This window comes from Aotus nancymaae, unplaced genomic scaffold, assembly GCF_030222135.1.
Source record: "Aotus nancymaae isolate 86718 unplaced genomic scaffold, 86718_ANA_hifiasm-v0.15.2.pri h1tg000057l, whole genome shotgun sequence".
NCBI classification, from domain to species: Eukaryota; Metazoa; Chordata; class Mammalia; order Primates; family Aotidae; genus Aotus; species Aotus nancymaae.
This window is the reverse complement of record NW_026988471.1, coordinates 45,715,989-46,003,221: the sequence shown is the minus strand read 5'-3', so window position 1 is coordinate 46,003,221 and position 287,233 is coordinate 45,715,989. Positions and strand designations below refer to the sequence as shown.

The window sequence follows — 287,233 nt, the reverse complement described above, 5'->3', positions numbered from 1 at the left end:
ATTTATTACCTAATTTGATGCCTTAGGATATTTAGGGTTTATTTCTTTTATCATTGAGAAACACATAGGCACTAAAATCAAGAATGCTACGGTGGGCCAGACACAGTGAGTGGTTCATGCCTCTAATCCCAGCAGTTTGGGAGGCTGAGGAGGGAGGATTACTTGAAGCCAAGAGTTTAAGACCATCCTGGGACACAAAGCAAGACTCTGTCTCTACAAAAAAATTTAACAATTAACTGGGCACAGTGGTGTGTGCCTTTAGTTCCAGCTACTTAGCAAGCTGAGTGGGGAAGATAACTTAAAGCCCAAGAGTGAGGCTGCAGTGAGCTATGATTACGTCACTGTATTCCAGCCTGGGCGACAGTAAGACCCTGTCTCTAAAAGAAAAAAAATGCTACTGTTATTGTCCCTCTGCCCTTGACCTTGGTAATTAGCACAGATGGCTGGAGGAGGGAAGCTATGGGAAGGAAGTGTCAGAGGATAGGGCTTTTGTTATCTCTGACCTGCAAATTGAGGAAGAGGTCTGGAGAGGAAGTACATTCTCACTTTCCCAACATGGGCAAAGGTAGAGAGCTGTAAGGTCTTACCAGTCAGGACAGGAAAATTCAAAGACAACCACCTCCTAGGCCTTGATGTGTTGGTCATCACCAACTTTCTCAGGTGGCAATTGCCAAAGTCAGGCAGCACTGTATGTCATGTTGTGGAAGACAAATGCTCTGTAAATAAATTGACTTGAAACAGTCTAAAATACACATAAACCACAATGGCTTTAAATGTAACTCTTGACTTTTTTCTCATTTTCTTTCTCTTCTAAGAGAGGTCAGCAAGGAAAGTTCTGTGAGAGATGCTTTACGGAAATTCAACCTGAGAAACCCAGGAGGACTTCTATGTATCTGCTGTAACAAACATATTTCACTCCTAAAGATTTGTTTAAAAGCTCCTGGAGTCTTTAAACTCCAGAGATGGATACATATATCTCTAAGTATGCACCTGTATTTCAGACTTAACGATTCACTTGTTATATGCTATACATCAATCCTTTTAAAAAATCATTTTCTAGCGGAGGTGATTATTCATTTTGTCATTCAATTTCCCATCATTAAAAATTTCATGCAGTAAAATCACTGCATACTGATGGAGTACTGTGTGAAGAGAATATTTTTAGTGACTAAACTGAAAGAAAAGATCATTGATGGCTCTTCCATCTAAGGATTTGAGGAGGAATCAGAGACAAATTTCTGAGGAATACCTTCGAAAGACTTGGAAGCTACCAGAACGCATAGTAATGAAATGGAGGCCTTAGGGCTCCCTTTTCAGCTCAGATTCGGAAGTAGAGGTGCCTGCTTTTAAGTAACACTCTATCTCAACGGTATTTCATTCGCAGGATAAAGTTAATTAAATCTCCTTTCCCCCCACCATCATTACATCACCACTTCAGCAAGGACAATAGAAGCACAGGGTCCTGAGTCTGCACTGACTGGTCATTCATCTGAAAGGACGGTCACAGGGTGGCCAATGCTAATTGGAAGAGCATTTAATGCCTGGTTTGCATGACTGAAAGAAAGAGGACCCATCTCTGGCCTTGCAAATAAAAGACTTTTGATGGTGTGAGAAAATGGCTAACTTGGCTAAAGGAGGTTAAATTCCACTGAAGCCTTTCAAGTGGGTGCAGACAGGGCAATGTTCTATAGGCAGCTGTCTTCAGTAGGCAAGATTTCACCTTGGCTTGTAAAAAAATGCTATTCACTAGGTTTAAGGGTCCGTGTGCTTGTGTTTTTACTGGAAATTTCTCAGACCTTGACATGGCCTGTGGTGATTTTTTTTCTGAGCTGTATTCTACCAACAATCTTCTTGAGGAACTGCGTTTTGAGCATTAAACCTTATTCCTCTTTAATTTCCCAGCGTCCTCTCTGCCTAACAGGACTGGCTGTCTACTTTGGGCTTTAGTAATGTCTATCTTCTTGTAGCTTCTTCATCATACCATGCAATTGCACACCTCTGGACCTTTGCTGTTACTTACTGTATCCAGAACTTGCTTCCTTCTTTCCTCCCTGCTTTTTCCTAGCCGATTTTATAACATCAGACAATTTAGCAGTTATCTTCTCTAGGAACCCTTCTGAACCTCTACAGTGACCTAAGGTCCTCACCTCTGCATCTCCTAAGCCCCTCTATAGTTACAATTATATTCAAATTGAGTTCACACAGTAGGTGCTCACTATCCACCTGTTAAATATTTCAGGTTATGCACAACTTTGTTTATTTGGATGGGACCAAGGAGCTAGTTTTTATGTGGTTTTAAAAATATTCATTTAAATCTGTGGAGTTAGAAACCCAAAAGGGCAAATTTGCTATGAAGGGGAAGAAGGCATATTATAGTGACCAGTTGTTGGAGTCCTACCCTGTGCCAGTTACTTACATTTTACATTAATTCTAATCTTTGCATAATTCTAATTCCTACAATATTCTTTCGAGATAGGTCTTATTGCCTGTATTTTACTAGTGAGGCTAATGATTAAATGACTCATCTAAGGTCATACATCTGAGAGAGGGACCCAATTAACTCATGTCTAGCTCTGTCCAATTCAGAACCTTATTACCCTACGATAACAAGGGGCCATTTGGAGAGGCTAATCCCACTGATGCTCTGATACTGTGACTTTTGAATGACTTTTCTGGTAAATTACCCCTGGCAAAGAACGCGAAGAGGAAGTATAAACGGAGGACCCTTTGCGATTAGCCTGTCAGCTGAACAGCTGCATTTGCCCGTATCCAGATTTACATGGGTTTTGTGAGGGAGTGAAATGAGAAACGTGCGGCTTCCAGGAGGCCGAAACACTAAGCAAAAAAGCTGAGTTCGGGGTACGCGTTTATGGGAAGCTTTCAGCTTCATTATCAGCTTAAGGTGTTTTCCTCTACCCCTCAATAAGGGGCGGGAAAGCGTGTGAGTGTGGCAGGGTAGAATGGGTGGAGGAGGAAGGTTCTCCAGCCAAGCGCAAAGCAGCGACTCTGCCGCCTGGCGCAGTTGCCAGGACAGCGCGGCCGGAGCAGCAACGGCAGAAGCCGCACTCGGGTGACGCATTGCAGGTACGAACCAGCCAATCACCGGCTGGCTCAACGACCATCGGGTTACGCGTCACCGCCACGATGCTCCTCCGCGCCGCAAAGTAGCGCCCCTCAGGAGCCGTTCCACCAGCCTTTTAACGGCTCGCTAGGGAATGAAACCCACTTACGTCATCCGTTCGCCCACTTTACTTGATCTCTTGCATTATCGACTAAATAACTGTGAAGAAAGAGGTCCCGAGAAGAGTTTGAGGGGAGGGGGGGGTTGACCGGGACTCGTTTGTGATGTTCCGTTATCTGGAAGCGGCGGAGGGATCTGGCGGAGGGAGGTGTTTATGAGGCGCTGGGGGCGGAGGAGAAGAATTAGTCCGAGTGAAGCGAGCGAGTCGAGTGGTTGTGTGGTCGAGTCTCGGAAACCGGTAGCGCTTGCAGCATGGTGAGTGCTTCGCTGAGCTGCCGGCGCTGGGCCTGTGGGGGGAAGAGGCTGGACTGAATTGACTAAAGAAAGGAAACTCGCCTCCCTTACACTTTCAAGGAGTGGTATCTGCCAGAGGGATGGCGCGAAAGAGGCCGGGGACGCCCGCGACGGTTGTGTCGCAGGTGCTCCCCACCCCCATTCTCCTCAGGGGGGCTTCCTCTAGTGAGTTGAGGGCCGGACGCACAGCTCCCGAGGTCGTGAAGCTCCTTGGGGGCTTGGCTGGAGGATGATGGGTCTGGCATGAGAGACAGCCCAGTGCACGGGGAGGAAAGTGGAAGCAATGAGGAGAGGGAGCGCAGAGAGCCTTCGGTCGGGCGTCTCGAAAGGTCAAGCTGGGGCCGGATTCAAATCCCCAACGGACGGTTAGTGCGGGCGCCAGGAAGCGCCTTTGTCCGTTTGCAGCCGCCATGCGCCCAGGCGGCGGGAGGAGCCCGCGGGGCCCTGGGGCGAGCGCCGGCGCCGTCGTTTGCCCGCGTCCTCCGCGTGCTGGGGTCCGGTGGGCTGGCGGGCGGCGCGCTGTGTGGGCCGAGCCTGCGCCGCGCAGGGAGCGGCCGGTGGGGGCGGGGCGGGAGAGCGCCGCGCGAGACCCGGAGCCGCCGCCCCGCTCAGCTCCGCTTGAGCTCCAGCTGCTGTGCTGGCACCTGCAGGACTGCGGAGATCTCCGCGACGCTGCGGGGCCGTTGGCGGGGATGAGCGGGGGGAGGGGGCCCTCGACGGTTTCCCATCCCCCTCTGGCAGCCTTAATCTTCCTGCTCCATCTGGGCCTTGGGGCGTCTTCCACCACCCCAGGCCGGATGCTTTAAAAAAATTTTTTTTCTAAAGTGTCTGTTGTTGAAAGAAATTAGCTTTACCCCTGAAGTCAGGGGCGCATCCTCGCAATATACATCTTGTTAGGGAAAGTGTTCGGCTCCAGCTTAGGGATTTACAGGCGTTTCCTGTTCACCGCCGGAGAAAAGCAAGCTCCGGAGTGACTGCCTTCTGAAAGTCGGTCGGGTCTCGTACAGTTGAAAGGATGTCTTTGAAGAGCCCCTGTCTGTTCTATTCTTGAAAATTCAACGTGCAGTCCTAATGTTCAAGAACCACGACCACGTAAAACACTTTTCCCCTTCTGCTGCTTTGAAAACGACCCTAATTTCCTTGTAGAAATTGCCAGGTCGTCTTAACGTACACTTCATTTGTGTGGTGCCTGTCTAATACTGTGATGGAGGAGTATATATGGGGCGAGGAGCAGGAAATTTTTTAAAGCATTTTCCGGTCACCTCAGACTGGAGATCATGTTCTTTCCTGGAAAAAAAAAAAAAAAATTGTAACGAGGTTAGTAATCTGCGATACTTATTTTGTGGTTCCTCTGCCAAGTGGTTACAGCGATGGGTGTGTCCAGGAGGCAAGGTGACATCTTAAACAGGAGTTGGGGATCCTTGCCAGCTGAAACCTCCAGCCTGTATGGGTGTGGGGAGAGGAGTTCATTTTAAATAAAACTAGCGTTCATTGAAATTGGATAGATTCGCTTCATCTTGTTTTAAGTATTCTGAATTTGAATGTGCTGGTTACATTTGCTCTCTGTAAGATGTATTTATAGGCATATGTAGTCAACATTAAGGGCTGTGTAGTAGTAAGCTTTTTTTTAAATAAACGAAGGGTAAGGTTTTCTCAGTCAGTTTTGATAATTGAATCAGTAATTCGAATAGATTTTTCTTGGTAGAGTTGGTATCTACGCTTTTGTGGTCGCTTGCCCAGTGTTAAGCTTTTGTAGTTACTGTTTCCATCACTGGTGCTTTGGGGTTTTCTGTTAGATTTGACATCTCTTACTAGAAGAGACAAAGTCGGGAAAAAAAAAATCTTAATAAAAATTGACAGATACCATTAGTAAACTTGAAAGTTGCCTTGAGAAAACTATATAATTAGAAAACTGAGCTTTTAAATTAGGACTCCAATAAAAAAAAAAAATTAGCTGGGCATAGTGGCCTGTGCATGTAGTCCTGGATACTCAGTGGGCTGAGGCAGGAGGATCATCTTGGGCCCAGGAGTTGGAGACTGTAGTGAGCTGTGATCACACCATTGCACTCCCTGGGCAAGAGACTCTGTCTCTCAAAAAACAAGAAAATTAGGACTCCAAGTTAAAGTATAAAAAAATTTGATATGGAAGTAAAGTAAGATTGCTCATATAACTTCTCTTGGGTTTACATGTAGTCAGTATATGCTCACTGAAAACGGGATTGCTTCAAGAGGTCTTTGAGGCCAGGGTGATTAGGTAAGTAAAAAGATAAAGGTAGAAAATTTTTGTCACTTGGGTCTAAGTAATTATTCTGGTAAGGCCTGTTTCTGTTAGGCTCAGAAGATTAAAAGATCAGGCTCTTTTAAAATATAGGAAGTTCTAGCTTCAGCTAGAATTTAGGCCTTTAGTAATAGCCCTAATTTTTATGAAGCCATTTTGTTCCAGTGATCTTGTGGTGAGAGATGCTATGTAAGTGCTGTTCTTCAGAATTAGGTGTCTTTTTAACCTAATGAAATAATTTACATTGTTTTTGGCATAGGTAAAACAATCTGTAATTGTAGAAAAACCATATGAATCCTTTGTTGTAGAACCTGATGAGGGGAATGAGCAGACAGGAATGGATGAAAGATAGCAGTTTGTGTTTAATTTCAAACCTGTGGGCTCACATATTTATTCAGATAAGAACTTCAGATTGTTTTTTTAACTACCTTTCACTGAATAAACTGGCATGTAGGAATACATAATGTATTCACTTTAGGTCACTAATGTAATACAGGTTCGTGTTTCTTAGTGTTGACAGATCACCTATGGTTCTCCAAAATGCACATTCTAGTCCAAGAGGTCTAGGGAGGAACCTGAGAGTAGCACACTAATAATGCCTAGGAATCTGTGGAGTGGCAAGAGCAGTGGGAAGAATTAAATCAATAGCTACAGAAATAACAGTAAGAACAAGTCATCTCTCTAGTGAATTATATTTCACTTTAGTGAGATAAACATACATGTTAATGAGCTTGAGTTTTCCTAAAAGTATAATTCTTCTGGTTCTTCTAAGAAAATGACACTCCTTGGAAACAGAAGGAAGAACCAAATTTGTTTGCCTTTGTAGCAGTTGGGAAAGTTAGTGCTAGCAAGTCTTCTTGCTTTAGAGTAGGCTTTAATCTGGATATTGCTGGTAAAGTTTATTCTAAAACCTTGAACTCTGGATAAGTAGTAAATACAAAAAGCTTCTCAACCTTCCAAGCAAAATTGAGAGCTTTCAGGTTATGTGAGTAATTTAGTCTCTTGGGTGGTTAGTTGATTCCTTGAAGCTCATTTTTGTGATTTCTTCCAAGATTGCATTTGCTTTGAGGTGTAGGGAGTTCGACAAGATGGTATGAGGTCCCTAAATTTTTACTTACCAAGCAAAATTGGACAGTGGTTCCTTAATTGCTAACATCTTCGCTTCTTCCTAAAGCCTCTCACGTTTGATATATGGGAGCCTTCCCAAAATCCCATCCCCCACCACCCTCCATCATGTAGAGAGAACAAACCTGTCTCTCTTCCTGTACAGAGTATAGGATCCCTCAACTTTCACACAGGCTGCAGTATCTGCCACACGTTTAGCTCAACGTTTTTTAACTCTTAAACTGATGTCACCTGCTGCATCTGTCCCTGGGTTGGACCTTGTAGATTTAGTTTGCATAAATTTTCTTGGCTTAAAGTTACATTAAATGGAGTAGGCTTACCATAAAGGGCTTAATAAACGCCATGCACGTCTACATTCTGTGTGGAAATTGAGCTAGTCAGGTTGATACTTAACATTGTAGGTTCTTTAATTTGTATAAAATAATAGTTACCATTAACTCTAGGCTATGTTTGTACATAGCATCTCACTTTGCACACAACCCTACAAGGTAAGTATTGTTATTCTTGTGTTACAAATGAAGTTGACTATCAGAGGTTGAGTACCATGTCCAAGGTCACACAGCTGTTAAATGGCAGAGCTGGGATACTGTGGGATAGCCTAACTGTGACTCAGAACTTTATGCTTCACCCCCACACCATGCCAGGTGGTCCTTCCTTTCAGAAATGATGGAAGTTCTGCAAAATGCAATAAACTGAAGTAATGTAGCTTCTATTGTAACAAAGTAAATAACTCAGTAGATTTACTGGATTTTAAACTTTATTCTTTGGGAAAACAATCTGTGACGGACTTCACACCAAATATTTGTTGGTGGAGGATTTGGACTTTGGGGATAAAAGTGGATACATTTTTATTTTACAGACTCTATTTGAACTTAATTATTGCCTCTTCAATTTTAAATTACCAGCTTTTTTTTTTTAATGAATTTTATTTACATCGTGGTCAAATAAAAATTGTTGAGCAGGGAAAATAAACTACTTTCTGAATTCATTCTCGAATTGTCTCATGCTGTGCCCTAGAGAAAATGTGAGGCTATTCCACATTAAGGTGTTACTTTTCCCAGGGATGTGTTCATTTAAAAAGAATTAAACCAGGCAATGTTTATTTTTCTTTTACTACAAATAAATGAATGGATTAATCATTGTATATTTGACTCCCATGTTGATAGGGATTTTAGATAGGCTGTTTCTTGGCTGTGTTTCTCAATACTCCATAAGCAGTTGCTTCATGGATGTATATACTAATAAGCATTGAAAAAAGTACATGTTCAAAGAATACAACAAGGAGTCTGGATATTTTGCAATCATCTTTATATATTACGGTGGTCTGAATTAAAAGCTAAAAGTTACTGGATGTGTCTGACACCTTAGTGCTTTATCTTGGTTCTACTAATTTTGTCTTTCCCACCCCCATTTAACCCTAGCTTCATTCCTAATCTATAAGATAGGGGATATTGCCATTATAAGGTTATTGTTAAGATTGAGTAAGGATAAAATTTATAATAGGTTTTAGCAAATGCCAGAAAATATTTTCTGAAGAAAACCAAGTGCTATTAAAAAATATCACAAGCCTTAGCCTTAGTTTGGGATTTTAAAAACCAAGAGAAAATGGATGGCCGAACTTTTAAACATTTGGTAAGTATTGTAGTTCAGATGTTCAGAACTCTGAATTCTTTGCATTTACCTGCTGGGTGAGAAGGAATAAGAGCTTATTGCCCTCCCCCCCCTTTTTTTTTTTAAGTTTTGGAAGATCACTTTGATTTCAAAATGATGTGTTTAACCATTTGTGGGAGTAATTTTCATTTTGTGATCCTGAAGCATTTTGATTCAGTGGGAATTTCTGGTGATTTATTTCTGGCATAGAAGTAAGCTTAAGTTTAACTATTCTAATGTTGAAAAAGGAAGCAATGTTTCTTTTGGATTCTAAAGTATAGTTTGAAACATATTTTTAAGTATTTGTGTATCTTAAACTTAAAGCTTAGCTTTGAAGATAAGATAAACCAGATGTGTGCATTTTCTACCCAGATGTGTTTGTTGCTGGAACTAAATGAAACAGTACTGGGTAACCCTTGAAAGGTTTTAAACTTGTTTACATAACTGCTAATCTACATGCTCTCAAGTCACTAACCTATCTCTTTGATCTCGTAGGCTGACCAACTGACTGAAGAGCAGATTGCAGGTGAGAAATACTCAGCTAGATTGTACCCATTAGATTGTTATAAATTGAATAGCCTACTTCAGAATAAGAGACTTGTATGAAAGAATTGACTGTGGTATATGTCATGGATACTAACATAGGTGTAATGTCTTATAGTAATTCAGCCTGCTTTGGCAAGTGGGATTGTCAAGTTGCCTGTGAAAGATGGGCGGGGCTAATTGTAATTAAAGATATGTATTTTAGTCTGTGTGGATATACTTTGGAGCCTTGTGGTGTAGTAGTGGTGGTCTTTGTTTTGTTATTTTTGAAGACTACCTTAGTATAGAACAGGAATTCTGGGTTAGTTAACAGTTTAACTTCAAATCAGTCTCCACAAGAGAAAGGGAGCCAAGAAGTAACTGAGGCAACTTGAAATGGAGAATCAGAAAGGAACACTGAATTTACCCTAGTTAAAATTAGCTAATATTTTAACCTAAGAATTGCATATTTAAGAAGTTGGCATTCTATTTTATAAATGTCACCGTAGCAGTATGGATTTTTCTTTTAAAAAGCAGTGACAGCTATTGAAGCTGCTTAAATCTTGTCCCCTTTAGTTTGCTATGGAAAGTATGTGAAATTATTACATAATTGTATGTGATGTTCTCTTTATGCCATCCCATAGAACATTAATACTTTTTATTTATCCTTATACTTTGAGATGACTGGTTAATGTCAGTGTTAGGGAAATGTTTTTTCTTTCCTTACTGAAGTTTGTTGTTGTTTTTTAATTGTAGTGTTGAAATGCTTTGCAAACTATTCCTTTGTTTTCATTAGAGACTTTATTAGTATGAGCAGCAAGCAGTTTATCTGCCACAGTTTTCACTGTAAGCAGGAAGGGTTTGATAAGAGCTTAAAAACATTTGAGCACTTTTTCTAATGTTAGAGAAAATGAGAAGCCCAGTTGGAACTCAGCTATATAACCTGTTTAAAGCATGTTCTCCACTTCCATAAGAATGTAGAAATTTGGGGGATACCAAAATTATACTAGTCACCTCAAATATTCATCACAAATACTATTTAATAGGCCTGTAGGTAGAAAGCTATTAGTATTAAAGATAAACTTAAGCAGGTTTTATTTTTACTTATTGTGTAATTTGACTTAAACTTAGTTTTTACTTTCTGAGGTTGGTAAATTTACATGTATTGAGTGTTTTGAAGCAAACAGTTTTGGGAATAATTTTTTTTGTTGAGTTGCACTGTTTTAAATGTATCACCGATTTGATCGCATGTCTCCTCAAAAGAAAAAGACTGGGGCCTGGTGGCTGGTCATCTTGGCACTTTGGGAGGCTGAGGCAGCAGGATCACTTGAGCGCAGAGACCAGCCTGGGCAATATAGTGAGGCACTCATCGCTACAAAATAAAGAAAAATAAATGTATCATCAAAATGTTTTTCTGAAGTATTTTTTTTTTTTTTTTGACATAATGTCTCCTTCACAAACTATCTCAGGCTAATACTTTCAGTCTTAAACTCTGACCTTCTTTAATACACCTGTCTTTCATTTCTCAATATTCCCAGTCAGGTAGTTGTAGAAAATTGTAGGGTAGAAAATTGTTACTTAATGTCACTATTGCATGGTTAATGGTCATTACTGCTCTCCTAACACTTTCTCTAAAAAGAAAAGTTTTGTTGGCCGGACGCAGTGGCTCATGCCTACAATCCCAGCATTTTGGGAGGCCAAGGTAAGATCGCGCCCCTGCACTCCAGCCTGGGCGACAGAGTGAGACTCTGTCTCAAAAAAAAGTTTGTATCTATTAATACAAGAGGATCCATCTTTAGTGACTGATAGCATTTTTATTTATTTACTTATTTTTGAGACCAGGTTTTGCTCTTGTTGCCCAGGCTGGAGTGCAGTGGCACGATCTCAGCTCACCACCACCTCCACCTCCCAGGTTCAAGTGATTCTCCTGCCTCAGCCTCCTGACTTGCTGGGATTACAGGCACATGCTACCACGCCTGGCTAATTTTGTATTTTTAGTAGAGACGGGTTTCTCCACGTTGGTCAGGCTGGTCTTGAACTCCTGACCTCAGGTGATTTGCCTGCCTTGGCCTCCCAAAGTGCTGGGATTACAGGCGTGAGCCACTGCACCTGGCCTGATAGCATTTTTAAAGAATACTTGTAGTTCATCAAAACTGTGACATTTGGGACCTGTTCTCTTTATTGTATTTAAGATAAATTCTGTCTTTTTGTTGGGTTTCATCATAAAATTAGGTTTCCAATGAGAGTAGGGGGGAAAATCTGTTCTTAGGTTCTCTTTTTACTCTGCCTTTTCCTAGACCACAGATTTCTAAGCCATTCCTTGGGACCTCCCGCCCCTCCCCGCTAGGTTTTAGTTAAGATTTAGGGCAGAGGAACCAAAACTTTTATGCTACTAAAATAAAAATTATATGAAGTCTGGGACCTTTTTGTTCTGTTTTGTAGGCCCAGTACCTGCCACATAGTAATCATTGAATAAATTTTATTCTCAAAGAGTAACATAAAAAAGTTCTAGAACACAACTGTCCTAAGAATTCTTCTGCCTGCTCTCTTAGTCTCTTCCTCCTAAATTTGGTATATTTTAATATTTACCTTTGAGATGAAGGCAGTTTTTTTATATGGTAAGTTGTAATTGCTGGTGGCTGGTGGTGGTTCATGTCTAATTCCAGCACTTTGGGAGGCTGAAGCAGGGGGACTGCTTGAGCCCAGGAGTTCAAGATCAGCCTGGGCAACACAGTAAGACCGTGTCGCAAAAAAAATGGCCAGGCATGGTGGCTCACGCCTGTAATCCCAGCAGTTTAGGAGACAGAGGCAGGCAGATAACGAGGAGTTTTGAGACCAGCCTGACCAACATGGGGAAACCCCATCTCTACTAAAAATACAAAAATTAGCCAGGTGTTGTGGCCCACACTTGTAATCCCAGCTACTAGGGAGGCTGAGGCAGGAGAATCACTTGAACCCGGGAGGCAAAGGTTGAATTGAGCCTAGATTGCACCATTGCACTCCAGCCTGGGTGACGGAGCAAGACTCTGTCTCAAAAAAAGCAAAAGAAAAAAAAAATTTTTTTTTTTTTTTTTTAATTAAAAGTGCTGGTGACCACTAACATCTTAGAGGATCTGTTTGTCCCCACCACCAAAACTAAAAAGCTTCAAACATGTAATGCAATATTGAATATACTCTGGTACTTTTAAAGTTATTTTTATCATGTGATAATACAGGTTTTTTTTAAAAAAAACTTACTCTAGAGAAAAACATACTTGTTCAGTTGAAGTTACTAAAAAAAAAATTAATTTTTTTTTTGAGATGGAGCTTTGCTGTTGCCCAGGCTGGCATGCAGTAGCACGATCTCTGCTCACTGTAACCTCCACCACCTGAGTTCAAGCAATTCTGCCTCAGTCTCCCAAGTAGCTGGGATTATAGGCGTGTGCCACCCCGCCTGGCTAGTTTTTGTATTTTTAGTAGGGATGGGGTTTCACCATGTTGGCCAGGCTGGTCTTGAACTCCTGATCTCAGGTGATCCACCCACCTTGGCCTCCCAAAATGTTGGTATTATAGGCATGAGCCACTGTGCCGGGCCTAAAATTTTTTATATTACCTGGTCATATAGCACATTCTAGTCTAGTATGACATCACTAATAAGTTCATTTTATTGATAACTCTGCCATGATGTCATTAGTTGTTGCTCTTTGACCTTTGGAAGACTGATAGGAAAAATATATAGTATTTTTTCCTTAAGAAATTCACCCCTAAACCTTAATTTCAAGGTCCAAATTTGTTTGATAAAAATATTAATGTTAACGTATAGCAAAAATTGCAGTAAGTGCCAAGAGTTCCAATACATGATCTTTAAGGGATTATCAAGTTCAGAATTTTGTGAAGAAATAAAAGTTAATAAACAGTCATTTGATTAGTTTTATAATTATCTTGTGATAACATATTTTAATAAAGTTTTTAAAATGTTATTTTAATAAAATTGTACATTTAGGTAATAAACTAGGGAAGGGCCCTGAGGTTGCTAATGAACAAATAAAACTTGAGTAATAAATTTTTCTGAAAGTTTCAATTTGGTCATAGCTAAAATGGATCTTGGTAGGTTCTTTATACCTGTCAATTATGTAGAAGATAGCTGTTCTGTGACATTCAGGGCCCGTTGTCTTTATTGTGTGTTTAGGTTTTGACTCCTGGATTTATATTTCAAGTCATTCCTGGGAGTTAACTGTTTAGAATTATATGCTAGTTTTGAAGTACAGGTAAACTATAAAGGCAGGTGAATTGAAATTGTACTTCGGGGTTTTTATTTTGAGTTCTTGTAGGTATTTTTTACTTTTTAGTGTAAAAATACAAGAAATTTGGAATAAAATTTTAATTTTAAAAGAAATGTTATTCCTTTCTTGAATGAGTAATATAAATAGCAGTGTTAGCATAGACAGTTTTATTTTCTGCATTTTACTTATTCGAGCAAACATTTTAAGTGTTAATAGATTTTAAAACGTATTGAAAGTTATACATAGATAATTTTACACTATGCATCTTCCAGTATTTTAGCTTTTTGTTAAATCATAATAGAAAGGTGATTACTGCTAAACATTGGGAATTTATGCACCTAATGGTAGTGTTAAAAGATGCTTATAGCAGAGAATGTAATATAAACAAATACATATCTCAAAGTCCTTTAATTTTTTTGTAACCTATATTAGGTGCAATGTGTCTGAACGCTAATATATGTATTTCTAGATATTTCTACATTCTGTTTAAAAACTTAGTAAAATTGAAATGTCTTTTTATCAATCATGCTATTTGTAGGTGGAGACTCCCTGATCTATTTTTGTCATTAGGTTGATCTAGGTTAGCACTGTATACTATTTTTATAGAATCAATTATTAGTGTGGTACTAAACTTCTGCTTGGTATTAGATGAATTTCTCTAGAAACAAGTAATACTGAAATAAGAAAGAAGGCAGTTAGGAGGCAATTGTAATAGCTAGGCAAAAGATGATGGAGACTTTGAACTAAAATACTGGTTGTAGAGATGGAGGAAAAATCAGGCAGTATTTAATTGGTAGAATTCAAGACTTGTTGACAGATTTCAGGTGGAAAGAGTTGGCTGTTTGGCTTTTGCTAGTATCCCTAGGGTTGCTTGGGAGTATAGAATTCATTTTCATATGTCTTGCTTGTGATCAGCCAGGGGAGATATATCCTGTAGACAGCCAGAAATAAAGGTATTGAGTGAAATGAGTCGACTAAAGAAATCTTCATTGTAAGTGAAAAAAAAAAAGGAAAAAGTTGGTCACATCTAGATATAAGAGACAGGAGTAAGAGCCTTTGTCAGTGTATGGTAGGAGGAAAATCAAAGTACTGTTATGAAGGCCAGTAGAAGTTTTGAGAGTTTTTCCATGCAGTTTTGGATGCTGCAACAAAATGAGATCATCTTTATCTTGACATTTATTAAGTATTTATTTGTTGGACACAGTTCTAAGTGTTTTACACATACTAATTTTTTTTTTTTTTTAATTTGGTTGGGATGGCCAGGTGAACACCCTTGTGGGCATGGTATACTGTGTTACCCCACATATTGGGCACATTTATGCTATTTCACAGACATAAGGAAGCTGAGGCAGAAAAGGTTTATAACTTGCCCAGATTACATTGCCAGGAGAAGGAACAGAGCTAGGAAATTCTAACCCAGTAGTCAAGTTACAAAGTCTCATTTTAGTTTTTAATGCCATATGGCTTCACACTGAAACATACTTGGTGGATTGGGTGGGTGACTAGTGGTCATTGGTAAACTCAGCATTTTCAGGGATGAGTTGAAGCTGTGTATCATTTTAATAGTGGATTGTTAGGAGAGAGGAAATTGGTATGAGCCAGTGGTGCCTTCCAAAATTTGGGGAAAGATTAGGGCAAGCACTTAAAATATAACTAAGGTTTCAATTTAGTTTTAAGGTAAGAGATATGAAGTTATTTATGTGGTAATGGGCAAATTAGCAGAATAGTTGAGTACAGAGAAGGAGTAATATGATGGAATGAAACTGGAAGGTATGCAAATTGGAGTAGCGATAAACAGGCAGGGAATAAATTGGCCTTGGACTGAAAAGAAGGTATATCATTTCCTAAACGTGTGTCTCATACATTTTCAAATGTATGGCTATGTTGGGGAAGCTTAATGGTCTCATGAACTTGGAAACTTTTTGTATTTGTTTGCTGATAGGGTCCAATATCTTCTGGAAAAAGACTTAAGTGGAAAATACTAGTTTTATTATTTACTCACTGGTATAATTTTGCAGTATCAAAGTTAGGCTGTTTTGGTTTCTTTCCTCCCCACCACCCACCCCCGCCCGGGGCGGGTTGGAATCTTGCTCTGTTGCCCAGGCTGGAGTGCAGTGATGGGATCTTGGCTCACTACAACCTCTGCCTCCCAGGTTCAAGCAATTCTCCTGCCTTAGCTTCCCAAGTAGCTGGGATTACAGGTGCTCGCCACCATGTTAAAGTTTTATTTTAGTAGAGACAGGGTTTCTTGTGTTGCCCAGAGTAGTCTCGAACTCCTGAGCTTAGGCAATCTGCCCACCGTGGCTTCCCAAAGTGCTAGGATTACAGGTGTGAGCCTACCGCACCCAGCCTGTTTTAGTTTCTTTATCCGTACATGGTGAATGAAGCCAGGTAGTCTGGAGTGTTGTACCAGCAGCTTTCCTCTAGAAAGAACATACTATCACAAGAAGATCTTAAGGAATAATTTGTTTCCCTGTATTACAAGGTTGGGGTTTTAATATTCCGAAGAAAACTCAAAATGATCTTTGTTCTAGTGACATGCATTTAGCTAAAACTGGACATTCAAATCTTGATCAGTCCATTGTTATTATAGACTGTTAATAGTCCCTTCTCCTGCCTTACTAGAAAGGGAAAGTAGCCTCTTTTAATTTAGTAGGTGATTGATTTAGACATACTGGCTAACTAAACACAGTACATATAAATAGTATACTTACTCTGTGGATTGTATTTGGGTACCAGTAGTCTTAGGTTAGATCTGTAATTTTGATTTATGGTCCACAGAGCAGCTTCAGTGAAAAATAGAGAAGCCAGTCGTTTGGGGATTTGGTTATTTTCCTCTGCAAACCTAGGATAATTTTATTTTTATCTGGTCTAGATATTAAGAGTTCCCTGTGAGATTTTTAATGAAAAATTCCTTGGTAGATCAACATGAAAATACAGTGGTATGATTGGCCAAAAATGTTTGAAATATTATCATAAGGTTTTGTCACCTAATTGTTTAGTAATCAGTCATATTTCAGATGATGTCTCCATATGTATTTTTGCTTTAAAAGTTTTTTGGGTTTTTTTGAGACATGTGGTCTTAAATGTTGCCCAGGCTGAAGTGCAGTGGCTATTCACTGGCACGATCCCACCACCGAGTAGGCTTTAAGAGTTAATACATTTCATTTAGGTTACGTTTTATTGCTAACCTGTGTATTTGAATTGTGGTCTTTCAAACAGAATTCAAAGAAGCTTTTTCACTATTTGACAAAGATGGTGATGGAACTATAACAACAAAGGAATTGGGAACTGTAATGAGGTCTCTTGGGCAGAATCCCACAGAAGCAGAGTTACAGGACATGATTAATGAAGTAGATGCTGATGGTAAGTCTTTAATTTTGGAGGGTGGGAGGAGATGAAGAAATGATAATGATACTCTATTTTGATGTTTCAACTAAACCATTTCAGGTAATGGCACAATTGACTTTCCTGAATTTCTGACAATGATGGCAAGAAAAATGAAAGACACAGACAGTGAAGAAGAAATTAGAGAAGCATTCCGTGTGTTTGATAAGGTAGGTCAAAGACTGGATATGTCAGATTTTGAGAATGAAATGAAGATACCAGGACGCATTATGAAGGCTTTTCTGATGATTTACCAGCATACCTTAATCATCAAGCAAAAGGTTTTTAAGAATTCAGTATAGATTTTCTAATATATGTATTGCATTAATCTTGTCAAAGGAGGTGTCACTTGACTTCAGGACTCGGAAATAGTGATTTCAGTATAGGACATTTTGCTTGGCTCTTAATGACATTTATAGGTCAACTGTGTAGATTTGTATGCATTTTTAAAGTATGTTTTTCCCCCTAATGTGAAATTTGGTAGTAAACTTACTGAATTTCCATTCCAACTCTTTAAGTCTGTAATTTTACTCAGAAACTATACTAAATTTTTTTCTAGGATGGCAATGGCTATATTAGTGCTGCAGAACTTCGCCATGTGATGACAAACCTTGGAGAGAAATTAACAGATGAAGAAGTTGATGAAATGATCAGGGAAGCAGATATTGATGGTGATGGTCAAGTAAACTATGAAGGTAAATCTTTCAGTCTCACCACATTCTTCACTTTTTTAAGTTAGAGGTGCTTGTTAGGTATCTGATCAGAATTAGTGACACTTCTCCCCCAAATTAGGATGCTAAAACAGTTACTTATATTTAACATTTTGTTAATTCAGTGTGTTGTCTGCAGGCTAGGCAACATTGCTCTCACCTGAGAACTTAATTTAGAAATATTTACCATCAGGTTCTACCCCTACACCTGGAATTGGCATTTTAAGATTCTTGGGTGATTCATATGTAAAGTGAGAAGCACTGTACAATTTTGATTTCGGATTGTGGAACAATGTGGAAAGCACACTTAATCTGAGTTTCCCAAAATGAAATTAATGTGACTTTCTTTTCCCCCACTGTATTATCTTTTTTCTCTAATTGGCTTTAGTCTGAAACTAAAGTTTACATGTGCTTCAAAAGTATCATATCTGACTGTTAACTTTGAGATGGCCATATCATGAAGCAAGGCATTTAGAAACGGAAGGATTTTCAGTAAAACTTTTTATTTTTTCGTGATGTCACTACTTAGAAAACAGCATAAAATTCAATATTATAAAAATTAAACCTAATCCATAGCACTGAATTTACAATATTGACTTGTAACCCAACCCAGCAGTATTCAAGTCTAAACTAAGAGCCAAGAATGCCCTTTTTATATTAGCTTATCTAAAGCATTAATTTGGCTCTTCTTAATAATCTTGAATAGTTACGGTTAATGAAGTTCCAGCCTGGGCAATAAACCAGCTTTCCTCTGTACTTAATTCCAAGGAAGGAGAAAGAGGAATGGAAAGAATATTCAGTGATTGAGTAAATGTGATTTTTTTTTTTAATCAGTCTTTTGCTATTGACTCAAATTTTTTATGTACTTCTTCTTTTTCAGAGTTTGTACAAATGATGACAGCAAAGTGAAGACCTTGTACAGAATGTGTTAAATTTCTTGTACAAAATTGTTTATTTGCCTTTTCTTTGTTTGTAACTTATCTGTAAAAGGTTTCTCCCTACTGTCAAAAAAAAATATGCATGTATAGTAATTAGGACTTCATTCCTCCATGTTTTCTTCCCTTATCTTACTGTCATCGTCCTGAAACCTTATTTTAGAAAATTGATCAAGTAACATGTTGCATGTGGCTTACTCTGGATATATCTAAGCCCTTCTGCACATCTAAAGTTAGATGGAGTTGGTCAAATGAGGGAACATCTGGGTTATGCCTTTTTTTAAAGTAGTTTTCTTTAGGAACTGTCAGCATGTTGTTGTTGAAGTGTGGAGTTGTAACTCTGCGTGGACTATGGACAGTCAACAATATGTACTTAAAAGTTGCACTATTGCAAAACGGGTGTATTATCCAGGTACTCGTACACTATTTTTTTGTACTGCTGGTCCTGTACCAGAAACATTTTCTTTTATTGTTACTTGCTTTTTAAACTTTGTTTTAGCCACTTAAAGAAAATCTGCTTATGGCACAATTTGCCTCAAATCCATTCCAAGTTGTATATTTGTTTTCCAATAAAAAAATTACAACTTACTCAATGGTTGCTCTGCATCTGAGTCATTTAACTGTTGAAGTCTAATGATTTTGAAAATAAAATATGGTGTTGGTTTCTGCTTGGTATAATACAGATAATTTTTCTCGTGTGGGGAAGAGCAATAGAGATGGGTGGCAAAATAGTGAAGGTGGGAAAGGAAGAAGGATTGGAAAAGAGAGAGAAGCACAGAAAAGAGGAACAAAATAAGGGGTGTAACAGAGACTGAGGAGGAAAACCAAAAAGATGGGGATCTGTGGGGCTGTCTCAATGTGGTCGCCTTTTGGGGGCTGCCATCATGCGTGCCCACAAGATCCACCACCACCGTGTCTCATATTGTGCTACTGTGTTAAGCCCAGAATGCCTGTGGGTTCCCTCTGTGCCCACAGAACAAGATGGTGGCAGTTATGGAAAAATCAGGGCAAGTTTTCTGTTTTGTTTTTTATCCAGATTGTATTTAAATGATGACCACTTCCTTCAAAAGGTTTAAATGAAAAACTCAAAAACTTAAGTGTACCTAGCATGGGAATTGGCATAAAGTTAGGTACTTACTGTTTCCTACCTTTATATTTTTCAACTTTGGCATTTGTCCATGTCGACTTAGGCTGTGCAATGATGTTTTAAATGTTTGCATGTTAAAAAAAAAACACTAGTTGGGGTGAGCATCCTATAGTTCTATTAGCCTAATATTCATTGTGCTTTTTAATTTTATAAGACGAGAATTTTAGCTTGCCCATCTGCAACATTTTACAAAAAAGATGTCCTTAGGAGTATATTGGCAGTGACTACACCTTGTTTTAGCTTTTGCTGGCTTCTATCATTGCTTTCTCTATAATTTGAACTACTCCAAAGGTGGTTATCAGGGTTTTTGTTTTTTTAAACTACGTTTTAAATGCTTAATGAAAGATTCCATAGCAAAGCAGAGCCAAGATTAAAGCATTGATTATAATTGTTATCTGGTTATTATAGCCACAAGGTCTTTAATTTCCCAGAAGTAGTTCATTATTTGGCAGGTTACTGCCCCCCATCTTTGACTATTTTAATACTATTATTAGTTCTATTAGAAAACTGGATGGTTAGTGAAGAAAGAGTGGTTAGTATGTTTTAGAGCAAGGGAAATTACAGGCGTTGATAATCCTAATGGTATCACATACTCAGGGTAATCAGTTAAATAGGAAAATTTTAGATGTACATTCTACTTCCCTTAATTGGATGTAGTAAGTTTTGTCAAAAGGAAATCAAGGTTTGTTTTTTGTAGAGACAGGGACTCACTATGTTGCCCAGGTTGGTCTTGAACTCCTGGGCTCAAGTGATCCTCTCACCTCAGCTTCCCAAAGTGCTGGGATTAGGAGCAGGGCTTTTTAAAAAGTTAAGTGAAGTAATGAAGTAAGGCATTCAGCATTGTCTTTTGTATTTGCATTAAGTGCTCAGTTAACTATGCTATGAAACCAGTTATGACCCCGAAAAATGGAATTGGGCAGTTGATTGGTGTTTTTCCAGTATCAACAATGAGGTTTATATAAATTGATACCAAGGACAACAAAGGTAGAAGGAGAAATATTTTTGGGGCTCTTGGTATGTCATAATTGGTCATAATTTCTACTGAAATCTACAAAAGTCACAAAGTCTTGGCATCTTGATTTTACAGGAAACAGGTGTATAACAATTATATAATTTAACTGGTCTTAATGAGCTGTGTTCAAATTTCAGTTCCGATGCTTCCTACAACATAATCATATTTGAGCCCAGGACTGTGATATCACCTTCAACGTCTTTTTTTTCTTTTTCTTTTTGAGATGGAGTCAGCACTGTTGCCTGGGCTGGAGTGCAGTGGCGTGATCTTGAATCACTGCAACCTCCATCTCCTGGGTTCAAGCAATTCTGCCTCAGCCTCCCAAGTAGCTAGGATTAAAGGTAGTGGGATTACACCACGCCTGGTTAATTTTTTTGTATTTTTAGTAGAGACGAGGTTTCATGATGTTGGCCAGGCTTGTCTCGAACTCCTGACCTTGTGATCTGCCCACCTCGGCCTCCCAAAATGCTGGTATTACAGGTGTGAGCCACCGTGCCTGGCCCCACCTTCAAGTCTTAACCAAACTATTAGTGTTATATTAGTAGGATTGTGGTAATTGTACCAACCATAATACCATCTGTGGCTTGTTTGCTCTCAGATGACTCTCCCAATAAACCATCACTATTGCAGTTAAATATCACCCTTGGTGTAAGGTATTTACCTAAAATTTTTAGAAGACAGTAACAATTTTAAAGATCTGATATATAACAGAGGCACTGTTGAGCTCCATTACAGATTTGTATTCTCACAAGAAATGCTTCTCCCCCTCTTTGAACCTTATGATAATCTGGAAATCTTAGTGATACTATATAAGACAATATTTTCTTAAAAGGACATTTTGTTTATCGTACATGCTTAATCTGCTTTATGGATAGTCCTTGAAGTCATTGACCCATGTTTCTATTTTTGAGATACTTAAACTATTTTCTCATCTAGATGTTCCCATCTCTAATATCACACCTTGTATGGGTTTCTGGACTTCTCTGTACTTTTCATATTCTTTTAGTCTCTAGGGTACCAGTCCCTAGACTGCTGAGCCAGTTTTACAGGCTCAGCCAAAATAAGAAAATGAAATGAGGCACAGGGAATGGACTTGATTAATCTCTTAACATTTGTAAGAACTTTGGTATTTACTTGCCTCCTCGCTTTCTAATTTCAGTTGTTCATTTTAAACCTAGTGCCTAGGTTTTGTTTGTTTGTTTAAGGCTATGTTAAATGAATTTAGAATTCCAGTATTTTAAGAAACTAGATGAAGTCCTTTAGTCTCTTGCTCCTCAAAAAGTAACTCACAGAATCACCTAGGAACTTGTTGGAAATGCAGAATCTTAGGCCCTGCCTCAGAATTGGAATCAATCTGCTTTTTAACAAGATCATCAGATGTTCTGTATGCATTTTAATTTTTGTAAAGCATTGTTGTAATCCTCTGGTTTACTTAGAGGGGAAAACCAGTCAGTGGTTTATTCAACAAATATTTTAGTCCTCGTGTTCAAAGGGCTCAATTAAAAAACAACCCCGTGTTTTGGGTATGTTTAAAATTAGAGGAGAAACAATTTGTCATAACATGAATCTTCCAGCAATGATAGGCACAGGGTCCTTTGGTACTCGGTGGATTAGGCTTAAAGGTCTACTCAGAGGAGTTGATCCTTGAGATTTTCCAGGTGGTCAAAGAAAGGAATAGCATTTCATGCAGAAGAGCTAACATATGTGGAGACAGACAGAAATGTGAAGATGGCATGTTTGGGGTTTTTTCAAGTATGATACAACAGAGCATGCCATTTTTTTTTTTTGAGACAGAGTTTCGCTCTTGTTACCCAGGCTGGAGTGCAATGGCGCGATCTCGGCTCACCGCAACCTCCGCCTCCTGGGTTCAAGCAATTCTCCTGCCTCAGCCTCCTGAGTAGCTGGGACTACAGGCGCGCGCCACCGTGCCCAGCTAATTTTTGTATTTTTAGTAGAGACGGGGTTTCACCTTGTTGACCAGGATGGTCTCGATCTCTTGACCTCGTGATCCACCCGCCTGGGCCGTCCAAAGTGCTGGGATTATAGACGTGAGCCACCGCGCCCGACCCAGCATGCCATTTTAATAAGGGAGAGAAGTGGCCAGGCGTGGTGGCTCACACCTGTAATCCCAATACCTTGGGAGGCCAAGGCAGGCCGATCATGAGGTCAGGAGTTCGAGACCAGCCTGGCCAATATGGTGAAACCCCCCTCTCTACTAAAAATACAAAATTAGCTAGGCGTGGTGGTGCACACCTGTAGTCGCAGCTACTGCGGAAGCTGAGGCAGAAGAATCGCTTGAACCCGGAAGGCGGAGGTTGCAGTGAGCCAAGATTGTGCCACTGCACTCCAGAAGTGAGAGATTGGATTGTAAATGTTGCTTTTGTCCTAAAGGTAGTGACAGCTCACACTTACTGACTGCATTGTGCCAGACATGGTTCTGAATTTCAAGTTAATCTTTATAACCTATGTGGGTGGGTACCAATTTTATTATCCCCTTCTCTATAGATGAGGAAACAAGCACAGAGTAAGTCAGCATATGCAACCAGCATCCAAGTCCTGGTAGTCAAGGGAGGAGAGTGATTCAAGAATGGGGGAATAATCAATGCAGCAATGAAAATTGAAGGCCAAGTTTGATGAGAGCTGAAAATCTCCATTGGATTTGGCAGTTGGATCACTGGTGAGTTTAAGGGCAATTTTAATTGAAAGCTGTGCACAGGCCAGATTAAGATGGTTTTAGGAAAGTATATGGGAAGTGAGAAAAGAAGTGAGTCCATATGACTCTTGAAAGTTTGTAAAGGGAAGCAGAAGCTTCATGGTATAGGGCAGTGGAGGTCTAGAATCAGGTTTGGATTTTAATTCTGACAATGCCACTTGTGTGTGACGCTGAGCGAACTGTGCTAAACATCCAAGGAAACCTTTGTTTCGTCATCCAGAAAATGGGACTAATACCTACTTTGTAGGGTTGGTGTGAAGATTAAATGAGACTAATGTGTGTGAAGTCCCTGGAATACAGTAGTTACTGTATAAAATGAAATTAAGCTTGTGGAGGGTTTGTTTTTAATGGTTTATTTAAAGGTTGAGAAGAAGCTACAGCCTAAAGAGGCTGACAGTAAAAAGGGTCTACACTGAGAAGAATGGGGTGCTCTGTGATTTCACAGCTAGTGAAACCTGCTGAGACTGGTGCTCACTCCACTCCGCAAGTCAGAGACAAGAGAAGTCAGCCCCAGAACTTCTATTTGGAGGAGCTTAGAAACAATCTTAGAAAGTGGGTGCTAAGGCAGATTTCTGTAAGTATGTCTACCAAGCACACTGCCTCTCTTCCTGGGGTGTGGGATGTGGGGTGGATTAGAAGGGGACTGATGGAGATTGTGGGTACGCGCAAGCCCTTAACCAGCCTCCCCTTTCACAGATCCTTACCGAGGACTCTCTGGCAACTCCAGAGCCCTCTAGATTTTCTTCTCACATGCATTCGTAATTGTCTCTTTTTGAGGGTTTTCCTCTGGGCTGGTCTTCGCGCGGGGCCTCGAAGTGCGTGCCTGCTTCCCTTCCCCCAGCAATGGTGACAAACCTGGCGGGTCTCGGCGCCGCGCTCCAGAGCCCGCGGGCCACATGCGCCTCCTAGCAACCGGAAGCCAGGCTTAGCCTAGGGAGAGAGGAGGCCACCATGGATCAGTTAGCCATCGCCATCGCCTCCACCACAATAAGAGAAGACCTGGTGTGTGGTACAGCCTTGGTAAGATCGTCTTTCCCTTCCTGGCCTGGTTCCTGCTCCCTCACCAGGCCCGCTGCCCTTTTCCCACCGCTCGCTAATCCCAGGCCTTCTTGCCCCTCTGGTTCCCTCTTCCTACCTTTCTCTCTGCCCTCACGTACGTCTCCACCTGTGGACCCTCCTTCCTGGTCTTTATTGGATATTTCGCTTATTTCTTTTCCCCTTGCTGCTTCCCTTATCCTTCCCCTTCGCCCTTTGTTTTCGGTATTTTTCCCTTCTTCCCATTACGAAGTAAACTGGGCCACTGCTTTAGTATGGTGATTGGATTTCTTGCTCTTTCCCCTCCATCTGCCGGAAGCCTGGGCTTTTCCTTGTAGTCTTACTAGACACGTTTTGCTCCGCCTCTTACTTTAGTATTTATAAAAATATTTGAAGCTACTTTTGCTACGGTTTTCTTTTAGAATCTCGCTCTGTTACCCAGGCTGGAGTGCAGCGGCGTGACCTCTGCTCACTGCAACCTCCGCCTCCTGGGTTCAAGGGATTCTCTTGCCTCAGCCTCCTGAGTAGCTGGGATTACAGGCATGCGCCGCCATGCCTGGCCTTTGTTACGTTTTAAAATAAATGTGGGCGAAGGCTGTTTAGCCTAATCTTTTATCCTTCCCCTTAGAATGAATTTAAAATAATAGATAGGTGGAGTTTTAGATCACCTGTCTTGGGCCAAACAAAACAGCAGCTGCCAATTGTCTTCCATTAGATTGATCTTGTTTACTTCTTCCTATCTCATTTTCCTTTTTCTGGGGTAGAGGTGGGAGGGCTGTGTTGACCTGCCTGAGAAGGTTTTATTTCTGTGACTATAAATATGCAACAGAGGAGATTCAACATAAATCTCACGATGAAGCATCAAGGAAGAAGCTGAGCCTTAGCAGGGTGCATGAGACAATGTTATTTAGAGAAATGCACATATTTCATAGTAAAATAAAGTCCAGTAGTACTTCTAAGTAAAGTAGATTTAAGTTACTAGACAGGAAGAATGAATTATATCAGTTTTACTGATTAGATTATCACTTTTATTGCGGTCTTGCTTGATGACCTATATTTTATAATAATAAAGGCCTTATAAAGGAGAGTAGAACTCAACATTTTAATGATTTTACCTAGGACAAACAAAAGGAAAATATTAAACACTTGTGTTTTATGGACAGTGTGCTAAAATAAATATGAAATAATAATGGGGCCGGGCTCGGTGGCTCACACCTGTAATCCAAGCACTTTGGGAGGCTGAGGCGGGTGGATTACAAGGTCAGGAGTTCGAGACAAGCCTGGCCAAAATGGTGAAACCCCGTCTTAAAAAAAAAAAAAAAAAGAAAGAATAATGGATAGATGGGTATAGAGTACTAAATATGAAGACAAGAGATTCCTTGGAAACTGAAAAACCAAAATAATTTGCTTCTTAACTTGGCAGATGAGATGTTAAAAATTAAGCTACTGGCGGGGTGCCGTGGCTCATGTCTGTAATCCCAGCACTTTGGGAATTCGAGGCGGGCAGATCACCTGAGGTCAGGAGTTCAAGACCAGCCTGACCAACATGGAGAAACCCTGTCTCTAATAAAAATACAAAATTAGCGGGCGTGGTGATACCTGCCTATAATCCCAGCTACTTGGGAGGCTGAGGCAGGAGAATCGCTTGAACCCAGGAGGCAAAGGTTGCAGTGAGCCAAGATTGCACCATTGCACTCTAGCCTGGGCAACAAGAGCGAAACTCCACCCATCTCGAAAAAATAATTAAAGCTACCATTTATTGAGCACTGATTGTAGATGCAAATCTTTATATGTACAATGTCTTAAATATTTTCTCCTTGAGGTGGCTTCTTACTTTGTCACCCATGCTGGAGTGCAGTGGCGCAATCTCGGTGCACTACAACCTCCACCTGCTGAGTTAAAGCAATTCTCGTGCCTCAGCCTCCTGAGTAGGGATTACAGCTTCCTGTGTAGGGATTACAGGTGTGTGCCACTATGCCTGGCCAATTTTTTTTGTATTTTTAGTACAGACAGGGTTTCATCATGTTGGCCAGGCTGGTCTCAAACTCCTGGGCTCAAGTGATCCACCCAACTTGGCCTCCCAAAGTGCTGGGATTACAGGTGTGAGCCACCATGCCTGACATACAATGCTTTATTCTCATGCCAACTCTGATAGTGCCTTATTTTTATACTCCTGTGAGGAAGCATGAGGGTTGAATAACTCACTCAGTGTACCTAGCTGGTAAGCGGCAGAGCTGGGTTCCACCGTAAGTCTGTCTGGTTTCAAGCCCAACTCTTTTCTTCCTAAGAACACCACATTTTGTCATATCTAAAATACTTACAACATCTCTGTGAGATAGGGATGTTTATTACTCTAATTTTATCTTTTTATCTTTTTATTATTATAATTTTTTTTACCACCACTAGTCAGTAGGAAAATTACTCTCATTTTATCAAAGGGAATTTAGTTATTTGAAAGCACTTAAGATCATAAAATAGCAATTTAAGGAAATATGGGCAAAATGAATCATTATGTAGCTTTTATTTTAATAAAGGCTTATCAGTTGGGTATGGGTATTAATTTCTTCAAGCAAATGTTTTATAAATTATATTTAATTTCAAGGGATCACCTCTCAAATGAATAAGCATACTTTGTGTTTGTTAACAGAAACCAGGTCGAAAGACTTCCTCTTTTGAAAGAGAAGGATGGTGGAGAATAGCATTAACAGTATGTACATTGTTCAGTCTTTCCTATTCACATTATTCCTATTTCATTAATATTTTAATCAGTTATACCTTTTAAGACTAACACTTAATAGTAAGGAAACAGTGATTGTTCAGATCTGCATGGACCTCATTTCATACTTATAAGTTTAGTATCAGCATATGAATGAGAAACTAGCTTTTAATTTTGAATGCAATAGAAGCTTGAGAAAGTTAAACAACTCTAGAAATCTAGGTGCTTTACAGACTATCTAGATAAGGCTAACCTATGATCTTATGATCTGGGAAAGACTGCACAACAAAAAAAAGCATACATTCTGGAAAGGTGTTTTGGTTTCAGTTTTTCTCTTATATGGTACAGACCTTATGCAGATGGTTCTTAATATGGCCAATATATGAAAGCAAAATGGTAATATATGGAAGAAAAATGACCAGAAGTTCCCCTCCAGAGAGTTTCTATAATACAGACATATTTTCTATCAATGCCCTTCAATAACAGAGGGACTTCATGGGTCAAAGCCTCTTGGAATTGAAGTAATTTTAATGACAGAACTGAGCTGAGTGCTTAGCGGAAAGATGGCCACAAAAGTAGCAATGACCAAACCTTCAGTTCTGGCCATTCAGCCACACTGGCTGTAATTTGCAAGCGCTAGACCTCTTACTGGACTAACTAGAGCATATGCTCTGCCAGTTTATCCTGGTCTCATGTTATTATCCCACTTGAGGACTAGAGAGAAACATAGTATTGGCTAAGCAGAAGTAGGATAGCTTCTAAGTTAGTCAAGAAACATTTTTCTTCTATATATTAGAGGCCTGAAATTCATAGTCAAGGTTGAATCCCAAAGTCAAATCACTGAATTTGCCTTTTAAAAAGTTAAAGTTCAACTTAAGCCATTTGCTATAATTCAGCAATTGTTTCAGAAAGAAAATAATCATGATTTTGAAAGACTCTTCTGTCAAGAGTGTTTACTGTATTTGAGATAATTTTATTAAACTTGAAAACAAAGAGAAATGTTACTTGGGATCTTCCCATCCAAGAAAGGTGTTTTAGGAGAAGTTACATGTTTATACAATGATGTTAAAACTGATGTCAATTTTCCACAGAATACTCCTATACCTGGCACTTACCACTTGAAAACTTTTATTGAAGAATCCCTATTAAATCCAGTGATAACAACCTACAATTTTAAAAATGAAGGAAGGAAAAAGCCACCTCTTGTGCAAAGAAACAATCCAGTTCTAAATGATCTTCCGCACTATATGCCTCCTGACTTCCTGGACCTGTTAAAGAAGCAAGTGGCTACTTACTCATTCAAAGACAAACCACGGCCAAGTCCCAGCACACTAGTTGACAAAGATCAGGTAAAGCACTACTAGCAGATTGCTTTGTGTGGGAGAGCTACTAAGAGCCCCTGAAGAAAGTATTCCTTATACAGAGAGTATATCTTCCCTCATGAGAAATGGAAAACCTTTAAGATGTCTTATTTCCTAGAGAAATCAAACAAGGACTGCCTGATTTGCAAATGTGTCCAGTAAGATTTTTCCCTGTAATGTCTTCTTAACCTAAGGGGAGTACGTGGGGAGCACGTACTTGAGCAACTCTTAGCAGGATTCCCCTAGCCTGCGGAGCCCCTGGGATCTTACCTGTCATTGGGCCATGCTCTGGTCTCTTTAAGCAGTATATGTGGTGAACCCTCTTCTTTTAAAGAGAAAACCCTGCCTCTCAGTGAGTTATCAGAGCATAAATATAACTACATACCACAAGGAAGCTTTTAAAAACTTTTCTTATAGAAATGACCCCTCTCTACAAAAATAAATACCTGGGTGTAGTAGCGCATGCCTGTGGTCCCAACTACTCTGGAGGCTGAGGCAGGAGGATCGCTTGAGTCCACAAGTTTGAGACCAGACTGGGCAATATAACAAGACTCCGTCTCTTTAAAAAAAATAATAATAATTAGCTACTTGGGAAGCCAGGGCAGGAGGATCCCTTGAGCCTGGGAGTTTGAGGCTGCTGTGAGCTATGATTATGCTACTGCAATCCAGCCTGGGTGACAGAGTGAGATGCTGTCTCTAAAAATATTTTTTTAATTAAAAAAAAGAAAAGAAGTGAGCACGTGGTCCCAGGAGGGTCAGCTTTTACTCTCAGCTCCACCAGTTCATTCGTAGCATTGACAATAAAGAGCACTACTATGCTCCCAGCCCTGCACTAGGCTCTGTGAAGGAAGATGTTCCTGACCCAGAGGTATTTAAGCCAACAATACAAGACAGAGTTTATCAAGTGCTTAGATAAATAGTGGAACTGAAAATGCCAAAGGAGAGTTCAAGTAGCCTGGATTAAAAGGCTGGAAAGCTCCGTGGCTTAAGTAGGACTTAACTGGACCTTCACTAATACATGTCTTTTATGTGGCTCTTAATGGTTTTCTATGGGCTTCCATGTATTCCATGTATATTCTCTTAGTTGCTTCCTTCTTAAGCATTCCGAAATAGGTAGAACAGATTATTAACTCTATTTTACATGCAAGAAAACTAAGGTAGAGTAGTTAGAGTAGAGACTAAGTAACTTGTCCAAAGGCACATTGCTAATACTTAAGTAGGTGAAGCAGCACTTTTAACTGAGGGCTTCTGCAACAAAATTTAGTACTCTTTCCATGTGCCCCTCACCTTGAATAAGGAGCAGGGTTTGGATTGATGGAATCCAAAGGAGGTATTTCGAGGGAGGAGCACAGCGTTGTTGAAAGCATGGAAATGGCAGGAACATGGTGTGTTCAAGGGATAGCGTTCAAGGGATAGTTGGACTTTGTTACTTGAGACTTTGGGTACTTGTCTCAGTTCTTTGTGCATTAATATTTCCCATTTATGAAGAAGCTAATAATATCATATCTTCCTAACTTCATCATAATATTATTGTGATAACCTGAGAGAAATGTATTGCAGCTGGAGGTTGAATTAAGTACAAGGGGTTGTAATTACTAAAGAGGACACGAAATTTTCAACAGGATGAACACATGTCAAACCCAACATGTAGACCTTTCTACTACTTTGCAAATTATAGCTTTGAAACAGAACAGAATGATAAATGTTCATTGGGTAAATCTTATTCTGTTCGCTTCAGTGGAGGCCTACAAACTCTAAATTATACTAGCACGTTTATGGCTTGCTATCAGGTAACCAGGCTACGTGTGAAATTGTTCTGGTCATCTCAAATGCAAAGTCTTTATTTCTTATTCTCTTCTGCCATTTCCTTTTCTGCTTCCTCTCTTCTCACTTTTACGAGTCCCTGAAAATCAGCCAAAGGCCCAGTGTTGAAAGGAGAAAACATACAAGGTTGTACTTATGCAAAACTAAAAGTTTTAAAAGACCAGAAGAATTTGGCTTACTCAAAGGGATGGATAAAACCTTCTGAAAACATAGTTTTCCTGTTCTTCTTTCCTCTCTACCTCCCACAAAGGATTAAACTCCACAAACTGGAAAAATTCAGTGTTTTTCTAATTTTCTATTTCAAAGATATATATGTTCACAAGGGGAAAGATACTCAGATGTAACATTGTTTACTCACCAGTACAATTCATAATTCCAATATTTTAGTAGCAGAACTCAGAATAATTTGAATTTGGGGTAGATATAGTATATATTATTGTTATTCATTAAGCTAGAACAGCATTCTCAAACTTCTTAATTTTTCACAGAATATCCATTTTGTATCTTTCAGTGGCTGCTTTTTATTTGTAATAGTTTTCACCATTTTTAATACCTTTATTCTGAAGCATGTAACTCAACTTAAGAATCTATATTGAAGAGCCTTTTTTTTTTCAACTTCTATTTTAGATTCAGGGTCTACATGTGCAGATTTGTTACCCGTGTGTATTCCATAATGCTGATTGGGGTACGATTGATCCCGTCACCCAAGTTCTGAGCATAGTACCCAATGGTTAGTTTTTCTACCCTTTCACCCCTAGTGAAGAGTGTTATTAGTCATATTAGTCTTACGGGATTATAGGCATGAGCCGAGTGCAGTGGCTCATGCCTATAATCCCAGCACTTTGGGAGGACGAGGCAGGTGGATCACTTAAGGCCAGGAGTTCGAGATCAGCCTGGCCAACATGGTGGAACACTATCTCTACTATAATAAAAATATAAAAATTATCTGGGCATCTTGGCACAGGTTTGTAATCCCAGCTACTTGGGAGACTGAGGCATGTGAATTGCTTGAACCAGGAGGTGGAGGCTGCAGTGAGTCAAGATTGTGCCACTGCCCTCCAGCCTAGGCGACAGAGCAAGACCCTGTCTCAAAAAAAAAGGAATGTATATATAAATAGGTATTTGAGTGTGTGTATGTGCGTACATATGCTTATCTATACTTGCTCCTTTCCAAAGAATATTTTAGGTGACCCCATAATTTTTCTAATAACCTTTTTCTTAACAGATACATAGTATATCCTCACTGTAGAATATATGTACAGAAATGGGACCACCTCTCTCCATATGTACAGTTTTATGACGTAATTTTTCCCCTAGCGTTGTAGTCCTCCGCTGACCCTTGAGTTACTCCCCTTACTCCTTGATATTAGCCCCCTTCCTTCACTGTCACTCTTTTCACTGCTTATATCATAATTTTAGCACACGCATAGATGATCTTCCAACAACCTGGCTTCTCAGTTTCTTGAACTTTCCTCTACCTCAGCCATGCACTCCTTAGATGTTTTTCAAGACCAAGAATTTCAGTTCTCTGCAATCTCTACATGAATTCCCCTCTCTGACTAATATCCAATTCTAACAATTTTTTCCATTCCCCGCAGGCTATAATCCCAGACTATTGATTCTCCCACCTTTTCACCACCTCTCAGCCCGTCTTCCTTGCAAAGCTCCAATCCCGTAGTTAATCATTATAGTTACTCCCTGCATACACTGTCAATTCCCTTGCCCCTAACTTCTCATCTTTTACTTGTTTGGCAAAGCCACAACCCTGGGTATGTCTCTCTTTGTATTAATATCTGCATCCATGTAGCTGGATGACTGGTCTCATGCTAAATTCTCCACCTCTAACGGGCACTGAATGGACTTCTCTAGTCCATTTACTTTCCCACTCTTTTGGATGGTTTTATCTTGTATACATCCTTTATGTATTTTATTTATTTATTTATTTATTTATTTATTTATTTATTTTAGACACTCTATCACAAAGGCTACAGTACAGTGGCACAATCATAGCTCACTGTAACCTTGATTCCCCAGGCTCAAGCAGTCCTCCCCCTCAGCTTCCTAAGCAGCTGGGGCTACAGGCACACACCAGCCACCATGCCTGGCTAATTTTTAAAATTTTTAGAAGAGGCAGTCTCATTTTGTTGCCCAGGCTGGTCTCAAACTCCTGAGCTCCAGTGATCCTCCTGCCTCATCCTCCCAAAGTGCTGGGATTACAGGCATGAGTCACGCACCCAGCCACTCTCCCCTCTTTTCAAACCTCCTATACGTCCTCCTCCATCCTCATTTTTGGTTTTTCTTCTCAGCCATTTTTTGCCATCTCTTCCCTTCCCTCATCTCCATCTTGGAGTGCCCCAGGCACTCAGACCTCTGCTCCATCTCTGCTCATTCCCTGAATGGTGATCTCATCCAACACCTTGATAGTGTTCTCATTCAACGCTATGAACACCATCTATTAGTTGGTGATTATCAAATTTATATCTGCCACCTAGATTTTTTTTTTTTTTAATTCCAAACTTGTATATCCAATTCCTTTCTTTCTTTCTTTTTTTTTTTGGTAAAGATGGGATCCCATTATGTTGCCTAGGCTGGCCTCGAACTCCTGGCTCAAGCAGTCCTCCTGCCTTGGCCTCCCAAAGTGCTGAGGTTAAAGGTGTGAGTCACTGTGGCCAATTCACTTTGTGGTTTATCCACCTGTATGTCTAATCCTGGGTTTCTCAAGCTCAGTACTGCTAACATTTTGGGCAGGATAAATCTTTGTTGTTGGGAGTGGCCTGTTCTGTGCATTGTAGTACCTGGCCTCTTCTCATTAAATATCATTAGCAATCTACTCGTCCAGTTGTAACAACCAAAAATGTCTCCAGACATTGCCATGCTCCTGGTTCAGAATCACTGGGTTAAAGCAATGTGATAGTCAGTGTGATCTCTGAGTGGTTTTTCTCAAGGTCAACAGGGATACTGTGAACTGGCTTCATTCTTGACTTTGTCTTACTACTCCCTCTCACTCTCTTCCTGACTCACTTGTCCTTCTGGCTGTATCTTGAACTTACCACTCACACTGCTGCCTCAAGGTATCTTCACTGACCATCCTTTTTCTGGAATACTCTTATCCAAGATATCTTCATGGCCTACTCTTTGTCCTTCTTCAAGTCTTTGTTCAAGTGTCATGTTCTCAACGAGCCCCATTTAAATTTACCACTCAACGCTTCAGATCTTCCCTACCCAGCTCTTATATTTTTTTCTTGGCATCCATAGCTATCAAGTGTACTATATAATTTACTTGGGTTTTACATTGATTATTTGTTACCTGTTTTCTCCCATGAATGAAGCTTCATGAGGACATGAATATTTATCTGTTTTGCTCATTATTATATCTCTGTCTAGAACAGTGTCTGATGATTAATATTGGTTGAATCTGTGAATGAATTAATGCTTACTCAAATACCTGAAATCTGACTGGGCCTTACTCATTTTGTTTCCTTATGTGTATGTGATTATCTTTAACCGTGTATCGCTCATTACTCTTGAAAATTTATTTCTGTGAATTCCCCAAGGCCTAAGGTTTGCTTTTGCTTCTGTTAATATTTAGGGGAGCTACCAGTCTGGTACAACATGAAATGCAATGTTTATGTCCTGTTGGATCACCCTAGCAGTGTGAATTTGAACTGGAATTCATGAAAGGGACAGCCCATGGTGATAATCTCTCAGGGGTGGGTTTCTTCTCCCTCCCAATTCTTGCTTAGTACGAAAGCAACTCTCTGCAGTCTGTTTGGCAATGGAGTGGGGTAGGAGAGTTTACTTTCAGGAAGCACCCTTTAGGGTCTCAAATTCCAGTGGGTATCTCCCACTAGACTCCTTCCTCCTCTTATCATTAATAGACCCAAGCTTTGACCCTTGGATTCTTCTAGGGCTCTGAATTTCCTTTAAACTCAGCTGTGTTCTGCTGACTTTAGCCTGGACCAGCAAACATCCTCTAGACAAAACTGGGCCACTTACCTCCTTGGCTTCTTGCTGTCTTTTGGTTTAGGATTATATAATTTCCTACTGTATTGTTGGCATTTTTGTATCTTTTAAAAAACTCTTTTGTTTGTTTTTAATATTATATCTTTCATTTCTAGTTGTCAGCAGTGGGAAGGTTAATTGCCCAAATAAATAACCTAGGATGTCATTTGCAGAAACCAGAATTTCTTCTTTTTAGAAATATATTATGAATCTTTTTCACACCATCATGTATTCTTTACACATAATTTATTTTTATGTATTTATTTGTTTATTTATTTTGTAGAGACAGGGTCTTACCATGTTGCCCAGGTTGGTTTTAAACTCAACTCCTGGACTCAAGCAGTCCTCCTGGCTCAGCCTCCCAAAGTGCTGGAATGATAGGTATGAGCCACCGTGCCCAGCCTACACATCATTTTTAATAGCTGCATAATATTCTTTTATATGGACATATCCTAATATATTCAACCATCCCCTGTGGTTAATCATAGAGTGAAACTGTTGAGGAAAGGATGTGTTGAAGTCTGTGTCTTTCCAGATGCATTGCCCAAAGTCCTACAGAAAGGTTGTCCTATTCTGCAACTCTACCTTGCAGAGTAGAAGTCCATTACCACTGAAATGTATCATTTATATTTTCAACTAGAAACATAAATCTAGTGACTTACATGGAGGAATTTAAAGTATATGCTTGAGGCCGGGTGCGGTGGCTCACGCCTGTAATCCCAGCACTTTGGGAGGCCGAGGCGGGTGGATCACGAGGTCAAGAGATCGAGACCATCCTGGTCAACATGGTGAAACCCCGTCTCTACTAAAAATACAAAAAATTAGCTGGGCATGGTGGCTCGTGCCTGTAATCCCAGCTACTCAGGAGGCTGAGACAGGAGAATTGCCTGAACCCAGGAGGCGGAGGTTGCGGTGAGCCGAGATCGCGCCATCGCACTCCAGCCTGGGAAACAGCAAAACTCCGTCTCAAAAATAAATAAATAAATAAATAAATAAATAAATAAATAAATAAATAAAGTATATGCTTGAAATCAACATGCTAAGGTAACTTCAGGACAACTGAATTCAGCTTAAAGTGTGCCAGTCAGAGCATGGTTCCAGAATCTATCTACAATGAATGGGACAGGGAGAAGATGGTGACACTGTCTCAGCCTATAGCCAGTGAATCATTACTGAACAAAGTCAGTCAATCCAAAAAAAGATAGCATACTACCACTGTGAAGATGCAAGGGAGTTTCCAGAAAATGCTGATTACTAACTGACTTCATCACTTGCATCAAATGGTGAAAATGAGTCATGGTCTTTTACAATCCAATTAAAATAAATTATTTAAGGAAAAAATTATACTAATTCTTTACAATCCCTTTCAGAAGATAGATGGCAGAGAACACACCTCCTAACTCATTCTATTAGGCCAGCATCACCGTAATATCAGAACACACCTCCTAACTCATTCTATTAGGCCAGCATCACCATAATATCAAAACCAGACAAAGACATTACAAGAAACAAAAACTAGAGACCAATATGTCTCATAAACATAGATGTAAAAATACTCAACAAATTGATGGCAAATTGAGTCTAACAATGTATTAAAAAATTATACATCGCAACCAAGTGAACTTTATCCCGGGTATGTGATGCTGGCTCAATATTTAAAAAATCAAATAATCTATTCTATCACATCAAGAGCTAAAGAAGAAAACTCACATAATCATGTCAATAGATGCAGAAAAAGCATTTGAGAAAATTAAACACCCATTTATGAATATAATTCTTAGTAAACTAGAAATACAGAGGAACTTCCTCAATTTGATAAAGAGTATCTATAAAAAAAACCTACAGCTAGCATCATACTTAATGGTGAGAAACTAGAGGCTTTCCCACTAAGATCAGGAAGAAGGCAAGTATATCTTCTCTCACCATTCCTTTTCAACATTGTACTGGAAGTTCTAGCTAATGGAACAAGACAACAAAAGGAAATAAAAGGTATACTGATTGGGAAGGAAGAAATAGAACTGCCGTTGTTCACAGAAAACATAATTGTCTATGTAGAAAATCCAAAAAAACAACAAAAAATTCCTGAAACCAATAATAAATTATAGCAAGTTTGCAGGATAAATGTTAATATGCAAAAGTCAATTACTTTCCTATATACCAGCAATGAAAAAGTGGAATTTGAATTTTAAAACACAGTACCTTTCAAAAAGCATGCCTTTCTCTCTCTTCCATTGACCAAACATTTGGCTAGAAATTGTAAGATTAGATGGAAATGAATTTACTTCTCTTCCTTCTCAAACTACATGTGTCAAAACTCATGATGATAGAAGGATTATTTGCATTATGAAATAAAATGTTACTGGTAGAGTCACACACACACACACACACACACACACACACACACACAGTGCCTTCACATTAGGATGCCGAAAGATGACATACTTAGGTATAAATCTAACAAATATGTACAAGATCTATATGAGGAAAAAAACAAACTGATGAAAGAAATAAAAGAAGAATTCAATAAATGAAGAGATTTCCTATGGATAGGAAGATTAATATTGTCAATATTAATATTGTTTTATTAATTAATATTAATTAATTAATTAATATTTTAATTAATTATTGTTAATTATTAACAATTGTTTATTGTTAATTGTTATTATTGCAAGTTTTAATTAATTAATATTAATATTAATATTGTCAAGATTAATATTGTCAAGATGTCAGTTCTTCCCAATTTGATCTTTAAATTCAATGCCATCCCAATAATAATTAGAGAATGTTATTTTGTGGCTATCAACAAACATTCTAAAGTTTATATGGAAAGGCAAAAACTCAGAATAGCCAATGATGAAGGAGAATAGCAAAGTTAGAGGACTGACACTACCTGACTTCAAGGCCTACTATAAAGCTACAGTAGTCAAGAGAGTGTGATATTGGCAAATAATGCACAAATCGATCAATGGAACAGAATAGAGAACATAGAAATAGACACGCAAAAATACAGTCAACAGAATTTTGACAAAGGAGCAAAGGCAATACAACGAAGAAAAGATAGTTTTTTCAACAAATGGTGCTGGAACACCATTTGTTGGATATTCACATTAAAAAAAAGAAGAGGCTCTGGGCATGGTGGCTCATGCCTATAATCCTAGCACTTTGGGAGGCCAAGGTGGGTGGATCACTTGAAGTCAGGAGTTCCAGACCAGCCTGGCCAACATGGTAAAACCCCATCTCTACTGAAAATACAAAAATTAGCTGGACATGGTGGTGGGTACCTGTAATCGTAGCTACTCGGAAGGCTGAGGTAAGTGCAAGTTGCAGTGAGCCAAGATCATGCCACTGTACTCCAGCCTGGGCAACAGAACGAGATTCCTTCTCCAAAATAAAAATAAGAAAAGAAGAAAAAAAGCATCTAGACACAGACCTCAAACCCTTCACAAAATGAACTCAAAATGGATTACAAAACTTAAACGTAAAAATTAAGACTATAAAACTTCTAGAAGATAACATGAGAAAATCTAGATGACCTTGAGTTTAGATCTTATACCAAAGACATGATCGATGAAAGAAATAATTAAAATAAATTAGACTTCTTTGCAACTAAAATTTTCTGCTCAGCAAAAGACATTGAAGAGGATGAAAAGACAAGCCACTGACAAAAAATATTTGCAAAAGATATATCAAATAAAGGGCTGTTAACCAAAATATACAAAGAACTCTGTAAACCCAGCAATAAGAAAACAACTCAATTAAAAATGGGCCAAACATCTTAATATACACCTCACCAAAGAAGACATACAGATGTCAAAAAAGCATATAAAAAAATGTTTCACATCATATGTCAACAGGGAAATGCAAATGAGATACTACACAAATACTAAATGGCCCCAATCCAAAACACTGACAACATCAAAGCTGGCAAGAATGCGGAGCAACAGGAACTCTCATTTATTGCTGGTGAGAATGCAAAATGGTATAGCCACTCTGGAAGACAGTTTGGCCATTTTTTAAAAAATACTAAATATGCTCTTACATAAGATCCAGCAGTTGTGCTCCTTAGTATTTACCCACAAGACTTGAAAGCTTATGCCCACCCAAAAACCTGCATATGGCTGTTTATAGCAGCTTTATTCATAATTGCTCACATTTGGAAGCAACCAAGATGTTCTTTGGTAAATGAATGGATAAATAAACTGTGGTACATCCATACAATGGAATATGATTCAGCACTAAAAAGAAATGAGCTATGAAGTCATACAAAGACATGGAGGGAACATAAATGCATATCACTAAGTGAAAGAAGCCAATCTGAAAAGGCTGCCTATGGTATGATTATGCCTATGTGACATTCTGGAAAAGGCAAAACTATGGAGATTATAAAAAGATCAGTGGTTGCCAGGGGTTGGGGGGAGGGAGGGATAAATAGGGAGAACACAGGATTTTTAGGGCATGACACCACTCTATGATACTGTAACAGTGGATGCATGTAATTGCACATTTGTCAAAACCTTCGAATGTACAACACCAAGAGTGAGGCCTAATGTAACATGGACTTTGGGTGACAATGATGTGTCAATGTAGGTTCATCAGTTGTAACAACTGTACCTTTTTAGTGTGAGATAATGATAATGGAGGTTATGCATGTGTGGGAGCAAGGGGTATATGGAAATCTCTTTTCTTGCAATTTTGCTATGACCCTAAAACTATTCTAAATAAAGTCATATATGTATATGTATATGTATATGTATATGTATATGTATATGTATATGTAGTCACACCAAGAGCCTAGTAAGTAGGGTTGGCTTTTTTCACATTATTTCAGTTTTCTGACATTAATGGTGTTGGTGCAACATAACTGAATTATATATCCACACTAATATCATCCTGCCATGTTCCAGCTCTTATAAGATTTGGGTTCGCAATCAGAATGGATTGAAATGTTAATTAGTGAGAATCAGATTTTTTTTTTTTGAGATGGAGTTTTCGCTCTTGTTGCCCAGGCTGGAGTACAATGGCACAATCTTGGCTCACCGCAACCTCCTCCTCCCAGGTTCAAGCGATTCTCCTGCATCAGCCTCCCGAGTAGCTGGGATTACAGGCATGTGCCACCACCCCCGGCCAAGAGAATCAGATATTTTTACCAGCATCTTGTCTAGATTCTCTAAGCCTTAAAAATGAAGAACTGGCCAGACATGGTGGCTCACACCTATAATCTCAGCACTTAGGGAAGCTGTGGTGGGAGGATCACTTGAGCCCTAGAGTTTGAGACCAGCCCTGGCAACATAGTGAGATCTCAGCTCTACAAAAATTTTAAAAATTAGCTATGTGTGGCTGCACATGCCTATAGTCCCAGCTAGTCAGGAGGCTGAGGTGGGCAGATCACTTGAGCCTGGGAGGTTGAGGCGCAGTGAGCTATGGTTGTGCCACTGCGTTCCAGCCTGGGTGACAGAGTGAGACCCTGCCTCAAAAAAAAGAAAAAAAGAAGAACTAAAAAGCATATATTAGAATTAGAAATACACACACACACACACACACACACACACACACACCCATTAGACCCAAGGAAAATGGAACCAAGTTTGGCAACATAGAGGAAAACAGTCTCCTACATAAAGCAGCTGACTATTCAAGACTTTATGAAAAAAAGTCAGTGCCCCTTTCAACTATGTTACGTAGCAAAGAATAGTAAATGCCAAGTATAGTAGGACAAATGTAGATGTTACAGGTAACCAATATTTTTTTAAAACTAATGCTAAGAGTTTTTCCATGAGCACTTCATTATGGAACTCTCACATGGATTGCTGAGTATAAATACATAACTGCTTTAAGAGTTTTTTTTCCTCTTTTCAGTTATCTTTTCCTCTTTTCAGTTATCTTTCTTTATTCTCCTCCTGTTTATATCTGTCAGAGAGAGAGAGAGAGAGAAGCATAAAGCAAATATGCACATTTTAAAAATAGAAAACAAACATCCATATAATCATCATCAAAATCAGGAAATAGGACATTGCTGGCCCCCAAGAATGCCCCGTTTAAACTGTCTTTTTCTGTGCTTCTGTAAGACACAACAGTGACACAAGAATACCCTTGTTTCCTTCATGTTGTTAAGTGAGCAATCAACAAGCACAGGTGCATCAGGAAAATGCATATGTTTCACCATAAAATTTGTATTTACTGTTATCGCTTTCCACAAAAAGCTGCCTCTGCAATCAAAGTTGTGTACTAATATGGGAAAGACAGCTGCGGGGCGAAATATAGCAATGAACTTCCATGTGCCAGGTAGTGCTAGGATGTAGATGCCTTTTTAACAAAGGCAGTATTGTTTCTTAAAATCGGATATAAAAATAATAGGGGGTGGAGGGGATTATTCACTTCGGGAAGTATTCTTCCTAGGATTTTATAATATAACTCCTCCCTGCCAGCTCTGGAGGTCTGGGGGATCTTCTCCTCCTGGCTTCTCATTCTCCTTCCTTCTCTTCCCTCCTTTCACATATCCTCCTATTTATTTATTTATTTTTTTTGAGACTGAGTCTTGCTCTGTTGCCCAGGCTGGAGTTCAGTGGCAAGATCTTGGCTCACTGCAATCCCCGCCTCCCAGGTTCAAATGATTCTTGTGCCTCAGCTTCCCAAGTAGCTGGGATTACAGACACCCACCACCATGCCTGGCTAATTGTTGTATTTTTGTAGAGATGGGGTTTCACCATGTTGGTCAGGCTGGTCTTTAACTCCTGACCTCAAGCAATCCACCCGCCTTGGCCTTCCAAAGTGTTGGGATTACAGGCATTAGCCACTGTGTCTGGCCTCTCTGGTCTATTTTAACCAGTTCCTGACATTCTCATATCATACCTTTGGGCTAATGTTCCTAGACCCGGGGGTAATGGAGCCACCCAGATTGTTTGCAACGATTTCCTGATGGAAAGAGTCTTAGATGTGAGGCCCCACTTTCTTGGAACACCCTTGCTTTAGCTCCTTGAGGAAGTCCTGCCTTTCTTAAAAGCCTCCCTCAAATCTCATCATCTTTGTCGTCTTGAGGTCACCCAGTTGGGTTTAATCTCTTCCTATCCCCATATCTTCAGTCTGTCTTTTGGCACTGATGACAGTGGTTTATGTTAGAATTGTTTCTATAGGTGCCTTTCACTTCTGCTGGTCAGGAACTGTATCTCTCTTAACCACTGTATTCCCTATTACTAGTCCTGCGCTTTACCCCGGGTGAATTGATTTGTTGAATCTAGTATATTTAAAATGTGATCACTGCTAGGTGTGGTGGCTCACATCCAATTTGGGAGGCCAAAGTGGGAGGGTTCCTTGAGCTCAGGAGTTTGAGACCAGCCTGGGCAACATAGCAAGACTTCGTCTCTTTTAAAACCAAGAAAATTAGCCAGGTACGGTGGTATACATCTGTTCTCAGCTATCTGGGAGGCTGAGGTGGGAGAATCACTTGAGCCTGGGACTTCGAGGCTTCAGTGAGCCGTAATTATGCCACTGCACTCCACCCTGGGCAACAGAGTAAGACTTTGTCTCTAAATAAATAAAAATAAGATGAGATCAGGCCAGGTACAGTGGCTCACACCTGTAATCCCAGCACTCGGAGGCTGAGGAGGGAGGATTGCTTGAGCCCAGGAGTTCAAGACCAGCCTGGACAACATAGTGAGACCCTGTCTCTATAAAACAAAATCTCTACCAAAAAAATCTCTACAAAAAAAAAAAATCTCTGCTGGGGTTACAGATATGTGCAGTAGCATACACCTGTAGTCTCAGCTACTTGGGATGTGGAAGTGGGAAATCACTTGAGCCCAGGAGTTTGAGGCTGCAATGAGTTATGTTCACGCCATTGCACTCCAGCCTGGATGACAGAGAAACTATCTCAAAAAAAGAAAAAATGTGGCTGGGCACAATGGCTCGTACCTGTAATCCCAGCACTTTGGGAGACTGAGGCATTGGATCACTTGAGGCTAGGAGTTTGAGACCAGCATGGCCGATATGGTGAAACCGCTTCTTTACCAAAAATAAAAAAATTAGCCGTGTGTGGTGGTGCACACCTGTAATCCCAGCTACTCCGGAGGCTGAGGCAGAGTATCACTTGAACTGGGGAGGTGGAGGCTGCAGTGAGCCGAGGTGGCGCCACTGCATTCCAGCCTGGGTGACAGAGGAAGACTCCATCTCAAAAAAAGAAAAAGAAAAAAATGTGATCAATTTGACATTTTCCTAGACAGCATCTCAGGCATGTTGTCTACAAAATTCACCATGAAGAGTGAATATATGTTAAAATGTTTTGAAGCTTCACCTTTGGAAATGTACCTTTTCCTTTTCCACTATTAAAGAAGGAATTATCCAATATTGTGTGGTCATAAAATATAAGATTACGGATGAGAGATAATGAATTGAGTTTACAACCTCTGTTAATCTGTTGGTATCCTTGTCCATTCTGTGCAGTCACTTCAGCTTTCTCCGGGGCAATACAATGTGCTTCCTGCACCAGTTCCCAAATATGCTTCCAGGTAACTATATACTTACCAAATACACTGCTTTCCATCATTTTATCATGCCTTTCTGTTTACATACCTACATGCCAATACTCATGGCTCTTAAACTTCATTTATGCACCTCATATGCAGATTAACATTTTAAAATATTTAATGAAAGATAGGGAATAATTTTAAAAAGATCCTTAAAAAATAGATTCAGAAAATCATTTTTCTTTTTTTTTTAATATAGGAGCTGTGCATTTCATTCAGCAGTTCAAAGATTCCCAACAACCTATTTTATTCCCGTAAGTATAATGTAGACAGTTAACTCATGATGAATTTGATGTTTAAAATATGCTGTGCTTTCTGGAATGGAGCAAGATGGCCAAAAAGAACCCTCCAGTGATCGTTCCCCCTAGCAGGAACACCACACTGAACAACTATCCACATATGAAAACACCTCTGTAAGAACCAAAAACCAGGTGTGGGATCACAATACCACAATGGTCAGGTTTTAACATTGCATCAGGGAAAGAGGCACTGAAGAGGGTAGGGTAGAAAAGAGTGTTGAATTGCTGACACCACCCTCCCCCATCCCCTGGCAGCAGCCATGTGGCCTGAAGAGAGAATCTGCTCTTGGAGAAGAGGGAATGCAGTGACTGTGGGACTTTGTATTGGAACACAGTGCTGCCTGTCACAGGGAAAGCAACACAGGGCAGAATTCTGCTGGTGCCCGTGGAGGCAGCATTTAGACCAGCCCTATACAGACAGGAATTGCCCATCCCAGCCATTAGATACTGAGTTCCAGCTCTCCCCACCACTGTGGGCTGAAGTGCTCTGAGGTCCTAAATAAGCTTCAAAGGCAGTCTAGGCCACAGGGACTGCAATTCCCGGGCAAGTTCTGGTGCTGTGCTAGGGCCACAGGCAGTAGACTTAGGGTGCATAAGACCTAGTGAGACACCAGCTGGGGCAGCCAAGGGAGTGCTTGTAGCACTCATCCTCCATCCCCAGGCAGCACAGCTTGCAGCTTCATTGAGAAGGACTCCTTCCTTTCACTTGAGAAGAGGAGAGGAGAGAATAAAGAGGACTTGCCTTGCAATCTGAATACTGGCTCAACCACAGCAGCATAGGGCACCTCAGGCAGAGTCCTGAGGCCCCCATTCCAGGCCCTAGCTACCAGACATTTCTAGACACACCTCAGGCCGGAAGGGAATCCACTGCCTTAAAGAGAAGGACCTAGTTCTGGCAGCATTTATCACCTACTGACTAAAGAACCCCTGGGCTTTGAGTAAACACCAACAGTGGCCAGACAACACTCACTACAGGCCTTAGCCAGACAGTGCTATGCTGCTTCTGGTGTGACCCAGCACATTCCCAGCTACAGTGGCCACAGGGAGAGACTCCTGCTTGAGGAAAGGAGAGGGAAGAGTAAAGGGGATTTTGTTTTGCAGCTTGGGTACCAGTTTGGCCACAGTGAAGTAGAGCACCAAATAGGCTCCTGGGGTTCCCAATTCTAGGCCCTGGCTCCTGGATGGCATTTATGGACTCCAGCTGGGCCAGAGGGGAGCCCACTGCCCTGAAGGGAGAGACCCAGGCCTGGCAGCATTCCCCACAAGCTGGCTGAAGAGCCCTTGGGCCTTGAGTGAACATTAGTGGTATCCGGCAGTACTTGCTACAGGCCTGGGTGGTTATGGCCATAGAGAGACTCCTGCTTGAAGAAAGGGGAGGGAACAGTGGGAAGAACTTTTGGGAAAGGACATTCTCTTCAATAAATGGTGCAGGGAAAACTGGATATCCACATGCAGAAGAATGAAACTAGACCCCTCTCTCTTGCCATTTTACAAAAATCAAATCAAAATGGATTAAAGACTTAAATCTTGCCAGGTATGGTGGCTAATGCCTGTAATCCTAGCACTTTGGGAGGCCAAAGCAGGAGGATCCCTTGAGCCCAGGAGTTTGAGACCAGCTGGGAAACATAGGGAGACCCTGTCTCTAGTTAAAAACAAACAAACAGACAAACAAAAACTTAAATCTAAGACCTCAAACTATGAAACTATCAAAACAAAACATTGAAGAAACTCCAGAACCTTGGTCTGGGTAAAGACTTTTTGAGTAATACCCCAGAAGCACAGGCAACCAAAGCAAAAATGGATAAATGGGATCATATCAAGTTAAAAGTTTTTGCATAACAAAGGAAACAATTAACAAAGTGAAGAGATGACCTACATAATGGGGGACAATATTTGCAAACTATCCGTCTGACAAAGGATTAATAAGCAGAATATATAAAGAGCTCTTACAACTCATTAGGAAAAAGGTCTTTTTTTTTGAGGCAGGGTCTTCTTTTTCACCCAGGCTGAAGTGCAGTGATGCAAACATAGCTCACTGCAGCCTCAACCTCCCTAGTGCAAGCAATCCTTCCCCTTCAGCCCCCCAAGTAGCTGAGATTGCAGGTGCATGCCACCACACCCAGCAAATTTTTGTATTTTTTGCAGAGATGGGGTCTTGCCATGTTGCCCAGGCTGGTCTTATGCTCCTGAGCTCAAGCCGTCTGCCCATCTTGGCCTCCCAAAGTGCTGGAATTACAGGCATGAGCCACCGTGCCCAACCTCAATAGGAAAAAATCTAATAATTTGTTTAAAAAATAGGCAAAATATCCGAAAAGACACTTCTCAAAAGAAGACATACAGATGGCTAACAGATGTATAAAATAGTGCTCAACATCATTAATCATCAGAGAAATACAAATCAAAACTACAATGAGATATCATTGCATCACAGTTTAAATGGCTTATACCCGAAATACAGGCAATAGTGAATGTTGGCGAGAATGTGGAGAAAAGGGAACCCTTGTACATTGTTGGTGGGAATGTAAATTAGTAAAACCACCAGGAAAGACAGTACAAAAGTTCCTCAAGAAAGTAAACATAGAGCTACCGTATGATCCAGCAATCTCACCGCTGGGTATATACCCAAAAGAAAAGAAATCAGTATATTGAAGAGGTATCTGCACTCCCATGTTTGTTGTAGCACACTGTTCACAATAACCAAGATTTGGAACCAACCTTAGTGTCCATTAGCAGATGAATGGATAAAGAAAATGTGGTACATATATACAATGGAGTACTACACAGCCATAAAAAGAATGAGGTCCTGCTATTTGCAATAACATGGACAGAACTGGAGGTCATTATGTTAAGTGAAATAAGCCATGCACAGAAAGGCAAACTTTGCATGTTCTCATGTATTTGTAGGAGCTAAAAATTATTAATAAAACAATTGAAATCATGCAGATAGAGAATAGAAGGATGGATACCAGAAACTAGGAAGGGTAGTGGAGGATGGGGAAGGGGGAAGTGGAGATGGTTAATGGGTACAAAGATAAAGTTAGATAGAATGAATAAGATCTAGTATTTCACAGCACAACAGGATGATTACAGTCAACAGTAATTTATTGTACATTTTTAAATTGGCTGGGCATGGTGGCTCACACCTGTAATCCCAGCACTTGGGGAGGCCGAGGCAGGTGGATCACTTGAGGTCAGGAGTTCAAGACCAGCCTAGCCAACATGGTGAGATCCCATCTTTGCTAAAAATATAAAAATCAGCCAGGTGTGGTGGCGGGTGCCTGTAATCCCAGCTACTCAGGAGCCTGAGGCAGGATAATTGCTTCAACCTGGGAAGCAGAGGTTGCAGTGAGCTGAGATCATGCCACTGCACTCCAGCCTGGGCAACAGAGTGAGATTCCATCTCAAAAATAAATAAATAAAATAAAATAAAAATAAGAGTGTAATTGGCATGTTTGTAACACAAAGAAATGATAAATGCTTGAGGTGATGGATACTCCATTTACCCTGATGTAATTATTACACATTGTATGCCTGTTATCAAAATATCTCACGTACTCCATAAATATATATACCTACTATGTAGCCATAAAAACTTTTCAAAATATCGCTTCTCGGCCTTTTGGCTAAAATCAAGTGTAAGAACTTTTCAAAATAAAATATACTATGAATCCTTTTGCTATAGTAAAATTAACATTTTGCTCGTCGGAGTAGATAAGCTCTGAATGGTTAATCCAATTGATTTAAGATACACATAAAGTATATCTGAAGATATACGAGAAAGTAGTAACCAATTTGTGGCAACTTGTAGAAGAAAATGTTCATCTCCTTTACTTTCTTTAGGTCTTGACTGAAATGCCACTTTCTCAAAAAGGTCTTCCCAAGTCACCTATTCAAATTTGCTGTCCTCTTCTTTGGTTTATTTTTTACTTCATAGCATTCATCACTGTCAGACACAATACCTTTTAAAATGTATCTATCCTGTTTTTATCTTTCTCCCTCACTAGAATGTAAGCTTATGAAGGCAGGGATTTCTTTCCTGTATACCTAGCACCTAGGCAAGTAACTGTCACATAGTATTTGTGAATTAAATAATTACATTGCTAGAGATATTCAATAGATCATGGTATTAACAAAAAGGAAGCATATCTCTATTTCTTTCCTTTTAAAGATATGAAAATGCTTTTCTATTTCTAAATATTTTCAAATGCATGACCATGAGTTATGATAAAAATGAACTCTTTTAGATAAATAGCTAGTCAGTAGGGTGACAAAAAAATAAATAATTATATAAATCATCTGAAAGAACAAGAAAATATAAAATTGGCTGGGCACGGTGGCTCATCCCTGTAATCCCAGCACTTTGGGAGGCTGAGGCAGGCAGATCATTTGAGGTCAGGATTTCAAGACCAGCCTGGCCAACATGGTGAAACCCCGTCTCTACTAAAAATACAAACATTAGCCAGGTGTGGTGGCATGGGCCTGTAATCTCAGCTACTCAGGAGACTGAGGCACCAGAATCACTTGAACCCAGGGGGCAAAGGTTGCAGTGGGGCAAAGGTTGCAGTGAGCCAAGATTGCACCACTGCACTCCAGCCTGGGCAATAGAGTCTCAGTCTCAAAAAAAAAAAAAAAAAAAAAAAGAAAATATAAAATTGTTTTGGGATGGTCTGATGCACTATAGTTATTTATTTGTAATTACAAACTTGGGATAAAAAAAGACCACAGAGCAAACATCTGCAAAAAAAATTGAGATAACAGCTTAGAAAGAGACCCTAGAATATATTAATATATTAATACAAGATTTTTATATTTGATAAAGATGGTATGATGAGTCAGTAGGGAAAGGAAAGGTTATATTATGTTAACTTATTATTAAATAACTTGGAAAAAGTGTTAGATTCTCACTTCATAGCACACATTAAAATAAATTTCATATTGATTAAAGAATTAGATACTTTTAAAGCCATTAAACCAGCAGAAAATATATGAGTATATATCTAATATGAGAATAAGCAAACTTTCTGAGATAATAGCAATGGAAGCAATTTCAAAGGAAAAGAAATATTAGATTTAATTATATAACATTAAAAATTTTTTGTATCTCAAAACAAACTGCAAAGTTAACAGGCAAATGCAGACTAGGAAAAGTATTTTCAACATTCCTAGCAGATAAAGGATTAATAGCATTATCTATAAAATTATCATAACAATCTATAGGAAAAATAACAAAAAAGTAAAACAGATAAAGGACAGAAATAGACAATTCATAAATAAGAAATTCAGATATCCAATAAAGGTGAAAAATCTTTTGATCTCATTAACATTTAAGTGTGAGAGACTAAAAGGCTGATTGAAAGCTCTCTGTATGTGGGTGGTATAGAAGGCTAATTAATAGCCATCAAAGATATGTCTATGTCCTAATGCCTGGAATCTATGGATGTTACCTTATATGACAGAGATTTTGCAGATGTGGTTAAGGATTTGGGGATGGGGAGATTATCCTGTGCTCCAAGGTGGGCTCTAAATGCAATCACAATGTCTTTATCAGAGTGAGGCAGAGGGAGATTACACACACACACACATACACACGAAGAGAGGGAAATTCAAATATAGAAGAAGATATTACAGTGGTGCAGCCACAAGCCAAAAAATGCTGGCAGCCACTAGAAGCTGAAAGAGGCAAGGAACAGCTTCTCCCTTAGAGCCTCTGGAGGGAGCATGGCCCTGCTGACACATTTTAACCTAGTGAAACGGATTCAGACTTTCAGACTTCAGCCCCTAGAGATATGAAAGAATAAATTTCTGTTGAAGACACCAAATTGGTAGTAATTTGTTATAGCAGCCATAGTTAGTGAATACAGGTGGGGAACATCTCCAGGTCGGTTTCATAGTGGATGGGTGGGATAAGGACCTGGCTTTTCCTTTGATAGCCCATAAATGTCTGTATCTGTAGCTCTTTTCTCTAGGATACGTTAGTTGATTCAAAATGACTCATCAGCTTCCTGCTTGGGGTTTAAGCCAGTTGTCAGTGTTCTGAAAGCTGAGTGGAGGGAGGGGCCTGGAGTCTCATCATTCAATGTATAGAAGTTCACTTCATTCCAGTTTTCAGTAAAGGCCCACATCCTCACAGTGCTTGGGCTTGGGGCTCCTGAGTCCAGATTTCTGGTGCAGTCTCCCCAGAACTAAATTTCCTGTCTCCTGTAGGCATGTGGGAAGGGGAGTTGCCTGACAGCTAGGGGTGAAGGAAGACAGGGACCTGAAGTAAAAATATTCAACCAGACCTCCCACTTTCAGATCCACCCCCACCCCCACCCCCACCCCACAGGTGCCTGATGTCTTAAATTCCCCAGCTTTTCTTGCATTCTGTGGAGCAAATCAGCTTGCTTCTCCTAGGCAAGCCTCTGCAAGGATTTAGGCTTCTGCCTTCTCAACCCTGTCAGGTCAGCTACTGTTTCTCCAAACTGCTTCACATCTTCCAAAAATATGTCATCATCTCATGTTGACTGTTGTTTCTTCTCTTGGTTCTTCGTGTATGTGTATGTGTGTTGGGGGGGTAGGGTGAGATAGAACAGGAACCCCCTCTTAGGGACCTGCATGCCCCCCTAAACGTAAATGTTTTTTATATCTTAAATTCCTTGAAAAAATTCCAGATACCTATTAATAGCTAGCCCTGAGAAGTAAATAAACAACTTTATAACAAAAAGATAACAGTAGCCAAAAACAATAGTCAAGAACACTAAATTCATAGGATGTTTGGTACCCCTACAAGAACTAAAGATGACATCTTAACATATGACTGAAACCCGAACCCCCACCGAACAGATGTCCCTGGTCCACAGATGTCAAATAAGAGGGACCTGGGACTAAACTCTAACCACATTCTTACTCTAAAGTTCTTCCAAGTGTGACCTGGAAAAAGTCGCCCCACAAGCCAGAGCTAACATTCTTTTCTGCTGGCCTCCAGTTTTTGTTTGTTTGTTTTTTTGAGATGGAGTCTCACTCTGTCACCCAGGCTGGAGTGCAGTGACACAATCTCGGCTCACTGCAACCTCTACCTCCCAGGTTCAACCTATTCTCCTGCCTCAGCCTCCCTAGTAGCTGGGATTACAGGCATGCGCCACCACGCCTGGCTAATTTTTGTATTTTTAGTAGAGAAGGGGTTTCACCATATTGGCCAGGCTGGTCTTTTTTTTTTTTTTTTTTAAGGCTAGTCAAGTGAAGCAGTGGGAGTGGAGAAGGAACAAAGAAATCTGTAACTGGTTGTGATCAATTAGTTGTAAACACCACTGCACTCGGACCAGCCTGGCCAGGCTGGTCTTGAACTCCTGACTTCAAGGGATCCACCTGCCTTAGCCTTCCAAAGCGTTGGAATTACAGGCTTGAGTCACTGCCCCTGGCCTGGCCCCAAATTTTTAAACCAAGCCTTTCTTTTTTAGCCAACTGCAAATCGGAAAATCTTTAAATGTACCTATGACCTGTAAGCCCTTGCTTCAAGCTATCCCACCCTTTTAGGCTAAAACCAACATATAACCTCCATATACAATTTTGCCTATAATGTCTGCTTTCCTCAAATTTAGCCCTACTCTTAAAAGTTTTTACCTACAAGCCACTGCGGAGGTCAGGACTTAAACTTATTAGCTTAGCTGCCTGGTCCTCCTTGCTTGGTGTCCTGCAAATAAATGCCTTCCTTTCTACCACTACAAACCTCAGTTTAGATATTTGATCTTACTGCACTGGGTAAGCAGCCCCCAGTCTGTCCCATAACAATAATTAAGTATTTTTTGTTTGATAGGAGAAGAATGGAGATAAATGCATGTGTTCGGTTGGTTTTGGCAGCAAGCAGTTAAGATGCCAAGTTTTTTCTCCCTTGCATGATATTGTATATCCTTTGAAGTACATGCTTTAAATGAAGGCAGTGAATTAATAATGATTTGCTTACTATTAGTAGAGAGCAACTGAAAAGAATTCAGGAAGGTGCAGGACAGTCTACTTGGTATGTGAAATAGCAGAAGGTAGTTGATGCAGATGATTTCCGCCAGTGTTGTATTGCTTTTATGGAGGAGATTTTGGGAGATGCTTACTCTGCCACTTTTACTGATATCACCTCATTCATTCCATTTTATAAATAAAAGTGATTCACTGATTTGGAACATCCTGTTCTTCGAAAAAAGTAAAAAGAATACTTTTATGGAGAATGTTCCAAGGCAAAGAAATAGCCCAGGGCTGATTCATGTCCATCCTAAACATGCATTCCCAGAGCCGACTTGTGGATTTGGTTCAAATCCATACACTTATGAACTGCAGAGAGGAAACTGTTTTGATCCCAGCAGTGGGAGATAGTGACATGCAGCATGAGTGTGGTAGAGAAGCAATGTTTGCCAAGAGAACAATGTCTCAAACCTTCTTGTGATAAATGCGTTAATCCTTAGGCCATTATAATGTGCCATTCAGCTTCTATCTGAAAACTCATTTGGTTGATTTTATCATTCAGTGTAATTGTTCTAAAAATTAACATCATAGTTATGGAACTGTGAAGGATTGTTAGAAGTGGAAGAAACTTTACAAATCAACTACAGTAGCTGTTAGGGTGAGCTTTGATAATGATCTTGACTACCATCCATTTAGTGTCTTCTGGCGCCAGATACAGTGTTCAGTGACTGATACAGACTGTCTCATGTAATCCTCATATCTTAGGGAGATAGTATTAATTTATCATCTCTATTTGACAGGTCAGGAAGTGGCCATTAATTGCTCAAGGTCACACAATTATTAAGAGATAGAGTCAGGGCTTAGTTTTTGGTGACCTCAAGACCTGGGCTTTGAGCTGTCTTGTCACTTAGTGCAGCAGTTCCCAACCTTTTTGGCACCAGGGACTGGTTTCATAGAAGACAGTTTTTCCATGGACCAGGGGTGGGGTGGGGAATGGTTTCAGGATGATTCAAGGCATTAAATTATTGTGTACTTTACATCATTATTACATTGTAATATATAATGAAATAATTATACAACTCACCATAATGTAGAATCAGTGGGAGCCCGGAGCTTGTTTTCCTGCAACTAGATGGTCCCATTTGGGGGTGACAGGAGACAGTGACAGGTCATCAGGCATTAGATTCTCATAAGGAGCATGCAACCTAGATTCCTTGCATGTGCAGTTCACAACAGGGTTCCTGCTCCTGAGAATCTAATGCTGCTGCTGATCTGATAGAAGCTAGAGCTCAGGCAGTAATGCGAGTGATCTGGAGTGGATATAAATACAGATGAAACTTCACTCCCTTGCTCACCCACCCCTCACCTCCTGTTATGAAGCCTGGGGGTTGGGGACCCCTGACTTAAGCAACTCACTTAAAATCTAAAGCCAGGTAGTCAATATTGTGCTATCAGACCAGGTGTAGTGGCTCAACCCTGTAATCACAGGAAGCGGGGAGGCCATGACAGGGAGGACCCCTTGACACCAGGAGTTCAAGATCAGCCTGGGCAACATAGCAAGGCCTCATCTGTATTTAAAATACATATATATAATTAAAAAATATATATTTATACATACACATATATATTTTAAATATATACATACACATATATATGTATGTGTATGTTGTGCTGTCTCTAAAGTGACAACTTCCCCCTGATAACTGAGGCTTGATTATGAGGCCAGGTTTCCCCACTTGACTCATTTGCAGTAGGATGAGTTCATATGCAGGTTCTTTCATCTATTCCAGAAATCATTTTGGATGCTTATGTGTGTGACACCCTATGCTAGGTAGGCATTGTTGATACAAAGGCAAGTGAGACATTTCATCAATGCTCTTTTTGTGCTTCAACAGGGTAGGGACAGTCTAAAGTCAATTATCCCACCAATATGTGTACACACAAGCACACACAAACTTAACACATATTAAATGAGAGTCTGTGATTCACAAGGCATTTGTCTGACTAATGTGGGAACGAATGAGTTAGCATACAGAATTTGAAACATGGGACCCCAAATTAGACACTGATGACTCAATTAACATTATCTGTTAATAGAAGCACATGCATCTTTCTTCCAACAGCCACCTCCAAAACTTTCCAATACATTTGCTTGATAAGCTTCCCAGCAAGTGTCCAACCCTAGGTAGAGGAAGGAGAAGAGGGCATGGGTGAAGAGAAAGCTTGGTTAAGGCAAGGGACACCCATACTCATTTCTCGGAGCCTACATCCTAAGCAAAAATCAAATAAACCAAAGTGCTAGGTGTCCTCTCAGCTTTTGGGTAGAAGGGCCTTTCTATAAGGTATTCATTATTTGAGGGGCCCAGGAAGGGAAATTGGTGTTTATGTCTTTCCCACTCACTGCTGCAATGCCTGAAACTCCACTGGTAGAGATTTTGATATGAGAGCCCAAGAGCTGGCATTCATCACTCTTGATTTAACTGTTGAGAAATGTTTTGTGGAGGATTTTGTCTTTTCACATGTCCTCTTCTAAGTGCAAAAACTCCCAAAAGGAGGAAAATATAGATCAAATACATACTGAGGTATTAGTGACCTATCAGATTCTCTCCCCTTCTCCGCCATGCTCCCAGGAACATAAATGAGACAAGAATTAGGGTATCTGAGAGAAAAGGAACTGAAAAGAGGGAGAGACTTGAGAAAGTGTCCCAGTTGTTAGACACTTACGTCATTTTTGACTGTTCTTTCAGTGCATGGAACATGTGTGCTATGCTTTTAGACAGTAGTCTTAAGATAATTCCATAAAACTTTCTACAAATAAGAAAAAATGAAATTTACAGAGTTGCTATGTTGGGAATTTTCACAGATGTTTAACTTGTAAAATACGTAAGTCTGTTGATTCTTATAAGATGAGCGATTTTGATATAAATGTGAAATAGAATAGTTTCAGAGAAACTCTACAACAATGAATGTTAAATAAGTGGAGATCCTGTTTATGTGGCATAAACCGTTATTTTGTGCAATTTGAATATACTTATATTCCATAGAACTGCAGGGAGCCCTAGGAGCCTAATCACCACTTAAAGGCCACACCTCTCAATACTATCATGTTGACAATGCCTGAATTTTGGAGGGGACACATCCAAACCATAGCATAGACCAGCCTCTGGACATGTGCCCCTGGGCAAAAGATTGGTGGAGTGTATCCTCTGGAAAAACTCAGTGAACCCAGAGGAAAGAACACCATATCCCAACACTTAGGGAACCCTAGGATTTGCTATTCACTTGTTTGATCTCAACATATCCTAGCCACATACCCAGAATTTCCACCATGCAAGTAAGAAAAGCCTCTAACATGAACAAGAGATGGAGATAAACAGACAGAAGGATGGAAACCTGGTTGAAAATAGAACTCTGGGAATAGAGGGAGAAGACTTTTAAAAATACAATTAGCATCCTCAGAGAGATGAGAACAGGAACATTATTTTCAACTTAGGATTCTATATTTACCCAAACAAACAATGAATTGTGAAAACAAAGATTTTCAACATGCAAAAACTCATAAAAATTACCTCCCAAATACCAGCTGAAAAGATGCCACTGGTAATAAATACAGCAAAACAAAGGAGCAAATCCAGAAAGAAGGCATGGGACCCAGGAGAAAGCGGATACAATCTGGGAGAGAGTAGTGAAGAAATGTCCCAGGTTGACCACTGTGCAGCAAACTGAGAGAGAAACCAATCAATATAATAGAAAAAGAAAATAGGGAACTCTAGTAGGAATGTTTCTAAAGAAAAAGGGGCAAAAGAACAGCTGATATGATGGGGAAAAAATGAAGAAAATATATATAGCAAAATGTGCAAGTGAAAAAAATGAGGCACTAATTGACTCCAGGTAAAACAAAAGGCTGTACAAGAAAAGAAATAGGCCAGGCACGGTGGCTTATGCTTGTAATCCCAGCACTTTGGGAGGCCAAGGCAGGCAGACTTGAGGTCAGGAGTTCAAGACCAGCCTGGGCAACATGGTGAGACTCTGTCTCTACTAAAAATGCCAAAGTTAACTGGGCATGGTGGAACATGCCTGTAATCCCACCTACTCAGGCGGTTGAGGCAGGAGCATCGTTTGAACCCGGAAGGTGGAGGTTTCAGTGAGCCAAGATCATACCACTGCATCCAGCCTGGGTGACAGAGCAAGACTCTGTCTCCAAAAAAAAAAAAGAAAAGTATTGTATTGTTGGATGATCATTTAAGAATGAACCTGTCTTCAGGGAGGGATATTTGGATAGAATGTAATTTTATAAGTATTCAGTTCATTGTATACTTTGTGTTATCATAACTTTTGATTACATGCAAGAACATTGGTACTCAATACTCAGATAAAAAACAAATGCTGTGATAAGACGATGCAGTCTTTTATTTTTATTATTTTATATTATTTTATTTTTGAGACAGAGTCTTACTCTGTCACCCAGGCTGGAGTGCAGTGGCATGATCTCAGCTCACTGAAACCTCTGCCTCTTGGGTTCAAGCAATTCTCTTGCCTCAGCCTCCCAAGTAGCTGGGATTATAGGCACCCACCACCATGCCTGGCTAATTTTTTGTATTTTCAGTAGAGATGGGGTTTCTCCATGTTGGCCAGGCTGGTCTTGAACTCCAGGCCTCACTCAAGTGATCTGCCCACCTTAGCCTCCCAAAGTGCTGGGATTACAGATATGAGCAACCACACCTGGCTTATTTTTATTTTTTTGAGAACAGGGTCTTGTTATGTTGCCCAGGCAGGTGTTGAACTCCTGGACTTATGCTATCCTCCTGCCTCTGCCTCCCTAAGTGCTAGGATTCCAGGCATGAGCCACCACACTCAGCTCAATGCATAGTCTTTTCTAAATTTGGGCATCACTTTCTATGGATTGTCACAAATGGGATTTACTAGAGATTATATACATGTTTTTAATAAATTTTGCCAGACCTTCAGCAATCAAGAGCATTCTATTTCAGCAAATTTGTACGTCTTGTTTATCATTATTCTTTTTTGGAGGGGAGGGGAATGCAGTCTCACTGTGTCACCAGGCTAGAGTGCGGTGGTGAAATCTCGGTTGGCTGCAACCTCTACCTCCTGGGTTCAAGAGATTCTCCTGCCTCAGCCTTCTGAGTAGCTGGGACTACAGGCACATGCCACCATGCCCAGCTAATTTTTGTATTTTTAGTAGAGATGGGGTTTCACCACGTTGGCCAGAATGGTCTTGATCTCCTGACCTCTTGATCCACCTGCCTCAGCCTCCCAAAGTGCTGGGATTACAGGCATCAGCCACCGGGCCTGGCCCATTATTCTTAAAATATTCATTAATTTGGTAGTTTAAACATGGTGTCTAGTTGTTTTAATTTAATATGTTTTATTGATTTGAGGCTATGCAATCTAATTAGTGTTTATTAACCAATTACTTGTGGTCCTTCCTGTATACTTTCTGGTTAGAGATTTTGAGCCCTGTTGACTTAGGATAGGCTGCCTCATTGTTAATATATGTGAAACCTACAATCACCAGAAATCTGACTTGTAGATCTGGTGCAATATAGTAGAGACCTATAGACATTCACCCAGTCTCTTCAAACACTTTTGAGAATGAGGCTAGTTATAAAAGATACATACAGGCACCCATCTTTCCTTATTTCTATGATTGGTGAAAATGAGCTCACTGAAATATGTTAATCAGTTATACATACAATCTCAAAGGTTAGGCTGGGCACAGTGGCTTATGCCTGTAATCCCAGCACTCTGGGAGGCCGAGGCGGGCCGATCACTTGAGGTCAGGAATTTGAGACCAGCCTGGCCAACATGGTGAAACTGCGTCTCTACTAAAAATACAAAAATTAGCTGGGCATGGCAGTGCACACCTGTAATCCCAGCTACTTGGGAGGCTGAAGCACAAGAATAGCTCGAACCTGAGAGGTGGAGGTTGCAGTGAGCGGAGATCATGCCACTGCACCCCAGCCTGGGTGACAGAGCGAGACTCCATCTCAAAAAGAAACAATAACAACCAAATCTCAAAGGTTAACCTATGAAAAAATGAATAGTGACATATGAAGGCATGACAGATTACTACTTAGTTTTTTAGTTATCCAAAGTTCATGAAGTTTGAATTAAAAAATGCTCTAGGATCTTATGTGCCCGAAGGCCTCTCGGTATAGAGAAGCTATTCTCACTTGTTAAAAACAAAACAAAACATGCAGCCTTCTTTGTGTCAGGGATTCAGGTGAATTACATTTAGTCTCCAAGTGTAGGTGGTATCAGGAGAAACAACTGGTACAGACTTTGGTTGGAAAATGGCTTTTAATCTTCACGTTACCAATGTAAGGTTGTATACTTATTGGCGATTTCAGTTACTTTTAAACTAATCATTGATGATGGATCAGCATCATTTTTTTTTTTGTCCAGAGGAAAGTCTGTGAGGAGAGTATCTACACGTGCCTTTTGGGGTAGATGACAAAGGACATGTTCTACCATAAGTAAAAAGGGCCATTTTTCTTTTACCCACAGAAAAACATTGTGTTGAAAACTTCTACCAGACACCATTCACTTTTAGCTCCTGGATAAGGACCAAGCCTCACAAATCCCAAGATCAAAAGGTGCAGCTCACTCATACCAGCATGGTTTAAAGAGAAACAAATCCTAATCATTTTCAGACAAAACTGGGCAATGGAAAACTTTCATTTGTATTTTCTCTTGCCCTCACTCCTCCCCTTTAATTGATTTCATTGCTTTCATAAGTGACCTAAGTCTCTTGATCTACCAAAAAACTGCATGATTTTATTCCCTCCTGAATGTGTTTCAAAATGTGGGCATTAAGGATATCAGATATTCTGTACTACTTCTTTGAACATATAGAGGCTACTTTTTTATGACTACTTATTACTCCCATTAGAATAAAGAAGAGGAAGATTTTATTTTTCTAAAGACCACCCCTCCCCACCACCACCAATATCTACTTGGCATGGAGGCTCTAGCGACTCAGTCCTTTTCTTGTCTGTTGCTGGTGGGAGTATACACTAATACAACCCTTTGAAAGCAGTTTGGCAGTATGTATAAAGGTATAAAAACTGCCTTTTCACTCACAAATTCTACCTTGAGAAAACCTTCCTAAAGTAATCATCTAAAATACAGAAATATTCATCTATACTAAAATATAATCAAGGGATAATTTGTCCAAATGTGGCTATAAGAGTTTAAATTTTTTAAAAAGGTATAATTTGTAACAGCAAGATAACAGCAGCAACAATTTAATAGCAGAGAGGAAATCATTTTAAGAGAATATTATGTATCCATTCAAAAAATATTTGGCAGCCATTTAAACAATGATTGTGAAAATTATAAAAATACCACCAGAAATGTTTATGATCTAATGTGTAGTGAAAAATGCAGGACCAAATTGAGATGGGTATTACGATTAAAATAATGTAAGAAAAATCATGTGTATGAAGAATAGGAAATGCATTAAAATTCTTTTAATGGCTATGCTGAGACACAGTGACTAAGGGTGATTGCTTATATTTCTTTCTTTCCCATTGGTTTCACAGTATTTCAAAATATAATTTTGTTTGTTTGTGACAGAGTCTCGCAGTGTCACCCAGGCTGGTGTGCATTGGCGTGATCTCTGCTCACTGCAACCTCCACCTCCCGAGTTCAAGCAATTCTTCTGCTTCAGCCTCCCAAATAACTGGGATTATAGGTGCCCACCACCATGCCTGGCTAATTTTTGTATGTTTAGTGGAGACGGGGTTTCGCCATGTTGGCCTGGCTGGTCTCGAGCTCCTGACCCCAAGTGATCCTCCTGCCTTGGTCTCCCAAAGTGCTGGGATTACAGGGGTGAGACACCGCTCTTGGCCTCAAAATACAATTTTTTTGTTTTTTGAGACGGAGTCTCTCTTTGTCACCCAGGTTGAAGTGCAGTGGTGCAATCTTGGCTCACTGCAACCTCTGCCTCCTGGGTTCAAGCCATTCTCCTACTTTAGCCTCCTGAGTAGCTGGGATTACAGGCGGGCGCCACTACACCTGGCTAATTTTTGTATTTTTTTAGTAGAGACTGGTTTCACCATGTTGGTCAGACTGGTCTCGAACTCCTGACCTCAAGTGATCGCCCGCCTCGGCCTCCCAAAGTGCTGGGATTATAGGCTCAAATAGAATTTTTAAAACCAGAAAACAGGCAGTGTTTGAGGAAAAGAGCCATCAATATGGATAAGATGAAAACACTTTGTTATTTAAATAAAAATAGTCCCACTTACTGCTACTTAATTAGGACTCAGTCATTTGTATGATGTTTGAGGTCTCCAGTGATTTACTAAGCAGATTCTTTGCAGTAATTGGTTCTCTTAGTTGTATATACAGGGAAAATATGAGAAACACACCTTTCCCTATAGTGGGAACAAAGAAATGTGTTTCTTTGATGTCAGAAATATTTTGGGGTGTTTCTGTATTTCTTAAAACCTGACAGGCCTAAAAAGAATAAGGAAAGGATTAGACAAACAGGAGTCTATACAGATACAAATGACATTACATTATCGGTTTCAGTCACCTTTAAAAGTTCCAAAGTATCAGACCTGTGGCGTAGACTATGCCCTCAAACCAGCATTGCGAATGCTGCGGAATCATTCCAACTGTTTTAGCATTTAAGAAATTAGTTAAATTAAAAACTAAGCCAATAGTTTGAAATTCCAAGGGGAGCAGAAAAAGAATTAATAAACACAGTCTGGTTGAGTAAACCAGAAAATTGATTTCTGCTTGAATGGAATCTGGAAGTGAAGATGATTAAAGGCAGGTCCCAGTCTCAACCTCCTCAAGGATAAGTTTTACTTGCAGGTAATATTTTGGGAAAAATATAACATTTAAAATATAGCTTATAGATGTGCTAGAATTTTTTTTTTTTAATGGAGTCTCACTCTATTGCTCAGGCTGGAGTCCAGTGGTGGAATCTCCCTTCACTGCAATCTCTGCATCCCAGGTTTAAGTGATTCTCCTACCTCAGCCTCCCCAGTAGCTGGGATTACAGATGACCGCCACCACGCCCTGCTAATTTTTGTATTTTTAGTAGAGACGGGGTTTCACCATGTTGACCAAGCTAGTCTCAAACTCCTGGCCTCAGGTGATCCGCCCACCTCTACCTCCCAAAGTGCTGGGATTACAGGTGTGAGCCACCGCCCCTGGCCTGTGCTAGAATTTTTAAGAAAATGATGTTTATCCTAGCAATTTTCTTCCTAAAAAAATCTGTGCTGCTTTCCAACAGCGTTAACATCAACCGAGTCATGAGCATGAAGAATTTCCTGTATTTTCTTTTAATAATTTCTTGACTGAGAACAGGAAAGTGAGAATGTATTGGTTAGAATTTTTTCAGTTGTAATTGACAGAAACCTTCCAAATTAGCTTAAGCAAAAAATAAAAACATAAAAGTGGGGTGGAATGTACTGGCGCCTATAACCTCCGGCACGTTCAGTACTGTTTTCTCATTTCTCTCCTACCTTAGACACGTTATCTCGAGAGCTAGGCAAGATGGCCGCCCCAGGGCTGCACCCTGCCCTCTTAGCAGCGAGTGTGAAAAGGCAGGCTCCTCTGATTGGCCAGCTAGGGTCATGTGCCTTCCCCTGGGCCAATCACTGTGATGAGGAATGGGGGATCCTCTGGTCAGTCAAGGTCCCCTGCCCATCTCTGTGTGGTGGGAGGTGCTCCATCCTACCCACGCTGAGGGAGTGAGCTTAGCTATCCAGAGACTAGGGAAAAAATGCCAGGAAGCGGGACGACACCTACCTTCTACCTGGACTGCAAAAAGAGGGTGCTCCTGCTATCTTAAGTGACAGGAATCTCCAGGCACCAGAGGCATGAAAATAGAAAGATGGCCTTCCAGATCTCCATTCTTGTCAATGCCCTTCATTCCTTTGGTCCTTCATTTGTCTGAAGTTGCTTCTCCTACTGTTAGCAAAGCATCTGGGAGATTCATGAGAAGAGCCTCCCAGTCCTGCTCCTGCAGGTGCTGAGGCTTTAGCCATTTGCCTCATCAGGGCAGTTCTCACACCTGGGGCAGCAGCCTGGCCAAGTGGGAGGAGAGGGTTCAGGGCAGTTGCCAGCCCTGTCCAAGTTTGAGGCCAGAACTGCCTCAGATATCAAACCATTGTGGGTTGTCTTCTGCTCCTGTGGCCTCCTAAGAAAACAGAGGATGAGGCAGTGAACACCTCCAGCCAGTCTGAATTACCTGGGGGTCCCTGGCATGTGTGTTCCTGTGAAAGCTGCACCTTGAGGTGGGGCAGGTTTGTGTTCACTTGGTGTCGCCCCTCCCATGAGGCAGCCTAACTAGAAACCCAGACCGTCACATGTTCTCTTCTTGTAGAAATAAACAGTATTCTACTCTGAAGGTAGACTTCAGAGGAATAGTCAATTATTAATTTTGCAAATGTGAATAACTTTCGGCCCCTAACAGGTTTGCTTTTACCCCACCCACCAGCATATATGTCCGCCTTCTCTTGGGAACCTGTAGACCAGTGTTTACAGAATTCTAGAATTTCCTGAATTGCATAGGCCCTGCCACACACCTCCCCTTGAGTTCGCAGGTAGGGGGCTGTAGCTTTGCCTTGTACCCACCTCCACACAGGATGCTGTCCTCCTTGCTGAGGCTTTTTTTCCCCTTTTTTGGGCAGTGTATTCCTGCCTATCACACACATCAAATTTGGGGAGATCATTTTTACCACCCCGTGTATTAATTTCAGTTTATGCTGCTTATTACTTGTATTTAATGCATGGATATATAGAGATATTTGTGGTCATAATTTTTTCTGACCCATTCTCTTTTCAGTATGATCCACTGAAAGTTGTTTGTGCCAAGATAAATGGGAATGGACTATGTGCTCTTTCTACATTCCCTTTAGCTTTATGTATAAGGTTAAAGAAAAACAGCTTAGAACTAAATGCTGATATGTTCCAGCATGGAGAAGCAAGGCCAGTAACTAGCTCTGGCTCCCACAGCTGAAATGTGAAATCACTGGTTTCTAAGCCTGCTGAGCCTCATTTTCTCATCTGTTAAATAGAGATATTAGCACCTCCTGCACCAGGCTGGCATTAAGATGAAATGAAAGTACGTGTGTGAATGGCCGCTGTGAAGTAGAGATGGCTGCAAGGAGGGGGCAGCTCTCTGGTCTGTGGGGAGCTGTCAGTGGGCAACAGTGAAGCCTGCCTGCTGAACCTGTTTTGGGTCAGGGTAGAGAGGAGCCCTGGAAGACCAGCACCCAAAGGGCTTTAACCTGCTCCTGTCTGCAAGCGAGGAGTCAGAATGAAGGCTTGCAGAAACTGGAAGTACATGGTGACATTTAGATGTTTACATCTGCCATCAATTTGTAAAAACCATTCTCATGTTCATACACATGTAAAAAGCAAAAAAGTCATAACTTGACAAAGTTGAATTTCAGGTTCCTCAGTGCATGTTTTTTTCTTTTTTAGAGATGGGGTTTTACCGTGTTGGCCAGGCTGGTCTCAAACTCCTGGCCTCAAGAGATCTACCTGCCTGGGCCTCCCAAAGTGCTGGGATTACAGGTGTGAGCCACCATGTCTAGCCCCTCACTGCATTTTTTGACAGGGGCCTGTGCAGAAATCTATTAAAACATAAAAGTGTTTTATGTTTCTTGGTCCACTTAGTCCATTCCTGCTGCTATTAACAAAATACCTTAGACTAGGTAATTTATAAACCACAGAAATTTATTGTTCACAGTTCTGGAGGCCAGGAAGTCCAAGATAAAACTGGTGTCTGGTGAGGGCCCCCATCTTCATAGATGGTGCTTCTAGCTGCATCCGCACACAGCGAAGGGCAGAAGCTTCCGCCATAAGAGGATGAAGCTAGAAAGCACCATCCTTCCTGTCCGAGGAAGGCAGACAAGCTTCCTCAGGCCTCTTTTACAAGCGCACAAATCCCATTCGTGAGGAAGAAGCCCTCATGACCTAATCACCTCCCAAAGGCCCCATATGTTAACACTATCACAGGGGCCATTAGGTTCCAACATAGGAATCCTGGGAGGACATCAACATCCAGACCATAGCAGCATACAAAGATTCTTCACCTGGGAAACAGAATGTGTGCGCTTTCTGGAGAAAGAGGAGTTTTTTAAAAGTAAGTTTAGCAAATTCAAGTTGGTTGCTATGGTGTAAGATTGAGTCATATGTCTCATATTATAGGATTTGCTTCATGTTTCCTTTTTCCTCCTGAGTTTACTTGATATCTTTTGTCTTAACAACTTAAGATCAAATTTTATAACATAGTAATGATTAAAAATCCCTTTTGCACATGAATCTGAGTGCTCTCCACCAGTCTCTATCTGCTTGCCCCATGCCTTTGCCCTCATATTCCTCCCTCCCTGTCCACCTGTGTCCTACCTATCTTCAAGGTGCTACTCCAGACCCCTCTTCCATGAAGCCTCGGCACGCCACTTGCCTCTCCCCGTGGCCTCTCCTCACTGTGAACTCATCACAGGCCCTCTGACCTGGTAGACACACTCATTTCATGTTTAATTCTATTCTGTGAGAGTTTCCTTTTTTGTTGCTGTGGTGGTGGTGGTGGTTCTTTAGCTCGTATATTGTGATTTTTACTCGATTTTTGTCCTTGTCTTCACAACTAGATTGCAGGCACCCTGAAGTCGATGATCTTAGACGAAACGTCTTTAACATCCACCAGAATCTCTGGCCTAAATACCTTGCACACAGCCGGTTTCAGTGAATATTTGTGGATTTGACTTTTTAAGCTTTGTTTTAATGAGGTTTGACACATTCAACCTAGCGGCAGTCCCTAACCCCCAGGACATTCATGGTTCAGAAAGTTGAATGGAAGCTAATTCCTCCTGTTAACTTGCACACAGATTAAGATACCCCGGCCACCAGTAATCATCTGTTCTTTGGTCTTTTCTACTAATTAAATCAGCACAGTCCAGTTAACACTTTTTATTTTGTTTTTGCAATGTAGTGAATTTGTCCCAGCAAGGTTAAAATGAATAACATCCTTTTCTCTAGGCTTGTCCTCAAGGCCCTGCCCATTTTAACCTAGCTTTCCCAGCACAGCTTCCCACAAACGCTTCCACCAGTCTCAAATGTACTTCCTTAGTCCTCTTAGACCCCTTGGACCAGATGGGCTTACTCCCTGACATGCTCTCCATAGCATCCTATGCATCCTTTGTGTGAACTCCCCATGTTTGTGATTTTTTGTTTTTTTGAGTAAGGTATGCCTTCCTTGCTAGAATGTGAGCCTCCTGAGCATAGGAAATGCATGCCTACCTTGTCGATGAGGACTAAGTTCTGCTGCCAGTAAGAGACCCTAAATAATGATGTTACAAGCAAGATAGGAATTGATTTATCTCTTGTATGAAGTCTCTGCAGTAGGCAGTTTAGGGCTGATTGGCAACTCCATAGCATCAGACTCCTCCTATGGGCTGCTCTGCTGAGCATCGCTTCCATCCTCATGGTCCCAGACAGCAGGGAACAGGGGCCCAGCTGGCAGGAAGGAGTGTGGGGAAGAAACACAATATGCCTTCTCCTGAAGGCTTTCCCTTGGAATTTGCATGCACCTTTTTCACCTCCATCCTATTGGCCCAAGATTAATTATGCGGCCACAGCTAGCTGCTGGGGAGGCTGGGAAGTGAATCTTTATTCTGGATAGACATGAGCCCAGTTAAAAATTGTTCTAATACTGGCTGGGTGCAGTGGCTCTTGCCTATAATCCCAACACTTTGGGAGGCTGAGGTGGGTGGATCACGAGATCAGGAGTTCAAGACCAGCCTAGCCAAGATGGTGAAACCCCATCTCTACTAAAACTACAAAAATTAGCTGGGCATGGTGGTGGGCACCTATAATCCCAGCTACTCGGGAGGCTGAGGCAGGGAATTGCTTGAGCCTGGAAGGCAGAGGTTGCAGTGAACCAAGATTGTGCCACTGCACTCCAACCTGAGTAACAGAGCGAGACTCCATCTCAAAAAAAAAAAAAAAAAAATTATGCTAATACTGACAAATGAGGAGAGAACAGCTGTTAGGAGACAGTCATATGCCACTGTATTCCCAGTTTCCAGCCTACTGCCTGGAACCTTGTATATTGGCTGAATAAAGACATGAGCTGATAGGCTGGGTGAGGTGACTCACGCCTATAATCCTAGCACTTTGGGAGGCCGAGGCGGGCGATCACCTGAAGTCAAAGTTTGAGACCAGCCTTACCAACATTGGTGAAACCCCTTCTCTACTTAAAAAAATATATATACAAAAATGAGCTGGGTGTGGTGGTGGGCACCTGTAATCCCAGCTACTTGGTAGGCTGAGGTTGCAGTGAGCCAAGATTGCACCACTGCACTCTAGCCTGGGTGACAGAGTGAGACTCTGCTAAAAAAAAAAAGAAAAAAAAGACATGAGCTGAGCACTGATGTATTCATTTGCTAGGGCTGCCATAACAAAGTACCACAAACTGGGTATTTGTTGTGCCCTGTGCAGTAGAAATTTGTTGTCTCACAGTTGTGGAGACTAGAAGTCCCAGCCCAAGGTGTTGGCAGTGTGTGGGTTCCTTCTGGGTGCTGCGAGGGACAATCTGTTCATGCCTCATTCGCAGCTCATGGTGGCTTGCTGGCACTCCTTGGTCATCCTCAGTTTATAGTTCCATGCCTTTGTTTTCACATGATGTTTTCCCTGCAAGCTTGTCTTTGTATCTAAATTTCCCCTTTTAATAGAGGACACCAGCCATATTGGATGAGGCCCCACCCTAATGACTGCATCGTAAATAATTACACCTGCAGCAACCCTATTTCCAAATCAGGTCACATGCTGAGGTACTGGGAATTCCAAATTCATTAGACCTTAAAAACTGGAGAGAGACACCATTCAGCATGGAAGCCATGTCAACGCAATGGAAATTCATAGGACTTACAATTTTGGGGCGTAGAATTCAATACCTAACAACCTGGGACAGTTTCATCTACTTTCACGTTCTCTAGGAGGCATCTGGCATTTGGCTGCTCTGTGCTACCCCAGAGTGATATATGTCTTTACTCTAGAGGAGAGTATTGATTTTACAGATTAACCAGTCCCAGCCTCTCAGCCCTGGGGGAGGAGTGTGTGCAGCACGGGATCTCAGGCTTACCAAAGGCCTATAATGTTACGCAGCGTTATGACCCATCAGAAGTTGGACCTAAATAAACCAGGCTTCTTCGTGGTATGACAGAGACCCAGGAGCTCTCCAGGAAAGTCTGAGTCATTTGCAGCAAGATGAAAACTCCTGGCCTTGGTGACATCCTGGAGCCCACTGGGATCACACTTAACAGGACAGCCCGGTTACACCAGAGCCTAGTTTGTCATCTGAAAGCCAGGCATCTAGCTTAGCTCTTGCTCACCCCAGCCCCTCCAGCCTCCATTTATTCTTTTGTGGTATTTCTGTTTGGGTTCTGGCTATATCCCTCACTGGACACTAAACTCCCTGGAGGCCAAAGTGAGTGTTTTATTCATCTGTGTAAAAATCCCTACAGCTCCCATTGGTTAAAGTTACCCTCAAGTAGAAGCACAATTAAATAGGGCTTTCTCAGAGGGAAGAGAATGATATTCTCATCAGGAGGGTTGAGATGTAATCATGCGCCAGAGCTGAGGAATAGATACCATAAAAGGTTCCCTGTTGTTTATTTTGACATCAAGTTCTAAGACTCTAGGAAGGTGATTATTCTGCTCTCCCCTGGAGACAGAATGTCAGTGGTCTTTGAAAGGTTTAGCTTTGGGGAAACCACATTTGCCAAAACATGACCCTGACAAAAGCAAGGTTTAGGAAATGGCCAATCTGATTGTGGAAGAGACGCTTAGTGCTGCATGGTAAACCCGGAGGTCTCCTTTTGCACACGCATCATACACCATGTGAGACCCAAGCTCTAGATCACACTTGAGGATCCCAGTAAAGGAGAGAGCAGACTACTCAGCTTTAAGGAAGAGGAAGACATGGTTCAAATGTCCCTGTTGTTTTAAACACCCTCCCATTGAGCTGGGTTCAGAAATGGCACATCCCAAGCCATCTGTCCACTCAAGTCGTCCTCGGATGGGGCAGCAGCGGGGACTTTGCTAGAGCTGTTTCCTGGCCATTGAAGGACCCTCCCATGAGCAGTCTCAGAATAGTCACGGCTTTGCCACAGCATGCCTGTGGCTTTGGAATATGAACTTGGGCTTATATCCACTTCCCTAATGCTCCCTCTTAAAGGTCCCATCTGCCGCATGTGGAATAGCATTCAGTAACTTCTTCTGCAGCACATCTTAGTCCCTTTGATTCAGATGACCAAGGTCATGCAAGGAAGCTGCTGGATGGGATGGCAACACATCTTGCTTCATCAGACTTCACACCTGGACTCCCAGGCAGCTCGAGACTAGGAAGCTTAGAAAGCAAAGCCACATTAGGCCTGGGGAAAAGGGGTAGGTCGCTCCTTTTTTTAGCCATTCTGCAGATGGCTGTCATAGGTGTGGAATGAACGGTAGCACACTCGGCATCATCTCTTGCCCCAGCTACTCATCTGGCTTGAGAGCACTGCATTATTATGGCCAAACTGAGAGGCAGCTGCACAAACTGTTCCTGTGCAGATTTTCTTGGCGTTTTGCTCTTTTGTGTTTATTATGGCTTAGATTTCTTCAATTTGAGTGCAGAATTCACACCAGAGAGCCTCACTCTGACAGCAACCTCTGTCACACGTATGCATCAGTTTGAAAACGACTGTTTTCATCTTTCTTCCATGAGTTGTAAAATGATGAGGCGCATCTATCCCTTGATTATCAGACATGTGCTTGGCTGATAATAACAGACTCCGTTCATGGTGGGGTAATTGAGAATGGCAGCCCTGATTACATGGCTGTGTCACCTGCCAGAGAGAATGGGAAAGCCTTGCTTTAAATCCTGTGGAAGGGCTGGGTGCAGTGGCTCACATCTGTAATCCCAGCACTTTGGGAAGCTGAGGCAGGTGGATCATGAGGTCAGGAGTTCGAGACCAGGATGGCCAATATGGTGAAACCCCATCTTTACTAAAAGTACAAAAATTAGCCAGGTGTGGTGGCATGTGCCTGTAGTCCCAGCTACTCAGGAGGCTGAGGCAGAAGAATTACTTGAACCCAGAAGGCGGAGGCTGCAGTGAGCCGAGATCACACCACTGCACTCCATCCTGGGCTATTGAGTGAGATTCTGTCTCAAATAAATTAAATAAATAATAAATAAATAAAAAAGTAAATCCCTCCCTCCCTCCCATGGAGAGTCTGCAGCTCAGTGCTTGTTCTGCCAAATCTGTGGTGCTCATTTGTGGCCAGCCTTACCTATTATAAGGATCTTACAGGATACATGTCTCTATTATGACCTTACTGTTGGCTTTATCTTTTTTTTTCCCCTCCCCTCCCTTCCCCTCCCCTTCCCTCATCTCTCTTTCAGGGTCTCATTCTGGTTCCCAGGCTGGAGTGCAGTGGTGTGATCACAGCTCACTGCAGCCTGGACATCCCAGGCTCAGATGATCCTCCCACCTCAGCCTCCCAAGTATCTGGGACCACAGGAACACATCATCACAACAGGCTAATTTTTATAATTTTTGTAGAGACAGAGTCTCGCCATGTTGCCCAGGCTTGTCTTGAACTCCTGACCTCAAGTAAACCCCCAGCCTCAGCCTCCCAAAGTGCTGGGATTACAGGCATGAGCAACCATGCCTGGCCTCTATTTTTCTTTACCTAATTTCCATAGTCAATTATCTATACTTTAAGTATCATTTTTTTCTCATTTCAGAAGCCCTCGTGTTCATTGTAGAAAAATTAGAATATGCATATCAGCAAAAAAAATTTTTCTCATTTCCTTTTTATTCAACATGCCACTACCCCAAGAAAACTGTTTGTGAACATTCTGAGATACTTTCATTCCAAGTTTTTTAATGCACATTTGTTCAGCTTCATTTTTGACTTAATGATATTTGGGAGTTGTTTTTATATCTATAAAAAGTCATCTCCGGGCGCAGTGGCTTATGCCTGTAATCCCAGTACTTTGGGAGGCTGAGGCGGGTGGATCACGAGGTCAAGAGATTGAGACCATCCTGGCCAACATAGTGAAACCCGTCTCCACTAAAATACAAAAATTAGCTGGGCATGGTGGTGTGCGCCTGTAGTCCCAGCTACTCGGGACACTGAGGCAGGAGAATTGCTTGAACCCAGGAGGCGGAGGTTGCGGTGAGCCAACATCGCACCACTGCACTCCAGCCTGGCACCTGACGACAGAGTGAGACTCTGTCTCAAAAAAAAAAAAAAAAAAAAATCGTCAACACTTGACTGCTGGATGGAAGCATTGTAATTTATTTAACCAGGCACATATCATGCATTATTTAGTTTATTTCCCATTTTTCACTTTTGGAAACAATGTTGCAGTCATTGTGGCTAAATATTTGCACATATTCTCAATTGTTTTCTTAGGGTGAATGCCTAAAACTGAAATGGCTGGGTCAAAATAATAAACATATGTTGTCCTAAACTCCGTATTGTGAAAACTTGAAAAATATATACAACTTAGACTACTGTATTGAAACCATATGTACCTAGTCAACAGTGTTCAACTTCAGGCCAATTTTTTGGTTAATACTCCCACCCACTTCCCCTAACTCCTAAATTATTTAGAAACAGATCCAAGACATCATGCTAGAAAAACATATATTTTTGTTTTATGCCCTGTACCTCCCCCGAGGCAAGGAGCACCAGCTATTTGAAAATGGGAGGGGGCAAAAGTGAATTACTAGGGGGAAAAAAGATTAACATCATGTTAGCATTATCCAGTATGGTGTTCCAGCTATTCCCATTTTCCCTGCCACATTCTAGGCTCAGGACTCAGCATTTGTCTCCTGGATTCCTGCAACAACCAATAACCATTCTCCTTTCTCCTTTCTCCCAATCTGGATAAGCATATATGTTTTCTTTGTTGGTTTTTTCTTTTGTTTTGTTTGTTTGTTTGTTTGTTTGTTTGTTTTTTGAGGCAGAGTTTCGATTTTGTTGCCCAGTCTGGAGTGCAATGGCATGATCTTGGCTCACTGCAACATCTGCCTCCTAGGTTCAAGCGATTCTCCTGCCTCAGCCTCCCACATAGTTGGGATTACAGCCATGTGCCACCATGCCTGGCTAATTTTTTGTATTTTTAGTAGAGACAGGGTTTCTCCATGTTGGTCAGGCTGGTCTTGAACTCCTGACCTCAGGGGATCCTCCCACCTCGGTCTCCCAAAGTGCTAGGATTACAGGCTTGAGCCACCACGCCCAGCTTTTCTTTCTTTCTTTCTTTTTTTTTTTTTTTGAGACTGAGTTTTGCTCCTGTTGCCCAGGCTGGAGTGCAATGGCGCAATCTTGGCTCACCGCCACCTGCACCTCCCAGGTTCAAGCTATTCTCCTGGCTCAGCCTCCTGAGTAGCTGGGATTACAGGCATATGCCACCATGCCTGGCTAACTTTTTTTGTATTTTTAGTAGAGATAGGGTTTCTCCATGTTGGTGAGGCTGGTCTCGAATTCCTGACCTCAGGTGATCTGCCCGCCTTGGCCTCCCAAAGTGCTGGGATTACAGGTGTGAGCCACCATGTTGGCTGGTATATATGTTTTTATGCTGTTTCATATCTTGCCAGATTGCACTCTGGAAAGGCTGATCAAATTTACGCTTCTGCCAGCATCATAAGGAGTGCCCGTGCTGGTTGTTAAAGCTTTGGCTTCCTTCTTTCCCTCTCTCCTTCCTTCCCTTCCCTCCCTCCCTTCTCTCCCTTCCTCCCTCCCTCCCTTCCCTTCCTTCTTTCCTGCCTTTTCTCCTTCCCTTTCTTTCTTCCTCTCTCTTTTCTTTCTTAACCTTTTTAAAATTTTAGAACCCCTTTCTCCTTACATCATGGGGAAAAAAAGGAATTAATTTTTTAAATTAGAACTTATTTGGTTATAAATGAGGTTAAAGCCCTTCTTCCCTGAAGTTTGCTCATTAAATGTTTGTATATCTTCTTTGTGAATTGCCTGTTGCTAATTTTCCTACCAGAGTGATTGTCTTTTTAAAATTGTGTTCACCCATATATGTTAATCTTATAGCATTGTGCTTATATCAGTGAATTGCTATGAATAGTTTTTTGAACTAAGGTAACATATATAACATTTATATGAAAGAATAAGCATTGTTATAAAGCTAACAGCTTGGAGCAGCAAGTCACCTTTAACAGTCAGAGGGACAAGTTCGGCGTGAGGCCTGCCTGCTTCTGTGAGGGGCCGGGGGACCTGAGTGTGGGCTGGGGGCCCAGGGGCATCAGGGACCCTGGCAGGGACAAGGGAAGCAGGTACCACTCACCTACCCTCCTTCACTCCTCACCATTGTGCACAAGAAGAGTGAGCAGGCGCTACTCCCATTTCACAGTGACTTGTCCCAGCTCACACCTTAATGAGATCTCTCAAGACCAAATGTGGGATTTTTGTACCATATCGCATTGATTTATATGTTTATTAGTAAAAGGCAAATAAAGTATTAAAAGATATCAAATATTAGTATAATAATAATGAAGCAATTTTTTAAATGTTTGATAGCATGAAGGCCCGGGTCCTGGTCATTATAACGTGAAAATACCTCCAACCAGCTCTATTACTTCTTGTTTTCAATCCAGAGTACCTCAATTCTTGCCCAGCTGTTCAGTAAGTATTCTGAATGACAGACTGCCTCCCAACCCCAGGGGTATGGTTATGGTGGTAGGTTTTCTGTTTCTATGTGGGAGGTGCGGGTGGGGGTAAGATGGGGGAATGATCATCTGTATACAGTTCTGGTACATACAGTTGCCTGTCAAGGCAATCAGGAGTGAACCACTCAAATACCTGGAAGTTCTCAACCAACTTCAGGTTCAGAGTGACTCCAGGCCCAAAGACTGTGGCTGAATTATGGGGCCAGTTGGAAGAAGCATAATCAGCCATCAGTGTTACCAACTAGATGCTTTGTTGTGGGTGCCTTTACTGAACTGAAGCAAGCAGTGTGGAGTGGCTGCCTCCTGCCAGCCAGCACATCTATTCTGTGTGTGTGTGTGTAGCTTCTGGGAGCCCAAGGAAGCAAAAAGTTGAAGCAGAAACATTTTTATTGAACTAAACGGGACCATTAAGGCATTGGCAATCACCCCACCCTCAAGACTCAGGACAGACACAGGGAGGAGACTCAAGTCCATGGAGAGATACAAAGAACGTGGATCTTGGGAGTGCACAGGACGCCTCCAAAGCCTAGAGAAGACCAGGAAAGGTTATAAAAGCATAACATGGCCCGGCACGGTGGCTCACACCTGTAATCCCAGCACTTTGAAGGCAGAGGCCGGTGGATCACCTGAGGTCAGGAGTTTGAGACCAGCCTGACCAACATGGAGAAACCCCATCTCTACTAAAAATGCAAAAATTAGCCAGGTATGGTGGCTCATGCCTGTAATCCCAGCTACTCGGGAGGCTGAGGCAGGAGAATCACTGGAACCTGGGAGGCAAAGGTTTCAGTGAGCCGAGATCGAGCCATTGCACTCCAGCCTGGGCAATAAGAGCAAAACTCCATCTCAAAAGAAAAAAAAAAAAAGCATAATATGAAGTTTACCAATGGGGGATTTTTTTTTTCAATGTCAAAAGACAGTTTTAATTCCCATAGCTTTGTTGCTTTCAGCCTGCACCTCAGTCTGAAAGTCCCCATGATTTGCTGGTATGTAGACTCATTTGAGGTGGGGGAGACAGAAATACAAATTCTGCCTGTAAGGAAATGGGCCCACTCTGGGGAGTCAAGGGGCTAGGAGGAGAAGCTGGAGCAGTGGGTGGGAGAGGGCTAGTACTGCCACTGTCTGGGCTGCAGATCACCTCCCCTAGCCCCACCTAGCCCCCGCCCCCGCCCATGGCCTTCAGAATCTCTGCCCCAGAGCTGCTGGGCAGCAGCGTAGCAAAGCCTTTATCTAGAGTGTTAATGGGGAGGCCCTGCCAGTGAAATTGCAGACAGACTGACAGCAGGAGGCTGGGGGATCCACATACCTTAGTGGCATCACTATGATCCAGAAGCATGTTTGTCAGAGGCCATGGGGTTGAGCATTCTCAGGAACACTGAGTCATGCTAACCAAACTACCAGGCAACTGAGCGAGAAGCCAGAAGATGTAGTGTTAACGTCTAAGCATTCACCGTATGGGCCTGGTGACTAGAGCGCTGATCAGTGGAGTGTCTCCCTTATAGAAGATTTTAGGGAAGCTGAAGACAAGCAGAAGGTCATTGGTGGCAGTGAAATCAGGGGAGGGAACCAGCTTGATGTTCTCAAGATGGCCGAGACGCAGGCTGCAGCCTCTTGAGGGGTGGCCTTGTGGGGTGCAGGCCCCCTGAACCTGCTGTTCTCTGCCCTGGCCTCCCAGGCCTCCACATGCACGTTGAACCCTCATTGATAGCACTAAACTAATTGAGGCTTCAGCTTCCTTTGACATTTGGCCAGGACTTGATTAGATTTCCAGGCTGCTCCTCTCCTTCTGGCAAGGGAAACATCCTGTCATTTAAAGCGGTTTCTGTGGGCAGCTGATTTCATGTGCTCTGGACTGACCGCTCTGTCACTGCAGGGCAGAGTGGAAATCACAAGTAGGTGATAATAGTAAATAATAACAGTGGTGGTAGCTAACTGCTTGGCTGGCCAAGTCTCTTTGTCTTAGAGAGATGCCAGCCAGAGCCCCATAGCCCCTAGAGGCAGGTGCTTGGCCCCATATGATGAGCAAGAGTGGGAAGCCCATTCCTGGGGTGGTGGGACTAGGACTGGAACTCAGGCTTGTGTGACTCTGAAACCCTTGATCTTAACCACCACGCTGGTGTCTCAAATGCCTCTGGACTTCAAGCCTATGTGCATGTGCCCCCAGCATGGAAAACACCGACCTAAGAAATTGAAGTAAGTCTCTGAAAATGGCATTTATTTGTATTTTATCACTACAGAAGAGAAGCTTTGTTTAAATAATTGGCAAACTAAGGCCAGGTGTGGTGGCGCATGCCTGTAATCCCAGCTACTCAGGAGGCTGAGGCACGAGAATCCCTTGAGCCCAGGAGGTGGAGGTTGCAGTGAGCTGAGATTGCGCCATTGCACTCCAGCCTGGGTGACAGAGTGAGACCCTATCTCAGGAAAAAAAAAAAAAAAAAAAAAAAACAACACAATAATTTGTTAAAGCATTTTCTAAAAATGAAAACATGACTTTTAAAAATTAGAACTTGTGGATTCCTTGAGAATATTCTGAGCTGGGGTCCATGGACCTGGTTGAGAAACACCTTACTTTAATCACTCCGGGTCAGTGACTGAAACACAGCCCAGTTTGAGAGGCGGTTAGGGCTTTTGAGTTAGACCATCCGGGTTCAGCATTCATTCTCTTCACTCATTCTCACTCAAGCATCATAAGGAGTGTCCGTGCTGGTTGTTAAAGCTTTGGCTTCCTTCTTTGGCTGAGGTCACCAGGGGGAAAGATGATGGCATCTCCATGAGCCAAGTGCCCTTTGGGAGAAGGGATGCCTTGAGGTGCAGGTGGGGTGTGACCCCATCTCCCGCAGCAGGTTCTAGGTGGCCCCTGGCTTGGCCTGGCCTCTCAGCCCCCCTTCAGCCTCAGCTCCAAGGACATGCTCCAATTCAAGGGTCTGCGGGCTTCAGCCCAGGCTGGCAAGGCCCTGGTTTCCATCCTTGGGGAATTTGTCTACCACATCCAATAGTTCGAAGCTCAGACACAGAAGCCTCAGGGTTTTGCTTTCACTGTCTCATCAGTTCCTGTTTTCTGCTCTGTTTTCAGAAAACCCCTGGCCCGGGAGCATACACAGCTTTAAGACAATTCCCTAAGCAGTCTCCTACTGTAGCCAGAATGGGCCGAGAACACAGCCTTTACTTCAACAACACATTTGGCTTTTAAAATAAAGCAGTCTTGGCACCAAGCTCTACTTGGAGGTTTAGCACATTCTTATGTTTAGAAAACTGTATTTTGTCTATTCCTTGGAGGGGTTTGGCCACGGAACATGATTGATTGCTTGGGGTGACCGTCCTGCTTGCTTGTCTGGGATAGTCCCAGCATAATTGCCAGTTCTTTCTCAAAAGTGTCCTGGTCTGAGTAATAAAGTGTATGGTCACTATGCTTCTTACCAAAGAGCAGATTTGGAGATACTGTGCCCTGGGCTGCTGTCGGACAGGCCCCGATGCCTGGGCTCTGCTGTGTGTGGCCTTGTTCCCTCTAGCTAGAATGCAACTGCATCAGGGTTATAAGGCCTCATGGCCCTCTTGAAGACTTCCCTAGGTGGTCAGCATTAAACGGAGGCCAAGCTGAGCTTCACAGTATCCCAAAAGGTGGTTCTTTCTCTCTTCGAACCCCCTGAATTTTACAATATGGATTCAACCTGATGAGTATTTGTGGTTTCAAGTCAACAACATTTTGAGTATCTGCCACATGCAAGAGGCTGAGCTGGGGTTGCAGAGTGGAGACTTGAAACAAAGATGAATGAGGCATGTGACTAAGTTCAGGGAGGGTCATGGGGGGAGATGGGGCCGGAAAGGGAGTGTGGGGTAGTCCCAGCTGGGGGAAGCCATACAAGCTGTGCCAAGACACTCCTGCCAATTGCCCTGTGTTTGAAGCTCAGGGCCTGCCCTCACGCGGATGGCAGTTCCAACAGGAAGATGGGCTGTGGTCTCAGGAAGCTGCCAAATCATTGCACCAGGTGCACAGAGGAGCCATTGTGACAACGAAGGCTGCAGGCATTCGGAGGAGGGAGAGGGCAGCGTGGCCTGAGCTTGGGAGGTGAGGGGTGGCCCGCACATAGGAGGGTAGCTTGGCCAGCACCCCAGGGATCAGGAGGCTGAGATCAGCAGAGGAAAGAGTCAGGGGCGAGGAAGCCTATCTGAGCAAAGGCCCAGAGCAGAAATAAGCATTTGCTGGAGGGGAACAGAGGCAGCCTGGATCAATGACAGTGGAAGGACCAATGACAAGTGAGGGCGTGGGAGGGGAGGAGAAGGGTCCTCGGAAGTCTGGGACCATGTGCTTTCTGCCCTAGGGGCTTTGGGTAGATCCTATGCATGACAGCAGTGTCTCAGCAAAGACCAAAGAGAATCCAGAGTGGTTAATAAATAATTGCGAAGAGTCTATTTCAAAAACTGATAAAATGAAGAGCTAATAAAATGCTTACATTTTGTTATATTTTAGTAAATAGTCCAATCCCTCCCCATTAACTGCTGTGATGCTGGCTTCTCTAGGCCTTTGCTTTGGTTTCCCCAAGAATCCTTCGGTTCCTCCCACACACACATTACCCCCCCCCACAACTGCCCTCTGAATTGGGCTCCAACCAAAGGGAATGTTTCTTCTTGGCTGCAACAAAGCCCTAGACTTATAGGACCTTGTAAAATGGGTGTTGAGGGGAGAAAGGGAAGGCCGTCATCCCCTGGACTTTATTCGCATTTGTAGAATAAACACCCTGCATTTACATTCCTTTGGAGCAGAAAACAGACACTTGGAAGATCAGACTGATGTCTTGGGGTAGTGTCTCTTGTCCCACTTTGATCAGAAGATGGCTGCAGGGAAGATAGTTTCCGATCTTTTTCTCCAAGTGGGTTAAAGTTCCCTGCATGATCAGAAAGTAACGGGTCGTGGTTCTGATGGAGGGTGTTTTCTCTAGAAGCAGCGTCTTGGGACGCACCTGGCACTCAGACGCCGTTCTAGAATGAGATAGAGGCGGAGATGGCCATGTGTGTCTTACCCGAGGGTTATTGATGGAAAGGTTAGGGAAACCCCTCGAACTAGCAAGGGGAAGAAGGGGGTCGGACTGTAAGGATGTAGAGGCATCTCATCGACAAAAGTGTGAACCAGGGCCTGGCAGGAACCACCTGTCTCTCTCTCTCTCTGGCTCTCACTCTCTCACCCTCTCAGCCCTCATGGTCTCCCCTCTGCCTCTTTCTCAGGCCAGCTCTTTTCTCCCTCTGGAGACTGACTTTCATTGCCTCTTTATGTGGAGAGGATCAAATGTGGCGATCTCAGCCTCTCCTCACATCATTTTGAGTCAACACTCTAAAAGAATAGAAATGGCACCTCCTTGTTTAAGTCTCCAGTTCCTAGGAGAGAGAATCCAGTTGGCCAGCTTGGGTCAGGAGTCTGCCCCATCAGCTTGGTCAGGAGGGCCTAGACCTTCGCTGCAGGCATGGCTGTGGGGACCCGTGTGAGGTGCATGTAATTGGGGTGGAGGGCAGCTCCCTGGTGTCCCAGGAGAGAACGAAGACCCTGTCAGAATCAGAAGGGGAGGGTGTTTTCACCAGCTTGCAGGAAGTGGGTGGGGGCCTGCAGAGACTTCCCCTGGAAGTGGAACCAATGGAGAAGGTGCTTCAGGGCCGTCTGGGCTGCCTGTGTCCCCCCAGCAGATGTTGCTTCCTGCTCTGGGCTTTTGCCCAGAGGGTTCCTTGACCCTGACCCTCCTCCTCCTCCTCTGCTGATCTCAACTTCCTGATCCCTGGGATGCGGGCCAAGCTGCCCTCCTACCTGATTTTCTGGGGAAAGCTAGTGCCTGAGCATGACCAGGCGGCAGTGGTTCTGGGTAGAATGACAAGCAAGGACCTGAACCCAAGTGCTTTTGCTAGCCTGATTCTTGGCTGGGGTCCCTACAGACCCTTTGGTTTTGGCCAAGGGCAGGGCTGCAGGCCTGCAGAGCCTGCCAGGCTCAAAGGGAAGGGGTTGGGCTCTGGATTCAGGGCCTCATGGCCTGCCTGTTCCACCCTCTCCTTAGCAGGGCTGGGTGGCCTTCTGCCCAAGCCCCAGACCCTGGCTGGGCTTATTTGCAGCCTTCTCAGAGAAAAGGCAACTCTGGAGAGCAGGAGGAGCCAAGGCTGAAACTGTGGGAGGCTGGGAGGTGGTGCGGGTGTGAGTAAGGAAGGGGATGGAGATGGCTGGTGGGAGCAGGGAGCGTGGAGTGGCAAGAGAAGGGGCTGATGGGGATGGACGTGTAGGGGAAGGCCTCCCAGCATGTGCCCCCCATGGTCTTGTTAACCGCCCATATTCGAGCCCAGAAAAAGTTGCCATCCTTCTTGACAGTTGTAGGGGCCCCAAGGGGTCTAACCAGCATGAGAGCAAGGTAGCACCATGGCTGCTTTGGTGGGAGTGTGCTTTAGTTTCTGAAAACCGTAGGCAGACAGGGTGACTGCAGGAAGGTAGCTCAGGCTATGGCACTGCATCTGTGGTCACCAGAGTGGGCTGGGTGGAGGCAGAGGCAGGCACTGATGAGCATTCTATTCACCTCACCCCCTTGCAGCCTAGCAGCCTGGGAGAAGGCAGTGGGGGACAGCAAGGCAGTGTGCTGGGAGCTGTGCCAGTCATAGGTGGAGTGCAGGGCTTGATGAAAGCTGGTCACGCCCCCTCGTCCCTGCTCTGAAGTTCCAGCACTCCAAGGCCCTGCATGGTCACTGAGGGCCATCAAGGAGGAGGGAAGTTGCTGGAGCTGCCCCGATTCAAGAGCATCAGAGTGGACTCTTGGAAACATGCCAGGCGGATCATGCCTCTTCAGGCTTCTAATCCTCACCTCTTTCTGGGCTGGGCATGGGAGCTAGACTGCAGAATACCCCAAAGCCCAGGTTTGCAAAGGACTCCCTGAGCCTTATGCCCCTCTGTGCCGGGGTAGCTCATTCACTGAAACCTCTGTATGAGTTTCTTGTGGCTGCTGTAACAAATGACCAGACTTTTCTGTTCAAAACAACACAATTGTATTACCTACAGTTCTAGAGGTCAGAAATCCAAAGTCATTCTTCTTTGGCCAAATTGAGGGTTTTGGCGGGGCTGGTTCCTTCTGGAAGCTCTGAGAGTTGGCTTCCTTGTCTTCTTCTGCTTCTAGAGACCACTTGCATTTCTTCCTCACAGCCCTTCCTCAATCACTCCACACTCATTTCCATCATCACATCTCCTGCTGCCGCTGACCCTCCTACCTGCCTTATATGAGGACTGTTGTAATTATATTGGGTCCACTGGATAATCCAGGATAACCTCCTCATCTCAAGATTCTTTTTTTTTTTTTCTTGAGATGGAGTCTCGCTCTTGTCACCCAAGCTCGAATGCAGTGGCACTATCTCGGCTCACTGCAACCTCTGCCTCCCAGGTTCAAGTGATTCTCCTGCCTCAGCCTCCCAAGTAGCTGGGATTACAGGTGGGCACCACCATGCCTGGCTAATCTTTTGTATTTTTAGTAGAGATGGGGTTTCACCACGTTGGCCAGGCTGGTCCCAAAACTCCTGACCACAGGTGGTCCACTCACCTCGGCCTCCCAAAGTGTTGGGATTACAGGCGTGAGTCACCGCACCTGGCCTCATCTCAAGATTCTTAATCACATTAGCAAATCCCTTTTACCCTGTTAGGTAACACATTCACAGGTTCTGGGGGTTAGAACATGGACAGCTTTGTGGGGACATTTCAGCCTATCACCCCACCTTTCTAACCTTTCTCTGGGCTGGGGAGTGAGGCACCATTTTGCCTGAAATACTGACCTGCATCCCTGGCCCTTCATGTGCTCCCTGCAAGCATCCTTCCTGTTTTTCCAGGCTGGTTGCTGCCTTTCTTAAGTGCTCCAGCTCGGAGACTTGCCTGAGGCCAGTGATGGATTGTAGGTTCCCTGATCCCAGAGTTGGGACCTACTGGGGCATTGGTGAGTTTCGTAGCCCCTAACACACCAGCATATAGTAGATGCTCAATGAATACTATATGTGCTCCAAGATAAGTGAGGGCATCCCCCTCACAATGATCTATCAGGAAATAGAAACCTTGTAGAAAGTCACCTTCAAGGGTGGGGAGGCTCCTTGGATTACTTTGAGTCCCAAAGTACTATTTAAGGAGGATTTCTTGGCCTGAATAAGCTCAGTCATTACTGGTGTCAGAGGCTGATGGAAATTGTCTGAAAAAATAATTTTTTTTTAAAAGAAGAAATTTAGAACTGATTTAGAAATCATCCCTGGAGGTTTGATTTTATGGTTGCTAGTGTTAGATGTTATCAACAAGCTCTCTGTAGATCACTTAAAAAGCAATCTAGTTAAAAGTTGCATTATGGAGAATGGGGTCAGGGATGGGAAGAACTCTCCTAATGTTTCACAAATGGCACTTATGGCTCCAGATGAAGTCTCTGGTGGCCGCATTATTCAGGGAACTTCAAAGTGCTCTATCTGAAATACCTTCATAGACATGAATATGAAGGTTCTGAAAATTGTGTTCAATGGCCCGAGTGTCCCAGAGGATCCTAATGTAAAGATGCATATTTCTAAAGTAATTTAATTTATAGAGTAGTATTAAACATACATGTAACTTTGTTAAGAAAATATAATGGCTTTGGGACCGATGATAGGCCCTTGGGCAGCCATAATAGGCTCAGGAGGGCTGTGCCTCTGTGTAGAGGCCCCTCCCAGACACCACCAGGGTACAGAGCTGGGATGGCATGTGGCCTGGGCAAGTCCATCTGTCCAGAGAGAGAAGGCCAAGGTCAGTCTGTGGGTGGGGATGTGGTGGCCTCACTCCGCATTTGTACCCCAAGCCTCCCAGCAGCAGGGGGGGCCTCCCTGGAGCCCAGCTGGTGTTCCACTCATGAGGGCACCCCACAGTTAAGGCTGAGCCCAGGTGTGTGGAATGTGGGGGTCTGACCCAAGAAACAGAACCGACACGACTAAGGGCCAAAGCCTAAGGGCCCCGTATGTGGGAGGCAGGTGGCGGAGGACTTCTAGAAGGTGTGGGAAGGATCTGACACGTCTTGAAGGACAAGGCATAAGCAAGGAGTGAGTCCCCGTGGGTGTTCTGGAAGGGGGTCTTGCAGGGTGTGGAGCAGGCATGGGAGGCATGGCTCTTTGAGGCCACAGGAGGCCTGATGGACTGGAAAAGAAAAGAGGAGAGGCCAGGTGCGGTGGCTCACACTTATAATCCCAGCACTTTGGGAGGCCGAGGTGGGTGGATCAAGAAGTCAGGAGTTCGAGACCAGCCTGGCCAACTTAGTGAAACCCTGTCTCTACTAAAAATACAAACAATTAGCCAGGCGTGGTGGCAAGTGCCTGTAATCCCAGCTACTCAGGAGGCTGAGGCAGGAGAATCGCTTGAACACAGGACGTGGAGGTTGCAGTGAGCTGAGATTGCGCCACTGCACTCCAGCCGGGGCGACAGTGTGAGACTGTCTCCAAAAGAGAAAGGAGAGGAGAAAGGAAAGAAGACAAGCACCTAGGAGGGTGGGGCTCCTAGCTCAGAAAGTTCTCTGCATGGGGGAGAGCACCCAGCCCTTCCCCCGCCTCCTGCAGCACAGGGGCCTCTGTGGGCTCAGCCCAGCTTGCACCAGGCCAGGCTGTATAAGGTCCCTGTACCCCTGGCGTGGGTGTTCTCAGGGTGGAGTGTGTGTGCTGGGCAGGATGTCACCACCACAGCCACTGAGCCCTGGGCCATGCTTGAGGGCTGGGGAGTGAGCCGTGGGCTCTTGAGATGGCTCAGGCCCAGCACGTACAGGAGAGAGGGAGCTTGTAATGGCCTCTTCCTTCTGGGCCTAGGCTGAGATGAGAGATTGCAGTCAGGGTGGCTGGAGACTGCCCGGCCGTGTGGACCCTGGGGGAGTCTGCGCTCCTGACCTTCATGCAGGGATGTGCCCCACCTCAAGGGTCAGAGCTGCTGCTCTTCAGGAAGTCTCCCATGCCTGCCCATTCCCAGCTGGGCACGTGGGCTCTCTGAGTGGGCGTGGGTGCCACAGACGAAAGCACTGGGTGAAGTTCTGGAACATGTCCCACTTCGGCTGGTCTGACAGTGCAGGGAAGCGGAGTGAGCCTCTCTCTGGGGATGTGCAGGGCTGCCAGGAACAGGCATGCTCACACTCAGGGTCCCTCAAATCTTCATGGGGGCCACCATATGCAGGGAGGAGGCAGATGGGACTCTTGCCCGCAGTAAGGCGGCAGGAGTTGGAAAGGTCGTTCGGAAAGAAACGGAGCTCCAGCGCTTCCACCTTCTCTACGGGCCTTGCAGGTAGGCAGTCATTTCTTTTGCTTCCAGAGCTCTGCTTGCACGGAGATGCACCTGCCCTTCAGCTTTGCTTTTATCTTCCAGCTGCTATGAATCAACAGTTCTCCATTCTCTCAGCCCCGTGGCTTCACCTGCTTTTTAGCCTCTGCTTCCCCCATCCCCGCTGCTTCCCTCTGCCTGCCTCACCATCACACTGCAGAGACCCAGCCTCAATGTCAACATCACAAAAGGCAAAAGGAGAGGACGAGCTCTTCAGGACTAAGAGGAGCTGAAGGAGCCAGCTATAAAGTGGAGGGTGTGATCCTGGGCTGGAGGAGAATGCTCTAAGAAACACTAGTGCAGCCGGGCGTGGTGGCTCACGCCTGTAATCCAAGCACTTTGGAGGCCAAGGCGGGCAGATCACCTGAGGTCAGGAGTTCAAAACCAGCCTGACCAACATGGTGAAACCCCGTCTTAAAAAAAAAAAAAGAAAAGAAACACTAGTGCCCAACCTGAAATCAGGGCGGTGGATTAGATAAGAGCACGGCGGCAGTGTTGAATGTGCTATTTGTTAACTCTGCCGTGGTTAGGTACAGGGATGACCTTTGTTCTTGGTAAACACATACTGGAGTATTAAGGGGAACAGGCGCACGGTTTATGCAAACTCTTCTCAAATGGTGCAAGAAACAAAGATACGTGTTTTTAAAGAAGTCCACAAGGACGTCTTGCCAAATTCCAGAGACAGTTAAGAGAATGAGAGACAGAGGGTGAGCGAGAGCAAGAGAACAATGACAGCCCCCGCCCGTGTGGGGGGCCGTTCCCTTGCATGGAGATGTCGGCATCTCCAAGGCTCTGGGCCATGGGGGACACACTTTGATTCTGGAACCCAGCCTTGATGTCGTCAGCGAGTGGTCAGGGTCATGGGGTCCCACGATCCAACACAGTTCCCGTGGGGGAGCTGCTCATGTGTTCTGGCATCTTCTGAACACCCTGTTTGGGACAATGTCCAGCCTCTTGTGTGACCGCTGCTTAAGGGGTCTCTACTCCTGCTGCAGAGGAGCTAGGGGGTCAGGCAGTACAAGCGCTGTCATTCCTCTGCAACCGGTGGGGTGAAGCCGGTGGGGTGGGGCTGGCAAGTGGGGGTTCTGGGCACCTAAGGCCCCTGGACCCACGTGTCTTCCTCCCCTAGACACTCCCATAGAGGATTCCTGGTGATGCAAGTTTCCATGGATCCCAGAGGGGTCCTTCTGCTGCAGCGATTCGGGGAGGCTCCTGTCTCTGCCCAGAATGGGTGAGCCAGCACCATGCAGTGTCTTTTGAGGGCAAGGCCCTGTGCTCCCAGGACCCACCCTGTACCAAGTCACTGTGAGAGGAGGCCCCGTGATCTCTTCACCTTCCTTGGGGACAAAACCCACCTCCCAAGGCTGTTGACTACCAAAGGAGTGATTGGGAGAGAGTTCACTGACATGGGAAGCGTTTCATCAGCAGTACAGTGCAGGAGGTGTGTCAGTATCACCCTCATCTTCATTCCAAGACCAGAACCAGGACAGGAGCTGCTCCATGGATGGACCATAAGGTGATGAAGATGGCGAAGGAGAAAGGAGGGTGTTTAAGGGAGTGTGTTCTGTTGTCTGCCCTCTCTAGAGGGAACTGCATTGTACCTATTGCCCAGAAAGGACATGCCATAGAATGAAGAGCTGACACAGGGGACCAGAAGGGCCCAGGGCATTGCCCACCTAGCACTCCAGTAGTGTAAGCAGCTGTATGTGTCCTGAGGCCCATGCCTTCTGGTCATGGCCAATTAGATCAAGAGAAGCCACCTGCGCTCTTTCCTATCCAAGGGAAATCAGTCTACGAGCTGCCTAGTGACCCATGGAAAAATGAGTGGGACCAATTGTTCAAGATTCAGCCTTTAGGAGGGGAGTGACCACAGTGCTGTATGTGGTAGGTCAGCCAGGGGTGGGGCTGGAGGGCCCGGGCAGTGCTGAATATAGTTCTAGGGGAGCAGCACCTCTCCGTGTACAGTCAGTAGCAGGCAAAGGCGGAGAAGATAATTGCCCATGTGTACTGAGCAATTACTATGGGCCAGGCACTGTTCTAGGATCACTTAATCATAATCCACAAAGCAGGCACTATTCCACTGTTATTCTTTTTTTTTTTTTTTTTGATTTTTTAAAAATTATTTTTTTTATTTATTTTTATTTTTATTTTTTTATTGCATTTTAGGTTTTGGGGTACATGTGAATAACATGCAAGGTTGTTGCACAGGTGCACACGTGGCAGTATGATTTGTTGCCTCCTTCCCCTTCACCTATATCTGGCATTTCTCCCCATGCTATCCCTCCCCAACTCCCCACCCCCCCCACTATCCCCCCTCCCCCCAACAGACCCCCGTGTATAGTGCTCCCCTCCCTGTGTCCATGTGTTCTCCTTGTTCAACACCCGCCTATGAGTGAGAACATGTGGTGTTTGATTTTGTGTTCTTGTGTCAGTTTGCTGAGAATGATGTTTTCCAGGTTCATCCATGTCCCTACGAAGGATGTGAACTCCTCCTTTTTAATGGCTGCATAATATTCCATGGTGTATATGTGCCACATTTTTCCTGTCCAGTCTATCATCGATGGGCATTTGGGCTGGTTCCAGGTCTTTGCTATTGTAAACTGTGCTGCAATGAACATTCGTGTGCATGTGTCCTTATAGTAGAACGATTTATAATCCTTCGGATATATGCCCAGTAATGGGATTGCTGGGTCAAATGGAATTTCTATTTCTAGGTCCTTGAGGAATCGCCACACTGTTTTCCACAGTTCCACTGTTATTCTTATTGTACAGATGAAGAAATGGCTAAAGAGAGATTAAGAAACTTGCTCACCCAGGCAGGGTGGCTCACACCTGTAATCCCAGCACTTTGGGAGGCCAAGGAGGGCGGATCACGAGGTCAGGAGATTGAGACCTGGCCCACATGGTGAAACCCTAGTCCTACTAAAGTAAAAAAAAAAAAAATGATCTGGGCATGTTGTTATGCACCTGTAGTCCCAGCTACTCTGGAGGCTGAGGCAGGAGAATCGCTTGAACCCAGGAGGTGGAGGTTATAGTGAACCAAGATCACACTACTACACTCCAGCCTGGAGACAGAGTAAGACTCCATCTAAAAAAAAAAAAGAAACTTGGTCAAGGCCACACAGCCAGCCTATAGTGGTAGAGCAGCACCTTCCAGCTCAGGCTGGTCACTGCAGTGTCACCCTGCTGCCTCCTTCACGGGATGTGGCTGCTTTGGCCCCAGGCCCAGGCACTGCAGTTCCTGCCCTAGGGCTCCAGGGAGCTCCCTCTTGTCTCTTGAGTTATCTTCAGTGGGTCTCTGTTCTTTGCAACTGAAAGAGCTTGATGAAAATTCTAAGAAGTCTCTGGGAGGGGACGGTAGGATGCTTTCCAGTCAGGACCTCCCTGACCTCGCAGGACCCTCTGGATCAGTACCTCATGGGTCGGTCCCACAGGCCACTTAGGCATGAGGCTCCCTGCTTGTGGGCTGTCATCGAAGGCCAAGCAGATGGGGAGGTTCGTTCAGTCAGAGGCTTCCCAAGCCCAAGAAATATTTGCACAGTGACGGCATGTGAGTGCTGGGTGGGGGATGGGAGTACAACAATGAGCACTTTGGTACCAGAAGTCTGGGTGGTGGCGGCTGAAATGCCATTCATATTCGTGCCTGCAGGGAAACACTATTAATATGGAAGTGCCAAGTGGGAGCTGTGTCCTGGAAAGTGGTGTGTGGGTGGAGGTCAGAGGGGGTGACAGGCAGTCTGAGGTCTGTCCCCAGACTCTCTTTGGTCCCGGCATGACGGGTTTAGACACAGGAGCCGACTCCCGCACTCTCCAGTGAGGGTTCCTGTGTGACAGCAGGGCTTACAGATGGCACCTGGGCTAAGGCAGTGCCTGGGGCCCTCAGCAGGTCTCCACCGCTGAGTGACTCTCCAACATTGACCAATTTAAGATCAGCCTGGGAAACCCTGTTCCCATCAGAAGAGGAAGACAGAGCCTTCCCTCCTTCCATATTCCCTCCATTCTCCTCCCTGCAGGATGAGTTTCTAAGCCTGCCCCAGGCTGGCAGACACCCCCTGCCACCTAAGGTGGCCTGTACTTCTCACCCAAGGAGGTCACAAGCTGGGGGTTAGGATACATGGCAAGTAATTTGATAGCAAATGTTCAATCACTCAAGTTTGTAAACAAGGCTACAGCAAGAGAAGCTGCACACTCAAAGGCTGCAAGCAAAGCCCTTCCTTTTGGGGACAGCAATAGCAGAGGCAGGAAGGGTGGGCATCGGAGGAGGCCAGATCACCCGGAGGCATGGCAAGAGGAGAGTCCAGATGGTCGAGAACAGCCCTGGGTTTGAGGGGAAGCCTCAGGACAGCTGTCTTGAGGTGGCTGCAGCCTTGGGGGTGCCATGGTGATCCCCTGGGGTACATGAGGACAACAGAGCTTCTGTGTAAATGTGCAGCATTCTTTAGAATTGTTTCGATGCAGGGCATAATATCCACAGTACATTGGTATATATTACTAGGGGTCTACTGGTATGGACTTCTCAGCAGAGGTGGCCAATCTGAACAAGGCCCGGGTCCTTCCCATGCCCTCTCCTAGGCTTCTCTGCAGCAGAAGATGGCCCAACAGCAATGTCCGAGGGGGTCTCTGTTCAGATGTGAGTCCTGCCTTGGCCTCTCCCAGCGATGCCCAGAGGCAGCAGAGGCTTCGGGGCCTCCTGAAGGACAGGTCAGAGGCCAGGATCAGCTGTGCCTGGACTGCTCTTGCCTCCTCCTGCTCCCTCCAGGCTTTAGCCTAGCCTCACCTGGCAACGCTCTCACCAGCTCAAATCCACGTTTTCCCAGAGGATCCTTCCTTCCCTTCTTGCTTCTCCACACCCCTCCCCAGCTGGGCCCCGGTCTTGGCTTCGATGAGTTCTCTGGCCTCCCTCCTCCTGCAACACCCTCTCCTCTCTAGGGCCTGGCTCAAGGCAGGTGCTGGAGCTACGTGCCCGATGAATAAACATGCTGCTTCAGACAAGCCTGCTTCCCCCTCGAGGGTCTCTTTATTCAATCTGCAAAGTCACCGGCAGCAACTTGGCCTGGCCTCTGTGGCTTCCAACAAGGAAATACTTAAAAGTCAGGAAAAGCATCTGGTGCCTTTCCTAGTACCAAAAATTGACTACAACCTTTTTGGGCACCCTGAGATAAATCAACAGCATTTTGCTTTTTCTTTACTTTTCTAACAGAATTCCAGAAAAAAATAGATCTCTATTTTATATATATATAAAACTATATTTATACACACACACACACATATTGAGAGAGATCCTTCAACCAGGAAGAGGCAAAGGATCCGGCGTCCTCTGTGGTGCCCCTTGGCCTGGTGCAGGGGTCTTGGGAGTCACCTCGGGACATGCAGTGCTGAGTTGGTGTGCATGGATGGGTGGTCTCCAACAGCCCTCTCCCTCCGAGGAAGGCGGAGCGATGACGAACCAGGGTAGCCCTCACCCAAGCTTTCCACACATCCTGAAATGTGAGCTCTACCTGATGGAGCTTTGAAACTAAAACCCAAAGTGCAGATACAAAAGGATTCCCTGATAGGCCTCTGGGGGACTGGCTCCTTAGGGAAGAGTTCCAAGAGCATTGGGCAGTAGGGAGGACATATGTCCATAGCCCCCAGGCCCCGAAAACAGGTGTCATGGACACCGAGGCCTGCTCAGCCACAGGAGAGGGGTTGGGCTCTGTCCCCTCCTCAGGTCTCTAACCACAGCCCCTGCAGGCCCTCAGGCAGGGGAACTCAAAAGGCCGGTGTGAGGCTTGGATCACCCAGGAAAGCCTGAGGCAAAAAAGGGGCTACGGGTGGTGAGATGTAATGGGGACAGTCCTAGAAACTGCCCACCTCCATGTTATTGGCCCTCAAGGGACCTGCATTGTAGCATAAGGCCTGCAGGAGTAACGTGTTGACTCAGGGTATTAGAAAGAACTGGGTCTAGCAACCATAGGATCTAAAGCATCCGGAGGCTGCTTTAGAGCCCAGGGAGATGGGGTGGGTGGAAATGGAAGCATTAGGGCCAGTGCTCAGTACCCTGGCCAGACACCAGAAGCCCCAAAGAGACTTGGTAGCAGAAGGAAAGAGCACGGTGGGGCCCAGCTGGCCTCAGGGGGCAGAGGGGCAACGTGGGCATAATCAGTAACTCCAAGTCTGGGAAAGGAACCCAGAAATCCCATCGTCTTCCCACTTGCCTGCAGTTCCTTCAAGAGGTGACTGCCCTGGGCAAGACCTGAGAGGGATCCAGGAACCTGTGCTGAGACTGGGGAGTGAGCCCCCACAAACCCCAAGCCAGAGGCATGAGTGAGGGTGAAGGACAGCTGTGAGGTTCCCCCAGCCCCAGCTCTTGGGGAGCAAGTCTGGTCACCAAAAAACTCTGCAAAGGCACTTAGGGTTCAAGTCAGACTGTTTCCCAAGGCACCAAGGAAGAAATCCAGGAAGACCCTCTTAGCTTAGCCAAGAGAAGGAGGGCTGCAGCTGAGGAGGCGTTCACTAAAGATGCATTTCCCTGAGGCCCCACACCTGATGCCACCATCGCCCCACCCTGACCCAGACTCCCAACTGCCGCTCCCTCTGGCCGGCCCCTCCCTCCCTGCAGCTGCAGTGTCGTCAGAGCTCTCTGGGGATGATGGAGAAGGGCAGCACAGGGCTGCTGGCCTCCAGCTCCAGGGCGGTGAGGAAGCAGTCGACGGCGGCCTCGTTCTGGCCCTGGGCCTGCAGCACCTCGCCCAGGCCCTGCCACGCCTCGTGGCACGTGCTCTGCCTCTCCACAGCATCTCGAAGCACCTTCTGGGCCAGGCTCTTGTGGCCCAGCCGACTCAGCATCAGACCCTGCAGACCAAGCACAGGGCAGGGTGAGTAGGGGCATCCCAGGGTACAGGCATCTTGGCAACGGGGCCAAGCACAGGTGCACAGGTGGCAGCAGGCAGCAGCTCGAGAGGCTCCCTGAGTCTCTGGCTTGGGCACTGTTGAGTGGCTGTGCCTTTACCCATGCAAATCCTACCTGGCCCTGCTCAAGCCCTGCTTTAACCCCAGCCTCCTGGGAAACCCACTGCAGGAGCTCTGTTCCTGCTGGTCCCAAGGAACCGGCTTTTAAGTCACCTTGTCTGGAGGACCCTGGGCAAATCCCAGCTCTCTGGCCCTGTTTCCTCATCTTTAAATGGAAGAATCACAGCATGTCTCTCAAGGGCGGGGTGAGGTTGAAAGGAGTCAGGAAGTGTGAGGCTCTGAGAAGCATCTGGCAGGAGTGTGTTCTCTCAGTGGGACCATGCTTCTCAGACCTTCCTGCTGCCCAGAGCTGCCCTTCACCCCAGGGACACAGAGACTGAGGATGACACATTATGGGGCTTTGTCACTGCCACTGAGAGGAAAAGCTTTAGTGTGTGTGCGTGTGCATGTGTGCGCGCATGTGGTGGCTCCCCATGGAGGAGAGTCAGATGGCCGGGGACTGAGTGCTGGCTGAATGGGGCACTGGGTGAATGGGCTGGATTGGCTGAAAGATGAAAGGCCTGGAGGTTCTGGGTCAGTTGCAGGGAAGCTTGGCCCTGCTGTTTGGCTCAAACAACCCTGTTACCAAAGAGATAGAGGAAGTAAAAGGAATTGTCAAAAGAGGCTGGGAAGTGAAAGTGGCACCCTGTCCCCTCTACATCCTCTTCTGCCCACGCCGGGAAGTGGGTAGGGGGACAGGGTAGTGAGTGGAGGGAGGTGGGAAGGGCCCCCTTTCAGCCTCACGTCCCAGGAAGGTTGCTTCACACTGTCCCACTGATCCCTGTTTCAGCCCAGAGAGCAGCCTGAGATGACAGCACAGGGGCCCTTCTCTTGTTCCAAGACAGGAGGTAAAGCTCACCACTGACTCCCTGGACAGGTGGGGGCTGCAGTGGGGGTGGGGAGCTGCCTTCTATGTGCCTGGAGCCCCCTCTCCAATGCCCGCCCACTGACGGCCATGTACATTTTTAGCTGGAACATTTTCCTCCTCACCAAGCTCCCCAGAGTTAGGCCCTCTGTTGCTATGGAGACGTGCTGGGGAAGATGCACACGCCTGGTTTTATGAAGTCCTCGGAGAGCTTGGAACACAGCCAATTAGGCGGGAGTGAAAGATGGCGCTCAGGAAGCCCTAGGAAAACCTCTCCCTCTCCAGAGGCGCTGGCTGGAGATCTGGCAGCCAGGGGGCGGGAGAGAAAGAGGCTGTCCTCACAGTGCCTCTGCCAGCCCTGGGCAAAGCCGTACCAAGGAACCACACATATGGCTGATGCGTGCAGAGGCCAGGGGAGGACAGGGTGGCTGTGGGTGGGGTGGGGCTTCAGGCAGGGTCTTCCGCTCTCGCCAGATGGGAGCGGTGCTGACTCAGGGCTGCCTGGGACCAAGGGTAGTGGCCAGGCTGGCCAGCAGGGCACCAGGCCTAGCTGTTCTGCCCACACGACCCGCAGGCCCAGCAGCTCACAATGGAACAGAGCCCACAGGGAGGAGGGAAGGCAGGCCAGCCAACGGGCCGCCAGACACCAAAATTAAGCACCAAAAATGGAGGGTCTGAGCCCTGTAAGTGCTGCCCAGGAGGGAGCAACACAGGAAGAGGGCAAGGCCTCCCGGAGAGCGTCAGGGCCGAGTGGCTTCCACACGTTCAGTTTTCTATAGCAAGCTTCCACATGGGATTTTGTTTGAAAAAAAGGGCTCAACTGCTGAAAATGAGTTTGAAAACCCCCGATCTCAAGAAGTATGTGGGTGTTTGGGAAAGGCCAGATGTGTCTGCAGGCTGGTGTGTGTGTGTTTCATTCTCAGTTTGGGAGGTCTGCAGTAGCCTCTTCTGTATCTGTAGAGAGGAAAAGCCCAGGGCTTGGTGGCCAGAAGGCCTGGCCAGGTGGAATCCCAGCTCTGCCACTGACAAGTGCTGTGACCATGGACAAGTGGCCAACTTCCTCTGAGCTGTGGTTTCCTCATCTGTAAACCAAGCAATGAAACAGTCCTTCCTCGTGGGGCTCTTGCGAGGATTCTGCAGTGATGAATTTGAAAAACCAAGGAGAGGACAGACAGCAAACAGCAGCACCTCCAAGATGAGTAGAGGACCCTTCTGGGTGGGGAGCAGGTGGCATGGCTGATCTCTCTAGAAGCTGGGAGAGGGCATGGCTCTCTGTAGGGGAGGACCGTGGCTGGGATGGGTTGGCTCATGTCCCCCCACCCTGGGGTGTTGACCTTAGAGCCTGAAAGGAGACACCGGGCTGGGGTCAGGCTGGGGCCCAGAGGCCCAGGGCCTGTAACAGGATCTGCTGCCACCTGCCCCTGACACCAGCCGAGTTCATGTTTGGTAGCAACTCAGCACTGTTTGCTGCCTGACAACTGGGCAGGGAAGATGCGAGGTCTCACCTACTCTGCCCCGAGCCTGGCGCCGCACCAAGGGCCTGCAGACATCTTCCTGGCACCCTGACCCTCCCAGAGAACAAGCCTCCAGGGAGAGGGTGGGAACAAGAACTGGCATCTCAATTCCATCTAAATGTCCCAGGTGAATCCCCCATTCCTCATCCCAGTGAGGGGGTGCCCCATGCTGAGAGGAGAGACCAGACCTGCTGAGAGGCTCCCAGCTTCTGACCCTGCCCTGGGGGATGCCACAGCTGTGCTGGCAGCCCACAGGGATTCGAAAGTGTTGTCCAAGTTGTTTAGGGTGACCAGACACCATACCTCCAAGGGGGCGCTTTGGGCAGTGACAGCCACAGACACGGACTCTGGGGAAGTCCCCAGAAATTCCCACCTCAGGACCTTCCTTATTCTCTCCCTTCCTGGATCTCAGGGAGTGGGGATGTATGGCCACGTCTCATGTGCTCGAGACCCTGCTCTCCCAGGAAGCCTTCCCTGAGGACGGAGTCCCTCCTGGCCACAAAACCACCTCAGGGTCATGCTTAGATACTGTGGGGCTCATGGATGTGATCCCTATCCTGGCCCTCCCCAGGCTGAGAGGGACAGAGCCCCAGTCTCCTGCCTGCTTTGTTATTCCCCATGGGACAGCAGCTCAACAGAGCTCAGGACGAAGCCCAGATGCAGAGCCAGGGAACCCAGAGGCACCCACACGCTTCCAGGTGTGGAGCTCCGGCCAGGGATGCTGCCCACGCAGAGCCCAGAAAGTCCTGCCTCTTTGGGCCGTGAAGGCGCAGGACCTAAGGGGCCTAGGGCCTTGCTGGGGTCTGGGCTCACACTCAGCAGGGAGCCTCCCTGTGGGACCCAGGTCCTCGGCAGAGGCACAGTGTGTGGCCAGGGGCTGTGGCCTGGCAGGAGATGAGGGGAAAAGGGTCTTGCCTTTTCAGAATCCCACTGCACACCATCCCACCTCGTTAGTTCAGTGCCTGATGATGCTCTCCAAGGGTGGGGCGGCACAAAGGTCTAGGGGTGTGCATGCCTCTTCTTCTTTTGAGGGGGGACTGCCCTGGGAAGCAGCTCGGGCGCAAGGCCAGCTGTGGGCCAGGCGGAGCCCTCCATCCCCACCCCTGCCCTCAAGTATTTATAGAAGTTATTTTGGGAATTTTCTTTCTGAGCTCAAGGCACATTCCTGGGATTCTGTAACAGCCTTTCCAGCTGGGAAGCCGGGAATCAGCTGGAAGCTGCAGCAGCCTTATGGTCCCTGGAGCCTGTGTTTGGGGACACCAGGGCTGCTGGGAGGAGTCTGCTCTACAGGAAGGGCCCCTCCCTCTCACCACCCTGGAACACGGACACACCCATCCAGGAAGGCCCGAATTCCGGCCCGGCCCAGCTCCATGCTCTCGGGAACTCCAGATTCTCTCAGGTGTGTCAGCCTCAACCTGTCCAACCAGACCTGGAACGGGAAGGGGGAGGTGCCTCTCCAGGCTGAGAACCTCCCACTCCGTCACCACAGCCCTCCTGGAGCCAGGGCAGCTCCAAAGCCACAGCTGGGTCCCACTTCCCTGTTGGGGGGAGGGGCACAAACCCTTCCAGCCCCACCCAGTGCTGGAGTGGGATGTGTTTACCCCAGATCCCCCTGGCCCTCAAAGGAAGAGGCTCCTGCTGAGAAGGGCCCAGATTCATACGGAGGCCAACCTAGGTGGGGGTCTCCTGGGGCAATGAGTACCTGTCCCTTTCTCTTCTGGGGTCCTTTACAAGTGAGATGTTAAAGAACACCAGTAGGCCTCTTCAGCTGGGGCTAGGGGTTGTCAGTTTTCAGAGGGACAGGGGCCAGTGGCCAGGTGGGTCACATCCTGGGGGACTCCGGAGCCTGACAAGCCACCAGGAAACTGACTTCTTTGCCAGCCATCTCCTCTGGGCAGTGGACTGGGGCTTTTCTCCTCCCCTTCCTAGAACCTCCCCTTCCAGGTTCTAGGTCTGCAGGAGCCTCTGCCCACCCTGGCGCACTTCCTGACCCGCTCTTCCAGGCTCAGTCAGGAGGCTGTGGCTAGGCCTCTGGATCTCGGGTTCTAGAAGTGAGCCCCTGTGTTGGGGAGTGAGAAGGGGGACCAGTCACAGCAGCTCCCCTCTCTGGGCAGGAGGCACAGCCTAAGGCAGGGCTACTGGACAGGGGAAAAAGTCCGCACCTTTTCTCTCCGTGTAGAGTGAGTCTTTCTAACTCCTTTTTTGAAAAAATTGATTCTGGAGCTTAATTAAGCCAGCAGTGCTCAAATATCTTTTTTTTTTTTTTTTTAAAGACGGAGTTTCACCATATTGTTCAGGCTGGTCTTGAACTCGTGACCTCAGGTGATCCGCCCACCTCAGCCTCCCAAAGTGCTAGGATTACAGGCATGAGCCACCACACCCGGCTCAAGTATCATTCTGATCTGAATCTATGGCAGGCTTCCTCATTAGAGCTGGTGATGGACTTCAGGAACCTACATCAGCCTAAGGTTTTCCAAAAGTCCTGAGCCAGGGTTCAGGGTGTATGCAGGGGGCTGTGCCAGCCCAGGGATAAGGTGGGTGTGGAGGGGCCTCTGATCCCCATCAAGCAGGTGCTGGGGGACACACCCTTGCACCCCCAACACCATGGGCCTGCAGAACCCTCTACTTCTTTCTCCACTTTCCCATCAGGGAGTGTGACCTCAGGCAGTACTGGAGAGGGGTGAAGAGAGAGCTCACAATAAAACCACTGTATCAGAGGTCACACAGCCAAGATGTTCCTGTTGAACTTTCCTGCCCAGCAGAAGCAAGATTCCACATCCTCTCATGACCTAGACCCCTCTAAGCCACCTGCCACAGCTCAGGAAATGAACGTGGAGAGAGAAGCCTAGAGCTGGTGGTGCGTACTGGACCCTGAGACATAGGGCATAAGTAGCAGAGGCCACTGGCCCAGGAACCCGGGACCCTGCTGTTCTGTACACGGAGCTCTGCATAGTGTCGGGGCACCTCCAAAATGCCAGGCACTAAGTGTCACTCCTCAGCTGCTCAGAATGTCCTTCCTCCTTGATGTCAGAAAACAGATGCTGAACCAGATGTTGAACCAGCATGACGACAGGCCAGGGCCTCCCCAGAGCCTGCCACCGCAGAGCCTCCACCCCAATGGGCACAGATTACACAACGTATCTCCCTCATCCCTCAACGCATTCTCCCCTGCAAAGCAGGCTCCCCTCCCGCTTAGCTAAGGTCAGCCCAGGCCTGGCACTGTGTGTACTCTTGTCCCATCCACAAGGCAGCCAGGGTCTGTGTTCTGTACATCTGTGCTGGGGCCAGATTTCCCTGTGGACTTGGTGAGGATGGAGTGGCTTTACTGCAATGAGTCTCTGGGGCTTGGCTCCAGGCTTCCACTCCCACCCGAGAACCAAGAGCATCTGAACGTGGCCTGGCAGCTATGCTTCAAAGTGAAAAGCATGAAAATGACCCCAGTGACTGGACCATTAACTTACAGAATTATTTAACGTAATTCTAACAACAGCCTTTGCTGCTTGGTAGAGCAAGCCTTATTTTACCGATGAGAACACTGAGGTTCTGAGAGGTTATGGAACTTGGTCAGTGAGTGAAGGCAAAGTGGGACTCAGCCAACCAATCCAAGGAAAACCTCAAAGGCAGTTTGGAAGTCCCTGTCCCTGCCAGGTACTCCCTGCCTGTCTTCTCAGCACCCTGCTGGCATCACAAGGAAATCCAGGGCAAAGATCCTCTTCCCTCAGTAAGTATGGTCCAAGAGAAACCAGCCTGGTCCGAGGTGGGGCTCAGGCTCAGGCCACATGCCACCAAGTCTTCTTTGTGAAAATAGTAGTAAAAATGCCCAATGGTGACTCATCTTTTCACAGCTTTCAGTTCACCTGAGACCCAAAACGACCCCTTGAAGAGTCTACATTATCACAGAGTCTAAATTATCATCCCAATTTGATAGGAGAAAAAACTGACCCAATGCTATGGTTTGAATGTGTCCCTCAAAATTCATGTGTTAGAAACTTAAGCCTCAATCAGTAGAACTGAAGTGTGAGACCTTTAAGAGGTGAGGTCAGGGGGCCTTTGCCCTCCTGAATGGCTTGTTGCTGTTATCTCAGGAGTGGGTTCCTGATAAGAGGATGAGCTCTGCTTCCCCTTCTGTCACACTCTCTTGCCCTTCCACCTTCCGCCACGGGATGAGGCAGCAAGAATGCCCTCGCCAGATGTGGCCCTCAATCTTCGACTTCTCAGCTTCCAGAACTATGAGCCAAATTAAGTTTCTGCTTATTGTAAATTACTATAAAAAATATATTTTTTAAAAAGGCCACTCATGGTGGCTCATGTCTGTAATCTCAGCACTTTGGGAGTCTGAGGTGGGAGGACTGCTTGAGCCCAAGAGCTCAAGAACAACTTGGGCAACATAGCGAGACCTTGTCTCTACAAAAAAATAAAAACAAAATAAAACAATAATAAATTGCCCAGTCTAAGGTATTCTGTTATAGTAACACAAAATGGACCGAGATGCCCAGTGAGGAAAGTGACCCTCGAGCGCCACCATAACGCAGGGCTGCTTGTCTTAGGTTTGTCACCCCTCGTGTCTGGTCCAGCCCTCCACGATGGAGAAGAGGAGCAGCCAGCAGCAGGAGGGGGTGATCGATGAAGCACTGTGTGGTCAGAGTTCACCCTTTTGGCCTTAGAGACCAAAGCCTTCTTGTTGAAGTCCCAGAGCACCTAAAAAGGCCCAGCCCAGAGCCTCAGGGCTTGGATGGGCAGAGCTCTGGCCCTCAGTGACTCAGGTCCCTCCTTGGGAGGTACCAGGGGTGCTGGCAGGGAGCTTCTGGGGACTTAAGATGTGCCCCCTCAAGCCACAGCCTGGGGTGAGGGATGAGAGGCTCTGAGGCCATACCCATGCTCTTGATCCCCCAAACCCACTTAAAGAATGAGGCAGCCTGCTCCACACTGGCAGCAAGAGGGAACCAATAAAGGGAAATCATGCATCGTCACTCTGTCTTCAAGAGGACAGCAGCTAACAATGCCATCTTCCTGTCTTTCCAGGGGCACTTGGAGAGAGAAGATGCTGGGCATCACATGCCATAATGCTTCAGAAACTGCATCCCCGCAATTACATTACTAAAGCCAAAGCTCATGCAGAGCCATCTCCCTGCTGCTGCAGGGGTGCCTGATGGGGAGAGTTTCTGGAGAGCCTGGAACTCCCTCACCAAGAAGAAAACATGAGGAGGGAAGGGGCTGGGGGAGGGGAGGGACCAGGAAACTCCTCCCCTCCAGAGTCTGCCCCTGGGAGAAGAGGGCAGAGTGCCACCCGCAGACACCTCGCCTGCCCACTCATGCCTGAGAGTGTCGAGTTGTCTCTTGCAGTGCAGACAAGCTGCAGTGAAGCATCCACACTCTCCTTAGCCAAGCTGAGGGCAGGGAGAGTGGGTGGCTCTGTTACCAGGGCTAGGACCTTATTCAGGGGATGCTGAAGGGTAGCAGAACATGCCACCCAAAAATAAGCCACCTAAGGATTGTTTTGAGCTGAAGGCAAATGAGAAGAAACAGAGACAAGAAAAGCTCTCTGCCCTCCCACTATTTGCCTAAAAGCAGGATATAAATTTACAAGGGTGTCCGTCTCCCCCTCTCAACCAGGAAGGACAAAGATTGATCACAGAACACAATCTTAGCCCCCTATCAGCCTGGAGATGGCACAGACGAATCTACATAACAAGCTTTGCTAACTAGCCTTTATCTACCATTAGTTTCCCATGGATTTGTCTTCCCACAATTTGCCATCCTCAGAGACTCCAGGTCCTTTTTCTTTGTCTCATTGCTTCTTTTGAATTGTATGCTCTTGGTTGAAGATGCTATGTAAGCCAGACTTCTAAGCCACCTCTTTAAACTTTTCTCATTTTCCCTGAGTGTCTCCCATGAGTACATTTTACACATGTTAATAAAGTTCTGTTTGTTTTACCTTGTTAATCTGTCTTCTGTTACTAGGGTCCCAGCTAAGAACTCAGAAAGGTAGAGGGAAAATTGTTTTTTCCTTCCCTACACTGAGAAAGCAAGTCAAGCCAATCATTCCATGAGGTGCTCTAATCTCAGCCTCATGACCAACCAATGACCCTCCCATCATGAAGGTCAGGTGACCTCAAAGGAACCCGCCTCCTGGGAGGGTTCTCAATGACCCGACCAGTCCACCAGTCACTAGTGGGGCTCCCTGATGTCCTCAGGTGCCCCCACTGTCCTTGGAAGTTGCTGGTGCAGAGGGGATCCAGGGAGATGGCAGGGCAGAGATAAGCTCCAAGCAGAGTGCAGGCTGCCTGTGGTCCCTTCCTGGCCAAGCCTTGAAGCCCTCTCTGAATGGCAGTGTCAACCGGCCACACCTGGGCATCTTGGGAGGACCTCTGCCTTCCTTCTCACATTTCCCCAGGGGCAGGCAGGCAAAGTTCACCCTTCCCCTTCTTGGCTAGACTTTTCTGCCAGTGAATTCGGTTCTGAATACCCTAGTCGAGTGGGATTTCCAGCTACTTGGAGAGAAGTCTGGGACCGTGCTGGCAGACTGTCAGGACCTGCTCCTGTGATTTGATTTCCACTGCAGAGAGCACATTTCTTTTTCTTTCTACACTTGCCAGTTTCCCAGAGGCCCCTGGCCATCCTTGAGCCTGGTGCAGATGGCAGCCTGCAGGACCAGAGCTTGATGGACAAACTTGGGATAAACTCTGCTGGTGCTCTTGCCCAGCAGAGAATTGCCAAGGTGGCATCTCCTTCCTGCCTAGTCTGGGTAGAAAACCCTAAGCTAAATCCAGAGCAGGGCTAGAACCACAGAAACATCTCTTATCGCATCTAGGGCAGGGACAGCCACACACAGAGAGTAGAGAACCCGCTGTTAGTGAAAGCTTATATTCTTAGAAACATGGGGCCCCTGGCCCCTAAGAGTAAAGTCTTCAACTCCCAGTGGGCTTTCTTCAGCCTCTTGGCACTTGCCAATCCCACCCTAAGGACTGTGGAGCCAAACCCAGCACCCAAACAGCACACTAAAAATATCTCCACCCTCCTCTTTCCAGACCTCAGGGAGTCTTTCCAGACCTGGAGACCCTAAACTCTTCCAGCCCAGCTTTGTGGGTGGCTGTGCCCTCAGGAGAGGGGAGACTCTCCTTTCCCTTGTACTGATCAGAGGCCAATATCCTCATAAAGTCACAGTGGCATGGTAAGGCCAGAGTGTCCTCCCTGGGAGCCTGCCCTGACTCCACAGCAGGTATCACCTCCCTTCCACATTCCTCTCTTAGTAATTCTCCAAGGCTGTACCAACCTCCAGAGATCACAAAAGCTCAGATGACTGATGTGTCTCTTTCCTCTACTATTTTTACAATGAATTCCTTACATAAATGTGAAACTGACTTAGAATGACAGCTAGTAGCTCCTATCATGTTGTATCATGTTGAAAAAGATTCCAAGATCACATCTCTGCTCAGTGGGAAAAAGGTGCTGTGATTGATTAGCAATGTCTGACACTGGTGAGGGACTGAAGGGGGGTGGCATCCTCTGCGCTGTGCTTTGCAGTCCCTGGGATTGCACTGCAGGCGCTTTCACATGCACCTTTCACACTTTCACATGCATCACCTCATTTGATTAGAACAACAATATGGCCCAGAAACGAGGATTATTATCTGTAGAAGGGGACACCAGGAACATGCAAGTTAGTGTCTTTTCCTAACTAAGTCCCAAGTGGATCAGGGCCAGAGCCTGGATTAGACCCCAGATGTCCTGAGTCTCAGGCCAGCACAGGGAAGACACTTAAATCTGGGAACACTTGAGATTGACACACCAAAGCATTCAAATGTCTTTAGAAAAAGAGTGCTTAGTAAATCTTCCCCAGGCTTCACATTTGCTGTTCTTTATGCATATGAGTGGGATGCTAGCAGGAACAGAGCCTGTAGACAGGGGATGGGCTGCCCACGCAGAAGCTGACTGCCCCTCGGTTGCTTGTAACTTTAAAAGAGGGCAGGGCTGGCTCTGACTTGCTCCAATTTCATCAAATCAGCAGGGAACCTCAGGAAGAAAAAAGGTACCATTTCAGAAACATCTGCAGGGAGCCACTCTGGATAGCTATTCAGTTACCATGGAAACCCACCGTTGGAAACTGCTTCAATTTCAGGAAAATAGCTACAAACAATAATAAGCATAAATGAAAAATGGTACACTGTTACTTCAAAATTGTACTTGTTATTGGATTTTGTTGGGTTTTCAGAGCTGAGCCTGCTGGCTAATATCCGTCAACACAGTGGAAGGCAGACATCTCTGCCTGGCTGCAGGCCTAATGATAGAGCCCAGACCCTCTCTCCCACCACCCTAATCAAATTTCTGGATGTGACCTCTGGCGAGGCATTTATCAGAGAGGCTAATGTCTAAATCGAGGGAGGAAGGAGGAAGCCTCTTGCAGAAAAACAAACATTTGCTGAGCCGAATGGAAGGCGACGCGGAGCCATTTGGGAGGAAACATGGACAAGGGTATATGGTGGCTGCATGGACGTTCTTCATCTGAGGCTGAACATTCACACAGATCTACGTTAGAAATCTTTATAGAAATCAGGCAGTGGGAATCATAGCTGAGCTGGGAATTTCTGTTCTATTTCCTTTTCAAGGACTCTTAGGTTGGAAAGGACCTTATGAAGATGACCTGGTCTGGCTCCTCGCCATGTGATTTGCATTCTCTTGGTGACACTCTCAGCAGATGATTACTGAGTATGTGCCTAGACTATGCTAAGAGTTATAATGTTTTCCCTGACACGGCTGAAATCTAACTCCCTGTAGCTTCTACTCATGGACAAATCAGCCCCCTTTTGGCAATGCTAACCCTCCGGCCATCTGGAGCTATTCTCCTGATCCCTCTGTGCTCTCTACGTGGCAGATGTCAGGGATACCCTAATGGCTGTTCTCAACGCACTCTCACAGGGGAACATTCGAGGTGGAACCCAGACCCTAACAGGGAAAGATTGTTGCTAACTATGGGCTCCTAGATATGGGTCCTTCAAAAATCACCTGTGCAGATGCAGGCTTGCATGCTTCCAGATCACTACATTTATCTGGATACCTGTTCTCTGGAAGCAGCAAAGGAAAGCAGGGGAAAAATGATAATCTATAGGGTCTCTATCACAGAGCTGGTGCTCAACAAATGTTTCCTGGACCAGACGATACCCACTGGACAGATAATTAAAACCAAGGTTCCGAGAAGGTGGCTGACCTGCCCATGATCACCAGGTAGAGGTAAGGCCAGGACAAGAGCATCAGCATCCTGCTCCCCAGCCTCTGAGCTTCCCACGGGGAGGCCGCTGTGCCTAGGGCACCCAAGTCCCGAGCCCATGAATGAGGACTAGGGGTTACTAGATCCTTTTAGTACCCCAGGGATCATTCACAATATGTGCTTGAGTCAGGCCTGACATGGCAGCCCACCCCAGAAAACCCCCTGAATCCCACCAAAGAGATGTGGAGCTCCTCGGAAGTGGAGGAGGCGGGGGGGTCTGGGACTCCCAGAAAGAAGAGCACTTTGTTAATTGCCTAGAGTCTGGATTAATCTCCAGGGCAAGGGTCTCATGGGTAATAATGAGAGCCTTTTGGGGCTACATCACTTTGTAGAAACTTACAGCAAAAGGAAGTCACAAAGAGTATCAACCAAACCTTCTAGATTTTGTAATCAACACAGACCTTGATTGAAGGGAAATGGCCTGTGTCTACAGGAGAAGGCTAAGTATCCCAAGCACTGTCTCTTCCAACAGAGCAGGAGGGAAGCCCCCTCTCCCAGAGTCCAGGGAGCAGCAGTAACAAGGCACAGGCAGGCAGTGGAGTATGAGGACAAGGAGGGACAAAGCGGGATAAGGGCCCTGAGGCAGTGGGAGGAGGTGGCGGTAATGGGGGGGGTCTGACTCACCAGGCTGTGCATGATGCACACGCCATCTGGGTTCACCGTGAGTGCCTCCTTGTACAGCTGCTTGGCCTCCTCCAAGCTGCCCTTCACCTCAGCCAGCCGGCCCCGCATGTAGAGTACTGAGTGAGAAGTGGGGAAGAGGCCCGCCGCCTCCTGGATGCAGAAACCTGCTTCCTTGAGGTGCTGCTGCTCCATGAACAGCTCAGCTGCAAAACCAGAAGGGCAGTGGGAGGTGTGAGTGGTGGGGAGTTAGAGGCATCCTGACCCTTCCCCGCATCCTCAGAGCTGGGAAACTGGTCTTAGGTGACGGACACTATCCCACTGAGTCACAGCATGGGACACACTGACTATAGGATGCAGTGGGAACACTAGGTAATGTTTTCTGAGTGCTTCCTCTGTGTCAGGGACCTTGCTAAGTGCCAGTCAGTGGCATCAAGATCATCCCAGTTAATGCTCACAAAAACCCTGTAGAACAAGTACTCTTTTTTTTTTTTTTTTGAGACGGGGTCTCCTTTGCCACCCAGGCTGGAGTGCAGTGGTACAACCATGGCTCACTGCAGCAATTTAAGAAAAATAATAACTTATTTATTTAGAGACAGAGTCTCCCTGTGTCACCCAGGCTGGAGTGCAGTGGTATGATCTCAGTTTACTGCAACCTCTGCCCCCTGGGCTCAAGTGATTTTCCTGTCTCAGCCTCCCGTGTAGCTGGAATTACAGGCATGCACCACCATGCCTGGCTAACTTTTGTATTTTTAGTAGAGGGACTCAGGCTGGTCTCGAACTCCTGGCCTCAAGTGATCTGCCCACCTCAGCTTCCCAAAGTGCTGAGATTACAAGTGTGAGCCACCGTGCCCGGCCTCACTACAGTCTTGACCTCCTACCTTAGTCTGTCTCCCAAGTAGCTGGGACTACAAATGTATGTGAACATGCATGGCTAATTTTTGTATTTTTTGTAGAGATGGGTTTTCACCACATTGCTCGGGCTGGTCTTGAACTCTCGGGCTCAAGAGATCCACCTGCCTTGGCCTCCCAAAGTGCTGAGATTATAGGCATGAGCTACCACACCCTGCACACGTACTTTTATTACCCCACTTTAGAAGGGCAAAAACTGGGCACAGAGAGGTCAAGGCATTGGACTAAGGCCACAGTGGGCAAGTGGTAAAGCCAGGGTTTGCACTGGGCTGTCTGACTTCAGAACCTGGCATGGGGATGTGGCGTCCCCTGAGCTAAGAGCTGGGTCAGGTGACTCTGGTCTCTTTTTCAGTGTTCCTTTACTTCCTTTGTTCATTGCATGACCAGGGAGAAGGGGATGGAAGCAGACCAGGTAGCTCCCCTTGGGCCCCTTGGTCTCCTAGGCAGGGGCTGACTGAAGGTGGGAGTGTGCTCAAAGCCCAGGGAGAACCAAGTGACCCTGCCAAGGATGGGGTGGGAGGGTGAGGGAGAAGAGGCTCAGGGGCAAAGGAGGGCAGAAACCAGGCAGTGTTGCTAACGGCTACAGAAACCACCCCTGCACTGATGGAGAGCTGATGGGCCAAGCCCCAGGTGTGGGAAACATTTTCTAATTAATCCCGACAGCAAGTCTGGAAGGAGGCAGGTGCTATCATGATCCATACTTTAAAAATGCAGGCTTAGGAGGTGAGGACCCTGTCCCATTCCCTCAGTGAGAAAGGGCAAAGCCAGGGCTGGACTCCCCAGCAGTTCCATGGCTTCCCTTCAAAGCGGACACACACCCTTTTGGGCCAGCAGGCAGGAGGGGATCTGTCCCAGAACCAGAGGAGTGGGAAATGGGGCAGTTTCTCTAATCAGGGCCAGCCCACACAAATGCAGATTTCAGTCCCACGCAGCATAGGCACACCCCACGGCAGGCACTTGAGGAGACGCGGTTGTTCGGCCTCACGAGGCACTCAGCCTTCATCTTCAAAGCAGCCCCAGGCTTGGCTGGCCCCTCCTGGGGCTGAGCCTATGCTGAAGGCACAGAAGGATGGAGACACAGATGGGGAGCACAGAAGGGCCGGCAGAGTCTGACTTGTTGTTTTGCCAAGAACTCTGCCTAGCAAAAGCTGACAGCTGAGGTTACCCTAGTTCAGATAATGTCTGGGGTGGGAGAGAGAACAGATATCCCCAAGGGAAGCTCCCAGAAAGAGGTAGAGAAACCAGGCCCAGACGTCCCCTCTTTCTGTCCCAATAAGCAGCAGGAGAGGGCTAACTAAGACCTTGACTGCAAAACAGGTACTGGGGTACTTAGCATGAGCATTGCCTAAGGTTCAGTGTACAATCTGAGTAGTGTGCCACGTCCTCAAATACATCATTTTCTGAGCAAGAGGACTCTTTCTCTAGCGGAGATGAGAACTTGGGAGGATCAGAGAATTCAACACAGAGAAGCCAGGCTTCCTGGATATGGGAGAGAAATGCAGGCTCTAGTCCCTGAGGACAGCCTGAAATGGAGATTCCCAAGGCAGAGAGCACAGGAAATGGGGGCTTTGAACCCAGGGGCAGATGGCTAGTGGAGGGAGGGGTTAGAGATTTGGTTATCTCAGCCTCAGCTCTCCCTCTCTGCTCTGCTGTTGAGCTGCTGTTGGGGTGTCTGAACAGGCTACCTTCATAACTGAGTGCCTAATGTACACCTATTGACTACTGACTGTGTGCCTGATCCCCCGATGAGGAGAAAGAGTGGGGGTAGGGGTGGGAGCAGCTGAGCCACTAAACCATCTGAGGGACCACAGCAGTGGAATGACAAGTGCCACATGGGAGTATTATGGGCACTCAAGAGGGGCCCGGTTGGTGCTGCTGGTGTGGTCAGGGAAATCTTCCTGAGGGAGGTGGCATTGGAGCTAGAGCCTGAAGGCTGCAGAGGCCTTTGAACTAGCTAAGAGGACAAGGAAGGTGGGCTGGGCTCCACTGTGGCAGAATTCCCCAGGGTGACGGGAGAGGAGAAGCAGAAGGAAGCGTGTGGGTGTGAGTTTTGCGGGGTAGCTGCTTCCTCCATTGCCAGAAGCTCAGCTTAGCTGAGGGCCCAGGGATCAGGCTCCCCACTTCCCTGGCCCATTTGGCCCTGGATAGCTCATTAAGTTGTTTACAGCTTGCTGCCCTGTCTCCAGAGGCTGCCCCCGGTCTCTCCCTTGGGGACCCCTCATAGTACATTCACAACAGATATTAATTAGAGGGCACCCCACCCCATCCCAATCCCTCTTATCTCAGGGCCCTGGGTCTTCCAGAGGCCTGGGCCTTGCTGGGCTAGTCACATACCAGAGAATGTGACCTGAAGAACCGTTAGGGCTGCTCCACTGACAGGCTCCATACCCGGTTAGACAGGAAACCAGAAGACAGCCCGGGCAGGGAGGCCTCCTGAGGACTTCTGGCAGCCTGGCAGACAGTGCCCGGCAGGGCCGGCCTCCAGGGTGGGTCTCCAACCTGCAGACAGGCCCACAGGTCTGGGTGACAGTGCAGCGCCCCTTGCTAGTCTCAGCGTCCCTGAGCACATTGCTGGCCACTTTGCCAGCCATGGACAGTTGGCTGCAGGAGGCCTGGGGCACTGCGTCCACCCATGGCCCTGATCCTCCCCAGCCTGGCCCTGGCTGCCAGGACCCGGTGGTGCCCACACCCATCCCAGCCTCCTCTGGCCAGGGCTTGACATTTTCCTTGAATTTTTATTGTTGAGGTCATCACCCCAGCACACAGGGCCTTGCTGTACCCTCAGCGTCCAGGGGCCCCTCAGTTCCTTCACGCTCTCGTAGCCTTTCTGATTCTCCCTCTGCTCTCATCTTCCTCCTGCTTACTCCCTAACCTCTTCTCTTGCTTGTCTGTCTCCAGTTTTCCTCCTCTCCCCTCCATCTCTCTCCACCCCCTCCCCTCTGTGCTTTCTCCCGGCAGGCTACAAATGGAAAACATCTGTTCCCTGGAGCTTTGCAAGAGGCCCTTTTATTATTTTTTTTTTTTGAGGCATCCTGGTCTAACCCTGCACCCAGAGCTGGTTCGAGTCTTTCTGCCAAAGCTGAGGCTCTCCCACCCCTGGTTGGGGGATGGGCCCACTTTCCATGAGCTATTTCCACACCTCCTTTGCAGGGAGGGCCTTGCCCGCAGGCTGGCTCTGTGCTGAAAAGCAGGGTACAGAGAGCCTAGGCCCACCCCTAAGGCCTCTTAGCCTTCCCTAAGTGAGTGTGCTTCCTACCTAGACCCTCCCCCAGACCTGAGAGGCGAGCCACAGGGCAGGAGAGAAATAGGTTAGCCCCCCAAAGGAATTCACCGTGGCTAGCCTTGATCCTCAGTGGGGGCCGTTTTGGTGACCCAAAGGAAATAAGCATCAGCCGCTCAGAGCATATGAATGCCCAGAAAAAGAAGGAAGATGGGGAGAGGGCAAGGGTAGAGGGAGAGTGAAGACCAAGGAGGCTAGAACGGAGAACACCCATACCAACACAGGGAATTCAAAAGTCTGCAGGGAGTTCTCAGGTTGATCTGAGACCCTACATCCCTGCGACCTAGAGGGCACAAGGCAGTCAGGGGCTGCATGGGTCTGTCCTAAGAGTGGCCTTGCTGACTCAGGAAGCTGGGAGCGGGGAAGAAAAAGCTGGAACTAGGGAAGAGGAGGACGTGGGAAGAAGGCACTGAATGGAGACAGGAGCGGGTGGGAAGGATGGGGATTTGGGAAGAGGGTAAGGATGATAAGGAGTAGAGGAGCACGCAGGACCAAGGGCGAGTACCAGCTTTTCCCTGGACTATGGTTTCATCATAAACACCTGCTTCAGCCACAGTGCTGGCTGTCCCACCCCAGCCCCCCAAGTCTGCCCAGGAGACACCTGGGGTGGCCTCCAACTACAGGCCAGGGCACCAGCACCAGACCACAGGAGTCTGGCATCAGGGAGCTGAGACTCAGGCCAGCTTCCCCTAAACCTAGATAAAGCCCAGAACTTTCCATGAGCCCCTGGACCTCCAGGGCAGGGGAACTCTCTCTACATGTGTCTCTCGCTCTGGCCCACTGTCAGCTTCCAGAGCCATGACCTGCAGTGGGGGATGAGGGGGTAGTTCTTGCTTTTAGGGAGAGCACTTCTCTCAACATTCAGATCCTGGAGCATCTATGGGACTCTGTGCCTCCCACTCTCATACAGACCTGCTGCCCAAGAGGCATTGCCCTGCAGCCTGTCTCTCAAGTGGGAACTGTCCATCAGCTTCTCACATTGGACTGGAATTGGAAAGAAGCTTGAAGAAGGGAGGGGAGGAGGGCAAGAATTGGGAGAGAAAGCCTACAGCAGTCCCTTTGAATTCAACCAAAGAGTGAATTCATGATGGAACTTACTGCCAAATAGATTGGGATGCGATTTATCTTGAACCAAACCAGGGGGATTAGCTCCTTCCAAAATGATCAAGGCATCTTTTTCCCTTGCTGCAAATTTGCTGCAGCTGGTGGAGTCATTAGGCAGGGTGGGTGGGGGTGGGGATGTTGATCGTATTCTTAGCCTGGGTCAGGTTGGGGAGGCGGGTTAGGGAGATCATTGCCCTGGTGATCTGGTCCTGGCAGCCCTCCATTCAACAGGTGCTCGGTAGATGCTTGCTAGTGGTGATGGCAGCCAGGGGAGGGGAGAGGGCTCATGGGGTGCAAATTACCCTGGAATCCTCTCATGCTCAGAATGAAAGAGCTGGGACACCTTCTCATGTTCCTTTACTGGCCGTGGCGGCTGTGCACCAGTCACCAGTCTATTCTCCCTTTCTTCTAGTATGACTGATCCCCTCCCCTGACCTCTTTTGATCCTCCCACCTCAGTCTCCAGAGTAGCTGGGACTACAGGCATGTACCACCATGCCCAGCTAATTTTTTTTTTTTTTTTTTTGTATTTTTAGTAGAGATGGGGTTTCACTATGTTTCCTGGGCTGGTCTTGAACTCCTGGGCTCAAGCCATCTGCCTGCCTCAGCCTCCCAAAGTGCTCGGATTACAGGCATGAGCCACTGCGCCTGGCCTGATCCCTTGACTTTTAATGGGGCACACAGAATAATGACATCTGCCAGAGCCCTCTGCAGTTAGGGGCAGTCAAATAACTAAGTTCTGGCTGATGGATCATGAGAAGTGATGTGTGCCAATTCCAGGACATGTCCTTATAGGAAAGGGGGTTCCTTTCTTCCTCTCATCCTCCTTAAAAGTTTGCCTTGGAATGTGAATGTGGCAGAGAGCCATCCTAGACCACATGGACGACAGTGATACCCTAAGGACAGAAGAGTCGCTGTTCCAGTCAAGGCTGTCATCTCTAAACTGTTACGTGAGAAAGAAATAAGCATCCACCTTGTGCAAGACACTGCTATTTTGGATCTGTTACTCGCACCCAAACTGATCTCCTAATACTGCACTGACTGACCCTGACGTGGCGCCACATTCGAAGCATTCAGATGCTGTTTGCGGAGTTCTCATCTGTGGAGTGAATATCTAAGATAACGACCAGAGAAGAAAGGCTCATGTGCAAATGATTGAAGGGGTTGTGTTTCTACTGACATTCCCAAGTCTAATTACTGGCTTCAAGAGGGCCTTTAACCTTACTTGGAGTTACCAGAACATGCTAGCATCCCTAGTGTAAAGCAATATATGATCTGAGAACTGCGAGCAAGCTTGTAACGATGTTAGTAAACAAATGGGACAAATCAGGCGGGGTGCAGTGCCTCACGCCTGTAATCCCAGCACTTTGGGAGGCTGAGGCGGGCAGATCACCTGAGGTCAGGAGTTCGAAACCAGTATGGCCAACACGGTGAAACCCTTTCTCTACTGAAAATACAAAAATATTAGCCGGGCACGGTGGCATGCACCTGTAGTTGCAGCTACTCAGGAGGCTGAGGAGGGAGAATCACTTAAACCTGGGAGGTAGAGGTTGCAGTGAGCTGAGATTGTGCCTCTGCACTCCAGCCCAGACCACAGAGTAAGACTCTGCCTCAAAACAAAAACAAACCACTCCCCCGACCCAAAAACAAGGCAAATCATTCAAACAAAAGGCCTGGGAGCTCCGGCACAGGCAACCCACAACTGCAGAATCTGATCACTGTGTTATGCTGCATTCCTTAAAGCTGGTGAAGCCCCCATCATGGATGCAGCTTCCCATCTTGGGTGGGAACCTGTGGGGGCTGGGGCTCCACGTGGCTCCTTGGAAGTTGGAAGTCATTACGGCTCCACATCTTAGAAGAAAATGGGAATCTTTGCCTAAGGGGACGCCTTGTTTATTATTCCTCTGGATTTTTCAGTAATACTCTTCCTACTTAAGACACAACAAGCTGACTGTGGAGCAAGCGCAGCCTCTGCCCACCCCTAGCATCTGAGGGGACCCTGAGATGCTAACTGGGGCAGTTTCTACATTGTTAAAATGCTCCCATATCTAGCCTTTCTGTGAATCCTGTCCAGTGTTTTTTCTAGATTCAGAACCTACAGTGGGGAGAGCAGGGGTGTACTGCATACTAATGTGTCCGCATATGAGAAGCATGCAGTGGGAAACCTTAGATTCTTAGCTAACAAGCACTTCTGACTCTGACTTACCAAATCCCCACATCCCAGTAAAAGATCATCTACTTTGGGTTTCTTCTCCAACTTCCCCTGGGGACGACAGCGCCCCCCCATGATGGGGAAGGAGCAGAGAGGAGGGTAATCAGAGAAAATGCAAGAGGTACTCCTGAGCCCAGAACTTCACCTTGGCAGTTGGCCTGGGGTACTTTAGGGTTCCATTTAGCCTATCATCCTTCTCTGTCTCCTGCTGCCATTTTATTTCATTCAGGCACTTGCCATCTTTCGTCTTGGTTCTCTCTCTTTCCACTGTGATCCACCTTTCACACCACTGTCAGGGTAAATTTTTAGAACTATTGGCAGTGAGTCACTTCCAGGCGTTCATAAGCCGGTGTTAGGACACTCAGTGTTCAGGGCCACGCTGCCTCTTCCTTCACCATGGCTGCCACGGACGAGACAGAAGCCTAACACCTTTTGCTGAGTGCCTGTGATGGCCACCCTGAGTGTGTCACACATTGGCTCATTTCAGATCTGGGCTAGCCAGTTGTGGGCTGCCTTCAGAACCCAGGTCTGTGGGACTCTGCAGCCAGCTTTCTTGCAGCCTGCCTCCCTAACACTGGCTGGCCTTCAGACTCCTGGTGGCAATGGTGTCACTTAGTCACCAAGAGGGATAGTCACCTGAATGGCAACCTCAAAGTTACCAGTCTTGCCTCTACCTTCAATGAATTCTACCCCCAGATCTCTCTTTTTTAGGGGCCTCTACACCTCCCCTCTCTGACTACTCTGAGCTCTCCAGGGTTTGAAGCCCATTCTCGAGACTGAGACTGGCCTCTCAGGACCTCCAATCCTCTCATGTTTGGGTTTGCTGGGGGGCAGGGAGGCAGACACCATTCCCACTGGGCAGAGAAGGAGACCCACAGTCAGACGCCAGGACTCTGTAACCTGCGTGGGCCTACCAAGGAGTCCCCACCTCACCACACTCCCTTCTCCAGGACAGGGTTCTGAGAGTGTGCGTGGCTTGCAGACAGGCCACAAGTGTCACTGGGACCAGGGCACTCACCAGCCTGCAGCCAGATCTGTTCCAGTGTGGTCCACAGCTGCATGGGGCCCTGCTTCAGGACCGAAGAGGGCATGGTCAGCTCTGACATGGCCTCCTCCAGCCGGGAGGCTGCAATGGATGAAGCCCGCCGGGAGCCTGCAGAGGGGATGGGCAGAGCAGTGGTCAGAGGTCCACACGTCGCAGGCCCCAGGAGCAATCATTGCCCAGCACGATGGGGAGACAAGGTACCCTGAGTCAGGGTAGGGTGGCATGGCTGGGCAGCCAGAAAGTAGCTCACAGACCCACTGGGGAGAGGCCACTATGTCCTCTCACCCACAGCTGGGGAGGGGAGCTCTTTGCAGGGCAATCAGGCAGGGATCCCATTAGGAATCTATTCCTAGGAAAACAATAATGTCAGCAAAGACGCTCTTTAAGTGAACACAACAGAAATGACCTCAGTGCCCAATAATAGCGATTGATTAAAAATAAGTAGGGGCATAATCATCCGACTGCAGTTTTAATAACAATGTACAAATGCAGATGTCAATGTAGAAGGTTGTTCACACTATATAGTTCGGTGAAAACAAGCAAGTTACAGAAGAATAGGACCACATTTTTATAAAAAAGAAATATGGGCATGGAAAAAAGTCTGAAAGGCCATTTATGAAGGTCTAAGTGGTAAAATTATTAATGATTTTTCTTTTCTTCCCTTGGCTACTTTCACTCTGTTTTTACAAGTGCATATTATCATTTGTTTGTATAAAGGTCCCCATTCAAGGCTGTGCTGTGAAAGACCCTTGCACAGCAGCTCAAGTCAGAACACTGCCCTCTGGAAAAACTGTCCCAGTGGCAGTTCTGGGTGATATGGGCACCAGTTCAGGATATATAAACTGTTGACATTTATAATTCCCATGCAGGTGAAATGTGAGTACTTTCTCTCTCTCTCTCTCTCTCACAGAGGCAATAAAGGCTCCAATAAACTCAGGAGACCTCAGGGCAAACCACAGATGACTTCAGTTTATGAGACAAGCGTACGTGGAGTCCTAATAACTGTTCATGATTCTCCCTCTTTAATTGCAAGGGAGCTATCATTCCCTCCCTCCTTTCACCATTCCCTCCTGGGAGGCAGAAGCTCTACATACAGCCATACACCCCTGAGATGTGTCTCTAAAGTTGGGTGCTAGGTTTGGCTTCTGAAATCAACTCTGTCACTTGACAACAAAGGTGCAACTTGGCTCATGTCCACCTAAGTGAAAAAACTGAGCAATTCCACTAAATACAACTCCACTCACACTTTCTTTCCCATGACTAATTCTTGTGTTTTTGATAAAGGTGTTCTGCTTTAAGCAGGTTCGAAGTTAAAAAATATTAAGTGCAGTTCCTGAACTCATTTGAATTTCACAAGTCATGGGTTTCAAGATGAGTTTTTCCAGGGAAGTCCGCTTTTGGCTTAGAATTGTAAAGAGCTCAGCGTCCATTCCTTTCTATTTGACTTGATCTACCGAGGACATTAGGTGGACTGTGGCCTCTGGCTTGAGCCTAGGGGGAAATAGTTTCTGTGCTCTACAACCCCCTTTCCAGCCAGGCTCCTCTTTCTTCACCCCCATGCAGGAGGCAGGGTTCCTCCCCTGCCCACTGCCCACTCTGGGGCCAGCAGCCAGCCCCTACTCACAGCCAAGATGCCTGAGGGTAGCTCCTTAGCACCAAGGCCCCTGGGCAGCAGCTGGCAAAGAGCAGTGGTGGGCTTGGCCTGGCCGGGTGCCACTCTCCGAGTTGGTGCTCTCAAGCTGGGAGCATGAGCTGTGGGTCCATGCATATAGCTGCCCAAGGAGCCAGTTCTTACCAGAGTCTGCATCATGGGCATCAGGCAAAGTCAGGTGCATGCCACTCTGCTTCTTCATGGTGAGGCCCTCACCGAGGCTGCCATCCTTTTCCAGGCCTCTGGAAGGCAAAGGAGGGCCAGGGCCTGGTGAGCTAGAGAGCTAGCGTCACTGGGACTAGCAGGGAGAATGGGACAGCCTCACTTCAGGCAGGCTCTGGGGCTGTGGGTTCAGGCCCAAAGACAGAGCTAAAGTCACCAACACCACTAGAGAGGCAGGACGGATCAGCATGGGTCGTGTGCCACACAGGCTGAGGCCTGCAAACTCTACCACACTCCCTACTCTCTTCTCTGAAGTGGGTAAGGCCGAAGCTTCCCAGGCCAGGGGGAGCAACATCTAGCAGAGTGCCAGGCAAAGAGTGGGGACTGTGGACTGGCTTCCAAGGAAAGCCTGGTCTTGACTGGGCACCAGAAGTGCTGTGACCCCCCAACCTGCTAAGGAAAAGGGCCCAGATGCCACCCCCTGCCTCAGGCTTCCCTTTGTTAAACTGCCAGGGGGGCCCCAGAGGAGCCAGCAGAGGCCCCTAGGGTGGCAAATCAAATAGTCATGGAGATCCCATCTTGTCCTCTCAAACCCTGTCTTCAATTTCCCAGGTCCCTGCTGCTATACTGCTAGGAGCAGGGGTTTCTCTTTTCACAGAGTGCAAGCTGGGGGGAGCCAGGAAATAGCCTCCAGCTCAGAAAGCAGCACAGCCCGCCGCGGCCATCCAGGGCACAAGCAGCCCCAACCAGCCCATTCCCACTGCCGAGGAAGCCCACAACCTTTGACCCTGTCGATTGGGGAAACTTTGAGAATGGAAGCAGAAGGCACAGGAGATAAGAAGGCAGGCCAAGCCTGGGCAAGAAGGCTTCTTTCCTTCAGAGAAGTACCAAGATGATGATCCCACAAAGAGAGCCATGGGTATCCTTCCCTTCTAACTCAGGCTCACACTGGCTTCAACTTGAGCCTGGGAATTTTAGTGGGCATTGGAGGAAACTATCCACAAAACCACAATGGTTCAGGACTGGTTCTTCCTCTCCCACCCCTTCCCAATCCCAGGAAGCACAAAGTGTGGTACAAAAGAGCAAGAGACAGGCCAGGCATGGTGGCTCATGTTTGTAATCCCAGCACTTTTGGAGGCTGAGGCAGGAGGATCACCTGAGTTCAACAACAGCTTGGACAACACAGTATGACCCCATCTCTACAAAAAATGTTTAAATTAACCAGACATCATGGTGAGTCCCTGTAGTCCCTGCTATTTGGGAGGCTGAAGCAGGAGGATCACTTAAGGCCAGAGGATGGAGGCTGCAGTGAGCTGTGATTGTGCCACTGCACTCCAGCCTGGGCAACAGAGCGAGACCCTATCTCTAAAAAAAACAAAAAACAAAACAAAACAAAAAAAACAGCCAGAAATACTAGGTTGAAATCACGGGCCACCCTTCTCAGCTTTGTGACCCCAGGCAGTGCTACTTGACCTTTCTGTCTTGGGTTTCTCATCTTGAAAATGATCATGAGAATGTCCATTCCACAGGGTGGTCGTGGGGAGTAAATGAGGTAACAGGGGCAGGTCCTGGTGCAGGGCTGGCATGAAGCAGGGCTGGATGCAGCTTCCCATCCAACTCTCTCTCCCATCCTGTGAAGGGGCCTTTCCTAAGGCTCCAGAGAGAGCCCATCTCCAGGACTACACTTGGTTCTAGACCAATGTACTGCATGATCCCTACCTTGAAGACCCTTACTGCCCAGACGGGGAGAAGAGACAGTCCAAGTGGAGCAATTAGCAAAGACCCATATGGAGAGGGTTGAATGAAGCATTTTAGAGGCTGGGTGGTTGGTGGCTTCATGAAGGAGGGGCATCTAGACAGGGCTAAAGGGGCAATTACAACATGAGACCAGCAGTGTGGGGTTGGCCCAGACAGAGCAGAGGAAGGGGGTGTGCCAGGGAGTTCAGTGGAAGGTGAGGCTGATAGTCAAGGTCTGCTGAGGCCAGACCTGCAGGCTGTGGTCTTAATCCTTGGCTATCCCAAACTAGATTTTATACCCAGGGTAGGGCAGGGCTATCTGGACCAGAAGCCTGGATCCAGTACTCTCCTGGCTTTCCCAGGAGATAGGGACGAGTCTTTTCTAAACTTGGGGCCACAGATCAGAAACCAGGGCTTATAAAATCTAGTTTGGGGCAGCCAAAGAGAGGTGCTTAGGGGCTTCCTGTTGTGACAAGCCCCAGCCCTGCAATTGTGCTGCTATAAGGGAGGCACAGGCCGGGTCTTCAGTGCTGGGAGACAAAGCTGCAGCTCAGAGGGGTCCCACCACAACTGACCACTTGGAGGAAGAGACAATCAGCCATCCAGATAAGGATGCAGAGATGGAGCAGCCAGCTCCGGGGCAACCCACTGCAGGAGGGGAGCCGGGTTGTGCACCTGCTCGAGTGGCCACAGCCAGTGAGCAGGAGAATGAGGCCATCGGAATGCAGGTCCCCTCACCCAAAGTGTGGCCCACGGCCTCACGCATCCAGTTGCCAGGTGGCTTCCTATTCCTGTTCTGAAAAGTCTCTCATCCCAGAACCTCCTTCTGGCTGTTTCCACCCACTGGTCCTGCTCTGCTATGGTCTCCTAGGCCTGCAAAGTGAGGGCTGACTCTGCCCAAAGTGTTTTACTCCATCTGATTACCCTCCTCTGTAAATTTCACTGTTATAGACATTCCTCTGGGGAGTCTGGAAGCTTTCTGGGCTCCTAGAGTCTCTGTGAAAACACAAATACACACCAGATGGGGTCCCCTGAGGCCTCATGGAGATGACACAGCCAGCTATCCCAAAGATGGGCATGAGGATCAGGAAGAGGTAGGGTCCCTGGTCTGCAGGATGCCCTCTTTCCCTTTGGGCTGCATAGGCTGAGCCCAGGCATCCCACTGGGTTTGAGCAAAGACTTTTTGTAGATTCAGCCTAGAAAAAAGTGCCCTGCTCTGGCCCATGAAAGACCCAGATCCCAGGCCAGGGTCTCCAGTAGGAGACAAGAGGCATGAAGAGCGTGGGTGACTAGGGAAGAAGGGGTGGCCCTTCAGGACTCGTCTACTGGCCTCCAAATGGAACGAAGGAAGAAGTGACAGGCTCCATGGGCTGGGACTCAGGAGATCCAGGTTCAAGTCCCAGCACTACCACTTAACAGGCAAGTGACTCTGGCAAGCTATATATAAAGTCTCTGCATCTGAGTTTCCTCACTGGGCTGGGAATAAAATCTGATAATGCGTAAGTTATAAGCATCTGAGGTATAAACTATAGGCCCAAGCCCAGCACCTGGCTCCAGTGCTCAGGAATGATCTCTCTTCCTTCTTACCACTCTGAACCTCGACATCCTACGTAGGGTCTCTATGCACTTCATAGACAACTGTCAGGAGGTTCAAAGTGGACTATGGATGTGAAAAGCTCTGTGGGCAGGAAGTTCCATGCTCTCATTCAACAGCCTCACTTTCCTCCCCATCCTGGCAGGCGTGGTGGCTACCCAGCTGTGGACTGTTGCCCTGGCAACCACCCTCTGGCAACCCAAGGGACAATGACGGCCACTCACCCCAGCTGGGAGAAGCTGTACAGGGTCTGCCACAGCCGCAGCATTTGTCTGCAGGTCACGAGGGCTTCCTCTGGGCCTTTCAGCACCTGCTCCAGCTTCACCTTGGTGAACATCAGGCTGTGGGGAGGAACAGAGGCCATCAGCACACCCCAGCGAGGGCTCACTTTCACCGGGACACCTGCCCCACCAGGGCAACCCCACATGCCCACCTCCCCAGCTCGTAGAAGGCAGAGTGCCATCAGGGTGGCAGCCTCTGCCATGCCCCTGGACTGCTTGCTTTCACTCTGTGCCTCAGTTTCTCTCCATCTCGGCTGCCAAAGCATGAAGCACTCCATGAAGCATTGTCAGTGCCCACACTGCTAATGCTGCATGTCCCCTGACCATGTGCCATTCTGCCCATCTCTGAAGCACTGTCCTGTGAGTCCTGGTCTTGCTCAGTTTGCTCTTCCTACCCACATCCTCTGCTAAGCAATGCCCTGTGCCTACTGAACGTGGGGCCAGGCTTACACTCATATTCACCACAGGGCCCAGCATGGGGCCTTGGATAAGAGACTCGTCCAGACAGTGGCTTAGAATCTGTAAGTGAAGGTAGAGCAATGAACTGGCAAGGAGGTCCCCTAAGGACAGAGTTCCACTTCCCACCTTGCCAGCCACGGTAGTATAGATGCCCAAGCAACACCTCCTAAGTGGAACTGCAAACTGCACTTCCTGACCCTGGATACACGAAGAAGGCAGTGTTATGCTTTATCAAAGGATTCTTCCTTGGATTTCCCAAAATAGCCAGCTCCCTTATATAATAGATAGGATTAAAGCGACGTGAAATCCTATTCAATCACCTTTTAGGGACAGTTACTGTGCAATGAGAGCAACTTCAGAATTTCTTTTGACCTGAAAAGCTGAAGTCCTGGGGACTGACCTTGGAATGGTTGGGAAGAAGGGCTGGTCCTACCCGGAGGCAGGACTGCAGGAGGGGTAGAGCTGGCTTCCTCCCTCTGCCCTGGACACAGCAGGCACAGCCAGAACGCTTCTCACAGGCCAGTCATGACACTTGCTCACCAAGAGCTGGGGTGGAGCCCTGGAGGCCCTGCTGTGCCCGGTGTTGGCCCTTCAGATGCTAGGGAGGTCTGGGGGTTCTGGAGGCTACATAGTAACCAGTATGAAAGTCCAGCCACATTTTCACCCTGGTACTGCCAGCAGTACTGACACACACCAGCTGCCTGGGCAGCCTGTGGAGAGTTTAAGCCACTGAGGCCCAGACAGCAGCACCTTCTCGACATCGCTGTTGAGCAAGACCACGGGACTCTCCGGCCCTGCATTTGATCACTGCCCAGTGGTTCTGCCAGCCCACCTGAGGGCAGCACACAGCCCTGCCCCATTGGAGGGCCACCACCCAGACTCCTCAGGCTACAGGTGCCACCCAGACAGGCCAGGCCTGCCCTTGGCAGCTGCCCCTTTGGATCTTCTCTCTCTGTTGGGCCTCTACCCTGAGAAGACCTGGGCTCCCAGCTTCATAAAGCCCTCTGATGTCCTAACTCTCTGCCCATCTTTCCACACTTTGTCTCTTAGATTGCAATCTGGTAGAGAATGAAGAGGGTGGAATTTGTCCCAGGATTTTCTGAAGAGGGGGTTTCTGGAGAAGTATTATTTTTCTTCCTCACTGCATCCCCAAAATGCCCCCCAGACACCACTCCTTTTTATTTTCATCCATCCCAAGCTTGGCTTTAAATACCCCCTCTCCCAGTTCTTAGGATGCCCCGCACCCTTCTTGGAACATAACTAATGACCACCTGGCTTGCCTATCAGGTCCCAAGGGCAGAAACCGGGATCCCCCTAGGGTGGACTGCACAGACCTGAGTGCACAGCCGGTACAGGACACAGACCCGAGTATGAATGACCCAGTGGGCAACTGCTGGGGACAACTGGTCCTGCCACTGTACTCCTTCCCCAGGTTTACAAAGGATCCAGCACTCCATAAGGATCAGAGGCCTCTGCTTTCGAAAATATGAAGAAAACAGAATGGCTGCCTTCAAGCCAACAATTAGAGAGCTATAAATGACACATTGCCCAGAGAACCAAGGGCTGTATTTTTGGATCAGACTCAGTGCAGGGGAAGAACAGGGAAGGGGTCTTGGTGGAGCTGGTATTTGGTGATAAGCAGGGTAGAGTGGGATTTGGTTGGGAGTTGGGGAGAGAAGAGGCTGGGGGTGTGGAGGACGGGGTAGCTGGTTGGAGCAGTGTCAGAGAGGTGGGAAAGCCCCTCCCCTTGGGCAGCCAAGTGCCCTGGGCTGGGCTGGTTTCTGGGGACAGCTTCCCGGGTAGGCCAGCCCAGCTGCATTCCCCCGGCCCTCTGTAGGCACCTCTTCTTCAGCAGTTTCTCTCTGCCAGAGCCCCCTTCTCACTTTCTTCATTCTTGAGGGCCAGGATGGGTCAAGGGAAGACCTAACCACACCATGTACCTGGCAAAGAAGTGGCTGAAAGCTGAGCTGGCATTGCAGTAAGTTAGTTCTACCAATAGCAGGCTCTATCTTTGCAGCTGCTGACATTCCATTAGCATGAGTGGCCCAGAGCGGAATTTCTCAACCCGACCACATCCTTTCTGGGCTGGGGCAAGTGCTCCACCAGTCACTCTGGTCTGATCTTCCATTCCAGGATCCTGGGAGGATCCAGACTTGCTCCTGAGAGTTCCTCGGGCTGGCAGGTGAGCGCTGCCAGAGGGATTTTCCTCCACAAAGAGCCCTGCCCTATGGTCCTCACCTGTGCCTCTGTGTGGCCTTCACAACCTTCCCACTCTGGCTCCACCCTCCCTTCCTGCCACCCTCCCATGACCTTGGGCGCTGGTACACTGATCACATGGGTATTAGCAGCTCCCTGAACCTCAGGACAGGCTCCTGGACTCATCCGTGCTGTGCTTGTGCCGTAGCCTCTGCTGAGATCACCCTTCCCCCTTGATGCCCAGCCAGCTCCTAACCAGATGTCACCCTCTGGCTTTCTGTGTCCCCATGGGGACTGTGCACACTCCCCTCCAAGACAGGCTTCCTGATGTCAGGATGTGGTTATCTGTGCCCCTGCTGGCTTGCCTCTAGTTCACTGCAGAACTTTCTTCCACTCCCAACAGGGATCAGCAAACAACTCCACTCCCTCAGAAGGAGCAACTCAGCTGCTCTTCTGACTAAGGAGCCCAGGCCCCCTCTCCACCCTGTTCACTGCAACGGGTAGCTGCTGCCCACCCACCCACCTAGCAATGCTGGTCCATTTCTTTAGAAAGTCTGGCAGAGCCCTGGCAGGTCATCAGGGCTGGTGGGCGACATTCTGGGGCCCTCACAACCAGGGGGAATCAAAGCTGTGGCCACAGCCTCATCAGAATGCTGTGGCTCCTCGGGGAAGCCAAGGGGAGGCTGCTGGCAGTTGGGGATGGGATAGAGTAGTCAAGCCTGGGCTCCCCTTCCCCTTGCTTACCTGTCTTATAAACCAACTGGGCCTAAAACACCACTTGAATAAAGGATTCTGAGATGAAAGAAACTATTTCAATCCCATGGATCCAGCCCTCCTCCAAGATGTCCCTATGTGACCACACTGTCCTTCTCTGAATATGTGGCACTGTGTTCCATTAGCACTTAATTACATTATACACATATATATACTTGGGGATCAGGACATGATACCCCAAAATATGACTGTTTGAGACCAGAATATGCCACCCCAAAATATACTTTGGCATATCTTGAGTTGGTTATTCTGAGAAACTGCAGACACAGAAGTAGCTCTGAAAAGCTGCCCTTTTATAAAAGAAACTTCCAGAGACAGGGTCTGGCTCTGCTGCCAGGCAGAGGGCAGTGATGTGATCATAGCTCATTGTACCCTCAATCTCCTGGGCTCAAGCACTCTTCCTGCCTCAGCCTCCTAAATAGCTAGGCCTAACAGGCATAAGCCACCACATCCAGCTAATTTTTTTGTGAGATAGGTCTCACTATGTCGTCTAGGCTGGTCTTGAACTCCTGGGCTCAAATGATCCTCCTGCCTCAGCCTCCCAAAGCATTGGGATTACAGGCATGAGCCACATGGTGCCTGGCCTAGAAATTTTCATCTCCGAGGGAAATTTACATTAGAAGAAGTATCTATAAAGAAGAGGGCTGCTCCTGGCAACTTCTGTCACTTGAGAGATTTTTATCTGCATAACAAGAGGACCTTTATTCATCATCTCCTCTCTGTTACCCTCCTATAACTTATCTCTACCACCACCAGGAACCCCAATCCCCTATTCCTTTCTGTAGCTCCAGATGCTTAATTATTAAGCTTCAATCATCTGGTCTTTCTTTGAATCTCATATTTGGTGGGACTTCCATGGATATGTACAAAATTAAATGTTTTTTTCTCTTGTTAATCTGTCATGTCAATTTAATTCGCAGTCAAAGTCTTCTTCCCTTCTGGGAAGCCATTTCCATTCCCCTACTATGTATATAATCTTTTTTTTGCCACCTAGGCTTAAGAGTTTAATAATAAACTCATATCAAGCATTTTAAATGTCAGACATTCTAGAATCAGTGTGCAGCCAGCCCGGCCTATAGATGGTGAAACCACCATTTGTCTTGTCCTGTGCCTCATCGTGCGTCCCCACCTGGATGACAAGTACCTACAGGACAGGGCCCCGCTGCCCTCCCCCAGCGCCTGGCACAGTGCTGAGCACACAGTATCTGCCTAGTCCTGGAGCCTGTTACTTGATTCCCCATAGCTGCAGTGTGGGTAGGATTCCCAAAGCTGACAAACAGCACTGGCCAATTCCATTCCAAATTGTCCAGAAGCAAAGTCTTCCACCCCGTGAGAGCAGGACATAGGGAGGAACAGCGGGCTCCTGATGTGCAAGCGTCTGGCTCTTCCTGACTGGGGTGGGCGTGGAGGGCCTCCATCCCAGGGGAAGTCACTGGGCAAGGCCAAAAAGTATCACTGAGGAGAGTCTCTGTGATCGAAATGCCAGAATACCAAAATCCAGCAGCTTTCAACATTTACACACTCTGACTAGCCATTCCAGAAGAGCAATGGTCACATTACCATCCTCAAGCCCCACATTGTGTCGTCAAAGTGAATACACACTGGCCTGGGAATCAGAAACCCAAGGCAAAGTCCCAGCTCTCTGGTCACCCAGCTGGGCATGTCACAGGTCCCACACCTGTAAAACAGGAATGATGTCAGCTGCCCCACGGACTCCCACCAGGCTGAACTGTGATAAACTCTAAGCAGCAGCTGCATTCAGCTCTCCAGCACACAGGGAAGGGACTCCTGCTTTGAAGCCGCAGGCCTGCCAGATCCCAAGACACAAGTTTCCAGGCCAGGTGCCTTTGAAGGCTCCCAGAAAGCCCCAAGCTTTCTGGCCTGTTCAATTAGGCCCTCCACCCCTAGGACCTAAGACAGGCTTATGACAGGAAGAGGATGGAAGGAGATGCATAAAGCTACAGGAACTGGGTCCTGGGCAAAGGCATCCTTGCTGTGACCCCTGTTGCAAGCATTTTCCTGTTTAAGCTGTGGAAGCTCATGTGAAGTAAACACTGAGGTCTTCTAAGACTGAACGACCTTGCCATGCTGTCAGCATCTAAGTGAGTGTTCTCTCTGAGAAAGGGGAAGGAGCGTGGGTCATTGTAAACACCCCACGTGCTTGGTCCCTCTGCTGGGGCTGGGGAAGGAGAGCCGGGTCCTGAGATGCACCCCATTCCTGGTACTTTCTGCAGCCCCATCCAAGCCATATGGCACACATGCCCTGGTCCAGGCGGGGAGCCCCAGTGCAGACAGAAGCCCCCTCTCTACATGCTTATGCCCTCTCCTCGGGATGCTGCCAGAGCCTTCAGCAGACCACACCAGCCACCCCATACCCAGACTCAGCGTCCCCTCAGCCATCATTCTAAGCACTGGAACCTGCCAACTCCCATGTTACCTGAACAGGTAATGTAGCACCCAGGGGCACAGAAAGGCACTCAGGTGACCTGACAGTGCCAGCCCCTGCTGAACTATGGGACATCTCAGTCCACAGTGTCTGTATGTCTGGGGCAGCCCTGATTCTGTGGAGGAAGACAGAGACCAGTGAGGCTGGTGTTTCTGCTCCCCATTAGAAAATGGCTGTGCCACAGGCCACCAGCTTTGCCAATCTCCCCAATCACTCCTGCTCAGGCGGATGATGGAGATTCCCAGAAGAATGCTGGCATCTGCCTCCTCTTCCTCCTTTTCTTCCTGGCCATGCCTTACCTGCACTCCTGGGGCAGGATCACACTGCTAATTATTTGTCAAAAGGATTAAGACTTGGAGCTGTTCCCATGTGAGGCAAAGATAAACAATTTCTTCTCACTGCTATAAAGAGGAGAGATCTTAGGGTGAGACTCTTCAGAACTGGGTATGGCTTTTCCAAAAGCTTAAAAAAATCATTATCTTGTAAATAGGGGACATTTCTGTGATGACTCTGGCTAAGCCAAGCACAGTCCTGGGGTGAGAGGTCATATCCATCCCCTTACCTGGGGGCAGCAATCCTCACCCTTCCTGTGTCCCCTCCATGGCTGCTCACCCCAGCACCCCACTCTTAGTGGTGGGGGAAGCTGGCACACAGAGCTGGCTGCAGAGAAACACACAGGCTGTGTGGGCAGCAAGCATGATAGGTCCACATTTTTACTTTCATGTTCCTGAAAGCAACCCCCTGTAGTTACTCAGCACCCGCAATGAACACTTGAGCACAGTAACTGCCATGTACGTGAGGGAACCACTTCCCTGTTGAGACATGGTCTTTAGCATCAGATGATGCGAGTATACTTCCAGGCTCTGCTGCTTCCTAGAGGTGCCTTAACCTCTGACGGTGCTATTCATTTGCAAGGCAGGACAGTCATGGTACTTCCCAGGAGGGTTGCTGGGAGGACTAAGGGAAAAAGCCTGTGTCTGGTGCACGTCACCCCTCAAGAGAGGTTAGCTGTCATTCTCAGTTGTCTTTGCTGTTGTCAGACCTGTCTTCCTGCCAGATTCTTCCTTCATTTGGGCGGGGACTAGGTCTTTCTCATCATTGTATCCTTGGTGCCTGCTCTCGTATCACTCAACAAATTGCTGAAGAAAGGAAGAGGAAACTTGAGTCGCAAGGACTCACCAAGGCCTGGAACACTGTGGGGGTTCCCAGGATCCAAGCAGCTCCAGGAAGTGAAGCTGTAGGGCATCCTGGAAACTCTCCATTCTTCTGGGTCCTACTGGTCCCATGTGTGTTCACTGGATCCTGGGTGGCTCTTCCTGATCCCTCTGGCTCCTGGCCATTCTGGGAACCCTCTGCAGGCTGGGGGTGGGGATGGGGGAGGTGGGGAGTGGGTGGGAAGTGGCAGCAGGTGTGGTGAATGAACAGAAGGGGGCATTATCTCTTAAAGGGACAGTAATTAGTAATTGCAGCTGATGGCTGTGCTGTGCTGTTTTAATGAAGAGTTCTATTTTTACAGAAACACATAATTGAGTGAAAAAGCAGGCTATTCTTTGAGTCAGGCAGCCATGCCTCTGGAAAATCTAATTCCTTGGCCAGGAGGCTAGAGCCTGCATAGTAAATTGGACCCAGTCTGGGCTGCACCAAGTCAAACTTAGTGGTTTTTTACCACTAAGGTCCAAGTCTGATGACCCAAGTGTCCCTTCTTGTAGCCATGTGACCTTGGGAAAGTCACAGACCCTCAGTTTCTTTTCCTTTTTTTTTTTTTTTTTTTGAGATGGAGTCTCATTCTGTCACCCAAGCTGGGCTGCAGTGGTGCAATCTCGGCTCACTACAACCTCCACCTCTGGGTTCAAGCCATTCTCCTGCCTCAGCCTCCTGAGTAGCTGGGACAACAGGCATGCACTACCATGCCTGACTAAATTTTTTTTTTTTTTTTTTTTTGTATTTTTAGTAGAGACGGGGTTTCACCATGTTGGTCAGGTTGGTCTCAAACTCCTGATCTGGCTGCCTCAGCCTCCCAAAGTGCTGAGATTACAGGCATGAGCCACTGCGCCCAGCCCAGAGCCTCAGTTTCTTATCTGTAAAATGAGAATGACAGCATCTATTTACCCTGAGGATTGCTGTGTGACATCATGCACATAAAAGGCCCAGCAGGGGCTGGCACTTCACAAAGGGTTCAATCCATGTTTGCCCAAACTCTCATTCTCAGTTCCCCAGCCCCTATTATGTGCAGGTGCTTACTTAGGCCTTCTGTGCCTCTGTTTCCTCATCTATAAAGTGGGAATCATGACAGTTCCTATCCCTCCTAGGGTGCTGAGAGGATCGCAGAGCTAATGCGGCAAGGTGCTCACAAGCAGTGCCCGGCCGGGTCAGCTCCGGGTGCATCATTGTTATTGTTATTGAAGCTTTTGGAGTTTAAATATACCAGGGCAGTCCTCCCAATCAGATAGCATGGGTTCTAATCCCTGCTCCACCACTCATCAGCTACGTGATCTTGAGCTAACATCTAACTTTCACATTAGTTTCTTCATCTTCAAAACAGGAGTGCTGTAAAGACCAAAAAACAAAGCAACCAAACCAAAACAGCCAAACTGGGTGAGGGGTGTGAAGGCACTCTGGCTGTGACATTCCCAAATCCCCACACGGTTCTCTTCCTTCCAAAAAACAAAACAGCTCCCATGGTCTAGCAGCTGTGGGGTCCACTGGAGTGTGCTGTGTGCCCAGTGGAGGTTTCCCTACCATGGGGATAGCAGGCAGAGAGGCCAGTCTCTGCCCCAAAGGTACTTCCAAACTCAAACAATACATCCAACGCAATTAGGAAACACAGCAAGAACAGAATCTGGTACTCAGTTGAGTGGTTCAGCTTTGAAGTGGAAGGGCTCCGGGGACAAAGTGGACCTGACAGGGTCCTCTGAAGATGAGCAGGAAGGGCAGAAACAAACGCCTGTAGTGGGAGAGAGGAGCCAGCCTGACAGGCATGGACACCCTACCTGTACAGTAGGATAGGGCACGGAGGGCTCTCTGAGCAGAAGCCAGCCTGCCCCTCGCCCCCATTCAGGTGTGATCACTCAGACCCTGGCCAGGATGTGGGGGGTGCACTGAGTGATTTAGGTCTCCCAGACACATGGTCTCTCACCCATGTTAAATCCAACACATGCTCAGGATTTTTTAAGAGACAGCTCTGTCACCGAGGCTGGAGTGTAGTGGTGTGATCATGGCTCACTGCAGCCTCAATCTCCTAGGCTCAACTGATCCTTTTACCCCAGCCTCCCAAGTAGTTGGGACTATAGGCATGTGCCACACCATGCCTGGCTAATTTTTAAAATTAAAATTAAACGAGGTCTTGCTATGTTGCCAAGGCTGTTCTCAAACTCCTGGCCTCAAGTGATCCTCCTGCCTGGGCCTCCCAAAGCCACTGTGCCCAGCCTAGAGGGTATGATTTTTAAATGGATGCTAACAGGCCTTACCTTCCTGAAAGGGGGAGGGCCACAGTCAGCCCCAGTTTTATTACCTTACTAGAGACTAACCCCTAACACAGAAGGGACATTTTTCAGCAGCTCTTCTTAACCCTAAAACTAATGATTTTTCCTTGGGTCTGGAGAATTAGACTGATCCATGTCCTTTAATCTTATAAGGCTCATGATGATCCTCCACCTCTTAATGAATTCATTTAATGTGATGTGACTTTGAAGCTTTAAAAATCAATAGCCTGAAAGCTTTGATTTCCTGAAGTTAGTGCCTCCTTACTTCAAAGACTGTTGAAGGGCCTTCACTACCTGATGAAGGACCCCAGGGCTGCTCTGAGAGCAGCCTGCCCTCCCCTGCAGCTGGCCGCAGGGTTACATGGCATTCTTTCTTTTTTTCTGAGACAGAGTTTCGCTCTTGTTGCCTAAGGCTGGAGTATAGTGATGCAATCTCAGCTCACCGCAACCTCCGCCTCCTGGGTTCAAGGGATTCTCCTGCCTCAGCCTCCTCAGTAGCTGGGATTACAAGCATGTGCCACCATGCTCAGCTAGAGATGAGGTTTTTAGTAGAGATAGAGTTTCTCCATATTAGTCAGGCTGGTCTCGAACTCTTGACCTCAGGTGATCCACCCACCTCAGCCTCCCAAAGTGCTGGGATTACAGGTGTGAGCCACCACACCCGACCTACACGGCATTCTTATCTGTTTCTGGGCTTATACAAGTGGCCTCTAGGTCTCAGCTTCCCTCTCTGCAGCCACCTCCAGTTACCTCGAGAGGACTTCCCAAACAAAAATTCCTGATCTTGAAAGACTTAAATGTAAACCACACAGAGCCTTTTTATGGCCATTCATGGGTGGAAGAAATTCCCAAAAGAAGACCCTTAGTTGGAACAAAGGCAGGTTCCCAGCCAGGGCTGAGACACAAATAAGCAAATGCCTTGGTCTCTCTGCTATGTGTCAGAACCCCAGGGACCTGAAAACCTCCCACTGCAAAGGGGAGGTGGGCATAGGCCTTCTCCCAAGGGCAAAAAGGCTTTGTCTTGGGTCTGGGCCTCCCCTACTACAGAGAACCACATGCCCTGGGCCATAATGCCTGCCTCTAGCCCCTGCTGCAAGCAGGGAAAGCAATGAGTACCAGAAGGAAAGGGTTACCACCACCTCTGAAAACGAAACCTGCAAATATCTGTGTTCCTTTCTCTTCCCTTTCCTTCCTCTCTTCCCCAGACAAACAAAACAACCTGTGTCATTTACCCTAGAAGTCTGAATGTAGGCAGACCACTAACTGGAGAATGAGGATCATTATCTTTCACCTGTACACGTCACACAGCGCAAGATCAAAGAGGTTCTCACGGGACAACCCATGAAGGGAAATGCTGAATGTTAACCCAGCTTAGCTAATGAGGAACTGACCTTTGGGGAAAGATCTGGTGCTGCCAGTGATTACGACTGACTTAACACTTTCCTCTGCCACATGGCCTGCAAGGTTCCCCAATGGCTGGTGTCCTCCTCAGGGGCTGTGGCAGCCAAATGTATTTAATGAACCCAGCAAAGTGATAAACTATGTTTGTGTTAATACCTTTGATTCCACCCCCTCACTGGAGTGTTGGTATGCTAAGCACCCTTTTGATGTACTACAAGTCCTTAATAAGAACAATCAAATAAACACACTGGGTTTAAGTCAGAAATGTTAACAGAGGTCCCGGGACTCATCCTCCCTGCTCACTGGAATGTACCATGAGAAATACATCACACATGCCACCTGAAAAAAAGGTGAAGCATGCCAGGTGGATCCCAGGGGTGCCCTTGAGCTCCAACGTTAGCCTTAGCTGAAGTCAGCCAAGGTATAGCTCCAGCTAACGCCTGGTTATCAGCTCAAACATTTTCCAAAACAGTCTAGGTTTCCTGGGGCAGAGGGCTGTGCAGTTCCATTTGTTTACAGGCACGTGCCCTGGCTTGTCGAGAAGGCCATATTGTTCCAGTACTGGGGAGGGCCTCTGGGGCTCTGACACCTTCCCCCAGGACTTTCCAAGTCCCCTAGGACCCAGATGACCTACCCTGACCAACAGAGGTTCGGGGGTGGCGGATGGGGGATGGCAGGAGGTGGCCTGGCCCACTGTGGAGAGGGGAAGGGGAAATCATTTGTCTTCCCTTGACCTATGTATGGCCTGGGCTTTCAAAACCAGCCTCGCAGGCTGCCAGGCTTGGGGCGGGAGCCGTGACTGACAGGCTGGTTATTGGAAAGCTCCCATCATGAGCCTAGGAACTTTGTTTGGTTACTATGGTGACCTTCACTACAAGCAGCCTGACTAAAGCCCAAGGAATTTGTTACCTAAAACCATCACCCCATGGAGCCCATGGCTTCAGGAAGGACGCTTATCAGTGGCTTGTTCCCCTTCACCCCATATTCCTGCCCCTCCCTGGTCGGGCCTCCCAGCTGCCTCTCATACCCAAAACGAGAAGAAAGGACTCGAACAGACATCTCCAATCGCACAAGAGACCTTTCACATTCTGCGGCTTGGCCGGGAACCCAGGCTTGAATAGGGAGCTGCTGCCCGCCGAGGGCCTGGCCTCCTGACCAGGGACAGCCCGGTGGGCACATGTGTCCAGGGCTTAGTCAGAAGCCCACAGGATTTCAGGAAGCTGCTCAGGGTGTCTGGTTCCCACCGTGTGAAGTTCATGCTGTCCCCGTGGGGCTGTCTGTCTCTGCCTCATCGTGTTTTTTGCCTTTTTAAACCCAAGCTCCACTAACTAAAGGTCATCCCACAGCACAGAAATCAAGGTTCTCTTTGCTTTGCTTTCTAATCCCTGAATTCAGAAGGCCTTTCAAAAGTTCGACTCCAGAAAAGCTGGGTTTTCTCTAGGAGTCCAGGGGCTGCCTGTATGGGAGTGAAGGAGCTCACGAACCTTTCCCCAGAGCTTCCTTCCCTACTCTGTCAGGGCCCAGCCTTGGCTGCCTGCACCTCCTGGCCTACCTGGCGTTCCCCAGGTGCTGCTGCCCTCGGGACCCAGGATACAGCCTGACATTGCTGGTGGGTGGCCTCCTTTCCCCTCCATACTGCCACCTTTCATACATGGGTGTCCATTGACTGTGTGCCCTCTCCTGTCTGAGTCTCACAATCAACCTCGCAAGCCAAGGGAGACAGAGCAGGTGTTCGTCTTTTGGCAGATGAGAAAACAGAGGCAAGAGGAAGAGGAGTGAGTTGCTGCAGGTGGCACAGGTCAGTGACAGACATGACTCAAGGACTAGGGCCCCACTGTGGCTTTCACACAAGGACCAGCTCACACAGACAGGGGGCCGTTACCCTGCCAGTTTCCTCCCCTGTGGCAGGCGTCCCTGAAAGCGGTGAAACAGGCAAAGCTCATGCCCAGCACCAGCCAGCTTCTGCCATCACGGAGGCGGGCTCTGGGATCCCATGAACCGATGGCCTCTCACACTGAGAAATCCATGTACCACCTCTAATAGGCCTCAGACACTGGGAGATGCCTCCAATAGGCCTCAGGCACTGGGACAGCCCTCTGTGAGGTGCCTTTAAGTGTTCTGTGGATATAGATCTTGCTGGGGACAATGAGGTCAGGACAAAGGGAGTTTGGTCTTTGTTGTTTTGCTGCAGTGATATTTACTGAACCGGTTGTTTAATTAACTGCCTTGGCAACAGCTGGAGCCACACAGGGCTTCTGAAATGCAGAGAGGAGCTGAGGAAGCAGGGTGCAGTGTCAATCGAAGAGCAATGACATTTTTCAGTGATCCCTGACCTGTAATGGACTCAGTGACATTTCCTGCTAATCCATGGGTTTCTATGCTCTGAGGTTTCATCTGTAGGGAACAGTATTGACTTATTTATAAAGAGACAATGGTCATACCCTATGGTCACTCACCATAGCTTGGTGGTAGATGGATTTCTTAGTCCCCATCCATGCCATATATAGTATTATATATCTCTATATATGGTACACAGATATATATATATATATATATATATTATTATTTTTTTTTTTTGCTTAAAACAACAGAGACGTTTTCTCTCACAATTCTGGAGGCCAAAAGTCCCTGTATTTTTTTTTTCCAATTAGTTTTGCAGGCTTTTAGGGCCACGTGGATCAAAATAGAGTTCCTCAGGATCCTAGAGGTGAGGAGCTCATGATGGCTCAAGATGAAGAACCTACTGCTGCTTCCCCCTAGCCCCACAGCCCTGGACAAGCAGAATAAGCAAAGTGAGACACTACTGGGGACAGGACCTGCAGGTCCCCAAATGCAGCACTCTAAAGTGACAGGGAGCAGAGGAACCTTCAGAATCTCTCAGGCTGTGGAATGCTTTCCTTCTGACTTCAGAGCCGACTCCCTGCTGCGGCTCCTAGGCCCCACCCTCCAGAGCTCCTGATGCCCCTGCAGTCACTCTGCAATGTCTGCTTGGGTGAGCTGTTCCCACGGCAGAGGCTGCTCGTTTAAGAGTCCTGCCTGCACAGCTGTGGACACTGCTCTCCAGGCAGCTCGTTGCAAGCCTTTGGGAAGCACTCGAGACAGGGGCACAGTTACCCCTGCACATTGACAAACAGTACAATCTGCATCAGGGCTCCTCAGCCTTTTCTGAGGTTGGGCTCCCTTTGAGAATCTACTGAAAGCCATTTCCATGGACACATGCTCACATGCACAAAAGGTTGTAGTTCAGGTCCAGGGGCCCTTGGAGACCCAGATGTCCACCCCTGGGCCTCCTGGGGGCAGTCACCAACCTCAAGGCAACCCCCAATCAAGGACACTGTCAGTGAGCAGAGCACTTCCTGGAGAAGGAGTCAGCATCTGGGTGAGCGTGGGAGGAAGGGAAGGGCAGAAAGTGTGCGTGTCGGGGCAGGGCAGCAGCGGGGGCACACATATTGCCCACAGGAAGAGGGACAGCTTCCTAGCCCAGCCCAAGAGCATGGGAAGATGAAGGCAGGAGGTACCCCCGGGGTGAGAGTCAAGGAAGCTGATGGGGAGTCAGGGATGGGTCTGCCACACCTCACACAGCTTGGGCTGCAGTCAGATTTCCAAAAAGGGGAGTTAGCCTCCCTACAGCAGACCTGGGGAGCTGCTTTAGCTTGGCAGAAAGCAATCAGCTCAGAAGTCAGGAAGAGATTCTAAGTGGTGAGATGCCAGGTGCTGGGATGGAAGGGCCCCCTCAGCTGGAACCAGGCAGGTGTGAATCACCTTCCTTGGCTCCTTCAGAGCAGCGATCACAGTCTCAGTTTCCATGTAAGATTTCATTTGGAAATTCTGACACCGAGCTGAGCCGGGCCTCTTGCTTCTCCTGTGCTCCACAGACCCAGGGTGGACAAGGAGCCCTTCCCTTTCCCCACCTAGGATTCTAAGCCTTTCTGCTTGGCCATTTCAGTTTCCAATGAAGTCTAACTGAAGTATAAACACACACAGGCACACAGGCCAGCAGTAGTGGGTCAGACCCTGCCAGACAGGCGCCAGGATGGAGCTGGGATCAAAGCAAGGTACTAGCACTAGAAGTAGGGAACCTACATCTTTTGTGCATTTTCATTAAAAATAAAATGTTCTTACCTTGTACTGCTGTATTGTACTTGGGATTAACGAGACAAGGCAACTAATCCTTTGTCCACACACACAGTTTTCTCTGTGTTTTAGGATTTCCTAAGCTACCTGCCTTTGGGAGTAAAGTGCCTGGAATTTTAGCAGTCTCTTTTTTTTTGGAGACTGGAGACCGAGTCTCACTCTGTTGCCAAGGCTGGAGTGCAGTGGTATGATCTTGGCTCACTGCAACCTTCACTTCCTAGGTTCAAGTGATTCTCCTGCCTCAGCCTCCTGAGTAGTTGGGATTATAGGTGCCCTCCACCAAGCCTGGCCAATTTTTCTATTTTTATTACAGACAGGGTTTCACCATCCTGGCCAGGCTGGTCTTGAACTCCTGACCTCAGGTGATCCACCTGCCCAGGTCTCCCAAAGCGTTGGGATTACAGGCGTGAGCCATAGTGCCTGGCCTTTAGTAGTCTCTTGAATGCTGTTGGGACAAGGCTCAGAATCAGGGCCAGCCACGAACACAAAGGACAGGGTGTGTCAAGTTGGCCACAGACTCCACTTACACCTGGCTGTGAGCAGTGGGGACCGGCCTAGGCCAGGATGGAGGGGGAACAGGCGGGGCAGGGTCATTGTGGACTAGGGCAAGCAGGGCGAGGCTCAGGGATATTGGGGCTGCAGACAAGGCTGACTAGCAGGATGAATGCCCATCCTTGGCTTTGGTCACTGGGGCTTCCCTCTTCAGGGAGGCATATTATGGGGTTTATAGTTAGGAAACACTGCCACTCCCAAAACACCTTTCTTTAGCCTTGGGAGGAGGAAGCCACCAACAGCAGCGCTCAGCACTCTGGCAAAGGCCACAAGCAGAACTGTCTGCTGTTGTCTGAAGGAGGCCAAGAGTGCAAGAAAACCTGAGCTCACCCCTGTGGTCAGCCCTGCCTCTGATGGGCTGGGGATGGACAGAGGTGAAAGGCCAGTGATGGGAACCTCCCTAAGCTGGGACCACTGTAGTTTCCCTTCATCACCCATCACTGCTGAGGCACCCCACCATTTTTTCCTAATCCTTTGTGAACCTATTTATACAGCATGAGTCACCTATCAGGGTAGCCAGGACTCGCTTCTTCCTTGCTGTCTACAGGGGGACAGCCTTGGGTTGGTTCTAAATAGCCTTCCTTCAGGCCCCAAGGTGGAACAGTGTGGAAGTGGGTTACTTAGGGGTCCTTCATCTGAGATCACAGGATTCTGAAAAACAAAGCCTGTTATACTCAGTGTCACCTGCCCTTAGGAGCAGAAGGCAGAAACCAAAAGATGATTCCTCCTAGTTCCCCCCACAGAACAACACAACCTCCCGCCTCAGCTGGCCTGGCATGGCCTTGTTCCCAGTGTCCTGGCTGAGTGACAGCAGGTCCTCTGTGTCCCACCACCACTTAGGCCAAGTGCAACTTAAACCTGCTCCAAGAAGCGGGGCATCTGGCTGATGCAGTCAATGAGGGAGGTGGGGAGGCATGAAGGAGCCGGACCACATTGGAGGGAGATAACCCGTCTTCAGCTGCCAGCCTTGCTTATGCTAGAATCCCATCCTTGGCTGGCTGTGTCAGGACTATGATTAACTTACACAAGTTGGTGTCATCCCAAGGCTCATGCAGAGCCCAGGGCAGGGGGAAGCAGCCCAAACACATGCATCTCTCTTGTGGCCCACACAGACCCCACCTCATGGGGGCTGAGGAGCAACACAGGCACCCCATTCCCCACCAGGCACCTCCTGGTGCAGCGCATCACAGCTGTCCACCGACCACACTGGTCCTTGTGCATGCAGTGGGTGCTTACTCCATGTGTGTTGGCTGGCACCATGGCAGGGCAGGTGTGCAGGGGCACCTGCTGCAGTGGCCAGCCAGCTCCCCCATTGCCCAGAGTGTTCCCAGGGCACTCACTTGAAGTTCTCAGGGTGCTCTGTGATGGCCATGTTGACAACATCCAAGGCATGCTGGTAGTGCTTCTGGGCGGAGAAGAGCAGTGCCAGCAGGTGGAGGGCGTGGGCATCATCTCTGCACACCTTCAGGGCCTCCTGCAGCTGCTCCATGGCACTGGAGATCTGTCGAAGGAACCCACCAGCTTAGTGCCCTTCCCCAGGCACATGCTGCCCTGGGACTCAGGGACCAGGTGCCAACCAGCAAGGGTGCCCAGGCTCAACTCAAGGGAGTCCCGGCCACTGGGCGCAGGGATGCTGCTGTGAGAAAACACCTGCCCCAGACAGCCTGGCCTAGGAGGGGTCTGCTGTCACACTCAGGGGTAAAGAGGAGCAGATTTATGGAGCGGCACAAAGGACTGGGCAGCCATGGGAAGCACTTCCTAAATGCGGGGAGTGGGAGCCACAGGGAGAGGCACCCGCAATTCCTACATGTGGAAACGTCACCCTGGAGTTCTGCTGACATGTCAGGAGACCCTGTTCTCCAGGAGGAGATGATGAAAACAGGGTGCTCCAGGTAGGGGGTGCAGCTTGACCATAGACAGGGAAGCGCATGGAGGCAAGTGCCTAGAAGAGGGGGAGACTGGCCTCTAACAAGGGCACAGTGGGAATCTGGAACTAGAATCCATATTCTAGTCTTATGTTTTGTTTTCAATCCAACAAATAATTATTAAGCCTGGTTCTGGACAGGTGGGATGAGGTCAGATTATGCAGGGCCAGGAAAGCCACACTCAAAGGGTCTGGATTTAGATGTGGACTCAGGAAAGCCTTTCCTTCCATTGGCGGGGGAGACCAGAGTTCACCATGGGTCCCAACTTTCACTGGCTTGAGTTTGCTGCCTCCCTTCTCAAGCCACTGCATGAAAGAGGTCAGGCCCCAGCTGCTCCAGTTGTCCAGTCAGTGAGCCCAGGAGGGGCCAGTGCAGCACGGAAGGGCAAAGTCTACTGCTCCCGCCAACCCTGCAGGCAGGACTCCAACGCTCTGCTGGATCTGGCTACAGAGGGCATGGGTGATTTGCAGCTGTGGCCAGGGCCCCACCTGCAAGTGGTAACAGGGTTACGGGGTCAGTCGGTGCCCCAGCACATCCTACAGGGACTATTTCAGGACTGAGACCACATACCTGCTTGGCTGCCTGCCTTCTTGCCAGGATGGGTCTCTGCCCATAGTTGGACTTATGGGAGGATGTGGAAGGTTCAAGGAGCTCTTTCCTGAAGAGACCATTCTCAGCACAACACAACGCCCCTAGGATGGGTCTCAAAAGTCCCCTGGATGCATGAGACACCCGAGGCCCCTTTCCTCGCCTCTGATTCCATCTCTTAGCATCTCCACTCATCTACATTCAGCTGGGGAGGTCACTACTCTCAGAGGAAAAGCTCTCTGCCCCACATGCTCTGGCCTGCACACCCCTGGCAGGGTCTGGGGAACATTTCCACAAGCATTAAGGAGAAAAAAAGAATTCTGGCAGTTGCTAACATAAACTCTCTTCTTCAAAAGAGGCTGGCCAGTCCTAGTGACTATAGCAGCCTCTTATGCAGTCCCGTGTGACCTGCAAGGTGGCCTTCTACCCCCTTACATCATCTCCTTATTCTCTACAAAACACCACAGAGTCTCTGGCCTGGCCCCTGCACCCTGCTGGGCACCTGTGCACCACGCCCTGCCTGGATTTGGATGCCCCCACCTGCTGCCTGCCATCTGAGCTGATTGGTCCTGCTTGTTTTGGCCAGTGGAGGGGTCCTGTATTTGTGAATACACAGGAGCTGGGTTCTAGAGTTGGCGCTGCTGCTCACTCACTTTTGTTCCTGTTGCTCTCTGAATTCAGTTTCCTTATCTGCAAATTAGGCATATGCTTTTCCATGGAAGGGTCCAAAGAGCTAATGTATGTGCAAAAAAAAAAAAAAAAAATGCTATCTTCTACCCCTTCCCTCCTTTTCAAATGGAAGAGCAAGTGAGCAGCAGAGCAGACGCTCCCAGATGGGGGTCCTGACTCCAGGCCAAGTGCTCTTGTGCGAGAGCTGCAGGCTGCTAAGCCTGTGCTAGGGTGAGTGAGGGGCCTGGCCTCAAAGCTGTCTCAGGTCAGGGCCAGCTCTCCTTGTGCTGTGGGTTCAGGGGCACAGCAGGACCCAGCTGGCCATATCCTCCTCACCCGCAATTCCTAGCACCTCTGACCTGGCCTGATTCCCCAGGATGCAGGGTCTCCTCCCTCCCACACACTGCTGCCTCACTGAGCAGCGCCCTTAGCTTGAGGCTCTGCACCCTGTAGAAAGGCTGCGACCAGGTCTGGAGAGGGAGGTTGGGAGAGAAGCTTGTAGCAGACTGGAGGGTGGAGGACCGGGAAGGCCTGGAATAGAGAATCTGCAAGCTACATACCCAGGGCTGACGAGGCCCTCCCCTCTGAACATGTTCATGTGGTGATGGGGAAAGAACCTGATGTGTGGCTGACAGATAAACACCCCCTCCTGCTCAGAGGCTCGGGGTCAGGTTGGGATGTGGCTCCTGGCTTTGCCACTTCCTAGCTAGCATCTTAGGGCAAGAGGACTCACTTCTCTGAGCTGCAGTTTTTCTGCTACAAAATGAGGATAATGGTTAAACCTATTTCAATGTCCATGAAGATGAAACACTGTGAAAAATGTCTTGCAAAGTGCTGGTGGAACAAATAATTTTGAAGTGTGAATTTCCCCCTTCAAGCCCCAAAACCAGAAAGCTAAGGAATAGGAAAGACCCTTCCTTCCAGTCTGAAGGCACGTGTTCCTCTCAGGCCTGGGAGCTGCCTTAGCTCCTGTGACTCTGTCCATATCAGGGCTCCATCCCCACAGGAACCTCATGAGTCTCTTTTTAAAAGTCTTGCTCCTTGCCAAACCTCAAATCTAGCCTTCCACCCTTCTCGTGGGGACCTGGGTCCCCAATTTGTCCAGCTTCTGTGTTGGTCTCCAGCCTGACCTCTATGCAGGCTTATGGGCACTAGTGCCAGGCCCAGAGTTCTCCCCTGGGCACCTTACTTTGTGGATAGGTCAAAGAGCATATCAGGAGGAGGCTAAGCTCAGCGAGGCCACTGGTTCGGCTTGTCAGTGCCCCAAAGGCTGCTCCTGTGCTTGTGACTCCACCAGAGCAGACTCCATTATCCTGAGTAATATACCCAAATCCACAGCCATCACTGTGCGGCCAGCCAGGCATGATCTGGGCAGGATGGGCCGGCTTGGGGCCTCAGAGACCCAGACAGGCTAGGACTGTAGCTTACAGTCCATTCAGAGAGTTCTCAACTCCCTGAGGCTGCCAAAATGAGGTCTCTGAGGAAACTGGGCACTAGGCTCACTGGCCTGGCATGCCACCTCTCTAGAAGGATGGATGCTATTCATCAGAGAGGGGTGAATAATTGAGTAGTTTAAAAAATGCATCACCAAAGGGTTATAATTCACTTGATTAGCAAAAAAAGCACTGGTTCTTTTACAGAAAACTAAAAGTGGTGTCAGGTGTCTTTCTGTTGGTGTTTCTGGGAGTGGAGGGATGCTCCCAGAGGCGCACAGAGGACCTGGGGTCAGGAGTGAGGAGTGGGAACAGGGTGGGGCACAGCCTAGAGGTGGCGGAGGATGTAGGGAGTCACAGAGGGAAGGGGTGGTGCAAGAGGAAGGCAGCGAAGCCGCCAATGACAACAGAAACAATAGCAGGAATGACATCAATGACATCAGGGCAGTTGGGGAGAAAATGGTTGAGAAAGAAGGACCTGAAGAGGGAGATGGAATGACTCAGAAACACAGTGACAAGTCAGGTCAGGTCAGGACAGGACAGACACAGGCACCGCGACAAGGATCTAGGCGTGGGGTGAGAGGGAAGGGGTCCCAGCACTGAGAGTAACTGTGATGAGAGGAGAAGCCAGACTGATGCAGGGCAGAGCCTGGCTGTCCCAGAGGCAGGAGAAATGCAGCTTGCTGAGCTGACCCTAAGATCAAGACCCGGCTGGTAAGCACGCTCCCAGGGCCCTATCTCCAAAAAGGTCAGGGGAGCAGGGTACCTGGACAGTGTGGGCTATGGATCAGAGGCCTGGGTTCTGTGCTGGCTTGGCCTCAGTAGTGTCCTTGGGTATAAAATGGGGCTGCTGTGGCCTGCCTCCTCAAAAGGTAGGGCTTCCCTAGGCTAGTGTGGGGACATAGCAGCACCCCCAGCAGGCAGGGCTGCCCTCCACCCAACAGCAAGTACACGGGCTTCTGTAGGCTTCCCTCCACCAGCCTGGAGCTCAGCCCATTTCCTGGGTGGTACAGGCGAGGAGAGTCACACCATGGGAGCCAAAGGCTTGTGTGCAGTCCCTGGGCAGTCAGGTGGGGGTGTCAGCAGGCATCAGGGCCAAGCCACCTGAGAGGCCCTGTTTTGGAGGCTAGATGTGTGCCCAGAGCACCAGGTTGCAGGCTGAGGCGCTACAGGAAAGCAAAGAAGGCTCTGAAGGACCTGAGGTGGGGAATCCTGGACACACCAGCATTCTCCAGCACCCTTGGGAAAAAGGCAGGTCTGCCTGCAGAGTCGTGATGGGGGTGGTCTCAGTGGGACTAAGGTAGTAAGCAGACAGGAGGCCCCTATGGGACCCCAGAGGCCAAGACCTGATGGTGGCATCCACACAGTCAAGGAGTAGCTTGGGGGTCACAGGGAAAGCCCAACCTGCAACAGCTCTATGAGCCCATCACTCTGTCTCCAAGACCCTTGGGAAAAGGCCAACGGAAGGCAAGGACACAAACAAATGAGTGACAGGCCACTGAAATGTTCTAGAGGGAGGGAGGGCAAATACTCCCTTCCTGTGTGCCTGCCAGGGCTTTACCCACATTACCTGACCTCAACCTCACTGGGCCCCTCTGAAGAGGGCTCAAAGGGCTCACAAGACAGATAAGGAAACAGACTCAGGGAGGCAAAGTCACTTGCAGAGGGTCACACAGCTGGTAAGCCAGGTTTCCAGGAGAAGATCAGCAGCCCCTGGGGATCTGGGGGTTAGGAACAGTGACAACCCACCTGTCGGACGAGGGCCAGCTGCAGCGAGACATAGAGGATGACCTGGGGGTCGCCGGGTGCCAGCTGCTGAGCTCTGTATGGGGAGAGGAAGTGACAAATCAGGCACCAGGGGTTGAGTGACCAACGTGTGACTTAGGCCTCCAGCATGCCAGCCCTGTGCTGGGTGCTATGAGGCAATATGCCGGGGGATTCTACAAGGCCCTGCCTCGGAGGGGCATCTGGCTGGCAGATGAAGACCAAGGCAGAAGGCCCACAGGCAGCCCAAGGCAGGGGTGGTGGCCTTGAGGGGGCTGGCATTTGCTGAAGTAGGGGCCACCTGGGAGGGCACACCTGGGGTGACAGATCCCAAAGGAGGAGGAAGACGGGATGAATACACATCCCATGGCAGAGAGGGAGTGACAAGTCAGGCACGAGGGTAGAGAAGCTGGCCCTGCTGCTCTGAGCATCTGCCAGGAAATCCCTGTAAGGGCTGGGGATGGTGGGAGGGGTAGGTGGGTTTAGTGGGAGGGGTGCCTGGGGAGGAGCTATAAGGAGGCAAATACCATTTTTGAGCCCTGTTACACAGATTGTGCAAGGTGCTTTTTCTGTTTCATCTCCTGTAATCACTGCAACAGCAATGGGTTACTATTCCCATTTTAGATACTTGAGCCCTGGGAGAGCAGGGACTGAGACTGGTGGCTGCTGGAGGTCCCCAGGGCTGAGGGCAGGGCTCAGCTGCCTGCCCAACCCCCAAAGGCCATCCCTGTTTGCTGTGTGCAGTTTCCTCATTCATAAAATGGAGACAGAAATGTTTGTTCTGCCCACATCAGAGGGTCCGATGAGGTAAAGCTTGTGAATGTGCCGCCAAAGGCAAGAGGGGCCTCTGCTGCAGGTGGGAGCCTCCTCACCTCTCCAGTGTCTGTAGCGCCTTCCGGTGCAATTCATCTTGCTTGGACTTCAGGGTGGCTGCAGGGGACAGGACAGAGACTGAGCCATCACGGGTCACTGAAGGGTACCAGGCCAGCCCTGCACCATCCTCAAAGCACACAGCTCTGCAGAGAGAGGCCCCACCAAGGCCCCATCTGGCAAACCTCAAACTACAGCAGCCTGGGCCGATGCCCTGGCCTCTAGCACATTCCTTGGCATGCCAGTCGCTTCTACTCCCTTGCCTTCTCCACCACCTGACCAGCTTAACCCTTTCAAAGGCCGATGCCTGCAAGCATTCCATGACATGGGCATCCACCCAGAAGGCCCACGCCTTGAGAGAAGGGCCACCACCTCTGCCTGGCCCATGCACCATCCTAGGCTTCCTGACCCACTAGGAAGTTTGAACCCAAACCAGGCACCTTTCTGGTAAACTGCATCCCATTTTAAACGCAGCAGGGCAGGTGTTCTTAGCCTTGGCTGCACACTTAACCAGGAAGCTGTAACATGATTGCATCCAGGCCCCATCCAGGCCCCACCCAGACCAGATCAGAATCCCACTGGCGAGGACCAAGCATTGACAGTTGTCAGAGCTCCCCAGATTTGAAAGCTGAGAAAGCAACCGCCACTTGCAGAGCTAAAGGGAAAAGGAGGGTGTTTTGCTCAAAGTAGACTTTGACAAAGGGACTGATGACTCCCTCACTTGACCAGCGTGTGCAGGGCTCATTTACACCTGAAGTCACTGTGATGGCTGCTCCCAGCAACCGGCATTTGGGGGAGGTGGGATGGGATGATTACTATTCCAGGTTTGGTCTGGGTGGCAGCCTGTCACTCCCCATCCCTCAAGCTACAAGGAGATGAAAGTAGGTGGCTGTCTGATTGATGGGGGGAGACACAGGGCTGAGCTGGCAGGGTTGGCGAGAGAAGGCCAGGTGTGGGGCAGGAAAGAGCAGAATCCATTAGCTGAGCACAAGTAGTTGTTAAGCACCTGCTGTGTACCCAGTCCTATGCCACGTATTGAGGAGGATTTAAAAGGCTCCAGAAGATCACAGCAGTGCTGAGAGTAAATGCAGGCCTATGAGAACCAGAATGAATACACTGTGGGGTGGAGGGCTGATGGTGCAATACAGACAGAAAGTAGGAGTGCCACTGAGAAGATTAGCATGGGTTTTGCTGGAGTTGGAGCTGGGCCTTGAGGAGAACTGGGTCCACAAAGAGGGGAGAGGAAGGCATGTTTGAGGGTGGTGACGGTCTGGGTAAAACAGTGGAAATAGGTCTGAGGGGCATGCGCGTGTGTGCGCACACATGGGAATCTGTCCCAGATGAGTACATGGTGTCTGTGGAGGCAAGGCCTGAGGGGAGGGGCACCGGTAGGACAAGATGCCTCGGAGGCAGTTAGGAAGCCTGAGCCATCCCCAAGCAGAGGCCTCCTGGGGCCTGGCACTCACCGTCGGTGGCCTGCAGGCTATAGGTGAGACCCAGTGCCAGGTAGCCCTTGGGGAGGAACTCCCCGGCTTCCTCTCCGAGGCTGATCACCATCATGGCAAAGCGCTCTGCTTCTTCCAGCTGCAAAAAGGAGAGACAGAGGTCATGGGGGTGGGGTTGGAGTTTCCTCTACCAGTGAGTGACTCCATGGATCTGTTCCTGAAACGGAAGCCTTGTGCTCAAGGTCACAGGGCCTTACTTCTCACAGGGAGAAGCTTCCCTTGCCCCAGAGATCCCAGCTCCCCAAAGCTTGTTGGGATGAGAGCATGAACCCAAGACCAGGCCAGTCCATGGCAGCCCCTTTCCCACCACCTCTGTAGGGCCCTGTGTCTGTGCCTGTTCTGCTCAGCAGAGAGAGGGGAGGCAGGGCCCGGGCAAGCAGGGGTCTGTGGCTGGGCCTCGGAAACATGTGCCTTGCTGGATGTCTCTAGCTCCATTGAGCAGGCAGGCTGCCACTCTGGCTCCATCTGTGAGCTCACTCCCTCTCTGAGACAAGGAGCTCAAACTTTCAGGGGAAAAAGGCCTGGGGCTGTTTTTGTCCTGGGAGCAGGAGGGACTGTTCCAGTTGGAAACAGACCAACCAGTATGGGTCACATGTGTACACATCATCACACATGACATGGAACACAAAGGGGCACACACAAGGTGGGCCTGGGGACACTCTGGGCCCTCACAGGCATCAGGCCAGTTTAGGGGGCAGGGGACAGCCAGGGGCCTTGGTCATGCCCACTCATTGCACACATGCCCCCAAGAAAGGCCCCCTCCCTCCCATCCAACCCAGGAAATGTCATCTGTCCATATGCCTGGTGTGGTAGTGTGCCCAAGTTCATGTCACTGAAAATGTCAGTTTCCAGAGAGGGTGGGGATGCTTCCTCTGTCAGCAAGACTGACTGGCTGTGACACACAGCAAGAGACTGAATGCCACATGCAAACCCTTCAGTGCCACCCAGACATCAAAGACCCCAGCCACGGGCGTGTCCCCCAGTCAGAGGCTCAGAGTCAGGCAACCAGGGAATGAGATTCAAACCCAAGTTGGCTTCTGGCCTCAAAGCCAGAGCTGCCCCTGCCTTATCCCTGCTCAGGCCCATCCCCCTAGCAGGAGATGGGCAACTCTGGGCATCTTAGGGCGTGCCACTGGCCATAGCTAGGAAGAGGATCTGTGGATTCTCTCTCCCTGGAGTTAGGAAGTGAGATCATGAGACAGAGGCTATTAGCCAGGGTGAGCTATGTGCAAACTGAAAGAGGAGAGAGGAGAAAACAACACGGAAGCACAGAGAAGCCGAGGAAGCTGCATCATGGCCTGGAGGGATACAGCAGGAGAGACTGTCTGCCCACCATGCCCGACTCAGCTGACCACAGCAGCCCTGCAGCCACCTTGTGGGTGAGCTCAAGCTGCCAACTTGGGCACTGGTCTGCTTCCTGATTGTTGGGCTGGCCAATGGAAGGATGAGGTTATCTGGGGAACTGGGTTTCTGTCTTTGGCACCAATAGGCCAGAGAACCCAGGGTTCATGGGAGGCCATAGTTGGGGAAACCCCACTGCTGTCTACAACTCAGCCTCAGCTGGTCAGGTGGAACCAAGGCTGTAGATGCTCTCTCCTGGGCCATGAGGCAGCAGGACTCAGGAGGGCTCCCGGGGTCTGAAGCCAGAGCCCCATGGTGAGAAGAGCACTGGAAGACAAGCCCCAGTCCCGGCTCTGCACCCAACAGCTGTGGGGCTTGAAGAACACACTCAGTTTCTGTGTCCCAAAAGTCCTCATCTGTAAAATGGCAGGTTGGACCCACACTCTTCCCTCCTCCCCACAGCCTTCCACTAAGGCTTTTGCAGCACCAGGCTCTGTGCTAGGCCTGGCTGAGGAATTGACACGGGAGGCACAGACCCGGCAGGACCGGGTGGCCCCTAGTTAAGGCCCCACTGTGTGGTGCTGACATGGGGCTACTGGAACTCCAAGAGCTTATCATGTGGCTGTAGTTAACCCAGGAGGTGCCAGAGGTGGAACAGGAGGCAACAAGGGAGGGGAAAGTAAGCAAACAGCACCCTCTTTCCTTCCTAATATACCCCTGGCTGATGAGGCTCACCTCACACACTATCTCAGGTAGTATGATGGTCCATAACAAGCTTTCTTATAAACACTAAGCACAAGTTAAAAAACGCATCCAGACACCCTCTGCATTCCATAAATATATACTCTTCCCATGGTCATGTCAGTCTACTCAGCAAATGCCAGCTTCAGCTCCTACAACCCATGCAGAGAGGGTGCCAGCAACACAGCTCAGCAAAGACTGGCAAAGTATCCATTCTGGATTAAAAGAGCTTGTCATCCTTTAGCTTTAAAAAGTGAAGACATACATCCTTCACTTGTCCAGCCTGTGATGCACTCTGACCCCGAGATCAGCAGCATTCCTTGTCTAGTACTTGCTAGCATTGTCCATGTAGTTTAAAACAGTCTCTAAGCATAGTGTCAGTATTTGCCTCAAATCAAAATCCCAAGGCTTAATGTACCATCTCCCTATATGGCCAACATCATTAATTTTTTTTCTTTTTTTAAAAATAGAAATGGCTCTCACTATGTTGTCCAGGCTGGTCTTGAACTCCTGGGCTCAAGCAATCTTCCCACCTTGGCCTCCCAAAGTGCTGGGATTGCAGGAGTTAGGCACTGCACCTGGCCAGGCTCATATACATACATATGTACAGGTATATCAATTACAACTACTTGTACATACAATATATATGTGTATATATATAGATATATACATATTTTATATATGTATTATACAATTAATCTTTCAGTGTTTTAAAAAAATCTCAGCCTGGCTCAGATGGCAAGTGTCATCTGAGTCCCGGCTCCTCATAGCTACATGATCTGACAAATTGGGAAGTGGCATCAAAGACCCTCTGGAATCTAGAGAGTAGACATTACTGCCTGCCTTTTGTCTCTCAGCCAGATCCTTCACCACAGAAAAGGAGGGACTCTACACAAGGATAAGCTGGTACCTCCGCAGCCCCACATAGGCCACCATGCTGAGCTGGTCGAGCGTTCCACTCCCCATCCAGGGTCCACTCACCCCCACTGTGGGTAATACACCAGAGCATTGCCTATCTTATTCTCTGATAATCTATAGTCTATTTCAAGGTTTGTTTGTTTTAGATGGGATCTTGCTCTGTAGTCCAGGTTGGAGTGCAGTGGCATGATCATGGCTCACTGCAGCTTTGACCTCCTGAGTTCAAGCGATCCTCTCACCTCAGCCTTCCAAGTAGCTGGAACCACAGGCACACACCATCATGCCAGGCTGATTTTTACTTTTTTATTGTTATTTTTTGTAGAGACAGGGTGGGGTGGGTCTCACTATGTGGTCCAGGCTGGTCTCGAACTCCTGGGCTCAAGCAATCCTCTCCACTTGGCCTCTCAAAATGTTGAGATTATAGGCATGAGCTACCGTCCCAGCCTCAAATTTTGTTTTTAAGAGTTCTATTTCACAGTCCACTAACGGACTCCACTTGCGTGTGATCCGGAAACATTGCTCTCATCAGATGGCTGTGGAGTGGCCCAGCACCTGCCCTTCTGCTCTACTCTAGACGCCTTCCTCCCTGCGTAGCACCTCATGTGCCCTTTCCAGTCTCCAGACACTTCCTCCTTGTGGCCTCCAAGTCAACAGCTGGTGGCTCTGTAATCCAGGCTGCTGCTTCTGCAGCAAGCTCAGGTTACAGCACTGGGCCCTCCTTGCTCATCAAAATATTTCTAGGGTGAGGAGTTTCCAGGGTTCTCTTCAACCTTCCTTTTCCCAACGATAGGCCACTCTTGAATGCCTTCTTTATATAGGGCAGCCATGGAAGCTCGCCACTAAAACCCAGTTGAAGATCCTTCCTGCCTCCTCCTCTGCAATTCTAGAGTGATTAAGGGCTCCCCTGGCATTTTCACAGCACCACAGCTACCTGATGGCATTGGTGTTTCACAACAGAAGGTGCCAAGGCATGGGGAGCCGGGCTGAAGCAACCTAGCCAAGGACACATGTCTAGAAAGTAGCAGAACTGTGTTTCTAACCCATCTCCTGACGCTAATTCACCCTCTGTAGGTTTTCATTTTCCTCCTCTCTGACCCTTGGGAAAAAGGATGCAATGAAGGACATAATGTTTTGATCCTTTGTTTTCGTGTTACGTAAGTAAGGAAAAACTTCCTGTGACTTTACAAGTTCCTCTGTCTCTCCAGGGTCTCAAATTTGGTCCCTACACAGACTGGCTTCTTGCTCACACACTCTGTGAATGCCCAGGACTCCCTTCCATTCCAAGGGTTACTTCACCTTGCAGTGAGCCAAAGAGGTTTACCCTCAGAATCTTCACTCTCATTCTCTCTTTCTGGGAACTAGAGAAAGTTCATTTCTGAGCCTGCAGAGTTTTGTTTAAAGAGCACCTCCAGTTTCTCCTTAGTTCCTTCCCACAGAGCCCGGAACCTGCTGTTAGCTGCTCTACTGAAAAATCCCCTTTTTTTTCCTCCCTGGGAGGAGTAGGCACTCTTTCTAATTTCTACAAGCTGGTGGCAGGAGGGCTGGCATTCTTTCTTCCCTGCCTCATCAACACTTAATCCATCTTCCTGGCTCTGCCCACCCCTGAATTTGAAAAATGAAGTCAAAAACATAAAGGCACATCCTTTCTGTGTGCCTGCTATTTTCAAGGGTCTATCATAGCTACCATTCAGGTACCCGCAGTGTGCTAAACATGGGCACTCTTTTTTATTTTTATTTTTTGAGACAGAGTGTTGCTCTGTTGCCAGGCTGGAGTACAGTGGTGCAATCTTGGTTCACTATAACCTCCACCTCCCAGGTTCAAGCCATTACCCTGCCTCAGCCTCCCAAGTAGCTGGGACTACAGGCACACGCCACCACACCCAGCTAATTTTTGCATTTTAGTAGAGACGGGGTTTCACCATGTTGGCCAGGATGGTCTCGATCTCCTGACCTCGTGATCCTCCCACCTTGGCCTCCCAAAGTGCTGGGATTACAGGCGTGAGCCACCACACTTGGCCTAAGTTGGGGCACTCTTCATTTCATCGCTGATATTCACAGCTACCCTATAATGGTGGACATGATTGTTTCCAGGCTACAGATGAGGAAACTGAGGCATAGACAGGGTAAATTACTCCCTCAAAGTCACACAGCTAGTAAGTGGGCGTACACGGGTAGGCAGAGATTTGAACTCTAGCCTCTCTGCCTCCAAAGCCTATGTGCTTTTCCACTACCCCCCTGCTGCCCTGCTCAGGAAGGAGATGAGAGATGGCATCAGAGACCTTTCCAAAGATGAGCATGCCCCATTTCCATTTTGCAAACTCCTTTCCTGTCTGTGTGACACCACACATGCATAGCCTATCCTCTTTACCTCCTCTAAAGGTTTCAACTTTTTAAGTTAAATGAATTTTAAATAATTGTTTGGAGGGATACGAAAAAATATTTACATCTCTCTTTCCTTCTGCTGCAAAAATAGGGACCCTGGCAGGAGGCTGGCCGTGCCAAGGCAGGAGGCGGCCATGCAGGCCTCTCTGATTTCAGCGTCGGCGCCACTGAGTCAGAGACTGGGAAGTCCTCCCTTACCCAGGGGAGCCTCAGGCTAAGCCCCAGGGTCAGTGCTCTCCCATTCCAAACCCAACCCTGCTCAGCTACTCCCACCCTCGTGCAAACCCCCAATCAGCTGGCCAGCATGTGACCATGCAAGTCCCTCTGCCTGCCACAGTCTCCAAGAGACAACCTTGCTTTCAGATCCAGACCCGGTCTGGGGTGTCCAACAGTGGCTCTGGGCATGAGGACAGGACGTGGGGACAGCAGGTGCTCCGCCTCTGGGCACGTGGCCACCCAGTCCAGCTTCACCCAGCACAACTCGTTTTTCAAATGTCCTAGTTTCAGCCTCCCTTCCTGCAACCCAGGCCAAATTGTCCACCCCCAGATTTCTGTCCCCTGCTCATGGGGCTTGGCTGGGCCTGCTAGGGGCTGACGTGAGCCAGAATAACTGTGAAGGCAGGAGACGAAGGGGGTGTGAGACGCCTTTTGGGATCCATGCCCTGTCTCATGCACGAACACCCCCTGCCTGCCAGGCAGACCCATTGTTTTCACTGTGGGCCTTGGGAACAGGGCTGCTCCACTCTGGGCCCCCCTATAGAACTTGGGATGGTGAGTGGGGACCCAGCAGAAGGATGGGGCCAGTTTCCGTCCTTGAGAAGAAGGGGCTCAAACGTGAAATTTGTGGGAAGCCTGTTGTCTCCCTTCTCAGAACCCTTGGATACCCTACAGCCTGTTCTCTTTACCCAGGGAGCAAGAATTAGCTGCAGAGTGCAGGGAGAGCCCCTGAACCAAATACAGATCCCTTATCCCGTCCCTTCCTGGCCAGCTGGGGTGTGTGTTGCTTGGTTAGTTACTAGTATAGCACCTACTATATGCAGGCTTCCTGTCAGGGAGAGGGGGTCAGAATGCAAGACATGGCAAGTGAGCAAGTTCTCCATCTAGTCGAGAAGTCATGCACCACATAAGACAAAATTAATTGCCAAGTGAATGTGCCCATTGGCAAGAAGGATCCATCCAGCGAGCATCAGGCACTGAACCCCGGGCTGGAGTTTCAAAGAAGAGACAGACAATTCCTGCACTCAAGAAACACAGATGATCACAATGTGATGTGATGTGTATCCAAGACAGGTAGGAGGTACAGGGGGTGAAGCTTCCAGATCAAGGAAGGTTGCCAGGAGCCCACCCCCGGGCCACCCTCGGGACGTCACTCTAGCCTGTGCCTGATTTAAACCCTGGCTCAAACTAGCCCCTAAACCCAAATATGCTGCTCAGCTGAAGTTAAACAGCTCACCCTTCTCCCTGATTCTGATGACAAGTCTGCATGTTTAAGTTTCCTTTTGGGCTTTTCTATTTATGTTGTCATTGATTACTTTGCTCCTAACTCATCTGATTTCAATTTGGACTGATTTGATCCTAATTTTATTACCATGTAATCTGAATGCACATAATTACTGTAATTATGCTGCTGAGGGAAACAGCTCCTGCATGGTGGGAAGACCTAAATTTAGGGCTTCCTGGCAAGGGCGGCCGTTGGCTGGGTGGACCCACAGCTACCTCAGAGCTGGCAGCCTTGAGGGGCACAGATGCCCTCCCCCGCTACACCCCCTCAGAGATGGGTATTTTAGGCTTCATCTCAGAGATGAGCTTGAGGCCCCTCTCAGAAACCCTGGGAGCAAGCAGGGGCCTGAGCTGGGGTCGGGGAGCCCACCTGCTCTGCACACTCCAGCTCATACCACCACCCTCTGCTGCACGTGCTCAGCACCCATGCGCCAGCCGCATCTGAAGTGCTTGCTCACAAGGCTGCCCTACCTCTGGGAGCAAGATGCCAACTGTCTTCCCCAAAAGACCTGGGAATCAAGGGTTCCCTGATACTCATGAGGCAGGGGAAAGCAAGCTGTGATGGAAGGGCCTGGCTCTGGCCCTCCTATGTCCTCCCTTGCCCTCTGAGTCCAGTCCAAGGCTACCTCCTCCATGAAGCCTCCCTGGCCTGTCCAGCTCTCTCCTTACTTGGTCATTTATGTCCTACCTGAGGAGGAAAGGCTGTTTCCATTTTGCAGATGAGGAAACTGAGGCACAGTGAGGTTAGGTGCCTTACTCTAGGGTACCCAGTGGGTGGGCAGTGAAACTCTTAACCACCTAATTACACTGCTCCTTCCAAAAGCCTAGAGCTCATTACAGGACTGATCTCATGTCATTCTTCCCAACCTAAGCGACAGCATAAAGAACACAAGCCAGAAGCCACACTTTCCCCTCCTCCTGATCAGCCACAGAGGGGATGGGGCACTTCAGACATAGGGATCGGAACCTGTGTGGAAAAAGGGAAAGGTGTTCTTTTCACCCAGCCTCCTTGGGCTGGGGAGGACTGACTCCCTGGAGCAGAGAGAAGGCAAGCCCTGCTGGGATGATGAGGCAGGGACCCAGCAGAGGGATGGGGCCAGTTTCCAGTCCTCAGGAAGGAAGGTTAGAACATGGAATTTGTGGAAAGCTCATTGTCTCCCTCCCCAGAATCCATGATTTGTTTGTGTATAGGAGGGAAAGTGGCAAGAAGAGTTGTAAAGGCTGCTAATTATGAAGCACCTGCTGTATGCACCCAGAGCTTGGCCCTTGCTGCCTTAAAACAAGCTGGGCACACAATGGTGAGGGGGTAGCTGAAGCTGTCAGGCCAATAGGAAGACAGGAAGGCCATCTCCAGGGCAAGTGCCCACTTTAGGAGACCCTGGGCCCAGAGAGCAGATGAAAAAACTGGGGAGATGTGGGTGGGGAAGGCCTGATATGCATCGTTTGGGAGGGAGGATGCACTTGTTCTGTGTTGCTTGAGAAGGTAGAAATAGGAGACTGATGTCAGCAAGGTGATTAGGACTCAAGAAAGTCAAGACTGTCTAGAAGTGAGCCCCCAGTTAGAAGAGATATCTGTGCAGAGACCCCACTGCTGGGGCCCAGTGTTGGGAGCCACAAAGGCCTGGAGCAGCATCCAAGCAGACCCGGGGCAGGAGGACTACAGCAAAGCGGGGGACCTGGGCTCCTGGCCCTGTCCTCCTTCACTACTCTGAGTTGCTGATCTCTTAGGGGTCTTCAGGAGCCTGCAGTAAAGGCCTCCAACTGGGGAGAGGGCACACCTGGAGCTATAGCCTCCTAATGGTTCAGCTGCCTCTGCAGAGAGCAGTATGCAGGCAGTGAAGCACAGGGCAGGGCTCTGGGGGGCTGGAGCCAAGTGGAAGGAGAGGGGCTGACACAAGAGACCACCTTCCCATTCCACCAAGAGTAGCTCTGCCCCCAGCATCATGCATTGCAGGCCCTTGCAGATTGGATGCTAAGATCATCTGAAGCCTCAGAAATGATGGAGCTGGTCCAGGTAACTCAAGGCCTTACCCTACTACCCTGCTGCTCCGCAGGTGGGGGCATGTCTACTTCCCTATGTTCCATTCTCTGCAGGCCACAGTTCAAGGCTGAACCGCAAACCAGACACCATACTGAGTCAGGGGACCCTGCCGTTGGAGATGGAGGCTAGCGGCTTCTCAGAGCCTTTCTCCCTGCCCAGACCCATCTGCCTGGCAGCTCCCATCCTCTCCATCTTCCGCATGAACCCTCATATACACACCAAGAAGTGCACACCCCACTCACAGCCAGCTGCTGCCACCCTTCCCACAGGAGGCCTCTAGGCCCCGCCCTCATAGCTCACTCACCCAGTGAAGGGACCCAATGCAGACCTTGGCAGCCATCAGGGGCACGGTGGGGTCTGAGGGCCGCAACTTCACACACTCCCGCAGCAGTGACACGGCGTAGGCTGACTGCAGAAAAAAAGAGCAGGAAACACTGTCACTTACAGCCCTGAATCTCGAGTGCCCACAGTGGGGTGAGCTCCCCAAACAACCAAGCCTTGCTCTGTATCCCTTTCCTCTGAGGAGCCAGGAAGAGGGCCAAGGCAGAGAAGTCCAGGCAGTGTCGACAGGCAAATCCCTCCCTAGGCCTCAGTTTCCTTATCTGAAGAATGGAGGTGTGACCCTTGCTCTTTAGGTAACATGATGACAGCTAACATGACAACAAATGGAAGCTCTCCAAAAGGAATTCAAATGTGAAACACAGAAATTTTAGAGGTAGAAAAGGGGCTCTCTAAATGAGGGCTGGGCACAGTGGCTCAAGGCTGCAGTCCCAGCACTTCGGGAGATGGAGGCAGGCGAATCACTTGAGCTCAGGAGTTTGAGACCAGCCTGGCCAACGTGGTGAAACCCCGTCTCTACTAAAAATACAAAAAATAGCCGGGTGTGGAGGTGCATGTCTGTAGTCCCAACTACTCAGGAGGCTAAGACACGAGAATTGCTTGAACCCAAGAGGTGGAAGTTGTAGTGAGCCGAGATTGTGCCACTGCACTCCAGCCTGGGTGACACAGTGAGACTCTGTCTCAAAATAATAATAATAATAAATGACTCTGAGGCAGGGCCAATGGTAGGGGTTGGGGGTCATGTAAAGGCTGGCAGAGAGGAAGGGGAGATGTTCTAAACTGGCAGAGTTGGAGAGAACCTCCAAATAGGAGTCTGAGGATCCCCCACGGCTTCGGGGACTCAGACTGGACCTGCAGAGGACAGCCAAGTGTGAAGGAGGGCCGTGGTGGGGTGCAGCCACAGCCAGACAAGGATTTACCAAGAATAGTAATAAGAACAGCAGCAGCAAACACTTATTCAGATCTTGGGATGTGCAGGCATTGTCTTAAGTCTGGGGTTGGCAAAACACAGTTCACAGGCCAAATCTGGCCCTCTGCCTATTTTTGTAAATAAAGTTTTATTGGAACACATAAATGGACTATGCACATTCATATACTGTCTTTGGCTGTTTTCCTGATATGGTAGCAGAGTGGCTAGTTGCAAAAGACTGTTGGGCCTGCAGAGTCAAAAATGTCTGCTATCTGACCCTTTACAGAAAAAGTTTGGAGACCCCTGTTGTAAGTGCATTCTAAACACCAAGTGACTTAATTTTTACAGCAATCCTATGATGCAAATACCCTGACTCTAATTTACAGATGGGAAAACTGAATGCGGAGAAGGTTAGGTAGCTTGTTCAAAGCCACACAGCCTATGAATGGCTGAGCTGAGGTTTGAATGTAGCCTGGCTCTAACCACTACCCTATACTGCCTCTATGATGACCACCTTGGCCAAAAAGGAGGCCTGTTTCCTTGCCCACCCCCAACTCTCTCTCTCTCTCTCCTTCTCTCTCTGTACTGGAACCTTTTCCAGGAAACTGCACGAGTCCTCCCAGTGTGTACACCCCTGCATCTGTGCGACCTCCAGGTCTGCATGTACCTGCATGTAACTATGACAATTCTCATGTATACTGGGCCCTACTCTGGGCCAAGCTTCCCACTGTTAACTAGCTCTCATCTCTCCCCAGCAACTCTGGAGGTACAGAAAGAAACAGAGGAAGGCTCACCTGTCTACAGCAGGGTATGAGCAATTGGCGGGTGCACAGCTAGGACCTGAATGGTCTGTGTCCACCCTGGACACCCACCTCCCTCCACCTGGCCTCCCCTGTTCCCTGCCATCTAAGGAAGAGCTTTTCTCAACCCAGACGTGATAGATTTCCCTGGGCTTTGGCTCAGACTTATCAGGTCAATGACAGTTGTCTTCGCCAAGGGTGTGCTCTGGACCCAGTACTGGGCTAGGGGTTGTGGGGTCACTCAGGAAGGGAGATGAGGCTATGGTCTTTCCTCAAAGGACCCTATAGAAAGGGTGGGACAGACAACAAAGGCCACCACCCCCATGGCTCTCTCCAGAAACAAAAGGGTAGGAGGCCAAGCACGAGAGTATGTTAGCAGGCAACCAGCTCCCGCATGCTGGGAGCCTCCATGGGGTACCCAGTGTGGGGGGGGCGGGTGCCAGGGTGCATGAGGGGCTTGAAGGTACTGTCAGGCTATCTACCTCCTCCTGAGACCCTGCCCTGGGAATACCACTCCAAGTCCCTTCCCAAGGCCCCTCCATCCACACCCCAGCAAGCCTCAGGCTTCTGCTCGGCCTCCTTCTCATAGCTACTGACTGGATCCTTGCCATACAGGGTTCTCTAACCCTGACCCTCCACATTCCACCCCATCCCCATGCACACCAAAAAACGCTGCTATTTAAGGAGCCATCTGAGGACTCAGCAGCCGGAGCAGCAGCTTTTTTTTTTTGTCATGATGGTTACCTAGCAACACAGCCAATGCAATTGCCGCACAGAGACCAAGAGAAGGAACGACCTAAATCATGCCACGGAACTCATCCATTATTCCTGCAGGTTGAAGTGTTAGATATATTTATACTGCCCAGATTCACCTTCTGGAAGGCCTTTCAGGCACAATCACAGATACACACCCTTGATTCCACCTTAGGCTTTCAGCAAAGGCAAGGTCTGGCCACTCTTGAGGGATGCCTGGGACAATCAGACAGGCTGATTTGGTGGGCAGGGTTCCCAAGGAGGGTAGAGAGTGCTTTCCAGAACAATCTCCGGCTGCACCGAATGCACGGCGCCTCCAGCCTGTGGACCTGGCCAATCTCAAGTCCCTGATGGAAGCCCACTCCCAGGGCCACCTTGCTGGTCTGCGAAGGAGCCAAGCCCAGAAACCAGTTCCCTGGATGCTGGGATGGTGGCAGGCTGGTCTGGACCTCTCTGAGTCCAGCTAGTCAGAGACAGAAGACTCCTTAACTCCCAGGCTATCACAACACCTTCGACTGAGCCTGGAGAGCTTCTAAGAGCCCCTCTAGGATTTAAAGCTAACTTGCATGTGCACTGAATTTTTCTGAGCAGTGGTTTCAGCTTTCCTTAGCTCCTGGAAGGGGTCCATGACCCACAGAAGGGTATGAACCACTGTCCTGGCCCTAGGCCTCTCCTGCCCGTACTCACTGTCCCAAGATTAGATGGGCTTTCTGTTTCCCAGAGGTAGGAAGAACCTGCCCATGCCACTGTGAGCTGTCTGCCCAGGTTCCATGGAAGCTCCAGCTCCACCTCCTCCCCACCCTGTCCTACTACCCCAGGCAGACAGGTGCCTTCAACACCTTCCTGTCCCCATCCCCACTTCTGGCTCATCTTTCCAGCACCTCCACCATTGCCCACATTGTCTCCTCTGCCTGCAGTTCTGTAGGAGGGGTTCTCTCACTCCCTAACCCTTGGAGGGCCAGGGCCTCACCTGTGTTCTGAATCTCCCTGGGTCTTGACAAGACCCTGCTGAGCACAGAGCCAAGGAGATCATGCTGTGACTTCAAGATGCTCTACGAGGTGTCTGATGTGATGGGGAAGAGGGGAGAGGTTTGGGAAGACATGCCCAGCAGATGGGGGCGGGGAAGGTTCCCCGGCAAGCCTCTTCCCTCGGCCAGGCTGCAGCACCTGCTCCTCTTCCCCCTCCCTGCCAGGACCTGTCGGCTGCTGAGGCCCCGAGCTAGCTGGCACACCCTCCATGTGTGGAGGAGGCACTGGCAAGCTGGAAGGGCCCTCCTCAGAGACAGCAGCGGGGCCAGAAATGGAATGTGGCACAGATGGGCCAGGGGGGCGAGGAATTCCCTCAGCCCCATGAAAGGGTTCTGGGTATTTACAGCTCCTGGAACAATCTGCAAGCTCATGCCACCTTATTTCCTGCATTCGTAGCATCCTCAGCCCCAACACCCTCAGTACCCAGCTCCAGAAAGGTTTTCCTTTCATGTCACTGCTTAAAATAGAGGCTTATGTAAGTGTAATTCTGATCGGAGGAAAAAGCAGGGGTGATGGCACTAGAGCTGGGTGGATAGAGAGTGAACTCAGGCCCGCTTCTTGCTCTGGCCAGTGTCCCGCCAGGCCCTGTCTCCACCCAGGTGCCCCCGGCCACATGTGTCATGCAGTACCCCCTCCTCAAACTCCCTTGTGGGTGCTGCTGCTCTGCTCCACCCTTTAACCTTCCCCTCCAAGGCAAGTCTCCAGTCCACGAGCAAGTCCTTTCCTGATACCATGCTCGATGGACAGGATAAGAGCTACAGCCCAAGAGGGACAACGTTCCCTCACCTGGATCCACCCTGTGTCCGCCACATGCAGTCACATCATCAGCTCTCCAGCAAAGAGGCTACAGTATTCCTGTGCATGTATGTATGCTCAGAGAAAAGCATCCACAGACTCTGCACACCGGCACACTCATAGCTCACACGTGGACAGGAATTCACGCAAGATGTCTCTGTGGCCCACCCCACGCTCCTCACTCTCCCAGAGGTTCAAACCAGCTGCAGGATAACCCCCACCCTCTCCCCTGGCCAGAAAAGACCCTCCATCCACCTCAGCAGAGCCCCCTGAAGGTGAGTGTGCAGCCCCTAGCACCCCCTGGACCTTACCTTCCCACAAGCCACCATGGAAAGGGCCACTTGGTACCAAAGGTGAAATTCTCCAAACGCAAACTTCATGGCTCGCTCCAGGCACTGGGGAGGGGAGACAGTCAGCACTTGCCCACCAGGGGTCCTCCCACCCCAGTCATCTGTACCCTTCCAGGGTAGTCTCACTGCCCAAGTCAGCGCCCTTGGGAGGCTGCAGGAGGCCCGCACCTGCCTCCCATGAGACACCCTGCAGAAACCCAGTTCCTGCCCCTGGCATGCTGTGTGTCCCTGCCCAAGTCTCTCACCCTCTCAGGCCCTCAGTTCCCCTCCTTAACATGTGAATGATCTCACAGGGTGATGGCAAAGAGCAAATTGAAGATTTGTGAAAGTGCTTTCAAAATGTAGACAGGCAATAAAAATAGCAGTGAACATTTATTATTACTGTGCACGGCACTGTTCTCAGCTTTTCACATGCACTCTTCCCAGCAAACTTGTGAGGTGGATTCTCTACCCATTTTTCACAGATGAGGAATTCAGACTTGACAACTTGCCAAGGTCAAAGCAGCAGAGCAGCCTGGCAGGGGAGTAACAGGTGGAGAAGGGACCAATGGCTCCATCTGATTGCCTTTACAGACTGCCTGACTCCAGGGAGTGGGGTGGGCTACATGGCTGGCCATACCTCCGAGAGCATGATGTACTGTCCCCTTCTGCCCAACGTGATGCTCAGGAGGTCATAGATGGCTGCAGCATTCTGCAGGCTCACTGTCCGCTCCTCCTCCTGCTCCGGCACCCGGCTCAGCACCACATCTCGAGTTGCCTGTGGGTGGGACATTGTTTGAGAAAGAGCGAGGACAGCAGATAAGCCGGTGTCTGAATTCACGGGGACCTTGCCTTGCTGGCCCAGCCACTGTCACCTTTTTGCCGCTGCCCCAGGCCAGAAATGGCCTTTTCCCATCTCCACAAAGGCCCTCTCCAAGGGAGAAACTCCTCCACCCTTAGCTCAGGTTGGGTGAAGGAGCAGTTCTGAGGGGTCAAGCTTCTGATATTCAATTTGTTATTCTGCAAAATTTCACACCAACAGAAAAGTTGCAAGAATAGTATCATAACCGAAAACCCTTCCTCAATGGACCTCTCGCTATAATTATTATTGTCCTTTACAGTCGGTTACTTTTTCTCATTCCAGGATCCAGTCCAGGATCATACCTTGTATTCAGGTGCCATGTCTCTTTAATCCCCTTCATCTGGAGGAGGCCCTCCACCTTTCCCTCTCATGACACTGGCATTTTTGAGGAGCACAAGCCAGTCATTTTGTGGAACAGTCCCTGGTGAGTTTGCAATTCTCACAATTACAGCAAGACTTTTGGCTAAGATGTGAAAGTGCCTGGACTGGGTAGGTGGCTCTGTGGGGAGCCTGGGCTGTGGCCCCCAGTGCCTTCTTCTCTTCCGCTTCAGCCTCTTAAGTCCCTTTGACAAGGACATTCCCAGAGTACCCTTTCCCTTCACCTCTGTGTCCAGTCCAGACCCTCTCCTGGCTCCTTCCAACCATAGAAACTCTCCTCCATCCCTCCCCAGAAAGAGCTTTTCCACACTCAAGAACTCCGCTCTTGGCATCCAGCACCAGGGATGTCAGTAGCTCAGAGATGCCAGATGGCTGTGAGGGGTGAGGGGAGGAGAGGAAAATGTGCTGTATGAGTGGGTAATTCTGTCTAATTCCAAGAGGGGAGCTCCTCATCACCAAGCCAGAAGCCCCCCATCAAGTATGTGGGATCCTTTTGTTCTTCGGTCTGTGCAGCTGGTCCTACCGCCCTGCCCACCTCTATACCCTGGGGGCAAAAAAGACAGGGTGGAAAAGGAGGGGCTCCCCAGCTGCAGGGGTCTCTGAGTAGCCACGGGGCAGGGACTAGGCAGAGGATGCTCTGAAACAGTCACATCCCCTCCCCCACTCCAAAGGCTGTGCCGAGCTGGGCAGAGCTGGGCTCTGGGCAGATGCTGCTGCTGGCTGCCCCAGCATCCTTCCTTCTCATGCCCCTTCTCCTCTGCCAAATGGGGCTCTCTCCTGCATCTCCCTCCCTCTGTCTAAGCCTCCTTCTGTGCAATGGGACTTGGCCTCCTCTGCTTCCCCACACAGGACCTCAAGACCAAGGATTCAGCCTTCCTGACAGAATAAAAAGGAGCTGCCGGCCCTAAAAACCCCTATCTCCCTCATCAGAGTCACCCCATCCCTCCTATGCACCAAGTGGGCCACACAGCCTTGGGCAGGACTGCTCTTCCCTCCTCCCGGTGAGGGGCTGGAGGCAGAAGTCCAAGCCCCTGAGGCCTCCAGACCACAGGCTCTGGGTGTATCCTGCACTGCAAGGCTGGAGTGTGTCCTCCTAGAGGCCTCTGGAAGCCAAAACACCTCCAAGACCCAAGGAGGTGACTCACCCTGGGGGGACAGCTCAGTCACTGAGAGACTGGTTGCCAGGGATTCTGATGGCTGCCCCGTTGCCACAGTTGGTGAGTGCCGCCCAGGCTCCCATGGACTCAGATGGCCCAGAAGAGGTGCTGAGATGCCTGGAAATCCCGGCAAGGCTGAGCACTGGCGTCAGCCTGCGGAACAGGAGCCAGTCAGGAGCTCCAAAGGGTTGAAGGAGAGGAGTGGAGAAAGAAGGTGCCAAAAATCCCCCTCCTTCCCAGTGAAGTCCACCCACACAGCTACCAACAGGAAGAGAGAAGAAATTCTAGGGAGAGGCTTGGCAGGAGCTAGTTCCCTGAGCCAAGTAGGAATACAGCCCTCGTTCTATCCCCGGTGATGAACCGCCCCACACCGCCACCTCCAGCAGCTCCCCAGCTCCGGCTACCCAGGGTGGGGACCCACAGGGGTGGCCTCCACCAGGCAGGAGTGGCTAGGGAGTGAGAGGATGGGGACATGGAGGCCTTGCTGTGGGGAGACCAGGAAGGAGCAGCAGTATAGGATGCGCATCCCCAAGTGGAAGCTGACCTCGAATTCGGGTGGGAGAGGCTATGATGGAAGCGGGTGGGGTCAGGCAGTCTGCAGGGGTGGGAAGAAGCTTGGCTGGGCAAAACCAGGGTCTGGGGATCCACCTGCCTGTCCATGCAGACCAGTTTTGTTCAGGGGATAGTGAGCAGTGAGCCATCACTATGGCCATTAGGATAAAGTCTAAACTCCTTTCTGTGGCCGCCTAACTGGTCTGCTTCTCTCCAGTGACATGGAACCCCTTGCTGGTCCCTATAGCTACTGGCCCATCTTCGGTCACGCTGCAGCTCCCTCTGTCAACCAGGATACCTTCTAGCTCCTCAAAACTCCATTCAGGGCCACCTTCCTACAGCACCATCCCTGACTCATCTCGCCAAGAGAGGTCAGGCCTCTCCTGTCCTCCTGCAACCTGGCCCACACCTCGGCCCACACACCCCCGTCTGGTTCACCAGTTCTTGCTCATGGCTAGACTCTTGGCCCCAGGCACAGCCTCACACACAGGACTTGACTCAACTTGCCTTTGCAGAGCGTCACACTCAAGAAACATTCTGGGCCTGGAGTGGAAACTTCCCTCTGTCCACCTCAGACCTTGACCTTTAAGAGAACAGGGTCTGAATGTGTGTCTGGCAGAGGGAGGGGTAGATTTTCAGAACTGGGCGTTAATTAGGTCAGAAGAAAAGGAACAGAAGAGAGGATCATCTCAGTAGCAGCAGCAGCAGTGTAAATCCTCAGGCTGGTGACAGGGCCTCAACAGGCAGACAGCCAGGAAAGCTCCTTGGGGGTCCTAAGGACTTGTGCGAACTGGGGCCTGTGCAGAAGAGGGGCGTGATTCCCCAGCCAGAAGCCAAAGTGGGCTGAGCAGTTACTATGGCTTTGGGGCAGGGCTGCACTGAAATATTCCTGGTGGTTGCTGGGCAGCGCCTGTGTGTGTAACCATGGCAACAGGGTGGGATGGGGGAAATGGGACAGAAAAAAAGCAGGCATGGGGGCTGGTGGGTGAGCAACAGCAGAACAGAATTCACGTGCAGCTCAGGGGCCAGGGGCAGCCTCAAAGGCCAGGGCCTCAGACACTATGGGAGCATCAGTTCCCTCCCAGCACCCGCAGCTGTCCTGCTCCCTCCTCCCTGGCTCACTGCCCTCAGGCCACATGGTGCAGCCCCACGCTCTGGCAGTAGCTCTGACTTAGTCCCAGCCACATTCTTTCTCTTCCACCATTGAAGTGGCCTCAGAATCCTGCTTTCATTAGAAAATCCTCTAGATCAGATGCAGTAACAGATGTGAATGCACTTGTGACCCTTAAAGTCGTACATGAACACTCAATCTTCTCACCGTCTCTTCCTCACTGTTCTTAGAATAATGGCAGAATATTCTACTCTAGTTTCTCCCTGCCTAGTGCTCGCTGCCATAACCCCCACAACCACTGCAAGGCTGCCCACTGCTGCGGATACACTGCTCTGTTTAATCCATGCACTTAATCCCAGGATTTAATCCTAGCGCTCATGTAGCTGTCCTGCTCCTAGCCTTTGTCCTTCTGGCTGTTCTCCTAGGATAGCCCCTCCTAGACTAAAGAACATTCACTGCAAGTCCTCTGGCAGGTCAGAAGAGGAGAAGCCAAAGAAACAGTGCTCGTCCCCATATACCCATTACCCAGCAGCTCAGTACTGAGAGCATGACACACTTCTGGTCTTTGACCAAGTATCCATGAAGCAAATATGAGACATCCCAAAAACGTCTGTGAGGAAACCTCTATTTTCCCCAGGCAGGCTGGCCTATGAGAAACCTAAAGCAAGGGCTACTCTTGGTCAAATATCCAGTCTTATGTATGCAACATGCATTGCCTTTTTTTTTTTTTTTTTTTTTTTTTTGAGACAGAGACTCCCTCTGTCACCCAGGCTAGAGTGTAGTAGTGCAATCTTGGCTTACTGCAACCTCCTGGGCTCAAGTGATTTTCCTGCCTCAGCCTCCTGAGTAGCTGGGATTACAGGCACCCACCACCATGCCCAGCTAATTTTTTTGTATTTCTAGTAGAGATGGGGTTTTCATCATATTCCAGGATGGTCTTGAACTCCTCACCTCAAGTGATCTACCCACCTTGGCCTCCCAAAGTGCTGGGATTACAGGCGTGAGCCACTGTGCCCAGCCTGCATTACTCTTTTAGAAGCTGAATGATCACATCCACTGTCCTATCTGGCCTCACAGTAACCCCATGGTGGGGCAGGGATGAAACCACTGACTGCCCCCCACCCTCTGCAGATGAGTACACTGAGCTCCAGAAGATGAACTACCTTGTGCAAGATCCCAGGGAGCTGAGGCTGAACCACCCTCCAGGCCCCTAGTAGGCCACTCTGGGACCACTGCTGCTTGCCTAAGCTCTAGCTGCCTGGGGGCTCCTCTGCCAGCTTTTCCCAACCTAGTAAGATACAAGACCAGTCCGGACCTTTCGGTGGCTGTAGGACCACAGGCAGCACTAACCTCTCCTTCTGTCCAGCCCTCTTTTTCTTCTCTAACCTTGGACACAAACAGGGCTCCACTCTAAGATAAGGAAAGGGAAGTACCGTGTGGAACACTTTCTGTGTGGCATCTCAAAATGCTCACAATCATCTTCTGTGTACTCTCAGCCTATTTTACAGATGAGAAGACTGAGGGAGGCCAGGTAAGCTGCCCAATGCATACAAGACAGGGGGTTGGGACCTAAATTAGATCCTAGACATTCTGACTTCATTTCTGGCTCCTTCCCTGCTCCAGGTACCTCCAAGGAAGTGCCCAATAGCCTCATCCATGCCATAAGAGACCCTGGGTTGGCTCTGCTTATAAAAGAACTGAAGCAAAACACAAGGCCAGGCTTCCCCTATTAGACCCTAGGTGCTGCTTTTCTGTAAAGAACATGCTCCTTGGACAACAAGTCCAAGGCCCTGATCAATCCCATTCTCAAAAACAGGCTCTTCATTGGCCAAGGAACAAAGCCGAGGGCCTGCTGCTGACACTCCCCCAACCCCCGCCAAATTACCCCGGAAAGAAGACTCCTGGCAGCATCTGTACCCAGCACCTGCCCCCTCCCTGGAGCATGCTCCCCCTGTGCTGTCATGCTCCCCCTGTGCTGTCGTCCCTCACCAGCAGACATAATTACCACTGGCTCTTGAGCTGCCAGTCCACAGAGCCAAGAAATAACATGCTCTGTGACATGTCCTATCCACCCAGTGACCCAGGCCAGGCCCACGCCAGCCTCTGAGCTCCTGCTGAGTCAGGCTCCTGCAGCAGAAGTCACAGTTCTTTTTGCTAGTGAGAGAGAGCTCTCCCACCTCCACTGAACCAAGAGTTCTAAGCTGGCAGTGTTAGACCCTTCACTGCCTCAGCCCTTGTGTAAGAGCAAACCAGGTCCCAAAAGCTGGAACAGTCTGTGTTCATCTGCTGAAACCCTAATGAAATCAAGCCCAGGAAGCACTTTTTTTTTTTAAACTGAATGGCATCCTTAATCCAATTTATCCTGGATATCCCAACCAGACCTGAACCTAAATGTTTTCAAAAATAACTAAGTCAGAATCAAGTATTTATCAGGAGAAAATGAGCACATATTGAACAACTAGAATGTACCAGGCACCTTCACATTCATTTTCTTATTTATTCCACCAAAGTCCTACAAGAGAGCCCTTATTAACTCCATTTGACAGAAGAGAAAACCGAGGCTCAGGTGGGTTAGAAACTCACCCAGGCCACACAGATTGTGAATGGTAAATTCAAGATTCAAATAGCCAGATGCCCAGCATTGGGCATGGCACAAACTTTGTTAATCTGAGAGTCCCAGGACTCAGAGACTCACCCATCCACCTCCTCTCTCAACACCAGGGCTCTGTACCCTTTCCATTTCTAAGAGCATACACCGGCAGCAACTTGTTTGTCAGCTGAATGAAACAGGGATCCAAGGGTTCAGTTTACTTTAGCACATATTTTTATGCCCCAGATCAGTATTTTAGAAACTCTGATACCTGTATCTCCTAGTTCCCCAACTGTTTGAGAAAATCAGGCTGGTTTGATACATGGTTCTTTCAAAAACAAGACTTTACATTTGAGGTTCAGCAGACTAGGGTCATTCTGATTTGGAGACCAGGATTTCCTCCACATCCCTGGGTACAAACTGCAGTAAATGGGAGTCCATTTGGGACAGGGACTATGACTGAACTGTTAATCATCACCTTTACAGTGCTGAGCATGGTCCCGCATGCTGCAGCTGCTTAAACAAGATTAGATGGATGGAAAGTGGGTGGATGGATACACGGTGGGTGGATAGATAAACGGATGAATGGGTAGGTGGATGCAGGGTTGGTAGGTAGATGGCTGAATGGGGGATAGATGGAATGATGGGTGGATGGATGAATGATAGGTAGATGAATGGATGGATGGATGAATGGTGGATAGATGGATGAAAGAAAGGGTAGACGGATGAATGGGAGATGGATGGATAAATGGATGAATGGCTAGGGGGACGCATGGTTGGTGGGTGGGTAGATGGATGAATGGTAGGTGGATGAATGAATGGTGGGTAGGAGGATGGGTGGATGGAGAAATGATGGGAAGGCAGATGGCCGGATGGATGAATGAATCAACGATGAGTAGATGAATTTTTAAATGCCATTTTGGCCCCAAAGACTCAAAACTCGGTCCAAAACACAAATCATCTTCAACTAGTAACATCTCATATCCCCCTTGCATTCCTGTGAAAGCATTAGTAAGGTTTCTATTTACCTCTTGAAAGAAAAGGTCTCCCTCATTCATTCTGATCTCACAGTCAGCTTGTAATAAAAACCATATCTAAGGTAGCAGCCCCACACCACACAGCCACTACTCTGAGTTCCAAACCACAAAACAAGAAAGCCTGCAAACACCGTTTCCTGCAGCAGCTGCCCTGGATGTCCTAGAGGTGGATGCAATGATGATGATGCCTCCCGGGTTCGCTCTGTGGGAAGAGCTTTCACTGTAGCATAATACATTCTGCAGGTATTAGAAGAACCTAAGTAGCAGCCAAGGCCACCAGCTGCTGTTCTAGAGGTTTCTCCCCAAGCTCCTCATTTGCAGCCAAACCCAGCCAACGTCAAAGGGAGATGAGGAAAACCCTGCAGGTACATGGAGTCTTGGGGTTCAGCTGAGAAGCATCAGGGCAGGAACTTGAGAGGTTGGTAGAGTGGAACCCATACCCTAGTCCTCTCACTGATCAAGAATCAGACTGGAGGGAAGAAGTATTTAAAACAAAGGCAGGAGAAAAGGCAGGTCTGGCCACTCTGCAAAACCATTCCCAGCCACAGGGGCCAGACCCAGCACACAGGGGAAAAGGACACTGCAGATGAAACACTAAAGCTAAGTTCATTGCCAATGCTCTCCCCCAAATCCCTCAAGTTTCTGAATGTCTAACAGGCTGGGTGAGAGCAAGGGGAAACAAACCAGCCAGCCCCATGGGAGACGCCTCCTCCCATTCTTGGTGCAGACAGTGTCTGGGCAGCGCCTCTGTTTGGTGTGCCACAGGGAATCTCCCAGGACACCGCCTGGCCAGCTGACCCAGACTCACCCACCCCCCAACCTCTAGTCTCCTAGGCAGGCTGCCAGCCACACTGTCTTGCAAAAGGGAAAGAGCTGCTTGGAGGAGACTGCATACTCAGGAAAACTCACCTGGCTCCAAGCATGGGCCATGTTTTTGTAAAAGGCCATTCTCTGCTTGGAGGGTTTGGGGGTGGGTGGGTAGCCTTAACTGAAAGGCATCTGAACTCTGTCCTGAGGACCCAGATCAAGCAGAGGCCACAGAAAACGACTTGGGAAGGCAGAGCCCAGCCTCACTCCCTACCAGGAGAAAAATTATGACCATCTTCATCCTAACAGGCTTGCCCCTGTTTACAAAGTCCTCTGATCCCCAAAGTTATCTCCTGGCCTTTTACACTTGAGAATACCAAGGATCAGAGCAGTGGGCAAGGGAAGCATCAGGATGGAGGTCCAGGAGCCCTGCGTCTTGTGGCTTAGAAACTGCTGAGGGAGAAGGACATGTTCGAGCCATGGTTTCAAGACTTATTAGTATGTGACCTTGACCAACAGCCATACCTGTCCTGGACCTCACTTTTGTCATCTGTAAGATGGGAACATACAGTATTAGACTGAACTATATGAAACTGTTGTTTCTGTAGGTCATAAACAATTGAAAATTGGCAATTTCATATGACTCAACACAATGCTCACCTAATCAGTTTGGAATCTCCCTGGCTGAGAAAGGACCTGACAAATGGCCCTGTTTTCAGTCTTTCACCTACCTGTAAATTGCACTGGAACCCTCAATACGCAAAGGCTAAAAAAATAACCAATGTTTAGGCCAGGTGCAGTGGCTCATGCCTGTAATCCCAGCACTTTGGGAGGCCAAGGCGGGTGGATCATCTGAGGTCAAGAATTCGAGACCAGCCTGGTCAACATGGTGAAACCCTGTCTCTACTAAAAATACAAAAATTAGCTGGGCATGGTGGCATGTGCCTGTAATCTGAGCTACTCGGGAGGCTGAGACAGAAGAATCACTTGAACCTGGGAAGGAGAGGTTGCAGTGAGCCGAGATCACGCCACTGCACTCCAGCCTGAGTGACAGAGGGAGACTTTGTCTTAAAAATTAAAAAAAATAAAAAAAATAAAAAAAGGTGTTTCAGTGCAGTCTCACCCAAGGGTGGAAGTGTTGAGATGGGCGAGAGGGAATGGGAGTACTGGCTTGCATCTGGGGTTCCATAATACAAAACTAGGGTTCAGTATGTGGTCAGAGTAAGGGCCCATTTTCTGTAAAAAGCACAGTGTTCTCCCATGAAAATCAGATGTGGCACATGGTCCCTCTAGCGCCACAGCTGCTCATGAGTGAGATGGCTCTCCCCCGGGCAACCACTTATCCACCTCACAGGCAAACATTTTAGTACAACGCCCTGGCCAGGTGGCACCCCCATCCAAATATCCACACCCTACACAGGAACTCTCAGATCCGACACAGACCAGCCCCAACTGAGGCAGGATGCAATCCTTCTGCCCCGAAGGCCAGCGCCTGCTCCTGTCTACTTGCTGGAATGCCTGAGGCACCAAAGGCAACCTGATTACCAAGGCTCTCTAAGCAAGCCCTGGCATTGCATAGTCCCAGATATCCAAGGGGACATTCGTTTCTGGCTATTCAGGGATCCTGCTCATGGGGTCTTGGTTTCTTAACCTCCGCATCCACACACTGCTCTCAGATGCATTGTTTTTTAAAAAACCTATTTCTCAACCCAGTGGTTCCCAGCTCACCAGCTCTGATGGGCCCTTTAGTCGGAGGACTTGGACCCGTCTGTGTAAATGGCTCCTCTGTGCTTGGCTTTTGCTGCTCCTGCCCTACTCTTCCTGTGCCCGCTTTGGACCAGTCTAGTCCATCCTTCATCTTACCACCTCCTCAACTACACAACCACACTGCACTCTCCTTTGCTGAGCCCCCAAAGTGCTTTGCCCTGGGAAAACACTGCTTGGTACCACGGCCAGCATATCTGTGCATGCACCAGTGTGTGCATGTGTCCATGTGCGTGTGTTTGCCTCATCTTCCTGCCCAGGACATGAGCCAAGGGTCCTGTGGAAAAGTCGAAACAGCCAACTTCACGTACACTTTGTCTAGTGTGTTTGTCTTCTCCTCTGTGTTCTTTTCCCATAGTACTCATGTATGGACATCCTGCATATTGCGGTTTTTGATTAATTTACTGCCTGTTTCCCTCACTAGAATGCTAGCTCCATGAGGGAAAGGACTTTTCTCCATGTTGTTTGCTGCAGCATCTCTGGCATCTAGAACAGGTCCTGGTACAAAGTAGATGCTCAAGAAATAGCTGTTGCATGAATGAATGAACTCTTTTCATAGGCATGCTTACCTTTGTGAGTACTGTCATCTTACAAGGGAAGAAATGAAGGCTCAGAGAAAATGAGTGATTTGCCCCAGCCCTCAGTTAACATGCAGAACTGGAACCTGAATCTAGACTTTCTGACTCCAAAGTGCATGTTCCTTCCATTCCCTACCTTCCATGTTCTCGTATCTGTCACGGCAGAACACAGCTATGTAACATTTACAGAATACAGCTATGTAACATTTTACTGTTGCCTTGTTGATGATCATCTTTTTAATCCCAAAATAGGTGGGTGGGGCCTCAGGCACTCAGTCCCTACTTATCTGGGGACAGAATGCAGGCCTCCAAATGAAGCCTTATGCAGCCAATCCCAAACCTAATGAGCAAGACTTGCCTACCGTATGGGGGGCCAGGGCCAAGAAGCATCTACTTTGGGAGTATCCCTGAGAGACAGAGTTTGGCTAGGTCACAGGTGACCTGCACCTGGGCCCCACAGCCCTACCCCATAGGGTCAGAGGGCCAGAAGCCCTTGAAGGATGTCCTGGAGCTTACCATGGACTCGCTGATGAGGAGGAGCAGGAGGGCTTCCTCGATGTTGTCCTTGGGGCAGTAGAGGCTGAAAGACACAAATGACAGGCCTGGTTAGAGCACACACCTCACCAAACAGCACCACTGACCCACCATGCCAGCCTTCTGCCCCAGAGTCAGCACCAGCCCTGTAAGGTGACCCCTTCCTGCATAATTCATGGGCACCAGATACCACCTGCCCCAGAGTTATGGATCCGAAAGGCTGCGGTGGGCAGTGACTGCTGGGCTGGAATACTATGAATGCTCCTGGGGAGGAAACATTCCTCCCAGCACCAGCACTGCAGGGAACAGCCGGGGCAAGGAGCGGGGAAGAGCCAGAACTACGCTCTGCTGGTGGGCTACAGGCCCTGCCTTCGATGAATGGCACACACGAGAGAGGTGTACAGACAAAACTACTGGGAAGACAGGTAAGCTCCAAATGATTTCTTTGGCTTCCAAGTGACTTATAGGATTCTCTCCACAACCTGTACCCCAACACCTGCCTTCTCTAGTTCATCTGGCTCCTGCTGAGACTAAGGAGGCTGCCTGGCAGTATGCTGAGTGGAGACAGGAGGAGAGCACGGGTTGAAGAGGGAGCCACCTCTAGGGACCAAACCCTGCATGCGATGTGAGGTTGGCATGGTGCAGTTGGGCGGGTAGAACTTACTTGTCTCCTTCATAGAGGTGAGGTTTCCGCAGGGCCTGCGTAGCCAAAGAATTCTCCTCTTTGCCCATGAACTCGGGCAGAGGGTGGGACAGGGGGCTCCAGTAGCACTCCTCACTCAGGGAGTGCAGCAGGACCCCTGCCAGGTGCTTGGCCGCCATCTGGCAGACAGGGAAGCACTCAGACCCAGGCACAGTTGTCAGCTCTACCCCAGCATGACCTAGAATGCCCTCTGCTCAACACCCAGCTGAATCTGCCCCCCTTGCAATGTGTGGCCCTTTGGGTAGGCCCCCCAACCCCACTCCCAAGGAGCCCCCTTGCTCCTTCATACCCTCCCACACTGGGGCGCCCACCCTTCTGCTGGCCTCGGATGGCTCCTACCTCATCTTTTCTCTCCTTTCCTAGACAAGAGGAGCATTTCCTCCCTCTCCTGACCCCATGGAGCCCAGCTCCGCTCTGAGTATTCAGCGGGTCCTTGCAGTGTTGGGAAGAGCATAAAACCATAGGCATGGGCAGCTCTCTTTCCCAGGTGCCTTTCTGATATTCAACTGAGAATTATAGCATAAGAAGCAGCTGTGGCTCTGGTTGTGACAAACTAAGGCCTAGGAGGGCAGGCCAATGCTGGGGCAGGCAAGCAGGGTCAAGGTTATTTATTAGGATCATAAACAAATCCCTAAAAATTCACATAGCACCTTGCTAGTGGTGGTAGCAAGTGTGTCAACGTAGTTTGCCCAGAGAAGGGCTGGCAGTAGATCTGACATCTGATTTAACGTGAGGGGCTATCTGCAGTGCTGCGGAGAGCAGGCTGCACCTCCCTGGCTGGGTGGGAAAGGATGCTGACACTGATTACCAACCTCCTCCATGAGCGGGCAGGAGACCTACTGCCAGTCCTACTTCAGGGGCTCACTGCAAGGACTGCTGCTGTCTCCCACCAAAAGTGACTCCTGGATAAGCCAGCAAAGCCAGCACCCCATGTTACCACTTTGAAGTTCTGAGTTGCTTTGGTCTCCACGGTCCGCAGCACCTCCCGGAGCTCTCTCATGCCCTTCACGATGTTCCTGGTGGGAGGACGGCAGAAGTAGAATCGTTACCAGCCTAGCTCCCACAAGGATGCTCTCAGCACACCTGCAGACCCCAGGAGGAGCTCCTGCTGGAGTTTTATTTGAACACATTAAATAACTGGAGTGAAAAGTTAGAGTCGTCACACCAGGGCTTAAGAGGCCCAGGACATCAAAGAAAAGGAGGGAGGATGCCTTTTCCCCTAGTCCCTTCCCCTCTTCCCCCCCCCAGCAACTTGGGCTTCCAGTTTACCACCAAAGGGGTACCAAATTGAGTATCTCAAACAAGGTGTGACCTTGGTCCAAGAGACTTGGGCTGGTGTCAGACTTTCTGACCTGAGTCAGCCTCAAATTCTCAAGCTTCACCCGCTGTACCTGGTCAATGCTGGATTCCATCCTCCCCTCTCTGTCCCTAGTACCACGGCCCCAGGCTGGCCTACCTCACCTTGGGCCTTGATGACCACATCAGCCAGTCTTACCACTTCCAGTCAGCCTTCTGTGCCATGAAAAATAGTTTTCAAGCTTTTAAAAGTGTGAGCCATAGTGAGAAATACATCTCACATTGCAACCCGGTAGCCATACTTCCCTGACATAAAACCGAAGTTTCTCGACTCAATACTCATCTCTCCTTTGTGCAATCGACACTGAGGTTTTCTGTTTTCCTTCTCCCTCTATCCCCATTTTGTAACATGCTGGCTGCAGCCCACTAAATAAATCTTGCATTCCCACTAACAGGTTGCAGCCTGCAATGTGAAAAATTGCTCCCACTGCTCCTTGGGGGTCTAGTGGATGCAGGAAGGTCACCTGGACCCTCTGCAGGTCTGCCCCTACAGCAGCCCCAGGGCTCACAGAATGCAGTCTAGGTCCTCAGCATAGTTTCCTGAGGCTGTGGGGGCTGCCCCTCACCTTTCTCCCACCTCAGCCCCCTGCACTCAAGCAAGTCCTTTCTGAACGACCGCAATTCCCTATGTCATGTCTCATCACTGGCTTCTCCTACTGCCTCACACAGACTTTCCCCACTTCATCCTTCAAAAGCCAGTTCCAATGTCACCTCCTCCTCGAAGCTTCCCCAGGCCCCTCTCCATGTTGCCCTGCCTGTTACTTCCTCTTTCTGAAGCAAGTACCACCTCTCCAGGTCATTTTCCACCTGCAGGTCTGATCCTCACACAGCATGGCCTCCTCAGGGCCAGGTGTATCGCTCCAGTGTTCCTAAAGCTCTGCCCCGGCAGCTCCTGCCACGTAGCATGTACTCAGGCTGCTCCTGCTCATCTGCTCAGGGGGTTCCCCAGATCACACCGCACAAGGGAAAGCAGAGGCTGCCAGGCCGGCGAATTTAGAAAAATTAAAATCATAGAGGGTGAACAGCCAAAGCTGGCAGCCAGGAAAGTCACATAAGCCCTTTCTTCAACTTCATGCACAAAACAGACTCCTGGGGGCTTTGGGGCCTGGGAGCCACAGAAGGACACGTTTGCAGATCAAGTCCCTTGCCTTCTGGAAAGCTCTGGCTTCGGGACGCACAAGCAAAAAATGTGCAAACTACCAACATTACAAACACGGACCCTTGTTTTCAGGGTTGAGATTGGAGACTCCTGGGGTATGGCCAGAGTTACACTGACCTTCCCTAGCCTGCCAAGTGCCCTGAAGACCTGGGAGTGGCAAGCAGGACAGGGAATCTCAGTCCCCTTAGAGACCATCAAGTCTGCGTGCAGTCTGTAAAATGAGGACTTTGCTTTGCTCAGTGTCTCCCAGACTTCTGTAGTCTGCATGCCACATTCACCATGTTTACCACTAGCTGCATATCCCCATTATTATTTATGTCATGCTTTTCTTTATATCTTCCTTCTTCTTTTAAGGTGAGTACATAATTCACCTTAATAATAACTTACCACCAAAGGGGTACCAAGATTGAGTATCTCAAACAAGTATTTTTTTAAAGTTAGTATTTTTTAAAAGTATTTTTTAAAAGTTAGTGTGCACATCACTTAAAACCACATTGTGTGTCACTAGAAGTATTTGTCCCACACTCTAAGAAATGATCATTTATTTCATTTATTTGCAGAGATGAGGTCTCACTATGTTGCCCAGTCTAGTCTTGAACTCTTGGACTAAAGTGATCCTCCTACTTCAGCCTCCTAAAGTGCTGGGATTACAGGCATGAGCCACCATGCCTGGCCAGAAATGATAGTTCAGACAAGAGGGTCTCAAAATGTGGTACTTGGACTATCAGCATTGGTATCCCAGGGACCTGTTAGAAATGCAAATTCTGAGACCCCCCCCAACCCAGACCTGCTGAATCAAGAACCCTGGGGTGAGCCAGGCATGGTGGCTGACACCTATAATCACAGCTCTTTGGGAGGCCAAGGCTGGCGGATCACTTGAGGTCAGTAGTTCAAGACCAGCCTGGCCAACATGGTGAAACCCCATCTCTACTAAATCTACAAAAATTAGTCGGGCCATGGTGGTGTGGGCCTGTAGTCCCAGCTACTCAGAAAGCTGAGGCAGCAGAATTGCTTGAACTTGGGAGGCTGAGGTTGCAGTGAGCTGAGATCATGTCACTGCATTCTAGCCTGGGCAGCAGAGTGAGACTCTGTCTCAAAAAAAAAAAAAAAAGCAAAAATACAACCTCTGGGGTGGGGCCCAGCAATCTGGGCTTTATCAGATTGCCGGGGGGTTCTGATGCACACTCAAGTCTGAGAACCACTGGTTTAGGGGATGCCCCAGGGTCTTCTAGTTCTCCTAGTCCAAGAAGTCAGGCTTCAGAAGGGACAATCTGACACAGTAACCCCAGCTTTGCAAGCCAGTCCCCAAGTCTGTAATCTTGGGAAAGTGAGGCAGCCTCCCTAAGTCCCAGTCTCTTCTCATTTCCTCATAGTGCTTTAGGAAGATGACATACATAAAGCCCCAAGCACACCCAGGCATGTGGTAGAGGCTCATTAAATATTCTTTTCCTTTTTCCTTCTCATTTGGGTCTTGAAGATCATATGATTTACATTAAAGCATGGAAGTTTGGGAGCTAATGAGTATGGGAGAGGACACAAGTACCTGCAGAGTCCCTCCAGCTTTGTGACCACCTTCCTCCTACCGGCCCCTGCCCCACAGAGGACAGAAGAACAGGATTCCTGGTAGACTAACCAAGCTCAAAGACAGGCCTGGGCCCCTCACAAGAAACTTCTTCGGTTCCACTGAGGCCTCTGTCTCAGGAAATAACCCAGAGCTAGAGAGCAGGCCATAGGCCAGGCCAGCTAAGGGGACAGCCTGGCACCAGCCACCACCAGAAGAGAAGAAAAAGACAGACTGCAGTAAATTGAGTAAAAGGACAGACCTCATGAGCTCCTGGGAGAGAAAAATGACTGATTCTGGGATGTCAGTCTGCGACAACCCTGGGAGCTGGGCACAACAGCAGCAGGCTGAAGAGGGCTGGACCCCAGGGCTGCCCAGGGCTGTGTGGCCCAGAGGAGGCCGGTAGGTCCTGGGACCTGTGGGTGATTTTCCACTCTGTGGGCTACCTGCCAGCCTCTTGCCTGGCAGCCTGACCCAGGCTGCTACCAGGAGGCCAGAGCCAAGAATGACTGTGGCCCCTTCTTCCCACTCTACCGCGAGGACTGTCCTCTCTCTGCATTGCCGAATGAGCTCAGCCTTTAGACTTTACATCATCAATACTCTTGGGCCAGCAGACTGGTATTACCTGGAAGCTTGGGAGAAATGCAGACTCCCCCCAACACAAACACACACGCATGCACATGCACACACACACACAATACACGTGCAATTAAGGAATCAGCACTGCATCTTATGCGTCTTAAGATTCTGTATCTAAAAGTTGTGTCTTTTTACTATTTTCAAATCTATAAGGGATTTTGGCATATAAACCACCCAGGAATTCTTTAGCAAACCAAATAATCACCCTCAGGCATGTTTTGGATAAATCTCAATTTTTTTTTTTTTTTTTTTTTTTTTTTTTTGAGACGGAGTTTCGCTCTTGTTACCCAGGCTGGAGTGCAATGGCGCGATCTCGGCTCACCGCAGCCTCCGCCTCCTGGGTTCAGACAATTCTCCTGCCTCAGCCTCCTGAGTAGCTGGGATTACAGGCATGCGCCACCATGCCCAGGTAATTTTTTGTATTTTTAGTAGAGACGGGGTTTCACCATGTTGATCAGGATGGTCTCGATCTCTTGACCTCGTGATCCACCCGCCTCGGCCTCCCAAAGTGCTGGGATTATAGGCGTGAGCCACCGCGCCCAGCGTTAAATCTCAATTTTTATTGAATGCCCTTCAAGAAAAAAACCAATGCAGAGGTCCCAGTGGCCAGGGATGCAGAGGGAGAGATCTGGGGTCCCAGCTAACACTGACCTGGGAATGCCCCAGTGATGGTGGGAATGCCCCTCTGCCTCAGCTTACCCCTCTGAGAAATGAGAAGGCATACAGGGCTTCTCCAGGGTTCTGCAGATGGCCACGAGCCTGAGCAATCCTGTCCCAGCTCTGAAGCTGCCAGTGCCAGGTGGAGGTGGGGCTTTTCCGAGCCATTCCTGGCTGCCCTGCCAGAGGCCAGCTTGAAAGATCTCTTTGTTCTCGTCTCTCATGCTGACCTTTCTGAGCAAAGCTGTCCACTTTTAACAATATCCAAACAGGGCCTCAAACAAACCCTGGCCCAGAAACAGGCTGCGTGGGGAGAAGCCAGGAAGCCATTTATTCCAAGTCAAGTAAAGCCTGGTTGGCCAGGAACAGAGAGAGATGTGGGTGTGATGAGGGGTCAAGGACACAGCTCATCTTAGGGAGGCCTCTAGGTGGGATGTACAAGGGGCTGGCAAGCTCCCCAGTCCCCTAGGCGGCAGCAGGCAGAGCTGCACATTTCGCAGAGCCCTTCCTTTGCCTTACTCAGTCTGTGCAGCTTCCGATGAGGTCAGTGAGGGAGGCAGGCTTCATTATCCCAGTACCAGCACAATGTGTGGCTCACAGAAAGTGCTCAAGAAATGATGGCTGAATAAATAAATCCCCAGGTTCCAACAGGAAAAAGAGAGACTGGAAGATGCCTGCCTTTCCAGGCCATCACTTACCCAAGAGGAAAGGCAGGCTTATGGCAGGCACAAAGGGGTTCAGATTTTCCACTGAAACCCCTGAGATCCCTGAGAAAGACAACACCTGTCTTTCAACCCTGAGACCCCTGAGAAAGACAACACCTGTCTTTTGACCCTGAGACCCCTGAGAAAGACAACACCTGTCTTTTGACCCAGCATAGTTACATTTTCTTTTGGCCGTGTAAACTCCAGAACTCCTGGGACTCCCTTTACTAAGTCTTTACAAAGTGCCAGCTGCATACCAAGTGCCTGATCATCAGCTCTGTTCACAATAGAGCTTAGCCAAGTATTTTGCATACAGTAAGTATTCAAAAAATATTTGGGGAGGACTGGGTTTGAGCTGAAACAGAGAATGAGAAACTACATGGAATTGATGGCTGAATGGAACCTAAACAGACACAGTGCATATGGCCCTGCCCATTCCGGGGCCAGCACTGCTAACTGTGTATGAAAGGTTACCAGTCAAAGACCCAGAAGTGCATAGCCAGTTGGCAGATCCCAACAGCTGAATGGGTGAATCAGGGGACAAGGTCAGGTGAAGTTCAAATGGTCATCAAACTGTTCACTCCTGTTGCCTTACTGACTGAGTAAGGCAAAGAAACGGCTCTGAGAAATGTCCAAATTCTCTGTTTCAAACACTAAAACTCTCCACTTCAGCCCCAGCCCCAGAAGAGGGCCGTGACATTTCCCTCCTGAGGCACTGAGGATGTCTAGGTGCCAGGCTTTCCTTTCTAGTGAGGCAGGGGATGGGAGTGGGGAAGGGTGAGGAGGTGGGTGCTAAGAGTCGACAAAGGCTGTGCATTCAGAGAGGCTGGAATGGGCCTCAGAGGTCACCCTGTCCCCAAAGCATGACACACAACACCAGGAAGCTCTCAGAATGGACTTCACTGTTGGGTGACTGTGGCCCCAGAACCCCAGATTTGTGAGAACAGTCTGACTCCCGTCCTCCCCTAGCCCTGCATATACCAGGTGGCTGCTAGAACAAGGCAAAATTACTGCTGATGGAACATACCCCTCATGGGGTCACACCAAACTACAGACTGGGTTTTCTAAGGTGCCGCTGCTGCCTCTCCAACTCAGCATCTAGCTAGAAAGGTGGAGCACACACACACACACACACACACACACACACACGCACACACACACATACACGGAAAGGGACAGTGCTTTCACAGGCCTGAGCAACATGCCAAGCCCTGGGGAACTCCCTTAGAAAACACATCCACTCCCTTCCCTATTGTTTGATTTTGGTGCAGTGAGCACATGTTGCTTTACTAATTGAAAAAAAAATTAAAAGAACAAGCACAAAACATACAGCCCACCTGGTTCAATGTGCATGGCTCAAGCTCACTCTGGGCCCAGAGCAGAGAGAATGGGTGCTACCAGGCCTAGGCGGAAGGAAGGGAAATAACCAACCCAAAGAGAAATGGGCCCTTGCCCACGCTGGGTGAAGAAGCAGAATCAGCTCACGTTTTTGTTCATAGGAGATGCCCAGGCACTCGTCCTAGTGTGGTCAGAGCCACTGACAGGGACAACCAGCTTCTCTGGTACTGAACTGTCCCCCTCCCCTTCCAGGTCCCCATGCCTCACCCCTGGAGCTGTTTCATGCAAAGGAGAACCAAGCTCATTTCTGAAATCTCCCCTATAATCAGGACCCTGGGCCCAGCGACCATTGCGCCCCCTCCCCAAAAACCATGTCAGAAAGGTGCCTCCTCCTGGCAACTGGGAGGCCGAACTGCCGGGGCAACGCTCCAACCAGAGTCCACGGCTGCCCTCTAGTGGCGCTGAGGAGAAGAAACACCCTCCACCCATACCGCCTGCGGGCCTCCCAGCCGCCTACCCTTTACACTGGGGCCTCCCAATTCCTGATGGCCTTTTGAGGCCTGTGCCTTCAGTTCTAGCTCAATGAGGAACTCTATCATCAGCCATGGAGCAAGGGGCAGGAGCCATCTGTGGGAATCAACTGCTGAATCAATAGGGCAAGGCTCCTGGAGGAAATTAACATCCCTCAGATATCCTGATGAGAAATTGGGCAGTGGTCTCAGGCTTAGCCAGCAACGGAGAGGCCCAGGCTTTTCTGAAGCTTCGAGGAAAGCGTCTGGGGTCCAGCAATCGCCATCCACTGTACACAATGGACAATAGCACACTCTTCAAATTAGGTCAAGTCCTCAGTGGGAGGGACAAGCGGACTCTGGGGGTGGGCACTGCCTGTGGCCGTCTGGCCCCATCTGACCCTGTTCTCAGCAGGGTCTCCTCAGTTTTGCTGGCAGCTGGGTCCACCCCAGGCCCATGTGGGAAGGAGCTCAGGTAGGAAGCAGGCTCCACCATCCCTCCCTCTCCCTGGGCCCCTAAGAAACAGCAGTACCTCTGCTCCACTCCTGGTCCCTTGGGGTGAACTGCCCCTCAGACACCTTCAGGGTCCACCCTATCCCAGGCAGCACCCCTACCTCTCTGCCTCTTTCTCCCCAGCACAGAGCACCACCTGACCGTCTTCACCACGGGCTCCCCTCTGGGATGGTCACTCCATGAGGGGAAGGGACCTCCTGTCCACAGCTCAAATCTCACAGTGAGGGCGGGGTACCAGGCCCATAGCGGGTACTCAGAGGCAACCCGAGACAAGAACTGAGGGCCTTTCTCTGGGCTTCCTCACCTAAGCCCGACTCCCCTTACTGGGTCCCTGAACACCGAAAAGGGTTTCTCCCTGCTTCCCAAACACCTCAGGAGCCCAGGCTGGCAGGATAGAATGTAACCAGCAGAAAACATTGCTCGGACTCCGCAGCCCTTTAACAGACCGTTCAGAGTTGCCCTAATCCAGATGAGCTGATGTCAGAATCTGACAGGTATTCTGCCTCTAGCACCTTAAGCTAAGACAGTGATTCTCAACTGGCAGCAACTGTGCCCCCACCCAGAACATGTGCCAATGTCTGGAGCCATTTCCGGGTGTCATACTTGGCCAGGGGGAGTTGGGGGATGGTGCTCCTGGCATCTAGTGCGTAGAGCCAGAGATGCGGCTAAAACCTACAATATATGGGAGAGCCCCCACAATGAAGTTGAAGTTACCTGATTCAAAATATCAACAGTACTGAGGCTGAGAAACCCTGGGCTAAGGTAGCTTTATATTATTTTTTAACTTTCTAACAACAAATGTATTAAAAAAAATACTGGAACCGACGATTCGCCTACAAGGATATCCCTGTGACCAAAGAGCAGTGTGGTATTCACAGGCAGGCTGAGGCAGACCTGCTGTGGGCAGAGGGTGTGCTGGGCGTGGGGCTGGACAGACCCAGGTTCAGCACCAGGCTCATGGGGTTTCCACCTGTGGGCCCCAACGTTGGTCAAGTTACTTAACCTCTCCTTTCCTCAGTGAAATGGGGATTGTAAAACGGGGATCCTGCTTCACAGGATCATACAGAAAGGCATTCGCATTCTGCCAGCATTGAGTAAGTATTCAACAAATATTAGCCACAATTATTAGGAAAGGTGCACAGAAATTATTTACAGCCCAGCCAGGCACATAGGCCGCAACTCCAGCTCCTCTGGGCTGGATGGGTCATGGGAAATAGACAGAGGGGCTGAGTAACTGCCACGTGTCCCGGGACTGCTACTTATACTCCAAGACTTTTAAATGTTTGGGCAGTTTCCTTGCAAAGAAACTGATGATGACTCAATTTCTACCCCTCTTCACATGCTGAGGTCGGGGTGGGGTGGAGCCAGGATCCTGGCTGTGAGGACCGAAATGGTGCCTCAGGAGGAAAGAAGATGAAGGGAGGGCGTGGAGCTACAGGAACAGAAAGTGACTGAAATCCCTTGGGCTTTCAGGGGGGTGATGGTCAGTCAATGCCTCTGCCCACTGCTGCATCACACACACACACACACACATACACACACACACACCCCTCGGGTCAGTCAACGCCTTTGCCCACTTGCTGTATCACACACACACACACACACACCCTCATTCGTGGCCTCAACACAGAGAGCAGACAGGGGAAGCAGGCTCTGGGGAGGGTGGGGCCAGGTGGGGCCACCCACAGGAAGAGAAGACATCCTTTGAGAATGGTGATTCAGGGTCCCAGAGTGGCAACAAGAACCCCGAGTCAGTGCACCGTGGATCAGCTCCATGCTCCCAGCCATCGCCAGGCCTCGGCTTCTCCCACACACCCATGGGCTGCCTAGGCTGTCCTTCTATGCCCCAAAATTTTGAAATGGCACAAGTTTCAAGGCCACTCAGGCCCGAAGCTGGAATCCTCGTGGGTGAACTCGGGCGAGTGACTCAATCTCTCCAAGCCTCCCTCACTAGTGTACTGGGGTCACCTGACCTTCTTCCCAGAGCACTGTACACCAAGCACATGATCCGGCCAGGCCCCCAGCAGAAGCATGACTGCCACTGGTCTCTCTCCTTCTTTCCCTCCTGGCTGTCCTTGATGTTCACCTTAATGTCATACCTGCAGAAAATTCAGTTGTGGGGAATGGGAGCAGGCAGCCCCTAGAGGTGGCTGTAGGGGGTCCTTAGCAAAAAGGAAGTTAACAGCAGTGAAAATATCAAGGTGTTTTACGTTCCTTCCCTCTCACTGGACCCTCGTACTCTCTGGGACATGGACAAACAGAAGCCTCATCTTAGAGGGGAAGAAGCCAACTAGAGGGGCAGGCAGGGAACTGTTCGGGGCCACAGAGGGGCCTCCAACCCTGGGACCTCACCCTTAACTTCCTCCAGATGGCGAGCTCACCCACCAAAGTTTCCACACCAGAAGCTGCGACACAGCACCTGCAGGGTATGAGCATCCTTGGGGAACCCACGATAGGCTGGCAGCACCCCAAGGGTGGTGGCCCAGGGGCTCAGCAACAGGATTCCCACTGTGGACAACGTAGCCTATCAGATAAGAGGGCAGCTCAGAAAGTCAGCCGCGCCCTGCACACATAATCCTGGCTCCATCGAGGACAAGTCACTTTTGTTCCCTGTGCCTCAATTTCCCTTCTGTGAAGCAGGAATGCTTAACTATAGCGCTTCCCTCAGGGAATATGAGGAGGACTAACACACATGCAAGTGCCTGGTGCAAATTTAGCACTTCCTAAATGGTATGCATTATCCTAACAAATATTCCTGAAATGGATGAATGAAGGAGACAGAGTATCGAAATTAGAACTATACCCTCCCCATGAAATCTACTCCACAAGGCTTTCATGGATAAGAACAGCCCCTCTGCCCTTTGTGCCTGTGCAAGTCCTTGGGAAGGAGGACTTGAGGACTCCTTAAACTCTGTAGAACAGGGGTCAGCAAACTGTTTTCTCTAAAGGGCAAATAAAGACAGCAAATTTTACAGGTTTTGCCATAAGATCCCAAATGCAGCTACTCAAGTCTGCGGTGAGTTATATGTAAATGAATGGGCGTGGCTATGTTCTAACAGAAGTTTATTTACAAAAACAGGCGGCAGGCCACCCTTGCCTTCCAGGCACAACCAGGTCTATATGGGGCTTCATAAGTCACTGAGGAGTCAGAGTGGCGACCCCTGCTCCTCCTTCAAAATCTCTGCAGGCAGAGCTGAGGATGGCCTCTCCTCTAGTCCCCCAGATTCATTCCCGGGAGCTCACAATTGGCAGAGGGAAGAGGAGGGTGCTCCAGGCAGCAGCCCTGTGGGAGTGGTGGTCTCCAGCTTCAACTGCCGAGCCATGAAAACAGGAACCAGCCCCCTGAGCCACCGTTTCTCTAAAACCAAAGCTCAGCAACCGAAAAAGGATCAGAAAAGCAGATGGTGGAGGTGGAGCAAGGCAGCTGCGCTTCTCAGTGCCCCTGGGCCGTCTCCAGCCCCACCTCTGGCACAGGTGGTCCAAGGAGCCCAGGACTCCATGGCTGGTCCTACCTTTGCGGGTGAGCTGCCTCGGCTCTCCCAGCCTCCACATCCACACATTCCAAACAGAGACACCACCACCTCCCTGGCCTACCACTTGAGAAATTACAGAAAGAAAACAAAAGGTGGCTCATGTTTGGGCCAGTAGCCTCCAGCTGTGGACCACACAAAAATAATTTTAAAAAATGATAATGCTGGCTTTGATTATCTTCGCTTTTTTTTTTTTTTTTCAGAGACAGAGTCTTGCTCTGTCACCCAGGCTGGAGTGCAGTGGTGGGATCACGGCTCACTGCAGCCTCGATCCCCTGGGCTCAAGCAACCCTCCCGCCTCAGTGTCTAGAGCAGCTAGGACCACAGGTGCACACCACGACATCCAGCTAATTAGTTTTTTTTTTTTTAAGAGATGGTCTTACTATGTTGTCCAGGCTGCTCTCAAACTCTTGGGCTCAAGCAATCTTCCTGCCTCGGCCTCCCAAAGCTCTGGAATTACAGTAATGAATTCTAGGCAGCTGTGATGTATCAGGTACCCTGGTGGGGGGGTGGGTGTTCACATATAACACCCCACAACAATGCTATAAGGAGGCAGCCACGGTCCTCACCTCCACCTTACAGGTAAGGAAAGCAGAGCTCAAGGGACTTGCCCATGGACACAAAGGCTTGTCCTAAGAGCTGGGATTCACTCCCAGGTGTGCTGACTCCAAAGCTGTGCTTCTCACTGTCCTGTCTGCCGGGCATGAGGCAGCCTGTTTGTTTCCCAGTAGGGGCCTTTCCACCCTATTATTCTTTTTTTTTTTTCTTGAGACAGGGTCTTACTCTGCTACCCAAGCTGTAGTGCAGTGTGGCACAATTACAGCTCACAGCAACCTCCACCTCCCAGGCTCAAGCAATCCTCCCGCCTCAGCCTCCCAAGTAGCTGGGACCACAGGCGCATGCCACTAAGCCTGGCCAATTTTGTTTATGTTTTTGTAGAGACAAGGTCTCCCTATGTTGCCCAGGCTGGCCTCAAACTCCTGGACTCAAGCGATCCTCCCACCTCAGCCTCCAAAAGTGCAGGATTACAGGTATAAGCTACCCCACCTGGCTCCTTCCACTGTATTCTTTCCATTTGGAAGATAGGGCCTCATGCAGTGTCTGATCCCACAACATCAAGGGCAAACTGGAGAGAAAGAGAAGGAAGAGGGCATAGCCCCCCTGCCCCCCGCCCCGGGCCAAGGGTCCTGCTTAGGCAGGACTGCCTCCCCGAGGCTGACATCCACCTGCCTGCTGCAGTCATCACAGCCGCAGCCTCCTGGAATTGACCTCGCCACATCCTGTTCCACATTCTGGACAAACAACTCCACCTCCTCTTTCAAGCAATTGAGAACTCAAGCTCAAGGTCATTGATATGTAGCTCTATTGGGCAGGGATACCAGCTAGATGGAAAAGCTGTCTGGGCCAGACCCCTGAGATTTGGTCAGACTGCTTCCCTGGCAGTCCCAGAGCACCTGGAGACCCACTCCAGACAAGGGCACCACAGTCAACAGTTGGCAGATTCACAGGCCTTTGCATTCTCCTAGAGATTCATGATCCACCTTCAGGCTCCGGTTCTAGAGATTCTCAGGTTTTCATTGTTTCCAAACTTATTTGGCCATGGACCCTCTCCTGCAGATTCCTGCCGTCCTACAATCCTCAGCCTCATCCCACCCTCTCTGCCCGTCCCAGGCTCCTCTTATCTCCCCTGTCCCCGCCAGGGCCCAGATCAAGCCTGACCGGCTGCAGTCCACTATGTGCCCAGGCCCACGCAGCCCTGAGCCCACCTCCTCCTCAACTCCCACATTGAGCAACTTTGTGGGGAAGGGAGATGAGCAAGAAGGAAAGAGGCTCACAGCCAAGCGTAGGTGAAAAGAGCAAGCTACAAGCAGTGTGTCCTCTAGGATACTATTTTGTTGTAGTTGTTAAAAAAAAAATCTGTGTATCTATACATAAAAAAACATGAAAGACATATATCAAAATGTTAAAAGTGATTATCTAAAGTGGAGGGGGCGTGTCAGCAAACTTTTTCTGGCAAGGGCCAGAGAGGGGCTGAAGGCTGAGCTGATCACCAATGGCCAGTGATTTAATAAATCATGCCTACATAATGGAGCAGCCATACAAACCCAAAAGCACAGGGCCTGGAGAGCTTCCAGGTTGCTGGGCACGCGGCAGTGGCGCACCCGGAGGGGCCTGGACACTCCGCGTGCCTTCCACATACCTTGCCCTATGCACCTCTTCTACCCGACTGGGCTGTATCATTTTACGTGGTACTGTACATCAGTCATCTAGCAAGTAAACTGCTTTCCTGGTTCCATGAGCTGCTCTAGTAACTTACTGAACCAAGATGAGGTTCTGAGAACTTGATTTGTAGCCGACTCAGACAGAAGTTGCTGGAATCTGGGGACCTGCTCCTTGTGACTGGTGTCTGCAATGGAAGGCAGTCTTACGTGGGACTGAGCCTGTGAGATCTGTGCTAACTCTGGTTAGCATCAGAGGTGAATTTAATCGTGGAAAACCCAGCTGGTGTCAGAGAATTGGTTTTAAGTGGGGAAAAAAAACCCACATTTGGTCACAGAAACGACCTGTGTCGTGTTGAGTACAGAGTAGGGCCAGGCATGGTGGCTCATGCCTGTAACCCCAGTGCTTTAGAAGGCTGAGGCAGGAGGATCACTTGAGTGCAAGAGTTTGAGACCAGCCTGGGCAACAAAATGCAACTCTTTCTCCACAAAAAATACAAAAAATTAGCCAGGTGTGATGGTGCATGACTGTTGTCCCAGCTACTCAGGAGGCTGAGGTGGGAGGATCGCCTAAGCCCAGGAGGTGGGAATTGCAGTGAGCTGTGATCACACCATTGCACTCCAGCCTGGGTGCCAAAGCAAGATATTATCTTAAAAAAAAAGTACAGAGTAGAAGAAAACAGTGAGTTTGCTTTTTCCTACTAAACAAGTACCACGTGCAACTATCACGTATTCAAAAATATATAATGAAATGAATGAATCAAGTGAAATGAAACAAAATAAATCATACTAAAAATGGCATACAGGCCTCAGAGAACTCCAGGCAGTCAGTGACCAGAAAGCTGTGTGACCCTGACCTTGCATGAAGGAGGAGGTCACACCTGTTTGGCCTGACCCACAGTCATGAGAGACAGAGTGAGGTAAGGTGTGACCATGGAGGATGGTTGCACTTGGCACCTGAATCCCCTCCTCTGGTCAGTGATGTCCTCCAGCCCCAGCCCCAGCCCATCGTGTCTGTGCAAGGTCATAATGATGCAGAGGAGGGGGCCCAAAGCCTCTGCTGCAAAGACAGGCAGGAGACCCCAGCCCCGCCTGGGAGTCCCTAGACTGGTGGAGATGTTGCCAGCAGATGGGACTAACCAACCAGTTGCGGAATGGCCTCGGAGCCATGCTTGCCGCCAATACGCACTCTCATCTTGTAGCTTCTCCCTCCCCTGCTGCCACCCAACACACCCCTGGAAACAACCACTCCTGGCCTAACTCCGAACACCAGCCACCTCCTCCACTATCCACCGAGCAGGCCCTGCTTCAGCCAGGAACAAAAGCCTACAGAAGGCATTCCAGGCACCATGCTTCTTAGGTCTCAGGTAGGCCAGGATTCCGAGGGACTTCAAGACAACCCGCAGGAAAACGAGCATTTCTACTGCCCCGTCAGAAGGGACAGCCCCAGCACCAGGGTGATGCCAGAACTTCACTGCTACCATACTTTCCCTCATACTTCACCACCCCTTAAAAGCCAGAATGAACAGGAATCTGCCTTCCCATTAGATTGCTGGGGAATGTGAGGCTCAGAGGAACCAAATAACTTCACTCATACCACAGACAACAGTGGATAAAACCAGACCCACTGGCCAGCTCACTGTCCTTTGCTCTTTCAACATCACCTCCCGAGCACCCTCCGCCCTCCGCCTTATGCCCTCCCCCATCAAGATGCTCATTCCTGTTTCTCTTCTTGGCAGTCTCCCCCGAGCACACGCAGGCTTTATTGCTTCCTTGGCTTCCTGAGGCGTGGCCCTTCCCACTGAGAACGCCTCTGCACACTCCTGTCTGACAAGATGTGACACAAGCCAGTCCTCACCGATCATCCTGGGAGAGCACATGTGCACAGGCCAGAGAAGAGGGAGAGCAGCCTTGAGGCCACATCAAAAGCCTTGGCACAGGGGAAGCGTTCTCCTGTCCACTGAACTGCCAGTGACCTACCCCTTCTTCAGGTTTTTCACATAGGCACTCTGGAGGGCGGCTTCCAGGAAGTAGGTGAGCTCATAGTCAACCGGGTGACAGCCTTTCAGATGCCTCGACGTGCTGTTATTTGTGGTCTGGGAAGGGGAACAGAGAGAGAGCCATTGTCTCAAAGTTCTGAGCAGGGGGTCACTCAGCAAGAGAAGGTGGCCTCATTACCATCCCAGTCCTAGCTGTTCAGGGGCACATTGTTGCAATTCTCAGACCAGACTCGATCTAACTCGCTTTTTTTTTTTCTTAAATTGTAATTTAGGTTCTGGGGTACATGTGCAGATCATGCAGGATTGTTGCATAGGTACATACATGGCAAGGCAGTTTGCTGCCTTCATCCTCCCATCACCTGTATCTGGTATTTCTCCCCTCATTTTAACTCAAAATATATCTAAAGCACTCTCTCCCCATCCAAATGCTAGATGCCCAGAAGCGTTTTGTTTTTTTTTTGTTGTTTGTTTGTTTTTTTGTAGAAACGGTCTTACTATGTTGCCCAGGCTGATCTCGAACTCCTAGGCTTAAGCAATCCTCCCACCTTGGCCTCTCAAAGTGGTGAGATTATAGGCATGAGTCACTGCCCTAAGCCTCTAACATTTATTCAACAATCACAGAGCTTTAAATTCATTAACTCATTTAGTCCTTAGGGCACCTCTATTAGGCAGGAACTAATCATCATCATTTCCATTTCACAGGTGAGAACAGAGAGGGTCTCTTCCTGCCCCAAGGCCACTCAGGTTGTGGGTGGCGGAGCCAGGCAGTCAGGTTCCCCCCTCCACTCTTACCCTCTACTGCAGGAGGACTTCCCTGTCTGTCCAGAGCCAGGCTGAGCACTCGCTCTTTAACTAGACAGCACTCACTGTCTGAGCACGTGTAGAGGGACTGCTTCACATAGCATTGCTCCACTGCTCTTCTGCATATACAAACCTCATCTCCCACCAGACTTCACTCCCACAGGACAGGAACTGAGTCTCCTGAGTCTCACGGCTGTCCACACCCCCACCTCCAGTTAAGGAAAGACAAGGGGAAATCAAACTCTTACAAAATCACCACCCAAGTTCAAATCTTATTTATGCCTCACAACGATCCTACAGGGCTGGTTTTGTTTGCATTTTATACATGAGGAAACTGAGGCTCAGAAAGTGTTTAAGATAAAAAGTGTCCATTAGAGACATGGTGGCTCATGTTTGTAATCCCAGCACTTTGGGAGGCAGAGGCAAGAGAATCGCTTAAGGCCAGGAGTTCCAGACCAGACTGGGCAAAAGACTGAGACTGTCCCAGTCAATCCATCAATAATTTAGTGCCTAAGGTCACAAAGCTGGTGTTAGCCTGGACCTCAAACTCTAGCCTAGCCAGGTACGGATTCCAGGCTATTTCTACTATGTATCAGTTAATTCATTCCACAAACATCTGAGTGCCTGCTATATGCCAGATACTACACTGTCCCTGTCAAACAAGCATGGAATGTTAGAACATCCAGAGAATCGAGACCCCCTGGTTCCAGGAGAAGCTGAGGAACAATTACATTATTAACTGAGCTGTTGCTTAAAAGCCTCAGCTCTAACAGGGTCCTCCAGTCCAATGAGACAGGCCTGCCTTCAGTATATCTCCTTTGTCTAATCTGAGAGGAAGAAAATCAATGAGGCATCCACCTCCTTTTTCAGAATTTAAAGTAGATTTAAGAGAGGGTCTCAGTTCCTTAGAGGTCAGGACTGGGTCTCAGGAGGGACACACAGCATTTCTGAGGATGCACAGGGTTCTATGGCCTACCCTCCCTCAACTTAAGATAACAACAATTGGGGCTCGTTTGTTTGCCAGGCACTGATTCCAGCCCTGGACATCCTTTTAGCTCATCACCTTACTCCCCTTTTGACAGCCCAAAGCCACCAGGTGTGGTGGCTCACGCCTGTCATCCCAGCACTTTGGGAGGCTGAGGCGGGTGGATCACCTGAGGTTGGGAGTTCAAGACCAGCCTAATCAACATGGAGAAACCATGTCTCTATTAAAAATACAAAATTAGCCAAGGGTGGTGGCACATGCTTGTAATCCCAGCTACTCGGGAGGCTGAAGCAGGAGAATCCCTTGAACCCGAGAGGCAGAGATTGTGGTGAGCTGAGATCACGCTATTGCACTCCAGCCTGAGCAACAAGAGAGAGACTCCATCTCAAAAAATAAAAAAAAAGAACAGAAAAGAGAGTCCAAAGCCTAGGCTTCCAGCTGAGCAGGAGACTTTCTCTTTTTCATGAAAGTTTCCTCCCAACTACATGCAATGCAAATGTGAAGAGCTCCTAAAACACTGCTACTGTCTAGCAGTGACCCACTCCCCCTTGATGGAGGTCAACTCAACCATGCTGAGTCTCTAAGTGACCTCTGCCAGGGAATGGGCACTCAAGTCCTGTATTTGCTGAGTGCATCGGTCACTTCTCCTTTCCTCCTTTAGTCCAATCAAACAGACATCTTCTAGAGCAGTGGCATGATTTTGCCCTCAGGGGACAGTTGCCAGTAACTGAAGACATTTTTGTTTATCACCACAAGGGGGATGGTGCTACTGGCATAGTGGGGGAGGCCAGGGATGCTGGTAAACATCCTATAATACACATGGCAGCCCGCTTGCTCCCCTCCCCCTGACAACAAAGAATTCTCCAGCCCCAAATGTCAACAGCACTGAGGTTGAGAATCTTGCTCTAGGGGAATTGACCTGGCTTGGGTTAGACTCCTTCAAAATGGCCCATCAGAAAAACAGGTACTGGACTGACATTTTGGCATCTGCCGAGGGAGGTGAGGTGCAAGCATCTCCTGGGCTCCAAGTCTCTCAGCCCATGACCACCTCCTCCTTCAGGGCACCAATCCTAATCTACGCTGCTCTAGAACCTGCCATCTAATGCATTAAATATCTATTCCACAGAACACCTAAGCAGCATCCCCAATATCTTCTCCGCAAGTATTCGGAGCCATACTCCCCTGGGTTCAAATCCTGCCAACACCACTTACTAATGATGTAAACTCTGGGAGGCTAACTCCTCTTCAAATTTGAGTTTTCTTACTTGTAAAATGGGAATGAAAACAGGACCTATCTCATCCAGTCGGTGTGAGGGTTAAATTATAGAATGAGTGTAAAGTGCTTGGAGTTGTGTCTGACACAAAAGTAGCACTCAAGAAGTGCTAGCAGTATCTCTGTTGAATATAGTTGCCTGTCCTCTTACACTGAACCAAAGGCCCCTCATGGAATAGTATTCAGATGTGGAAGGAAAAGGAATAAAATGGAGGCTGGGCACGGGCCTGTAATCCCAGCACTTTGGGAGGCTGAGGCTGGTGGATCACCTGAGGTCAGGAGTTCAAGACCAGCTTAGCCAACATGGTGAAACGCTGTCTCTACTAAAAATACAAAAATTAGAAGGGTGTGGTGGTGGGCACCTGTAGTCCCAGCTACTCAGGAGGCCAAGGCAGAAGAATCACTTGAACCCAAGATCGAGTCACTGCACTCCAGCCTGGGTGACAGAGCAAAGCTCTAATAAACCAGAGCCATCTAGCCTTGGCAACAGAGCAAAACTCCATCCCCCACAAAAAATAATAAAATGTATAAAAATTAAAAATAAAAGTAAAAACAAAATACATGAAACTAAACCAGAGCCTCCCAGAAGGCGAAGGGCTGGGATACTTAGCACAAACACTGCTACCACCTGCACCTGACATCCCGCAGACAGTTAAACCAGGCCCACCACAGGAAGCGGAGAGGGAGCGGGACGTGAGAACTGCCAGAGCCCCAATGACCAGCTCTTTTGCCAGCCTCTGAAAGGCTTGGAGAAGGGGTCCCAAGACCCTGTGTCCTCACAGGATACAGGGAGGAGCCTCTGGGACACCGAGAGCAGGGAAGGATGTCCAACTGGGAGACCCAGGCTGACTCCACCCCTGCCAGGGAAAGATGGTGAGCAAATGAGTCAATCTCCCTAGAGCTCATGTATTAAACAGGGATAAGTACAACACCCACCTCAGAGGTGGTTGTGAGGAGTCGACAAGTTAACAAACAGGGCAGTCACATGTGGTGCTGCAAGATGAGTTTACCAAGGAGTTCCTGGTGCTTAGAGATGGCGTGGACTCATTTATCTATTAAACTATTTTCCAGTAAAGAGTCTCATTCTAGTGTAATCAGTATACTATAATGAGTTTTCCAACCTATAAAGTAGAATGACTTTGGGGGACAGAGGAGGTGACTTCTTCTAATTAGCACAAAGGTGACCTACGGGTTTAGCAGGATCCATAGATATAGGTGCTCAGTAGAAAGCAGCTGCTACCATGGTGTTATTTCCAGCTCACCTTCTCCAATTCCTGCAGGAACACCTGAGCGATCCAGGAGGCCCTCTCAAAACAGGTGATCACTTCCTCCTCCCTCTCCGTCAGGCGGAAGCGGGAAGCTATGGAGTTGGGTAGGCGTTCCAGAGAGAGGCCTGCAGGAGGAAGAGGGCGCCTCAGACCTGCCCCGCTCGGGCCCCCTGACTCCAGGCCCTCCCTATGGGCCCAGGGTGGGCTCATCTGAGGGGGCACACACTCTGGTGCAGCCAGCGGGAGGCAGAGGTCTGTGGAGGGGAGGGGGGAAGCTGAAGCAATGGTGGTGTTAGCAGTGGCCAGGAGTAAGCGATGGGACAGCACGTGGGGAATCACACTGTATCACCCCAGCCCAAATCCTGCCTATCTGCCCAGCTACCTCCCCACGGAAGCCACTCCTGACCCCTCCTCTGTAGTGGAGTATTCCCATTTTTCTAAGCAAAAGAATGAGTTTTTAAAAATTTATTATTTTTCTTTCCTCTTTCCTCCTTTCCCCCATCCCCGTTTCCTACTTAGCTCTTTAGAAATGCAATAACCTTTATCTTCCCGTCACCAGACACTCCCTACACAGCAAGCTTATTCAGGTGCTGACTTAGAAGCTCCAGAGCCAGAACTCTTTCCCATCCGGAGACTGCCTCGAGAGACAAGAGTCAATTTACATCCTAAAGTATCATTCAGAGGGAACTCTTTCCCACCAGAGCATCCTGAAGCAATGGTGACTTGACAACCTAGCTCTGTACACAGTGGTGCCAGCTCAACCACCTAGTAGGAAGGCACCAAGCCAAGTCATGAGACCCTGCACTTGCTTGCTCCCTCCTCTGCATGCCATTCATGCCAAGTCCCTCTTTAAAAGTCCCACTTTTTGCCCAAAAAGTGAAGTGGTTATCTTTAAAGGCAGGAGCCTGTACCTCTTCCCCTAAGCTAAGCTTGGGATTAAAGTCACTTTCTTTATTCCAGACCTCGCTCTTGTTAATTGGACTCTGCAAGTGGCAAGTGACTGAATTGCACTTCAGTTACAATTTTGGTGGCCCCTATGAGGACTGCAACACACTTTGGACTATTGAGCCTATCACCTGGTTTCACTACCAGGCAAGGCGGGGGGGCCACCTGGGAGCGCCAGCTGCTCCTGGCTACTGAACTCCAGGACAGGAATGCTAAGGGGATTTCTCAGCAGCTGCCAAAACATTCTTGTTTTGGGGAAGCTTCCCTTTCACTTCCTGGCACGACATCTGCTGCTTCCCATGCTTCACTGATACAAAGAAAGTGACCTCTGAAGAAGCCAGCAACCTTGAAACTGGGTGAGCAAGCTGGACTGTACCCGACTTTCTTCTGTCTCTTCTGGGTGTCCCTGGGACTTCACTCTGTGCAGACTTGGCTGCTATTGGCACCGTTTGGGCATTGTGAGTATTTGCATTTGTGGCACTATAGGGACTCAGCTGCCTGTGAAGCTGTCTGGAGCTGAGGCAGGGGGTTCAGAACTCCACTCAGCTCCTCGACTGGGGATTTTGTTTGGAAGAGCACCATTTGTTTGTGTGAATGTATGACTTTGTGTACAGGCCAATTTCTTTCTTTCCTTAGCTCCCTCCGGCTGGAAACAATTCACCTCAACTGTCAACCTGCGGCCGTGGGTGGGATCCATCGCCCCGTACCGGGTACTGAGGCTCTCCCTGATGGGATAAATGAGGGTAGCAAGCGTATCCCCGCACCGTGTGGTGGCTGGAAGGCTCTCAAGCTCCTCTTCTGTCTCTCACTTTTTCCTCTCTTTCCATTCCCTCCCTCAAGCCACTCTTGGAGAACCTGGCTGCACTGCAAAAGCCAGCCAGAAATTTCATACTCATGAGGACAAATTTCCCCCTTGCCTTCACCTTGCTGTCCCACAAGCCTCATTTTCAGGGGTTCCATTCTGCCCCTGGGCCTTGGATTAAAAGAAGGGGTAGATTGGACATGGGCAACAAGGTCTCTGTCCCCTCAAAGAGCCCCTTGGGGCACATTTTGGTTAACTGAAAAGCATACAGTTGCAGGTGTGGTGGCTCACGCCTGTAATCCCAGTACTTTGGGAGGCCAAGGCAGGAAGATCATGAGGTCAGGAGATCGAGACCATCCTGGCTAATATGATGAAACCCCACCTCTACTAAAAACACAAAAAATTAGCAGGGCATGGTGGCAGGCACCTGTAGTCCCAACTACTCAGGAGGCTGAGACAGGAGAATTGCTTGAACCCGGGAGGCGGAGGTTGCAGTGAGCTGAGATCATGCCACTGCACTCCAGCCTGGGCAACAAAGTGAGACTCCATCTCAAAAAAAAAAAAAAAAAGCAAACAGTTGTGAGCCCATGGCTAGGAAAAAGAGGATCTTTTATCATAATACGGTCTGGACCCAACACCACCTGGGCTACAGTGAATTTTGGCCTGAAGATGGGGTTACTTGGTTACACTTCAGTAGTTAGAAGAAAAACATCCACCCTCCCGGTGCTCACCACTTTCTACACTGTATTTTGATCATCTCTGGCCAGCTCTTCCCTCCCCAACTAGCTGAAAGCGCCATGGGGGCAACTGTGAACCTTTTTGGACAACCACAACCCCTAGCACAGCACCTCACACAGCAGGTGCTCGAGTTATGCAGCATTTTACATGCACGCTTCCCATGGAACCCAACAGTTCCTCCCTGCAGAAGTCACCCATGCTCAGGTCTCTGCCTTCAGTGGACGCCCACTCGCCCCTTTATCAGTAACAGCACCTTGCTCTCCCTTTGACCACCCCTCTTGCAATCTCAGCTGATCATGACAGCCACAGTGATCAGGTAAGTGTGGGCACATGGTCCAATCTGGGCCAATAAAAACCAGTCTCAGAATTGTCATTCTTTCCACTGGGGTTGTTAAGCTGGTACCAAACATCAGCTTAGAAACATCAGGGAAAACCTGCCTTAAAATGAAGTCTACACAATGTGAATATAAATAATGCTACTGAAGTGTACATTTAAAAATGGTTTAGATGGCAATGTTGTACAGGGCTTTTTACTGCAATTAAAATTTTTTTTTAATAAAAGCTTCAAGGCCGAAAGCAAAAAGCTCAAAAAATAAAAACAATCTCTGAGAAACAAAGGGATATAGCATTGTTAGTCTTACTAGAAATGAATGCTGAACAGAAATATAACTATATTTGCATCAGGTTACTTTTTTTAAGACAGGAAAAATACTGGATAAACTCTTAGTCATGAAAAAAAAATGAAATCCATGCAGAGTAAAGGTAAGACATGATGGAGAAGGGCTGATTCCTAAAGAGACTGTTTGAGTACCTAGATCCAGTTTTACCTGAAGCTCTATCTGCTGGAACTTTCCAGTGTATGAGCACCATTAAATAGCTCCCATGTCTTCTTTCATTTCCTTCCTTCCTTTTTCTTATGGGGGAGGTCACTTGCAGCTAATATAGACCTGACTAGAGAGTGCTGTCCTTCTGAACTATTGGTTCCCAATGGGGAGAATCAATGTCTATCTCATCTTTGTGCCTACACGGTACTGTACATGTAGTAAGTAGAGGCTCAAGATGAACTTACTGAAGGGATGTATAATAGAAGAATCCTAAACTGTTTCCTACCCTATAAGCCCCAACATTCACCTAATGATCAAGTCTTCAACACTTCAAACCTCCCCTTCGTCTCTTTCTACTACCTTATTTCAGGTTTTATCTTTTGAGTGGATGACTACATCAGCCCTAGCTGGCCTCCCTGCCTCCAGTCTCACTCTAATCCTCCGGGGATCCTTCTAAAACTTTCCAGGGGTCCATGCTGTTACAGGGTAAGGTCCAACCTCTGGAGGCACCATACCAGGGCCTCCAGGTATCACTTCTCCAGTCTCATCTCTTGCCTTACCTGCCACAGCCACACCCAACCTCCTGCTCCCAACTGCTGGGTTGTAGGATGCCTTCTTGACTTGCTCAAGTTATTCCTCCTGCCTGGAATGTATCCACCCCAACAAGTCTACCCAAAATTACAGTTCACATTCTGACCCACTAAATGCTACCTCCTCTACAAAGCCCTTCTGGATATTCCCTGGTATAATCAAACATTCCTCCTTTAAGTCCCAGTCTATACATATTCCTAACTCACCATTTCTTATGTTTCCCCAGACTGAGGGCTCCTTCAAGACATGAACCTAATCATGTTTACCTTTCTACCATCTGGCACACAGTAGGTACTGGACAAACATTTGCTGGCTAGATGAAAAAACACAAGCCTGGTCATGTCTGACAAAGTACAAAGTGCTCTTCAAATATAGTGTAAGGAATTACTACTGTTTTTCTTAGCCAGATCCCCATGCACACAGAGTCAGTGACCTTGTCCTTTGCCAGTGATCTGGGGTGTGACTAGATCCAAAGGTCAGGTACCTTGGCTTGGAGGAAGGTGGGCACAGAACGTGAAGGTCCTTGCTAACACAAACACCCAGATGCCGGGTCACTGGGTGTCACCGTGCCTCCTGCCAAATGACTCACAACCAGGACAGGGAGGCTCCTCATTCCAGAGGACTAAAGGGGGAAGAGGAACCAAGAAAGAATCAAGGAGACAGGCCTCGCTGCTCACTGCCAGAGCTGGGCCAGCCCCTGCTCCCCAGACATGCAGCCTATCCACCCTGCAGGAAGGTGGGGCAAACCTATGAACTGTTCAGAGGCCTAGCCCAGGAGACCAACTGCAGATGGCAGGGCACAGATAATTCCAGGGGACGTAGAGTGGATCTGTTTCAACACAGCTGCCCTGTGGACCCCGGAGAGATGTGCTGAGGCTGGGCTCCCTCCTGCCACACCTCTGGCCCCAGCACCAAGATGGGTGATGCCAGCTGCTGGCAAGTTCAAGCTGCCAGTCCCAAGCCTCCAGAGGGCTGGCCACTGCAAAGCAGTGAATTCAGGAACAATGGTCTCTGAGGCCTCCACCTTCCCTGTGTGGTATTTGTTTCTTCCACTCCCAGCAGAGGCTTCCCCACCATGCTTCTCCAAGAACCCCAAATCCCATCCTCTTAGAAAGCTCAAAGCAGGTTGGGCACAGTGGCTCACACCTGTAATCCCAGCACACTGGGAGGCCCAGGTGGGAGGATTGCTTGAGCTTAGGAGTTTGAGACTAGCCTGGGAACATGGTGAAACCGTCTCCACGAAAAATACAAAAAATTAGCAAGGCTTGGTGGCGCACACTTGTGATCCCAGCTACTCAGAAGGCAGAGGTGGGAGAATCACTTGAGCCTAGGAGGCGGAGGCTGTAGTGAGCTGAGATCATGCCACCACATTCCAGCCTGGGCAACAGAGCAAGACCCCATCTCCATTTTTAAAAAGCTCAAAGCAAAGCCAGTTCTTCTCTGAAACCCTGCCAGGTAGGGTTAAGCCTCCCTGTGTCTAAACCAGCTGAACAGTTTGGCTCTATCTCCTATGCATGTGCTTTTTCCTGCATTGTCCTCATCCTTTCTACCCATTTCCGATTGATGGTTGCACCCCAGTGATGGCCAGGGCCTAGTGTTTAGGAACCATGCAGATGGATGCGTAGATGAACGAGCGTATTCACACAGCCAAGTGTACGGCCAAGAGGAGTTCCTCCCTCTCCACTTAAAAAATTTTTCTTGGAGAATTCATAAACAAATTGTGGTATAGTTATACAATGGAATATTACTCAGATTTTTTTTAAAAAGAGACAAACTCTTATATACACATAACACGAATGAATTACTTAGAAATTACATTGTCCAAAAGAAGCTGGACATAAAAAAATACATACTGTATGATTTCATTTATTCAAAAAAGCAAATTAATCTATAGCAATAGAAAATAAGGCCAGGAATGGTGGCCCACGTCTGTGATCCCAGCACTGTCAGAGCTGAGGCAGGGGGATCAATTGAGCCCACAAGTTTGAGACCAGCCTGGGCAACATAGCGAGACTCTTATCTCTCTTAAAAAAAAAAAAAAAAAGAAAAGAAAACAACTAGTGGCTGCCTGGGGTGGGGGTGGGGGGACCAATTAGAAAAGAGCCCAAGGGGACTTTCTATAATGATAGAAACGTTCTGTATCTTCATTAGGGTACTGATCACAAGGATATTTATACAGGTCTAATTCATGAAATTATACAGTTAAATCTATACATCTCACTATATGAAAATTTATTTAAAAATAATGGAGATAATGCCTTTTTGAAGGGAGCTGTCATGATTCAGAAAAATAAAAGTTCAAAGTAGAGGGGTACATTCACTGAGGTGGTCCTCTGTAAAGCAATTTCCAACATACACAAGGCCAAAAAGTTTCTGGAGCTGGCAGTGACTTTACCCGAGTAAGGCCACAGTCCAGTCACCCAGTTGTGCCCATAAAAAGGGGCAGGGAACCTTGTATTTGTCCCCTGGTTGATAAGCTCTATTTTCCTGTCCACAAACATCTGATTGGAAGCCCACCAGCAGGGCCGTTCTGTCCCAATACATAGCTCTAGGAGAGGCCCCTTTCAAGAGGAGGACTTGCTTTTTTATTAACTCAGAATTTTCAATTTGGAGCCAAGCTGATCCTGGCATAGCCTCAGGTCCAACACCAGGCTGGTCCCAGCTCCTTCAGTCTGAATGACTCATCACATCCCAGGCAGCCACCCTTCCAAGAAGCCCCACCCTTGGAGCCCTGGAGCCTAGGGCCCTGGATGCAGAGGTAGAAAACAGAAAACTCCTTCGGCAAACGAACCCCCTCCCTCCCACCTACCCAGCCTGTCAAAGGGCACAGGACAGCTGCAGCACCCACGGGAGATGAATCCCAGACTTGGGTACCCTGCAGCCAGGAGAAGAAGGGAAAAAATGCAATTCATTCAGCTTTCAGGGAGGAAACCGAAAGGCCAGGTAGGGAAGAATCCTCACAGATCACTCTGTTAAAATTAGAACATTTAAAAATAGAATTACCTTATGACCCAGCAATTCCACTTCCAGGTGTATACCAAAAATAATAGAAAGCTGGGTCTCAAAGAGATATCAGTACACTTGTGTTCAGAGCAGCATTCTTCACAATAGTTAAAATGTAGAAGCAACCCAAGTGCCCACTGACAGATGAATACTGTATGATTTCATTCAAAAAATAAACAAAATGTCATGTATACATATATACAATACAATATTATTCAGCCTTTAGAAGGAAGGAAATTCTGACACATGCTACAATATGCATAAGCCTTGAGGACATTATACTAAGTGAAATAAGCCAGACACAAAAAGGCAAATACTGTTATGATTCCTCTTACATGAGGTACTTGCATAATCGAATTCATAAAAACAGAAAATAGAAGGGTGGTTGCCAGGGGTTGGGGGAGGAGGGAATGGGGTGTTGCTGTTTCATGGGCATAGAATTTTGGTTTCGCAAGGTAAAAGAATTCTGGAGATTGGTTGCACAATAATGCAAATGTTAAAGAGTTCAGGAAATTGGTTGCACAACAATGTCTTAGTACCGAACTGTACACTTAAAAGTAGTTAAGATGGTAAATTTTATGGTATGTATATTTAACACAATTTATTTATTTTTGAGACAGAATCTCGGTCTGTCGCTCAGACTGGAGTACAGTGGCGCAATCTCAGCTCACTGCAACCTCCACCTCCTGGGTTTAAGCAATGCTCCTGTCTCAGCCTTCTGAGTAGCTGGGATCACAGGCATACACCACCGCACCTGGCTAATTTTTATATTTTTAGTAGAGATGGAGTTTCACCATGTTGGCCAGGATGGTCTCGAACTCCTGACCTCAGCTGATCCACCTGCCTCAGCCTCCCAAAGAGCTGGGATTACAGGCGTGAGCCACTGTGCCTGGCCAACACAATTTTTTTTAATGAAAACAAAAACAAAAACAAAAACAGGCAATTTGGCTTCCGTTTAAATTTATCTTTAAAAAAAAAAAAGGCTGGGGGTGATGACTCACACCTATAGTCTCAGCACTCTGGGAGGATGAAGTAGGAGGACTGCTTGAGCCCAGGAGTTCAAGACCAGTCCTGGCAACATAGTGAGACCCTCATCTCCACCAAAACAAAACAAAACAAAACAAAAAAGTATATATATGTGTATATATATACACACACACACACACACACATATATATATATATATATATATATGCAAAATTTAGCTTCAAGGATATCTACTTCAGTATTGTTTATAATAGCAAAAAAAGAAAAAAATATTTAGCATACGGGTCCAACACAGGACAAGTTCACAAAATTATGATAGAACATACTTCTTAGAGGGAAAAGTAGCATTCAGTCACCTGAGATTGAGCAATAACAGGTCTGCGATGCCCTTTTATTTAAAAAAATAATTAAAAATATATTATGATAGAACATTACAATGAAATGCTATGAAGTTACTTACAGTGATGTAGAAGTGTATTGAAAAATGACTCATGAAATACTAACTTTTTTAAAAAAGCAGATTACAGTGCTCGCTTCGGCAGCACATATACTAAAATTGGAATGATACAGAGAAGATCAGCATGGCCCCTGCGCAAGGATGACACGCAAATTCATGAAGCGTTCCATAAAAAAAGAAAAAAGAAAAAAGTAGATTACAAAATGTGACTGTATGAACTTACATTTAGTTTTTAAAGCACATATAAGCATACAGGGAAAAAAGACTAGAAGGATATACCTCAAATGATCATCATTCCTAAGTCTCTTTCCTCAAATACAAAACAGAATTACTCACAATGCCTAGCTCAGAGTGTAGCCATGATCATTAAATTAGATGAAATATTATAAAGAGTAAAAAGTATGCTGGCCAGGCGTGGTGGCTCACGCCTGTAATACCAGCGCTTTGGGAGGCTGAGGTGGGCGGATCACCTGAGGTAAGGAGTTCAAGACCAGCCTGACCAACATGGAGAAACCCCATCTCTACTAAAAATACAAAACTAGCTGGGCATGGTGGTGCATGCCTGTAATTCCAGCTACTCTGGAGGCTGAGGCAGAAGAATCGCTTGAACCAGAGAGGCAGAGGTTATAGTGAGCCAAGATCATATCACTGCACTCCAGCCTGGGCAAGAAGAGTGAAACTCTGCCCAAAAAAACCAGTATGCTCTTAGAAAATATTTTCAAGTGATGCTCACAATAACCTCTTACGTAGGGGTCTAACCCTTCTCCAGAGTTACAAATGAAAAATCTAGGTCGGGGAGGTGGCTCACGTCTGTAATCCCAGAACTTTGGGAGGCTGAGGCAAACAGATCACTTGAAGTCAGGAGTTCAAGACCAGCTTGGCTAACATGGTGAAACCCTGTCCCTACTAAAAATATAAAAAATTTGGTGGGCGTGGCGTGGTATGCACCTGTAATCTCAGCTACTTGGGAGGCTGAGGCATGAGAATTGCTTGAACCACTGCAGAGGTTGCAGTGAGCTGAGATTGCATCACTGCACTCCAGCCTGGGCTACAGAGCAAGACTGTCTCAGAAAAAAAAAGAAAGAAAGAAAGAAAAATCAAATCCAGGGAAAACAGATTAATTCCAAGATCCCTGAGCTAAAAGCACCAGTGTCAACTAGATCCAGGTCTCTGGCTGGACAAGGCCTGATCCCCTGGCAGCCTGCTCCTCCTCCTCCATCTGGAAGCCAGCCTCTCTCGCCTGGGGCTGGGACAGCAGTGCCACAAGGACTGAGCTCCTGTCCATGTGCAGCCACAGCCCACATCCCTTAGAGAGGGAAGCCAAAATCAACAGTGAATTCCTACCATACCAGGGCTAAAAACACAAAAACCAAGTATGCTATCATATCCTGTCCTGGGAGCAGCCTAGTGTTCTTTCTTTTATTTTTAAAAGTTTTAATCAGCCACACAATTCCAGGTGTCAGCAGAATAGCCTGGGATTGCACTGTCTGAAAGAGAACAGAAAAAAAAGAAGTCTACCTTCAAGGGGTGGGGAGAAGAGAATCTGTGGATCATAATCCTTCTGGCTGCTGAGGGTATTTCACCTTTTGACTTTGCACAGCAGCGTCACAACCCAGCATGTCACTGCAGTACACAGTTCATGTGCACCAGGGTCAGGGCACCAGGACCTCCCTGGCACTGGGTGTGAGGCAGAGGAGAACACAAGCCAGCCAGGTTGACATTGGGGGCAGGACCAGTTCTCAAGAGGCCGGCAGTCCATCTGTGGAGCCACAATGAACCTTAAATTAGGCACCAATGCCTAAGATCCGCCAAGCTCAAGGTAGAATGAATGGCTGCAGAAATGGGGTTACTAGCACGCTGAGCTAGTGCCAGAGAAATGGAAGGGACTGAGGCCTGAGGGGAGGAGAGGGAAGTGTCTACCATCAAACGCCGCCTGAGGTAGACAATAGCATAGGAGCTTGCAGAGGCTGAACCGGCTAAGGCTGGAGATGTCCAAAGAGCAGGCCCTGAAACACCCTGGATGCCAATCAAAGCCAGGCAATAACCCTTAGGGATCAGACCAACAAAGTGGATGATTTGTTACCCTGGATCCACAAAGGCTTCATCCTAGTCTAGGGCCCAGATCCCTCAGCTCCAGACCCTAGAGAAGATTGCCCCAGACAGCGTGCTGACCCATAGGTGAGCCTGATTTGAGGGAGAACAGGCTGTGCTGCACCTCACGGTGTGGTGACCTGCAACCAAAGTTCTAGAACACCAGCCAAGAGAGACACCCTGAGCCTTACTGCGGGCTCTCCGCTCTGGGCCCTCTCATGGGGCCCACCTGGCCCTTATGCTCATTCCCAATCCCTCCCACATGCACCTCCTCTCAGCTCCAACAAGTGTGATTACACTGCACCTCCAAAAGAGCCACCTCCCCTGGTTTCCCCTGGGGCTTCCCTTTGGACTTCCCTTGCTGGAAGGCACCTCTTCCACTGGACTGTAGGTGATTCATCCTCAAGTTCAGGCTCACCACCCAGCTCACCTGTGAAGGCTCCACAACTAGCTGGATCTCACCTCCCTTTGCAAGAGTGCTGCAATCAAACAATCACTCCTTGGGCATCAGGGACAAGCCGGAACACTGGAGTCAGAGAGAGCGGAGTCCACATCCTGACCCTGCCATTACTGGTGTAACCTGAGGTGAATCATTTCTGCCCGCGCTCTGGGGCTCTGCCTCCGCACCTTTCACCTACTTTCGTAACCGCACTCTGGTCTTCCTTTGAGGAACTATTCCTACATCTCAGTCCACAAGACTCAAGTGAGGGAAATCCCACCCCTGGCACCAGCCCAGTAACCTCAGTGCTGGGTACCACAATAGGCTCCAGGGTGGGCATGAGACCAAGCTAGGTCCATGAGAAGCTTCCCCAGGCACTCTCCTTCTGAGATTGTGGGTGCCATGCTGTAAGAACCATGTATACCTGGAGTTGCTGAGGAAGACCTCAACAGACCTCGCTGAGCCCAGATCCAGCTATGCCTGATGCCATGCTGCTCCAGCAACCTTCTAGTTACAAGGGCCCATAAATATCCAGTCCTTCCTCCTTTTTGTTGCTACTTTTCCAACTAGTTGGAGTTGCAGTTTTGTCATTACAACCATAAGGTTGATTATACAGAAACTGATCCCCAGAAGCATGTGTCCGAGGGGACAATTCCTGAAATACAGGATTGGCTTGGCTGAGGTCAGGTGAGGCAGTGAGGACTTCACCATCTCCCAGCTGAGAAACTGGAATTCCAGCTATACAGCAGCAGCACCACCAGCTGGAATGCAGCCTATTTTGTCTTGAGGTGAGACCTTGGACATGTGGTAGAACACTTCAGGATACTGGCCTATGCCGGATGCTTCTTGGGGCCCATGCTAAGTCCTACAAAAATAAGTCTTATAAGCATCACTCCTGGCAGTCCCTCTGAATAAGAAAGCATTGTCTGTATAAAACAATACAAGACAGCTGAGTGTTAAGTCAGATAACAGGAGTTGGAAATTCTCTGTCCTTGCTGAAGGCAGTGCATGCCAGAGGAGACAGGGGACCAGACTCTATTAGGAGACAAGGCTGGAAAGGTGTGAATCCCTCCCTATGCAAACCTCACATGGACCCCCTGCTGCAGTTCTCACTGCACTGCTGGAAAGCCAGGGCATGTGCCCCACAGCCCATTGCTTACCCATTACACTAGGGCTGAGGGGGGCTGGGGGTCAGGCGGCTGAGAGTACCCCTGAGGCCTGTTGCTGAGCGACAGAGCCTCGAGGCCTGGATCTACATCTATGGACTTTCAGTCAACACAAGCTTTGGCTCTAGGTTCTCACCATGAAGATGATGCAATGCTAATTTGCCAAAGACTTATTACTACGGAGTTTTAGGGAGCTGTAGAGCCAGACCCCAAACCTGGCAAACAAACCCTTGCACTCTTCAACCCATAAGGTAGGTTCAAGTGTTCTACTCCCATCAGGGGCTGGGCTGCCCAGAAGCAGCAGCCCAGAGGGCACTCTTCACAAATGCCCCTTTCTGGTGGCCAAAGGGCCAAGAGTCAAGGCAGAGCTTCCCATGGGACAGAACTGGGGACAGCCATATGGCTGAGAGAACACGGCCAGGCAGGAAGTCTGCCATACTGCCTCAGCAAGCCATGGCAGGAGCAGCAGACCAGCCACTCTGGCGTCTTCCTCCCAAGTAGCTGATTCTCCTGGAGCTGCATCCCTCCAGGAGCAGGCTTTGCTCACCTGCTTGCCACTCCCTCAAGGGAAGCAACCCTAACTGTTCATCTTGGCATTTCCAGCAGGTGCTTGCTGAATCAACTGCTGACAAATTTTACTTCCTCCTGTGGGAGGTGGGCCAGGAGCCTTGGGAGACACAATTGCAGGAGGTCAGATGCTTGGCTGAAGGAACATACAGATCCCTAACTGGAGAGAAAGGACATGCATGCTGGGCTGAGGTCCAAGTGAGCTGGGAAGAGGGAGACGATGCTGCAGGCTGAACAACCAAGGGAAGCCCCTGGCACCTGAACTGTGTTGGGGGAGAAAGTAAGGACACAGCTATGCGCAGAGTGAAGAAAAAAGGCAAAGACAATGTCCCAAGAAGAAGTGAAGGAAAGAACTTAAGAACTTCATAGATTATATTGGACACGAGGAGCAGACCTTATTACACTGACAGGTGGGGATTCAGCAAAGGAGAGAGGGAGATTGGTTGAGGGTACAAAAGGAATGACCACCTGTACTCAAGAGGCTTGGAATTCAAAGGAAAGCAGGGCTCACAGCCATGAGCACATGGCATCAAACACAGAAGGTTCTGCCAAGGGGTGGGTAGCACTGCAGACAGGCCATCCTAGAAGGGCCTTGAAACCAAAGCATTCTAGATTATTTTTGGTTTTTTGAGACAGAGTCTTGTTCTGTCACCCAGGCTAGAGTGCAGTGGTTTGATTTCGGCTCACAGTAACCTCCACCTCCCAGGTTCAAGTGATTCTCCTGTCCCAGCCTCCCAGGTAGCTGGGATTACAGGCACGTGCCACCATGCCCAGCTAATTTTTTGTACCTTTTTTTTTTTTTTAAAGTAGAGACAGGATTTCACCATGTTGGCCAGGCTGGTCTTGAACTCCTGACCTCAAGTGATCCTCCTGCCTCGGCCTCCCAAAGTGCTGGGATTACAGGCATGAGCTGCTGTGCCCAGCCTAGAGTAAATAGATGATGTTCTCTCTTCACCAAACAAGGACGGTAATGGAGCTGTTTCGTCTGAATATATATCTGTCACCTGCACCTGGAAACATTTCCTTTCCAGGGCCTTCCCCTGATCTGACATGATTGGTCAGGGATCAGTGGTCTAGCAGAAGTTACAAGGGGGCCATGGCAGGGCCTGGGGAATGGGGTAGGAGAGGGGTGGGCTTCCATTCTAGACCAAGATGACTGATGTTAGGTTGAAATATAAAAGCAAATGTTCTGAATAACTCATCCACAGACACCACATCCACAATGGCCCTGGGAAAGCAAATGCCAGAAAATGGTTGCAGGGCTGTAGCCTCTACTCAAGCCAGGGCTGAAGGAGTCCTAGAGAGGAGAAAGTCCTCATCTATGTGACCCATCTTGGAGGCAACTGTAATTTGCCTCCCAGCACCTTCGGGTGGACTCCTCTGTTACAGGCGGGACACAAGCTTTAGAGACATCCATCTGGCCAAATGCTACTTACAGGCTGCGTGAACTTCCTCAGCTTCTTCATCCTTAAAATGGGCATAACAACCACCTCCCATGTACAGAGTAGAGATGAAGGTTAACCATCAGCCAACAACTATTTATTAAATGAGTGTTTCCAGGGCAGTGTCTCACCAACGGGAATGTTGTAAGGTATAGATTCTGATTCAGTGGGTTTGGGGAGGGGCCCTGCAAGCTCCTGGGTGGTGCACATGTGATCATCCCACCTCCCCCCATCCCCCTGTATGCACACGCATCAGAGACATACATCAGAGGCTCAGCTTCCAGAGGGAGAGGTCTGTACCCCACATTTTCTGGGAACGCCACTAAATGTCAAGTATACCAGAGGAGCTCAGGAAATTGGTACTTGGGAAATGAAGAACCAAACAGGGGATTCTGACAGGCAGGGGAGGGGCCTTCAGCTCTGCCCAGGCCCCACAGGTGACCTGGGAGCAGCTGGCCACAGGACAGGGCATTACTGAGCAACAGGTCAACATGACAGCTTCTCTGCAGCCAGGAGCAGCTGAAGGCAGGACTGGGGAGGAGGTGCTTCTTCTTCCAGAGTCAGAGCCCCCAGCAGGACCCAGCCCACCTCCTAGGTGCCACCAAGAGACTCTAAAACCCAGTCGTCTACTCCTGGCTGGACCCAGTCAGTCTGAGCACATGTGTGACTCAAATGTTAGGGGACTAGGAGTGCTGGTGGATGGGCACAGACCACTCAGACATGAAAACGACAGGTCTTCCCATGAAGGTGTCTTACGTTTCTATCTTAGTGGGAAACGTGGTTTTTCTATTGTTTCTAAACAAACATGACAGACAATAATTGTTTTCCCCTCAGAGAAGGCGGAGGTCATGTACTCCCCCACACCTTATATACACAAATATGTATGTGATGTCTCTGCACTCTGGCTAATGAAAACCCAAGACTGCTGCAAACTGCCCCTTCACTGAGGCTCCCGGGTTGATGTCTAACGTCTCCCCGGGAATCAGAAATCATCTTCAGATGTAACATACAAATGCACATTTCAGAGGAATGCTGGGCCTTTGTGAGTGACACCTCACAGGGTCACAGTGCAAGTCCCTCTGCTCTGATAGGGAAAGAGGGTGAGGGGAATGTGTTTTTATGCCTTTTGAGGGTGGGGGTAAAGAGACCCAGAGCCTGCTCCTGACTCCCCCAAAAAGAACAGCAGCTCCATGTTAGAACCACTCCACGCTGGGGCCCTCACAGAGTCTCTCAGCCTGGCCAGCTCAGGCTCCCCTGTGACACACAGGCCCTGCCCTTCTCCTCCAGCCAGGTGTGCCAGAGACCCAGACTCCCGATCCCACTACAGAGTACCAAACAAAACCACAGAGCAGACTGCTGTGAAAAATGGCCAGTCAAGCCGTGGCCTAATACCCTGGCCAGGAGTGCTGAGTGTGGGTCAGTCAGGCTGCTGCAGGCAGCACAGCGTCAAATGGAGCCTAAGACCAAGAGGCTGCCTGGGAAGGAGGATTCTAATACAAAACACACACTAACTGATGTCCTGGGTAAACTGCTTCATTTTTGTCACCTCAGTTTCCTCAACTGTACCATGAGGGCTAGGCCTGGATCACTTGATTCCTTTCATCCTAGGATTCTCAGCAACAGTATCAAAAGCTCTGGCGGCCTGGGTTCAAATCCTGCCTCTGCCACTTCCTGTGAGACCTCCCATGAGTCACCTCACTTCTTCCAACCTTAACTCCTCATCCATGACACAGAATGAGGGGAACACCACCTCAAAGTTACTGTGGGGACTCAACGAGGGCCTACCTGGTATGGAGGGGAGCTGAATAAATATCAGCATTCTGTGAACTCTGTGGCCCCTGCTGCCACTACCCTCATGCTCATAGATGGAGTCAGGACCAATGACCAGTGTCCTCAGCTGCTGGAGGGTGTGGCATCTACTCTATGCATGGGGAGAGAGTATCCCCTAAACTCAGGCAGATCAACATCGTGCACACCCTGTGGCCACGTGCATGGTCTCAAGCACACGCAGGGTCAGGCAAACCTCAGCATGCCAGGCAGCAGGCATGGTCACTGCAGCAGAACAGGGAGGAGGACAGGCAGAGAGGCAGGCAAGGGGGAGGCCACGTGCAGTCACTGGGGAACAAGAGCCAGCACAGCCCACCACCGAGCAGCCTGAGCCGGCAGGGCCCAGCTCCTTACCTCCCCTGCAGGACCTCTGACCACCAGGACTGTGTTCCCCCAAGAAGCTGGAGGCATGCTGGAAAGAGGAGAGAGCAGGAGACAGGGGGCAATCTGTCCTGAGCCAGGCTCAGGAGAAAGTCCCAGAAAGGAAGCCCAAGGAAGGGGGTTCTGCTTAGGGCGTCCATGGCTGAAGGGGTTTCTAAGAGACCCGAAAGACCCAAATGACAAATGCAGATCACTCCCAAGACTGGCCTGTGCCAGAGGCGCAGAGCAGGGGATGAGAGAGCAAAGGGAGAAGACCACTCATAGACCAGGCCATCCCACACAGGAACCTGCTCTCCAGCCGCTGGCACTGGGTTCACCTACAGTGACCATCTTGCCAGGTTTCTTGGCATGGTGTGAACCCAACGGAAAAGGGATCCAAGGATCTGGGGTGGGCGAACCCCCTCAGGAAGTCCCACCACCCAGAGTCAAGGAGGGTGTGCCCTCCACAGATGTCACAGTTCACTCCTCCTGGGACTCAGAGGGGACAGGGGAAACAGTGTGTTGCAGGGGCCTTGGAAGACTCATATTCCAAGGCCAGTATCAGAGCATGGAGGTTCTCATCCTGGCTCCACAATGAATCTGGATAACTTTGGGCAAATTATCCTCTCTAGGCCTCAGTTTCCCCACATATAAGATGGAGAGAATGTCCCTATGTATAATAGAAGATGTCACATACTCTACAAATGCCAGGCACCAAATCCCCGCTGAGCCACAGGCAACTTTTCTAGACTTTCCTCTGGGGGTTGGTTTGTGCTGCACTAGGAAGACGATCAAACATCCAAGATTCCTGACAGCAGGCTGAGCAGAGGGGCTCTTGCAGCTGGAGATCCAGGGAAGGAGGAGCCTGAAGCACAAAGTTTGGGGTAGGTCGACTTTAACACTGAACACATTTGGGGTCCAGTTAAATGGCACAATTTCCCCAGCTGGGTTGTCCACAGTCCCCTCATGAAATTCCTAAGTCACTGACCCATGACCCCTAAATCCCCTCCAGAGCACACCTTGCCCCTGGAAGGCTGAGAGCACCTCCAGAAACTGGTTCTGACCTGTTCATCCTGGGTCTCAGCCCCTGCTCCCTGGGCCACTCATGGCAGGTGTTCAACAAATACGTGAGGAGTGGCAGACTCCTATAGCGTCCAGCACCTGCTCTGGGGCCAGCGCCAATCAGCAGAGCCAGCCTGCCAGTGAGAGGTCATACTTTGTAAGCCTTTCTCAACCTGGCTACACAACTCCACTGATGCCTCTTGGTCATGGTAACCCTGGGAGGGCAGGTATTACAACTGTGTCTTCAAGACAAGTAAACTGAGGCCAAAGAAGGTAAAGAGGTGATTGCCCAAGGGCACACAGTAAGGTAATCATTGTTGACAGAGCCAGGGTGAGAATCGGAGTCTCCTAACGTCCCCAACCAGGCACCAGGCAATGTCAGCATGGCTGGTTGCCACCAGCGTCCACCTTGGACACCAGTGCCTGGGCATGGGCACTACCAGGGGTGAAGAATCTGGACATGAACCCAGCAGGGCCCTGGGAGCCAGAGTGCAATGAGCTACACACAGTGTTGGAAGCCCAAGCCGGCGCCCACAGCTACCTTTGATGACAAAAGCCTCCGACAGCAGCCGCATCTGATACAGGGGCTTGTTCTCCATGGATATGTCATCAATCCCGGCGCGTGCGTACATGCTGATAGCATCTCGGTATGAGCCCTCCACGTAATGCAGTTTGCCCAGGATCAGCATGGCCTCACACATGTACTGTGGCTGAAAGGACAAGGACATGTTAGCCGTGCCTGCCCCAAAGGTACCTTGGGGTGAACACCCCCCACCGAACCTTGACCCTGCTTGCCTTAGACCCTGCTCAGAACTCCCCTCCTCCTCTGGGAACAGCTCCCCTCTCTCACCTGCAGTCTGTAGCCTACACCGTGGCTCTCTCTTTTTTTTTTTTTTCAGGGGAAAGCGCGAACGCAGTTCCCCACTACCACAAATTATGCAGTCGAGTTTCCCACATTTGAGGAAATCGCAGGGGTCAGCACATCTGGAGTGCAATGGATAAGCCTCGCACTGGGAAAACTACCTTCATGATCATGGTATCTCCCCTGCCAGGTAAGTATTACACTGTGGCTCTCAATGAAATTCTCATATGGCCGGGCGCAGTGGCTCACGCCTGTAATCCCAGCACTTTGGGAGGCCGAGGCAGGTGGATCACGAGGTCAAGAGATCGAGACCATCCTGTTCAACATGGTGAAACCCTGCCTCTACTAAAAATACAAAAAATTAGCTGGGCATGGGGGCGCGTGCCTGTAATCCCAGCTACTCAGGAGGCTGAGGCAGAATTGCCTGAACCCAGGAGGCGGAGGTTGCGGTGAGCCGAGATCACGCCATTGCACTCCAGCCTGCGTAACAAGAGCGAAACTCCGTCTCAAAAAAAAAAAAGAAATTCTCATATGAGTCTGTAATTGTTTCATCTGTGTGCGTTTTACACCCCCAACAGGACTCCAGAGACCTTGCACACTGGGCCCTATCTTCCCTCTCCTGAAGCCCCCCAAGGACTGCAGCCCAGGGGTGCACTCAGAAGCTCAGGTATTTTATTCTGAACACAAGTGGGGAGTCAGAGATGGAGCTAAGTTTTGTGGCGTCCCAGGCTTATCATTTTGGGGGTCCTCTTGTGTACCTGTATATGCAAATCATAATTAGGTGAAAGGCCTCAGAAACAGCCTGTGGGGACCCTGAAGCTTATGCCTCCCCTCACAGTGGCAGAGGGACAGATTGAGGAGGAGAGGGCCTGCTGTGTCATCATCCTCTTCCTATCAGAAATCAGTCAAAGTGCAGAATTACGGAGGCCAAAAGTGGTTGAATTTAAGCCTGTTTTCTTTTCCCTCCTTTCTTAAAAGCTGCTTATATCTCAATCTCCACCCCACAGAGGAACTCTCAGGGCCAACAAATACCTGAGGAGTGGCAGACTGATCAGCCCCGATCACCCCTACTCTGGCTTGGGCTCCTGTGCTGCTGCCTGAGGGAGGCTGAGCTGGCCCTGGGCTGTGCCACCCTGGTGCATGAGTTCTGACCTTGGACATGGGCCCAGTTCCCCTTGTGACCTCCCACCTCTTCAGGCCATTTGCTCTTGCCCCTTGCCTTTGTTCCTGTGCTCAGCTGGTCCACAGTGCCTATGGGCCAGGCCCTCCTGCTACCAACCTGTCCATAAAGCTCCCCGGAGATGCAGCTCTGGTCCCACCCCTGGCCTCTGTCACTGGCAGGAAGGTGCTGCCTCTGTCTCCCTGCAGTGGGGTAAGAGTTTGGGGTCCTGGTGACCCCAGGGTGAGCCTCCAGCACTCCCTACCATCTTCTGCCCTCTCAGAAGCCAAGAGAAATGGAGCATGGCACAGCCAGACTCCAGGGAATCCAAATTTTCCTTCCCTACTGGTCCTTCTGGTTTTTGTGAATCCATATTCCTCTTTTGCCTTTGCTTCCTCAGGTCCCCTTCCCCCCGGCCTAACCAGATCCTCTTCCATCTTTGGGGGCCTTGCTCAGGCCCACCTTCTCCTGAAAGCCTCCCTGACTACCAGGGAGCTCCCTTCAACTGAACTCCTGCAATGCCTCTACCAAGTTGTCCCACTCAGCCTCTGCATGCCTGACCTGCTCTATTAATTAACTCTCCAAAGCTGAATCTTTTGAGGGGATTTGCTAGGCTCCTCAGATAGGCCACCCACTCCCTGGGCCAGGGCCACAGATTACACATCCCAGAAGTATGTGGCCCACAGTACTTCCAAGCTGGGCAGTGACTCTGCGTTCCCTGCACTGGTCTCAAGCCACGAGCTCATTTCCTCCCTGCTCAGGCTGTGTCTTCCTCGTGGGTGAGGGAGAGATAATAACATCTACTCCTCACCGCCTATCACAGCAATGCTGAGAGCATTAATAGGGCAAAGTCCAGAAAAGAGCTTTGAACTTTTCTTTGGAAAAGAGCAAGATAAATACAGGGTATGAGTAATTATCATTATCCTGCACATGGAGACAAGGGCAGCAAGGCACAGAAGGACACATTTCAGGCATGCTGTTGGGGTGTGGCTAGCGGTGGTTCCCAAAGGACCAGTGGCAGTTTACAGCAGAGTTTCCACCAAGCTGGGGAAAAATTAGACAATGCAGGGCATGTTTTATAAAGCTATATTTACACTATTTAAAAAGATGCTCAGCCAGGCAGGATGGTTCAGGCCTGTAATCTTAGCACTTTGGGAGGCCGAGGCGGGCAGATCCTCCCTAAGGTCAGGAGTTTGAGATCAGCCTGGACAACATAATGAAACCCAGTCTCTACATAAAATAAAAAAATTAGCCAGGTGTGGTGGTGGGTGCTTGTAATCCCAGCTACTCAGGAGGCTGAGGCAGAAGAATCCCTTGAACCCAGGAGGCGGAGGTTGCAGTGAGCCGAGAACACACCACTGCACTCCAGCCTGGGTGACAGAGCGAGACTCCATCTCAAAAAAAGGAAAAGAAAAAAAAGCTTTTAGTTCTGAAAGAATATCCACCTTGCCCTTCAATGCTAAGCTGTTTTTTCTGTCATGGCACAGTGAAAGCAGAAGATGGCATTGTTTTGCTGCTATTTTTTGCTTTTTTAATGTCCTTACTTGGCAGCATTAAAAGTCTGCTGCACTCTGTGGGACCCTTGCATTTGAATGTGAAATGTTCTTGGTCTGTCAGTCCAATACTCAGGGAATGAACCCCTAGCCCAGCGGGAAGGTGCCACGCGGGAGGTCGCTTAACCAGGGGAATAGGCCCTCTGCTATATTCCTTTTGTGCCTCACTGTCCCTGTCAATAGAAAGGGAAAAAGGACTTCATGGAGATACCCAAGTATGAGAAAAGAACGGATGAGGAAATACTTCACAGACTAACATGGGAACTATAAAAGTGGGGGTGGGATCATCATCCTTCATACGAATCCAACTTTCTCAGTCATTATTTTATTTTCACCCCAAGCACTAAGAAGTGAGAGACAGCATTAGAACGTGGGCTGTAGACACCAAAAGCCTGGCTGTAGAGTGTGATCACCTTTCTTGGGTCTCAGAAATGGGGCTTGGCAGGGCACAGTGTAATTCCAACACTTTGGGAGGCTAAGGCAAGAGGATCGTTTGAAACCCGGAATCTGAGACCAGTCTGAGCAACATAGTGAGAACCCTGTCTCTACAAAAAAATTGAAAAAAAAAAGAAAGAAAAAGAAAAAGAAATGGGCTAATAGTAAAAATAACATTGCAGAGGGTTCCTTGGAGGCCTCCATGGGAAGGTGCAAGGCCTCAACCTAGTGGAGAACAGAGCTTACTTAGGACAAGTGGCTTGTTTTCACTGATCTCCGCAAAACTGAGCTGTACAGGGTTTTAGAGATCACCAAGAGGAGGGGGTTTCAAGCTTCCCCAAGGAGAGGCCTCAGGACCCACCTATCCCAGCTCTCCTTCTCACTCAGCAGAGCTACTTGGATGCACAGGAATCCACCTGAGACTGCATCAGCTGCCAAGAAAGGTCACCCCAACTACAACCTGATCTTTGGGGGTGACATAGAGAATACACCAACAATGGCCGGGTGTGGTGGCTCACTCCTGTAATCCTAGCACTTTGGGAGGCAGAGGTGAGTAGATTGCTTGAGCTCAGGAGTTTAAGAACAACCTGAACAATGTGACGAGAAAAAATTTACAAAAAAATTTAAAAATTAGCTGGGTGTGGTGGTGCGTACCTATAGTCCCAGCTACTCAGGAGGCTGAAGCAGGATGATCACTTGAGCCCAGAAGGTCAGGGCTGCAGTGAGCCATGTTCACACCACTGCACTCCAGGCTGGGTGACAGAGTGAGACCCTGTCTCAAAAAAAAGATTCCCACAAATGACATTTAATATGTTATTTTACAGATCAACATAAAGTTTTTGGCTCTGGGCCAGGCGCGGTGGCTCATGCCTATAATCCTAGCACTTTGGGAGGTCAAGGCGGGTGGATCACCTGAGGTCAGGAGTTCAAGACCAGTCTGGCCAACATGGTGAAACCCCGTCTCTATAAAAAATAAATAAAAAAAAAAATAAAAAGTTTTTGGCTCTGGCATGGATAACAGTAAATTTCTCCACATTATTGGTGCCTATGTATGTCTTTGTTTAACAAAATATGGTAAAATTTGTATTTAATAAATGGGATTTGGTAGATAAAATAGTTATCACAACAATACATGCAGTTACTATTCAGCCAATACAAAGAATGAGACAATATTGGCATGAAGAAAACTCTAAATAAAAGTTCTTAGTAAAAAATATATGTCCTACAACTCTATGAAAAGAAAACTCTATGTGTGTATGTATGTTTGTAAATGCACAAAGAAAGGCATAGGAGATGCACATCAAATACTGACCAGTGCTCAACTCTGAGGATGGGTGTGGGCATAAGAGTTCGGGTGGAAAATAACTTTTTTTTTTTAAAGATGGAGTTTCATGCTAGTTGTCCAGGCTGGAGTGCAATGGCACAATCTCGGCTGGCTGCAACCTCTGCCTTCTGGGTTCAAGCAATTCTCCTGCCTCAACCTCCTGTGTAGCTGGGGCTACAGACGTGCGCCACCATCCCTGGCTAATTTTTGTATTTTTAATAGAGATAGGGTTTTACCATGTTGGCCATGCTAGTCTCAAACTCCTAAGCTCAGGTGATCCAACTGCCTTGGTCTCCCAAAGTGCTGGGATTACAGGTATAAGCCATGGCGCCAGGCCAAACTTTTAAGACAGGACTCACTCACTCCGTCACTGAGGCTGGAGTGCAGTGGCACAAACACAGCTCACTGCAGCCTCAACTTGCTGGGCTCAAGTGACCCTACAGTCTCAGCCTCTTGGGTAGCCAGGACCACAGGTGTAAGCCACCACGCCTGGCTAATTTAAAAAATTTTTCATAGAGATAGGGTCTCACCATGTTGCCCAGTCTGATCTCAAACTTATGGCTCAAGTAATCCTCCAGCCTCACCTTCCCAAAGTGCTAAGACTATATAGGCATGAGCCATAGGCCAGCCAGGACTTTTATTTATCATTTAAATTGCTTAATTGTTGACTGGATTTTTTATAATAAGCCTGAATCACGTTTATTTTAAAAACAATTTTTAAATATTTAATTTGATATTTAATTATTAATTTAATATTTTTTAAATGAAAAGAAGTCTTGGTGGGAAAAGTTTGAATCCCACCAATCTGGTCCAAGTGTTTTGATCAGCAGATGAGAAACTGGAAGGTCTGTGGGGTCAAGGGATGTGCTCAGGGTCAAGCAGCTATTTTAACCCAATACAAAACTCCTAGTGCTGCAATACCTGTCAAGAAGCCTAAAAGCAATAACCTTAAACTTCTAGTACATATTCCCCTCTCCCTGCACCCTTTCCTTTCCCTCCCTTACAGACCAAGCCCTGCATATCCAGGCCTGGTGTTCCAGTCCACTCCTACTAGCCCCAAAGTACCTTTACAACCTAACTGCCCATCAGTCCCTTCTGCTCCTGCTAACCAACTTTAATGAGATTCTTCATAAGAGGAACCCTGAGGTTACACACTGCTTCCTTAGCTTGAAATGCTCAGCCATATCTCTACGTCCCCCAACCTTGTCTAGATCCAGCCCCAGAAGGATCCAGTTCAGAGTCTGCTCTTTGCTTTACCCCAAAGAACATCCCTCTCAGACTTGCTTCCTCATGGATGCCATTCCTATCACGGTCCACCTTGGAGGAAGGCTATTTATTTGCTAATAGGACTTATCTTACCAAGAGACCTGGTAGATTTGTCTTGATTGCTCTAAGACATGCTAGATTTGTCTTGATTGCCCTCAGAGTGCACAACACAATGCCTTGCACACAGTACGTTGGAATAAAAGGTTTAAGGAAGTGAATATATTACTTCAGAATATCTCTTGAAAAATCAGGTGGGCGCAGTGCCTCATGTCTGTAATCCCAACACTTTGGGAGGCTGAAGCAGGAGGATTGCTTGAGCCCAGGAATTGGAGATCAGCCTGGGTAACACATTGAAAGAAGAAAGAAGGAAAAGAAAGAAAAGAAGGGAAAGAAGGAAAAGGAAGAAAGACAAGAAAGACAAGAAAAAAAGAAAGAAAGAAAGAGAGAAAAAAAAAAGAGAAAGATCATTTCTTCTTTGAGTTTCATTTTTTTTTACCCCCTCCCCATCCTCTTTGAGTTTCTAATGACATACCTATGCCCCTGTTATAGCTCAGGATACATCGTAATCTAGAATAGCCACAGCCTCAAACTTGGATGCACACAGGAATCACCAGGAGAGCTTGTTAAAATGCAGATTCTAATTCTTCATTGCATTTCTAACCAGCTCCCTGATGATGCCCACGCTGGTGGGTGGACCACATTTTGAGCAGCAAAGTCCAGAGAAAGTTGTGACTAGACTCCTTCTGGGATGAAGACGTGGGTCCGCTACCTCCCTTCAGTGTCTTGCACTCAGTAGGTGCTTGATAAATGCACGTGGACTTAAACGGGCTTAACCTGTTATGGAGCTCTTAATATGTGACTGGCCCTTTGGGCTCCTTGGGTCAGGAACAGGAAATAAAAACTGAGGTTTTATTTCTGTGAGAGCCCCCTGACCCAAGGAGCCCAAAGGGCCAGGCACATATTAAGTCAACCAAGCACTGTCCAACAGAAATATAATGAAAGCCACAAATGTGAACCACATGCGCAATTTAAAAATTTCTAGTAAGATTTTTTTAGTCACACTGAAAAAGGTAAAAGGTGAAATTAATTTTAATAACGTTTTAACCCAATATATCCAAAATATACCATTTGAACATGTAATCAACATAGAAAGTTACTGCTTGTTTACATTCTTTGTTTTGTACTAAGTCTTTGAAACCTCATGTATGCTTTATACTTACAGCACATCTCAATGGGGACTAGCCATACTCCACATGCAGCCAGTGGCTACTGTAAGTGCAAAGGCAGTTTGTAAGAGAGACTTGTTGCTCAGGTGACCAAATGACTCAGGGAGGACTGGACAGCAGATGGGAGGCAAGACAGACCAGGAGAGGAGGTCTCAGGCTCAAAGGCCGATGACTTACCGAGAGCCTCCCGTGGTTAAGGATACTGCTCAGATAATTTTTGGCTTCGCTCATCTTCGGTTCATTCTTCTCCAGCAAAGGGATGGAGTCTTTTATTTTGGCGTGATTCTCCTTCAAACACCGCTCTAGGAGGGCCTCGGCCAGCAGCAATTTCCCAAAGTCATCTGAAAAGCAAAGTAGGGATCAGAGCAGCAATCCTCTGAACAAGGTGGATATGGAGGGGGGTACACAATCCTGGACCTACCCAACCACCCCTAACCAGCACATGAATGGCTCAGGTCTGAGAAAATAAATGCACATTTTCCATAAATTTAAACAGCCTTTAAATAAAAGACACAGACATTCTACTATGGTCACAATACAAATTGCCCCTTTGGGTTTGTTTTCTGCTGTAGTTTAATGGTTGGAAAGGCAGAGTTCCCAGGACTTGGGGACAAATTCCCAGAATTTTGGAATTTAACATAAGGGACAAAGTCATACGTATGCCGTGCTGTGGATAATAAGTTCTTAAACCAAGAAAGAATTCTCCCCACATGATTGAAGAAGAAAAATATATGAAGTGGCTTAATAATGTACTTTTACATGCTCCTAATTTTTACATAACAGTAATTGATTTTCTCCATTTTTTTCTGAGATGGAGTTTTGCTCTTGTTGCCCAGGCTAGAGAGCAATGGCATGATCTCGGCTTACTGCAACCTCTGCCTCCCAGGTACAAGTGATTCTCCTGCCTCAGCCTCCCGAGTAGGTGGGATTATAGGCATGCACCACAAAGCCTGGCTAATTTTGTCTTTTTAGTAGAGGTAGGGTTTCATCATGTTGATCAGGCTGGTCTTGAACTGACCTCAGGTGATCCACATGCCTCAGGCTCCCAAAGTGCTGGGATTACAGGTGTGAGCCAACGCACCCGGCCAGTTTTCTCCATTTTTAAGTTTAAAAAAAAAACAAAAACCACAGAGTCTCATTCTGCCACCCAAGCTGGAGTGCAGTGGAATGATCATGGCACTCCCAGGCTCAAGAGACCCTCCTGAGTCAGCCTCCCAAAGTGCTGCGATTATGGGCGTCAGCCACTGCACCATCCCCGTTTTTAAGGTAATTTGACATGACTCAGGGATAATCTAGCAGCCATAGCAGAGTTAGGTGGGAAGCAGGTCTACTTGTATGCCAAGACAAATCCTCGAACATGTTTAATACCTGCACTTTCTGGAGGTCTCTCATATATGGTAGCTCATCTGCATCCCCCATCTCCTGGTAGGTGGTTTTACGCTGCTTGGTTTAGCGAGCGCAGTGGCTCATACCTGTAATCCCAGCACTTTGCGAGCCCAGGGCAGGCAATTGCTCGAGGTCAGGAGTTTGAGACCAGTCTGGCCAACACGTCAAAACCCTGTCTCTACTAAAAATGCAAAAATTAGCTGGGCATGGTAATGGGCACCTGTAATCCCAGCTACTTGGGAGGCTGAGGCAGAACTGCTTAAACTCAGGAGGCAGATGTTACAGTGAGTCGAGATCGTACCACTGCATTCCAGCCTGGGCAACAAAGTAAGACTGCCTCAAAAAATAAAAATAATATATTGCTTGGTTTATTTGCTGCCTCCCTCTACCACACTGAAAGCTTGTCTTGTGACCACCAGATTCCTGCTACCTACAGCAGAGGCGGCTCGAGCACGGGAGGCGGGTGCTCAGTCAAGTGTGGTTTCACCATGGTTCTTGGGTGGATGTGCTCATTGCCCCTCCCAGCAACGGGGGAGAGGAGAAGGCCCACCATTCTATATAGGGACCCAGTAAATACCCGTTGAGTGAATGGGATCCTCTCAACGCTCCCAAGAGGAAGACATCAGGCTCGAGAGTTAAGTGTCAATCCAAAAATGTCCCGAGGAATGCCTGCTTGGTGCCATCTTTCTCAAAGTGCTCTCTCTTTTTGCTACCAGTATGGTGTTCTCAGATCTACAGGGATGCCATTCTCTCCTCACTCTCAGGATACAATAATTTGCTCACATCTCATAGCCACACGTCCAAAACTGCATGCCTTAGCTGGGCACGGTGGTGCACGCCTGTAGTCCCAGCTTCTTGGGAGGCTGTGGTGGGAGCATCACTTGAGCCCAGGAGTTCAAGACCAGCCTGGGCAACATAGAGAGACCCTATCTTTAGAAAAACACAAAACACTTCATGCCTCTGAAGAAGAATCTCTCACCATAAAGGAGATTCCTCACAAAGAACAGTTCTAAAGCCCAGAATCCCAAGAACGCCATCACAGGAGGTTTTGTTCTGAAGGCACCTATTATGGGATCCTTTGCTACCTACCTTATGACTTTTAAAATTAACATTTTGAGGAAATGGTCAAAAAACTACCTGGTTCAAACCATCATCCATTGCTGGCAGACTATAAGTTATAGTCTGCCTCAGACTATAAAGACTAATAAGACTTTAGGGTAATTTGGTAACATACATCAAAATTATTTTTGCACCTTTCCCTAGACCCAGTCAGTCAGAGCGGCATTCCAGAGCCCTGGGCCTCGGGGAAAATTGCTCCTAACTTCTAATGTGCTTTGCATCTGTAAAGCCAGGGGTGGGGTTTGAAGCTGGAGCCTAAAGAGGGAAACGCGCCCCTTAGGATGTTGGCCCCACTCCCAGCTGGTCCCTGACCCACTGTCTCCCTTTCTTTGCACACTGGCAGGGCTCACGGACACCGCACCCAGCCCACAGCCCATCACCGCGCTGTTGGGCCACCGCGCCACCAGACAGCACCATCGGGGCACCACGCCATCGGTGACCATCCGGTGCAGCTCTGCCATCCACCTGCCCGGACCAGAGCTCCCCACTTGAGTGAGCTCCTTGGTTGAGTGCTTTTCATGCCAAGAGAAACCAGCTTCCTCCCCAGAGCATGCCCCTTTGGACCCAGGCTGCTCCAAGTGTGGCTGCCCATGGCCTGCTGCGGCTCTCTCAATGCTTGTGATCCAATCCCAAAGAGATGAGAGCAGAACCTAAGAGTACATGTTTAGAAATTTGACAGAGTAATTTTAAATCTGTCAAAATCTAATAATAAAAAATTGGGAGGTAGTTCTTTGTGTATTTTCTTTCATTTTTCTAGTAATTCATTTTTATTATACTTTATGGAATTATCAGAGCATAATGGATTGGGCATTTATTTTATTTTGAGACAGGGTCTCTGTCACCCAGGCTGGAGTGCAGTGGCATGATCTCAGCTCACTGCAACCTCCACCTCCTAGGTTCAAGTGATTCTCCTGCCTCAGCCTCCTGTGTAGCTGGGACTATAGGCATACTCTACCAAGCCTAGCTAATTTTTTTGTCCGGTCTTGAACTCCTGGGCTCGAGTGATCTGCCCGTCTTGGCCCCCCAAAACGCTGGGATCACAGGCGTAAGCCACTGTACCTGGCCAGATTGGGAATTTAAACAAAACAAAATTGATCTTTCACCACAAATCTGTAAACCATAAGAGTGACTGACTGCGAAAGAGGCACTAATATTTGTTGAGGGCTTAGTATGTACCAGACACTTTTTTATATAGCATCATTTCATCTGTACAGCCCTGAAAGATAGATATTATCCCTGTTTTATAGATGATAATAAAGATATGCAATGTTATTAGGGTCACAGCCAGTAATAATAATAATGAAACATAACACAGCCAAAAAACGCCCTGTCTTTCCTGCATCCCATGCAGAGCAGAGCTGCTGGTAATTTCAAAATAAACAACAGTCTTAACAACTGAAAAGAGTATGTTAAAAGCTAGTTGTAAATCCAAGGACAGGGATAAGAACTGTCCTCACCTTCATATACCCGTGACTTTCAGGCTATTTTGTTGACTGACACTTCAGGTCCTTCTCAGGAGGCTTTCTGCCTGCCCCTTGCACCCCCAACTCAGTCTATTTGTGTTTGTTTACCAGACACTCAATAGGCAGCAGAAATTCACTTTCTTTTCCTCCTTTGCTCAACTCTCCTTCTCCCTGCCCTACCTCTCTCTTCCCTTCCTCTCTTCTTTCTATCCAGCTATTTTCAACTGTCCAGTCCATGGAACTGAAGGATGTTTCACAATTAGAAGTTCTGGACTTTTAGTTGTTAAGTAAGAATTCAGGCCTGGTGTGGTGGCTTATGCCTGTAATCCCAGCACTTTGGGAAGCCGAGGTGGTAGGACTGATTGAAACCAGGAGTTAGGGACCAGCCTGGTCAACATAGTAAGATTCTGTCGCTACACAAAAAAAAATTAGCCAGGCTTGGAGGTTCACGCCTAGAGTCCTAGATACTTGGGAGGATGAGGTGAGAGGATGGCTTGAGCCCAGGAGTTCAGCACTGTAAGGAGCCATGATTGCATCACTGCACTCCAGCGTAGGCAGCAGGGCAAGACGCCATCTCTAGAAAATTAAAAAAAAAAAAAAGAAGAAGAATTCAGGTGGATAAAGGCTTCTCTGTCCTTCCAAAGGCAAAACAAGTTGCCTTTTATCATCCTGTTGTCCAAAACCAACTCCCTATTCTACTTCTGGTGATGTGCTGCAGCTTTCCTTTGCCCAGGGGCGTTTAAGAAGAATTTTCCATCAGACCAATAGTGAATCCGACTCTGGGTGCTGATTCTTCGGCCCTGCTCAGCACCCTGACCTCAGCAGAGCTCCAAAGCCCCACTTACTGGCCACCCAGTCTCCCAACCCAATTATGTTATGAAGTCCTCAGTGCCTGCCTACCTTCCTTACAGCCCTTTCAGCTCACATCCCCTCCAGGCCTCTCCAAGAGTGCCAGGTCACAAGGACACCCTTCAAGACCCCATGTTTGGATGACAGTGATCCCCTCTCCACAACTCGCCCATTCACAGTCAGGAAACATGGGTCTAGCCAGCCAGGCCAGGGTTCAGACCAGGCCCTTCCCTACTGGGGCAATCAGAGGTACAGTGGTTTCTGCAGCTGCACACCTCCCAGGACTATAGAGGGCTGGGACATGCCAACCATAGCCAGGAGGAAAAGGCTGAAACTAGCAAGCAGCCATCTGCCTTGAACAAACCCCTTGAAACTGAAGAAATGTTGAAAACAATTTCTGGTCTTAAAAAAAAAAAATCATTCTGCTAAAAGAAAAAAGGGGTAGGGGTGGGGGTGGTGACTACAGATTAACAGAGACTCAAAGGCCGGGCATGGTGGCTCACACCTGTAATCCCAGCACTTTGGGAGACCAAGGCAGGAAGATTGCTTGAGTCCAGGAGTTCAAAATCAGCCTGGGACCACATAGTGTAATCCTATCTCTACAAAAACTAAAAAAATTAACCAGGTAGCCGGCGCAGTGGCTCACGCCTATCATCTCAGCACTTTGGGAGGCCGAGGTAGGTGGATCAGAGGTTAAGAGATTGAGACCAAGCTGGCCAACATGGTGAAATCCCGTCTCTACTAAAAATAGAAAAACTAGCTGGGCATGGTGGTACGCGCCTGTAGTCCCAGCTACTCGGGAGGCTGAGGCAGGAAATCACTTGAACCCAGGAGGCGGAGGTTGCAGTGATCAAGATCACACCACTGCAATCCAGCCTGGCGATAGAGCAAGACTCCATCTCAAAAAAAAAAATTTAACTGGTGTGGTGGCGTACACACCTGTGGTCCCAGCCACTTAGGAGGCTGAGGCAGGAGGATCGCTTGAGTTCATGCTGAAGTGAGCTATGACACAATAAGACCCTGTCTCTAAGAAAAAAAGAAAAGAGAGACTCAAGATGGATGGGTAGAGGAATAGATACGTAATAAAGCAAGCACAGCAAAAGGTTAATAGGTACACAGGTGTTCACTGCAAATTTTTTTGTCTCTGCTGTATGTTTGAAATTTTCATAACAAAATGCTGAGTGGGGTGGAGAGACCTAACCTCACAAACAAGTACAATGTGTGGCCTAATTTATATCCTGACTCTAATAAACTAATTATAAAATGTAATTGTTAGATTTTTGTAAGGTGTAATAATGGTACAGTGGCTACGTTTTTAAAAAGAGTTCTTATTGCTGGGTGTGGTGGCTCACGCCTGAAATCTCAACACTTTGGGAGGCCAAGGTAGGAGAACAGCTTGAGCCCAGGACTTCGAGACCAACTTGGGCAATATAGCAAGACCCCATCTCTATAAAACATTTGAAAATTAGCTGGGTTTGGTGATGAGTGCCTGGGGTATGTTGCCCGGGCTGGTCTCGAACTCCTGGCCTCAAGTGATCCTCCTGTCTTGGCCTCCCAAACAGCTGGACTACAGATGTGTGCCACCATGCCTGGTTAACTTTTTTTTGGGTGGGGAAAATAGAGATGGGATCTCACTTTGTTGCCCAGGCTGCCCTTCCTTCTAGTCAGGAGGCTGAGGTGGAAGGATCCCTTGAGCCCAGGAGTTCAAGTGTGTAGTAAGCTATAATTGTACCACTGCACTCCAGTCTGGGTGAAAGAGCTAGCTCCCGTCTCTAAAACAAACAAACAAAACAAAAGAAACACACAAAAAACAGAGTTCTTATTTAATAAATACATACTGAAAAACTGAAATGTGGAGGAGAAATGGGTTGAATATAGCTCAGACAAGACTTCATGAGTTCATAATCACTGAAGTTGGTTGATGGATACATGTGACTCATTCTTTCATTTTCTTTTATGTTTTGAACATTCTTCATAATAAAGTTGTTTTTTAACCACTCAGATGGGCTCTTTGTTTTTATATGAACAAACCCCAGCACAGCAAACAGAACTCGGGGGTTCCCCTGCTCCATCCTGACCAAATCTAGACCGGATGTGAGCAAGAAGACAGTAACAAGCACCTTCCCCCTGGTCGGGTGGCGAGGAGCAATCTCAGACAGGAAAAGGGTACAGGGGACTATTCTGCTGAAGCATCCCCTATCTTTCACCCCCCCCAGATCAGAAAGAGGCCCCACAGCTCATCCTCCCCTTCCACCCCGCTGAATCTACCTTCTGGGAGCTACTTTTCGTTTCTGTAGGAAATATCAGATACCACTGGACCTCAAGTCCTCAGTAAAATGGGTCTCAGAACCTCTCTCAAATTCTGTAACTGTTGAAGCCTCAGGTCACTGACTCATAAGAGTCCAACAGGCCAGGTGGGATGTTAAGAATCTCCCTTTTGGACTGCAGGCGGGTCTGCATCAAACCCTAAAAAAGAACAAGCTTTCAATCCCTTGAGTGATCAAGAAACCCTGAGAGAAAGGGCCCAAACAGCAGTTAATACAATGTTCTAAGCATGGGCTTTGGGAGGCATTTGTTTTCCTTCCTCGTGTTTCTGTGTGTGCATATGTGTGTATGACTATGTGTCCCAGTGGGAGTGCATGCTTTGTGATAATGTATCTGGATTTAACAGTGGGAGAAAAATCATTCACAGACCCCAAAACTGGCAGGAGAGACACAGCTGATCCTCCATCTCCTTCCTTATACTGGCCAGTTCCCACAGTGAAGTCGGCCCAGGCTCCATGTCCCCAACTCTGACATTAGGAGACTTGGTGGCAGAGACTCAGGCTTGAGTACAGGCTTTACCACATACACATTATGTGACCTCTCTGGGCCTTGGTGTCCCTATGTCTAAAATGGGGACAATAACTCTTGCCCTCCTAACAGGGTTGTCTACAAAAATTTAAAAAATAGAGAAAACGGCCAGGCACAGTGGCTCATACCTGTAATCCCAGCACTTTGGGAGACCTAGGTGGGCGGAATGCTTCAGCCCAGTTGGAGATCAGCCTGGGCAACATGGTGAAACCCGGTCTCTACTAAAACTATAAAACTTAGCCAGGTATGGTAACCTGCATCTGTAGTCCCAGCTACTTGGGAGGCTGAGGTGGAAGGATGGCTTGAGCCGAGGAAGTTGAGGCTGCAGTGAGCTGAGATAGCACCATTACACTCCAGCCTGGGTAACAGAGAGAGACCCTGTCTCAAACAAAACAAAACAAAACAAAACAAAAACCCAAAAGGTAATTTAAAAAAAAACACCCCACAAACATTTGCCCTCTGATCACTTTCTTGCCTCCCCATTCACTGTGGGAGCTCTTCAAGGGCAGGGAGTTTGTTGGGTACATAATGAGAGGTAATAGTGCAACTGATTTAAAGGGTATACTCAGAAACCTGAGCTCAAATCCTGGTTCCACAGCTTAGTGGCTAGATGATCAAGTTATTTAGTTGCTCTGTGCCTCAGTTTCCTTATCTGTAAAGTGAGGCAAACCAGAGTACCTGGTTCCTGGGGTTGATTAAAGTGCTCAGGACAATGTGAGGCACACAGGAAGCACGAGATTAAGTGTTGGCTATTACTATTATCATCATGATCTGTCCCTCTCAGAGCCTTCCACAGGCTGGGCAGTCTTTACAAACTGTCTGTATTCATTTATTCTTTGCCTCCTTCCACAAAGCCTCCCAAGTGATTGTGCCCACAGAGAGGACTCAGGGAGGGTGAGCTGAAGGCCCCAGGAACAGGATCTGAAGTTAGAGACTGGGGCGGGGTGTTCCCTGCTGCCACATCAGGGTGCTTTCCCGCCCCAGCACAAGAGCACGGCCCAGCCAAACCAGCCCTACTGCTAAAGCCACCGACTGCCAGAGCTGGATGTGTCCTGAGATCGCCACAGATGAGGAAACTGAGGCTTGCCAAGCCTCTTCCCCATTTCTCCACCACCCCAGCCTGAAGCCCGTCAAACCCTCGCCCCTGTCTGCTGTGGACGGAGCTCCGTTTTCAACTTTACTTTCAAGAAATGGACAAAGAAGACACAGACACACTTCACCTGATGGAAGTTTAGGGCCATCCCACCCTCGGACCGCGGTAGTGGGGCCAAGAGTCCACCCCATGCACCAAGCTCATAACGTGCAGATACCACCATTTCACGGTAGACGGAGTTACCCACATGATCCTAAAAGGCAGAGAGCAAAAGCCGTTTCTCTCTTTTCCCCTAAGCCCCCAACCTGCCTGTGACTTTTCTCTCGCGGCAGAAGGACCTTCCTAACTATCCTGGCCGCTCCTAAGACCAGCACGGTAGGCGTGCAGGCTGCCGTTGCCGGCCGAAGACGGTCGGGGCGCGCTTCCTGGAGGAGGCGGTGCGTTTCGCGCGCTCGCTGCCGGCGAGCCAGCCCCTTCCCTCACTCACCGGTGTCTGGAGAGGTGAACGCGGCGCTCGGGCTGGCTCGCTTGCTGCCTCCGCTGCCGGGCACGCTCAGCGTCTGCAGCTGCCTGACCAGCTCCGGCATGCGGTCCCAGTGGCCCTCGGCGCGGCAGCGGTCCAGCTCACTTTCCACCTTCAGGTGGGAGCCGTGCGCGCCCTTCGCAGCCATCTTCTCGCGGGCGCTGTCATGGAAGGTGCGGCCGAGAAGTGAAGACCCGGCCGGGGGCGGCGTCCCGGCTGGGGCGCACTCGCGGGCTGGGTCGACGGGGGCGCAGAAGGTAGCAGGGGCCCGGGCGGTAGCGGAAGCCCGGGCGGCGGCAGGCAGGCGGGCAGCAGCAGCAGCAGCAGGAGCACCCAGCGCACCGCCTGGCGCCTCCGGGCTGTGGCTCTGGTTGCGCGGCCCGGACGCGTCCAGGAGCAACCTCCGCCTCTGCTGCAGCAGCGCCTGGCGCTGCCGCCGCCGCCGCTGCAGCTGCTGCGACAGCCTCCGCCCCGGGCCCAGGCGCCGCCAGCTGCGAACCCGCCCCTGGCCGCGGCTCCACCCCCGTGGGGGCGTGGTGAGGCCTCGGCTAGCCCGCCTCGCAGGCTGCCAGCGCGGCCACAGCAGGCAGGCGCGCGACGGGCGCTCTCGACCGCCCAGGTGCCCGCTGCCCGCCGCCGCCGCCGCCGCCGCCGCCGCCGCCGCGGAGTTCGAGATCACTTTAATCCTGCGCGGAGCCGGGGCGCCCGAGGGAGCCTCGCTTCCCGCCCCCTCCCCATCCCATCGGAGCTCTTGACCTGGGAGACCCCCACCCGACGACCCGGCTTTGTGTGGTGGCCCCGTCACTACTGCTGCCCCCGGCACGTCACAAAAATGGGGAGGCCGGCCGACGGGCCCCAACCCCGTCGGCGAGCCTCCCGGGAGCTGGCCTGCCGTCGCCCGCCCGGCCCTTTTGCCACGCGGGCCCTGCATGCTCGCGAGGACCCAGGCCCATTCCCAGGCCGCGACTCTCTGGACGCCCCTCTGCTGGGAGCATTTGTGTTTTCTTATTATAGCGGAGTTCCTCTTTCCAACTTGACTTCCTTACACTAACCCGTTGGCCTGTCCTCTGTGAAATCTCTGTTGCCCTGGATTTCTTAAAGGCTTTAGGCTGTTTCACCAACTTGGTATTTATTTATTTCTTCATCCTGGTCTAAGACTGTGATCAAAGCTTTATGGAGCGCTTAGCAGGGTTTAGCCCCGCGCTGTGGGATGCCCAGAAGTTAACAGGATTAGGGGCGGGGTCGAGCGGGGGCAGCCGAGGCGGGAGCAGCTCACAGACCAGTGCGGGAGAAGCCACAGCAAGATTCAAAACAAAAACATCACCTGCATTTAAGTGACATATTGTATAGTCCAGACTGAAGACCCAAAAGACAGCAGGGTCAGGGCAAGCTTTTGAGCAGACTCCTAAGAGTTAGGTACCCCACGTCCTCCCTCTGGGGTCTTCACCACTGCCCTACATGTTTCTGGATAACTGTAACCATGGGAAGGTTTTTATGTCAAGCAGAACCGGGGCTCCTAGTGCATAGTCCCACGTGGCCTTTTACATGGAGCCACACAGGGTGATTAGTTGAAGATAGTCTTCCTGTTCCCGCTTCCCCCGCCCCAACTCCCCTGGGGATGCCCTCCTCTCTGGGTTCTAAATGCAGCTCAAGTCCTTGTTTGGTTGGCTGGATTTCATAACGGTGGGTGCTGCTCTGAGCACCTGGGGTCTGTTCTGAATCCCCCGAGGGCAGGAGGTAGATGAAGGGAAAGTTTACTCAAGCAGCCTGTAAACTCCTGTCAACTCCTCAAGCTGGCTTTTTGTTATCCTTTGACAGACTTTGATGGTCACCAGAACCGGATTTCACTTGGAGAGAGAGGTTGGATTAGGTTGACCCGAGAACACACTGTGATTTGCCCCAAGCCTGGCATTCCTAGGAGTCAGCCCTGGGGCAGGGAGTGAACAGCAGGGTTGATAAGAGGGAGGTGACCTTGGCAGAAATAAGGCCTCCCTTCCTGCCTCTTTTCTCCTAGTCTTTTGCCAGCCCTGCCCCCAGGTTGCAGGGCACTAGGGAACTAACTGAAGAGGGAATCACTGCTTGTTTCTTTGAGGGGGTCACCAGCACTCATATATGTAGTGTGGGGAGGAACACAGTCTTCATGGCTCATATTTATAATGAGCTGTTCCTCAACACATGCCTGACCCCTTCACAACTCTTTTCCAGTAGGGTCAAGCCCCCAGCCCTCTGGTTGTGTAATAGTGATCAAGGTTGATATTTTGTGCCTATATCCATCAAAAGTTTGTAAGGTTGTCCTTTATGTTTTAGAGAAATGTTTCCTTGTGGGTTTAAAAGCAGAATGGGGAATTGAACCTTCATTGGTGACTTGTTTTTTGCTTTTTTCCTTTCCTTTAGTTTCTTAGTTCTAGCACTCCTTCAAAATGTTCAAGGAAGTTTTGGAGATCTGGCCATGGGGCTGTTTCCCATTCTAGTTTTTGCTTACATAATAAATCCCCTATTTCTGGCTTAAGGCCATTCACAAAAAGAGAAAAGAGCCACATCACATCCACTTCAATATCTGCTCCAGAATTCTGCCACTAGATACTAAAGGTCCTAGCCTGAAGTCTCCATCAGACTTCTCTCTTTTACACACACACATATACACACACATATATATGTATCTGTACTTTTTTTCAGTCCATGACCTGCTGAACAGACTTCTCTCTTGACAAAGAACTAATCAGAGCACATTTTCATAAGGAAGACAACAGATAGCCTCCAAAAGACCCTGACTAACATTCACAGCTTCTCCAAACCCCTTCAGCTTCCTATGCAATCCATGGTCTTTGAAATCGCCATTGGGCCAGGCATGGCAGCTCATGCCTATAATCCTAACACTTTGGGAGACGGAGGTGGGAGAATCACTTGAGTCCAGGAGTTCAAGACCAGCCTGGGCAATCTAGTGAGACCCTAAATAAAAAAATCATCATGGGGGGGGCTTTCCATTCTGACTTTTTCATCGAATGTTTTGCATCTGAGGCTCCTATTGGCATATAAATGAATTGCTATAAATCTGACTTCTCTGGATTATATGTTCCTAAAACACTCTGAAGTCCCATTTAGGCCTTGAAGAGTCTTTTACAATGGCTTTCAGCTAAAAATGAAAACAGGGCTTAAAATCCACCACAGAAATTTTTTTCTATTCTGAAGGAGGTTTACCTTAGAATTAAGCGAGCTTTGCGGTACCTAGCCAGCCAGAAGGAAAGGGGAGTGGGCCCGAGGGAGAGAAAAGGACAGAGGGAGATGGAGGAGCACAGGGTAGGGGGAGAGAAATAGGTTTGAGCTGTGATATAGTGGCAGGGGACGTCTATAAGATAGGGTTAAGTAGTTCAGCTTTTTATTTTGCTTTGGCCAAGAAATCTGTTAAGGAAGGAATTTTTGGGGCTGGGTATGGTGGCTCAATCCTGTAATCCCAGCCCTTTGGGAGGCCAACATGGGTGGATCACTTGAGCTCAGGAGTTCGAGACCAGCCTGGGCAATATGGCAAAACCCTATCTCTACAAAACATACAAAAATTAGCCAGGTGTGTTGGGAGGTTGCCTATGGTCCCAGCTACTTGAAGGGCAAGGTGGGAGGATCGCTTGAGCCCGGGAGGCAGAGGTTGCAGTGAACTGAAATCACGTCACTGCACTCCAGCCTGGGTGACAGAGTGACAGAGTGAGATCCTATCTCAAAAAAAAAAAAAAAAAAAGAATTTCCTTTTGTATGCTTGCTCATGCTAATGAAAAAAAAAAATGAAGACCATTGGATGTCTGGAATTGTGTTCACTTTGTATTCTAAAGTGAATACTTTTGTTCATATCAGAAATTTCTCATAGCGGCTAGGCTACCATAATTCTAAATTATCCTTGGTGAAATGATGATGCTACCTAGAAAGATAAGTGTACACATTTGGGTAACAGCACAAATACATACAAGAAGCAGAATTCTGGCCCAAATAAGCCATAGACAGGTTGATACTGAGACAGACCCATGAGCGTCTGTGAATGGTGAGCTGACACCTGCTTTTGCACCCTGTGGCTCAGGACCCCCCAGCCTCATAGCTAGACCTTTTCCAACTGTAACCCTGATGAAGTCACAGTTCCCAGCAGATGGAGGCTCTGGAGAGACTGTCCTGAACCAAACTCTTAAAGTCAAAATAAGACACATCTGAAGAAAGTTCTAATAAAGTTTTGATCAGAGACAAAATTTGTCCCTGGGCTGGCTAAGGGACAGACTTACTGAGACCTACACCTGTCCTCTTCACTAAAAACTTTCCTTTTATAGCTGCACAACAAAAAATGACAAGGATGGACACAGACAAGTAGTAGCATTGTTAGTAATAAGGCAGATATCCACCAAGGAGAAAAGATTTTCAAATATGGTCAGATAATCAAAGGGTTCTTTATTGGTAGAAGAGAAAATAGGCTGAGTATTTGGGAAGCTAAATAAACAGATATATTTATTTCTTGCTACTTTTTATGTTTTACAGACAGGGTCTTGCTCTGTCACCTGAGCTGGAGTGCTGTAGTGCAATCATGGTTTACTGCAGCCTTGAACTCCTAGGCTTAAGCCATCCTCTGGTCTCAGCCTCCCAAGTAGCTGGGACTACAGCACATGCCATCACACCCAGCTATGTTTTCTAATTTTTTATAGACTGAATATTTCTATTTTTCCCAGGCTGGTCTCAAACTCCTGGCCACTAGCAATCCTCCCACCTTGGCCTCCCTAATCTCTAGGATTATAGGCGTGAGCCATCACACCTAAAAGAAAAATTTTAAAAACTGGAGCTTGGGTCCAATACAAGACTTGCATCTCTCATTGTTTCAGTCTGAAAGAACTCCAAGCAGGCAACTTAAGAGCCGCAGAGGATCACCTCTGACTGAGTCAGGGGTCTTGGACTGCAGTGTTGAGGAGGTCTCAGTTGGATCACTGTGGGCCTCAATGATTGAATGCTGGCTCCGTGAAAATACCATCAAGACACTTTGTGGTAACGCAAAGCTTAGCTTGTTCTCATGGTAGGAAGGGAGAACACTACCCTGACAGAATAATAGCAGCATCCGGAATAGGGAGAGCAAAGTTGGAATAGTAACTGTTGGTGTCTGTTTTTTTTTTTAATATTTTTATTTTTTTGCTTAAGCTCAGTGGTAAGAAAGAGTTTATTTTAAAGCAGCTCTTCTAATGACGGGACTTGAGTAGGACTGGGCAAGGAATTAAGATACAATAGTATCATAGCTCACTGCAGCCTTGAACTGGGCTCAGGATGAAGGAGTGTAGGGAGAAACAGTCTTCATGGCTCACATTTGTTATGAGCTGTTCCTCAACACATGCCTGCCCCTTCACAGCTCTTTTCCAGCAGGGACAAGACTTCAGCCTTCTAGTGACCAACGATTCTCAGGGGCTGTGAGCAATTGGGCTGGAGGTCACCAAGTTCTCCCAGCCATCCAGAAGTGGAGCACCAAGCCTAATGAGATGTCCTCTCCACCTTCCACTCAGGCTTCTTCTTTCATACTTGCCATTTGGGGTCCCCTAGAGCCCATGTGTTTCCAGCACATGCTAGATTTCTGACCTTTTATGACAAGTCACCTTGCTATCACCCTAGAAATCCTAAATTTGCATATGAATTAAATGTTTGCTTCATGATCAACAGTCATTTCATTCACTCAGATCATCAGTATATGTGACGTAAAGCAGAAACGTCATGTGCATGGCCCAGGATCCTTACATTCAGACATCAACTTTTACTCATTACCACAATCACTCAGAGTGTATCTTGCCCATGGCAACTTATGTCTTACTTAATTTTAATACTGAACCAGCCCTCCCGGAATGTTGACATTAAAACTCTGTCAGCAGCTGGCTATATGGTCTTTCCGTTTGACAGCTGTCAGAAAAACTGCATGTAATCATTAGGCTAAGAAATGAAGTCCTACAAAGGCAAGCTTCAAAATCATGAATTCTTTGGCTTGTGCGTGGTAGGCACTCAGTAATTATTTGTTATATTAATTTTAGAATCTCAGAATTTGAAGATTTTCCCACACTTGGGAGATGAGAGCTCTGGGTGTTTTTTTAATCCCCACCCACCCACTTCATGATTGAGATACCAATACCTCTCCATGAACTGCCCTCCCTCCCACCATCTCAGTCCCTTCTGTTCCTCAGGGTCCCAGGTGACTCCTAATTCTCGTTAGTGGCTTCTGTGTCATTTTGCAAGACTGCTACAATGGGCCCCTCTCCAGAGCAGGAGCCCATGATTTCTCCATCTTTTCCAGTGCTGGTTCTCTGCCCAGCTACTGCCATCCTGAGGGAGAGAAGTCATCCCAACTCACAAGGGTTCAGAGTCTTTCAGCTCAGCTTAGCTGGTCTAGTTTTAAGTCCCACCACTTGTAAGGCTAGCCTTGAGTGGCCACTCAGATATTACAGCAGTTTTGAGTCTTAAAACATAGTTTTGTCTTTTTTCTTTCTTTCTTCTTTTTTTTTTTGAGATGGAGTCTCACTCTGTCACCCAGGCTGGAGTGCAATGGCATGATCTTGGCTTGCTGCAACCTCTGCTTCCTGGGTTTAAAGTGATTCTCCTGCCTCAGCCTCTTGAGTAGCTGGGACTACAGGTGTACGCCACCGTGCTTGGCTAAGTTTTGTATTTTTAATAGAGATGGGGTTTCACCTTGTTGGCCAAGCTGGTCTTAAACTCCTAACCTCAGGTGATCAACCTGTCTTAGCCTTCCAAAGTGCTGGGATTACAGGCGTGTGCCACTGTGCCTGGCCTCCATCTGCTTCTAAATCTTTCTTTATCTTTCTCTCTTTCTCCTGTCTTTTTAAAAACATTTTTGTTGTGAAAAATAACACAAAGGAAAGTGCATAGATGTAATTATTATACAGCAAACTCTAGGGTCAAGAAACAAGGTTTCAGGCTGGGCACGATGGATCACGCCTGTAATCTCAGTACTTTGGGAGGCCAAGGTGGCAGGATCATATAAGGTCAGGAGTTCGAGACCAGCCCGGTCAACATGGTGAAACCCTGTCTTTACTAAAAATACAAAAATTAGCTAAGTGTAGTGGGGGGCACCTGTAATTCCAGCTACATGGGAGGCTGAGGCACAGGAATTGCTTGAACCCAGGAGACAGAGGTTGCAGTGAACTGAGACCCTGCCACTGCACTCCAGCCTGGGTGAGAAGCAAACATTCTGCCTCAAAAAAAAAAAAAAATCCCAGAAGCCCTACATTGCTTTCTGATATCCTTTCTCAGATTTAGGAAGTTTTATCTATTCCTTGTTTGTTAAGGGATTTTTTAAAAAACATGATTGAAACTGAATTTTATGAATACTTTTCTGCACTTATTGAGATTGTCATGATTTTTCTCCCTTAAATCTATTAATTTGGTAAAATACTTGGATTTTCAAAGGTTAAACCATCCCCACATTTCTAGAATCAACTTAATTGTATTAATTTCCTATTGCTTCTGTAACAAATTAGCACACATTTAAATGGCTTTGAAGAACACGCATTCATTATCTTATAATTCCCGAGGTCAGAAGTCCGAAGTGGGTCTTACGGACTAACTCAAGGTGTTGGCAGAGCTGCATTTCTTCTCAAATCTACTACTGATAATTTGTCAGGGATTTATCAATTTTATTTTATTTTTTTCCCAAAGAACCAGTTGGCCTCTAGAAACATGAAAAGGGAACATCAGTTCTAGAGGCCAACTGCATTCCTCGGCTGGTGGCCCCTTCCTCCATCTTCAAAGCTCATCACTCCAACCTCTGCTTCCATGGGCACCTACTCTCTGACTCTAATCCTCCTGTTTCCCTCTTAGAAAGACTCTTGTGATTACATTGGGCCATGGAGATCATCCAAGATAATCTCCCCATCCCAAGGTCCTCAATTTAATCACGTCTGCAAAGTCCTTTTTACCAAGTAAAATAACATTCAGTCTGGGCATGGTGGCTAATGGCTGTAAGCCCAGCACTTTCAGAGGCTGAGGTGAAAGGATCACTTGAGGCCAGGAGTTCGAGACTAGCCTGGGCAATATAGCCAGGCCCTGTCTCTATTTTTAAAAAGTTTTAATTAGCTAGGGCATGGTGGCATATGCCTATATTCCAAGCTACAGCTGAAGGCTGCCGTGAGCCATAATTGCACCACTGCACTCCTAAATAAATAACATTCATAGATTTCAGGGATTAGGATATAAATATCTTTGGGGGCTATTATTCCATCTACCCCATTGATCAATATGTATTTTCCTTCTTCTTTTTTTTTTTTTTTTTGTTTGAGACAGTTTCACTGTTGTCACCCAGACTGGAGTGCAATGGCACGATCTCGATCTCGGCTCACCGCAACCTCCGCCTCCTGGGTTCAAGCAATTCTCCTGCCTCAGCCTCCCGAGTAGCTGGGACTACAGGCGCACACCACCATGCCCAGCTAATTTTTGTATTTTTAGTAGAGACAGGGTTTCCCCTTGTTGACCAGGATGGTCTCGATCTCTTGACCTCGTGATCCACCCGCCTCGGCCTCCCAAAGTGCTGGGATTATAAGCGTGAGCCACCGTGCCCGGCCCTATTTTCCTTCTTATATATTGATTTGATTTGCTAATAAAATGTTTTGTTTAGAATTCTGGTATCCATGTTCACGAAATATGGCTAAATTTTCTCATCTGGAACTGTCTTTATTGGCTTTTGGTTATCAAAATTATGATAGCTTTGTAAATGAATTGGAGGGTATATAACTTTTTTTTCTTTTCTCCAAAAAGTTTGTATAAAGCATTATTTTTCTGTTAGCTATTTATGGGAAGGTTTAAAAAAATACTGATTTGATTCCTTTAAAAATGACAGGACTTCACATTTCTATTTTTTTTTTTTTGGTCAATTTTTGGTAAGTTTTTTTTTTTCCTACGAATACATTTCATCTAGCTTTTTTTTTTTTAAGACGGGGTTTCACCATGTTGGTCAGGCTGGTCTTGAACTCCCGATCTCAGGTGATCTGGCCACCTTGGCCTCCAAAGTGCTTGGATTACAGGCGTAAGCCACCACGCCCTCATCTAGCTTTTTACATTTTAGGTGTGAAGTAATTATAAAATCTGCTTATCTTTTAGGTGTTTGTAGAATTTATACTGCTATCTGAATTTTCATTACTGGTATTGGTTATTTGTGCATTGTCTCTTTTTAAAATTTTTCTTGATAATTTGCCAGAGATTTATAAATTTTAGTACTTTTTAAAAAAAGAACCAGCTTTTGTGTATACCAATCCTATTGCATGTTGCTTTCCACTTAATTAATTTTGTTACCTTTATTATTTCATTTATCTTATTGTATTCAAGTTTCTTCTGTACTTCTATAACAGTAGGGAAAGGCTAGGTTATGATACATAGTAAAAAACTTCCCCCAAAATCCCAGGACTTTCACCAACTTAGTTTCTCACTCATGCCACCTGTTCCATCCAGCTTGGCTGGGTTCTTCTCCACATTGTCTTCATTCTGGGGCTCAAGCTAGCAAAGCAGCCACTGTTTAAAACATTGACAATTATTATGGCAGAAGGAAAGAGATAATATGGTGAACCACATGTTGATTCTTAAAACTTCTGCCTAGTTGTGACACATAACATTTCTGTACACATTCAACTGACCAGAGCAAGAAATATGGCTCAGTCTAATACCAATGCCCAGAGATGGGCAGTGAATCTATGTGAATAATAATATAGTATCCCTTGAATCTTTGTGAATAATAATATAGTATCCCATATCTTATTTTTCTAGCTTTTTGCAATTCAATCTCAGCTCATTAATTTTCCATCTTTCTTAAGATATATGCATTTAAGGATATACATTACTCTGTGTTAGTTGTACCCCATAAGCATTGATACATAGAAATTTTGTTAACATTCAGTTCAAAATTGTTTTTAGATTTCCTTTGTGATTATCTTATTTGACCTACATGTTATTTATTTATTTTTATTTTTGAGATAGAGTCTCGCTCTGTCGCCCAGGCTGGAGAGGTGGCGTGATCTCAGCTCACTGGAACCTCCGCCTCCCGGGTTCAAGCAATTCAACTGTCTCAGCCTCCCGAGTATCTGGGACTACAGGTTCGTGCTACCATGCCCAGCTAATTTTTGTATTTTTAGTAGAGATGAGGTTTCGCCATATTGGTCAACGTTGGTCTCAAACTCCTGACCTCAGGTGATCCACCCACCTTGGCCTCCCAAAGTGCTGGCATTACAGGCGTGAGCCACTGCGCCCTGCCTATTTATTTGAGATAGGCTCTTCCTCTGTCACCCAGGCTGTAGTGCAGTTGCGCTATCACAGCTCACTGCAGCTCCAAACTTCTGGCTCAAGCAGTCTTCCTGTCTCAGCCTCTCGAGTAGCTAGAACTAAAGGTGTGTACTACCACACCCAGGTAGTTTTTAAATATTTTGTACAGAGAAGGGTCTGGCTATGTTGCCCAGCCTGGTCTCAGAACTCTGGGTGTCAAGCAGTCTTCCTACCTTAGCTTCCCAAAGTGCTGGGATTACATGCATGAGCCACTGCACCTGGCCTAGAAGTGCTTTTTTTTTTTTCTTTTATTTTTTGAGACAGAGTCTCACTCTGTCGCCCAGGCTGGGGTGCAGTGATGTGATCTCAGCTCACTGCAACCTCTACCTCCCAGGTTCAAGCAATTCTACAACCTCAGTCTCTTGACCAGCTGAGATTACAGGTACCTACCACCACACCCAGCTAATTTTTGTATTTTTAGTAGAGACAGGGTTTTGCCATGTTGGCCAGGCTGGTCTCAAACTCCTAACCTCAGGTAATCCATCCACTTTGACCTCCCAAAGTGCTGGGATTGCAGGTATGACTAGAAGTGTTTTTTTAAATTTCAAAATAAATGTGGCTTTTACAATCTCCCCCTCTCCCCGCCACTGCCCCTGCCAGTGTAACTGCATTATACTAGTCAATAAACTTTACATGATTTCAAATCTTGGACTTCTTTTTTTTAAACGGGGTCTCGCAATGTTGCCCAGGCTGGAGTGCAGTGGTGCAATTACAGCTCACTGCAGCCTCAACCTCCTGGGCTCAAGCCATCCTCCAACCTCAGCCTCCCAAACAGCTGGGACCACAGGTATGTGTCACCACAACTGGCCAATTTTTATATTTTTTGTAGAAACAGGGTTTTGCCATGTTGGCCAGGCTGGTCTCAAACTCCTGAGTTCCATCAGTCCACCTGTCTCAGCATCCCACAGTGCTGGGATATAGGTGTGAGCCACCACACATGGCCCAAGCTTTTTTTTTTTTTTTTTTAACACCACTTTCCACCACCTGAGCTTGAAAGATGGCTTTGAGCCTCATATGAGACTCTAGTTTCAGTTAACACCCTGATTTCAGCCTTGTGATACTCTGAGTGGAGGACATAGTTGATCCCTGCCTGTACTTCTTTTTCTTTTTTGGTAATGTTTTTTCACAACCTGCCTAAATTTTGTGATCTAAAGAACTGTGAGATGATATATGGGTGTTATTTTAAGATGCAAAACTGGTAGTAATTTGTTAGGCAGAAATAGAAAACTAATACAAGGCTGGGTACAGTGACACAAGGCTGGGTGCAGTGACTCATACCTGTAATCCTGGCACTTTGGGAAGCTAAGATGGGTGGATCTCTTGACCCCAGGAGTTAGAGACCAGCCTGAGCAACATGGCAAAAACCCATCTCTAAAAAAATATGCAAAAATTAGCTGGGCGTAGTGGTGTGGGTACGCCTGTGGTCAGTTACTCAGGAGGCTGAAGTGGGAGGATCACTTGAGCCCAGGGACTCAAGGCTGCAGTGAGCCATGATTGCACCACTACACTCCAGCCTGGGCGACAAAGTGAGACCCTGTCTCAAAAAAAAAAAAAAAAAGAAAAAAGAAAAAAAATATATAGTGTTTTTGCTGGTGTATAAATCACTCAGTTTTTTTTCTAAAAATGTCTTCCCATGTTTATTCTTGAAGGATATTTTAGCTGGATGTAGTATTTTAGGTGAGCAGTTTTCTTTTGCACTTTGAAGATATACTGTTTTCCAGTTTCCACTGTTGTGAGAAGTCAGCTATCTGTCTGTTGCTTCTTTAAAAACAATCTTTTTTTCCTCTTGTATCTTTAATATTCTTTTTCTTTGATTTTCTACAGACTTATTTTAATGTGCTTAGCTTAGATTCTTTTCATTAACTTTGCTTGGGATTTGTCACTCTTTTTGATTCTGATCTTGTAATCTTTCATCAGTTCTGGAAAATTATTAGACATTATCTCTTCAAATACTATCTCTGCTCATTCTCTCTCCTCCTGTGACTCCAACTACATACAAATAAGACCTCACTGAATTCTCTGTGACTCTTATCCTTGCTTTTGGATTTCCTATCTTTTTGTCTCTCTTCATTCTAGATACAATAGTTTCCTCTGGCATAATTTCCAATTCACTGATTTTCTCTTTTTGTATGTCTAAATTGTAGTTAAATCTATCCCTTATATTGTTCTGTTCACAAATTTCTATTTGATTCTTTTTTCTAATCCGTTATGTTACTTTTTGTAGTTTTTAGCTCCCTGTCAAAATTTTTAAATTTGGCTTTTAGTTTTCTGAAGATGGTAAGCAGAGTTTGTTTAACAACCTCTGTCTGAGAATTCCAGTGTCTCAAGCTGTGCAGGTCCACTGATTGCTCTTTCTTCTAGTTTGTGTTCATGCTGTCTTGTTTCCTCATGTCTAGTTTTAATTGTGTAGGACACTGCATTTGAAAAATTACTGTAGAAATCATTTGAAGCTTAGGATAATTTTACTTTCTTCTGAAAGGATGTCCAGTTGCTTTTTCTAGGCACTTGGGGGGCTCTAGCAATCTGAAATCACCTTATTCAAAAAATCAGGGCTTGAGATTTTCTCAACCCAGACCAATTGACATTCAGCTGTGATCCAGGAGAAGGCTCATTTATTCACTCCTCTATTTTATCAGAGGGAAGTCTTCCTTGACTTTCCCTACCCTCACCATAGGCTTAAGTGCCCCATTGTGTGCTCCCATGGCAACCTGGGCTCTAACAAGCATTTATCACATTATTTTACATTCTCTCCCCATCTAGACTGTATCTTGAGGATAGGGAGTATCATTTACTCTGATCTCCATTGTTTAGCACAGTACCTAGGCAATAGCATATACTCAGTAAGTGTTGTGGAACTAAACCAAACTTAACTAAAGATGTCTCCCTGACTATCCAGCACTGCCCCACTCTGAGGAGATGGTAAGGCTTCAGTCAAGTCTTCACGACTCACAGCTGCTCTGTGTGGGAGGAGATTCTTCTGTGGTGGGAATGCTAAGAAATGCTGATTTCTGCATCCTCACTGATGAGGGAGCAGAGTAGGAAGCAAAACAGACACAGAAATAAGAAGCTAAGGGCACCTCAAGTGAGTAAGTCTCGGAGAAGGAGCAGATATTACAGGACAAACCCAAACTTTCCAGGTTGTGGAACTGACTAATTCCGGTCCCGTTATACACAGACCTCCAAAAAAATAAGATCTTAGCTGACACCTGGGTGGCACTGTTGTAGTATATCTAAGAACCCAAGTCAGAATGGTTGGGTTCTGACTTGGAACCCAAGTTTAAGAAAGGAATCTTGTGGAACTGGTATGCTGAACACCTAGGAAGTATGGGTTTCATCCACAAAAGCCACTTTATTTTTATCTTCCATTGACATTTAATCCCTTTCAATGGGGTTTCAGATGGTCTTTCCCTAAAAAAAAAGAAAAAAAGAAAAAAGAAAAAAAAAAAAAGATGGTCTTTCCCTAGCCAGAATCAGTTATTAATGTTGCTTAGAGAAAAATAAAAACTAAATGTGGTTTTCTTGGGGGGAGGTGGCAGGGGAGAAGTCAACTTAGGAACTTGTTTGTGAATTGCCTTTTCACATCAAATGAGTAAGCTGATAGGTTAATTTATTCTGAGCAGGGATGTGTCAATATTTTTTTATTATTTATTTATTTATTTATATTTTGAGACACAGTCTTGCTTTGTCGCCCAGGCTGGAGTGCTGTGGTGCGATCTCAGCTCACTGCAACCTCCACCTTCCAGGTTCAAGAGAGTCTTCTGCCTCAGCCTCCCAAGTTGCTGAGATTAAAGGCGTCTGCCGCCATGCCTGGCTACTTCTTGTATTTTTAGTAGCGATGGGGTTTCACCATGTTGGCCTGGCTGGTGTCAAACTCCTGACCTCAAGTGATCCGCCCACCATAGCCTCCCAAAGTGCTGGGATTACAGGCATGAGCCACTGTGCCTGGCTCAACATATTGTCAAAAAAACAAGTGGGTGTGGTGGCACATGCCTGTAGTCCCAACTACTCAGGAGGCTGAGGCAGGAGGATTGCCTGAGCCCAGAAGTTCAAATCCAGACTGGGCAACATAATGAGACACTCCTCCATCACTGAAATAAATAAGCCAATCTGTTGCATTAGTTAGTTCAATATCCAAGCTACCCCATTTGCCAAATGTATGATTTACCAAAAACTAAGAATACTCTTGAAAATATCCAATGAAGGTTGGGCACAGTGGCTCACGCTTGTAATCCTAGCACTTTGGTAGGCCAAGACAGGCAGATTGCTTGAGTCCAGCCTGGGCAACATGGTGAAACCCTTTTTCTACAAAAAATACAAAAATAAGCCAGGCGTGGTGGCAGTGTCCCTGTAGTCCCAGCTATTCCGGGGCCTGAGGCAGGAGGATCACTTGATTGCAGGAGGTTGAGGCTGCAATGCACTGAGATTGCACCACTGCACCCTAGCCAGGGTGAGAGTGCGAGACCCTATCTCCAGGAAAAATAAAAAAAGATATCCAATAAATAGTAAGGTACTCTTATGAATATCACGTGGAATATTTCTTTTTTTTTCTTTTATCTTCCAGATTAGACTAAGTGAAACATTCTCACATGGAATATTTCTAATCAAGATTTTCTTCAAATCTTCTTCTCATATTCTAAACATGATGGATATTCAGTATATTTTATAATTTCTTTCTTTAGAATATGAACATATTCATACACAAAATATAAATTCTTCACAAATATGATTAAATTCCATAAATGTACAACCCAAACTTTCAGTTAATTGGAGAGCTAAGTTCACAAGAAAGTAACGAAAATTCTCAGTATTCAAAAAATTAAGAAGGAGCTAACTTGGTGAAGAGAAGGGAATAATGTTGATGAGCTGATACTAAGGCTTCTCTGAGGGGTTTACAGTTTTACTGGTTTACAGGGACTTTGAAATTTTTTTTTTGTTGTCCCCTTTTTAAAATTTTCTTTAAGAGACAGACTCTCACTGATCTCCTTCTGTCACCCAGGCTGGAGTGCAGTGGCAGGATCATAGCTCATTGCAGCCTTGACTTCCTGGGCCCAGGTGATCCTCCCACCTCTGCCTCCTCAGTAGCTGGGACTACAGGCCCATATCACCATGCCTGCTATTTTTAAAACACTTTTCCATAAAGACAGGGTCTTCCTGTGTTGCTCAGGCTGGTCTCAAACTCCTGGGCTCAAGCGATTCTCCTGCCTTGGCCTCCCAAGGTGTTAGGATTACAGGAATGAGCCACCACACCTGGCCAACTCTGAGTTTTAATGGAGACAGCAACAGGAGAAAAAATCTTGGGTTAAAAAGAGTAAAGAGACAGATCTGATACTTTCACATATGGCTAGGACTCTCCAAGGCCTATACCTTCTGTGATATTGTGAAATATATATTTGGTCTTTGACCCTGTTTTCTAGCACACAACTCCTACAATCCTTAGAGACTCCAGTGATGTCTTCTTGTAAGCTAATGGTTGACTGAGGGCTGGCAGCCCCCAGGTAACTTAAGAATGGCAGCTCTTCACTGGAAAAAGCAAGGTGTGGGCCGGGCACGGTGGCTCAAGCCTGTAATCCCAGCACTTTGGGAGGCCGAGGCGGGTGGATCACGAGGTCAAGAGATCGAGACCACCCTGTTCAACACAGTGAAACCCCGTCTCTACTAAAAATACAAAAAATTAGCTGGGCATGGTGGCGTGTGCCTGTAATCCCAGCTACTCAGGAGGCTGAGGCAGGAGAATTGCCTGAACCCAGGAGGCGGAGGTTGCAGTGAGCCGAGATCGCGCCATTGCACTCCAGCCTGGGTAACGAGAGCGAAACTCCGTCTCAAAAAAAAAAAAAAAAAAAAAAAAAAAGCAAGGTGTGATTAGAAGATTGGGACTCTCAGCCGCACCTCCAGCCTCCAGGGAGGAGAGAGGGGCTGAAGGTTAAGTTGATCACCAATGACTAATGGTTTAGTCAATCGTACCTATGTAATAAAGCCTCCATAAAACCCCAAAAGAACAGGGTTTGGAGAACTTCCAGAGAGCTGAATACATGGAGGCTGACAGGAAGATGAATGAGAAGACATCCACGGGGCAGGAGGGTGGTGTACTCCAACTCCACGGGGACAGAAGCACCTGTGCTCAGGACCCTTCCAGACCTCGCTCTATGTATCGCTTCATCTGGCTGTTTATTTGTATACTTCAAAATATCCTTTGCAATAAACTGTAATAAAGAGGGGATCTTCGGAACCCTATCTGGAAGCTGTTCAGTCAGATGTTTTAGGGGCCTTGGACTTGCGGGAAGGAGACGGTGGTTTTGTGAAACTGAACCCTCAAACTACAGTTTTTGAGGCTATCTCTAGGTAGATGGCATTAGAATTGAATTGAATTGGAGGCCCCCCAGCTGGTGTCTGCTACAGAATTGATGGCTTGCTGGAGTGTGGGAAGAACCCCCCGACACACACATTTTGGTACAGAAGTCTTCTGTGTTTTTTGTTGTTGAGTGAGAGAACAGAAAAAACTCTGGTTTCTACCTTTCATGCCTTCAGGGATTGAAGTACATATAAACCAGAAACAAAATTCGCAGAGATGCACAGAGAAACCCAGTAAAGCTGTATGTCTTGGCCTAACCCTTTGACTGGGAAAAACAAATTTCCCCTGAGAATTTATAATTACATCTGTCCTTACTCAGGTCTGGAGTTTAGTCTAATACTACCTATGTAAACCAGGGACCAACAAGTTAAAAACATAACTAAAAATGTATACCAGGCAGATAGAAGCAAATATAAAATCTCTTTGAGGAAACACAGCCTCAACCCAGTCCACAAACGACTCCCATACACAAAGCCCCACTAAAAATGAAGCCATCATCAAAAATTACAAAAATGCTCAATGAGGCTGGATGTGGTGGCTCATGCCCGTAATCTCACAGCACTTTGGGAGGCCAAGGCAGGCGGATCACCTGAGGTCAGGAGTTTGAGACCAGCCTGGTTAACATGGTGAAACCCCGTCTTAAAAAAAAAAAGCTGGATGAAATAATCCACCATGAGTGAGAGCCGAGAAACTCTGAGGAGAGAAGTGGTACAGGCCTAATGCAACATTACAGTATCAGCCTGGCACAAATAATGGTTAAAATCTCCAGGTCATCAGAATCTGTAAGTACCTAAAGTTGTTGTCTGATGACCCTAGCCAGCCTGCTCAAGGGCACGCTTCACAGACTACACCTTTGCTGGATGCCAGCTAATCCTTTCCTCCACTCAAATATAAAACCAAAAAAATCCAAAAACGTATTGTTCCCAGAATGTCTTTAGTTTTTTCTTGTTATCTCCCGTATCTCTAAACAGGGGTCCTCAACCCCCGGACTAGTACGGGTCAGCGGCCTGTTAGGAAGTGGGCTGCACAGCAGGAGGTGAGCGGTGGGTGGATGGGCAAGCGAGCATCACTGCCTGAGCTCCCGGCTCCTATCAGTGTCAGATCAGCACAGCGGCACGAGATTCTCATAGGAACCGAAACCCGATTATGAACTGCATGTGAGGGATCTAGGTTGCGCACTCCTTATGAGAATCTAACTAATGCCTGATGATCTGAGGTGGAATAGTTTCATCTTGAAACCACTGCTCCTCCCACCACTTCCATGGAAAAACTGTCTTCCACGAAACCGGTCTCTGATGCCAAAAAGGTTGGGGACTGCTGTCTTATAAATCCTTTCCTTGCTGATATAGTTTAATAACTATTTTCTTCAAAGTTAGTATATCATTTGCATGAAGATAACTATTGTCTTTGAGTTATGCTTTGACGGGAGACAAAAGAGTAGACACTATTACAGGACTAGAGCACAAGAACTTCAGAGAACAGAATTATCAGACTATTTAAAGAAACTATGCTTAAATAACTAAATTAAACTTGCCCTTAAGTATTTCATGTTTTAGGATGCTATTATAATGGTATTTTAAGCATTTCCATTTCTACTTGCTCAATGCTCATATATAGAAATGCCATTAATTGTATATTGTATCCTGTGGCACTGCTAAATAAATAGTTCTAGTAGCTTTTTTCTAGGTTTTTTTTAAGGATTTTCTATGTGCATGATCATATTATCTGTGAATAAAGACTGTTTTGCTTTTTCATCCCAGTCTGTATGCCTTTTATATCTTGTTCTGCAATGGCTTAAAGCTCTAGTATAAAGAATATACTAAAGCACTTTTGATAGTGTTGAAGGTGGACATCTTTGCTTTGTTCCTGATATTAAGCGAAAAGCATTCAGTCTTCCACTATAAGAATATTAACTGTGGATTTTTAACAGATGCCCTGTTAGGTTGAGAGCATATCCCTCTAATCCTAGTTTGCTGAAAGTTTATTTAAAAATCATGAATAGAATCCAGCCTGGGTGACAGAGTGAGGCTCCGATTCAAAAAAAAAAAAAAAGAGAGAGATCCAAGATGGCTGAGCACTAGCAGCTTGGGCTCATAGTTCCCAGTGAAAGCGCAGAGAACGAGAGGACGCCACACTTTCAGATGAATATTTGTTGCTCACGGACCAGGAGATTCCCAGCAGAGGAGCCCCATGTGTCACCAGGGCGACTCCTGTGGCCGGCGCGGCAGTTTTGCTGGTGCCTTAGCGCGCCAGTTTTTGGTGCAGAGTCCGGAGATTCCCGGGCAGAAAAGCACCATCAATCTTAACACCGCTATTTTGGCCGGCGCAGTGGATTGCTCAGATTTCGGCGCTGGGAATCAACAAGTTGGACGTCTGCTCAGAGACCTAGTTAGAAAGTCGGTAATTACAAAGACGACAGACAGATAAATATATAATGAAGGGAAGAAATCAGCGTAAAAAGGCAGAGAATACTCAAAATCAGAATGCCTCTCCCTCTACAGGGGATCGCAATTCCTCATCAGTAACGGAACAAGGCTTAATAGATTACGAGTGTGTTCCAATAACAGAAGCAGGTTTCAAAACGTGGGTGATAAGAAACTTCTGTGAATTAAAAGAACTTGTTCTAACCCAATGCAAAGAAACTAAGAACCTTGAAAAAAAGTTTGACGAAATGTTAACGAGAATGGACAGTTTAGAGAGGAATATAAGTGAATTGATGGAGCTGAAAAACACAACACGAGAACTTCGCGAAGCATGCACAAGTTTAAACAGTCAAATTGATCAAGTAGAAGAAAGGATATCAGAAGTCGAGAACCAGCTCAGTGAAATGAAACGAGAAGACAAGATTGGAGAAAAAAGGATGAAAAGGAATGAGCAAAGTCTCCAGGAAATATGGGACTATGTGAAAACACCTAATTTACGTTTGATAGGTGTACCTGAATGTGATGAAGAGAATGAATCCAAGTTGGAAAATACTCTTCAGGATATCATCATTCAGGAAAACTTTCCCAACCTGGCAAGGCAGGGTAATATTCAACTCCAGGTAATACAGAGAACACCACAAAGATATTCTTCAAGAAGACCAACCCCAAGGCACATAATTGCTAGATTTATTAGGGTTGAAATGAAGGAGAAAATACTAAGGGCAGCCAGAGAGAAAGGTCAGGTTACCCATAAAGGGAAACCTATCAGACTTACAGCAGATCTCTCAGCAGAAACCCTACAAGCCAGAAAAGAGTGGGGACCAATATTTAACATCCTTAAAGAAAAGAACTTTCAACCCAGAATTTCCTATCCAGCCAAACTAAGCTTTACAAGCGAAGGAAAAATTAAATCTTTTGCGAACAAACAAGTACTTAGAGAGTTCACCACCACCAGGCCTGCTTTACAAGAGCTTCTGAAAGAAGCACTATACATATAAAGGAACAACCAATATCAGCCTTTCCAAAAATATATCAAAAAGAAAAGAACATTAACACAACGAAAAATTTACACTAACTAATGGGCAAAACAGCCAGCTAGCATCAAATACCAGTATTAAAGTTATATATATTCTAATCGGATAAAAAGCCAAAACCCATCGGTATGCTGCATCCAGACCCATCTCACATGCAACGATACACAAAGACTCAAAACAAAGAGAAGGAGGAAGATTTATCAACCAATCAGAGAGTAAAAATAAACAAATAAATAAAAAGCAGGAGATGCAATTCTTGCCTCTGATAAAGTAGACTTTAAAGCAACAAAGAGCAAAAGAGGCAAAGAAGGACATTACATAATGGCGAAAGGATCAATGTAACAAGAAGAGCTAACGATTTTCTAGATCAACGAGACAGAAAATGAACAAGGACATCCAGGACTTGAACTCAGATCCGGAACAAGTAAACTTAATAAACATTTATAGAACTCTCCACTTCAAATACATAAAACATACATTACCACCTCACACCTGTTCCATAAGTGACTACATAATTGGAAGTAAATCACTCCTCAGTAATCGCATAGCATTTCATAGGTTTAAATGAAATATTGGTTGGCTGCTTGTTTGTTATTTTCTTCCTTTATTCCTTCCTGTTTACATCAAGTATAATTATTGGTATAAAAGAGGTTTTCAATACCCATTACTAAACTGCATTCTAGCCTGGGCAAGAAAGCAGTACTCCCATTCTCTCTCTCTTTCTCTTCCTTTTTCTTCCTCTTCTTTATTCTTTTTCTTTCTTTCTTTCTTTCAAAAAAAAAAAATCATGAATAAGCATTAAATTTTGTCAGATGTCTTTTTTAAATGATCATATAGTTTTTCTTATGATCATATATTATTTCTTTACATACTGAAGGAAAAGAACTCTCAAGTTTTGTAGACAGCCATTTTCATTTTAATGTGAGAGTAATAAAAATATTCTCAGGCAGGGGAGACCTCAGAAGTCTACCACACAAAATTCACAATGAAAATGCCTTTGAAGGAAGTGTTCAAGCAGATAGGCAAGTTTAGGAGAAACTTCAAGAGATAGGGAATGTCAGGGTGATCAAAATTTTTGATAAATTTATCTCTTTATTTTAAAAAAAGGTTAAGACTAAGGTTAGGCATGGTGGCTCATGCCTGTAATCTCAGCATTTTGGGAAGCCAAGGCAGGCCGATCACCTGAGGTCAGGAGTTTGAGACCAACCTGGCCAACATGGTGAAAACCCCATCTCTACTAAAAATACAAAAAATTAGCTAGGCGTGGTAGTGGTCACCTATAATCCCAGTTACTTGGGAGGCTGAGGCAGGAGAATTGCTTGAACCTGGGAGGCAGAGGTTGCAGTGAGCTGAGATCGCGCCACTGCATTCCAGCCTGGATAACAGAGCGAGACTCCGTCTCAAAAAAAGAAAAAAAAAAAGGCTAAGACTGAAGAAGAGAATGTTTATCTAGAATAAATAATGTCAAAAACCCCAAACAAGAACAACATGATGGGAGAGGAGAGGGAGACAAAAGGGATATTAAGGAATGCTAATGTATGTGACTTGTTAGAGGAAGGTATATGTATTTTGAATTTGAAGAAATCAACAGTCAGACTTTTCATTAAGAGTGGTGTGTGCTTTGATAAAGTCAGAGATAGAAGAAGCAAGGTCATTAAATGCAGATGGCCATCATTTTCACCATTCCAGTTTATACTATATCTGAATTCAGAACACCCCAACACATGGCATAATTCCAAGCTTTGAACACGTTCACCCTTATCAAAAATATGAATAAGGGAGAGAGAAATACAAAGCCCATCCCAGCTGACACAGGAGGCTAGAACATGTAATCCATTGAGGTTGCCCTCATGTAATGCAAGAGTGACAGAGCAAGATCCTTTCCCTAAACAAAGAAACTGCAGCGTTTTTTTAGTGGCAGTGTATTAAGTTCTCAGTTGGAGAATCTGGGAGCTGCACCGTTGTTCTTTCCTCTGGTTGTGCAGAACGCACAGCACCTTTTGCATCCTACTCCCTGTTGGAAGGAATTTCGGGGTTCAGAGATTACCACAGGGTTGAACAGCAACAGACTGTTGTTGACCAGGCTTAAGATTTTAGGGACACAGGATTCCCTCAATCATTTGTTAAGAATTCTGATGAGTTTAATGCATAGTAATCACAAGTAACTTATCTAGAGTCTTATTTATTTAGAGACAAAATTTAGCTCTTGTCGCCCAGGCTGGTGTGCAATGGTGCGATCTCCGCTCACTGCAACCTCTGCCTCCCAAGTTCAAGCATATCTTCCACTTTAGCCTCCCACATATCTGGGATTACAGGCATGCGCCACCACGGCCCAGCTAATTTTGTATTTTTAGTAGAGACAGAGTTTCACCACGTGGGTCAGGCTGGTGTCGAACACCTGACCTCAGGTGATCCGCCTGCCTCAGCCTCCCAAAGTGCTGGGATTACAGGCATAAGCCACTGCGCCTGGCCTATCTAGAGTCTTTAAAATTTTTAATTAAATATTTTTCAATTTATTTTTCCAAATAAGTAATATATAGTTTAGAAAATGAAAGCAATATTAAAAGGTGTAAACTGAAATCTTATTTTCACCCCTATTCTCATCCACTCTGGAATCCCCTACATAGGCAAAACAGTTTTGAGACAATTCGAAACAGCTGAGGAAAGAGATGCCACCTAGAGGCCATTCTGGTATCTTGGGATGGCCGTCCTATCTCCTGATAAAGCTGCCTCTTTGTCCCTTTCAGCCTGAGTACACAAAATAAATGGGGTATTTCAGCAAGATTCCAAGTTATAAGACTCTTGGCCAATTTAAATAGCAGGTTGCAGGTAAAGAGATCCTCCTTACTTTCTTTAATTTCTGCTTTCAAATCAGTTATTTCTAATCCAGAGTTGCCCCTCTCTTGAAGGAGTTTGCTGAAAGCTTCTAAAAAAAGGCAACACTCACTAATGTTCCATATTGCTCCTGATATTTCTCCAAAACTACAGCTTTGGTTGGCTTATGGCCTGTATCCAAGGTCCAGCAAGTGACAGTTTCACTGCTGCTTATAAGGGTCACCAACTTTCCAGTTTGAAATAGAGTCTTTAACACTGGCTACCTTAACCTCCAGTTAGCCAATTCCACATTTTAGTATCTGTTTTTAGCATCCTGCTTCTGGTATCAAATTATTTGCCTGTTAGGAATGGGTTAAGCTACAAGTTACAGAACACCCACCTATAAAATGGCTTAATCAAAGGTGGCTTCTCACTCACCGACTACAGTGGGGCAAGAATGGAAGCAGGAAGGTCAGTTAGGAAGCTCCCTCTCAAGTAATCCAGTAGCATCATCAGCTACTGGACTAGAATGGTTACGTAGTAGAAGTGAAAAGAAGTCATCAAAGACTGAGGATATATTTTGATAGTATCAACAGGCTTTGCTGAAGGATTCAAGGTAAAGGAATGAGAAAACTCAAGAATAGCTCATAGAATTTTAGCCTGAACAACAGAATGAGTAGCAGTGACATTTACTAAAATGAACAAGACTGAGAGAGGTGCAGGTTTGGGGGTAAAAATCAAGATTTTGGGGAGACACATTAAGTTTGCGATGCCAGTTTGACATTCATATGGAGACATCAAGTAGGCAGTGATTTACAGGAGTTAGGAATTACAGAGAGGTCACTGTCAGAGAGACATATTTTGGAGTTATCTACTTATAACTGGTATCTAAAGCATAGGACTAGGTAAATTCCCACGGGGAGAGTGGGTAGATAGACAAGGTGACTCAGGATAGAACCCTGGACACTTTGATATTTATAGGTTGAGAAGCCAATTAAGAAGCCCAAGAGGTCGGGCGCGGTGGCTCACGCTTGTAATCCCAGCATTTTGGGAGGCAGAGGCGGGTGGATCACGAGGTCAACAGATCGAGACCATCCTGGTCAACATGGTGAAACCCAGTCTCTACTAAAAATACAAAAAATTAGCTGGGCATGGTGGCGTGTGCCTGTAATCCCAGCTACTCAGGAGGCTGAGGCAGGAGAATTGCCTGAACCCAGGAGGCGGAGGTTGTGGTGAGCCGAGATCGCGCCATTGCACTCCAGCCTGGGTAACAAGAGCGAAACTCCGTCTCAAAAAAAAAAAAAAAAAAAAAAAAGAAGCCCAAGAAAGGATAACTAGTGAGGTAGCAGGAGGACCCAAAGTGCATGTGTCAGAAAACAAGAGAAGAAACTCTTTCAAAGTAAGAGTGGTTGGCTTTGATAAAACAGTGTTGAGAGGGCAAGTAAAATAAAACAAGAGAGCAGAGAGACCACTGGATTTGCATGTAGATTGCAGTTTCAGTAGCATGCTGAGGGAGAAACAAGGGCAAGTTTATATGCTGATGGGAATTATCTGGTACAGAGGGAGTGACTGTCGATTCAAGAGAGACATAACAAAGGGTAACATCCATAGAAAAAAAAATGAAAGCACTGGCTAGAAGGAGGACACTTCATCCATCTACCAGACACTAGCTTCTTGACACTTCATTTGTCTTATTTGTATCTCTAGTAGCTCCTAGTATAGTGCCCAGTACATAAAAGATATTCAAGAAACGGCCCAACTGGAGTGGAATTAATGAATAAATGAACAAATGGGGGGATGGATAAATGGATGAAGAGATGGATGAATGGTAGGTGCAGGGTAGAAGAAGGAATTAGATAAATCTAACACAAAATTCAGAGTAAAGAAAGACGAAAAGGTCTTTCCTATTGAGGAAAACCTTAATAGGGTTTCCTCAAAACTCAGGGATTCTTTGACCCGGCGCAGTGGCTCACGCCTGTAATCCCAGCACTTTAGGAGATGGAGGTGGTGGGAGGATTGCTTCAGGCCAGGAGTTCGAGACGAGCTGGGCAACATGAAGATTAATTTCTTTAAAAAAAAAAAAAAAGTTAAAAAGGAAAACCGAATTTAGGGATTATGGGATTTTTCTCTGGGATAGGGTTGACAGATATCAATCTCAGATGAAGTTGGGAAAAGGAACGAGACAGCCAATGTCAGTGGAGTTGGCCAACTTTCAAGGCATCTAACTACTTAGCCACTTTGTCTTTCCTGTCCGGACCCAGGCTCATTTGAAAACCGATTATGTACTTTTATGAACAAAAATGGGAGGGCTTTAAAAGACGACCGTCCTACATTCATTTATCCATCAGGTCAATAGGTACTCACTGAATGTTAATCTTGTATAGGAGCACAGGTGTAAGGGCAGGCTTATACAGGGATGATGTATTCGTTTCCTTATTTGTTCATGGGTCTGTTTTTAAGTGATTTGTCCTCTCCTGAATGACAAAAGCTGCTGATTTCACGAACGGTACAGGGAAGATTGTATTTGAACTGGGTCGCATAGTCTTGCTGGGACTCCTGTGGAAGCGAGAGTATAACGGCTGCCGCGGCTTGTGCAGTGGAGCGGGCAGAAGCTGGAAGCAGGCCAATCTTGAAACGTACGGTCCAAGGCCGGCTCCAGCGTCTTCTGGTCGTTTCATCGGTAAAAGAATTAGCATTCCTATTATCTTTCTTCCCAACTTGCAGCAGGAGGAACCAAGAAACCTGAACCAAGAGACCAGTATATGAGAGGTGGAGCAGAGCTGGGAGCGGGATTTGGGGTCCGCCCCATCCGCCATCCTACGTCCCACGCGGAATTACATTCCTGAGGGCTTCCGGTGTTGCCTAGCAACCTGCTGGGCCCCTAGAGCGTCCAGCGGCCCAACTGGAGTGGAACCGTGTCGCCTTAGAGAAAGCAGGTAGAAGGATTGCGTTAGTCCCGCCAACGCTGGGCGCCGACCCATTACACGTGGACTTACGGGAGCCATCCTCACAGCTAGCCGTGGGGCAGTGGGAGGGGCCCCGCGTCTCCAATGGGCGGGCGGCACGGAGTGCGCGTGCGCGGAGCAGGCCGGATGGGAGGGGGCGGGGCGAAGCCGAGAAAGAGTGTTCTGGGGACGGGGGCTGGCGAGGCTCAGGCTCCGGAGGACTTCGCGACTGCGGCAGAGACCATAAGGGTGAGTGAACCAGCGCGCCGTGCAGGGGGCGGAATCCCGCCTCTTCGCTTGTGGGTTGGGGGCTTGAGCTCAAGATGAGAGGCAGGAGCAGTCTGGGGGCTGGGGCTGGGTCTCCAGGCTGTCCTGGGACGCTTAGCCAGCTAGGAGCACGGCCTGTCTCCTGGGGCCGAAGCCTGTGTCCCACCGCGAGCTCTGGAGCTAGACGGGGCCGGCTGGGCAGATCTCCGCCCCCTTCTCTGGTTCCTGGGGGCTAGGATCGGCCTGTGGGACCAGCTGTGCCGGGTGGATGCTGCTCCTGCCCCGGCCCAAAAGCAGCGGGCCGGAGGCGTTACTGTCTGTCTGTTCCTGGTTCCCCTATCTTCCTCTACGGGAAACCATAGGTCCTGTCGGGCCCGGCGGGGGAAGCTGATCTCCTGTTGTGTTTCCTTTCTGGGTTTGACACTGCCATCCACCCAGGTGCCCAAGCCAGAAACCTGGGCGTCATTCTCACCTGCTGCACTCCTTTACCTACCCACATCTAATCCCTTGCAGAGCTGTCTTGGATACGTTCATTCTCCACTCCCATGCTTATGCCCTACCTAGTTCAGGCCACCTTTTCTCCTCTGGACCACCCGAGTATGTTCCTGATGATTCCTGCATCTCTTCTTCATCCTCTGTAGTTTGTTCTATTCAGAGGGGCTAGACCCATGGTCTTAAAACAGAATCTGATCATGTCACCAGAATCGTCCCCCTATTCCCTTTCCGCCCTTCTGTGGATTCTCATTACTCTTTGAACCTCTTTAACAGGGCTTGCAAAACCCTTCATGACCTGTCTTCTTTTAACTTTAGATTCGTTTGACTCGACTCTACTGTGTTTTCGACTATACCGAATCTTTTTTGGTTCTTAGATCAGAACAAGTTCCTTCTGGACTTACATGTTCCTTCAATACGTTCCTTATGTCTGAGGCACTGTCCTTTGGTTGAAATAATCCTTCTTATCCTTCATGTATTATTTCAGGTGTGACTTGGGGCTTTTGTGGTACCCCATGGGTGTCTGCCTGCTGGTCTCTCTTTTCTACCAGGCTGTAATCTGTGTGAGAGGAGTTTGTTGAGGTCACAGTCCTATCTTCAGTACCTTGTGCTGTTGGTACGGTAATTAAATGTATAAATGAAGCATGGGTGCTCCTTGGGCTCCCCAGATGAACAAATAGATCAAGTTATTAACATTAAATGCCTGCTTTTCCAGAACCAATTCTCAGCCCTCATCCCGTGTGGTGGTTTCTTTAGCCTAGGAAGTTGGTTATTTTCTTGACTTCAGTCCAGGACCATGACAGGGGTAAGTGAGATAGTACTGGTCAGAGTTTTTCTTTGGCATTGGCTGTGAATACAGGATGTCTGGATGTTGGTGAGTGTGGCTGCTTTGGGTTTGAATTCTTAAAGGCCCCTGACCTGAGGGAGAAACTGCTACCAGTTGCTGGCAGGAAGGCTGGCTCCAAACTCTTAGTGCTGAGAGGAGTAATGACACAACAGGAGGGAAGGGTTGGGCCAGGTCAAACCACCGGAAGGCTCCAAAGGAAGTTCCAGCTTAGGCTAGATCCACCGTGGGATAGGGAACCATACACCTAGGTGCCAAGACTCACTGCCCTTACTCAACCATGAGCCAGGTCAGCTCAGCAGAGATCAGTAAGGTAAATGAGAGAAGAGATAGGGTCTTGACTCTCAGAGAGAGAGAGGAAAAGAGAAAAATGGAAAAGGAGAACAACCGGTGATCATAGGTTCAGGTCAAATGAGTGTGAGAGGCTACAGACTGAGGTCAGATGAGAGAGCAATTGATGTTGGCTGGAAAATCCTGAGGTGACATTTGAGCCCATCCTGGAAGGAAGGTGGAGATGGACAGATGGAATCAGTCAGAGCAGAGGCTATGGTACAGGAAGACACTGACAGAGCAGGAGGGGAGCACTGTGACAGCCAAGGCACTGGGATACCTGCTGCTGCTGATGGTCCAGCATTTCCCTCCCAGGACTGAGGCTGCGCCTTGTGAGGGCTGTCTCAAGGTATGGGTTGTGCTCTGAAGTCCCTTTGCAGAAATTTCTCTTACCTTGGGATTTTCTTCAGCCTGGCCTTTATCATTTCCTAAAGAAGGACAGTGAGCTGGGGCTTATCTTCAGGTTGTTTGCCCATGGCCTTGAGCAAAGTGGTTAGAGCATGGATGATGCAACCTGTTATTTGGGCAGAGGGAGTTGCTTATGCTTTATTTTGACTGTGAGCAGTTTAATTTGTTAGGTGGCAGTTAGATTCCCTGTTTTCTATCTTTCCCTCCCTCCCCCGCCTTCCTTCCTTCCTTTCTTCCTTTCTCTCTCTCTTTTTTTATTTTTAATTTTTTAATTTTTTATTTATTGTGGCCATGATGCCGAGGAGGAGATCGCTGCTACCTTCGTAGGCAGCGCCGAGGAAGAGAGAAGGGCTCTCTTTTTTTTTTTTAATTAGAAAGGGAGTCTTGCCATGTTGTCCAGGCTGGTCTTGAACTCCTGGGCTCAAATGATCCACTTGCTTCAGCCTCTCAAAGTATTGAGATTACAGGCATGAGCCACCACGCCCAGCAAGATTCCCTGTTTTCAATGCACCACTTGGAGGGATTTTTTTCTGTGTGTTTATTGATTTTTTTTTTGTTGCATTCTAATGGTTAGAAACCTGCAACAGCAAACCAAAATGAGACAAGTTCAAAATCTATGGTTCTTGGCCTTTATCCTGCCTCCCTTAAAGAAGGGATCATTTGGACTCATAGTTACTATATTATCAATCACTTGGTTGCTTTTTGGTGTTATCTAAATAGAATACCCTCCGCCCCCAACACACACACACTGAATTGATATACTAAGCATCCACTCCCATAGTTGGAGGAAATGGTGCCATGGGTTCCCTGATAGATATCTCCAAAAGAAAACTTTCATCTTCAGTTACAGTGATATTAAAAATTGGCAGCATATCTGCAAGGGTGTTAATCTCCCCAGCTCCCTAAGGACCATGGCACATATGCTAAGAACCAGCTGCTTCTGTTCCAGGCACTGTGCCTGATGTTGGGAATGTGGATTTAGTCCAAACCCTCTTGAATCCAGTCCAGCAAGGGGCACTGACAAGTAATCAGGCAGTTTTTCAAGCATTCATTCATACACACACACACAAAAGAAAAAAAAAAGAATTTATTTGCCACTGTCATTAACTATGGATGGGAGCCTTCTGAAGGGAAGCACTTGGGGGCAGTATACCTACCCAGACTTGGAACTGAAAAGACCTACTGGAGAAAGAAACATCTGATGTAAAGTCTGAAAGGCTTGGGAGGAGCTGGATTCTCTTTTCTGATCCCTCCTGTCCCAGAACTCTAAGATGCGTGGTCAGAACAAGTTGTTCTGCTCTGGCCTAGGCAGTCACTGCTAGGAGTAACCTCAAACCTTGTTTTCTGGTACCAGGTACGGTACGGTGGCAGTGGCCCTGTCAGGGTCTGGACTCTTTCTTTTTTTTTTTTTCTGAGACAGAGTCTCACTCTGTTGCCCAGACTGGAGTGCAGTGGTGTGATCTTGGCTCACTGCAACCTCTGTCTCCTGGTTTCAAGTGATTCTTATGCCTCAGCCTCCCAAATAACTGGGATTACAGGCGTGAGCCACCACACCCGGCAAATCAAATTTATTTGTATTTTTAGTAGAGATGGGGTTTTGCCATGTTGGCCAGACTGGTCTTGAACTCCTGACCTCAAGTGATCCACCCGCCTTGGCCTCCCAAAGTGCTGGGATCATAGGCATGCACCACTGTGCCTGGCCAGGGTCTGGGCACTTTTATTTGGTAAAATTGAAAGTACAGTTTCTGGGTGTTTCTGAATTATTTTCTGGAGATAACCAGAAACTCTTTTTTAATTCCATCCATATAGTATTGGGGCAGAATTATGGAATAGATTAAATACATATTCGTTAAAAAAAGAATGTAGAATTTTTAGAAGCAGTAGAAAAATAAAAAGGAAGGCCGGACGCGGTGGCTCACGCCTGTAATCCTTGCACTTTGGGAGAGTGAGGCGGGCAGATCACAAGGTCAGGAGTTCAAGACCAGCCTGGCAAAAATGGTGAAACCCCATCTCTTCTAAAAATACAAAAATTAGCCGGACATGGTGGTGCACACTGTAGTCCCAGCTACTTCGGAGGCTGGGGTAGGAGAATTGCTTGAACCGGGGAGGCGGAAGTTGCAGTGAGCCGAGATCACACCACTGCACTCCAGCCTGGTGACAGAGCAAGACTCCATCTCAAAAAAAGAAAAGAATTCTAATCTCATGTCTCAAGATAATCTTTGTCAATTATTAGTTTGTGTATGAAATAATACATTTTTATTTTATGAAAGTGTATCATTCTTTATAGATTTTTTATAGCCTGTTCTTTTTCATTTAATATATATTGAGCATTCTTCCCTATTACCTATGACAGATTGCTTTTTTTTTTTAACTATGGATATAAAAGGTCTGAGACAGATTGCATTTTGATGTCACTGTTTAGTAGTAGATGCTGGTTGCTTTTTAGCACCCTGGAAGTTTTTTCCTTTTTTTGGTGGTGGGGGGACGGGGTCTCACTTTGTTACCCAACCTGGAGTGTACTACAGAACTCCTGGGCTCAAGCAATCCTCTTATTTCAGCCTCCTGAGTGGCTGATACTATAGGGATGCAGTGCTACACTCAGCTGATTTTTTATTTTTTGTAGAGATGGGGTCTCGCTATGTTGTCCAGGCCGACCTCAAACCCCAGACCTCAAGTGATCCTCCTGCATCAGCCTCCCAAAGTGCTGGCATTACAAGTGTGAGCCACCGTGCCTGGCCTACCATGGAAGTTAGACATCCCAGTGACTATTGTCCCCTTTAAGGAAGGGGCCACTGGAAGCAATACTGGTAATGGGAAGAATGGATTTGGGAAGTTTTCCTAAGTTTGTAGGGTGACACACTCTCAGGGTTCTGCCCTAAGAGCCTTTTAGGATGGGTAAGAGAGGCTGTGACAGCTGCCTCCCAGCCCCAGGCACAGAGACAGCTGCAGCTTCTGAACTGAGCTCTGTGTGCAGCATGTGTAAGACGATGACCAGTACCTTATGGTTTATCTTTACCACTGCTGGTTTTGGGCTGTGGGTTACAATTGGCCTGTTAGACATTGCTGGCCTTGTTATCTGGCAGAATCTGTTTTGCCTTTTGGGAAGTGAATATTCAGTCAGGTCTTTTCTTTTTGTATGTAGGTCACCTGGCTGTCCTCCACCTTCCTTTTTGAGGTCAGTCTGTCAGCCCTAGGATGGACCAGGACTTTCTGTTGAACCAGTAGTTATTAAAGGCCTGCCTGACCCTTGGCGGGGAATACTGGTGGGAATAAAGTTCTCCCTGCCCTTTGAGAGCTTGCTCTGTAGCTGACTGTATCATCTTGTTGACCACAATTCCAAGTGCGGCCAAACCCTGGGAGTCCCTGATGGAATCCTGATTTCTCTGTAACTTTCCTTTCCAGTGCTTGCTCAACATGGTTAAGTTACTTGCCACTGTCACTGCCCAGGAGGTAGACAAGGAGGAGTTAAGGTGCTCTTCTCCGTGTCCCCTGCCACAGACCTCTATCTGACCTGCCTTACCACTTTCCTCGGCTACCACCTCCAGCCTCCAGTCTTGCTCTCACCACTTCATGCCTTCCCCACTGCTGCCAGATGATTCGTTCTGAAACCAAGCTCTGATCTCACCTCCCATTCACGAATTATAAGAGACTCTCCTCCCTTTCTCTGCAGGAGATGTCAAGTACTGGCTTAATGTGCAAAGCCCCCAGTGCAGCCTGTCCAGCCCTTGCGGCCACCTCTGTCCTATCTGCTTCCTGCCCGCTAGGCTGCAGCCCAGCTTAAATACTTGTAGTTTCTTTCCTGCTTGTGGGCACCTGCTGCTCTGCTCCCACCATTTCTGTAGTCCTTCAGTCCCTGCCTGTCTGTCCAGGCCCAGCTGAAGTGTCATCAGCTCAATCAGCTCTGTCTGATTTTCCTTCACCCGGAGGAGATTTCTTCCCCTAAACTCCTAGAGGGTTTTCTTTTTCTCTGATATTCTGGTATAACTCGCTGGCTGCCTTTCTTGGTGCTCTTGGTAGAAAGTATTTCCTTCAGTGGACCATAGCTTCTGGGAGGCAAGAATAATCTTCCAGACTCTTCAAGCTTTCACAGTATTGCTTGGCACTCTACAGGCACTTCAGGAAACCTCATGAACCTTCCCCTGCCATTTGATTGACCTGGAATGCCCAGGGTCATCCCAAAATCTCATAGCAGAGCTGGTGTTGGGCCCTGTTTGACAAGCACTCTTCCTATCCTCACTGCTTCATCAGGTTTCCCAGGATCATACCGTGTCAAGCCCTGAACGAAACCTTTGCTCTGATGCTCTGCCTTCCTCTTCTGTGTTTCCCATCTCACAGATATTGGTGACCATGAGATCCCTGCTCAGAACCCCCTTCCTGTGTAGCCTGCTCTGGGCCTTTTGTGCCCCAGGCGCCAGGACTGAGGAGCCTGCGGCCAGCTTCTCCCAACCCGGCAGCATGGGCCTGGATAAGAACACAGTGCACGACCAAGAGTACGTATTCAGCCCGGGCTGTGGTCCAGGGGCTTTCCCATCATCTGCAGCTGAGCCAGCAGCAAGGGCACGCTCAGTCCTCCTTTCCTTCTTCCTGATTATATGGCTCCTTGACATTCTTCAAGGATGATTCTTATTCCTTATTGCCACCTATAAGTCAGGTATTCTTTTTTCATCATTGTATCATAGGTGGAAGATCTTTAGGCCCAAATGGGTCAGATTACTTGTCTGAATCCAGTCTCTCTTTTTTCCCCCACAGACAGGCAACACACACATACAAATAGACACACACATACACATACACAGTCGTAGTAGCAGAATCCAGAAAATAGATAAGGTTTCTCGACTCTAACAGGACTTTTTTTTTTTTTTCAACACATTCAAACATCGAATCATTTGTTGCAGCTTTTGTCTTGGGCCAGTTAGCCTCACACATTATACTTTGTTATCCTTTGTTTATAAGGCTGGGCGCTGTGGCTCACACCTGTAATCCCAGCACTTTGGGAGGCCGAGGCAGGTGGATTGCTTATGCCCAGGAATTTGAGACCAGCCTAGGCAATGTAGTAAAAGTCTGTCTCTACTAAAAATACAAAAAATTAGCTGGGTGTGGTGGTGCGTGCCTGTGGTCCCAGCTACTTAGGGGGCTGAAGTGGGAGAATCACCTGAGCTTGGAAAGTTGAAGCTACAGTGAGCTGAGATCACACTACTACACTCCAGCCTGGGTGGCAGAGTAAGACCCTGTCTCAAAAAAAAAATTGTTTTAAAAAACCTATTTTTAAATTGGTGACCTGAAAATATTATAACAAAATTCTAATAATAAAGAGGAAAGAACACCCTAATCCTGCCAGCAAAACAGGTGACCTGTTTGACTTTTCCTGCTCCCCTCAAGGCCCTGTCTGTCTCTATGTAATCTTTGAGTGTGGTCTGCCACTGCTTGTATTTGTTTTTCCAAGCTGGAGAAAGTTTAAGATTTTGAACTTTTCAGAGTCCTTGAGATTTTAGCATGATCCCAGTGTCTCTGCCAATTGGCCTGAATCTGATTGTTGATTTTTAGACATATCATGGAACATCTAGAAGGTGTCATCAACAAACCAGAGGCAGAGATGTCGCCACAAGAACTGCAGCTCCATTACTTCAAAATGCATGATTATGATGGCAATAATTTGCTTGATGGCTTAGAACTCTCCACAGCCATCACTCATGTCCATAAGGAGGTAGGTCTGGTGGTGGCTTGAGGGACTGAGGGCCTCCCTTTGGTAATTTGGTTCCCAGTCTTGTTGACTTATGTTGTGCTTATGTGCCAAGAGTGCTGTTTCTTCATGGGCATAGTGGCTCACATCTGTAATCCCAGCACTTTGGGAGGCCAAAGTGGGAAGATCACTTGATTTAGGAGTTCAAGACCAGCCTTGGCAATATAGTGAGACCCTGACTCTACAAAACAAAACAAAACAAAAACTAAAAAATTAGCCAGGCCTGGTAGTGCATGCCTGTAGTTCCAGGTATTCAGGAGGCTAAGGTGGAAAGATTGCTTGAGTCCAGGATATTGAGGGTACAGTAAACCATAATCATGCCACTACACTTCAGCCTGAGGAACAGAGCGAGGCCTTGTCTCAAAAAAGAAAAAAAAAGGTGCTGCTGTTTCTTTCTCTTCTCTGTTCTGCCTCTTGCCTCTTTCTGTTCAACGATCCTCTCCACAAAGGATAACTTGCTAAAGTCCCAGGGCTGGGCATTTGCATCTTTAAGTGTTACAGGCATTTCTGTTACACACCAAAGTATGAGAGCCAGTGCCTAAAAGACCACATTCAAACTTCAGAGCAAGGGAGAAGTTATTTCATTTGGGAAGAATGGTGAATTGAGACCAAGGGATTCAGGGACATGGTAATAGTTGAGGGCTTTTGTTTTACTGTACAGTGCTCCAGAGTTTCTGAAGCACTTTCAAATAGGTTAGAGATCTCGTTGGATCTTTGCAACATCTTGAGTAGTCAGTGACAGGCATTGTTAATACTTTGATTTTCAGTGGCACGTGCCTGTAGCCCCAGCTAGCTACCCATGGGGCTGAAGTAGGAGCATCACTTGAGCCTGAGAGGTCGAGGCTGTGGCAAGCTGTTATCTTGCCACTGAACTCTAGCCTAGGCGACAGAGCAAGACCCTGCCTCAGAAAACAAAAACAAACAAACAAACAAAACCCTCCCATTTTTTAGGTGAAGAAACTGAAATCAAGATCTTGTGCCAGGCTGGGCATGGTGACTCATGCTTGTAATCCCAGAACTTTGAGAGGTTGAGGCAGGAGGATTGCTGGAGCCCAAAGAGTTCAAGACCAACCTGGGCAGCATGGCAAAATCCCCTCTCTACAAAAATTAGCTGGGCTTGGTGGTGCTCACCTGTAGTCCCAGTTACTGGGGTGGCGGGGGATCGGGGGGTAAGCGGGTGGAACACCCGAGCCTGGGAGGTTGAGGCTGCAGCGAGCTGTGATCATGCTATTGGACTCCAGCCTGGGTGACAGAGTCAGACCCTATCTCCAAAAAAAAAAAAAAATCCTTGTGTCTCCACATTTAATGTCATTCCCCCTCTGCCACACTGCCCTCTGTAGAGAGGAAGCAAGGCAAAGTTAGCCAGGTGAGTGGGATTACATTGGCTACTAGGAGTGCAGGTGAGGTTTGAAGGCAGCAGGGAGCATGAACAGTTTTGCACAGGAGAATGGCATTGTTTAGGGAATATCCTTGGCTGTGGGAGACAGACCGAAGGACATGAGGAGAGACTAGTATTAGGTGGAGGAATTGGGGCTCAGCAGTCCTGGCAGATGAGGATGGTGGTGGTGATAGGAGAAGGAAGGGTGAATGTGGGAGATGTGGCAAAGGAAGAACCAGCCAAGGATCTGCGTGGCCTCAGCTTATTGCCTGGCTCCTGGAGCATGGAAAATACTTGTCATAACCAGTTCTGCTGATTGGCAATGCCTTCTTCCTCTTGTTTTGATGCCAACTTGTCCAATTCGTCACTGTTTCCATTTTATCAAGCAAATTTGTACGCAGAGCCGACCCTCAGAAGGACTGGCACTTTTCCAATTAGAAAAGAATGAGCTATAATGAAACAAATAAGCAGGAGCCTATTTTGAAGGGCCTTCTTTTAACTGGCAAATGTAATTTCTAAATTGGATTATTATAAATTGACTCAATACCTAATATATATTCTCTCTATATTCTCTCTATATATAGAGTATATACAGAGAGTAGAATATATATATAGAGAGAATATATATAGACTATAGAGATAAATATATATTCTGTTTATATATAGAGAGAATATATAGATAGATTCCTAGAAGTAGCCCCATGATCCATTGAAAGTTTTTAGACACATATGAGCATGGACATTTTGTTGTTTTTGTTTTGTTTTGTTTTTAATAAATGTTGCCCATGAAAGAGCATGGATATTTTGCACATTAGCTAAGCACGTCTTCCAGTAAAATGTGCAACTCATCATTGTCTAATCTGTATTTTATAGGAAGGGAGTGAACAGGCACCACTAATGAGTGAAGATGAACTGATTAACATAATAGATGGTGTTTTGAGAGATGATGACAAGAACAATGATGGATACATTGACTATGCTGAATTTGCAAAATCACTGCAATAGATGTTATTTGGCCATCTCCTGGTTATATGCAAATGTGACCTGTGATAATGTGATTGAACACTTTAGTAATGCAAAATAACTCATTTCCAACTACTGCTGCAGCATTTTGGTAAAAACCTGTAGCAATTTTTTACACTGGGGCAAGAAGAGATCAAGAGAAATGAAAGAGAAGAGAAATGGGACATCTAATAGTCCCTAAGTGCTATTAAATACCTGATTGGACAAGGGCTTGCTTACAGCATCTGTATTAGTGTGTTTTCATGCTGCCGATAAAGATGTACCCAAGACTGGGAAGAAAAAGAGGTTTACTTGGACTTACAGTTCCGCATGGCTGGGGAGACCTCAGAATCATGATGGGAGGCAGAAGGCATTTCTTACATGGTGGCAGCAAGAGAAAATGAGGAAGAAGCAAAAGCAGAAACCCCTGATAAACCCATCAGATCTCATGAAACTTATTCACTATCTCAAGAATAGCATGGGAAAGACCTGCCCCCATAATTCAGTTACCTCCGTCTGGGTCCCTCCCACAACACATGGAAATTTTGGGAGATACAATTCAAGTTGAGATTTGGGTGGGGACACAGCCAAACCATATCATTGTGCCCCTGGCCCCTCCAAATCTCAGGTCCTCACATTTCAAAACCAATCATGCCTTCCTAACAGTCCCCCAAAGTCTTAACTCTTTTCAGCATTAACCCAAAAGTCCACAGTCCAAAGTCTCATCTGAGACAAGGCAAGTCCCTTCTGCTTATGAGCCTGTAAAATCAAAAGCAAGCTAGTTACTTCCTAGATACAATGGGGTACAGATATTGGGTAAAGACAGCTATTCCAAATGAGAGAAATTGACCAAAATAAAGGGGTTACAGGGCCCATGCAAGTCCAAAATCCAGCAGAGCAGTCAAATTTTAAAGTTCCAAAATAATCTTTGACTCCAGGTCTCACATCCAGGTCATGCTGATGCAAGAGGTGGGTTTCCATGGTCTTGGGCAGCTCTGCCCCTGTGGTTTTGCAGGGTACAGCCTCCCTTCTGGCTGCTTTCATGGCTGGCGTTGAGTGTCTGCAGCTTTTCTGGGTACACGGTGCAAGCTGTTGGTGGATATACCATTCTGGGGTCTGGAGGATGGTGACCTTCTTCTCACAGCTCCACTAGGCAGTGCCCCAGTAGGAATTCTGTGTGGGGGCTCCGATACCATATTTCCTTTCTGCACTGCCCTAGCAGAGGTTCTCCATGAGGGACCCGCCCCTACAGCAAACTTTTGCCTGGGCATCCAGGCGTTTTCATATATCTTCTGAAATCTAGGCAGAGGTTTCTAAATCTCAGTTTTTGACTTCTGTGCACCTGCAGGCTTAACACCATGTGGAAGATGCCAAGGCTTGGGGCTTCCACTCTCTGAAGCCACAGCCCAAGCTGTATGTTGGCCCCTTTCAGCCATGGCTGGAGTGGCTGGGACACAGGGCACCAAGTCCTTAGGCTGCACACAGCCTGGGGACCCTGGGCCCAGACCATGAAACCACTTTTTGTTCCTGGGTCTCTGGGCCTGTGATGGGAGGGGCTGCCCTAAAGGTCTCTGACATGGACTGGAGATACTTTCCCCATGGTCTTGGGGATTAACATTAGACTCCTTGCTACTTACGCAGATTTCTGCAGCCACCTTGAATTTCTCTCCAGAAAATGGGTTTCTCTTTTCTATTGCATAGTCAGGCTACAAATTTCCAAACTTTTATGCTCTGCTTCCCTTATAAAACTGAATGCCTTTAACAGCACCCAAGTCATCTATTGAATGATTTGCTGCTTAGAGATTACTTCCGCCAGATACCCTAAATCATCTCTCTCAAGTTCAGAGTTCCACAGATCTCTGTGGAAGGGATCTGGTCTCTTTGCTAAAACATAACAAGAATCACCTTTACTCCAGTTTCCAACAAGTTCCTCATCTTCATCTGAGACCACCTCAGCCTGTACTTTATTGTCCATATTGCTATCAGCATTTTGGGTAAAGCCCTTCAACAAGTCTTTAGGAAATTCCAAACTTTTCCACATTTTTCTTTCTTCTTCTGAGCCCTCCAAACTGTTCCAGCCTCTGCCTGTTACCCAGTCCCAAAGTCGCTTCCACATTTTAGGTATCTTTTCAGCAATGCCCCACTCTACTGGTACCAGTTTACTGTATTAGTCCATTTTCATGCTGCTGATAAAGACATACCCAAGACTGGGAAGAAAAAGAGGTTTAATTAGACTTACAGTTCCACATGGCCAGGGAGGCCTCAGAATCATGGCAGGAAGTGAAAGGCACTTCTTACATGGCGGCAAGAAAAAATGAGGAAGAAGCAAAAGCAGAAACCCCTGATAAACCCATCAGATCTCATGAGACTTATTCACTGTTATGAGAATAGCATGGGAAAGACCAGCCCCCATGATTCAGTTTCCTCTCCCTGGGTCCCTCTGACAACACATGGGAATTCTGGGAGATACAATTCAAGTTGAGATTTGGGTGGGGAGCACAGCCAAACCATATCAGCATCCTTTCAAGAATATTGGATAATTGGAGCTGAGTACTCAGGAACTTGACTATAGTAGAATACTGCTAGTTGCTTAATTTTAATTCACATTACCTGAAAAGCAAAACAACAGGCTTTGCTAAGTGGATATTTCAGTAACAGTGAAGGAGTGGAGTGAATGCCAAATGTTTGCCCTGGTGGTTCCTATTTCTTCAGGTAAACACAGTCAGTATTCTGTAAAGTTCTCTGGCCTAAATGATTACTTGCTCTGGGCAAGTGGATATTTATTAGGCTATTTCAAAGCCGCAGCATAAGAAGAATGTCAAATACTGAGTTCAGCCTAGTTGCAGATGCTAAGATTCTGTATCCTCTGGCATTTGGAAATAATATACTACTGGCTTAAGTGATTACTCTTTTTCAGATTTTCAGGATTTTATGAAACTACGGCCTCATCCTTATACTTTAGTGCTTTTCTGTCTTCTTCAACCTGGAAGAGACCTTGAATTTAAGTGTGTTCTCTAATCAATATTGTTTTAGCTTTCTTAATATTTCTATTTCACTCTTGTTTCTAGGGTTTCTTATTTGCAGTTTAGGAACTATTAGAAACGTCAGGACTTTCTCAGCAGGGGTGAAACTACCACCTAACCTAGCCTAAGTAGGAAGTGAAAAGATAATTCACCAAACAATGATTAACCAGATAGAAGTTCTAGTCAGGAGGAATATTGTTGAAGTTACCTCTTTTCGCCTAGATACATGGATTCTTTTCAAATCAGGAAAGATTACAAAAGGAACCCAAAAACCCCTTTAACAGTGGGAATCTTAATAGTATTTGAAAATGAGAAGAAACAGCAGATGGTAGTTTGGTTTATTGGATGTGACAGACATGCTGTAATAGAAAACCTGAAGCGATGATTGAATGGGAAAAAGACTACATAAAATTTGCCATAAGATATAGACAGACTTATTTTCTCTATTAAAGTATTATAAAACATATGTATTTGTAAAAATGGTTTCCTGTGTCAAGTATTTGTGCAGTCAGAGCTGACTTGTAAACTATTCTTGTAATATCTCATTTTGAAAGATTTATATGATGAATTCCAGATATATCACCAATAAAACTGATGAAACAAAACCTTGAGCAGTTGATTTAGTTCACATCAGCTTCTTCTCCTGACACATGAAGGGTGTGTTTAATAGAAATATTCACATGTGGCTGCTCTTTTCATAGGTCCTATGACTACCCTCAGCTATACCCTGCTCCTTTTGCTGGGGTAAATTTTCAGAATTCAAAGTTACTTTCCCCTTTTAGGCACTTTTTCTTCTGAATGAAATCACTTCTGGACTTCATTCTCTGGCCAAATTTAGATTATGACACCATTCTCTAGGAGAATGCATAGTATTTTCCCCTGGTCTGGCGACTATTTTTACTTTCCCAAAAAATGTAATTTGATAGCATTATTGAAAACATACCAGGCCCAAGCAAAAAACTGTCTCCCCTGGCATTTTGAGAAGACATATTTTGTTCTGACTTTTGAAAAGGAAATTATCATCGTGTCCTTCCCCATCCTCTGAGACTCTTGGACCTTGCACTGACTCTTCATCTAGAACTGCCCCTCTGGATGGCTCTAGTGAATGGGCTCACAGTCGTTGGCAGCTGGGAGATGGGGAGAAGCAGATCATCAAACAGTGGAATCATCCCATCAAACAGACAAGGCTGGAACACATTCTTTCTCCATGGATGGCTGCTGTTAGTAACTATTCCATGCTGGCCTTTGTGGTCCTGCTTGCCTGCCTTTCCCTATAGACAATTCTCCTGATGGGAGAGGTTCCTGGGACATTAGGGACACAGCATGATGGACCCTTCCCTGCACATGCTCTGTAACTCCCACACCTGAGGCCTTGGCTTCTCACAGCCTGCCTCAAGAGTTCTTCGGAATGTATAAGGAACATCTCTGCACCCCAGTTTCCTTATCTCTAAAATGGAGGTAAATATATCCAGCAGAGGAAAGAGCATAAGCTTTGGACTCAGGCAGGGCTGAGTTGAAATCCTAGGCCCGTTTCTTAGCACTGAAGTTTCTAGACTTCAGTTTCTCATCTAAGATATAACTTTAATAAAAGTTACCTGCAGAGGGTTAACAGGAGTAGCAAAATGAGAGAAAGTAGATAAAGCACCTAGTGCAGTGCCTGGCACAGAGTAGGTGCTAAATAAACAATCATCTGTTTCCCAATCTGGCTGAAGAGACTGGGCTCCTTCCTCACTGAAAACTGGGGACTGGAGGGGCTGTGAAGAAATTGTTGACTCTTTAGGGGCAAGGATCAAAGGGTCTTCTCAGCTTCTTATATTCCTCCATATAAATGCTGAGTGAATGAATGGATGAATTAATGAGTGACTGCTCTCAAGGAGAAACTAAAGGTCCCATCAAGTTCAATGAACAACATAAAAGTATTGACATAGGAGCCAGACCAAAGGAGTTTGTGACTCACCTGGTCTGACAGGTGACTGTCTCTTCAGAATACTGTCAAGAAATTGAGCCGGGCCGGGCGCGGTGGCTCAAGCCTGTAATGCCAGCACTTTGGGAGGCTGAGGCGGGTGGATCACGAGGTCAAGAGATTGAGACCATCCTGGTCAACATGGTGAAACCCCGTCTCTACTAATACAAAAAATTAGTTGGGCATGGTGGTGCGTGCCTGTAATCCCAGCTACTCAGGAGGGTGAGGCAGGAGAATTGCCTGAACCCAGGAGGCGGAGGTTGCGGTGAGCCGTGATCGCGCCATTGCACTCCAGCCTGGGTAACAAGAGCGAAACTCCGTCTCAAAAAAAAAAAAAAAAAAGAAATTGAGCCACCCTCTCCTGCTTGGGGAATGAGAGACCACACTGAAAACAGAACAGCAGTGAACTGCATGTGATCACAACTCCAAAGGTCAGCAGCCAGGCTCTCATGCTCTGGGAATGAGGTTAAAGGTTATTTTTCTGGGGAAACCGAATTGCTCCCAGGGAAAGGACCTTCAAGTCGGCACATTTAGGAGTTTCTATGAAAAATCTGCCTGGCCTCCTCCTCTCCCAGCAGAGAAGCCACCAAACCGAGCCCTTCCATGCCCAGATAGCATCAAATCAGCTTTTTAGTGTCTCACACTTAAATCTGAATGGATTCTTTAGGATCATAAGACAGCTGAAGGAAAGCTTTAACGTGAAACAGAAACCAAAACAAACAGAAAGGAAACATCAAGGAAACAGATAATGTAGCGACTAGAAGATAACTTTAACAAATTACAATCGGTATCCTCAGAGAAGTGAGACTTCATCACATCCATGAAACAACATTCAGATGCCAATAAAAAAACGAACAACTGGAAAAAAGAATCTAGAAATAAAAATGATAATACCCCTCCCCCATGCTTTTTCTTAAAAGGGTTAAACCATAAGCTCAGGGAAATCGCTCAGAAAGCAGAACAATAAGACAAATAGATGAGTGATAAGAGAGAATGGATGAGAAAATAAGAGGATCTATCATGGGCATTTAATATCCAATCAATAGGAGTTATTAGGAAGAGAAGACAAAATGCGATGTGGGGAGGAGAGTAACCAAAACCAACTCAACTTGGAACGAGAAACAAACGGGTCCAGGAGGTGGGAACGTGAGAATTTTTTAGCCAAATTATGAACCGGCTTCAGACCAGAGCAAGTCTAGAGCTCACCAGCCACCAGGCTCTGCTCTCCTCCCCATCCTCAGACCTGCATTCTTGGGCTCCACGTAGGGGCAAGATGGCGGCACCTGCTCCAGAGCATCCCCTTCAGCTTAAGAAAAAAGCCCACCACGGCACACCTGTGCCATACACCTATGCCACGGCTGACCTAGAAGGCTCTATGGCGTAGTGCTAAGAGAATGAACTCTGGCGTCAGATTACCTTGGTATCAGTCCTGGTTTTGACACTTATTAGCTGTGTCACTTGGGCATGCTACTTACTGCCTCTATGCCTCAGTTTCCTCATCTGACAACAGGGAAAATAATTATGGTATCACCTCATCTGGCCACTGTGAGGGTTAATTGAGTCAACATATATAAAATCCTAACCAGGAAGCCAGGATAGAGGAAGCACTTTTTCAGCGTCAGCCAGCATCATTATCCTCAGTCCATCCCTGGACTAATCACTGAGGCCAGGGTCATACCACATGAGCCAGTTGGCTCAGGCCTTGGTTATGTGCTGCATCCTGGGTGAGGAGCTGGAGCTCTACTCGTAATAAAGTGATTGACAGTGGGGAGGAGGCTTTTCAGAGAAGGAAATCTGCGTACAGTTACCAGAAGAAGCGGGTGAGGAGCTGCTGCATGGCATGCCGTAGGATGACTGGCAACTTCTTTCAGAGAAATCTCCTTTCTCCCCACAGTCTGGTGTTTTGGCCCCATGGCTCTGCTGAGACCATTATTATACTGTATTGGAAAGCTTGGGCCTTCCGCAGAGCAGTCCAGAGGCCATGGGCACCGTATCCTCGCCTGTGCCCCCACCATCAACAAGAGGGGAAGCTGTGTTCCCTATTCTTTCTGTCAGCACATCATCATCCAGTTTTGCCCCGACTGCCGGGAATCACTCAAACTTACCTCTTGGGAACAAACAGTAGTTTTCAGACATAATCCAGACTAAAACCATTTTAGGAAAACAAACATTCTTCAGCGGTGCAAAGGCCAGTTGAACCCATCTACATCTCTCAATGTCTTAACCCAGAGCATCTGCACTGGGGTTGCTTCCCTTCACCCCAGGCATTCCTTACGAACCAGCAGTGCCTGCTTTGCAGACAGGAGACTGACAGAGCCCTCAGGGGGCTGCTTCCTGAGCAAGCAGGAAGGTCTGCCTACAAAAATTAAGTCACCAACCCAAGGCCTACAGCCAGGAAGAGAGAATGGAAATATGTCAAGAAGGCGCACGAGAGATGAGATGGGAAGCAAATGGGAAGGTCAGCCATGTTCTGGTCTGTGCTCAGGATTCAGTGGCACCAGATGAATTGCAGATGGGGAAGGGGCTGGGAAAGTCTACAGGATATTGTGTGAGGATGAGCATTTAGCAGGGGTACCCCAAGGGAGAGGAGTTTGTATGTCAAGTATAATTGATTTTTACAGTAATGCTCTTTAAAATGTATAAATGTAGGCCGGGCGCGGTGGCTCAAGCCTGTAATGCCAGCACTTTGGGAGGCCGAGGCGGGTGGATCACGAGGTCAAGAGATCAAGACCATCCTGGTCAACATGGTGAAACCCCGTCTCTACTAAAAAAATACAAAAATTAGCTGGGTATGGTGGCGCATGCCTGTAATCCCAGCTACTCAGGAGGCTGAGGCAGGAGAATTGCCTGAACCCAGGAGGCGGAGGTTGCGGTGAGCCGAGATCGCGCCATTGCACTCCAGCCTGGGTAACAAGAGCGAAACTCCGTCTCAAAAAAAAAAAATAAATAAAATAAAATAAATAAACAAATAAATAAAATGTATAAATGTGACATCTTTTCCCATTCTGTGTTTGACTACACAACTGTAATTCACTCTGTCACTCTTGATGCTACAGGAATAAAATGCTGGTGTTTTATTATAAAAATAACACACTTTCATCAAAGATCATTTGAAAATACGGAATAGAGGACGGATGAAAATACAATCTAATTGTCCAATAGCTACTGTATTATGATCTATCTCCTTTTGATGTTAATTTTTTTCTGTTTCTATTTGTTTGTTTCTTACATAGTTGTAATTATGGTATTTTTACAATTGTATGTTTGTGTGTTTTATCAAAGGCATGCTCATGCATAAAACCTTTTCTATTTTTACTATTATTTCTTGGGGAAATTGAATTACTGAGGTTTGAGCAATTTTAAATTTTGGTCAATATTGCTAAATTGCTGTCCCAAAGAGTTACTCTAATTAAAATTTCATTCACATTGTATATAAAGAGGCTTTTTTCTTTAGCTACACTCATAGCACATCCCAACAAGTGTTTCCCTAAACATATGGCAACAAGATATTAGTGCTTTTAAATTTCTGGTCAAATTAGTTCTGTACACACCAGCACTATATATATCTACCATTTTATTCAGTTGTGTTTCTGTCCATTTGTTGATTCATTCATTGGATATTGTGTGTTTGCCATGTAACTACTTTGGTCTAGGATCTGGAGTTAAATGCCTTCTGAAAAAGAGGAAAAAAAAGTCTTTTTGTTTCTAATTTTTATTTTTTGTAGACTGGGCCTCACTATGTTTCCCAGGTTGGTCTCGCATTCCTAGGCTCAAGCGACCCTTCCACCTCAGCCTTCCAAAAAGCTGGAATTACAGGTGTGAGCCACCATGCCCAGCTTAAAGGCTTCCCCTGAGAATATTTTCATCAGAGAACACAGATGTATTTTTGCATAGCATTCTCAATAAAAAGAGCTAAGTCAAATTTCTACCTTAATAGAGAATTCATTATATTAAGAACTCTATCTATCTATCTATCTATCTATCTATCTATCTATCTATTATCTATCATTTCAGCCAGGGAATTAATAGTAGAAACCATGAATTTTTTGGATCTTTAAAAACCAAACAGGACTTTTGCTTCTAGGAAGATGGAGTAGAGGCACTGCCCCCTAATTTTTCTTGCAAATCATGACAAAAACCCTGGACATTATAAAAACAACAACAAGAAGATTCAGAAAAGTGGAGAAAAGAAAGCAGACTGTCCAGGGACCTTGAGACCTGAGCAACAACATGGCAGTGAGTTCCCTGGTTTTTCCTTTTGCCTCATATATCTGGACTTGGAGCTAAAGAAGCAGGAGCTCAGAAACACCAAAGGATGTAGAAAGGCCCCAACAAAAACTTGCTTTACCCAAGGGATAAAGAAAAGGACAAGCAAGACAGAAAGCTTCTGGACAATAACCACTCTACTCTAACCACAGGAAGACTGTGGCCCCTCCTGCATCTGTGGCAGCAGAGTAGGGAGCCTAGATTTCCACCCTTACTAGGCCTTGCCGAGGCACCCCTCCTTCTTCTTGCTATAGTAGCATCAGAGGAGGCCAAGGAAGGAGCTGGGATTATCCATGGGTGGTAATGAGCCCCACTGCTGCCCACAGGATTGGTGGAGAACACACAAGGAGCCTGGACCCCTAACTGTCAGTAATGAGGCTCCTCTTCCCTTCCTGCTGGATGGTGTTGGAAGAGGCCTACTGGAGAGTCAGGACTTTCAGCATTGCCCAGGGATAACAAGGTCATGTCCACCACAGTGTCAGGAGAGACCACGTGGGAGCCCAGACTCCCACCCCTGCCTAGCAGTAATGAGGAGCAGGGAGCCTGGACACCTGTCAGTGATGTGGTGGCACACCTCCTTTCCCCTGCCAGAGGGGTGTCCTAGAACTTCAGCTAAAGCAGAAGGTTTAAATAAGATCCAGTCTTATAATACAAAAATGTCCAGGTTTCAGAAAAAAAAAAAAGTTACTCTTCATACCAAGAACCAGTAAGATCATGAACTAAAGGAAAAAAGATGTCAGCACTGAGATAACAGACATCAGAATGATCTGATAAAGATTTTAAAGCATCCATAGTTAAAAGTACTTCAATGAACAATTATGAACATATATAAAACATGAAAACAACACATCTCAGCAAATAAATATAAAGAAGATATAAAGAAAAGTCAAATGAAAATTTTAGAACTCAAAAATATAATAATTCAAATAAAAAAAACTCAGTGGATAGGCTCAATGGGAGAATGGAGGGGACAGAGGACAGAATTAATGATTTGGGTGACAGAAGAGTAGGTGTTACCCAGTCTGACCAACAGAGAACATAGATTGAAAAATGCATGCTCAGAGCCTCAGGGGCCTATGGTCTATAACAAAAGATCTAATATTCCTGTCATTGGAGTTCCAGAAGAAGGGGAAAAAGAGGGTGGGGCTAAAAAATACTCAAAGAAATAATGGATGAAAACTTCATAGATTTGGTGAAAGACATGAAGATATAGACTTAAGAAGCTGAGTAAACCCCCAAAGAGAGTAAATTTAAATAAATCTACTCCGAGAAACTTCTGAGAACTAAGGACTAAGGAAAAAAAATCTTAAAAAGCAGTGCAAGAGAAACAACAGCTCATGTATAAAGGAAAAACAATGGAATGACAGCAGATATCTCATTAGAAACCATGGGGGCCAGAAGGAAGTGGCACAACATTTTTCAAGTGCTGAAAGAACTGTCAATCCAAAATCCTATATCCATTGCAAATATTCTTTAGGAATGAAGGGGAAATCAAGATATTCCCCATTAAAGGAAGACTAAGAGAATTTGTCCCCAGCAGATGTACCCTAAAAGAATGGTGGAAGGAAATTCTTTTTGTTATTGTTCTGTTTTGTTGTTGTTGGTATTTTCTTAGCATCTACATTAAGGGCACAAACTGAAGGAAATTCCTTAAGCAGAAAAACAATACATAAGAGAACCTTAGACTATCAGGAACATGGTAAGCAAAAGTATAGATAAACACAATAGACTTTCCTTCTCTTGAATTTTCAAAATTATGGTTAGTGATTGAAGCAAAAATTGTAACCTGGTCTAATGTTCTAAATGTATGCAGAGGAGATATTTAAGACAATTATATTGCAAATGGGGAGAGGGTGAAAGAATGTAAAGCAAAGTAAGTTTTCTACATGCCACTTGAAGTGGACAAATGACAAATGTAAAATGGTAGAGCCACCCTGGAAAACAATTGGCAGTTTCTTATGACTCAGCAATTGCATGTTTGGGCATTGATGTTCACACAAAAACCTGCACATGAGTGTTTATAGCAGTTTTATTTGTAATAGCCAAAACTAGAAACAGTGAATGGTTAAACAAACTGGCACATCTGTTCCATGGAACACTACTCAGCAATAAAAAGGAGCAAACTCAGCAGAAAGGAAGTAAACACGCTACAGCCTGGACGAATCTCCGGAAAATGATTCTGAGCGAAAAAAGCCAATCCCGAAAGATTATATGCTGTATGATTCCATTTATATTGGATTCCTCACATGACAAAATTATAGAAATGGTGAGGAGATTTGTGATTGCCAAGAATTAAGGTGGGGGGAGAACAGGAGGGTGTGGGTGTGGCTATCAAAGAGTAACAGGAGAGATCCTTGACTGCACCAATATCCTGCTTGGGATATTGTATTATAGTTTTGGAAAATGCTACCATTGGGGGAAACAAGGTCAAGGGTACACAGGATCTCTCTCCATTATTTTTAACAACTGCATGAGAGTTGGCAATAATCAAAATTGAAAGTTTAATTTAAAAAAAGTGTTGAGGCTGGGTGCCGTGGCTCATACCTATAATCCCAACACTTTGGGAGGCCAAGGCCAAAGGATCGTTTGAGCACAGGAGTTCAAGAGCATCCTGGGCAACACAGTGAGACCCTGTCTCTATATTTTTAAAAATTAAAAAATTTAAAAAAGAAAAAAAATTAAAAAATTAGAAAAGAAGTGTTGAAGGCAACATAATCTTTTCAACACCACAATGGAAGTTTGAAACTTCAGCCCTCTGGGACAATGTCACACCAGGCCCATTGCTTGGTGACTAGCCCCAGGACTGTATTGGTAGTGCACTCAATAAAAGCCTGTTTCAAAGGCTTTCAGAGAATTTGCTTTGCTCTGACAGAATCAAAAGGAAACATCATCGCTGGGCATTTTCTGTCCATATATTTCCAATTCCCCTGTGGGTGGCTGGGGAAGGACTACAGGTTGCTCCTGTCCAGAGTGATGAGCCCTGCTGCCCAAGGAGGGGAGCGAGAGTTTGAGGGGGTGGTGTAGGGCTGGCTTAGTGGCTCAAGTTCCACTGGACTGAAGCAGGCTGAGGGTCCCATGCCCCCAGCTGTGGGTACAGCCCAAGAGGAGAGGAGGGGGCATGGCTATTGATGGCAAAACTGAAACCAGAGATCCAACAGGCATGCAAATCATGGAGATCTTGGGGAGAGATCCTGAGCCTCCCACATGCCAGGGAATCAGAGTGCAGGAGGTAGTGAGGGCTTAGCCATGAGGGGGTCTCAGGTGTCTGTAGTTAAATTCCTGGGCTCTGACTGGTATGAGAAGGGAACGAGGTGACTGTCTCTAAAGGGACAGAGATGTGGTGGATGCTAAGCCAGGTGCCCCTGGACTTTTTCTGAAGGGTTTTGGAAGTGCCCATTGTTGTACCTTGTGAGTTAATGGGAGCCCAGGAACCCATCCATGACAACCTCATCAACAACCCAGCCTTGGGGTCCTGGAGCAAGTTATGGGATGGGAAGAGGGTGGTGCAGATGGAGCAGAGGCCGATGCTGACCACATGGAGGCCAGCAGGGGAAGTCTAGGGCCACAGCTGACCGCCTCCCCTGCCTCAAGGTGGGGCCTCTAGGCTACAGCTTGGGCGCCTGTGTCCCTCCCACTCAGCTACTCTCACAGTTCATCCCCTCCAAGAAAGCAGATCCACTTAGCCTCACCGACCACAGCTTCAGAGGTAGGCCTGGATTCCTACCCAAGTTAGGCCAACACATACTCTCCCCTGGGATTTGACAGGGCCTGAGGAGCACAGTGGCAGGCAGGAGACGTGGGGAGGCACAGGAGCAGCAGAGCTCCGAGCCCTTGCTACTCAATGTGTGGGCCACAGACTGGCAGTGTCACCTGGGGATTTATGAATACAGAACATCAGGCCCCATCCAGATCAGCTGAGTCAGAATCTACTTTTTTTCCACCACATCCCATAGGACTGAAGAATCTACTTTCAACAAATCCTCAGTGACTTGCATGCTCATTTAAATTTGAGAAGCTCTGCTCTGGAGAGGTCCCACGACATTTATCACCAAGAGGCCTGAGCTGCCCAGTTCCTGCTGCTCTGAGAAGGGGGATTCTGTACTTCTTTGGATTCCGGTGGCCTCCTATTGAATTGCCTTTTTCTAACTCTGGCCAGCTTGGTTTCTGTGTTGCTTTTAACCAAGAGAACCTTATCAATGCATATGGGCAGGTCCTGCGGGGACAGTATGATTCAAGGGCAGGCTGACCTTGCCCAGAGCATCAGGCAGTTTACCATACAATTGAACAAACGCCACCCACAGAGGGCCAGTCATTTGTGTTCATGAATGTTTTGGGTCAGGGGAAAAAATAAATAAATAGGCCAGGTGCGGTGCCTTGTGCCTGTAATTCCAGCACTTTGAGAGGCCAAGGCAGGTGGAGTGCTTGAGCTCAGGAGTTTGAGAACAGCCTGGGCAACATGGTGAGACTTTGTCTTTACAAAAAATAAAAAATTAGCCAGGCAGGGAGGTGTATGCCTGTGGTCCTAGCTATTTGGGAGGCTAAGGCAGGAGGATCACTTGAGCCTGAGAAGTTGAGGCTGCTGTGAACTGTGATCTCACCACTGCACTCCAGTTTGGAAGACAGAGCGAGACCCAGTCTGAACAACAAATAAAATAAAATAATAAATAAATACTTTGAGTCTTGTTAAATGAAAATCCTCCTGAAACGAAAGTTTCTAATCATTTGTCCTTTAGTATGAAGTATCTTCTCAGATTCTTGCCAAAGAAACCACTTTCTAGGTTGGACATAGAAGTCACAGAAACCTTTCTATTTTTACACTTTGGTTAAAGGCCTAGCCCTGCTTCCTCAGAGAGAAAGCCTGTATTGAAATTGCTCTGGGGCTCACTTTTTAATTTTTTGAGACAGGGTCTCGCTTTGTCACCCAGGCTGGAGTGCCGTGGCAGTTTCCGCCGCAACCTTGCAACTCAGCCTCCTGAGTTCAAGGTGTTTTTCCTGCCTCAGCCTCCCAAGTAGCTGGGATTACAGGTGCCCACAAACATGCCTGGCTATTTTTTTTTTTTTTTTTGAGATGGAGACTTACTCTGTTGCCAAGAATGGAGTGTAGTGGTGTGATCTCCGCCTACTGCAACCTCCGCCTCCCAGGTTCAAGAGATTCTCCTGCCTCAGTCTCCCAAGTAGCTGGATTACAGGTGTCTGCCACCATGCTCAGCTATTTTTTTTTTTTTTTGGAGTTTTAGTGGAGGGGGTTTCACCATGTTGGCCAGGCTGGTTTTGAACTCCTGGCCTCAAGTGATCCACCAGCCTCAGCCTCCCAAAGTGCTAGGATTACAGGTGTGATCCACTGCTCTCTTTATTAAAAGAGAGCTCTTGTGGCTCTCTTTGAAAAAAGTGTAAAGTCATCTGTCTTTTCTCCTCTGGGAAGCCCTCTCTTCCTAGTCCAGCCATGGTCATCTGTCCCTTCTCTGAGCCCCCAGAGCAGTGATTCTTTACCTTTTGTGTGCTGTGGACCGCTTTACAGAGCAATGTTTTCAAATGCATAAAATAAAAAACAAAGGATTTGAAAGAAATCACCTTCTCCCTCCTCCCCATTCTGTCTCTCTCTTTCTCTTCCTTTTTCCTCCTTCCTATTTTCCTCTCTTTCTCTTTAAAAAAAAAAAAAAAAAGAAATCAATCATATTGAAATGTAGGCATCAAAATGTTTTAAAAGTGAGTGATTTAGTAACATGTGTGCTTGTTTTCTTTTTATAAGCCTTTGTCAGAATATATGTGCTTCTTAATTAGCATAGAAAGATCTAGTAGCAGGTCTACCAATCTTTCTTTTCCTTCCTTCTCTTTCCTTTCCTTTCCCTTCCTTCCTTCTTTCCTTCCTTCCTTCCTCTCTCTCTCTCTTTCTTTCTCTCTTTTTTTCCTTCTGTCTTTCTTTCATTCTTTCTCTCTCTCTTTCTTTCTTTCATTCCACAGAGTCTCACTCTGTCCTCCAGGCTAGAATGCAGTGAGAGATTCCGGCGCCCAGCAACCTCTGCCTCCTGGGTTCAAGCTATTCTCACGCCTCAGCCTCCCAAATAGCTGGGATTACAGGTGTGCACTACCACGCCAGGCTAATTTTTGTATTTTTAGTAGAGCTGGGGCTTCACCATATTGGCCAAGATGGTTTTGAACTCCTGGCCTCAAGTGATCCACCCACTTCAGCCTCCCAAAGCGCTGGCATTACAGGCGTGAGCCACGGCAGTGGGCTCAATCTCTATAATTTCAAAGTAGTGATGACTAAAACGATTTGAGATAGCTGCAACAACCGTAACATGACAAGGAAATATTTATAATTTCTGTGAGTGATGAAGTTGAAGATTCTATCATGACTTTTTGCCTAATTTATAACTGAAGTGTTAAATTTCGGTTTGACGTTCATCAAAACAAAGATATAATTTTTTGCCCACCCAAGTTTATGGGTCCCTGAACAGTAACTAGAAAGGGTTGATCGGCCCAAGATTCAGAGCTCTTGCCCTAGATAGCACACGTTCAGTAACATAGAATACATTCATTATAACCACCAAAATAATGTGTTTTTAAAATGCAAGCCAAGTACATGTGTACTAAAGTTCAATCTCCATCACGTAAAAAACCCACTTGCCTACTTCTACAGAATGGTGGATTTTTGTGCACAGTGGACCCAAGCCTGTCTTCTGTTCCCAGAACTACACCTCTACCCCACACCCCGCATTTCAATGCCTGGCAGGTGCTGGGCCCAGAAGGAATGTTCGTTCAGCATTTGTTGACAATCTACTAGTGATAGCTGTTTGACTGCCAACTTTTTAAGATTCCGAAGTTTTTATCAGTCCTAACAATTATTGAACCCCTTAATTCTTATAATACAACATTTGTCATTTGCAGATAAGCCACTAGATGGCAGCAGTGTCCGGCAGAATGTGCTTTTGCATCCCTTAGCATCCCATCCAGAGCTTTTGTGTGTCACTTCTATTTCGTACCTGGAAAATCCAGAAATGACTCTTCTTCACCTCTCCCTGTATCAAATGGCTACCAGAAAAGTTCCACAACACACGCGCGCTGGCACATACACACACACACACACACACACTCCAAAGTCACTCTAAAATGAATAAGAATGTGAAAAGAATAAAAATGCTCAGACTGACCTGCTCTGGGAAAAGGAATTATTAACCTTTCCCCAAACAACAGAAGTGATGGCCAGAAAAGGAAGAGGTGGCGGTGGTGCTGTGGACCCCGTAAACCCTGAGCTGTCCAAAGCAGTCTGCGCCTAGACCACAGAGAGGGAATCCACGCTCTGTTAGCTCCCGTGCCACTGTGCTCTTGCAGAGCAAATGCCTCCTGAAAAATTCCAAACTGGTCGCAGCTGAGCAGATGGGAAAAGGCATTTTCCCCACACTTTCATGAGGATGGATACCCAGGGGAGACGGCTACCCCAGGGGCTGCAGTGAGTGTGGGGATGAGCAGATGAGCGACATGGGACTTAACGGCACACAATCTGAATTTGGACAACTGCGTAGATTGCAAGGGCCAGACCCTGAGGGAAAGACAGGGAGGGATCTGACTACTTTGCTCCCTTGGGCTTCCATGGGAACCTGAATCCCTAAGGTTTAATTTCAGCAAGTCCTCCAGGACTTACCAATGCCGAGAAAACCCTCCTGCTACCATTCCTCTTCAAAAAGTCTGAGAAAGCTAAAAGTCCAATGGAAGTGAGAAAATAAGGTAACTTTGCTTTTTAAAATGTTATCCATCCTCTTGAAACACAAGCACCAAAGAAAAACCAAACAGGTTTATTGATTGTCAAGCCTTGAGGAACAGACTGAGATAGTAGTGCTGTACAATTTTATTTTGTGAACTTTTTTTTTTTTTTTTGAGACAGGGTCTCACTCTGTCACCCAGGCTAGAGTGCAGTGGTGTGGTCTCAGGTCACTGCAGCTTTGCCCTCCTGGGCTCAGGTGATCCTTCCACCTCAGCCTCTCAAGTAGCTGGAACTACAGTGCATGCCACCATGCCTGGCTAATTTTTGTATTTTTTCCAGAGATGGGGTTTCACTATGTGGTCCAAGCTGGTCTCAAACTCCTAGGCTCAAGTGATTCACCTGCCTTGGCCTCACAAATTGCCAAAATTCCGGGCAGAAGCTGCTGCACCTGGCTGGTGAAAACATTTTAATATCTCCAAGGATATCTCCATATTGTGAATGGTGTCAGGAGCTTCAGACTTGGGATTCAAGTCCCAGGCTGGGTTCTTACTAATTACATGGCCTCTCTGAGCCCCAGTTACCTCCTCTGTAAAGTGGAGATAGTCTGGCACCTACTTCATAGGATTGTTATGGGAATTAAATAGAAAGTTCTTGGTGCCAAACCCAGGGCATTTATTGATGATTAACTAATAAATTGTTTATTTTGATATGTTGCTAGGCATGCATTCATTCGACCAAGCCTGATGGATCTCTGAGGACATAAATTAAGATGAGTGAGACCCAACCTCAACCCTCAAGGAATAGAATGTTTACTGTGCCATTGTAAAACTGGGAGACATAGGGGTGTATATACATCCACTGATATCATATTTCATGATTCTGAGATGTACTTTTTCATAATTTAACATCTTTAAATTTGACAACAGTTTTCATTACTTGGTGGTAAGTAAAATAACGGTGTGGCTTACAATCAGTAGAATCTTAGATTTGGTGAAAAGCAGCATAAGCATAACGACAGTTTAATCATCGGGACAGAGCAATCAGCTTACCACCATGATTCAGCCCATAGACACCCAACCAGAATTCCAGCACAGGGGACAGCTACAGGATGCTGTCTTCTGTCTCCTGGGACATGTCTGCTCCTCCCTCCCAGGAGGTCAAGGCTGCAGCCACTGTGATCAAGGCTGAGATCACACCATTGCACTCCAGCCTGGGTGACAGAGTGAGATCCTGTCTCAAAAAAAAAAAAAGAAGTCACTGCTTTTGGGAGACAGGAGTGGGAGAGGCCTTTGATCTCCATGCTGAGGGCTGGGTGGTACCCAAATTACAGTGCATGTATAGGTCTTTGTCTAGAACGTAGCTCCTTAGCCCCTGCCTCAGAGTATCTGGTTAGGTTGGTCTGAGAGTGGAGCCCTAAGTGATCCAATCAGCTCTGGGTCCTTCCTAGTGTGAGGGAATTCTTTGCTTGGGAAGGACTGCCGTTGCCCTGGGCTCAGGAAATGATCTTTACCTGAAATCAGGAAACCTGAGCTTGCATCCAAATGCTGCTGCTCCAGTAGTGTGCTGAGGCTAGCCCATACTGGTGGGCATGAAGTCAGCCACAGTGGGAGCATTTAAGCCACAGCAATTGGCAAACTTTTTTTTCCCCTCTCTCTTTCTTCACTTTACCAGCACAGAACCGCGACTTTTCTTTAGTTGGGTAACCTTTAAGATACCGCTGAAAATCACTCCAAGCCTCTGTCTTTCCATCTGAAAGGGGATTATTATATTTCTCACCTCATAGAGTTGTGGAATAAATGAGTCTTCAAGTGTGAGAAAGCCCAGTGCTAGGCTCTAATGATTAGCAGTTTATTCTTTTGCTCTAGGAGTTTCCTATAATGTTTTCTCCTTGGGAACTTGCCAGGGAGAGAATGAAATGAAATGAACATACTGCATGATGAAATTCAAATCTCAGTGTGGATAATTAACATTTAGCAGGAAGGATAATAGTAAGTAATTTATATAACCTTTTACAGTTTAACAAGCTGTATTTGATGGGCATAACCTTACACCACGGACATTTTCCGGATGAGGAAACCAAGGCACATAGAAGTTGACTTGCTTAGAGTCATGTGGTGTTTGAGTGAGGCAGGAACAGAAACTTTTGATGTACTGTTGTCCCTCAGTATCCATGGGGGGATTGGTTCCAGGACCCACCCCCATGAGGACACTGCAGACACCAAAATCCATGGATGCTCAAGTCCCTGATATAAAATATCATATTATTTGCATATAATCAACATACATCCTCCTGTATACTTTAAATCATGTCTAGATTACTTATAGTATCCAATGCAATGTAAATATTATGTAAATAGTTGCTATGTTGTATTGTTTAGAGAACAATGATGAGAAAAAAAGTCTGTGCATGTTCAGTACAGACACAACAATCCATTTTTCCCTTGAATGTTTTTGCTCTGCAGTTAGTTGAAATCCACAGATGTAGAAAACACAGATATAGGGGGACAACGGTGCTTCCATCTGATTCCATCCCATGACAGCAGAGCCCGTGTACAGAGACCTGGGTGGGTGGGTGGTATTAAAACAAATGTAATACCCAAACCGACAAAATTCCTAACCAAAGCTTAAAGTTTAGTTGGAAAGCTTAAATACCCACTCCCCTGAGGATGATGATCAAGTCAAGCCCTGGAGGTCGCCATCAGCAGACGGGCTAGTGAATTCCCTTGCACAGACACATGGAAGGTCATGCAAGACAGTCTCACATCCTTCACACTAACCAACCGCAGAGCTGCCCACGATCTTCCTTCTTCCTTGACTGGATTCCTTGCCTGCCTTATGGTTCTACCATCATCACCCCCATCTTTGTAGGGAGAAGCAGCATTCAGGCTGAAGCAGCATTTCTTTCTCATTTCCTTGGCTGCACTTAGCCTGTCAGTTTTCTCCAAGACAAACATGAAATTCTTGAGAGCTGAGATTGTCCACCCTGGGTATGAATGCAAATGGCCATTTAGTTTTTTGGTTTCTCAAAGTCTGAACTTCACTGGCCAAGCTGCTTATTGACTTATGAGATGATTAAAAGGAAGGGGAAAAAAAACCTTCTCCCAACTGAAAACATGCCCAAGACCTTTCCAAAGTTTAAGTGAAGTTGAAATTCAGCAGCAGTTGGGCTGCATTTGAGCTGGTTTGAGCCAGATCCAGCCTTTGTCATAAAAAGGTATTAAAATTGTAGCTTCAGAAAAGACAACGTCTTCCCTTTAAAAGAGAAAAAGTTAGCTTTCAAAGTGGATTCCCTCAATCTTGGGTTTTGTGAAAAAGGTAGAAGCAGCTACCTTCCCTCCCTCTCTCCCTCCCTCCCTCCCTCTCTTTCTTCTTTCTTTCTTTCTTCTTTCCTTCTCTTTCTTTTCTTTCTTTCTCTCCCTCTTTCTTTTTTTTCTTTCTTTCTCTCTCTCTCTCTCTTTCTTTCGACAGTCTTGCTCTGTTGCCCAGGCTGGAGTGCAGTGGTGCGATCTTGGCTCACTGCAAACTCTGCCTCCGGAGTTCAAGCAATTCTACTGCCTCAGCCTCCTGAGTAACTGGGACTATAGTTGCACACTGCCACATCTGGCTAATTTTTTGTATTTTAATAGAGACGGGGTTTCACCGTGTTTCCCAGGCTGGTCTCAAACTCCTGAGCTCAGGCAATCCGCCCCCCTTGGCCTCCCAAACTGGTAGGATTATAGGTGTGAGCCACCGTGCCTGGCCCCTTCCCTCTCCTAAAGGAGTATGCCACTGCAATTCACAGTTCCCACCATTTCCCAATTTTTACAGCCACTTCACTCACCTGTAGAATAGGAACCCATTATAAACTCTTTCAGCCTTAAACATTCTATGATAAGATTTTGTGATTCATCCCCATTTTGAAATTCTAAAATGATTTTGTTCAAAAATGCTTGCTGATGTGGGAAAATGCTCACAATATAAGGCTGTATACAGTGCTGGTACTGGGCAGTCATGTACTAAAATGTGAACCATGGTCATCTCTGGGCTTTGAGATTACCAGTGACTTGTGTTGTTTTCACTTTCTGCATTGCATGTCATTATAATGATTAGTTTCTCTCTGACACTTGACATTCAGGGGGAACTGTAAGCTCTCTGAGTACAGGGTCTTTATCTAATGTATTCCTTGATGTATCCACATCCCTAAGAACCAGAAGGCACTTGATAAATATTTGTTGAATGAATGACTGAATGAAAGCCTTCTTGGGTTCAATAAATCACTGCATATATAACTGTTGAGCATATATAACTGTTGAAGGGTGAGGGAAGCAGTAGATGCAAATATTAATTTTAAAAAATCAGTGTATCCTGATGAAAATTCATGTCCTTAAATGCTTTTTATCAGAAAACAACATCAGAAACAAAAACCCATGGAAGTTTGAGTATTGTGTAATTAACCAAATGTTAAACAGGGCTTATCCTGTCACATCAGTTTCCAGGAGAAGACGTCAAGTCCAGGAAACTATAGGCTGGCATCTCCAGCCATGGGGAATCTCCCTAGAACACATAGAATCTTCCCAAGAGAGTTAGTGCTGAACACACTTGAGAACCCGGAGCACATGCAGTTTATGAGCCAACGTGGGTCTGATTGGGCTGGGAGCAGGCAGGGGCGATGCTTAAATTGGGTAAGAGTTTGGGCCTTTGATATGCAATTGAACTAGACTTTTTATTATAGAAAATGGAGGCTGGGTGCAGTTTGAGACCAGCCTGAGCAACACAGAGAGACTCTGTCTCTACAAAAAAACCATGTACATATATATAAATTTTAGTATATACACATATAAATATATATATATGTTTTATATATGTATATATAAAATACATATATATAGCTGGGCATGGTCTCAGCTACTAGGGAGGCTGAGGTGAGAGGATTGCTTGAACCCAGGAGTTCTAGGCTGCAATGAGCTGTGAGGATGCCACTGCACTCTGGCCTGGATGACAAAGAGAGATGCTGCCTCTTCCTGCATCCTCCTGTTCATCAAATGAATAGATTCCCTGTGTCACTAGTTCACATGGGCAGCACACTGCCCAGAACCATCTGTAAGTGTATGGAATGAATGGGGATCCTCAGGCAGGTGGGTCTGCTGCCTTCAGATATTCGATGAATGGCAGAGGAAAAAGCGAGCAGGACCAAGAGGACGTGTGCACATGTGATGATGGCATTGAGGGGCAATGGTTGTATGTAATGGTGGGAGCCCCAAAACAGATCCAAGTTCTATGAAGAAAAATAGAGTTGGTGAATGGGGTCCGGCAAGGAACAAGCAAATGAGAAATGAATGCATCTAAAAGGGGCAAGGACAGAAGCTAGTTTGCTGGGCCAACAGTTGGAAGCCTCAACTTCCAAAGCTGAGGGTGGTTAGCAGAAAACTAGTGAGATCCCCACGTGGTTCCCAAGTGCCCTGTGGGTCTCTGGGCTTGGATTGGATTCAGCTGCTGCTCCCTAAGGTCCTACACCCTGCACCCTGGCCTCCTCCCAGTGTCTCTGTTGCCCACGGGGGCTAGGAGTCAGGAATCTGGCTTTCATGTACAGCAGCCACATGGTCAGCTTCTCCTGGGCAGAAACTTGGTCCTATTTCTGATTCCCTCCCCAATTTGCTCTTGCTAAAAGCTTGCTGTTTGGTTGATTGGCCAGGCAGGGTAATCAAAAGGTCCATTTAGCTTTCAACCTCAGCTGCACATGAGAGTCACCTGGGCAGCTTTTAATGCTCCAGGGCTCACAGTTCACCTCAGAACAATGATATCAGACTCTCTGGGGTTGGGACCCAGGCAGCTAGACGTTTGAAGGCCCCTCTGCCGCCCTTCCCTCCAGAGTTGCTGCCAATGAGCAGCTGAGTTTGAGAGCCAGGGGTTTACCTGAACATGGCTCTTGATGCTGCCTGCCCTGGCCGAATCCTGCTCTGGCAGACCTGGGGTAACCATGGTCACCATGGTCACCATGAGAGGTAACCATGGTCACCAGCCTGCGTGAGTTGATTTCTCACAAGTGCAATTTATGAGGCAAAAATTTCTCTCTCTATAGAAATGTCCCATGCTTCGGTCATGAAGAGTAATTGAGGCTTTTAGCTTCTGTGTCACAGTCATTATCCATTTCCTCATGAGCCTAGTGGCTATTGCCCACAGGGATTTAAGTCATATTCTCAGTCAATGAGTAACACAGAGGATATGAAATGGACATCCAGGCCAGGTGACTCAGTCAGGCCCCCAGAGGCCCTGGTGAGCATCTCTTCCCAGACCAAATCCCTTGATGGAAGTTTAGAATGGGCCTCTGCATCCTTGTCTGTACAGGGGGGTGAGCATGTTCACTTTTTGAGGTTGTGATGAGGGTTAAGTGAAGTAATAGGTGGGTAAGTCTGTTGCATAGTGAGAGATGGCTCATTTCAGCCACCCGACTGCTGCTTTTCATTCGCCTCCCCCATTCCCCATGGGGCCCAAACACATGCACCAGCACACAGTTCCTTTGCAGCAATGGCAGAGTAAATGCTCAGGAACCGAATTCCATGAAGCTGTGAGTTAGGGCTGGCGAGGAAAACTGTGGCAGGATTTTGGGCCCGCGCCCTGGACCTGCCAAGGCACCACCCTGTCCTCCTGTCAACACAGCACACAGTCCAGACAAGGCTTGCCCCTCCTCCCACCTGAGGCCAAATGGCCCCACAACTCCCAGACTGCCTCCTCACCTCATCTGCAACCCTGTGTGGGGTTGGACCTGGGAATAAAATGTTTATCATTCTTCCTACTGACAGATAAGGAAATGTGAATCAGAGGAAGTAAGCTATTTGCCCAGGTCACAGAGTCAGTTTCTGTTTTCCAAGCATTTTTCCAGGGCCCTCTGCATTCAGGAGCAGGGCATCCCCTGGAGGACTGCCCCCCCAGCCCTCCTCCTCCCCAGGGAGTGGAGCCTGGGAGTGAGAGAGCTGGTGCTGGGGTCAGGGTACCAGCTGGAGATGGGGCAGCAGGGCACCTGCCGAGACAGCATGGTGCCCCTACAAGCATCTGGAGTTGGTCTAGGTCAGGTCTGCTGCCCCAGTGCAGCACAGACACCTACTCACCCAGAAAAAATGGCCAATTGCTGACAAACGAATGGGTTTTGTCCCCTGGAAAGAACCCTGGAGTGGAACTGGAGACACCTGCATTGTGAGTTCAGGGCTGCTCCTGGCAATCTCAGGATACCGAAGCAGTCATGTTTGGGAGACAGCATGAGATGGGCATGGCAGGGGTGAGAGGCTGGACTAGGCACAGGTGAGAAGGGGTCCTAAGCCTGGCTCTACCAGTTACCAGCTGAGCGATCTTGGGCAGAGTTAAGTAACTGTGCCTCAGTGTTCCCATCTGGAAAGTGTGCATAATAGTCTTCTCTGTCAATGAGTTGTTATGAGGATTAACTGATTTAATATATAAAAAGCACTTGCAAATTCCCTGGCCCAGAGCAAACCTATGTAAGTGTTTGCTATCATTCTAACATCCATCAAGGTACTGGCACATGGAAGGTACTCGTTGCTCAGTGAATCTGAATTCACTGGTCCTTTTCCAGGGAGCAGGAGACAGCAAAGCCCTCTGTCTCCAGTTGCTCCATCCCACAGCCCCATGGTCCATATCCACAACCCAGCTCTGCCAGGTCAAGGTAAGCAGCAAGGGTCAGGCAGCCCAACCTGGTTTCAGGTTTCATCAATCAAGCATTGAGGACATTCTGTGTGTGCTTTTTCTTTGTTTGTTTTGTGTTGTCTGGCAATCTGATATGTGTGAAATGTTGTGTTATTTTTGTTTTAATGTGCATTTTTCTGAATACCAGTTCTATCCCTCCCCGACTCCGCCACTTTATTTATTGGGTTGCCTTCTAATTTCGACCTAGAGACATTTGTAATTTTGCATAGCATGGGACTTGAGCTTTACAGTTTACAAAACACCCTCACACATAAGCGCTAACCCAGTCCTCACGACCAGGAGATGGAGGTTTTCTTATTGTCCCCATTTCACAGAGCTGTGGAAAGCAAGGCTAAGACATTACAATGACTTGCCTGAGATGCAAGTGGCTTTAATACAGATCTTCTAATATCCAAGCCTACAGTGTCCCCTGGCTTTCAGCATAGCTCTACACACTTCTACATTCCAAACTCTTTTCTGACCTAATATTATTTTCAGAAATGTGGTTACCTTTTCTACACTACCACTCTGGTCATCATCTGAATGGCTGCACAATTTAACATTTTAACTTAATTTACTCAGCAGCTCAGGTCATGGCTCAGTTAGGCCATTCTGATTTTGCTGTATTAGAAGCAATGCTACTGCAACCTTTGAGGGCCAGAACAATTTTCTTCTCCTGAATTATTTCCTTGGAACAAATTCATAAACATGAGATTAAGGACTCAATAAGTATGAATTTATGCCTCTTCGTTCACCTTAGTGTTACTGATCTAAATAAAAAACCTGGGTCTATTTACTCATTACCCATAAATGCATGCATTCGTTGCTTCATTTAGCCATCCATCCATTTATCCATCCATCCACCCACCCACCTACTTACCCATACATATATCCATCCACGCATTCCCACCCACCTACCCATTAATCCATCCATCCATCTACCCACCATCCATCCATCTACTTCCCTATCTACCCATCCATATATCCATCCATCCATTTATCCACCTACCTGCCCACCCATCCATATATCCATCTATCTATCTACCTTCCCATCCATCCATCCATCCATTCATCCCATCCATCCACCCACCCATCCATATATCCATCCATCTATCCACCCACCCATCTAGTCATCCATCCATCCATCTGCCCATCCACCCACCCACCCACCTACCCATCCCTCTATCCATCCATCCATCCATCTACGTATTCACCCAACATATGCTGAATTTCCTCTAAGCCTTAAATATATTGCAGAAGTTCCAAAAGAGTGTACATTCTGGCATATATGTGTGGATGTGGGAATAGTGGGGGAGTTCCCTGCCCTCCATCCTATTCTCCAGTGTCTACCCTTTGGCTGAGGGACTTTTCTTAGAGTAGTCCCTGTGGCTGCCCTGGCCACACCCGCCAGCAACATGTTCCCAGGCTCTGCCCCCACCTCACTGCCCTCAGCTGACTCCCTTGTTGATGCTGGCAGTCCTGGTTCCTTTGACTTTCCTTTGCTTATTTTGGAAGGCCTGGTCATTTAGCGGCAGCCACTGCAGTCATTTGGTTCCAGCTGTTTCTCTCGAGTCTGGCTGGTGGAGGATCTGTGCTGGAGACAGCTGGCCTGAGTTGGGGGAAGTCAGGGCCCTGTGGGACAGACACCAGCAGTAGCTCTGGGACATGCTCAAGGCCAGTGGCCTGTTGTGGGAGCATTGACAGGGGCAGGCTTGGCTCCAGCTACCCCTTGTGGCCTTTGAAAGTCACAAGATATTTCTGAGGTGCTCTGCTTTCTCCTACCTACAGCCTGTAGCGTACCCAGCCTAGGCAGACACTGTGTGTGTGTGTGTGGTGTGTGTATGTGTGTGGTGTGTATGTATATGTATGTGTATGTGTATGCTTGTGAAGGTGTGTGTGGTGTCTGTACATCTGTGTGTGGTGTGTGTGTATGTATGTGGTGTGTGTGTATATGTGTATGTGTGTGCTGTATATGTATGTATGTGGTGTGTGTGAGTGGTATGTATGTGGTGTGTATGTGTGTGTGGTATATATTTGTGTGTGTGTGGTGTGTATTTGTGTGTCTCTGTGTATGTGTGTGGTGTGTGAGTGGTATGTATGTGGTGTGTATGTGTGTATGTGTATGGTGTGTATGTATATGTGTGAGTGTGTGTGGTGTGTGTATGTATATGTGTGAGTGTGTTGGTATGTATGTGTTTGTGTGTGTCTCTGTGTGTGTGGTGTGTATGCGTGTGAGAGTGTGTGTATGCACACGTGTGTCTGAGGGACATCTGGAAACCCTCCAGGAGACTCTTCTTTTCTCCAAGAGAATCTTGGCAATGAGGTTTTTTTTTTTAAATTTAAAAAGCCCTCCATTTCCTTATTAAATAGGTGAAATATTGCCCTAGTAGAAAATACCGATAAGGAATCTTAAAATCTCGCTGATCCCACCATCTAGCAGTGCCTGGGCTAACACAGAGCACCCCCTCCTCGAGGGCACTAGTGTGGCTAATGTGTGGGGACTTGGCTGGGAGGGAGAAGGAGTGAGGCTGGAAGATGGGGGTTGGGGCGAGATGGTTCTGTGTCATATGGAGAGACAGAAGCCACATGGAGAGAGAGCATGAACTTTGTCCTCAGGTTTGAGGTCAGAGCCTGACTCTGGCCACTCCTTAGCTCTGTGACCTTGGACAAAGAGGTCAACTTCTCTAAGTGTTCACTGGCTCATCTGAATGGGAACCATCATGTCTACCTTGTAGGACTGAATGAGAGCAGACCTATCTTGTGCCTGACATGTGGTAGAACCTATTCAATAGATATCAGTCCCTTCCCAGGGAGTTCGGATTTTCTCCTGTGAAGCTATATTTTAAGCAGCAGAGGGCAATGTTTATTTCTTATGACTGATGAATTGACTCTTTTAAAACCATTTCCAGGATCATAGTGGCTAGTGGTGGTGCAGGTGTGAGGGAATGTGCACTCCTATAGGCTGCTGGCGAGGGAGGAGTTTCACTGGTACAATCTTTTCTTGGAGAGTGATTAGGTATTGTCAAATAAATTTAGAGGAGCCCATTGGTTAGGGCTGAGCTCCTGTGCTAGGATCAGACAGACCAAACCAAAATGGAGTCACTTGTGCTGACTCCATTGGAGTCACTCCACCCCAACAAGCTGAAATTAAGTTGTTTATCTGACCTTCCCAGAAATCAGGAGAGTGAGAGATAGTAGCCAGATTCCCAAACAAGCCAGCTCCAGCAGGCAGAATAAGGAAGTCTCCTCTGTTTTAACCCTATAAGGAGGGTAACTTTAAAATGACTGATCCACTTTTTGTTCACTGTGTCTCCTTTCCTCAGCCCTTTTCTATCTATAAAGCCAACCTCCTCTGCTCAGCTATTTTGAACACACATTCCAAATGAGGGGTTGCCCGATTCACAAATTGCAAATAAAAAACAATGAAGATCTTTAAACTAGATTTGGTGTAATTTTATCTTTTTTTTTTTTTTTTGAGGCAGTCTCACATCTTCACCCAGGCTGGAGTGCAGTGGCACGTTCTAGGCTCACTGCAAACTCTGCCTCCCGGGTTCAAGCAATTCTCATGCCTCAGCCTCCCAAGTAGCTGGGATTACAGGCTCACACTACGATGGCTGGCTAATTTGTATTTTTAGTAGAAATGGGGTTTCACCCTGTTGGCCAGGCTGGTCTCAAACTCCTGGCCTCAAGCAATTTGCCTGCCTTGGACTCCCAAAGGGCTGGGATTATAGGCATGAGCTTCCGCACCCAGCCTAATTTTGTCTTTTGAGAGTGTTATGTATAAAAACCTTTTTAAAAAAAAAAAAAAAAAAAGTCTATCCTTTAGTTCAGTAAATAACTTATCCAGTAGAGATGAGCAGTCCAGATGCACTTACAACAGTATTTATTCCTAGTGTTGTTTCAATGTAAAAATGACAAATAAGATAAATGTCCAACAACGGGGCACATACATTCAGCTCTGACACAACCTCACCATGGAAACACAACCAGTCATAAATGTAAATGTACCAGTAACTAGTGTGCATCATTATTAAAATGAAAAATGTAAAATACTATTGAGTGAAAATAGGTCACAAAAGAAAGGACGTACAGTATGATTTCATATTTGTAAAAAGTTGTATGTACCCACATTGTATAAAAATTTTTTTCAAGGTTTCCAAGGTCCTCATCTCTGGTTTAAGAGACACCCTCAATTCCTGAAACTAAAGAATGCCAGCTGCAGGGGACTTAGTCACTGGTAGTCAAAGATGTCACAAGCAATTCAGAAACTAGCCCCTCTGCCTGCAGCATTCAAGTTCCTCAGAAGGCACCCCTGGCTACCACATCACTGGAGTAGAAAGCAGATGCATTCCTGCCTCAGTTTCCCCAGGATAGGGCTGGAAAGGCACGTGAAGGAGACCAGCTATTCTTTACCCCATAAACTGAGGGGAATTCGGGCTTCCACAGAGGCAAGGGAGACCAATAGCCTGGCTCTTTCCCCCTACAAAGAACGGAAAGGGACAAGGTCAAAACTGGCTGTAGGGCACACTCGTCAGTCCCAAGGCATTTATGAGCACCATTATGTTCGATGCATTTTGTTAAGTGTACAAAGGTCACAGTGCCAGCTTGTTCCTAGGGAGCTCAGTCTAGGGGGAAAACAAAAATAACCTTGGTGTGACTGGTAAGAAGAGAGGGAGATGACCTAGGGCAGGAAGAGGTGCCCTGCGTGGGGGAACAGAGAAAGGCCTCACTGAGGAGGTAACCCCTGAGCTGATCTGAAGGATGCAGACAGGATGGGGGATGGACAGAGGAAGAGGCTGCCCTCTCAGTTTCTCTGGGTGTCTGGGTATCTAGGCATTCATATTCTCTCACAGCAGCGCCTCTCTGCTTCCAGTTCACAGAGTGGGGAATACAGCTGCCCATAGCCCTCACTTTACATCGCTTCTGTCCAGGAGGGCAGTTGGGCCAAGGCAGGAGTTATAGTCCTAATTCCAATCTTCCATGTCTAATGCCCACTCCTGGCCTTATGAATTGTGTCAAGATGAGGGGGACACTGTATGGGCAAGATCCAGAAGTCTCTGTGGCTGTAACCAAGAGAACTGGTGGGTGGAGGGCATTTCCCAGGGAGTGGGATGAGGTGCTGAGTGGACAGCCCCTAAATCTCTATGCAACCTCGAAGGGATGATTCCAACCAGAAGCTGATGCCCATACAGCCCATGGCCATGTTACCTTTGAGACACAAGCTGCTGATTGAAGGACAGTAATTGTTACCCCAAACATGTTAGGAAATAGTAATCTCCCAGATATAGGCTGCCCCATGTGCACCTGGGGGCTGGGGGCCCAAGCACATGGGTGTGTGTGCACACACATATACACACATATGCACACACACACTTGTGTGAGTTCTCGCTCTGGTGAGAGTTGATCAGTTCCTGCAAGTGTGGACTATTAGAAAGTCAGGGTGCCCCTCGGGCTTTCCCTTTTCAGAAGTGTCTACCCTCCCTTTAACCTGCCGCCATGTTGTCATACAGCATAAAAGGCCTCACAAGGAGTGGAGAGATGCTAGATGCTAGCGCCATGCCTCTTGAACTTCCCAGCCTGCAGAACCAAGAGCCAACTAAACCTCTTTTCCTTGTAAATTATTCAGCCTCAAGTATTCCTTTATAGCAACACTAAACAGTCTGGGAAAGCTTAGGAGTGAGAACTCCAGGAGAAAGAATACTTCCTACCAGTCTTAGCAGGGTAAGATCAAAAGCTTTTCTAATTTGAATGAAAATAAGGAGAAAATATGAACTTCCTCTTTATCTCAAACTAGCTGAGGGACAGCCTGGTTGCTCACAAAATGCATCACATAGGTCAGGTGATGCTACAGTCACAGACTGCTCTAGAAAATCTTAGTGATTCAAAACAACAAAGGTTTCTTTTTTGCTCACAATGACATGTTCATCACAGATCTTCAGGTACTCAACCTGTCCTAGTCAGCCCGAGGGCCAAGCAACTAT

At 47.1% G+C, this 287,233-nt stretch overlaps 4 protein-coding genes and 2 non-coding genes across 13 annotated transcripts; 4 read left to right on the top strand and 2 right to left on the bottom strand.

The window, feature by feature from the left end:
- Positions 1-3,394: 3,394 nt before the first annotated feature.
- Positions 3,395-18,992, top strand: CALM2 (calmodulin 2). Its single transcript, XM_012473732.3, has 6 exons — positions 3,395-3,496; positions 9,084-9,114; positions 16,595-16,738; positions 16,823-16,929; positions 17,319-17,454; positions 18,350-18,992. The coding sequence occupies exons 1-6, from the start codon at positions 3,494-3,496 to the stop codon at positions 18,376-18,378; spliced, it is 450 nt and encodes a 149-aa protein (XP_012329155.1). The 5' UTR covers positions 3,395-3,493; the 3' UTR covers positions 18,379-18,992.
- A 3,941-nt stretch (positions 18,993-22,933) lies between these two features.
- On the top strand, positions 22,934-74,859 carry STPG4 (sperm-tail PG-rich repeat containing 4). Its single transcript, XM_012473733.2, has 9 exons — positions 22,934-23,240; positions 23,722-23,850; positions 24,054-24,296; positions 26,959-27,018; positions 28,119-28,376; positions 42,651-42,715; positions 42,933-42,987; positions 71,524-71,628; positions 74,743-74,859. The coding sequence occupies exons 3-9, from the start codon at positions 24,228-24,230 to the stop codon at positions 74,857-74,859; spliced, it is 729 nt and encodes a 242-aa protein (XP_012329156.2). The 5' UTR covers positions 22,934-23,240; positions 23,722-23,850; positions 24,054-24,227.
- Positions 74,860-86,969: 12,110 nt separating this feature from the next.
- Positions 86,970-245,571, bottom strand: TTC7A (tetratricopeptide repeat domain 7A). 7 transcript variants are annotated; one of them, XM_064364054.1, is made up of 20 exons: positions 245,192-245,571; positions 211,173-211,336; positions 203,712-203,880; positions 185,864-185,994; positions 181,523-181,638; positions 166,294-166,372; positions 165,318-165,475; positions 164,636-164,699; positions 153,924-154,061; positions 153,266-153,349; positions 148,633-148,737; positions 139,367-139,484; positions 137,903-137,960; positions 137,016-137,088; positions 131,992-132,152; positions 115,151-115,267; positions 111,578-111,675; positions 109,756-109,890; positions 101,234-101,436; positions 86,970-88,809 (listed from the first exon to the last, which is right to left on the bottom strand). In XM_064364054.1, the coding sequence occupies exons 1-20, from the start codon at positions 245,271-245,273 to the stop codon at positions 88,588-88,590; spliced, it is 2,475 nt and encodes an 824-aa protein (XP_064220124.1). In that variant the 5' UTR covers positions 245,274-245,571; the 3' UTR covers positions 86,970-88,587. The 7 variants fall into 7 exon arrangements, with proteins under 7 accessions (XP_064220124.1, XP_012329157.2, XP_012329159.2 ...); XM_012473734.3 differs by lacking the exon at positions 245,192-245,571 and adding an exon at positions 220,246-220,742; XM_012473736.3 differs by lacking the exon at positions 245,192-245,571 and adding an exon at positions 214,958-215,421.
- LOC135269749 (U6 spliceosomal RNA) lies at positions 194,286-194,392 on the top strand. Its single transcript, XR_010338013.1, has one exon. It is a non-coding gene; the product is annotated as a U6 spliceosomal RNA (small nuclear RNA).
- LOC135269853 (U1 spliceosomal RNA) lies at positions 204,067-204,230 on the bottom strand. The gene has a single exon (XR_010338100.1). It is a non-coding gene; the product is annotated as a U1 spliceosomal RNA (small nuclear RNA).
- A 756-nt stretch (positions 245,572-246,327) lies between the features above and the next one.
- Positions 246,328-256,854, top strand: MCFD2 (multiple coagulation factor deficiency 2, ER cargo receptor complex subunit). 2 transcript variants are annotated; one of them, XM_012473743.3, is made up of 4 exons: positions 246,328-246,412; positions 252,840-252,994; positions 254,049-254,208; positions 256,496-256,854. In XM_012473743.3, the coding sequence occupies exons 2-4, from the start codon at positions 252,852-252,854 to the stop codon at positions 256,625-256,627; spliced, it is 435 nt and encodes a 144-aa protein (XP_012329166.2). In that variant the 5' UTR covers positions 246,328-246,412; positions 252,840-252,851; the 3' UTR covers positions 256,628-256,854. The 2 variants fall into 2 exon arrangements, with proteins under 2 accessions (XP_012329166.2, XP_012329168.1); XM_012473745.3 differs by lacking the exon at positions 252,840-252,994 and having other exon boundaries at positions 246,331-246,412.
- The last annotated feature ends 30,379 nt before the right edge of the window (positions 256,855-287,233 follow it).

Excerpts from the sequence above, each read along its gene's own strand:
- MCFD2 (XM_012473743.3), top strand. The coding sequence starts at position 252,852 with ATGAGATCCCTGCTCAGAACCCCCTTCCTGTGTAGCCTGCTCTGGGCC. Across the intron at positions 252,995-254,048 it reads AACACAGTGCACGACCAAGA|ACATATCATGGAACATCTAG; the intron begins GTACGTATTCAG and ends GTTGATTTTTAG. Across the intron at positions 254,209-256,495 it reads TCACTCATGTCCATAAGGAG|GAAGGGAGTGAACAGGCACC; the intron begins GTAGGTCTGGTG and ends TGTATTTTATAG.
- TTC7A (XM_012473734.3), bottom strand. The coding sequence starts at position 220,429 with ATGGCTGCGAAGGGCGCGCACGGCTCCCACCTGAAGGTGGAAAGTGAG. Across the intron at positions 137,089-137,902 it reads GCGCTACAGACACTGGAGAG|AGCTCAGCAGCTGGCACCCG; the intron begins GTGAGGAGGCTC and ends CTCCCCATACAG. Across the intron at positions 132,153-137,015 it reads AGCTGGCCCTCGTCCGACAG|ATCTCCAGTGCCATGGAGCA; the intron begins GTGGGTTGTCAC and ends TTCCTTCGACAG.
- CALM2 (XM_012473732.3), top strand. Across the intron at positions 16,739-16,822 it reads TAATGAAGTAGATGCTGATG|GTAATGGCACAATTGACTTT; the intron begins GTAAGTCTTTAA and ends AAACCATTTCAG. Across the intron at positions 17,455-18,349 it reads TGGTCAAGTAAACTATGAAG|AGTTTGTACAAATGATGACA; the intron begins GTAAATCTTTCA and ends CTTCTTTTTCAG.
- STPG4 (XM_012473733.2), top strand. The coding sequence starts at position 24,228 with ATGGATCAGTTAGCCATCGCCATCGCCTCCACCACAATAAGAGAAGAC. Across the intron at positions 27,019-28,118 it reads GGTGGAGAATAGCATTAACA|AATACTCCTATACCTGGCAC; the intron begins GTATGTACATTG and ends AATTTTCCACAG. Across the intron at positions 28,377-42,650 it reads CACTAGTTGACAAAGATCAG|TCACTTCAGCTTTCTCCGGG; the intron begins GTAAAGCACTAC and ends CATTCTGTGCAG.